This window comes from Uloborus diversus, chromosome 1 (assembly GCF_026930045.1).
Source record: "Uloborus diversus isolate 005 chromosome 1, Udiv.v.3.1, whole genome shotgun sequence".
Taxonomy (NCBI): Eukaryota; Metazoa; Arthropoda; class Arachnida; order Araneae; family Uloboridae; genus Uloborus; species Uloborus diversus.
Window position 1 is genome coordinate 34,500,728 of NC_072731.1, and position 288,358 is coordinate 34,789,085.

At 32.3% G+C, this 288,358-nt stretch overlaps 2 protein-coding genes across 2 annotated transcripts; both read right to left on the minus strand.

The window, feature by feature from the left end:
• Positions 1-1,643: 1,643 nt before the first annotated feature.
• LOC129234346 (SAM and SH3 domain-containing protein 1-like) lies at positions 1,644-44,374 on the minus strand. Its single transcript, XM_054868338.1, has 13 exons — positions 44,245-44,374; positions 37,653-37,900; positions 35,033-35,095; positions 33,598-33,738; positions 29,916-30,000; positions 28,932-29,053; positions 28,050-28,256; positions 17,702-17,843; positions 12,276-13,609; positions 7,879-8,010; positions 5,520-5,775; positions 2,421-2,508; positions 1,644-1,812 (listed from the first exon to the last, which is right to left on the minus strand). The coding sequence occupies exons 1-12, from the start codon at positions 44,372-44,374 to the stop codon at positions 2,495-2,497; spliced, it is 2,874 nt and encodes a 957-aa protein (XP_054724313.1). The 3' UTR covers positions 1,644-1,812; positions 2,421-2,494.
• Positions 44,375-100,824: 56,450 nt separating this feature from the next.
• Positions 100,825-238,419, minus strand: LOC129234539 (sterile alpha motif domain-containing protein 5-like). Its single transcript, XM_054868553.1, has 2 exons — positions 238,159-238,419; positions 100,825-101,421 (listed from the first exon to the last, which is right to left on the minus strand). Exons 1-2 carry the CDS (start codon positions 238,417-238,419, stop codon positions 101,332-101,334), a joined length of 351 nt encoding a protein of 116 aa, XP_054724528.1. The 3' UTR covers positions 100,825-101,331.
• Between the last annotated feature and the right edge of the window lie 49,939 nt (positions 238,420-288,358).

Here is a 288,358-nt window from a genome sequence, read left to right on the forward strand (position 1 = left end):
TCAAATAATGCAATAACCACAGCAAATTGCTTTTAACCAAATAATAAGTCATTAAATGAATAAGTTCAGCATAGCCCTTAATAGTAGACCACTAGTATAAAATCATTTAGAGCTAACAACTTTAATCACAGTTTAAAAAAAAACTTTGTTTTAAACCAAATAAAAACTTACTTTCAAAATATGTCAGTAAAAAGGACAAAAAACTCCTTTCAATCCTTCATGCTTTTTTATTAATAAAGTAGCTATTCAGAACCGCTACTATAGTTTACTAAAGAATGAATTCTTCCTTAAAAAGTGAAAAGAGAAAGTTATTAGAAGACTTTCCTTTTTCTTTTTTTATGATATTATTTTCAGTACCTTTCAACACTTTTCTATTGAATAGCCAGAGGCTACAGTCTAAAAACTGGAGATAACATCAAGATTAGGGTTTCGTTTGAACATAAATTTTGGCGATTCATCACTTTATTTCAGAAATTGTTAGATAAGATAAAACCGAAGGCATGACACATTTTTTTTTTTACTTCAGGCAAAGACAAAGAGTTCTCATCTTCATTAAATTACTCTCTTTTCACCTGAAGACTAACGAGAACGTATAGTGTTTTAAGAAATGATCATACAACAGTCTGAGAAAATTATTTTGGTAGTCTATTTATTTTACTTAAGGATCTCCTTAAAGTGTGACTTTTAAATTACTGAAATTGCATGTGTAAAAAGCAACAATGTCTTTGGGACACAGTTTCAAAAAACAATCAATGTGCTTTTTTTTTTTTGGTCGGTTCATTTTTTGTGGAGGTTCTTTTACTGGATTTTTACGTTTTTTAACTTAAATAAAACAAAGCCTGAAAAAGATCCATAGGAGTTCTCTCAGTTATTTAGATTTTATAAAACTACACACATTAATGAAAATTGTTTCAATGTTATGATTAGAATGCTATAGATTTTAACGATATTATGCATTTCTGGAGGAAAAAAATGTGCTTAATTTTGCTTTTAGTGATTCAAGTAACCTACGTAATCTTTTAACAAAATGCGTGATAAGTTCAGCTTAGAACTCCCTATATATGTGTTATGGGACAGGGGTTCCTAAAGTGGGTTGCCGCGGAAAGAAACGTGGAGTGCCGCGAGTACCTAAGGCATCAATAATGAACACATGTAATACATATAGCCTAGGGAACCAAGATAAAACGGAATTCTTTAAAGGGTGCCTGGAATCAGAATAGTTAGGGAATCCCTGTTACAGGGGGAAATGATACATTTGGATGAGTTCTTTCCAATCTTTGAAATAAACTATAGTAGGGGTAAAAATAACCTGACAGCATATTACGAAGGCTACGCTGATCCTAATCACAGCATCATGACGTTACCAGGTTAGATTTTCACAAGTATAGTCAAGCTGGAAATAAAATTTCACATTTGAAAACGAATGCACCATTCCCATTTCTTCCAACTTTAATCTAACGGTAAAATATGCATTAAAACTCACAAATAAAAAGATCTTCTAATATCCTTCCTCATTCCATACCTTCGTCCTATGTTTACACTTAGGTTAATTTAACCATTATACCTTATAGCTGGATTAGCTTTAATACGTGTTATGACGGAACAGAAATAACAAAGCCTTAACAAATTACATAGTAGTTTATTTATATCTTTAGGAATGCTTTTACAATATTCGCTCTTTACAAGTGTATGTAACAGTCCATGTACTCCGAAACGACAAATATACATTTAAGTAATAATAAATGGATTTGATTCTCATCTGATCAGTCGGTGAGGTGATTCTTTGGTGTAATGTTCAAGGGCGATAAGAAACTGGAAAAGAGAAAAGTCAGTTTAAAAAAGTAAGTACACAGACAGATTTATAAACATTGGTACAGTAAAACTCTCTGTTAATTACCACTCGCGGTACAGTAAACATTTTTTGTAGAGAAGGTAGAACAAATTCATTGAGCAACTTTTAATTTTAAACATGGTGGATAAGAGCAGAAACATTCCAATTCTAGTAGCCTGAATTCTGAGGTAGGGCAGAGTGATGTGCATGTTTTTACAGGCATCATTAAATCATACGATAGTCTAATAATATATTTTCTTTAACAAGCTGCAATTGGAAGAGCGTGGTAATACGTATTTCTGGAAGCATACAGTATTTGCCCTCGTTTCCTCGTTACTGAATCATTGATTTGAATACCCTAATAAAAAAAAAGTCATAATATAATAATAATAAAAATATATCTTTTGTTTCTAAATGCAAAGAGAACGTCTGTCACCAAGTAGAGAGTAGGGTAAGCTAAGAAACGACTCAATAACTAAACCTCTACTGCATTTTGCATATTAAAATAATTAGTTCCTTGCGCAAATTTAATGGTACCTTTCATGTAGGAATGGTGAAGCATATTTGTTAAATATGATGGTATACTCACCTTAGGGTACTGATGAAAAAAATGCCAGAACTTTTTTCTTGACTTCATGTGACATCAAGAATAGAAAATCTATTCTAGCTAAAATAACCTAAAAATAAGAGCGATACTTAAAATTGAATTCAATTAGCATTTTAAAATTTTAACAGGAATAATTACAGCAAAGTTATATATTATTATGTAGATGTGTTGTTCATATTCTTATAAAGTTAGAGAAATTTTTATTGATCAAAATTTTAATTTTCCTACAACATAGACATTCCTTGCATAAAAATGTTTCATTTTCCAAACCTTTATTTTGTTTATTTATTCATGTATTTACTAATTTATTAATTGTTATTATTTTAAATCTGTACTTGTATCGCGAGGCTAACAAACTACTTAAATCAGTTCATGACTTAAATTTAAATTTACAATTTGCGGTTTTCATTTTTTTTCACGTGGACAAATGCTTAAGAGTTTGAATACGTACATAGAGGATTTCTACATTATTGAAAATGCCTTAATTTAAATTATCTTTTTCGTGCGCATGTGTATACTTTAAGCAATAAGATGTTAAACACAATATGCACAGATATCTTTCTCTTAAAATTTTTTCTTTTAAATTCCTGAATGCTACATTAAGAAGTACATGTTAACTACAGATATCGAAAATAAGAGGCTAAGAGAAGCATTAAATGTGTATCAAAAGGCAAAATATTCTCAAACTTTAATTTACGTCGGTAGTTCTCCCCTATTATGTTTTGCTTAATCAGTGTAGGACTGTGAAAGAAGTCCGTTTGTCAAGCCTGTGAATAAAGAGTTCATAAAGTAGTCCTTTCAAATATGTTACGTAATATAAGTATTTAAAATAGACGGATTTTTTTTTCGTTGAATTAGAGGTGAACCATTTTAGCAGGCAATATTTCAATCCTTAACATAAAGGCTGACTTAGAATGTTTTAAGAAAGCATTTCATTGCCTTCAAATAATAAAACGCAAGCAATACAAATTAATATAAAACTATAATAGAAAATTGTGTCATAAACTTCTACTAACCGATGACCAGCATAACCCAATGAACTATACCACAGTTTAATCAACTCTCTTTTCATAAATTTTGGAGAAAACACATTTTTTGACATCTCTCACATACTTATCATGGCAGATAGTCGATGAGAAATAACGTAAATTATAGAGTTACAACACTTTGCTTTTTGACATACATTTTGTTTTCAACAGAGGCCTCTTTTTAATATGAAGAGCCAAGAAACAAAGGCATGTATGTGCCAGAGTTAAAAGTTTAGAGAGAATTTATACAGCTAACAGAAAAAAACTCTTCTATGTTTTGAGGCAAGAAATATTGTACTAAAAGTCCTGGTAGGCATTGCTATACAGCATGGTTTAGAAATAATTTTTAATGAAATTCTATCTAGAGGGTTTGAAACTTTAATGCTTTTGTCTCAAAACTGTTTTTTAAAAGAAAAACTTTTTTTCCCTTTACTTCTTGATGCCTCGCATGCTATTACATTTAGGCCGTCAATGCGTGGTTAGGATAAGAATGGTGCAAGTGTACTTAAGTTACAACCTAACTCGGTAGTTTAGTGCAGTTGAAGGTAATGTTAAAAACATCTATAAGGTAATCAACACTGCATAAATTTTACCTTCAACAGATGTATTTGTACTTAAACATAAGGTTCTTAACTTTTAAGTGCATTAGAATTTATTTAAAAGGGCCAATTTGTTTAAGTACATTTTTGCGTAATTTGTAACGCTTAACCACCTCAAATGAAAGACCAACTTTGAATGATGCTTTTTTTTCTATTAATTGCTTCTAAACACGTTCAGAATACGCGTTTAAAAAACATCCTTCTATTTATTTTTTCGAAAATTAGTGTCTGTATGAGAAGCAAAACTAAAATAATAAAGTTCTTAATCAGAAGAAATATTTGAGTAGAACCTCATCAACTCACATGAAATACGCAATAGTTTCTCTTTCAGCTGCATGTATTATACTTTTCCACAGTAAAAATAATTGAAAAAGGGGGAAACTTCCCAATGCGCATGATTGTAATTTTCTCTCTCTTTTTTTTTTCTTTAGAAAACGCTGTTTTTTCATTTGACTGCAGACAAGCTAAGAGTACACAAGTACAAACAAGCCACTAAAATACCCTTTCGATTCTGTCATCCAAAAACAAGAAAATGAACTAAAACTGTGTCCATTTTATTTATTTATTTATTTTTTTGTGAGTGTTTAGTGTCGCCAATTTGCGACGCCCGGACTGAAGAGGTTAATACAGGAGCTGAAGAGGAACCTTAATCCAAGCTTAACGAAAACTATAAGTTTCGAAACACACCTCTATTTTTCTAATCCTTTCAAATAGAAAATTTGCATGTAGTTTTTGCTACGTAGACTTTTAGTGAATTATGATGTTGTGAGATTCCGGGTTTTGCGCCGTGGTCTGAGTGTTGTTGTCAACAACACTCAGCCCACGGCACAACAGCCCGGAATCTCACAACATCATTGACACCGGCCGTGAAAACCTTCATTCATACATTTTAGTGAATTGGTTGTAGACTGGGGTATTAGAATATACAGGGTGTCCTGAAAAAGACTGACTGTTTTAAAAAAATTATAACAAGAAAACGATAAATGATAAAAATATAATTCTTGCAGAAAACTGATGTGGTGGGCCGTAAATTTTCCCCCCTTAGTTACAAATTTTTATTTGAACTTTTTTACAATAGATGGCGCTGCAGATAGTAAGCCCTGTAAATTAAAATATATATATATATATAAAATTGCAACATAATTTTTCGAAAATAATGAACAAAAGAACAACACAATATTTTCAAACAATCGTCGACTGTAATTCCATGTCGCAATCGGAGGAAAAATGAGTGAATTTCAATTCTGCTTTTTTGACTTACCGGCTTTTTATGTGCAGCGCCATCTATCGAAAAGTTTTTGAACTAAACTTTGGAACACTGAGGGAAGAAATTTAGCACCCACCACATGAATTTACTGCAAGAATTTTTTTTTTTTATCATTAACCATTCTCCTGTTATACATTTTTGAAAACAGTCAGTCTTTTTCATGACACGCCGTAGTTCGGCGACTTACAGTGCTCGATGTGAATTCGGAGCGCCTCGACTGCCGTCCGCAGCAGTCGCAGGTGCCTGGGGTCCTGAATGCCTATGACTCTCAACTCGGTTTCTCCCAACCTGGCCACGTGTCCCAAATCCGTGCATCCAGCTGATCGGAGCAGATTCTCGTGCTGGGGTAGCCCCAGAGAAATCAGCCATTCCCTGAGACCACCCCCATAGTCAGCTTCCACGACGGGCTCGCAACAACTGTCGGCGAGAAAATCGTTTGGTACCTAAAAAGACGAAAGGGGAGACGGTTTCTCTACATTATTTGACAAAAACAAAACATAACAAAAAGGGTCATTTATTTCCATTAGTTCCTAAAGAATGAAAAAGACACGCCAGTTATAGTGTGCAAAAATGTTATTTTTCCCCATTAAGCAATTATACACAATTATAAACCTGGGTAAAGGAGAGCACAAAAATTAAATAAAATTTACAAGGTATTGTTGAAAAACTGCTTGTTATCGTTCAAAAATTGTTCGGAAAAACTGATGATGCCATTGAGCTGAAGGACAGTAAAAAAGCAATAGATCATTTCAAAACGGAAATTATTGGTGTGAATAAAAATGATTTTTTTTTTTTTGTATTCAAGGAGACGGAAAAGTAAGTGCAAATGTACTAAATTCAAATGAACTTGAAACTATATTTGAAGACAATGTTTATGAGAAAAAAACTCAACATTACTAAAATATTTCTGCAACCCCCCTTTTTTTCCCTGTTTTATATATATCAACGCTACTTTTGAGGACAAAAGATTTTTTTTTTTTTTTTTGCAAGCAGCATAAAACATATGCCACATGTGCAAAGTTTTATAAAATAGTGATTTCTTTTTGTCTGCATTTTTCGTTACCTAAATATGAACGACTTGCTTGTTTTTTTTTTTTTTTTTTTTTTTTTTTTCCTGTTATGATAAAAGACATTTGATAGTGACGACTTCCTTAAAACTACACAACATGAGTTTCGTTAAAAGTAATTAATTTACGATAACCCTTTTTATGCTCCATTTATAGCCGAATACTTTATTCGCTTTCAAATATAGACAAAAGAGAAAAAAAAAAACTGTAGAGATTTAATACATAGAGATTCAATCCATAGATTTTTTTTTTAGATCAGAAGACATTTATTACAAAACCTTTCATGGAGAACGTGCACATAAAGTGATTTATTTTAACTAAATATGCCTCATATAACTGGCATACGCTTCAATAAAGTTAAAAAAAACTTTTAAATAAAAGAAAAATAAAACAATAACGATTATAATAATATGGTTGAAAAATCAAATACGATTATCAATACAAAAAAGCATTTTAATGAAGCGAAATAATACTATCATTGAGAAAAAAAAGTTAGTTCACATTATGTTTAGTTTAGGCAAAAATTTTAATAAGTTGGGAGCGCCAAATAAGGCCATGTAGGCCATCGCCCCATTTTTTATGCAACATAACTACAATTCGTTAAATCGTGACTTAACGAATTGATAAAGTGATTTCAATATGCAGTTTTTTTATCATCAGGCAGCACTGCAAGTACAGCACGTCAAAACTTTCTGACATTAATTTACAGTATTTTTTTTTCTTGGTTCATTGTGGTTTACTAGTAAAAAGTTATTGTTTACTATTCTTAAAGTCTAATTTATGTAGTTGACAAAAACAAAAATGCAAATGTCATTGTGTACCGCCACTTTTTGATTTGATTAGATAAGCCCAGTATCTGCCCAATAAGGCCATAGTTCGTCGGACTCCAGTGTCTTTATTAGGACATCGGAGGTGGAAGATATGATCCTGTTTTGCATATGTGGAACGTACGTGCTCAGACTGTGAACAACACTGCCGTAAAAACAGAAAATTACGACTTATAACTTCTCAAAATGTGACGATTAAAATTTTCTCTTTCACTGACATAAATATGGAATTTTTGATAATGTTGTTGAATTTATCAATTGTGGCATAATATTTTTTATGTTGCCAAAAAAAGTTTTTTTTTTCACTTTTATTACATACTTTCTGGCAGTTTTTTTTTTTTTTCAGAGTTGGCATTATTGGTGACTTATGTTCTTAATAAGACCAAATTGCCTTTTTTTGCTAAGACGCTGAAAAGCATAATTGAGACTTAAATTTCCAGTTGGAACTATTATATTCTAATTTTTATGAGTCATTCGATGGATGTGCAAAAGTTGGAGCCCGGGGGAAAAAAAGCGCGAAATATTCTGCCCTGAACTTTAGGGTGGCTTTATTTGGCACACTTACCTAAAAAACTCGGAAACTTTTAACAAACAACGTTTGATATTAACAATCTATTTTAAATTATTTTAATTACTAATAAATGTATCATACTGCACATCGTCCTCTAGCTTGCAATGCTCTAGTTCTTTCTCGGTCAAGTGCCTCAGCAACATCATAAATATCCTGCTGAAGTTCATCGGCATATCTTTGCACTAGCGCTGGAGGAATACCACAAAACCCAGTCTGAAATAAATGTCGTTTATAGTTATTTTGTTTTATCATTTTACTAAACATTATAAAGTTCGTCCACATAGACCAGGGGGTTCCCAAGCTGCGGGTCGCGATCCCCAAGGAGGTCGCAAAGTGTATCGTAGGGGGTCGCGTCATTATGCCTACATTTAAAAATGTATCATTGCACAGTTAAAAAATAATATTACATAGAAGAAGATTAGCATTATATTAAAGTAGCATCAATACTTGAGAGCAATGGCGAATTCAGGAGAAGGACTACGGGGCTACAGTAACCCCCTCCGAACGTCCTCTAAGATTATCTTAAGCTTTGTTTTAAGGACTTCAATCTCGAAAAATTTCCACGAAAGAGTCCCAAATTCACTCCCTCTAACTTCATCCAAAATCGTCTAAAATTTCCTTTTCGGAACTTCAATTTTGAATCATTTTTGTGAGCGATTACCTAAACCCCAACGTTTATCCTGAAAAGCGTCCTGTAGTTGCGTTTTTAAAACTTAATTTTAGAAATATTCTGGGGAAGAGAACCGAATTCCTTCCAGTTCCTTAGTCAAAAACAGTCAAGAATTGGGTTTTTCGGATATTAATTTCGAAAAACATTCCAGGGTAGGGCCTGTTGTCCCCCTTCTCATATAGTTTTAAAGATCACATAAAATCTCATTTTTAGGACTTAAATTCCACAACATTAAAACACTTCTAAAATTTCGTTTTTTGGGATTCCAAAAATATTCCGAGAGAGTGGTTCCGAATTCATACCTTTTTCTTAAAGTTTACAAAGAAAGCCTATAATTGAGTTTTTAAAACCTCAAATTAAAAAAAAATTTCAGGACTTTTCAAGAAATTTCAAAGGCAGAGTCTCCGATCTTGAACCGTTAATAAAAGTCCTGAACCTCTCCTCCTCCGAACAACATCAAAGATCGTGTAAACTGCAATTTTAAAACTATAATTTAGAATAATTTCCGGGAGCAGACCTTCCCAAATGATAAACTTACGACTGTAGATTCATATTACTAATTGCTTTTTTTCCACTTATGTAGCGTAATTCTCTTAACTTCATTGGTCATATATCGTCAATGCAATACAACTTGCTGTCCCAAGTCCCCCCCCCCCCCTCTTAGGAGTCAGTCTTCTTTTAAAAATATTTTTATTAAACAGAACTATGTTAAAATTTTTTGTCTTTTTAAATTTTACAAACTTTTTAACATTTATTGTCATGATTTAGATATTTTTAACTTGTCATTTTACAATTTTAAGTCTTTATGGTTTGATATTTTAAATATATAGTTTGTTTTAATTGCTATTTTTTTATGTTACTGTTGCCACTCTAACTTGGTTCTTTCTGTAGTGTGCAATACTTTTAATAAATAAATAAATAAATATGCTGGTGATGACCCCTTCCAAGCATAAATCTAGATTCTCTCTATCTTGCTACATATATGTTTGAAAATAATTGAGTATTCTAAACGCTCCCCTCCCGATTTTTTGAAGAGATGACAGCCTTATTACAAGAAAATGCATTCATTCACTTCATTAAAATGTGAAGAAAACCCAATCCTGCATTCGCCACTGCTAGGATGCAAGAACTTTGAAAAGCCGAAATGTATGTTCAAAATTCTCGAGACAGTTTTTTTTTTCTGCAATAATTGTAGAAATAAAAAAAAGACCCAGTAAGCTTAACTAAAATATCTTAACTACCTTGCGTTAATATGTAAAATATGCGCAATGTCTGCGCATATGCACACACACACACAGACACATGCGCGGTAACACACACAAACACACATCATATGCAGGATGATCCAAAAGTCAGGGCCAACTTCAGAAATGAATAATTCGAAAACGAAAGAAGGTAAAAAGATGTGGTTTGCACTGAAAGAATTGAAATGAGGTGGGTTTTGTGTGGCAATGAATCAAAAATAGTTTTGTTTTCGACTAACGGATGTCGCTATATCTTATCTTTCGTCATAGAATTTTATATTACAGCTAAAATAAATGGATTTTTCAACTATGGACAGCATTGCGATGCATATTATCTTCAACACTCCATTATCTGCTGCCCCCCCCCAACATCGCTCCTTTTAATATATCGTGTGTTGCTCTGCATGAGCTTAGATGAGAAATCCGACAGCGCCATCTGTTAATCGCTAAAAGAACTACTTTTGGTTCGTTGCAAGACAAACCCCGGCTTCTTTTCCATAAGTATTAGTGAAAACCGCATCTTTTTATCCTTATTCGTTTTCGAATTATTCATTTTTAAAGATGGTCCTGACTTTAGGATCACCCGGTATGTATGGAGTATACTTAGGGGGTCGCGGGTTTTTTAGTTGGTGAAAAAGGGGTCACGACGTGAAAAAAGTTGGGAACCACTGACATAGACCATTAAGCAGTCATAATTTTTTTTAGAAAAGCGAAGTTTTTTAGTCCTTTTCAGCCAAATACTTCATAATTATAACCAATACTGATAGCGATGCTGTGCTTTGGGTCGAATATAAACAATCTTTACTTTGCTAGAGGCCATGTAAAAATTTTGAGACTGTTGATTGGCTACCATGTATTAACGTTATCAATCTCCTTTATAGCTCGTTTTGCATGCTCTAATTATTGTTTCATTTTGAAACACGATCGTCTACACATTATTTGAAGGGATGGAGAGGGAATTAAAAACAATCAAATGTGAATTCAGAACTTTTTGATGAACGAAATTAGTTCACATGCGTCGGATGAAGGAAAAAACATTGCTGACGCATTAGACCAATCAGGAGTTCCAAAAGTATTACAAGGTTCCTGGGTGAGTAAAGGTTGTTTATAAGCCTTTGGGTCTTATTAAGGATATGAAGCCTATTGCTAATCATAGCTTTCTAAACACTAAGCAACTAAGGTTGAAGGACTGTAAGCAATCAATTGCGTCGTTAAATGAGTCGAAAGTTATCTTTTTACCATTTAAGCTGAAAATTTTTTTTTAGCTAAGTATTGTCTGAACACATCATGAACATTAAGGATAAATACATAGCTTCATAAAACTCAAAAACCTACTTTAGAAACATTTCAACTGGAATAAAACTAGGTCTTAAAATAAAGAAAAAATAAGAAGAAAGCTATATTTGGTTTCTTTACATTACAGGAAACAACTAGTTTGTTTTAAAATGTGGAACGACCAGCAGAGATCTTGATTTGCTTTAGTTAGAAAAGGCGGTAACTGAGGCTTACAGGATATTGAGGCTTTAAATTTAAAGAAGTGATTACATTAATTAAAAGAGGAAGAAATATTTTTTACTGCAGCTTAATTCAAGACTAAATCTTAAGTTACTTTCTATGTCATAATGTCTACTGATACCACTTTTAAATTGTTGTCAAAACTAATGAAAAAAATGTAATTTGTTAATAAAAAAACTAATTTTAAATATGAACACTAGCAAGCAGAGATTTGTGAATTTTAGGCCTTTGAAAAAAATTCAATTTATTAAATTTTTTAGAGCTTTTCTTGATAAGAGACAAATTATAAGTCACAAAATCGTTTTGAAAAGCTTTTTCTTCACTATAAACAAACTCTGTCAAAATTGTTTTAAATTCTAATGCTCAAACTTGCAGCATTTAAGGCAATTAGTTGTAATTGTAATTTATTCTCTATGCTGGATGCAACTAGAACCGTTACAACGAAATAACAAAATCCTTTTTTTCAACAGGGATAGGTACAGGTAAATATGTTTCAAAACATGTTGTCAAACAGTTTCACCTGAAATGCATTTCAAACCGCGAAAAAAGATTTGCATATAATAAAATATATATTTTTTTTAACTCTAAACTCTTTTTTTTTTTGCATGAAACCATCATATCTCTTATACCATCTCTTGTTCCAATTAATTGAGAAAATTGGAACAAGCTCAATCTGATGCAGAAAAACAACTGTTTCAAAAAACATCGGATATTAAAGGGTGTGGGAAAATTTTCTTTCCTTTAATAGGCAATTTATTTACAATTTAAGCTTAAATTAAATACAAAAAAAAAAAAAAACGAAATTTGAGACACTGGCGTAAACTTCCGGGGGTCGAAGTAATTTTGTACAAAATTTCAACTCTGTAGGTGCTATGGAGTCTTCTTAACACAGATCCACCACAGACATCCTTTCACAATTTCTTTGACGTTACTTTTTTTATGTACAGAGATATATTTTTCATCGCACAAAAATAAAGGCAAATAAATTAGCATACATTGAATAGAAGTAAATTTAACTTCTAAGATATATGACATTAGAATTCACCCACCTTGTCCGTGTAAGGCTCTTCACATAAGTCAATTTGCTCATCCTGCAGTTTTTTTGCTATCCAATCTGATAAACTATATGTTTGTACTAGAGGACACTTTAGAAGCGGTTGTTCTTTCCTTCTTCGTAATCTTCTACTTTTTCTTTCAGTTTTGTAAACTTTTGGTAACATATCACTGCTGAATTTAATACCTTTCTTTCTATCAGATAGTAACAAATAGTCACAATTACCCTGTGTTTGAAAAGAGGAAGAGTTATGGTATGCGGGATCATTTGAAGATGTGTTTCTCATTGATGGATTGAGGGTTGAGTAGCTTTTAAGTTCTGGATCTCCTGATATCGAATTTCTAAACAATGAATCAATGGATGGATAGTTCTTATATGATGGATCCAGGGAAGTTGAGTTCATCAATGACTGTGAATCAAGAACAGAAGAATGACTAGATGAACTATTCACAGGAAAGGAGTTCGTGTATGTTGGAGGAACGTATGTAGTTTTCCTGAATGTATCAGGTGCTATGTACGAAGACGGTTGCGTTGGTGGATTACGGTAAGAATTTTCAATAGTGGAAATGCTTTGAAGCGCGGGCACGGAAGAATTTCTGAACGAAGAACCAAAAGGTTCTGATAGAGAATTTGAATAACCATTGAATTCTGAACTTACGTTATCGGAGTTGACGCTTGCTTTGTATGAAGAATAATTTTCATTCAATTTCTTTTTTAGTGAACCAACAAAATGTTTTTCTCCTTTCTGAACGTAATCACTCTTACGAGTTGAACCATTCACTTGGTCGAAATTGGATCCACCAATTGATAAGTCCGATAGTTTCTTCAAGTAATTCACTTGGGAGATGAACGGATCACGCTGGATAATCGGACTGTCGATCATAACTCCTGCTCTCGAGAAGCACAGTTGCTCCGCAAACGCACTAAATCCATCATGTCCATAAGAATACCTGATCTTCTGATTCGTCTGGAAGTCGGAGTAGAAGTACATCTTCTCGGATGACAAATCAGATGGAGGGATATTTAAGACATCGTTGTTTTCAATGGTATCCTTGTGCTTCATACCGTTGCACTTTGGCATTGAAGCTATGTTGTGATCGAGGTTGTTAATCTCATTGGGAACAAAATCAGAATCTTTTGCTGTGGGCGTACTTTGAATAAGTTGTCCATAGGCTTCTGGAAGATTACTGGAGCAAGATTCACTTCTTTTCCTAGGAGAAAGCACCTTGTCTAAACAGCCATGGAATGTGGAAGTCTTGTTTATTTTCTGATGATTCTTCACAGTACTGCTTCCGTTGACTGCGTTCGTCGATGGCGCTGGCAAAAAATCTGTCGAAGATAAATTGCATAAGATAAAAGTCATATATCCCTAATACACCTTAAAAAATATGTATTGATTTTGACAAAAAAAAGGTCAAATTTCTAATTACGTTGCTCATTAAGGATTAATATATATATATATATATTAGCATTTCCCCTTCAAACTAGTTCGAAGCTGCTCTCTCTCTCTGTGGCCGGGTAATCATTCTCATTTCAGTCACTTTGCCATTATTTGAAATTTAATTTGCATGAAGTTTTTTGGAAATATATGTGATTTTTAAATGCTTAAATAAATTGTTTATTGCATAAAGTAATAATTGAAGTAGACATTTATTAATTCAGATTCAAAAAACCTAAACATTATGCTAGGTTTTTTTAATGTAATGTTGGGTATATTAGGTATGCCGTACACTTGTATTCAAAACGTACTCATTTAGAACTAATTGCACTTTTCTACAAAGAACGGTACATTTTCTGAACCTCCAGTTTACCAACTTTTACTTTATGAAACATTTACGTGTCCTAAAGAAGCTTCCGTGGAAAATAGGTAATGCTCTATTTTTTTTTGAACTAAAAACTGTCTTTTTTCTTCTTTGTTTTATGAAATTTGAAAAGTCTAAATGACTTTTTCTTAAGAGTGTCTGAAACACGATCTGAAAATCTAAGGTGGAAATAATCAATTTTTCCGATTTCTCTCATTTTTTCCCTTGTATATTCACTGCCGTTGCTTTTATTTTAACGAAATAAAGGCTATATGTTTCAAAACCACTCATTTATCCTCTGATATATGTTTTTTAAGCGAGTAGTCCACAAATCTCTCTTGAATTCAAAATTGTCTTTAAGGAGGAAAGAATAGTTCGACGGTTATTAATATTGATCAAATGAATATTTATCTGTTTATAACTCAAAACTGATTGCGTGCTGACTTAGTACTAGGTGGCTTGATAACTACTAGATTAAAATGACTTATGAAATTTTTTAAGCTTAGTAATCAGTGAAAAAAATGTAACGCTCCGATTTTGCATTTCTCTTTTGTTCGAAAACCATACATTGGTCAATATTTCTCTTTCTTTTACGGCCTAATTTTAAGAACGTTTTATTCTACTTAATGGTTGCACCTTTCTGCGCCCTTTTAAGGAAGAAAGGCCCATTTTAGAAAACAAATTTCACTTTAGGTGCAACTTTCTATTTTTCTATTTTACATTAACACGTTTTTACGTTAGCAATTAATATTTCCATTATTTCTTCTTGTTAGACTTAATGTAACCTTTTATGACTTTTCTTCAAATCTGGTAAGTGATTCACCCATGCGAAAGATTTGCTATAAGGAAAAAAAAATAAATCCTGCGAGTATTACATCCTAATTCGAAACAACTAAACGTGCTTAAGCAAATTTGTTCACCAGAAAAATGTAAGCTCGCATCTTATCTTCAATTGCTTATACTTAGTTCAATCTTAATCTCTTCTTAATCAAATTACACAAAACCATGATTTTGTTATTTTTATTTCTTTATTATCATTTGCGATATTATAATTTGATGCCATGTCTCGTTTTCAGGAGGATAAAAATGGTCTCATTAAGAATACTGAATAAATATTTGTAAAAATGGAGCTAATAATTATTGTATATGTTCTAATAATAAGACATCAATGTGAAAAACTTGATGAATGTTAAAATAATCTAACAAAGAGACGTCGGAGTTGTTTTTCAAAAAAAAAAAAAGAAGCCTTGTTATAACATATATTGACGGCAATAAAATCAGTGGTGTGGAACCAATTTTCCGCAACACTGCCGCTTTTGATGCATACGCTGTTTAAAAGCATACACCAACATGTAAGTCTCGAAGGTCGGACAGAAATTGGAAAAAATTTCTGTAGCTTTAAAATACTAACTAAGGAACCTTAATTAAAGTTATTTAATACTTGGATACCTCATATAAAATAGGAATTCAAATTAAAAACTAAGAGAACGAATTAACAGTGAGACGAATAAGCCCAAGCGTTAGTTTCAATTTCATTTTTAACTCATACTTGAACAACTATTTCTTTACCAAAATTGTCTATGTCCAAGTTTCATATGGTAAATCAGTAACAACATTTGTTTGAAAAGCACAAAATATTTATTTGTAAATTATCTAAAGTTGCTCAGTCTAGTGTGACCAGCGTTTTAAGGTATTATCACTAAATGACGGTACTGCATTATAAAACATTATCTTCAGTGCAAATGGCTGTGTTTGTGGAAATTATTTTGATCTGTCCATATTTTATGCAGTGATTTCACTCTTGATGAGCCTTGATTTTCAGGTATGAATACATTTTAGTTAACATGTGTTAAAATTCTTAGAACTTTGAGTTAATAAACTTTCAGAAAATGTGTCCTTATTTTCTCTTTAATCACGTTTTCCTTAATTCACTCTAATTAATAAATTTAAAAGATTAATAACTTTACGCTACGCTAATGTTGATTGTATGCATGTTTCCAAGAAGATAACTTTAGGAAAAATTATGTAAATTCGGTGATCCATTGTATTATAGAACTTTTTTTTAAATATCACACATTTTTCTATTATCATATGTTTAAAAACACCTAGAACAGGTGAAGCCGTAGCACACAAATTAGGATTACAAATTGTTTAACACTTCCATTGTTGCAGATTTTTTTGTAATTATATTTTTTAATTGAACATCTTTTCCATTCTAGAAGCAAAATAGTTTGCTTTTTTTTTTTTTTTGTTTTGGCATTTAAAGTATTTTACGACTACCAGTAGAACACTTTGCTCGAAAATGGCTTATGAGCAAAACTTTAAACATTGAATTTTAAAAATTGTTGCATTTCAACTTACAGATAAGTTTCGTTTGATATTGAGTTACATAGTGTACAATTCAAAATAGAAAAGTTCAGTCCAATGCACTTAATCTGAAAATTATGAAAAATTATCAAGTCTTAACTATGTCCTCCTTTGTCTTACTCAATTTATATATGAAACGCTCCTTCTTTACACACTTCTTCCGGTTGAATTTGGATGAGAGGTAAATTAAAATTACCAAGTCGTTTTTACCAATACAGTGTTAAATGCTTCTTCGATAATAGTGTAATAGTATGCCTTAACTGACTGAAACTAACTCTTGAAAAGTAGTATGAACGTCAATAATTTTATAGTCTTTGCTCTTACAGTAAATATTTGTAAATTAAGTACCTCTCACAAGTTAAGTCTGGTTTAAGAAATGGCTTAAACAAGATTTTGAACCAAAAGAAATAATCGAAACTTATTTTTGCAACTAAACAATCGCTAAAATTTGTATTTTCAGGTGAAATCTGACCGTACGCTCACAATTATGAGTCTCATTGTCCGTTGGCTAATGATATTGTCTGGTGGTTCTATGACATTTTCTTAAATAGCGTATTAGTTTTAAAATCTTTTCTTAATTATATGTCCATGCCCAAAAATTGTCCCAATTTTTCCAAATAAGAGTGCGTGAAAGTTTTCCATCTCCTGTCCAATACATCGAGACGTTTTCGATTTTAACATACTATTTTATGCTATATTCCCATAGCACATATCACGAAAATGTGGGCGTTTCTAAAAAAAATGGACCATCAGTTACAGCGTTCTTTATACATATTTCAGCAAGGGGTGGGTTGCGGGCTGGGTCCCTAATAGGGTGCCAACCTAGACTCCCCAAAAATGTACTAAAAATCCGAAATCGCAAAGGTTCAAGAGAGAGAGAAAAAAGAAGGTACACAAGGTTTGTTTGCGGGAAAAAAGCGTCGGACAGAGGCGAACTAATCCATGCACTTGCATGATGTGACAGTTCGCAAAATTTAATACTGAAAAAAAAAAAAAAAACACAAGATACAAAAATCTAAATGCGGAATTTTTCCTCCGTTAACTTTTCGACAAGTTTTTTTTTTTTTTTTTTTTTTTTTTTTTTAAGTATGTAAACGATTTTATCAATAGAATTCAAAATATATTTCAAAATATAATGTGTTACACATTTTAGGCATGATTTCAAAACTTCAAAGTAAAAATAAACATTACATGCAGCCATTAAGGAGTTTTATTCTTGCTCCTTCATAATAAATTAATAAATAAATTATACCTTGCAACTTATTTACTGCAGTTAGTAACTGTTTCCGATGCTCGGCATTCACTACACCTAAGTTAATAAGCTCTTCTTCGTCTAATTCCTTCAAGGTATCCAAGGAATGGTAGCCATGGAGTAAGAGAACGTTTAGATAAGACTAGAAAAAAAAAGTTCAATTATTATTTTGTTTCAGATTTCCCATAAGACTGCATAAAAATAAAAGCTATATGCAACAATTATAAACCCCAACTTTAAGCAGTTTAATATTAATTTCAAAAATTATTACTAAGTGAAAAAAAGAGATACAAATAAATTCACAATTAAACTTAAGTTAAAGTAATCTCAACCGATATCAAATACAAGAATCATCATTTACAAAGTATGTTGTGAAAGAAGAAAAATTACTAGATAACAATTCGTTAATTATTTGTTATTAAATAAATATATTTATAAAACTGCATAATTTCCCAGAGAGTCACAATAATTTTCAAGTCATGACATAAGATTTCAGGATAATTTTGTGTTTTAAATTATGTATATCGGGTTACAATATTTATTTGTTTTTACTTTAATGAGATATTGCATAATTTAATTGCTATGAATGCGTTTTCTTGCTAGCTTACTACTTTAGTTGAAAACAAGGAACATAGAAACGCGTCTGTTTATGTACAAAATGATATTCTTTATACAGTTTTACTTTCAAAATATCATAAGGTAATAAGCATGAGTGCATTAGCACTTAGGCAATTCAGCATTTATACCACATTCTCGGTTTATTCCATTTCCAAGGCACCGCGAGAATCAATTACTTTGAAGTGGCATGATGAAATTTTAATGATGATGCATTTCCGAAACATAGATAATTCAATCATTGTTGTTTGCAACTACTCATATATATATACGAAGCTTTTATTGAAATCAATTCTCAAAATATCACATGAATTGGATAATTTTGCACCGGTTAAATAACATTCAGTTACGAATATACAAGTGTGAGAGCGCAAATGCACAGTGTATTGCCATTAAAATAACCTTTCTACAGGTAGGAAATATAGAAATAAACATGAAGCGTAGAAATGAAGAAAACAGGAAACGTTAAATGAAAGTTTTAAAACATAATTTTTGCCGATATTAGGCCAAAAAAAAAAAGTACCTGGTATTGTCCTTGTCAATCTTGACATTCATTGTCTCGAATGTTTTTGAACTGAAAAAGCAGAACAAAAAAGATAAACGCATATTTATGTTTTTCCGAAGAAAAAAATCCCGATTCGGGAGATAACCCACCACTGATGACCATCTGGGCGCCATTTCTTACTAAACTTTGCGATTTTCGAAAGGTTTTTTAAACTTCTTTATCTTTAAAACGGTGCACGTTTCTTAGCCACAGTTCTTTCATTTCAAAGAGAATGATTTTGTCTCGAAAATATATGCACTATTTGGAAATTTATGCATTTTTCATGCAATATCCTTTTGGAAAAAAAATATATGTTTTTGATTTTTTTCTACAAAAACACAAAAAAAAACCTAGAAAAAAGTTTAAAAAAACTAGATTTTTCATATAAATTTCAAGTTTTCAGCTAGTATGAAGGTGAGATTTTTCTTTTGCCTGCTTGAGTTGACTTGAAATATGCCACCTATAAAGAAGTTCTTGCTTGGATAAAGTGCAAAATTTATTTTGTTGATAAATTTAAATACTATTATAAATATTTTGAGTGTTTGAGACAAAAACAGCAGAAAAAAAAAAAGTAGATTCACATCCTCTTCATCATCGATTCCGATCTGTTGAGATGTACTTTATTCGATGGCGGTTCAGCTTCTCTAGTTGTTTTTATCTTCTATGCCCTCATGTCCAAACCTATCGAGCAACTCATCATTGAGGTGTCGTTTATTACACAATTTGTAAAAGCGTTTCCTCAGGAGCACTCGGATGTTTAGAAGTCAAATATAATCATGATCCGCTAGCGCACAGTCGTTCTGATGTATCCAAAGACAGTAAAAACCTCCCTGAGTCATTCCAGTTCTTCAAAATAATTTAAGATGAACACAATTCATTAAATTCACTGAAAAAGCACACAACTGAATTGTTTAATATGTTACAATTATGGATTAGTTCTTTCAGGTTCTCCTTTAGTTTCTTTGGAACCAGTTCATTCATTACACATATATGCTCACAAACTAGGCGAAAATTTATTAATTCAAAAAACCGCGAAGTTTCTTCCAGTGTACATAAAAATTCTTTGATTTTATTTCGTTTTTCACATCTCTTGTAAATCAAGGCGAGCATTCTTTGCGTAGAATTTGAGAATTGCTAAGTGAAAAAGTGGGAGCATTTTGGTTAATGTTTCTAGGTGCATCCCTATTTTCCATACTTTCTGCTTGAATGATTTTTCAATAAGTATAAACATTCGACAATATTGCGCTTGAAATGTATACGGGGTACATTTTCCATTCTATGTTTCCCGCAGAAGTTTTACGTTTGATATGATGAACCTGGACAATTTCATTTGTTTTTGCAAAACGAATGAGTGAACTTTCATTTTCAAATTTTTCGTTGTTTCTCTGCTCGTCCATCTTAGGATATTTAAATCTCATTACAAATTCGCATGATAGTAAATTTATTCTCCATTCAAAATGAAACCAGGTAGGTAATTTTCCTGCTGAAAAATGAAATATGGCCGAAAATTCATCAATGTTAAAGGCATAGATGCGAATGCTTGCGTTATTTGCGTATGGCTGTCAATTATTGACCTATTTAAGTTTTCTATAACCGCCGTGTTTTTTCAGCATACATACGTACATAAACAGGCACTGGAGTCTTATTGTATCATTCTTTGTTCCTTTTTTTTATTTTTAGAATAGGATCTTCCTTATTGTCTTGAAAATTGTTTTGTCTCATTTCTTCAAAAATCGAATTTTCCGATTATTTGTTTGTTTTGCGATTGTAAAAGAAATATTGAATCTACAGACTTTATTTTTAATGATGAAAAAAAAAAATGAAATCCAATTAAATGTACTATTACAGTACATCCAGGTTTTTTCGATTAAAGGAGGGATTCATGTCCATATTTGGCATGGAATTTGATCAAAGCATATTTTTTTCTTTTTTCGTATTTAGCACCAAAAGTTGGATAGTTTAGGAGTTATAAAGGAAAAACTAAAAAAGATCCGAAAATTTCGCAGTTTTTCTCGAATTACGCTGCGAGGACAGGTTTTCGAAAACTGCAAACTTAGATTTACACTACTCTAACTGACCCAAACAACATATTAAAAAATCAGAACTGCATCGTGTTTTGCGATTTTAGCCCTTTTTTGTATAATATGACTGGACTGTTATGAGCTCGTATCAGTATATGCAAAAACAGCCACCACTAAAAAAAAAATAATAATAATAATAAAAAAAAGCAGAACAAAGAGCTGAGTGAGTTGTTTTACTCACTCCCAATTGATTATAAAATCTATGTACACAACTCGAACCCATGAGCTGCTAGTTCATTCACGCTTAACTTATTCACGCTTTCAAATTGTAGAAAAATAAAACTACTAGAAGATACTTAAAATGCGTAAATAAAGAGAGAGAGAAAGATAGAAGGAGGGAGATATTTGTAATTTGGTGGTTAAGAGATAGGATACGACTTTCACTTGAAGAAAGTAATTTCAAAGCTGAAATAAATGAAAGATACAAGCAACTAATAAAAAAATCCCCTAGCATTTCTACTGCGAAAGATGATATTTTAAGTCTTTACTAAGTATTAATACATTCCGAGAAAACTTTTGAAAATTCAGTTGAACCGTGTTTATATGTTTTGCTGATGAAATATTTCTGACAGACACTTCTGCTCTAGCAGACAAATCTCGTTTCTAATTCCGCATATACGTGAAATTCAGTAATAGGCATGACAAGCGCAATTACACTTTAAACAGGGATTGATAGACAGTTCAAGTCAGACATTGTTAATTATCCTAAGTCATCTCTTCAACTGTGAAGAAATTAATTGAAATTATATACGTGAAGGAAGTACTCAGACTGTTGATTACAATGCTGATTAAACACACTTTATTTGAAACTCATTTTTAACAACAGCACTTTAGTAGATTAATGTATTTACCTGTGCATGTCTAGTTTTAAGTTTATTTAAGAAAACCATCTATGACGCAATCAATAAAAACAAATTAAAACATATGTTTTAAATTTCATTTCCAATTTTAAAATTGAGACCAATGCAATTTTAGTAATTTCTTTAAACAGTCTTTCATTTAATTCTGCGTAGTATTGAAATACACTCTGGTAACTAGTTCTGCACCGAATTTCTAAAGCTTTTGATATTGCATCAAATAGCACACGCTGTCAAACTTGATACTTTATTCTGAATGCTAAATTTCCTGAACACTATAGAGTGTAAAACAGCAACTAAGTACGATCCTAGATATTGTTGTACTTCATTTTGATATTATAACTTCATCTGGCTCCACGATATTAAATTGTTGTGTAGGTTTGCTGTAAAGGACCGTCCATATTTATTAAATACGCTGTATTAAAACAAGGATTAGAAACTCTGAATTATCCAGAAACGGATTTCATATACAGAGCAGTTTATCAATCAGTTTCGTATCCGAGCTATATCTTTTTTAAGATAACGTGACTTCTAGATAACTTATTAATTAATCTGTTTGGGGAAAAGTTATTCGTAAAAAAAGGTTTAAAAAATGCAGACTTTAAAATATCATGTTTTATGTGCCGTTCCAAGTGCCAAAGGACGACTCGTTAAACAGAAAAATGTTTTAAAACCGAATTATTACTTTTGATAAGTGTTCATCTAACGTCAAAGCCAAGTTAGAACCATCTTTATCATCTTTATATTTACTAATAATAAAGCTGAAAGTTTTTATGTCTTGATCTCTGTCTGTAATGTGCATAGCGCCTAGACCACGGGGCCGATTTTCATGAAATGTGGCACAATATTAGTTCGTAGCATAGGAGTGAGCAACTCGAAGCGGTTTTTTGAAAATTCCATTTTGTTCTTTTTCCATTCCAACTTTATGCCCATTTTACCGAGCGAATTACCATAACATGGACGAGTAAATTAACATAGCTTTGGCGAGAAATTCATCATCCATTATTTGTAAATATACAGGCGAACCAAATGACCTTTTAATTTTCTACTACGAGCAAAACCGCGCGGTTACCGCTAGTATAGAATAAACAAGCAGCATGCTGTTAAAATTATTTTAAAAAATGTTTTAGATTGATGAGTTACATTATATTTGTAGCAAACAAAAATGTCAAATCTCAAATATATATTAGCAAAAATAAACACTGACGCGCTTTTTATCCTAAAGTGCAACAAAGGCAATGACCACTGAGGAAGCCCTAAACTCTCCAGATCGATAAATATGTACGTAAAAAGACAAAGTGAGCATTTTCTTCGCTTGAGTGCAGACGTTCCAACGTAACTGATGACTTCTGTTGTGCTCCCTGATTCGGATTGATAAACTGCGCTGGACCGCCCATATTTGCTCTTTTTTTATTACTATATTCCTATTTTTTCTCTTACGTAATTGAATTTCGTAACGGAAAACCCAGCATTTGGTGGGTTATTGAGAGAAACATCAGTTTGGAAATATCGACAAATTTTCTTTTCGATTAGGATTCGTTTCAAAAAACTTAACTTCAGATTATAAAAGGTACTTAATTTAAGAAGAACTGGTTTCAGTGGAATCTCTGTCGTAAAACTATAATAGTGTTAAAAAAAATTCTATTCTTCGGTGTTTTTTTTTTTTTTTTCTGTTATTAGTGAAATTTTAAACTGAGTGAAAGGTAAGATGTTTTGTGTGCGTATACTATCTGAGGTTGCCGATTTTAAAGCTAAAAAAGCTAATTTTAAAATTTTGTTGGTAAAGGAAGTTTACTTGGAAAAATATTCAGTGAATGTACCTTAGTGTTCCATTCTTAAGAAATTTATGTTATTCATTCTGATAATCCTTGAGGTTAAAATTTCTATCTATATTAATGCACCTTTTTTTTTTACGATTTGGCAATCGGGCTCAAATTTAGTTCTCCCCTTTCTGAAGAGTAAATTTTCTAATTTATTTAAACAAGTAAAATAGAAATAAACCAGTAATGAGTCCACAAAAGTAAAAAAAAAAACAAAAAAACATCCACCTTAAAATGTATTGACTATTGCAGTGGTATCATGAATCAAAAGTGCTGCTACTAGGAAATTACTTGCCTCGAAGAAATGAGGCAATAAAAATCAAAGGAATCTAAGTAAACCATTTAAAGTTTTGAGTAAACCAATTTGAAGTTCAGATCTTAGTTAAACTTTTATTGAAAACTTTTTCTGAATTTTGCTGTTTTACAGCATTTACCAGACTTACTAGTATTATCTGTTGCTCCAAAACAGAGAAAAGGTGCTCCTGCCATTTGTACTGGTTGTCTCCAATTGGACACTTAAGTGTGGTATAGGAGTGGTTTGGCACTACACTCCTTTACCTCTCACTGACTAATGCCACTTTAGATTCATTAAAAATTGGGATCAAATCACTAAGCATTTCTCTGAACCCTGTTCAAACAGAGTGCAGTGAATAATTTAGCAACATTCAGAAAAAATGAATACCAATTTTTAATATATAGTCACGTTTGAACAAAATTTGTTGATTATGTCCAATTGGACACTTAGGTGTGGTATAGGAGTGGTTTGGCACTTACACTCATTTACCTCTCACTGACTAATGCCACTTTAGATTCATTAGAAATTGGGATCAAATCACTAAGCATTTCTCTGAACCCTGTTCAAACAGAGTGCAGTGAATAATTTAGCAACATTCAGAAAAAATGAATACCAATTTTTAATATATGGTCCCGTTTGAACAAAATTTGTTGATTATGAAAAAACCGTTCTAAGGTTTTTCTAGTCCTAATGTTAGTGTCGTGTAATGTAGTTCGAGTCTAATGTACCGTACAGGTACATTAGAACACGAATGTACCGAAAGATCAGAAACTACTACATCAATATGTTTTTCTACTTTCATCTTACTTTTATCTTGATGAAATGGCAATCGAATTTTTAATTATATAGGTCACTGTAGTTACAGCGTTTATGCATTACCAAAAGAAAAACTACGTAGTTAGTTAAACGCAGCTCATCTGAAGCAAGTTTGCAATTTTCTTTTGATGAAATTACCAAATCAACTATAGAAGATTATCGATATAAAAGCGATCGGTTTAGATCATTCATCTAGTCCCCACTGCAACATACATGAGAAACGAACATATGAATTGATGGTTAAAACAATATTATTATATGACTGAAAACAACTGATGCAAAAATAGACTAATAATACTTTAAGTATCTCTGTTTTTTAACAATTAAATTAAACCGCATTTTCAACTTAAAAGACATATTTCGTACAAAAGTTTGAGCAAATATTACAACATTTAAAATCATGGAACAACTGTGCATTTGAGTTTCTTAAATTGAAAAAAAAAATTTAAAACTTGTCTATCCATTAAGATCCAAAATACCACCAACAGCAAAAGCGTTCGAGAAAAAAGCTCAAATTATACCTAAAAGTTGTACTGAATATAAATTTTAAATATATATTTCAGAAATGGAAAATAATTAATACAGCAACTGTTGTTTTAATAGCTGCAATGCGGTGAAATAAATTTCGTCTTTCAGTTTTTTCTCACTCAAAATAGCAGAAAATGTTAAGAAGATCGGATTCTTTCTTGTATTTCATTATGCTAAACTTGATATCAAACTCAAAATTAAGACCGAACCATTTCGATATTTGGGAGGTTTAAGTAATAATTTATCGGTTAAAATGTTTATTAAACTTCCTTTAACATTCTGCGAGATTGTGAATTCTAGTTTACAAATGCTTCAATTTTTAATAAATAGTCCATTATTTCCACTAAATTCAAACCAACACTTAAGATTACTTTGATCAATTGTTAAACTATAGGCACATAGCTTACTTTGAGTTTAAAAGTACAATTTCTGTCAAAAAGTTTTAAGCATTATTCTTGCATATCATACAAATAATGGAAGAGGAAGGAGGGGCAAGTCATTACATTTGTTTATTGAAGAGAGTTACGAAAATTTAAAATTTTTACGCTTCACTTATTATGTAAATATTGCGTGAGTTTAGACCATAAAGGAGCATGCTACAGTTTTGAAGTGACTGGTTTCGGCAAATGAGTTTATTATTTGAGCCACCTTTGATGTGGAAGTCAACATCATTTACATGCAAAAAGTTATTTTGGATTTAAATTCCAAAACTCTTTTTTTATCTACCGCTTAATAAAATGCAGAGGAATAAATAAAAGTAATAAGAAGTAAAAAAAAAATACAAACTTAATAAAAATGCATAAACACTAAAAGTTTTGAAGATATTCATGCAACTTAAAACATTAACGCAGTACAAAATAAAAACGTGTTTTCATAATACTTTTTATAGAAACACATTTTTAGTGAATAAAATAAAATACAGGTTTTAATTCTCACTCTAAAAGCAATCAATTCAACTTTAATTTAGCAAGACAGGATCTGTTTGTTTGCTAGTCTTGTTTGGTACTGAAATTTCTATCCACGTGAAAGTTTTATACTCTTATTATAAAAAATATATTATAATATTACTTTTATAACGTATTATAAATAATATATTATAAAAAATAAGTAGAACTCTATATTTCTATAATTATGAAAGTAGTTCAAAAGGGCAAAATAAAATCTTTATGTGTTCTCCTTTAGGATTTTTGCATTCTTAACTAATATTATTTTTTTTAAAATAAAATATTGAATATATTCAATATACTGGATACTCCGGTTACCACATCTAGACACTCCACTTTCGTTCCTATTAGAACTTTCCAATCTGGATCTAATAAGAGCGAAAGTGCAGCCTCTGGCTATGATAACCGGACGTTCTGGTATCAGGGCCTGATTACCCAAAAGGCTCAGGAAGCTTGAGCTTCCCCTCACAATTAACAAGGGGCCCGAAAATGACTTTAAAATTTCAAGCCCTGCTTTTGAATTCATTCAAGCATTAGAGCTCGTTAAATAAAATTATTGGAAGAATTTTAAAAAGTGAGGACACATTTCATAAAAAAGGTAGCAAGCTATTTTCATCTGTGGAATTTGCCCCAACGTGCTACAATGTACTTTTATCACACTTGATAAATTTTATGAAGTGATAAATCTGAAAAAACGACAACCACCCTTATCTGCTGTGAATGGCAGTACAAAAATATGTAAAGTAGAAAAGCTCAATATCTCTGGGGGGCGGGGGGGGAGGATAAACTTTAATTGGAAGTCTGATTGGCAGTTTTTGGAGGTAACACGTATTGCATTAGTAGGGACGAATTTAGCTCCAGCTGCCCCTAGGCAGATTTGAAATTTGCCGCACCTCCCCCTCCCATGAAAAAAGCAAAAATTTCCTTGACTCAAAGACACGCAAAACGTGTTCCTGAAATTCAAACTGTCATGCTTACGAAGAAAGGATGACGTTTCATATTCAGGGGTGCCCCGATGGAAAGTTACTTTGATCTACCCAAAAATTCCTTATTTGGCAAATTTTGTTAGCGATTTGGCAAGTTTGAAAATAATATTGCAACAGAGATTCTTTATTTATTTATTTTTTTACACGAGTGGTTGATGCAAAATTTGCCGCACTACGCTGCTCCCTACTCTGAATATTGGGAACTTTAGCCCTGAGCATTAGTGAGTTTTGTTTCAACGTGCGCAAAATATTTAGAAAATATATAGTGAAAACAAAAGGTTGGGGCCCTGAAATGAGACATAGCATCCCCTAACTTCAGAGGTTAATCGGACCCTGTCTCTAAGCCTTATCCCTGGCTTAGGGACGGTAACTCACAGCTAAATTGAATGTATGCATAACAAAAGTGAAACATTGCGTAAAAATATCACTTCTTCAAAAACATTGTTGAGAGCAAAGGTGCATTTCAAAAAGGCATAAAGCAGTAGCACTGAAGTGGGGAGATAAACCGCAGAATCTGAAGAAAAAAATATCTGAAATATTTGAGAAATCGCGTTTTGCTTTCCATACAAATATTAGGGAAATGTTGGAACTTGACGTTTTTGTAATGTGCCTTATTTTGAGCGGATACTAAATAAACAAGTTCTTACGAAAAAGAAATTAAATGACAAAAATGCTAAAAAATGAAAAAAAAAAAAGCAAATACAGCGCTTTATCTTTCCACGGCAAAGCAGATATTTTAAACTCGGATTAATTTTCGGAGCTCTTATTTGATCTGGCTAAATCGAAACTCTTACACAAATATTACATACTTGAAACTGACCCAATAAAATTTAGTGCAAATCAGATACTATATTATTCCTACCTCCATGCCTAATCGCAACATTAACTCTTCCAGGTTCTCAGGAATATTCATGTGGATAGTAGATTCATCAGGTTTCTTCTGCTGAGTTGTAGGGTTCGGAAGAATTTCTTGCACACATATAAACTTGAAGCGTCCAACTTGGTCACCAAGTCTTCCCAACCAGTACCCCGAGCTGGACTTAGAAAGAATCTCGATTTCGTCTCCCTTCTAAAAACACAGAAAAATTGGTAACATTATTAACAGGCATTTGAACTATCACGTAAGATCTTTCAATTTTCTTGCGTGATAAATTAAAGCGATTTTCATCACATTCTTGAAGGTTTCTAAAATTAATCCTACAAAATTTCGGAATAAAGATGGCATTTCAGACATTTTATTTTTTTTTTTTTAATACGTATTTTAATGCACTGTATAAAAATTCCGAAACGTCGCAAATTATTTTCGGGAAACGTTCCAGGATTTCAAAGGCTTCTAACAATTTCCTATAAAAATCTTGTAATTTTAAAAAATCTTGTTATACATGAGACTTCTCAGTGTTGTAAACCATATTTTTAGCCATCAGTGCAATATTAATTGACCGTCTTTGATAAGTTTTTAGCCTCCAGCTCAGTTACGATCCATTTAGATTGACTGAGTCCTAAATGAGTGCGAAATTCAGTCTCTGGATACTGTAGCATTGTAAGAGATGGTTGGTTACTTGCTTGCAATTCAGCCTTAGTTTGACTACATTTTCAATGTTTTAGGGGTTATAATTATAAACATATCTAAGTTTTTTGGAAGCTTACTGATTTATTTTGTTATATTGAGAAAGTTTCTGAATTATTAAGCAAGTTTCTAGATAAATAATACTGTTTTATTTTAAAACCAGTTTAGGAACCTTACCTTAAATGCGAGTCCTTCTTTATCGTACGGGCTGGGTGTGCTATCGACTAATGCTCTTGCTTTCCCCAACACTTTTGGGGGATCCCCTTCTTCACATATAAATCCTTGATTGCTGATAGGACCTTTGCAATGAAACAATTATCTTTGATATATTTTTGACTTATGTATTTTGTGACACAAATTGTGTTTTACGTTCTGAAAAACTATTGTGAAGAAAATTATATTAATGATGTACTATGAGAATTAAGACTTTAACAACATATTTTTTCCTGACTTATGGAAGGTGGTTCATTTAAGATTAATGATAGATGGAGGTGTCCAGCCGATCTGGTTTTTTGCACTCAGTTTTACTATGAAACAATCCCAAGAAATGCTTAAAAGAAATGTTAGTAAGGTAGGACCTGTGCAATGAAACAATTATCTTTGATTTATTTTTGACTTGTATATTATATGACACAAACTGTGTTTTGCCTTCCGAAAAACTATTGTGAAGAAAATTGAATTAATGATGTACTATGAAAATATAGACTTTTGGGTAACCCGCGATGATCGAAAGAAACTTTGAAGCTCTTAACAGTTTGTATCTGTATCCTAAATTTTCGAAATAAAACAAAAGCACTCCTCAATTATAAACAACATTTTTTTAAAATATGATATGAAAAAAGAACTTTCAAAAGAGTGAAGCAGATTCTACGGGGTTTGCTCCTAACAATAAACGAAATTTCGTGAGAGTTAAGACCTTGCGTCGTATATGTGTGAAGGGTAAAAGTCAATTCAGCTTCAAAACCGAAAAATATGTCTTGATTCAGATCATGTTCAAGAAACTGTTCCACATACATAAGTGTCACAGAAATGAAAAGTTGAAAAAAAAAAAACATCTTATATATTCATTTTAAATTATTTTATAATTGCGACTAATATTTGTAATAAGTTCTGTTAAATGAAGAAATTCTTTTTTCTCATCAAAAGTAAAATTTTAAGTACCTATTGGTTTCTCACTTTCTTTTGGACTTTCATCAGAAAACGTCTTTGAAACATCATCTTTTTGTGGACTGTCCAACGTAGATATCTGAAAAATATTTTATAAAGATTTCATATAAATTTGTAAGACTATTACAATACTGAATATAGAACGTAAAAACAAAATACGTTTAAATGTATTTGATCATAGATATAATTTTGACTGGAAATAAAATAAGATTTGTCACCATGAGATTTTTTAATTAAAAATGGAATTAAAAAATATAACATGTTATACGATTTCCCAGTCTTTGTATTTAACTTTCTGCACTGATGAAGAGGCTCCATTGTAGCCTTGAAATAGCTATATGCTATATCTTCTCCAATATTTGTGCTTTATTTACGTTGTTTTTCACTTTAACCACTCAGTTTTTTTCCCCAAAAGCCCGACCCAAGTCTTATGCAATTAATTTTGAAGTTTACTATTAACTTTTTGGAAAATTAAGGGGTCATGTGTAAATTGCAAACATGGTATCCAGCGTGTTTTTACTTAGGTGTAGTTGGCATTCGTACTAAGATAATAGTGAGTAATAAAACTACTGTTGCAAACCACCAACAAAAATTACTACCTATTAGCGAATATTTTTGGATATTAAAATCCCCAAAGTACGAGAGCTAAAACTTAATTTTTTTCCCACATAAACACTTGTTTGAGAGACTTAAATATCGTTAAAATGCATTATATCAGGACTGTCCACACAACAAAAACAGTGTCTCACCTTGCAAAACCAAAAAAATATGTATGCTTAAAGATTACACCCCCATACCTCTAGTGGCACATTTTATTAAATGGTCATAAAAATTACTCGGAACTGTTTTTCCCTAATACTATATTGCTTTTTTGCAGTATTTTAAATCAAATTTTTTAGTTATATACACGAGTGCATTAGGGTGGGTCGAAAAACACTTATTTCTTATAATCAATTTCTAATAGCGGAGAAAACTTGTGAATGGGCATCTTAATAACGGGGGAGATAATTAAAAAAGGTTATAAACCATTTTTGAAACACCACAAGTTGAGAAAAAATAGAAAAAATCCTCAATTTTTTAAAAAAAATTTATTTCTCTTCTAATAGTATAAAAAATGCATTTTGTACTTATCGAAATGTATATAAAAAATTTGGGGGCACATTGTCGATCATTTGAATTCGCGCCGAAAGCCTTAAAATACCATTTTTAAAGTAAAAGTCATATTGTTTCAAAAATTCTTAAGCTGACTTAAGGCTGTAAAACTATACTATTAAAAATCCGTTTTAATGTTTTACATACATTTTTCTTACGCTGAAATGACTCAGGGCTCACTACGTGCAGGCCTGTCATTTAAAATTTTTACAGGCGAAGTGGGGGGGGGGGTTCGAAGGGTGCAAATTCAATGGAAGTTTCAACGGGAAACAGCAGAAATCACGTCCTTCCAAATAAAAATACATTTATTTCTCAAATCCGTGATGGGGGGCGATGGACCACCTCCTGACGCCCAAAATGACGTGGATAGTCAGGTGGCTGTGGCAGCAAGTCGAGTACAACTCACCACCCTACCAAATCAACCAACCAATTCGGGTGTGATTCATTATGCTCTTTAAAGTTCTTAGTTAAGTTCTTTAAATTCTGGCTTCGCATTAAGTGTTCTTGATCTGAATGTTATTTACTATGAAAACCTTTCTAGGTTTTCAAGCTTGCGACATTTTCCTTCAGCCTCTGTCACAAGTTTTGTTCATCTCTCTACCGATTGAATGTGTTATAAAATATTCATGGATGGGCTTTGACTTTCAATGAAGTTCCAAGTCTTCTGCTGCTATATTTAATGGTAGTGGTATCAGCTGGCACCTGAGCCGATCAATAGGTTCAAGATGATATGCCGCTTGAAACATAATTCATGAAAGCTTGGAAATCTAACGCGATGAACTACTGGTTTCAGATTTTCAGTATTTTCCTGTACCTGATTCTCGAATGTGATGTGTGTATTCTAATATCCTCGCCCCTTCATATTCTCTGGAGGACAAAAGATAGAGTTTCTATGAATGACAGGATCAAGGATTTGTGTCTTGTTATTTGAATGACCTTTTGTATACGCTTCGGACCATCTTTCACGGTGTAATGCATTTTAATATTAAACCAAAGAGGAGAGCAGGTCTTTACTATAATCTTTCCAATGTCTGCATTACGCTTGTTGTATTTATTTGGGAAACATAAAGTGATAATATCCAGTTAGCACAGTTAACCTTTGGGATCAACTGAGGGGTCTGGGATCACCTGTTGAAATTAGTCTGTGATCGGGGTATGGAAATTTCAACGAAAACGTGAAATTTCCGTGCCATACTCAGCCAGTACATGTGTAAATTGATTGGTTAGTTGGGTGGGAGGGGGGGGGGGAGAGAACTCGACTTGTTGCTACCTCCACGCATTGAGTCCTGAGTCATTTTAACATAATGGAAAAAAAGTAAAGCATTTAAACGGATGTTTAATATTCATTGGAAGTCAAAGCCCTGCCATAACTTGAATATTTTATAACCCACTCAATCGGTACAGATATGAGCAAAACTTGTGACAGAGGCTGATGGAAAATGTCGCAAGCGTAAAAAATGAGAAAGTTTTCATAGTAAATAACAATCAGATCAAGAAAATTTGATAGAATTCCGAATTTAAAGAACTTCAGCATAATGAATCACATTCAGATTAAGATAAATAAATATCTTTGTGCTGAACAGTAAAGTAACGTTAAGTAACAACGTCTAAAAAGCACAAATTCGCAGATTATTGCAGACATATGTTTCGGCGTTTCAGGCAACGCCTTTTTCAATGCAATACCTAGTGAGCTTATGGATGAAAAGACATCCGACTTTTGTCGGATGTCTTTTCATCCATTGCAGTGTACCGTTATTTGTTCCTGTGATTTGATAGCTCTAGAAACGTAGTCTGTAAACCCAAATGATCCAAACCCAATTAAACGATGAAGGGCATAAGAACTTCAACCTTCTTATGAAGATTAAAAAGGATCAGGTGGAGGATACGTTCCTGTGCTGCACTTCCCTCTAACAAAATGTCACCTTATTTTTTCTGCGCTTTCAAATTGATTTTTTATATTATACACGTCAATTTTAAAATAAAAGTTTTTTTTTTTTTTCAGATTGTGCAATGAAAAAAATTATATTTTTTGAACGTTTAACATAAAATTATAAAACTAAAACAACAAAATAACAAGACCATTTAAAACAATTGAAACTTCCAGGCGAAAATTCCAGTATAAAAATACAGTTGTACTTACCTTTCTTCTCAAAAACTTTATTTTTTTTACTATTACTATTGTGCTTTTTTACTTTTACTATTTCCTAAAAGATTATATTATATAGTTTTACAATGGTGTTTAAAAGCAGTGAAAATCTTAAAATTTACGAGATAATCTTAAATTTGCTTACAAGTATGATAAAATAAATCAAAATCAAATTTTTGGGGAAATAAGAATAGTTGTAATCTAACGGTGTGCATCTTCGTATTCTAATATGATTTTGCACCGAATTTTAGTCAAATCGATAACGCAACTTTCGCATGCACGCTTTCAGACATATACTTAAACATACGTCATGTTTCATGAGAAAGATTGCATTGTAAAATACTTGGGTTGAGAACATGCATCTGGTTTACTACTTACAGAATTTGGCTGGGACGAAGAGTTTTTCGTAGTCGGACGAAGTTTTCCTATTCGTTGTTTTACTTCTCTTTTAAGATCTCGAACTCGAACGCTCCAAGTGGATTGCGAACAGGGGTAAGACGTTGGCGACTCTCTTTGAACCTTAAGAAATAAGTAAGGTTTTATGCAACTAGATGTAAGCAGTAGACTAAATTTGTACAAAATGTTTTTGAACGTCCGAAGAACACACACACACACATATATATATAATATAATATAATATATATATATATATATATATATATATATATATATATATATATATATATATATATATATATATATATATATATATATATATATATATCCTTTATTATATAGATGCAAGCACAGTCGAACTTGCTTATAACGAACCTTGATTTTACGAGAACTCGGTTTTAACAAGGAAATCAGAAAGATTTGGTTGGTACGATGTGATGTCTATGGTGGAAAACTCGCTTTCACTGATTAAACCCTGCTTAAACCGAGCAAGTCTTTTGTGAATGATAAAATTTCTATTGACTTTCGGCAAAATGATGAGTTTTAAATTCTTATAACAAGTAATGACGGCATTTTTTTGAATTTTTAGTATGAAAAACATTGAATAATTACTTATTTGTTGACCAATATTATCACTCCCGAAATAATTATTTCTGATTGATTATTTTTGATAATATTGTAGCTTAAGTTGAAGTTAATTTAAATGAAACAAACCAAAGAAATTTCCTACGATAGCAAAAATTAAAGGATTTGAAGCTGAAACACCATCAACATACTCAAAGTCTTTGGAAATGCAGAAAAACGTCAACCGTTTTCCGTAGCCGGGGTGAAAATGACGATGTTTTGGCCAATGAATATACCCCGAAAGACATCAATAGCACAAGAAAGAGACATTGAGATAGTTCAAAGTATCAAATTCTTTGGCAGTCTAGAGAAATGGAAAACAAGCAAAGCAAGTATGTAAGAATTTTAAGTTTTTTTTCACCGACTCGTTTTTTACGAGCACTCGGTTATAACGAGGAAATGTCGTGATCCCCTTTCACACGCTATGAACGAGTTTGACTGTATAACGTTCAATGTCAGAAATAATAGTGTAGTGAGGATGAATATAATTAAATGAATAAAGACAAAACACATTGTTTGCTTCGGTGTTAAAACCTGTTTCGGAAATTTCAAATCAAAATATACTCAATGTTTCCTTCTTTATTAAAACAAAGCACTTAGAGTCAGAAGTCTTTATGCATCTCCACTTGATAGCATAATAATGTAACTTTTTCAACATTTTATTTTAATTTAACGTAAGTTTCTGGCATGGCGAAAATGTTATAAGTGAAAACATTATAACGCTTGACTGGTGTGAGAAAATTAACCGCATTTGAAAAATGACTAAGATGGTGGAACTGACAAAACAACTTACAGCTTCTTTCTCTTCTGGGGCAGACGGTGAAAGTAATTCTCTAGAAGAGTCTAAACTGGGGCTCTGAAAACAAAAACATAGTTTAACAACCTTTCTTCAAAAAAATTATAAATTTGCATAAAATGTTTGTTTCATGTAACCATTATGTATCCTATTTTTTCAAGTTTAAGTAAAAGGCTTCAAAACTATTTTCAAACTGATAAATTAAAAGAAACATTATAATTTGAGTGACTTTATAGCAGCAAATACCCTTCAACTTCCCATCTTAGATTCAGTTCTTTTTTTCTAATTGATTACAAGAGATCCCGCTAGAGAGAGAGCAGCTGAAGTTGATCATGCTTATTCACATGGTTATGATTTGTTAAACTTAGTTGCGAATTAGTACATTTAGTAAATATAACAGCTTTTATGTTCAATTTATTGCTGTATATACACTGGCGGAAAAAATCCCAACACCAAGAAAGACTTGAGCTATCTAAATGAAATTTGGTAGGCGTGTTTATACATCCGAAAGAAGACTTTACCAATGAACTGTCCAAATTTCATTAATCTACAAGAATTATTTCTTGGTGTTTGGATTTTTTCCGTCAGTATATTCCTAAACAGCTTTTATGTGTTATGATTTGAATTCCTGGATTGTCATTTACGGGTTAATAAAATGAAATTTTGTTTATGAAAACCCGAAGAACTTTATACTTCTGAAAAGCTAAGTAACAAGACGCGTAAATCCCCTATTGAAAAAAAAAACAAACGAAATGCACTTTATCTATAAGGTACCAAGTTCTTCCTTATTTTAATATTATTTTTGTATTTTTTTTTTTTTTTTTGCAGGCTAGTCTACCTTAAACGAGTTTTTCCTTTTTAACGACGAGTTGGCAGCAAAAACGGCTAACAGGTAACACTGACAAAATTTTTCTTTTTTTTATAACATTGAGTTAAATAGCTGATTCATGTCAATTTGGACCTGTTAAACATAAAAATATAAACTAAATTCTTGTAACACGTACCTACCATTTTAAAGGTATCACAAATTTTAATTTAGATAAATTGCTAAAAACTGAATTTTTAAAAATCAAATCTAAACATGTTTCTTTACTTATATTTTGAATATTAATGCAAATATAGTTACAATATACACTTATGCATACCTTGTGAGCATAAATAGCACAAGTTTTAGCTTTAAGTAGAGAAATAAGTCACATTTCACAAAAGGAAAAGACGAAAATTTTACTTTTTCTTATGTAAATAGTAACCAACAGCAATTTCATTACGTTTTTGCATTCCATTTTCATTGGTACCGTTCTTCTATACGTTTAAGTTCTTGATGAAAGTGTTCCCCTTGCTCATCACTCGCCACTGCAAGATTAGGAGGGAAAAAATCGAAGTGGGAATGCAAATGTATCTTCAAGGACATTCTGCACCTCATTGTTTCATAGTTTTTGCAAGTTTTTCACTTAAAATTTGGCATTTTTAGTCTTATGACTAACTAAAAATCCTAAAATTTTCTCCTTTAAAGATAACCAAGCCGCTTGTTCTTTTCAGGTGAGATTTTTTTTAAGGTCATCGTTCTTCATAAGTTTTCTTATTTGTTGGCTGATAAAAATGCCTTAATTTTAATTTAACATGACTCGATTTGGGAAGAACACTTTTCAAATGCAAAAATCGTTTGCTATTTTGTCCATAGCTTTGACAAAAATAGCTAAGAGAAAATTTATATTGAGGGTAGAGAGGAATTATTTTCTTACGAATTAAGAGGTAAATTCAAAAACTAACCTCTGCCTTTTCAGAAAACTACAGTTATTCTAATTGTAATAAAATATTCTATTAAACAATAACTGTTGAAAATGATAGTTTTTGCAGTATATACTAATAAGCTGTTCTATGCCTCTAATTATAGAAATAAATATGAAATTAACTTATTTTTACCATATTATAAACGAGGGTGAGGGAAAATGTTATAAAGGATATAACTAAGAAACAGGACGTGTTAGACATCCATATCATTTGGCAGCTTTGGTTACAATTGTGTAAGTAATTCAATACAAGTGATAGTATTCATATTAGAAAAATCTTGTCACACAGTGTAATCTTCAATGCAAGAAATCCTCGGGAAAATGCCATGCCAACAAAGTTTTACATTTCTCGATGAAGGAAGTTATAATAAACAAAAAAATGAACGTAAGCAAAATTATTCAAGTCCAAAAAAAAAGCATATTGTCTAATTGGGCAGGGCTTCTCAGCTTTTTCAGGTTCTTCACCCTCTTTTAACATTGATATGAGGTCACGCCTCCCTTTCTCCTAACACATAAAGTCAATACAAATAGTACGATAGGCATTTGAAGCAGACGCTAGTTAGGAAAGCTGAAACTTGTTATTAAATAAAATGGTTTAAAAATTCTCATGATCCAATGCTCATTAATAATAGCAAATACAAAATGTTCATGTATAGTGGTCAAAAGTATATTCAAATTCATTGGAAAACTTTAGAATTTCATGAACTATCATATAATTTCCGTGATACGTTTACCTCTCTCTCTCCCTATTGACCTTCAACCTGGAAACATGGCTTCAGCATGTGGTACCTACCTATTTCAGAAGAACCGTAATCGTTTTAACTTACGTTTCTTTTACACCTATCATAGCATCCGTCAGATTGCGTTCTTCTTCTTCTTAGGCTGCCATCTTCCGCATCATCAAAGTCATCATCTAAACGAGCTGGACTTAAGCTGCACATTATATTTCCACAATCTCCACAGCATGGCGCTGATGCATCGAATAAGGCATGGTTAGGTGAAGAAACTGCACCTTTCTGTTCATATTCTTTTGAAGAGTCCAATGTCGTTGTTTCAGTCACTGTTGGAGTTACATCTGTTTAGAAAAATTGGACAAGAAACCTCTGAGATATATCTGTTTTCAAGTTAAAAAAAAATAAAATAAAAAAGTCAGCCAATAAAATAAGTTAAGTTTGAGAGGGTGAGACAAAATTGACTACAGCTTTTAGTGCATTAACACACAACTGCAAAACGCTTTAAAATCTGCCTTTGTGTTAAGCTACTAACGCGTGTGTTTTTTTAAACATTTCACTTCTTAAAATGCAACTCACATGTTTATATATTTTTTTTAAATAGTAAAACATGATTTTTTTCTACTATTTTTTTCAAAATAATGACTAGAAGAAAATGAGGCTTTTTTTTTTTTAATTTTTGTCTATGGACGCATGGACAGTTATTCGATGGTAACAGCCTACAAAGCTGTGTTGCACAAAACAGCCTGCAAATAGTGGAGGGTGGCACAAAACGGTAGGTTTTTAAAGAACGCTCGAAATATGTAGTTTCTGGATTTTTATCGCAACAATTTTGGTTTTATTTCCTAGCAGTGTTCTTGAACTTGAAAAAAAAAAGTGATTTTTGTATTATTTCAAACCTAATATTTATTTACTATCAATTTTTACAAAAATTTGAAAAACTCGCTTTGCCCTACCAGGAGCCCAAAGCGGGTAAGCTTAACTAATTGTGGTTTGATACATTTGCCAATCAAATATGAAGTTATCAATGCGAAAATAGTTGACTAGCTACCTGCCATTATATAAAAAAATATATATATAAAACAGTTCTACTGTTTGTTGTAACATCCGTAAACTTGACCCGTATTCGTGGCAAGTTTACGCAACCAAGTCGGACTCAAAAAACATTTTTTTACGGTTAAAATTACAAGCTGAGCAACAACTGAATATACAAATTTTGACTTCAATAACTGCTTCATAAAACCACAATGTCTAAAATTTCCTAGATTCAAACATAAAAATTAGAAAATTCATTGAAAAAATCCTCGTAAATGTGCCCCGGTCTACCCTAAATATTTTTTTGTTGAAACAAGCTGTTTTTTCTTGCTGCTCATGATACTTTTTGAAAACAAACAAAAGTGCTCATTGCATCGGAACTAAGCAGAATTTTTCACTCCAATTTTGTCAATATATTCTTGAATAGTTTTAATAACATTTTATGACATAAAAAAGTGGATTTTTTGACAGGTATAAACTGGTTTAAAGCTAAATAAATTTCTGAGAAGTGATGCTAATACCCCTTTATATTTAGACTAACATCTTCAAAAGTTTTGACACAACTCCGCCAAATAAATAGCAAAGTAGAAAAATGCACCAGCTCGTGCGTTCTACTACGAAACAAAAGTCAAACAACATAAAGAAAAAAACTATGTATTTGTTTCGAATATATTTCTTCGGAACAAGTTTTCGTCGACACTAGTTCTACAAACTGAAACAGTTCGTTTCGAAAACAAGTAAAAAACAAACAGTATTTAAAAAAAAATGGTATATCGTAATAAATCTTAAACTAAACGAACACAGATTTGTAGCCACAAATTTGGCTTACTGACTACAGTAAGCTAATAATGACTTTCAAAAATAATTTCAACATTACTTTATTTCTAACCTCATGGCATTTTTAGTAATACATTATCAAGAAGATAGATATTTTATTCAAACGAAGAAAGACTGTTTACGCTTTATGTTTTTAATAATGAAAAAATTCCATTGTATAAAACAAAATTAATATATTTCAGAGAAGAGCAAATATTTTTTTACTTTTGCATTTTCTTCCAGGTAAATATTTCCCACAATACATATTAGTTCCATAAATCTGCATACTACCTTTCAGACAGGAACTAATGGTGTGCCACACGGACGCCCCAATCAGATTCTTTCTTTTTACGGGATAGTCGATAGCTATTAAATGTTATAGGAACAAAATCTCAAAGTCTTCCCCTTTACCTTAAAGGCTTTCCTGTCAACGAAGATAAAATCTTTATTTTCTGCGAATATTTTCCTTTGTTGCCCTTCATCGTTTTGAACTTTATTTTATTTTCCTTTTTGAGTTCATTATCATATATCTTCAAATGATATTGTAAATATTACTTCTAACAAAAAATAATAATAGCTGTTTAGAGTTTTGTTTATTGTTATTTCAATATTACTGATAGGGTTGTGCGATTAACAAGAATAATTTTACACCGATTTGAAAGAGTTGTCAAATTATGCTTTTGATGGCAGTTAATTTTCATTATTTGACAAGTAATGACTGATAATAGCTTGAGGGGTGATGCTTTTGCAAAGTTTTACCATTGCTTTTATCTAAATATAATAAAAAAAATGCAGTTACCGTATCTTATTATCTATATTTTCTTACCAAAAAAAGTTATTCATTGTAAAAAGAACATTTTAAGTAATTCCTCAATAAGTATCATGAATTATATGAAGGATATAAGGCCCTTAAGGCTGATTCATTTACGGGAATTAAAGTCATTATAAATTGAAATTGATATTTGTTATAAGAATTAGGTTCATATATTAGTCTTTAGTAGACCAAATCTGACATGAGCTAGACAGTTAAACTTAATTCAAAGTTAAAAAACAAAATAAAATGTTGTCTCAATCTCCTTGAAATTAGGCAAGATTGCAAAATTTATTCATCACAGAAATGAAGAATGCTTTCCAAGTTAGTTTGCATTTGCGTATTTTGTGACAATACGCCAGTGAATGCATAAAAAAAAATCTTTCCGAAAAATATTCTCAAAATAATTAGTACAATATTGCAGCTGTACACTGCTAACTATTACGCTTGTAGATTGTTCCAAATAAAATAACTTCGGAAAATGAAGTGTTTCTACTTAAAAGATAATACAGGCAGAAAAGGTGAAATGTTTAAAATATTAATTAGAAGTTTGTAGAAGGGTAGAACTACTTAGTTTAAAGAGCAATCTGCCATTTAAAAAACTATGGATGTTATTTATAAATTAACTGAAGCGTTACAAATCATTCCTCTAATAAAATATAGGGTGTCCTAAGAATCCTAGACACTTATAATACAACACTCCAATCACGGATTGATTATGACAGAATAATGCAATAAAGCTTTTACAGTCCGAGCTTTATTCGGTCTATGCTTACTAAACATAACAGGTTTAAGGATTACTAAACATAGGTATTTGTTTATTAAAAGGTTTGGAAATAACCATTATGTGATTTGAGCAATTTCTTTCTTTTTTTTTTTTTGGATGATTTTTTTAAATTTATTTTTATTTTTAAAATTTTGAACCTTGGAAATATTTTTTCATGCTATATATTTTTACTATTTGGCAGGATCATATTTAATTTAAAACGCTTAGGAAAGAAACTTTAAGAACTAGAAGAGCAACTCCAATTAATCAATGCTCATGATTTTTGTAAGAATCTTTGATAATTTTTGACCTTATTAATTGCTTCAAGAACTAGTTCGGTAATCTTTCTTTAGCTAAGATTAAAAAAAAAAGTGTACAATTCTTTATTGTTCATCTATAAACGACTATCATATTAATACATTCAAATGAGTTAAAATTTAATTTTTTAGATAATTTTTAGTATAATTTTTTAATAGTTTTACATTTAAACAAACATTTTGCGTTCCATTCGCAAACTTACATTTAGAGCCTACTAAAATCGCCGCCAATGAGTGTGTTGATCTCATAAACTTTAGAACATTTTGCTGCATTTGAAGATCTTTTTATTTTCCCTTGATTAACAAAAGTGCAATTTTTTTGAAACATTCACTATAATTAAAAAACAACGTATAATTAAGATCGTTTTATGCTTTCTAATGCATTTCAGAAAACTTTTGTCAGGTTAAACCGTCAAATTTTAACTAAAAAAATATATATTTCCATCAACCTTTAAAACGAAAGAAGTTCAATTTTTCAAAATTAGGCTTCTAGTAAAGCATTTCCGCAACATTATGATCTCTAAATATAGGTATACAAATCCCACACCGAGTTATAGTCTGTAAAATATGTACTCAAAATAAAGTTATCCCACATTGGAAAATGAGCTGGCGTACGACCGTCCTCATATCTGACCTAATATAGTGGTACATAACAAATTTCACTGCCAGCGCTTCAGTATCGCAAATACGCCGGTGCACAACTAAAATGCATCAGTGATGTTAACTCTTAAAAGATCATAAACCTTGGGGCATAATGTTGAATTTTTTTATATAAGTCTTTGAAATGAGATGATATAAATTTTGTGAACATTGATTCAGTAGATTTTGCATACATTGATGGGGCATTTTATATGTGTCTACGTAGTCTTTAAGAGATACAAAGATACAACTATTTTACGATATTTAATTAGTTCATGAATTAACTAGACTTTAACCTTCAATTTAAAAAAAAGGAACATCAAATATAAAGGAAGAAAGGCACAATAAACTCAGATACATTTTATTTTTTATATTTTCAAAAAACATTAGTGTAATTTTTACGCAATATATTTTTTTAAAACCAATATCAAGATTTTGATTTTTCAAAAAAATGTAATTCAAAAATCATTTGAGACGGGGTTTGACACTCTGGTGGACACAAATGTTCGGAGCTTATACGCACCAGAATCTGATCCACATTCAAATAAATATCTTCCACCGGTGAAAGAATATCAAAGATTTTCTCTTTTGTTTAAATCACGAAATAAATCTCCGCACTCCTTAATATATCACCCCATACACTAGCTTCCTCGTTTCCAACAAAAGGAAGATTAATACCGAATCCGCAGAAATAAACATAACCCCGAGTTGGCTGTTTGCTTTGAAGCAAAACTCCATCCATATCAGAAATCAGTGGAGCAAAAACCCATATCATCCTCCATCCTTAACAGCCTGAATGTCAACAAGATAAAGGTTTCATTTCCCGTGGATACGAGTTTCCCTTTTCATTTACGCGACAGTTAATGATTTTTGAGTTCATTAGCTTTCCCGCCGCTGTACAGCAAAGCACTCAATAATGTTTGTTTTCTTTGTCTATGAGAATTGTTCTTAACAAAAGGGTGTATTTTTACCTGTAAATGCTCCCATTATGAATGCAAATGACTCCTGCAGGCTGTCGAGCTAGTCGGTTTGAAATCGAAGCTACTAGTTAGGGATAAATATTGACGAAATAAAATACATAGTTGGACGCCTTTCTTTCGTATTTGTTTGCATACATTAAAATAAATTGAACACTTGAATCCAAGCAAAGAAAGTTATGTAACGGAATAATTAGTTTAATATCAGGTGTTACTGTAGTTTATTCCATATCGCCTTTGAAATGTAAGTGATACAACTGTAAGTGATACAGTAATACAAATTCGACAGAACCTTAAGTGTATTGGGTACTGATACTGATGATAATGAATTTACTGGGCAAGTTACATGATGCGCTTATAGAAGTATAAAAGCTAGTTAAGTATTTATGGATTATGTTATCAAAAATAGTAGCTAGTTGTTGTGCATTTATATACATAATAGCATGAAAAATATAGCGGAAATTTCAGGAATTCTGTATCATATTATAGAAATATGTAACAGAAGTTTTCTTACTGCTGAATAAGATGGTATTATTAACAATTAAAATTAATGTTTAAAAAATTACAGATATTCTTGCCAAAAACAAGAACTATTGCTAAAATACTTTATGGGTAACATTGGACAAACATAATAAGTGTGGTAAAAAAACTATATAGAAGGTACATCAAAATACAGCTAATGTTGGTCAAATATATTGGGTTTTTGGGATTCTATAAATTTACTAAATATTTTCACGATAAAATATAATGTGTTCACTAAAATATAATTTTTTGACTAAATAATCTAGAATGAAGGTTTCTTTATTGCACAAGCTTCGACTATAGAAAAAGAGAACATTAGGAGGAGGGGGATCTACTCCGTTTTAGCCCTTGTACAATCTATATACGTATCAAAAACATTAATAAAACATTTTTTTTTTTTTTGCAGTAGAAAGCGATTTTTACATTTAGTTTTGAGCAATCACGAATTGCATATTGTTGTCATTTGACCGTTGACTGACGTCTGTGTTTTTTCATTTCATTTTTCTATGTTTATAATGCAGGTGTCGATATGCCTCGGAATCGAATTATTTATAAACGACCTTCTCTTCATCACACGATCCTTTTTACCCTTAAATCTATTATTCACTACTACACTGTCATAAAAAAAAAAAAAAAAACGTTCAACTGGTAAAAAATAGAATAATTTTTATAAGATGTCTTTGTTTTATTTTGTAGCTTCCCTAACTAACCCCCTTTTTTTCCCAGATATCTAGTTAACATGTGAAGCTAAAACACTCATGAATGTGTTGCTCATAGTGTATTTTGAACGCAAGCAGTTTCTTACCGTTATCGGATTTAAGTGGAGAGTAATTCTTTCCATCTTCTTTTTTCCTAGTTTGGGACGACCAGGACATAGCACGTCCAAGCTCACAGATCACCTGAGGGGCATTAACAAACAAATAAATTAATAACATCTGCAGTAAAACACAACATTTTTGCATTTAAATGTTATCGATACATGCAGAGTTTGTCCGGAAAGTAATGAGTCTTATTTTATTGTGACGCGACCGTACACCGCCGAGCGGCGCGACCGCTTGGAAGTGGTGGGGGGAACCCTAAGGTTTTCAGCGAGCCATGCCTCAGTCGCCTCCGAGCTCTGAAACGGTGAGGACGTCATTTTAAGGAGACCCCTGTTTCGCGCCCTTGTCATACTAAAAATGGAAAGAACGATTGAACAACCCTACGCGATAAAATTTTGTGTCAAAGTGAACAAAACTGCCAAGGAAACCTTCGATATGCTTCAGGAGGGTTACGGGGAGGCTTGCATGTCCTATTCGCAGGCAAAAAAGTGGCACAAAGCTTTCAAAGAGGGTCGTGAGGATGTCACCGACGAGGCCCGGTCTGGACGCCCTTCAACCTCGAAAACGGACAACAATGTGAGTTGTGTGCGCGAATTGTTGAACTCAGACCGCCGAATGAGTGTTCGTTTGTTGTCAGACTCGTTGAACTTGCCGAAAACAATTGTCCATGAGATTGTGTCGGAAGAATTGGGCATGCGAAAGATTTGCGCAAAACTTGTGCCCAAAGTTTTGACCGATGCTCAAAAAACGCATCGCTTGGAAGTCTCCAAGGAGATGAAAAAAATGTGTAGGGACAACCCTCATTTTTTGGACAACGTCATCACTGGAGATGAGTCATGGATATTCGAGTACGACCCAGAAACGAAAAGACAGAGTGCGGAATGGCACACCACGGCGTCGCCTCGCCAGAAAAAAGCTCGAATGAGCAAGTCACGCGTGAAATCAATGCTCATTGTCTTCTTCGATGTTAAAGGAGTAGTGCATCACGAGTTCGTCCCACCTGGCAAGACTGTTACGGGTCAGTTCTACAAAGAAGTGCTTCAACGACTGAATAACCACGTCACCCGCGTCCGAAAGGAGATCAAAAATTGTTGGAAACTCCATCATGACAATGCACCGTCTCACACCAGCTTTGTTGTGACCTCCTACTTGACCAAAATTCGCGTCGACGCGCTTCCCCAGCCACACTACAGTCCCGACTTGGCCCCGCCCGACTTTTTTTTGTTTCCCAAACTGAAACGAGAGCTGAAGGGGAAACATTGGGACACCGTGGAAACCATCCAGTCTACTACGACGTCACTTCTAAAGAGCTTATCGGTCGAGGACTTCCAGGGAGCCTTCAATTCATGGAAATCGCGCTGGAAAAAGTGTATCGACGCAGAAGGGTCGTACTTTGAAGATTTTTAAGTATTTGTAAGAATCTGATCATTAAAAGTATTTTTTAAAAAATGAGGCTCATTACTTTCCGGACAAACCCTGTACATCGAATTTTGATTTTCAAACTATAAAAAGATTGCTTACCATTTCTTGATAAAAGCGTAGATTTAAAGAGCGAAAATAATTTAAATGCGTGACGTTTTTACTCTAAACAAATCTGCAAATGTAGTGTGACGGTGGGAAAACACGATATTTTTTTAAACAGTCCAATAGAACCAAGCACGATCGGAGAAAACACATTTAATTCATGGAAATTGAAGCCTTAAAACTTGTCATTTATTAAAATAAATAGAAGCTATTTTCTTTTCAAAATTGGTTTCTTTAGAGGACATCCTCTTTTGCAAATTAACGCAATGTGCTGTTGATTTCTCAGATTTATCATTGACCGCAAATCTTCAAATGTATAGAGTGATGGTGGTAAAAAACGTTTTTTTTTTTCAGCAATCAAATAAAACCAAGCATAATGTTGAAAATTACATTTAATTCATAGAAATAAGGTTGTTTCCTTCAGTCAAAAGTACTTTTTTTAGTCACTGAAATTGGTAAAATAAGTAAAAAAAATATAAAATAAGATAAAATAAATAACATGGACCCAGAAAATACTTTTATTTTCCCAACAGTTATTTTTTAATGATTTTTTTTTAATGTCCGATTTTTCAAACAAGGCGTGGTCTTTATGACGTCACAAATGATGTACGAAACAAACGCCAGATACCCCGAATTCCAAAATATATTGGGTGCTTTTGTTTCGGAATTGCAACATAAAATGATACTGGAAACTTTAGTATGATTATATTTCCTTTCTTCACATAAATATTTCTACATTTGGCTCTTTACACACAAACTTGATTCTACTAGCAAGTGTGAATTCGTATCAATAAGGAAAAAACATTTATCGCCTGATCTCACTTAATGAAACACATTATTTCAATCAACTTGAACACGAGATGTAACGAATTTGTTTGGTAAAATATATGCAGGTTATTGAAAACAGTATTGTGTATTTTTTTCGGAATTTGAACAACTTCAGAAACAAATATGACCTTCAATGCATAAAAATAATAATTTTTTTTTTAATTTCACAAGAAAGTACCTTTACTGGTGCACTACAACAAACATGTTTTTTCTTACTGAAAGTTTGAATGTTTATGAAACAACGTTTTAAAAATAAAATATCAGTTATACCCGCAATAAGCCGATAAAACTGATAGCTTTCATAGAAAAAAATCTGTTACTTTAATCGAATGACTTCTTTTGAAATTCAGACATGAAATTGATTTTAGTTTTTTTTTTGTATAATTTATTAATATTCCGCAAGAAGTAATGTATCACAAAAATAACTTATCCATTAGAACCATGAATCAAGTTCCCATTTTGTTCAAAATGATTTTCAAGAGAAATCTTTTTTTCAGCGGTTAAGGAAAAGATTTTATTGCCACTAGAATAAACTTCCAAAGCTTTTGCTCTTGTCAAGGGGAATTTTTTCCATGATTTCCCATTACTCTTCAGTAACGTGTATTTTTAGAAAACACCTTTGGAAATCATATGAATGATGCTTCGAAATATGATAGAGCTCTTCGTCGTAGAACATTTAAGTAAAACACCAATGTGGAAACCATTGGCTTTTCAAAAAGCACTGGTATTTCAAAAATTTTCAAGTATAATACGCTATTCAGGCATAAATGTAGAATTCTTTTATTTAAACAGTTTATTTGAAAAGACTAATGTTATAGTTTGAAGTAAATCCTTTCATATTGAATTTTCCAGATAAGGTAAAGCTAACCGTTAAAGTGATCTTACTCAAAAATCACATAATGTCATCTTCCGTACTTCTTTTTTTTTTTTGATTTTGAAGATTGGATGACATTTTTCAACTGCAATGAAACCTCAAAAGTCAGAGATAATTGAGGCAGCGACCTATTCAGATATCGGCCACTTCAGCTTTACCGGGTGTTTCAATTTACCAGGCTCATTAAACCTTTATGAAAGTTAAATACGCATATTGGGCCGGGACTAATTTACATGAGAGATCACGCTCTCAGCAGCCGAGCTTAAAAACTTATTTTCCATTTTATAAGAATACTAATATTTTTGACAAAATTCAGGTTACTTACATGTAAAAAATATTTTGAGGCCTGTACTTCAGTGAGCAGGTAAAGGGCAATAACTGTAAAATTTTTATTTTTCATTATTTTATTTTTGCATTTTTGTCATGTATTGTACGTCAGATTTATTGTATAAGTTTGCTTGTATGGTTTTCGTTGGAAAAAAAAGCGCGAAAAAAACGTCTAATTCTAACATTTCCCTATTGTTACAATTGAATCCAAAACGCGTATCTTTAAATATCTTGAAAACTTACTTCTGGAGATATTGTTGTTTACCTGCCCACGGCAGTGTAGCGATCCTGCTCTCCTTTTGTTAGAAATTAAGTCCTGATATAGGGTGCAATTAAACAAATACAGTCGAGCCCGCTTATTAGAATATCGGTTTAAAGAATATCCTGCTTAATACAGAAGAGTTTCAATGCACCAAACCAATGTAATGTGTTATTTTGATTCCGGTTAATCGAATATCCCACTGATTAGAACATTTTTTCATGGTAAAATGGCTATTCCCTTAAGCGGGTTCGAGTTAAAAATGAAATTTTTCGCAAGTATTTTAAAACTTGTTTGTACAATTGAAGAAAACTGACTTTAAAAACAGACCACTTTTAAAATCAGAAAATGTAGTATTACTAGTTGTTTATGAGCTGTCAGTTTCAAGACTATATTTGCACTAAAAATAAGATGAAGAGCGAATTTAGAAATAAATATTTTCAATTGAGGCAGTGAGAAGCAAAGATTGTAAGTGACAAAATTTTAAAAATTGGAGATAACCAGTACAAATGGTAGGTGAACCTCTATTCTGTCTTTTGGCAAGAGATAGTATTAGTAGCTCTGGTAGGTGCTACTGTACAGCATGATTTAGAAAATATTTTCAGTGAAAGCTAGAAGTTCTTCAGACGCGTTTTACTCAAAACTTGAAAATGTCCACTTACATCCCTTTGCTTCTCACTGTCTCAATGGAACAATTGCTTAATTATTGTCAAATCTTTAATTACAAAAAAAAAAAAACACTTTAAAATGTAAATAAACGTACTGTATTAGAAAATTCTTACTGTTCATTAATTTTGATGAGAAAAGGCATTGAAATATATCCTTGTCTTGAAATGTTCTTAAAAGGACCACTAAATTCATACGGAAAACACAATCGCTCTTCACGATCAGATCGTCTACTGTAGTGAGGTCAAGTTACCAGCGCATTGGCTTTCCTCGTCTAAAAGGTAGGAGCAAAACCTGACTGCAACTCCAGCTGAAGTAATGTTCATGCACCGTTGGTGCAATATTACATCATCAAGCCGATTCCATTGCGAACGTTCACGAAAAATTAACGAATTCAGTTTTATATAATTAGGTACACAGTTGTATTGCACACTGTATTTAAACGTAGCTATTTTAAAAACTAACCTAGTTTATAAATCATAGTGATTCATTTTTACTTTTCCCAAATTTAGATTCAGGCCATCATTTCACAAACTGGTCAGATTATATAGAATTTCAGATCTTATAGGATCAGTTTTCTGAGGTTCCACTATATTTATGCATAAATATAAGTTCTGAAGGCTATAAGACTCCTGAACTTTTTCTGTTAGAAATTAATATTTTTCCGGATGTGTATTAAACAACCAGACGGTGCATTGGTTTGAAAAAATAATCTTTAGAGCTTCATACAAAGGTTTTAGCTTTTGGATAAAATATCCAATTGTAACGTAATGTAAAGTTAAAATGCTTATAAATGCTGTGAAACTTTCGAGCATTTTGAGAATTTGAACTTGATTCTTTCCAAAACTTTTTGAGTTTATATATATATATATTATTTTTTTTCCAGTAAACCTGCCCGGTTAGAGCTAATTCTATATTACAAGAAAAACCCTGCCAGTTCATTTAATTCTATCTGAGGACTGCAATTTCGTGCTTATTAGCACTCATCAGCCCGGTATAGGATCGACTGAGCTGGAGGTGGAAAACCTCTTAAGGAAACCTAGAGTGCCAAACAAACTGGTAGCTAATACAGAATTAGCATTAACCAGACGAGTGACTGAAACAATGGTTCAGTTCAACCCGAATTTTGAAGGCAAGGCAGGCATATTCAGTCAGTTACCTCCCTACAGCCAGGGCTAAGGCAGAAACACATGAAAAACACCGTCAACTCATTCAATTCCAGCGGGGAACTGCAGTTTCGTGCTTATTAGTACTCATCAGCCCGGCATAGGACTGACTGAGCTGGAGGTGGAAAACCTCTTAATGAGGCCTCGAGTGCCAAACAAATTGGTAGCTAATACAGAATTAGCATTAACCATACGAGTGACAAAAGCAATGATTCGGTTCAACTCGAATATTGAAGGCAAGGCAGGTATATTCAGTAAGTTACCGCCCTACAGCTAGGGCTAAGGCAGAAAAAAACTGCTGTCCTCGGCTGGAATTGAATGACCTGGCGGTGTTTTCATGTGTTTCTGCCTTAGCCCTGGCTGTAGGGCGGTAACTTAATGAATACATCTGCCTTGCCTTCAATATTCGAATTGAACCGAACCATTGTTTTGGTCACTCGTCTGGTTAACGCTAATTCTGTATTAGCTACCAGTTTGTTTGGCACTCTAGGCTTCCTTAAGAGGTTTTCCTCCTCCAGCTCAATCAATACTATAACGGGCTGATGAGTGCTAATAAGCACGAAACTGTAGTCCTCGGCTGGAATTGAATGAGCTGGCGGTGTTTTTCATGTGTTTCTGCCTTAACCCTGACTGTAGGGCGGTAACTTACTGAATAATTCTATATTAGTTGTTTGGCACTCTCAGCTTTCTTAAGAGGTTTTCCACCTCCAGCACAGACACTTCCTATGCCGGGCTGATAAGTAATAAGCACGAATCTGCAGTCCTCGGCTGGAATGACTAAGCTGGCGGTGTATTTCATGTATATATTAATGTGCAAATCTTTTTGGCTAACTACTTTACCATTGAAGAAAGTCATCATGCAAATATAAACAAACGCTTTCAAGCAAAAATAAACAATTCTCGACATAGATTTTGATTTTAATTTATTTCCTACAGATCCTTTATTTATTTATAGGTTTAATATCTCATTTTACTATGAGACTGGTATAAAGTAACTTAACAATAAAAATAAATTATAAGAATAATCGTAAAAAAGTGTGAAAAATTAAATTGTGAAATGTTATTTACAAATTAGGGGGATGACGTTTCTCATTTCGCGCCAAATTACACCGCGAATTGTGAGCAACGTCCCTTTTCCGGAAGACTACTCTGATTTACTAAACTTACGGATTGAGTTGGCTGCGGACAATTGGAAACATAGCTTTCTTGGACCATATGAACAATTTTCAGCTGTTCTGTGTCATCTTTAGACGCTTCTCCGTCACCTGAAATTAACAAGAAATCTTAGTCTGTATAAAATAGTTTAAACGTGAATGAATAGAATTTATACTGAATTTAAATTACGAAGAACTAATCATGAATTTCTTTTGTTGTTTTGACGTTTGTATATGACTTACTTTCAAAACTGATTCTCATGCTTCTTGTATTAAGTGAAATAAAAAAGTTGAATATTTCGTTTAAAGAAATTTCTACAATGTCAACTATTGGCATTATCTAACATTATTTTCTGTAGTTTTAAATTATCTGTTATTCCCACTGGTGTTCAGAGTATATGTCACTAAAATCAATTTTGAAATTATAGGTCTTTGTAATTCTTCCAAACTTGATGAAATTTTCGAGGAAATGTACAGAAAAAAATCATGGTTTTTACTTTGGATGTACTAATTTAAATACTGTCAACATTGAAATAGTATTAGATGACATTTTTTTTGCAACTGATTTCTAGTTGTAGAAACTAACGCATAAGCATACGCATTCCCAAAGATGTAGAAATACAATCCACTTAGACTTATTCAAATAAAGATAGTAAAAAAATAGTTCTTAAAACAAGTTGCGATTTTGACCCTTTTATTTCAACATTTACACCAAAAAAGCTTCATCCTCTTACATTTTACAACGCTTCTGTTATTGACCCCCCCCCCCCCTCATCTCCGCTGGTTCTTGCCTGGATATGAGTTACGTTATACAAGTACATGGAATTTTTTAAAAGAGTAAGAGAGACATACCGAGTCAGTGATGCGATGGAGAGCGGAGTAAATTTCAGATTTTCTGGATACTACCAATTTTCATAAAATGGCTGTGTATTTATCTGTTAAGAAGCGCAAAATTTTTTAACAAAAATTCAGGACCCATTGGAAAACTTTCCCTCAACTGCATCAATGGCCAGAAAAATCGCTCAGCCTACGCTTTTACGCGTTGTTAAATGTTTAAAACTTTGAAACTTTTCTTTTAAAGCATAAAAGATTGAATGCAGAAAAAATTAAAACATGACATGAGTGTAACTCTGAAAGTTTTCTGGCAATTTGTGGTTATGAAAATGAAATTTTACTTATTTTCTATCACTGTAGAAGAAATTTTCATTTCAAGTGTGAAAATATTTTCTCAATTGGAAATTTTGTACATTTATCACAATCACTTCTTCAGTACACATTAAAGTTTGAACGATTAAACGCAATAAAACAAACCAACTTCCTTCCTCTCACTGTGCCTTTTAGTTTTGAAAAAAGTTCTAATGTCTTTAAACGCATTTAAAAAGCGCGTTTTCGGTACGGTCCTGCAGAATTTTGAACTCGAATATCTCCTTGAATTTTGATCGCAGATGTTTTAAATGTTTACTGTTGGTATTATTTTCCAATGGAGATTATTTCCTATAGCATATTTACAAGGCCCTAGAGGCCATATAAAAAGTTAAATTTCGCCTTTTAATGCTAATTTTCCTTTTACATTTCAAACAATTAAAAACTTAACTTCCCATGGTACTGTTATCATTTTTACAAACGAATGCCTTTACGATTGCTGAAGTAAGGGTCTCGCAGGTTTCCAGGGACACTGCAGTGCTAAACGTACCTGCAGCTAAGTTCAAAATTACAAATTGCCATTCAAAGTTTTGTACCGCCATGAGATTGATTCAGGTGTAACTTTTTCAGATTTTTTTAAAAAGTATTTTCCCATAGACAAACCACCATAAATCATTGTATTTAGGTGAAACATATGACAAATAACACCCCGGTGTCCGTAACTAGATTTAGATAAAAAGGGCAGAGATGAATTTTGTGATTAACTCGGTAGTACACTGCTCCATACTCCAATTTTGATAGCATAAGGAATACCGTATTATTAACTGATTCATTTTTAAACATCAAATTTGCTGAGAATTGAGAAATGTTCTATATTTTAAGCTGTTCATCGCAGCATCAGCACAAACACGTCGATATAATTTTCCTTTAAATGGCATCAAGTTGAAGTTGCGGTAACATCACAGTATGAACTTAACTTAATGTCCTATGCTAATGAAAATTCAGCCATAATAGAGTACTTGTTATGAAATCTCATTTAGAAAGGCTTTATTATACCGTTGCGAAAACGTCTTTGCTATGGCGCTGTAATTAAGAGAGTGCACCGGAGAAAATATTTCATAAAGCTATTTATTAAAACACAAGGAGCAATCAAAGTAATTGAAATCAAACTTAGTTTCTATTGTGACTTTGCTAACCTGAATAAACCAATTCCAATTTTGCTGTACAATTAATGTAATGCTAAGGAGATTTATCATGGTATGATGTTTGTGTGAAATTAGTATCAATTTTTCTTTACTAATTTCATATTGCCTCATCTGTTAGAAACGTGATGTAAACAGACAGAAATTGACCTAAAGGGTTATTAAGTTGCTAAATCTGCATTCAAGTCCTATATCATAAAGGATATGTTGAAAAGAAAGAACAAAAAATATGCGGAAAATTTAGAATCATAATGATGTAAGACTATTTCAACTATTTTCATAATATAAATTGTAGCTTGTGGGTATTCTTTAGAAAATATAGTGTTCTGTCATTTTTTTTCCGTGATTTGAAAATCTAGAGGAAAAGTTTGTATCTCAATTAGGCCATGGTTCGCCTTTATTAGCTCGGACATTACTACTCGCAATGTCTTGAAAACGACAACGGGGTATTGGTGGAGAATATGATCATATGATACATATGCTGCACACATATGCACAAACTCAAGACGGTGGAGGGACCACAAAACCGATAAAACAAATTATCAGTGCAGGGATCAGTTTAGGAGGCCGAACTTTAGTGTATTTCGTGATTTTTTTTTAACAGAAAAGAAGTAATCAGAATTTCTTTAAATTTGGAGGATATATTATTTATCTTTTGAAGTACACCTTGTAATTTTTTGAAGTCATTTCCATCAGAATTCGTGGAGGTAGAAGCAGCTGTTTGTGTGCGGTCGCCATCAGAGCTTGTTGCTGGTGTGCATTACCGAAGCCACAATTTTTGCCTGTAATTATTACAATTTTTCTTTCTCGTAAACAACACATTATCCTGGACTATAAACCTAATTGTGATCAAAAATGTTTCAAATTGCACATTTTTGAGGTGTTTGGGGGGGGGGGGGTGATAACAATATTATGTTTCTCTACAATTTTTTCACACTTATTTTCACACATTAAAAATATATTTTTATTAATAATATCATCAAAGAGTTAGGTTCGTATAGAGTATAATTGAATAAATAATATTGACAAAAATTTTTCAAAACAATTGGTCAAAAACTATTTGAGCTACAATGCACACCAGTTGAAAAAAAGTTGTTTCGAGAAAAATGCGTTTGAAAAGAAATACTGTGAACGTTTTCGAATCTCCACAGTCACTTTAAGTGCTCATAGCATCGGAACTAATCAGAATTTTTCACTTAAAATTTGGTAACATATTCTTGAATAGTTTTACTAACATTTTATGACATAAAAAAATGGATTGTTTAACCAGTCTAAACTGGTTTCCTCCTTAAAGTAAAAATGGAATTTTCGATTTTGTTTTTGAGTTTGTCAAATGTGTGTTTAGTATGTCGTTGTAATGACGTTAAGGACTTTTTTTTTAGTTTAGGTTTAGACCGGTAGTAGGGTAGACCGGGCACGTTTGCGTGGATTTTTTTCAATCATTTTCCTAACTTATATTTTTTAACTTAGGAAATTTTAGACATTGCAGTTTTGCGAAGCATTTAATTGAGTAGAAATTAGTATATTCAGTTGTTGCTCAGTTTGTGTTTTAAACCGTTAAAAAAATATGTTTGAGTCCAAGTCGGTTGCGTAAACTTGCCCCGGACACGGGCCACGTTTACGCATATTTATTTTGACACTTAACGTGGTTCTCTTAGTGTTTTGAACACAATGTCTTACCATCGCTAAAATAAAGCAAATTTATTACTGATTAAATAGTGTAAAAATTTAAAGCTAAAGGGGCATGAAGTCAACACTACGTGATTGTAAGTTATAAGGTACAGATGTGTTCTTAATTAACGATTGAATGATAATTTTCAAAACTAAATAACCGGAAAATACTAAAAAGGTTTGAGACAGTCTGAAGCGAAAAATGGTCAGGGACACGTTTGAGTAAGACAGTAAGAAAGTGCATAAATGTGCTTCGACGTCAAGGAATAAACTTGCCCTGTAGCCAAGTTTGGATTAATTATTAACTTGCAAAAAAATTTAATAACATTTCAGTTCATGAAAATACAATTCTCAAAAAAGGATAAAATTCTGCTATTTTTTATATATTTGTCCTTTCTCACTAAGTGTTATTTATTCACAATAAGCTTCAAAACGTTCAATACAAAATTTACTCAACTTGTTAGAAAACAGAATATTATTTCTGCATGCTAGATCAAAGTGCTCAAAAACTTGTGAGAATATTTGCTGGGGAGAAGCATCAATCTGTTATGACTGTTGGCGCTCCAGGTTTAATTCGTTTTGAAAAAAGGGCACTGCGTTAACGTGCCTCGGTCTACTCAACGTTTAATAGTAATTTTTTCCCCTCTTTTATCCCTGCGTGAGGTAATACTTGCATAGATTATCCCTATTGGGAGCCCATGATTCTCATAAGATCCAGTCACATTCTTGAATAAAACTGCTGAAAAATATAATTGAAACTTATATTTGCAATAGATTTTTTTCTTATTTTTTCAGCAGTCATCAAATGAATGTGCAAACTTAGGAGAAAATTGATCCATACATGATCAGGGTATTCGGCCATAAGCCTTTGGATGACCTTATTTGGCACACTTATATTATTTAAAGCAGTTTTACTTTAACAACATAAAAAAATAGATTGCCATTTTTAGAAACTTTTTTTTTTTTTTTTTTGTTATTTCTGTTCAACTGCTCGTTGTTCCAGTATGGTATGCAAACATAGTAAATTCTCCAAGGGGCAGACTTTCATGTGGCATAACTTTCTAGGATATCATTATATCTTGATGATTATAAATCCCAGTTCCGATGAGAATTGCACTTGGAATTTAGCCGAGAGTTTTCATAATAATAAATGTTCTAAGGATCCTTATAACTATACGGCATAGACGATGACAATTATTTATATCATGTTATTTCACCGTCTTCCGGTCCGTGTTTTAAGCCGTAAACTAGAGCATAAACGCCCACTCTTAACTACGTTACACTGCCGGCTATTTTTAGAATCAAAAAGTTAATTTATTAAGAGGAGTTGGCACCCCCTATACCGTCGATGTTAATTTGCACAAGTGCATGTACCTTTTTCTGAAAATCTATTAAAGATACAATTATGAATTTTTTTTCTGTACTTTAACTAGACTCCTTTCTCTATACTGAAGTAAAATTTTACAGAAAGGAAGCTTAGTTTTAAAAAAATGTAATGTGTAAATCAAAGTATTTTTTCAAAAAAATACTTTTTTGCACTACGAAATCAGCTCTAGAAAAAAATATTTTTGGAATATGAGAAAAATTTTACTTCAGTATATGCAATTAAATGTATGGAATAGGCGGTAAAAATTTCACACCCTAACACGATTTAGTTTCTGAGAAAAAGGAACATTTAGTTTCAAAAATACCATTTCGAGATATTGCAATTTAAAGCGGAAAATCATAACTCATCAAAATATATTTACATTTTTTTAAAGCTTATTTTAATTTACTTCTAATATGAGCACGATCAAGAAGTTTGTATCATTAAAAAGGGATTGAAATGGAGTTTCAAAATATATAAAAATCAGAAAATCGAATTTTTGAAAGTATATGTCCCTATCCAAAACCCAATTATATTCATCTATGTTGTTATATCATAGCAGTATAGTAGAAAGTTACGCAGCAAGCATGGAGCCCTTCCTAAATTGCTATTTTCTGACATTCATTCAAAATAAAAACAATTAAATCATAGTGGAAAAAACGAATCATTTATAAACATTTTGCGTGCAAACTTAACCTTTTTTAAACAAAGATTTAAAAAAAATCCATCCCAGCAATTTGTATCATAACCGCGTTAATAGAAGTTCCTTTTTCTTCTTTTTAAGATGCAAAATTTCAAAAATCATGGCTAAACATTCCCGCTTTTTTTTTTTTTTTTTAGTTTTAATCAAACACCTCCGCTTGGAGGTAAATTGTGAGTACGCTAGAGTCTGTAGATGATAAATTTCTTCAACCGTAGTTTAAAATATTTTTTGACCTATTGCATCTTAACATTTCTAAGCTCCACTGTCTGCATCTTGTTGAATTTAGAGATGAATTTTAAAAAGCCCCAATCATTGTGAATAATAAAACAATTATCTTAGACAAACAAAACTCGTTCTTTTATCCCTTCTTGTAGCCTAATGCCACGTTAGAACATTATCCTATCAGTTACATGACATTGATACAGCTTATATTAAAAATACCCACCGCCCAGTAGCCTTAAATAACCGTTGCCTATCAATTCCCAGCACGTACACAAGCGGTTGCTCTTAATGTCCCTTAATACCTCCTCGGACATTAGAATGCAGGGGAAGTGTTGACTCAGATTAAGAGCCCTACTTCTGTTTTTCTCTCTAACGCGATAGAAAAAATTTTCTCTGGAAAAATTTATTTCCGTTTTGAACGGAGCTTTCATTCTTTAGAGAAATATTTTTAATAATTAAGAACAACAGATGTTGATTATTTAAATGCATTTTTTTAAAGAAAAAAGAATCTACAGAGTTTGATCTGTCCTAAACTGAAGCACCAAGAAGCAAAGGGTTTAAGTGGACATTTTCAAGTTTTGAGTAAAAAGCAGCACAGAGCTTTGCTTCTCACTAAAGCACTGAAAAGCAAAGGTATATAAGGGGACATTTTCAAGTTTTGAATAAAAAGCAGCACTGAGCTTTGCTTCTCACTAAAGCACTGAAAAGAAAAGGGATATAAGTGGACATTTTCAAGTTTTGAGTAAAATGAGTTTGAAGTTGCGATCCTAGGTAGACTTTCACGGAAAAGTTTTCCCAATTCATGCTTTATAGAAGCACCTACCACGGCTACTAGTACAATCTCTTGCCCCAAGGTAGTGGAGAGGTTCACCTACTATCTGTACTGCTTATCTCCATTTTTTTTTTCAATTTTGGTATTCGCATTCCTTTGCTTGTAACTGTCTCAATTGTTATGGACAAAGGTGAGAAAGGACTAGCTTCATGTTTTTTTAGCGGATCCTTTAAGATTTAAAAAACCAATAATTATCCTAATTGAGTTCTGCTTCCACCACTGAATTTACAACATATGGATGAAATTGTTAGGTCTGAAAGCAGAAAAACGTGTATTGCCATCCCTAAGGGAACAATATAATTTTTTTTATCAGTAAGTTACTATCCCTAAGTCAGGGCTGAGGCAGAACTACAGTGAACTCTCACTTATACACCGCCTCTTTTATGCTTCTTTTTCACTTATACGACGATTATCTGTAGTCTCAGCTCAATCTATAGGGAAGTAATGTTGATTTTATTCGTTTAGGATTGGTTCTGAAAATAAATATTCCACTTACGAGCCAGGTATTTCTTTTATTATTATTATATCCAATTGGAATTCAACAGCAAAAACACAAACAAACATTTGAACAATTATCTTTTATGAAATGTTCTGAAAAAAAAAAAAACAAATTAATAAAGAAGTATGTTACAATTATTGTTTTATTTTTCTTTCTGAAATTTTTTACAATATCATACGTTAATTACCTAATCATTATTATCAATCTATTTTCCTTTGCAACATTCTTATTATTGCCCTCACAAGAACTTCTGTGGCATTTTAGACTTTTGAACAGACTTTTTCACTCATGCGTCGCTCTCAGTGATACACCTTTCTCTGCTGGTCCTTATGTCGGTGCCTATGTGAGAGTTCACCACATACATTTTACCAGACAGCCCGGTTCTCTCATGAGACTGCAGTTTCGCTCTAATTAGAGCTCCTCAGCTTCAATGAGATGATATCAGCCTCCAGCTCAATTACTCACCATGCCTGACTGAGGAGTTCTAATAAGGATGAAACTGCAGTTTCATGATGTGATTAACGGGCTTCTGGTATATTGCATGTAATATAATCTTTTGTAAAAACAATGTCTTCTGTGCCGAAAATACCCTATTATAGTATCCTTGTGTACCACAGACACATACATTATTCAGATAGATAGATATACGTGCGTGTATTTCTATAGTTGGGGCTAGTTTAACCTGGAAGCATTGTAATGCTGTGGTTAATATCTGCATAGCTGTCACAATGCTGCCAGTTCAGATTTGGACCATCGATAATTTATGTAGGCTTACAAATGGATCTTGGAATTTAGTTCCGCAAATAGCTTTGTAATCTAGTCCCGCAATTAGATTTGTAATATAGCCCCGAAATTTAGTTTAGTTAGAACTTAGTTTTAGTGTCGAAGAAAAATCATTTAAAAAAAAGTTAACCTTTGGACTACAAACGTGGGGTAAGCAAATATCTCATTATGAAATTGACAATATAAGTTTGGCTCTGATTATTTGGGAACCTTGTGACACTATTCAAGCTCAACATTGGTTAGTCCTTGACCGGTAGTGGATACACGTTTAAAACTACAGAAGAGCCCGCTTAGTGGAATATAGGCTAAAATAATATCCCGCTTAATGTAGTAAATTTTCAATTTACCAAACACTTGTACTTTTTAATTTTGAACCCTGATAATGGGATATCCCGCATGGCAGATAGATTGTTCTGCTAAGTGTGACGGCTGTAGCTTCACCACTGGTTCTATTCGGTCAGTAATATTGCAATTGGATGCAATATGGCAGATGAAACAATTGGGCTAGTCCACCGTAACGTGAGGGACAAACGGTCTCTATAATTTCACCAGCATTTTGCTACAGATCTTAATATTTTAGTTAAACAGGAGTAAGCACATTCTTTATCATATTTGACACGAAGACACTGTTGTTGCAGTTATACCTTCACAGGGTGGCGACAGGAACTGGGAAAAAAAGTTCCCTGACTTTTCCCTGATTTCGTTCACCAAATTTCCCTGATTTACGTTACCAATGATAATGGTTTTCTTTCTTTGCTCTACTTGAAATCCATTGTATGTTTGTATAAAATGCAGTTTTTTAAACGTTTTAAGTTGTGTAAAGTTGTTGAACTAGAGATATATTTTAAAAAGATGCTACTTTTTTAATAAAATGGTTAAAAAAAGACAATTGTTTTTGGGGGGGTGGGAGACCTACAAAACGGTATATTAAATTTTTTATTCATGGAAAGATTATAGAAAATTAAAAATAAAAAAATACTTTACTTCCAGAAACCACTTAGCATAAGAATTTTATGAAACTATGAATATTACTCTTAAAAATATATGTGTATTTATGATAGTTCAAAATAATTTCAATTACTTTTTAGTTCTTAGTTTTCAAACAGGATAATAATTGTTGCAAGAATAACAAGTAATGGTGAAAGAATAAAAGTAATGTAATTATTCTTATATAACTAATCTTATAACTAATCTAATATAATCTTATTATATCTAATCTATTAATTACCTAACATAATCTTATAACTAAACTTATATAACTAATTCTCTAATCAAGAACATAGGTTTTAATGAATGAATACAGCATTTTAACAATAAAAAAATAAAGATATTTACTTAAGTACGCAAGTTGACTCTATTTCAAATTAATTTCAGTATGTAAGGAAAAAAAATCTTAGATTGCTTTTGTAACAAACAACTTTGAAATGCAAGGAAAAAAAAAAAGCAATTGGTCAATTTCATATTATAGGTATAAAAGAAGAATACAACTTGGTTATAAAATTAAAAAATTCCTTAAGTCTGAAGAAAAGAAAACCTTTATAATCTGCGGTGACAACAAATAGTATAACGGCAAAAAACAAAGTTTTTTTTATTGAAAGATCGATTTTAGCAATTAAAAACGCAAAGAAGTAATAACTTTTAAGCTTTTATAGTATTAATTCAAAAACCAAAGATTTCTTCTTGAAATCGTTAATGCAGTACTTAATTACTTCGAGACAATGGAATAAAGGCAAAGGAGGTAAGGCATTAATAAAGGCTTCCTCTTTGCCTGTATGGTTGTTTATTTTAAGTAGCATTGAAAGCACAGAAGGAAATTTCAAGCTAGGTAAAATAAACAACCTAACAGACACAGAAGCAATCTTAGGAAGTTCATCCTGTGGTTAATAAGTAAGATTCAATACTTGGACGTTGATGAAAAAGATGCACAAATATGGGGCAGTGTATAATCTCACCTCATTAATTTTACTTTTTTTTTTTTTTGAACAGATAATTGGCGGAAAATACGTAGGGAATTAGAGTACTTAATTTTGTAAAGCAAAAAAAAATTTTTTTTCTTCATAAAATCAATTTTCCCTGATTTTTTGTTATTTTTTCAAAATTCCCTGATATTTCCCTGATTTGTCCCTGATTAATAAAGTTCCCTGACTTTTCCCTGATCTCCCTGATTTCCCTGATCTGTCGCCACCCTGCTTCACTATTTTTGCTGTTAAAAATTTATTTGCATGCGTCTCGTGTCGGACATATCGTCACCTCAGAGCAATAGTAAGATATCTAATTCCAGAAATAACACTAAGATATCTTACTATTGCTCTGAAGCGACGATATAGTCATTCTCTTGTAAATTTCTGTATGAATTATTTAATGTTTTTGCTCTATTAATATAGCAATGACGATACAAATTGCAGATTTTAAAAGCTAAGGTTCCAGTGTAAAGTAAACATATCTCATTTGTTAAATACTAAGTAAGAAGGTGAAAAAAACAATAATAGGGCCATTCGACGAAAACACTGCCATTTTTCCTGCACGTGACTGCTAAAGTATTGCATCAAAGAGCAAAAATTTTAAAGGGAAATGAGCAAAGTTTTTGTTTAAGAAATCACACATACAATAAATTGCAAACAACAACATTTTGTTTTTTTTCCCTTTTGCCGCACTATTTCTATGCTTGGCATTTCTTTTAAATTGTCCTACTCTGTGTTTTGCGCTTATTTCTAAATAAAATCACATAATAATAACAAAAGTGCCATTTCATTCAAGACTAATTTATTATCGTCTCTTTCGTTTCGTTATATGCTGCCGAATAAAGTGTTTGCGAATCATATGATTAAAAATATATATATATATATATATATATATATATATATATATATATATATATATATATATATATATATATATATATATATATATATATGTATATATATATATATATATATATATATATATATATATATATATATATATATATATATATATATATATATATATATATAACACACTGGGTGTCCGAAAGCTTCTTGACACTTTTTGAAAATTCATAGAAAAACAACGAATTGTTGTTTCAATTGCGCCATACTACTTAATAGGTTCAAGAATTTTTATTCATAAAAATTCTTGAACAGGGGGGAAAAAGAAAAAGGAAAATCTTAACTAATAGTAATTGTTGTATCGTCACAGTAAGAATATGTTTTTCTTCATGTTAAGATACAACCGTCAATGTAAATTACTAATGATTACATTATTTTCTTTTCTTTTTTCCTTCTTTTACGATGTCTTAAAAAAATTCTTAAACCTGTGAAACATTACGGTGCAAACCGCTTATTCATACAGCAATGGGCAGTTTTCCTTCAGTCAAAAGTACTACTCTTAATAACTAAAGTTGGTAGAATAAACAGAAAAAAAATCACATGGACCCGGAATTTTTTTTTATTTTCATACATTTAATTTTTAATTAATTCTTAAAAATGTCTGATTTTTTAACCAAAATGTTTCATTGTGTGATGTCACAAGTGATGCAAGCCATCGTGAATCGGAGCGCGTGGTTTTCTTTTCTGGCAAGATGTCACCTTTTAATGATTTCTTTTTTTCACCGCGAGCAACCTATTAGCGGAATGAGAATTGTTAATTAAGTAAAATATTCATTTAGAGAAATTTGGCAGTGTCCTAACACTTGATTCTGGTCACCTTAGCTATTTGCTAACTTGTGACGTCAGCAGCGAAAATGGAAACAATGGCTAAATATCGTTTACGATTATTTTTTTAAGAGATAAAATAAGTCAAAATTGAGAAATAAAGTAACTTGCCCCATGTTTTTGACCACGCTCTTCCAAAAAAAAAATATTTTTGAAAAATGGGAAGAGCAATCCAATTTGCAGATTTTATATAAGCTTTTAAAATAAGTCAAGGACTTTTCTCCCGCCTTATATAATTGAAATTATAACTTTTAAAAGCACGGAAAATGTTTTGTTTGAAAAAACCTTAATATGTGTCAAGAAAGAATTCAAGTTTTTACTTATACTAGACCTATCAACAGCTGATTAACATTTTCCTTGCCTCAAGGTATCCGACTGCGTTCGAAAACATTTTTTTGAAATATAACTGGAACATTTTTCTAAATGTTATATTTAACTACATATGTTTCAAAACTGAGTCATTCCATTTCAAATCAGGCAGGCAGGTATGAAAAGTGCCATATGACCATCACCGATTTTTTTGAAAAAAATACAGTAGTTACAACTAAGGTACATATGAACTATCCCAAAAGGATTTTGCAAGAAAATTTTTTTTTCTTCAGTTACAGCCCATTAACATTCTGCACAAAATCCGCCATTTTGGAAAAAACCGGCAAAACACTCCATTTGAAATGGACACTATTTCAAAAGTATTTAACCTATTCGAATAAATCTTTTTTCTAAAAATAAATAAGGACCCATATATCCTCTAGACATCGTTTTTGAAAGTTTAGTTAGGTCTTTTGATAAAGAAAAAATTCATTTTTGCCGCTAAAAAACTGCATTTTTACCAATTTTATGATTTTTTTTCTCCATGAAAAAAAGTTTTTTTTACTAAACGGAGATGGCAATCTAAAGCCCTTATATGATAGTTTCATAACATATTTTATTAGAATCCTTGAGTGCATACAGCCTCGTAAATAAAGTTTAAAATTTTGAAAATTTTCAAAAATTAGCGATTTTTGAAGTGATTTTACTCAAAAAACCCATTTTTTAAAAATCTAAAAATTGGCTCATTTGAACCCCAGATAATGCTTAACTAGTGGATAGACACCGCATCCGGTATTTTTTCCCATAAAATGTTTTATGATTTTTTGAAAGTGACCTTATCGCCCATGGCATGCATGTAAAATAAAAATGTCTAATAATTTCAGTCACTGAAAATCTGATTATATTAATGCCTAATAGCTACAAAAACGGTGCACTTTATCAGGAAATACTAAAATCTTACTGACTTTTAATAATATATCAGTAACAAACTGCTTTTGATGATCCAGTCAATTCGTCTTTTTGTAAGACTCTGTGTGTAGTTTATAGATAGAAGAGCCTTTGGTGATTATATTAAAGACTAGCTATGATAATGATGTACTTTATCAGTAACAGTTAAAATCTTTCCTTTTTTTTAAATAAATATTAGTTGATTTCGTCTCCAAAGCTATGCATTCACCGTTACTTTCATATGCAGCAACAAATCATATTTTTTCTCTTTCAATAGTCATTCTCTTCAACTCAATTACACGACAGGGGAAATCATCAAAGGGAAGAACAATACAATGCATTTAAAACGATTAATTTTAATTTCGTGCTTTGGTTGTCATTGGCGAATGTTGTCACATAATTTTTGGATCCTACCTCGTATGATTACTTTTATACGTAAGAATATTTATACTAAATTCAAACCGTAAAACTCACTTGTAGTTTAAGAATTTAAAAAGCCCACCTGTTTTATGAGAGAAGTAGTCAATTGAACATGGTTGTAAGTTGAGGTAACCAAAAAGATCTCACTAAAGGTGACTATTATAGCCAGGGATTCAATTTCTAACAAAAGAAGTGCAGGATCCCTATTGTCTTCAGAACTTGTTTTAATGCTTAAGTGGCCTGAATTCGGTCAAAAATACAAAAATTCGAGTAAAACAAATAAGGAAGTATGGGAGCTCAGCTCCCATAACAATTAGGCGCTGATCAACAGAAAAATATATTTATATAACGAAATACAAAAAGGCGACTTGACTGGGTCATCAGATATTTTGAAAAAAAAACTGCTGGGTTTTATTCAGAATAGCATAGGAATGATGTGAAAAAAAATTGGACTTCATATTCGAATTCAGTTTTGCGTTATTTTGGTTTTACTACAAAATTTCAAGGTGTACGAACGCTTTTGGGAGCCACTGAATTAGTCATTAATATAATTACCAAAGGCTCTTCTATCTAAATGCTACACACAGTCTTACAAAAAGACGAATTGACTGGGTCATCAAAAGCGGTTTGATATTGCTATATTATTAAAAGTCAGTAAAATTTTATTTGTTGCTGATAAAGTGCACCATCATTGTAGCTATTAGGCATTAATCCATTAATATGATCAGATTTTCAGTGACTGAAATTATTAGAAATTTTTATTTTACATGCATGCCATGGGCGATAAGGTCACTTTCAAAAAATCATAAAACATTTTATGGGAAAAAATACTGGATGCGGTGTCTATCCACTTGTTAAGCATTATATAGGGTTCAAATGAGCCAATTTTTAGATTTTTAAAAAATGGGTTTTTTGAGTAAAATCACTTCAAAAATCGCTAATTTTTGAAAATATTTAAATTTTTAAATTTTATTTCCGAGGCTGTATGCATCCAAGGATTATAATAAAATATGTTATGAAACTATCATATAAGGGCTTTAGACTGCCATCTCCGTTTAGTAAAAAAAACTTTTTTTTCATGGAGAAAAAAAATCATAAAATCGGTAAAAATGCAGTTTTTTCGCGACAAAAATGATTTTTTTTCTTTAACAAAACACCTAACTAAACTTTTAAAAACGATGTCTGGAGGATATATGGGTCCTTATTTATTTTTAGAAAAAAGAATTATTCGAATAGGTTAAATACTTTTGAAATAGTGTCCATTTCAAATGGAGTGTTTTGCCGGTTTTTTCCAAAATGGGGGATTTTGTGCAGAATTTTAATAGGCTGTAACTGAAGAAAAAATTTTTTTTCTTGCAAAATCCTTTTGGGATATTTCATATGTCCCTTAGTTGTAACTACTGTAATTTTTTCAAAAAAATCGGTGATGGTCATGTGTCAGACCCTGCCTGATCTGAAATGGAATGGCTCAACTACGAAAAACATGTAAAAACAAGCTTTCAAAATATTATTTTTTAAAAAAATTTTAAAAAAATTTAAGAAAAATAGCGAAAAAACGTGTCTTGCGCTTACAGCTATGGACAAAATTTGGTTCTAACCACACATAAATCCTTGAAGTAATACATTTGTATGACACTTATGTGTGTTTGCTCTAAAAGATTCCTTATTTTTCAAAATAGTTCTGAAATATAGCTGAACAAAGTTCCTATACTGGTGTTTTTTTGTTTTGTTTTTGAAAACAAATGCTTTTGTTTAAGTTTATCCGCATAACAATATTACTTAATTCAGCGTAGTTTTTAGAAGAAAACATCAAGCATATTACAGAGAACTATATCAGAAATATTCACATCAATACTTGAATAACCTTTTGAGATATCATTGTTACAGTTGACAGCTTTCTTCAAAAATATCCTTCTTCAGAAAACGCATTTAAATGCAACTTCCGGTCTGGAGTTTTACGAATCTGTCATAATACAGCTATAACTCCAGTTGTAGTTCACGTATAGTAAAAACTAAGACAGTTTTGGAAAGCTAATCAATCAAACTACAAAACAGAATCATAAAAAAAATAGGAATATTTCATCGAATATGTCGATTTTAACGCAGTCGGATACCTTAATCAACAGAGCAAAGCCTTTTGGTCTTCAAGTAGCTTTCATTCATTTATTCCAATCACGTCATAAGCATTGTCCTAACACTCCATAATACCGCAAAGAACGTTAAAATTTGCTGATGCTGCTGATTTAGATTTAACCTCGACTTTGCTATCGATCGTGCAATAAAAATCCCAGCAATATCACACATGTAATGCTTGTGGTATTTTCTTCCTTGAATAACTCTTCTTTAGGTAATCGTGTGTAATGAAAGGTAATCGACGAGAGAGTATTTAATTACACACATATTGCTTCCACCCTTTTCTTTTTGCTTGACTGTTATTTCGAGAGGGAATAGTGTGTAATGAAAGACAAACAGTGGAAAAATGCAGTTGGTTGGACAGAGGTTGCACTTTTTCTTAGCTAGGCGTTATTTAATAAATGAAACCTTTGATAAAGATAAACTAAAAAAATGCAAGTTTTAAAATAGAAAGCAATTTTTATGTAGACTAAGCTCTGTACTTTGAAATCATTATAGTTTTCATTTATTAAAAAAAATATTTAAGGGTTTTTTTCGTCTATATGCTCTGCTTTTATGCTTTAGAACTAAATTATGAAATACAATAAAAACCTGACCAAGTTTAACTAAACATGTTCGCTTAGGAGGGATGTTTGCGTGTACACAGATAAATTCCTCGCCGATGGAAGCAATTTTCTCAAGAAAGTAAGACTGAACAGTGGTTTTCGGCAAGAAATTGCGCTTCGTCCATACACCATATTTGTGAAGTAATATGAGCTGTAAGATTTCCTTTGGTGCAACTTAATTGTGTTTAAATCTTGGGTTGCAACAGTCTGCATTATTGAGTAGAACAAACAGCGAGTTAAGATAAATAAATACCTTTGTGCTGAACAGTAAAGTAAGACAAAACAACGTTAGAAGAAGCACAAATTTGTAAATTACAGCAGACACGTGTTTCGGCGTTACAGGAAACGCCATTTTCAATGCAAAAAATAATGAGCTTATGGATGAAAAGACATCCGACAAAAGCCAAGAGCAGATAAGCATGCAGCTTAAAAGATAAAAAGAGCGGGTTAGACAAACACCAATGACAAAGTTATAAACCGATCAGGAACCAATAGGAATGCAAGCAAAGGCCAAGAGCTTTCTCTTAGGTACGAACCCAGAAAGACAGAATTCAATTGGACAAAGATTAAGCCGAAGCTTAAACAAAAAGAAAAGAAATAATCAGTAACCGTAAACCGCAAGAAAGGAAAAGCTGAATGGAAAACCATGAAATAAAATAAACAGAAACAAAAAATATTCGAAAAAAGGAAAAATAAAGATAAATAGAAGAAAATTGGGGGGGGGGGCGAAGTCAATCAAGACAAAAAGGTAAAAATAAACAAAGGAAGATTGATAAAAAAAAGGGGGGATGGAGAAAGGACAGTATTAAAGATATGGGAGCCAAATAATAGAAAAATATGGAACTGCACTAAGATCGTTAACTAAGTTAGAACTGCTCCTCAAAATATGAAAGGATTCTCAAAAGTCAAGATCTGATGAATTGGGGCATTTTTGGATAATCTGATAAGAGTTAAAATCAAAAGAGTGATTCGAATCCCAACAGTGTTGAGCAATACTAGACTTATTTAGTTGTTGTTTTTTCACATAATTTTGATGCTCTTTCAAGCGAATTTTTAAAGCACGCCGCGTCTCTCCAATATAGGCAAGTTTACAACTACAATTAATTCTATAAATTTCACAACAATTAAGAGGGTGAATAGGATCTTTAAGAGAAGAGAATGAAAGTTTATTAATAGGAGAGAACACCACCTGGAATTGGAAACGTTTTAGAATCTTAGCAACCTGATAGCTTACAGATAGAAAGAATGGCAAAACAACCAAATTCTTTCTGATGAAGGTTCGGTTAAGAACATTAGTTTGGGATTTATTTGAAAGTTTTTTATAAATGGAATCAATCAAAGTTGGCGGATAGTCTCTATCAATTGCCACAGCTTTAAGATAATTAAGTTCCACTTTGAGAAGTTCCGACGAAGAACAAATATTAATTGCGCGATAAACAAAAGAATTGAAAGCAGAATATTTTTGATTTGGAGGATGAGACGATAGTCTATGAGGAGGTAAAGAAACAGCAAAAGGTTTGCGATAAACAGTAGTTTCAAAACCAATTTCAGTACGAGAAACAAGTACATCAAGAAATAAAATGCAATTATTCCGTTCTTTCTCACAAGAAAACTGAATATGAGGATCAATGGAGTTTAAAATAGATAAAACCTCATCACTCTCAAACTGATTTTGGTTCATTAGAACAAAACAATCATCAACATACCGAACATAAAATTGAAACTGCAGTTTTTAGAACAGCTTAACCTCAAAATAATGCATGTAAATATCACTAAGAATGGGGCTAAGTGGGTTTCCCATAGCCAGACCATCTAACATAATATAAAATTTCCCATTAAAAACAAAAGAACATTGCTTAAGACAAGTACGGGTAAGGAAAATTAAATCCTCAATTTCCGTATTGGTAAAATGAAATTCAGAAAGTGTTCTACGAAGGCATAACAATGAATCCTCGACGGGAACGTTCGTAAATAAAGAGTTAACATCAAAAGAAGCCATAAAAGAATTATTTGGAACGAAACTATGAATTTTTTTTAACTAACTCAACAGAATTTTTAATAGTAAATAAATTGTGACTCCTAAGGGGAGAAAACACAGAGACTAAATATTTTGCAAGTTTGTACGAAGCCGTACCAATATTGGAAACAATCGGCCTGAAAGGAATACCAGCTTTATGCACCTTAGGTAAAGCATAAAATCTAGCACAATTAGCAATAGATGGAACAACAGAGCGTTTAACATTTGAAGGAATAGACTTAACAGACTTGACAGCAGATGAAATAGTTTTTAACTCCTTATCACTAGGATCTTTAGAAATTTCAGCATATGGCCCAGAAGAAATCAAATCATTAGTTTTATCAACATAAGATGATTTTTCAAGAACAACAATTTGGCTACCCTTGTCAGCTTTGGTAACAACCAGATCAGAATTCGAAACTAAGTCTTTAACAGAACGGCTAACAGTATTAGGAACTACAGGTTTAGAAATTTTCGAGTTAAAGTCAATATTAGAAGCTATAAGATGCCGAATTGAATCTTTTTGAGAGGAAGTTAAGGCACTAACTTTAAAAGCCATCTCAACAGGAGCAATAAGCTTTGGAAAAGAAGAATTAACACTCACAGCAAAATTATCATTACATTTTTGAGCCTCAATTTGAGAATTACTTAATGGAACGCTAGAAAGATTAACAACAACATTCTTATTAACAACAGGTAAATTATCAAGAGGAACGACATGAGAAGATTTACGAAGCATAGCTAATTTCATTTTCAAAACAATTTGATGTTTATCAGAGGAACGAAGGGTTCTAGAACGCCGAAACACGTGTCTGCTGTAATTTACAAGTTTGTGCTTCTTCGAACGTTGTTTTGTCTTACTTTACTGTTCAGCACAAAGGTATTTATTTATCTTATTTGTGGCTTAAACGGGCCTTACGTTTACATTTTCCGCCTTTTATGCAATTTGTTTTTGTTTTCGGAATTTTTTTTTATTGTTGTATTTTGATCGTGACTTTTCACTTCTTGTTTCTTATTCTTTCTGTTATTGTTTAATGTTGTTTATTCTCATTCGGTTTTGTTTTCGCTTTTGATTATGTCTCAAATCAATAGGTTTGCCAATCTTCGGATTTGAAATTTCGTTTTTTGAACCATTTAAAATTTCTTCAAGAGTGTAGACGCAAGAAAATTTTCCGAAGTTTATTTCTTTGAAATGTAATTTCAAAGAAATAAACTGCCAAAATTGACAAAGTAATCTTTCGGTCGAAATTGGCTTTACTCAGAGCTTCGATCCAGGAAACATGGAAACATTTATCGTTTATTGAACGTGAACTTTTGATTTACATCTTTCGATTTCTAATTCCATTCCCAACTTTAACATTATTGACCGAAATTCTTGGTCTAGAACCCTTCGTTCCTCTGATAAACATCAAATTGTTTTGAAAAAGAAATTAGCTATGCTTTGTAAATCTTCTCATGTCGTTCCTCTTGATAATTTACCTGTTGTTAATAAGAATGTTGTTGTTAATCTTTCTAGCGTTCCATTAAGTAATTCTCAAATTGAGGCTCTAAAATGTAATGATAATTTTGCTGTGAGTGTTAATCCTTCTTTTTCAAAGCTTATTGCTCCTGTTGAGAAAGCTTTTAAATTTAGTGCCTTAACTTTCTCTCAAAAAGATTCGATTCGGCATCTTATAGCTTCTAATATTGACTTTAACTCGAAAATTTCTAAACCTGTATTTGCTAATACTGTTAGCCGTTCTGTTAAAGACTTAGTTTCGAATTCTGATCTGGTTGTTACCAAAGCTGACAAGAGTAGCCAAATTGTTGTTCTTGACAAATCTTATGTTGATAAAACTAATGATTTGATTTCTTCTGGGCCATATGCTGAAATTTCTAAAGATCCTAGTGATAAAGAGTTAAAAACTATTTCATCTGCTGTCAAGTCTGTTAAGTCTATTCCTTCAAATGTTAAACGCTCTGTTGTTCCATCTATTGCTAATTGTGCTAGATTTTATGCTTTACCTAAGGTGCATAAAGCTGGTATTCCTTTCAGGCCGATTGTTTCCAATATTGGTACGGCTTCGTACAAACTTGCAAAATATTTAGTCTCTGTGTTTTCTCCCCTTAGGAGTCACAATTTATTTACTATTAAAAATTCTGTTGAATTTGTTAAAAAAATTCATAGTTTCGTTCCAAATAATTCTTTTACGGCTTCTTTTGTTGTTAACTCTTTATTTACGAATGTTCCCGTCGAGGGTTCATTATTATGCCTTCGTAGAAGACTTTCTGAATTGAGATTGGAAATTGAGGATTTAATTTTCCTTACCCGTACTTGTCTTAAGCAATGTTCTTTTGTTTTTAATGGGAAATTTTATATTATGTTAGATGGTCTGGCTATGGGAAACCCACTTAGCCCCATTCTTAGTGATATTTACATGCATTATTTTGAGGTTAACCTGTTCCAAAAACTGCAGTTTCAATTTTATGTTCGGTATGTTGATGATTGTTTTGTTCTAATGAACCAAAATCAGTTTGAGAGTGATGAGGTTTTATCTATTTTAAACTCCATTGATCCTCATATTCAGTTTTCTTGTGAGAAAGAACGGAATAATTGCATTTCATTTATTGATGTACTTGTTTCTCGTACTGAAATTGGTTTTGAAACTACTGTTTATCGCAAACCTTTTGCTGTTTCTTTACCTCCTCATAGACTATCGTCTCATCCTCCAAATCAAAAATATTCTGCTTTCAATTCTTTTGTTTATCGCGCAATTAATATTTGTTCTTCGTCGGAACTTCTCAAAGTGGAACTTAATTATCTTAAAGCTGTGGCAATTGACAGAGACTATCCGCCAACTTTGATTGATTCCATTTATAAAAAGCTTTCAAATAAATCCCAAACTAATGTTCTTAACCGAACCTTCATTAGAAAGAATTTGGTTGTTTTGCCATTCTTTCCATCTGTAAGCTATCAGGTTGCTAAGATTCTAAAACGTTTCCAATTCCAGGTGGTGTTCTCTCCTATTAATAAACTTTCATTCTCTTCTCTTAAAGATCCTATTCACCCTCTTAATTGTTGTGGAATTTATAGAATTAATTGTAGTTGTAAACTTGCCTATATTGGACAGACTCGGCGTGCTTTAAAAATTCGTTTGAAAGAGCATCAGAATTATGTGAAAAAACAACAACTAAATACGTCTAGTATTGCTCAACACTGTTGGGATTCGAATCACTCTTTTGATTTTAACTGTTATCAGATTATCCAAAAATGCCCCAATTCATCAGATCTTGACTTTTGGGAATCCTTTCATATTTTGAGGAGCAGTTCTAACTTAGTTAATGATCTTAGTGCAGTTCCATGTTTTTCTAACATTTGGCTCCCATATCTTTAATACTGTCCTTTCTCCATCCCCCCCTTTTTTTTATCGATCTTCCTTTGTTTATTTTTACCTTTTTGTCTTGATTGACACCGCCCCCCCCCCCAATTTTCTTCTATTTATCTTTATTTTTCCTTTTTTCGAATATTTTTTGTTTCTGTTTATTTTATTTCATGGTTTTCCATTCAGCTTTTCCTTTCTTGCGGTTCACGGTTACTGACAATTTCTTTTCTTTTTGTTTAAGCTTCGGCTTAATCTTTGTCAATTGAATTCTTTCTTTCTGGGTTCGTACCTAAGAGAAAGCTCTTGGCATTTGCTTGCATTCCTATTGGTTCCTGATCGGTTTATAACTTTGTCATTGGTGTTTGGCTAATCCGCTGTTTTTATCTTTTAAGCTGCATGCTTATCTGCTCTTGGCTTTTGTCGGATGTCTTTTCATCCATAAGCTCATTATTTTTTGCATTGAAAAAGGCGTTCCCTGTAACGCCGAAACACGTGTCTGCTGTAATTTACAAATTTGTGCTTCTTTTAACGTTGTTTTGTCTTACTAAACAGCGAGTTGTATAAGATATTTTATTTGGCTACTAGTGGTACCCGCACGGCTTTGCCCGTAATAGAAAATTAAAAGGTCTTTTGGTTCGCTTGTATATTTACAAATAATGTATGGTGAATTTTCTCGCTAATTGTCTTGTGCCCATGTTACGGTTCCACGTCATGATAATTTCGTAATTTACTTGTCCATCTTATGATAATTCTGTTCTTAAAATTGGAATAGAAAGAGAACCACATCGAATTTTCGAAAAATCGCTTCGAGTTGCACACCCCCATGCTACAAACTAATTCTATGCCAAATTTCATGAAAATCGGCCGAACGGTCTAGGCGCTATGCGCGTCACAGACATCCTGACAGAGATCCTGACAGACAGACTTTCAGCTTTATCATTAGTTGAGAAAATGGAAAAAATATGATATTTGTTTTTAAAACTGCTGTACATAAAGAAGTCCTAATGTCTTTTGTAATAAAACTTGCATTGAAACATTACTTTTTTGCAGTAAATTTGTACTTCCAAAAACAGATGGAAAACTGTTTTTTTTCCTTTTGCGTGGAACAAAGTCAAAAATAAAACATTTTTCATTTTCAATTCAAACAATGAAATATTTTTTGTTTCATTATTACAAATATTTCAGAACAAATGAATAAGTAAGTGAAAAATGAATAAATAAATGAACAGATAATGAAACAATAACAAATAAATGCATAAACTAATTAATAATTGGAGAAAAAGTAAATGAAAGTATAAAATAGTGAATAATCAAGAAAATAAGTGAATACATAAATGAATAAGTGAATTACTAAAAAATGAATGTGAATAAACTAATTTATTAATGAATGCTTAAGTGGTTTACTTAATTATCAAATACGTAAACGGAATAAACTTTTTTACTTTCATCAGCATTCGATTAAATAAGTGCGCAAAACATTAGAAATAAAAACAAGCTTAGTATTAAAGAAATAAATACTGCATCGAATATTAATAGGTCTCAGTTAAATTTAAATATTAATTACAAGAACTTGATTATTTTGCCTTTTTTTTTTCTCTTACAACGCAATATTAGACTATGACGATCCATTTTTAAAAATTGCTTCTATGATCATATGATTTGATCATTGCAAAAAAATTAATTTTTCCCGTGACTGGAATAGACTACACGGGTTACTACATTGTTAAAATATTACCAGATAGGTGGCGCTAAAAACAAAGTGCACATTTTACCATTTCACTATGCTCCACATTTCATTACTTTTCAAACTGGTTCATAGCTTTCTTTTTTAACTGTGAACGAATTTTGAAAGAAAAAAAAAATAATAATATGACAAGTTTTTTATGCTGCGTTGTGTTTTCATTTATGCAAAAAAAATCTTTTGTACGTAAAAATTAATTTTTATATGAGATTTACATACAAATAGATGTAAGAACTTACATACAAATAGGTATAGGATCTAAGAAGGTAAAACCAAAAAAGCTGGGTTTAATATCAAGCATATTCTGGAGGCTAATTGAAAATAAATACTTCATAAACAGGTACACGTCGAAAGCTATGTTCCGCAATAAATATAATTCATTAGCTCCAAACGAAAATTTTCAACATATGCAAAGAAAAAAATCGTATTTGTATTTATTTATTCCTTAATACGGTTTAGTTTTCAAACAATCAGGTATATAGTTATAATGAAAAAAAAACTATTTTTTTTTGTTTTCTATTTTATTTCTCGTAAACTATTAAACATTGAAAGAACGTGGTGGAAACATTGTTAGAGCCTTAAATTTTCAACTTTATTTTCTGCTTTCTTTGGGCCAAAATTTTCTAACCCGTCATAACAGAAATGTTTTTATTTCCCGTGTCTGTGCTTCACTGGTTAGGTAACGACTTGTAATGAAATCGATTGGTTGAAGAAAAGAGTTTTGGTCAGCAGCCATCTCTGCGAAACGTGACACGAATAAAAAATATTATTTTTAAAAAATGGTTACATCTCTGACTAGAAGTCTTCAATCGATTGACAAATTGCATGAATTTTCTTTTGTAACGATGTTTGGGATAAAATTATGAGACTTATAGTAGTTTTCTGCAAATCATAAATAATTTTGCAACTATATGCCTCGTTATTATTTTATGCTTCAATAGTATTGTATGTTTCATTATTTTATGCTTCACTATTATTGTATGTTTCAGTATTTTATTCTTCACGTTTTTTGTATGTTTTACTATTTTATGCTTCACCATTATCATACATTTCACAATTATATGCATCTCTATTATATGCTTCACTATTATTGTATGTTTGGCGGTATTTGCTTCAAAACTAATAGCTTCATTTTGACTGGATAATACTGATATTTTTTAAGGCTGTTACGGAATTAAAGTGGAAAAAGCTCATTATGAAAATCAAAGATCAAATATGTTCACTACATGGGTATAAATTATAATGTTTATAATATGATTAAAAATTACACTTATTTGTCGTAATAAAATATAAACAGATAAATGAGAATTTTGAATAAATATAAAACTATTTTTAAAAAAAACAGACTGGAACTAATAGAAAAATCAATTTTTACTCATTAGAAACGATAAATAAACTACTTTGCTTTTTTAAAAATATAAAAATAATTACAAAAACTTCTGTATGTAACTTTGTCATTTATTTATTCGAATTCTTCAAATAAGAACATGCAACAATATATTGAAACTTAGTGTTTAATTAACTAAGCTTAATTGAAAAATTAAAAAATGGCGCTTTTTTAACAGCATTTGTTAATTATCTCTTCTTCTGTTTTTGAGTGTTTTCTTGCAACGCGAAAACAAAAGTAATTACAAAGTCATTCACACGAATAAATGTAATGTAACTGAAAGATTATTTTTTCAAGAAACAGAAAACTGAAATGAAATTGCTTGTTTTTAGAAAATAAGAAAATAACAATAGCTTTTTTCTATTATAAGAAGGGAAAATAGTACGATTAAAAATGTTTCAAATGATTTATCTGCTGCATTTGCAGTGGATTTAAAATTTTTAATCTTTTCTTTTTTTTTTCAATTTGCAATTGAATTCGCGTGTTAAGAAAATTGTATTTGTGGCAACAGTTTCTTTTCTTTTTGAGAAAAACCGCTATAAGTTTGTGGGTAATTTTGTTTTGCTAGGCACACAATTAAGAACCTATAGCTGCGTTTTATTAGATATAGTTCTTCCGTTTTAATTAAAAGAAAATTTATTTCGCACGGAACTTCATCAATAAAAAGTTATTAAAACAAGATTATGTTTAGTGAGAACAAACATTTAAAAATTATGAGCATCAACAGTCAGCAGTAAATATTTTTCAAATTAGATAAAATATTTTGCTGAGTGGATAAAAAAACTCCTCCTAAGTACATTTTCTCGCTAAATAGATTAAAAAAAAGCGAAGTAGATAACATCTTTTCAACTCAGTTTTTTTTTTTTTTTTTTTTTTTTTTTTTTTTGCGGTTACAGTGTGGTAATCAGTTTGTATTGCAATTCACTAGGACTATATACTTCGTTTTGTTTCGTCCAGAGCACCTTACGGGAGGATTTCAGAAGGTCGTTCCTCGCTTGCGGGTTCAAAAGCGAAAAGAATAAAACAGAAAACAGTACTACGAACGAGAGTTAGAAAACATTTTTGAAAAAATAACTTCAATGCCACAGTAAAACCTGACACCTGCTAGTTCCATTCACATGCGTTAATACAACTAAAAAGACACTCATTATGCCGTATCTAGCGCTTTAAAATTCAAATTCAATGCATTATTTTTCCTTCTTCTGTGTGTGTACTGCAAATCTTGGCCCACTTCCCCCCCCCCCCCGTTTCCAACAAAATTAGAAACAAAATCAACAAACAAATGAGCTACTGGAAAACGATATTAAAGGTTTAGGCTAAGTCATTAAGTACATAAACTGAATGTGCCAGATGGTCTATGTAAATGTTGGATCCATTTTAGCTTTCATATATATTTTTGAATCTTTCTCTCTGATGAGTTTTCATTTTAAATTCAATTCGTAAGACTTGTTACATCTGTTTCAGCCTTGAAGTTTCAATAAGACATTCACAGGCCCTTTCAGCTGACAGCAAGTACATAAGAATGTGGTGGTAAAATATCTCAAAACACATTTGCACATGTTTCTGATGTCCGTGGAAAATTATTTTCCCAAACAATGTGCATCTTATAAAAGAATAAGACGAAGACAACACCGTGGATTCACGACTATTTTTCACTTAATATTAGGCTTGCCAGACGCCCCGGTTTGACCGGGACAGTACCGGGTTTCAGACGAAATTTTGGCGTCCCGGCGGCTTACTTCAAGTCCCGGAAAATGATAAATTTTATAGATGGCCAAAATGTTGAAAAATAATTAACTGTGAAGGAATATTTAGGAAAAGTACTCTGTCATTTGTAGCATCGGCATATAAAATTGACATGAGATTACCTTGTGAAGATTTTTACAATAAGATTACAAAAAAGTTCTAGCCAATGAAAAATGTAAATATTGTTAAAATTTGTATTCCTTATTCAAATTGTTTCTTAAGAAATAAAATATTTGAATTCATTTGATTTTTTGTCATGTATTGATTATCTTGGTTTTGGTTCATAATTAGTTACCACTTATTCATAGCATTGGGAATAAACTACCCTCTGAAACAAATCTAAAATCCAGCCAAGGGTGCGTACTCTTTTGGATACAAGCGACCCTGGAAGGGCGAGGGGACTTACGGTTTCCCGGTTGAACATTTCAGAAATCTGGAAAGCCTACTCAATATTGTCAGTGATTCAAATAATTATCTTACCTGATTTATCTATTGATGAATCTTCTTTACTGCAAGAACGTCGATGTCTGGGAGACGTCCTGTGCGCCGAACTTCCCAAGTGCCATAAAAACTTAGTAAAACCACGTTTTCTGTTGCAAGAATCCGAATGATCTTTGTCTGAAAATAAATAAATGAATAAAATTAACTCGATATCCTGAGCCTCGATTACGTAATTAATCATGTTCAACTCATTTCAGGCACTCAAATAACAGTTGGACGAAATAGGAATTATTATGGAAGAAACAAGGAACGTCGAAAGTAAATTAATTTAGGTGAGTTCGGGATGTGTGATAATTAAATATATGGCACATTAGGGTAGGTCATTTTTTTTTTTTTTTTTTTTGACTTGCGCACTTCGGATGCACTGTATTTGCCACCTAGAAATTGATTTCTGATATTACTTTTGAAAAATATTAAGGTTTAGCTACCAGGAAAAAAGTTACAAAATTTGGAAAAAAGGTAAAAAATGGTCAATTTCCAAAAATTTTTACCAAAATAAAATGTTTAAAATTCTTGTTCTGATACCATCCCAATCTTTCTTTTAACTCTTTACACATGTATTTATGATTAACTACATTTTTTTAAAGTTTTAGTTCGCGAATAAGCCTACGCTCGCGATACGCTCTAATTTTGGTTAATCATTTTCGTGAAATTAAACAAAATGAGATTTTTTCAGCTTTTCCTTTACGTTGCAGTATTTTGTCAGAAAAAGTCCCTAATTATTTCTTTCTCAATTAATGTCACTATGCATAATCTTTCCTGTTTAAACCGATGACTGGTCAATTGACACCACTGTCTTCGTTACGCATCTCGCCAATCTGCGGGGGTGTTTTGAAGCTATCTGCATCTTGGGCAGCGACACCATTTTACTCCCCTAAGACAATCGTTTGACCAGCGGGCTTGACTTCGTAATAACTCTCTTATCCTTCCCAAACTTTTAATGCCAACTGCATTTTCTAACAAAAGACTGTATGGCGTTTCTTTTGTGTTTTGTCAAAGGGAGGGGTTGATTTCCACTAAAAATTCGGAGAGCAAAAGATACCAGCGATTTAAACTTCGGAGAAGTCAGACTTAACTTTTGACTATTTTGAAATATACTGTCATCATGTTATAACATGATCTCAAAATATCCTGTGAACTTTTTAGAGTTTTTGGCACAAAGTATATAAATATATTTCATTAAGTTTTATCCCTGATACATTTCCTGCTCATTTGAACACTCATCTGCACCACTTCAGTATGCTACACTGTGAATTTCAAACTTCAGGTACTCAAGACGTCTAGAGAACTTCATATATTATTTTTATAATTATTTATAAATTTAAAAAGTATGTCACAATGGCATCTTCTGTTGCCAAAAAATACAAACATGCTTTAAGCACTAAGTTGAGTGCGTATCTAGAGACCCCAAAAAATTTCCCACCAACTGAGTTTCCAACTTTACGTGACTGTTTACAGAGATGCCTCGAGTTACAGCAAGATAAAATACTCATGAGCGATCAAAACCAGCACACTGTTTCAAAGAGAAATATCTTTTCCCGTGTTGCTGTTGAGATTGCAGAACGCGAGGTCAAGTTCTAACTGCGAGTTAAAGGAACCTATTGTTTATAGCACGAAAACTTTGCGGGAGCTGGTCAGTATTCTCTGAGATAGTTCGAAACAAAGCACGGAAAACTATTAAAGAACATTATGAGCTTAAACTTGATAAACTTTTCAATATAGCTTTGTGCACATGTAAAACTGTACTATGCAGTGAGGATGATGCTCCATCAAGCAAACTTGTAATGCCCAGGCCCACTGTCTTTGAAATTGCGATATTAAAGTAAGGCTGCTCTTCTCTGGGTAGGAAATGAGAAGGGATGAACATCAGTACGGTCTTTTAGAGATCCGCAGTCGATAAATCTTGACGCCTGCAATCTTACTAAACTGATCGACTGGAACGCAGAGATCCTTACTGAACCAATTTTCACAGCAAATTTATCCTTGGGAAAGCTTAAAGCATTGAATGTTCTCCCACTGGAACTTCCTCCATACTCAATACACACTCAAAGTTGCGAATAGAATATATTTCATTCGGAAAAAAAATCATTTTTCACTTTGCTCCATGAAAAAAAAAAGTTTTTTTTTTATTTTTGAAGGAACAATTATAAGGGACATGTACTGTAATTTTCAAAACTAATTTTCAATTTGTTCACTTTGAAAAAGCTTGTGATTTTAAAAACTATTTCACTTTGCCCCACATTCCCCTATGTTAATTTTCATTCTGACAAAATGTGAAAATAAATGGGTCTGTATTTTGCGTAAGTGAAACTGAACATATGTCTGAGAAATAATAACAACAATGTAAACACAATTTTAAATATTTCCCTAAAAAAATTGATACATAAATACATTTTAATTCCTGTTCCCTTCAAAAAAAAAAAAAAACGGTAGAAAGAAAGAAAAAAAGATGAAAATAACCACTAAATTTGTGGCGATAGATTTATTCCGTCATTCCCCACATTTATATCATCTCTTTCCTTTAAAAAAACATTAAATACTATAAAGCAGTGAGAATAATTTTGAAAACATTTTAGTGTTAAAACGATTTAGTATCCAGTTTGAATTGCATATATAGAGAAAAATGAGAATCAATGGTTATAAAATTTCTTTAAACAACAGATAAAATTGTATAAATCATCCGCTTGTAACATTTCAATAAAATTTCCTCTATACAGAGTTGATTTAAAACAAAGTTCTTATGCGTATTTGGTAAGTACAACAGCAACCCATTTTGCATAAAACATTTTAAAAATAACATGAATATTTAGTTAATTAAAACATTATATTATTAAGGAGAACTAGTAGTCTTCAATTTGCATATCTACATTTAATGAAAAATGTAATTGATTTAGGCAACATTTTATTAAATAATGGAACGGTTTGATTCAATTATGTAAATTTTACGAAATGCATTAAGTGGTGTTTTAACATGCAGCGAAATATTTTCTTGCATTACATTTTACAGCTGTTACGCCAATGTTTTCTCTCAAACTGCATTCAATAGAAGTTTAGAAATATATATTTTTGCTCATATCCCTTGCCCTCACATCTCCAGACCAGTGCTTATTACGCGTTGCAAGCTTAAAAAATTTTAACTTGTGTTTTGCGAACTGAAAAGCAACGTATTATTACTTTTAAGCATATTAAGTGTATTTTTTCAGAAAATAAGTAATATAAAGAAAGCACTTCGAATTTTAACTTTTCAGAAATCTTTTTAGTTAATTAAATTTTTGTTTTCATTTTCAAGATCTAGATTTTCCAACTTACCCTAATGAAAAAGGCTGATATTTAAAAAAAAAATATTGCATTTTATACCATGGGTGGGCATTCAGTCTATTGCGATCGACCAGTGGACCTCCGGCCAATTTTGAAGTGATTACCTTTACTTGGTGTCAAAGGCACAATTTACATTTCAGTATGTTTTCCTTCAGTACGTAGTTTGCTGCTATAAAAACAAAATTACATTTACTACTGTATAAAACTGTTAAAAGCACATCTAAACATCGACGCAAAAGTTGCATCTCAGCTTTATGCGCCGCAGATTATGAATTCTGATTTGTCTGAACAACTGAACAGTTGTGAATCTACTTGCCTTTTGATGAATATCCGGATTTTGTATTACATTACTACTTCGTGTTTTATAAGAATGATCTTAACAATATCAGCTTAAAGAAATAATTATTAACAATATTGAATCTAAAGAAGAAAACACGACATGATATTTATATTCATTTCAAAAAACATGTAGTAGATGAAAAAATCCAATGCATGGATTACCCTACATTTCGCCGACATTTAAAATGTCTTCCCGCCTTAAATGCATCAAAATGTAAGGTTGAAATTGAAAAACAGGGGTGGGAGGGGGGGGGGGGATTTTGTGTGGCGAAAGGTAGGGAACACCAACTTCTATCAATGGCGATTGATGAAACCAGTCAATGACTGCGGCTCTGTTATTGTTTTTTTAGGTATGTGTAAACGTGACAGTGATTTTCTAAATTTCTCGTCCTTCCATTGTATTACCAGCAGACCTTATGTTGGACAGTTTTAAATATGCTTTATGTCATAGGTATCTGCCTGAAAATTCTGATCTCAATTCGTGGAATAAGTCTTCAAAAAAGATGGCTTCGGCTCGAACTGGGAGAAAATCAATCCAATTACGAGGAATTATTATGCCACGAAGATGTTATTTGGTTTTAAGTCGGAGTATACTTTTAAAGACTTAGAGACCTACAACAAAGCATTAATGTTTTTTTTAACAAAAGATAAAGTGTATATTGACGTAAATGATAACATTTGTCTGTAGATTCAGCTTTTTCTGTCCATATAATAAACGGTATTAAAGAACTGAATTTACAATTACACGTACAAAACGAAACATTGAGCTGCTTAAGTTTTGTCTTGATCGGGTTAAATTGTTGGGTGTCTTTATCATTATTATGTAAATATGAGTACCAGATCGATCTATGATCCCTATATACGTTTCTCCTGCTCGGGAAATTATTTTTTTTTCCATGTTAATGTACATGTGTTTCCAAAAAAAAGGGGGAATTTTTTATACAGCATTATACACGCACCCTGCAAATCTCAGATTGATACATAACTATAAAATGTATGCTTAATGTTTCAAAATAAGTTTCAGTATCACGGTACGAGTTTTCATTATTAGAAGTGTTAGTGATCATTTTAAGAAAAAAGAAATAATATGTGATTTTCTTACAGAGCTCACCTGCCACAAATGATGTGCTAAAAACTATCTGTTTAACCACTCGACTGTTTCACGCAGGGCTTATACTGCGCTCGAAAAGCTATTTTAGCTATTATATTTACCCTAGTATGGTTTTATGGCAATTACATTGATTATCCGCGATTTTATCTTATCCGCGGTTAGCGAGTTCCCCTGTTCCGTGGATAATCGGAAGCTAGAAAAAAAAGCTACCCAATAGGAAAACACCACAAAATAGATAAACGAAATTACTATTATTTGAAAAAAAAAAAAACTTTTTTTTGATATACATAACGTGAAACTAGATATAATCTTTATATTTTAAATTCAATAAACATTGTGCATATTAGAGATAAAATTATTTACAGTTTTACAAACACATGTTAATCATTCAAAATAACATTAACTATCCATCAGAAAGTGTATTAATTTTTTTAAATGCTATTTAAGGTTCCAAAAGTTCCATAGAAATATTTTGATCAGTCTGGCAGTAAATTCTACAATTGATTAGGGAAAGAATTTTAAAGATGATGCATTTTGCAATTAGTCATAATGTAAACCATTTTTTTCTTTAAGTATTTTTAAAGTTGCCGAAATAATTACTTTATTTAAGAGTGGTTTTCTTTCACACAACAAAATAATCTGTTTTTGAAAAGTAAAAATTGTAGAATTAAAGAATGGTATATTACTTACAATGAAATTTCTTCTTATTATTTGCAGCACATAAAGTATTCAATATCATTTTTTCAAAACTTTGTTATTGTAACAGGCAGTTATTCAAACAAAGCAAAGTTCTCAAGAGGTCAAAAAAATTTCACGTAATCTGCAACAAAGTTTTAACTTCAAAGATACTTTTAATGCAAACTGACATGAAATCAGCTTTTTCCATCAAGTCATGTTGACTTCGCATAAACTTTGAGCCTGCACTTCACATGCAAAGACACACAGAGTAAATCTTTTCACTTCAGTTTGTCTGTGATGACAAAAACGTTTTCCCGTCGGTATACTTTCAGGTCTTTCGAATCCTTCTTGAAAGGATTGAGATGATGAAAAACCTCAGACGGAAATTATGGTCACTCTAGACAGAACTTGGGCGGGCCCATTTCTAGGGCGTATTCTTTTATTCTATGCTTTAAGACCTTCGCGTGAGTTTTCTGACATTCATGTGTGCATTCCTTTGATCGATTAAAACAATTATGCAGACACTATCGATTCCGGTACTAATAAATGAAATGTTAATTTGCCAAAGTTCTGGGAACGAAGAAATAACCTGGCGTAAAAACTACCATATTATTGCTATTGAATAACATCAATTGCAGTTTTTTTTTTTTTTTTCATTACCAGTTCACCTACTTTTGTCAAATAAAAGAGCATAAAGTGTCACTATGGCTAATTATAATCTAAGGATTGAAAGTAATAACTAAGACATCATAATTTTTTTTATTTATTTTTTCTTTATGTATTTATTGAAGTAGACTTTTCCTTTTTTACCTCCTTTTACGGAAGTATTTTAATCGCGAAAATATTTTCCTTCAAATTTCGGCCTAAATTTCTATTATACTTACCTCCAAATGAATGCTGAGTAGTTTTTTCGCCCCGAATGCATGTGCATATGCACCTAAGAACATATGGACAGTCGAAATATTCATTTTGACGGTCCCAGGAAAATTATCACTAGTTTTCTCTTGACGCCTGTATGTATGTATGTATGCACGTATCTCACATAACTCAAAAACGATACGCATAGAAGATACAAATTTTGTATGTAGACTCTGAATGGGGTTTAGTTCTGCATTTCCCCCTTTTAGTTTTATTTAGATATTTGAAAAAGGGGTCCTTACACCTTTTTGGGGAAAATCGGTGTTAATTTTAGTGCAAACTGAAGTGACATAATAAATTAACCATTTGGCGATATATTGCCATTATTGCGATATATTTGCTTGGTCAGCAAGTTTTTGACCCCCAACTTGTTGATCTATCGCCAAGTTGGCGACAAATTTGGTGATAAGATGATTTTTGAAACTAGTTTCAATTCGGCGCTATTAGCGAAACTTAACGAGATACATTCCATTACTTCAAATTTTCCATATTTGGAAAATGGATCTGTGTAAAACATTTTTTTTACTTCTTACGACAAAAAAAGTAATTATTTAAAATGTCTTCTTGTTCCTTCTAAGAACATATTATGTTGTTTTTTTGTTCTTTATACACCTTACACAGAGCTTTTGTTAAATTTTAGAACTCAGACGCTGATAAAACGTTACTTTCCTTTAAAGTTGAAAATGCAAGTATTTACTTTTACCGTGCTCTTTATCATTTACGTATTAAAATGACTTAACACTTTTCATTCAAAAGTACTGCATTTATAGCTCGTACATAAGCACACGAACTCATTCTTTTGAGTCGATTCAAAAAGAAAAAAAATATTCAACAGACGTCGAAGGAAGTCGTGGGATCCAAGCCAGATTTTCAATCTTTAAAGATAACGCGGTATGAGTAAACAAATCTGCTTCGTAGCTATAAATACTAGTAACTTTAAAAGAAATACAACGTTTCAAGTTTAAATTTCAAACTTTGTTTTTTAATATTATACTAAAAATAAGTTAAATGATTTTCTCCAAAAACTTCTGCGTAGCATTTGATTGCAAAAGCATAACTAAGACAAGTAGATTAATAACTACGTATGATGAATGGATGGTAGTGATACGTCTCAGAATTATTGATTGATGACTACTGTGTGAAGCGATGAATTTATTGATTGATGACTGGGAAAATTCAAACAGAGATAAATCGACAGTTCCAAGCAAACCGTTGCATTTTGAGGTGAAACAGTTCAATATATACCAATATATTCAATATATATTTAAATATAAATGTCAATTTTGTACTGTGTGAGCATGTACCAAAACATACTTTTATTCCAAACATATTTAGTGAAACCAAGAATACGTATGCCAAATCATTTTATTTTTTATGTATGTTTATGCAGGATCATTAAAAAAACTAGCCGCGAATGAAAACTATTGGTATTGCATCGTAATTAAGAAACACAGTAAATAAGTCTAAATTTAGTATCGAAAGACATTCCTCTATACAGTTGTCTGCGCTACATGAAGATTGAGAAAATTGGCACTTAAACTTGATATGTTTTTAAACTGGTCTTGCTTGTTGAGTACAGCTAAGAACGTTTATACCTTTTAATTGGTAGATCAGGTCATCTTTGTAAGTAATTTGAATGTCGTACTGTCTGGGATAAGTTGAAGGATTTAACACTTAATATGGAATTAAGTGTTAAATTTTCGTCTAGAGGTTCGAATCGAAAAAACAATGACACAAAAACCACAAGACGCAAAAGACACAATGACACAAAAGGCACAATCACAATAACACAAGACACAAAAACCACAAAGAGAAGCATTAATTACGCCTTACTATAAAGTGTCCCATGTTTTATATATCAACCCCCCTCTCTGGGGCGAATCGTGAGGTTTCGGGATCAATAGCATTGGAACATGCCATGCCATGTTAAACCTTTTTACTGGAGATATTTGAAGACAAAGACACAACTCATATGTTAGATTGTATTTTGATTTAATATGCTCAACAGCCTTTGCAAAAGGATTTAACAACACTTGGAAAATTTTTGGAAGTTTCATAGATTGACAAACATTGAATGTTTCTCAACATTTTGTGTAAGTCTACAAATGGTTATTAAGAATGCAAGAATTACTAAAAACATGGTGAACCACAAATTTTCTGTCATGCCGTCTGATGCAAGGTGATATAAAGCAGCTTTTTTAAAAAACAGTTTTTTAATGTATTGATTATAAATGAATCAATAAATTGACTATAAATGAATGAAATATATAAAAAGTTTAGAACCACCATGGTCAATCTCTGGGCCCAAGGTCTGCTTTAGCCTCCAACCAGAGAAACTCCTACGAATTAGCACTAAAGAGATGGAAATGGCCCCCTATGTGTGTCATAGTTTGTTGATCTATAAATCGAAAAATAACTGGCTGAGCGTCATGGAACTTTCTGACTTTTCACAATATCATCCTATTTCTGTGCTTAGTTTATACTTTAGTCGTTAGCCGCATAGAAGTGTAAGTATTGAACCTTTTATACCTAGAAAGACGGAAAGGTTCGCAGTGACGCCTGAGGTATTTTACAACAAAAATAGTAAAAAAAAAAATCCTCTTCTTTTTCTTCTACTTTCTATGGAAAAAGTGCGAATCACTTTAAATTCAGCTTTAATGCGAAATACTGCTAGCCAAACTGTAGGTATTACTTTTTGAAAGAGAAACTATGGAGTGTAGAGAAAACATAACAGAAATTATTATGTTTTCAGTTCCTTTTAAGTCATCAGAGGAGATACGTCGTGCGGCATTTCGACACACACGGGAATAAATTTACTAAGAATTCACTAAAACTTCAGGATAAGGTCTAGCAGGTCCCTTCAATCTTTCTCGGTACATGGCAATTTTTAGTTTTTCTAGTGTTAGGACGCTGTGTATGTTGCATTCATGGAACGAGCAAAAAATGCTACATACCTCTGGATTCACGGTCAATGCAAGTACTACTGGAACTCCGAAATCTATAAAACAAGAAAATAACATATTGGTAGTGAATAATTCAAAAGCATTCAAATAGCCCAGATCTATACTGATAAAAAAGTGGATTTACACACAGATTGGGTAGGGCGACCAGTGAATGAACACTAAGGAAAATTTCCATTCTCAAAATGTAGAGCATCGTTAAAAATTGTTGCGTTTGGCATACCAGTAAAAACATTTTAGATGGTACATTAAAGCTTTAGACTAGGAGCTCTGAATAGTAGCCACTGGCTACTAAATTCAAAAAGCTATTTTTGCACTTTCGGTAGCCTTTTTTTTTTTAAAGTATGCACGCAGCGCAAAAAGTAAGTTATCGTTAAAACTAATGTTTAAAAAAAATTAAAAGCTTTTATAATTTCCAACAGGGGTTCTCAAAGAGTGAATCGTGACAACCAGGGGGATCACGGGATGATTCAGAGGGGTCGCGAGACGTGGAAGAAAAGTTTACATAAATTCATTATCCATTACTTGTTAATATACAGTCGAACCAAATGGCCTTTTAATTTTCTACTACGGGGAAAGCCGTGCGGGTGCCACTAGTTGTGAGAATAAAACAATTATGGTCGAAATCTTGATGATTGCGCCATTAAATACCTCCTTTAAATATGCAGTAAAATACTATAATAATTTCTAAACAGCAAGGTTTTCATCCTAGACATTTTTTTTTATTTAGAGGAAGAGTAACGTTTGAAGCCTTCTCGATATCAACTCTCATTAAATGCCTCAAAAAATGTATGCGTAATCCCTGGGCCCGACTTACTGAACGTGACGTCAAACGCTCACAATGCTTTGAGTCCCCTGTGCTTCAGGGATGCATTTTACCAGAAGTAAACGCCAATGAGAAATAGTTGAATCCTGAGTTGAAACCAGCTTTACCTGAAAAGGGAATTTATTTTCCCTGAAAAACAGACCTGGTACGCCTTTCCGGCATCAATTCACCCTGTACTACACATTGGTTAACTATATCAATGAAATTTTGCGTTAAATATTTAAAAAGCATCACTTTTTGCAACAGAAATAATACGTTAACTAATATAAACAAATGATTTTCCCCGGTTAAACTATCTCTCTTACAGGCAAGTCGGCGCCTTTTATCTTTTGAGTAATGACTGAGCCTATAAGACGCGTATCCAGTGAAGCCTTGCTGACACACATACAGAAGTAGCCATTTCTGCATATAGATGAGAATAAAAATCCTAAGAAAGTAATAAATTTCATGCTTGCTCCAGAGAAGCCTTGATTCAAAATTGTCATTATGATTACTATTAATATGGCTGTTGTAAGGTAACGAATTTTTGTTTTGTAACAATGGGTTTTTTATTCAGTCCTTTAACGGGGAAATTATATGAAACTAACTGTTTTCCATCATAACTTCTTTAAACTGAGTTTTTTAGAAATAAATTATAGCTTATCTTGCTCCCTGATAATGTAGCAATCTATTGTGAAAAAATGTTTAAAATCGGTCCAGTAGTTTTGAAGTTTATAGCGGATACACGTACAGAAGTAGCCATTTCTGTATATAGATTATAAAATCAGTAAGTTCTGTTACTGTCTCTTGTTTTTAAATAATTCAAGAGACAAAAATTCGTGTTTATTTTACTAGTTACATGTGCTTCGAAGGATAAAACTTAATCATTTGGGAAGTTTTTAGTAATTGTTTTGGGGTTCGGACAGAGTTAAAACTTTATGGGGTTGCCAAAATACTTAATCTGAAAAGGGGATCGTAATGTCTATGCGTTTGAGAGCCCTTGCTCTACAAAATAGCAAAGATAATTTCCCTGGGTATATTTTTTCATACAAAGATGTAAGCATATAACAAAAGAAAGTACGTTTACAATTTTTTAAATGTAACACAAATGTAGGTAATCATAGCTAAATGAAGCAAATGTGAGAACTCATACAGACCTTGGTTTACTTATTAGCAGTAAATGTTTCTCACCAGACATGATTAACACGGTTATTTTTCAGGGAGTTTGGAATTGCAAAATATTGTAAACGCAAAAATAAACCCTTTTAAAAAGACAAAAGAAAATTTACGACCGTATTGTTGTAGTTCGATATTTTATTTAAAAAAAAAAGAAAATAAATACAGGTCGCCCCTATTTGCTACTGGGACTTGATTGTTTGGTCGCAATTTTTAATGAAATGGTCACTCGTTAGTGACTGGCGACCACTAATTTAGAGCTTCATGGTACATGTAAATACTTTATCAAGTTTGGTACTGCATCAGGCTCTTTGGAGAGTTGAAATGAAAAAGTGCCCCAACAGGGTAAAGGAATACCTCCCACCAATAGAATAACCACGACAATTCGTCTAAGAAAACTTTTTAAAACCTTAATTTTTTTTCCCCCAAAAACCCCGGAATTGTTTTTTCCCATTTTCAGCTGGTCGGTCAACCCTTTACAACTTGTTTAAAAAAAATTAAGACAGGCAAATTACATCGTTAAAAATGATAATTGCACAGGAACCACCACCGAAATGATTAAAAGAAAGTGGTACCAGAGGTAGGTAGAATATCTTAAGTTACATAAGATAGCGCTTAATTAATTAATTAGTTAATTTTTGAACGATTTCATTGCAGTGGAACAGATGCTTGAAATGTCTGCTACTAGACGCAATTCGTAAGAAATAGTATCGTTCAATTCGAAAAATGAAGACAAAAGCATAGATAATAAGTAGTGCAGATGTTTGGATGGATTTGCATTTAGTCAGCGGCATTGGAATGGGAAATTAAGCAGATGTTGTAGGCTAACGGATCAAGTTTTATCCGAATCCACTAAGTCTAGAGTCATAAGTGAGCTGTTCCTTTAAGACAGAAGAGCGTTCACGCCGCCCCATTAGTATAGAAGAATCCTTACTGCCCCAGACGGTACGATACGGTGTGTTTGTTCCCATAGAGTTCCCATTTAAGCCACGGTTAAAACTAAATGCAATCTACCGACAGCCTAGTTATGACACCTACGTATTGCAGTTTCGTTCTTGTTTTCAATGATAGGACATCTGCCTCCAGCTCGACTATTGACTATTCCACACAAATGACTCTACAATAAAGAAGAAAGTGCAGTCAGTGGAAGTCATAACCGGGCTGTTTGCTTTCTGGGCGCAGTTTTCTTTAAACCCTGTTTTAAGGGTGGTAACTTATTGCTTATAAACTAGCTTTCATTTTTCGATTTGAACCTGACCTTTGCTTATGGACTCATGCTGAAGTGCTAAATTAGTTTTTGCTACAAGTTTAATGGTAATATCAGCTTTTCCGTGCAATTCTGTCTTTCGGGCCGTAACTTATCGCTTCTCATATGAGTATCAAAACCAATTCAATCCATGAACTTAAAAAAAATCATAGTTTGATAATGGTCTATCTGGAATGAATACCTCTCAATCACGTCAAAACCCTCTGTCAAAAACCCATTCTACTTAAAACCAGCTCAATCTATGCTTTTATCATATCACTACTGTCAAAAGCATACGGGTAACATCTATCAATAACATTAGTAAAAATAATTGCTTAATCAGCTTAAATTTTGTATTGTACTGACCAGTAACTGGTTCATGGCATAAAAGTGAGAATGTACTGAATTTGGTATTTGAAGGGAAAATTAAAAAAAGAAAAATGAAACACAACCGATTTACTTCAACACCAGTAAAATCAGAATTACTTTTCGCTGTAAATATGTGCACTGTACGGCTTATTCGAAGAGAATGAAGTCATACACCGGATATTTTTCAAACGTAATAAATAAATAAAGTTAGAAATTAAGTGGGCAGAGAGTGAAATGTTTCTTGTAACGTAAAAGAAAAAACGTAATCGTTAAAAAACGTACTTAATGGAACGTTTGTTTTTTCATATTTCCTTATTTTTCAGGTTAGTTTCAATAAGCAGTAGAAAGAAAAAAGAAAATTGACGCAAAAAGACTTTTGAAATTTAAGTTTTAAAAACTTTTACCGTCGCCCCACGAGGACTGAACCAAAAATGCCCTGTCAATGTTGAGTGCATCATCTAGTAACATAAAAAATAGCCGGCCGTTGCTTTTAGAATAAGTAGTTTTATTCTGCTTTATAAAATATGCTAAATGGATGCAAGGAGATATGTTAACCGCTTGCATAACATTTAGCCCTTATCTACATTTTCTTCTCATTTTTATTACTTGTAACAGCACTTGAACAATATTTAGTTTTTGTATTTTATGCAGATAATTATGAACGGTAAAGAACATCGCTGTGATAATTTTCTAATCAAGCTTCTCCTCGAGCTTTAACTACAGCAACTAATTAATATATGCAAATGTTTGATGTCATAACTTAGGAAGTAATGTCTTGCAATAAAATTTAATAGCTTCAGGAATGTAAATATTCCCGATTGGCAATAAAAATTAAATGTACCTATCTTTGTAACGTGATAAGAACACAAACTCACTTATTTATATCAGTTTTAGCTGAAGCTAAACAAAACCTAATTGCTTTAATAAGAGATTGATGAGCATAAAATTTTATCACCAACGAATGATACTGAAGAAATTTTAGTAACTATTTTGAGGTTTTAAAATGTACAATATAATTTGATACTTTCTTATTTTAATATAACCATGTACTTAATCTATGCAAATGAACTATTTTAATGCAGTTACAGAGGGTGGCCAAATTATTATACTGAATTAAACTTTTCTGTATTTTTATTGATTTGAACACATTTTAATGAATGTTTAAAAGTTTAAAGTTGATTCTGGCAACACCTTAATTTTTTGTATTATTAATATTTGAAATGTGGAAGACGCAGTGTCAGTGTCCGTTCTATTTCAAGTTACGAGCTTCGTCTTGTGAGTATGATTTTCGGAAAAAAAATAATGTGTTGTATATAATATTAGGTAATTTATCAGGTAGAGATTTCATGCATTAAAAACATGTCAACGCCGCATCCAAGCCATGATAGCAGCAAAAGATGGAGTTACTAAACATTAAATAATTATTTGTTTACTCATTTATAGTGCCGATCAGAAGGCACTTTAATTCATATTTTAAACAAACTTTAAAATGTGTTCAAATAATAAAACTATGTAACAACAAAAAAAATACAGAAAAATGTGTTTGAGTACAATAATTTCGCCACCCTTTGTAACTTATACTAATCCCCTTCCCCGCTTTTTTTTCTCTTAGTATCTCTATGATCTTAAACTTTTAGAACTAGAAACTACGCAATCTATAACATAAATCTCTGGATATTTTCACAAATGAAAGCAGATAACGTAAGAATATTTTAAAAACGGTAATTTAAAAATTTATTTTAATTGAAGAACAACCATTCTTGGTACTGCGATTTGCCATGTTCAAATCATTGTCTTGCTTCCTGATTTTAAAAGCAACAGAAATGTAACTCAGACTCGTTCAAAGAGTTTAGATTGCATAGCAATTGAAATTAGGATAAGAGTTCTGCTGAAGAAATTACATCATTAAAAAGTAATTTTTCGACCTCTGCGGACTCGAACTTACGCGTTTCGAATTATTAGCACGTAATTAATAGTGACATATAGTAATTCGCATTATTAGTAATATATTAAATCGGTTAACTGAACCGCTGTGTCTCCACTCTGGGGGGCTATGAATCGAAGCAATTGGTAGTAAAGAACTAAATTTCTTCTCTCTTTTTTTTTTTGACAAAACACAACCAAAATGTTCAACTTTTGTTTAATTTCAGCCAAAAGAAGAGAAAAACAGCTTTAAAGGGATGCCTTACTTATGTGGTTTGGTCAAGAGTTGAAAGAGTTATGGCGTTGTCATAGAAAAACAACTTTGAGAATTAATATACATGATATATTTTCTATTCTATCCATCTTACTTATAATGAAATAAAAATTCTGTGGTTCGCTTTCCAAGAAGACGGTAAGACCTAGAGACGTGAAATTTGGTATTCAGATGCGGTTTTGGTTGATAAAGTGCACCTTGGAGACCAATTTTCGATAAATTAGCAAATAAAAAGTTATCCAATGTTTAATGTGATTTATACGGAACGATACATTAATTATTGGTCTTAAGAGAATTGTACTTGTATTTCACCTGTCTTTGAATTCTTACATACAGAACGCTTTTTTACCAGTTAATACGAAAATTCAATTTAAATTTTTCTATAATTGTCTGCGAAACGAAGTAACATATTAAATCGGTTAATCTTACAAAACTCCCACTCTTAACTATTTATTACTAACTTAGTGTATCAACTAATCATTTGAAATGGAAATCATGATAAAGCAACCAAATGATATCGCTCCTCCGAGGAAAAATAAAACATTTCATTTATTTACTTACACTTACTTATTTTCAAATCCTTTCCTTAAAATTGTTTATTGCCATTGCATTGGAAGTTATTCTAAAAAAAAACGGTCAGAAATAGGCGACCATTTAATATTACAAATGACTTGAAACCAGTGGCTTCAATCTCGCACAAAATTCATGGCTTTGCCTTAACTGGTTTGTACCCATTTTGATATTATAGCAAAGAGAAAAATATAAAGTTTTAGGCGTGGTTGCTTACAATGTAGATCAATATTGTCAAATATTTCTGCTGAACTCAAAGAAATTCAGAGTTATCTCTCTACAGAGAGAACACACCCAAAAATATTGGTTTCGTTTCGACTTAGCGTAACTTACGCTTAAAATCCTTCCTTTCAGTTAGCGTTTTCGAAATCATTACTTTTTTTCAGTCTTTTCAAACACTAAAATATCGTAATCCAAGTATGTATACATTAATATGTTGATTTGCTAGCAGCTAAACGAAATCCATTTATTGTTTTGAAACAAAAATTATTCAGAGTGCAATGTCAAATAGAAGATTTGCGAAATTGGCTGCACTAAGTCATAATTTCGGTGGGTTCAACGTATAATAGGTAATAATGGCGTACTAAGTTCCATTATTTATTAAGAAATACGCCTCCTCAAAAATAAACGTAGTCCTAGATTGCAATATTATTCGAAACCAAATTAGAAAAGTCTGGATCTGAAAAAATAAACTTTGAAGGTATAATTTGTAAAAATCAACCTTTTCATAGAAACTTCTCAATAATTACTATTTTCAACGTGGATTAAGCACTACTGATTATGTGTTATGAAGAACAATAGTTTCAACTGAAATTTTTTGTTAAAAAGAGTAAAATGAACGAGGTGTGAAATTTTCAGCTGACGTTTTAGTAAACAGCAAATAAAAATAACTTCTTGTACAAAAACTGAAATTTGATGACCTTTAAAACTGAATGTAACATGGGTCAGTAATCAAAGACTGTCTCACATCGTTAGAAGTACCTGCTTCGTTGACAGATTTGTTTTTAACCTAGTGTATTAATTTTTCAAATAATTTTGCCTGCAAACAAATTGAGATAAAAATACATTTTGTCAACAAGTTAGTTCGATCGACCTGTTGACAGGTAGGAGAATGTGATGCAAATTGAAGTAGTGAAGCAAAGTGAAATGGTAAAATATTTTTACAGTTTGAAGTTCCACCTGTCTTACAGTATTTTAACTAATTTCTTAATAACATTGTTGATTCCAGTTGACAAATAAATAGCTCTAAATATGAAGGAATATAATAGTTTAAGTCATTTTTGGGATTTAATGCTCATATTATAATAATATGTTGTGATTTATTTAACCATTTTTTGTTATTATAAAATGGTAAAACGTTTCCAGTTAACATTTAAGTATTTATTGAGATCTACTGATGTTCAGTGAAGAGCGTATATAATTAATACTAGGCATGTTTAGATTTTAAATATTAAACACAATTTATCAAGAGTGCGCGGGGCCAAGGTAAATAGTTCATATCATGAACATACTAGTTCATCTTAAATCATTTACGTATTGATTCATTAGTTCATTTCTTTACATACTTTCATTCAGTATTATATTCATTCATATTTTTCTTATATATTAATGTATTTATTTATTCGTTTATTTAGTCATTCATTTGATGAAAATTATTTTAAATAATTAGATGAAAAATATCTCATTCAAAAAAGGTTTTTTTTTTCTTTTTTTCTGACCATGGAAAAAAAGTTAAAATTGTTAAAATTCATATTTAAAAAAATAATAAGGTACAAATTTACTACCAAAAATTCAAAATAATGTTTTAATGCAAGAGTTATTATAAAATACATTGTTCTTTCTAAAAGAACGGTCATTTTTGGGGTCTGCCTTCATTTGAAGTACTTTTTTCTAATAAACTCAAACATTGACTAACTTTATATTTTTTTTAACTGAAGAGTGAATAAAATATAAAAAATAAACATAAAGTTAATGATTTTTTCCATAAAATATTTTTAAAAATGGAAAATTTCAGCGAAAAAAAAAGCTACATTTTCCCTTCATGCCGAACTCTCTATACTCATTTCAGCTCAGTATAGTAAAAAATCCGTTTTATTGCAAGTTACTATATTGCTTACCTGTGTTCTAAACTAAAGGCTTCATACCAGTCTCAAAATTAAGAAATATATGGCAATTGTTTTGAAATTCAGCGAATTTCTTCCAAAAACCCTCCATACTTCATGAGTAAATAACCGTAAATATTTAAATTTTTGACACAGAGCTTAGATTATAGTTCAAAACATAGCTAGTATTGTTAGAAACATTATTTGAAAAAATCAGGTTAATTGGTTTCAAACTTTTTAAATTAAAAGATTTTTCGTAACCGCAAATATCGAAAAAAGTAGTTTTTCATGAAACGCAAATAAATAATTTTCTTATTTTGGTGTTGATGTTTTAGGCAAAGCCAGCTGGTGGCATGATGATTAGACACTGGCGTTCTATGCCTGGGAACCCAGGTTCTGTTCTGGGAGGCCAGTCGGTGGATTTTCGAGATGCAGAAAATCTTCAGCGCCCATGTCCTATGATTATGCTTCGTTTGGCTTAGAATATCCCTCGGCTAAATTAAATTCCTAGCGCAATTTCGCATCAAATGCGAGTACAGATGCCTCCATTTGGTGGAAACTGGGCATCAAAAACGTTACTGTGTCATGCATCAGCGCCTTAATGGTGACACACGAAAGACAGATGCATTGTTGGGGAACGCCTCTTAAGGTGACTCACTTATACAGTCCCATTGGAAAGAAAAAAAAAATGTTTTAGGCATTTCTTGAGGCGGAAATTCTCAATTTTAATAACTTATATATTCTTTTACTATACTTGACAATACGCTTACTTTATTTAAAGCTTTTCTTCTTTCCTGGTTTTTGGGTTGTTAGGGGTCAGTAAGACTAACTTCCGGTTGTCACGAAATCACTTCCTGTGTACTTAATGAGCTGTAACGTCGTTTCTAATTATCGTAGGAACAAAATTTAAACATTTTTTAAGTCCTAAAACTATAGCCTTTTAAGAATGAAAATAAAATAAACAACCTCTTTTTTTGCAAAAATGGTTAAATTTTGGGCAGGTAGACCCCTTAAAAATGTAAGTTATGCTTACTGTTTCACTTTTTCCCACTTTCTCCTACATTATTTGTTCGATAGTTTTCTTTGACGGTAAGTTATATCAATGAAAATATATTTATTTGAATAAAGTGATGCAGCAACATTTTGAAAACGTCTACATTAAGAACCTACGAAAGTAAAAAACAGTATTTTTTTTAATGGAATAACTATTTTTGTTAAAAATATCACTTAGACAAGCACACAAATGTTCGTTTTCCCCTATGTTCGCAGCATCAATATGGACCTTTCACGCATCAAGACGAGGAACGAGAAAAAGGAGTCTCCTGAGGATGTTATTATTCCCAAAAGCGACAAAAGCACTTTGGAGTCGTAGCGAGGAATACTCATTGGAATTGCAAAAGGCTCTCATCGACCTCATGGATCTTTTCAGAAACCCCTTTGTGCAAACAGCTGATGCAAGGAAAGACAGACGATCCTTAAAAGACAGTGTCAATGCCTCGGTGGCTGTCAACGAATAGCAAGGACTGGTGTTTCCGAAGGAAAATACTTTTCTTTCGAAAAGAATAATATTTACTTTACCTTTTCCTAAAACGTCTACAATGTGTATTGTTATAGACATATTAGACGTAATATTGTAACTTCCTTTCTTATATTGTATAAGAAAGGAAGTTACAATATTTGCTGTATACACATTATTGTATTACTTTTTAATACAATGCAGTAGTACACGATAATAAACATACAATTATTATCTATAAAGAAATTTACACACACAAACACGCGTTTTTAATTTTATGGGAAACAAAATATAACGAGATTTTCTTTAGAAAATAAGAGACAGAAAAAAAAGAAAAAGGGAATTTTACTTTAAATTTTAAAAAATATATATATAATTGTTGTTATTGACCATACATTGTTGCAATTCATTTACAATGCTTCAAACATTTTCAAAAAAATGTCTCAAGAATAATTTAAAGTAAGCAAACGTGTTGGGCGGAAAATGTACCTCAGGAAGTAAAATGATTGCTAAGGAAAAATATCCTGCTTTTCTCCACAGAAGGACTTATTTGTACGGTTAAACTAGAAACGGTGAGCATTTGTACTTATCTGAGGCAAGTCATTACGGTAAAAGGAATCATCATGAATGAAATTAACTACAGAGTATATTTGCCTGAGCGCATTTAGAAGAATAATATTTAAGAGTGATCTTTCAATTTGTATGAAAACAAAACTTTTCTATCGGTACATTTTACTTGTATTTCTTTATGAGCAGTAATAAGTAATGTGGACATGAATGATTAAAACTGTACGAAAGCTTTAAACTACTACAGAGAAGCATGTAGAGATTAATATTAGTATTCATCCGAAGGGACGAAACGAAAAATACGTGGATTAAACAGCAAAAGAAGTTATTTTTATCATTTAAAGTGTAGAGAAGTTAGAACGACGTTAAAACGATTAAACAGATGGGAACAAAAGTAAAAAAAAAACATTATCTGGAACCATCCTTTCATATAGATTTCAAGAACAAATTGATGCAAAAGTGCTGCAATATTTTTCGGGTTGCCAACTGTAAATTGGAGTTTATGTTAAAAAGGGAAGGACTGTTTGGAAGGAAATGACACTACTCTTTGGGGATAAGTATAGAAATGGTTACGTGACCTAATTTTTAGTAGAAATTTATCTCTTCACTTTAGTTATACAAATATTTTGAAATAAAAAACACAAAAATGAGAGCATATTGTTCGTTTAATAGGAAACAAGTTTTGCTATTTTTTACTAACAGAGGGAACGATTGAAGAAATGAAATTTGAGTACTTTAGACTTGCATTAAACATATTTTTTTAATATAGAAATTTTACTTTAATTACTCTGTTAAACTTTATTGTGAAAAGTATTTAAACCCTTAAAAACATGTATGAATCATTAAACATTCGTAAATTATAACAAGGACATAAAAATGAAATTTTCTGCGAGAATGACCCATATTATTTATTTATTTTTTCAGAAAACGCGTACACATATATGTACAGGGTGTCTCTGAATTCTTGGGCAAAACTTTAAGGAGGGATAGTTACACACCTGGACAAACAATATAATGGAAAAAATAAGGGTCTTAAACATCTTATGAAGGAGATAGGCGCCATTAAAGTTTAGGGTCCAAAATTTGAAGGGATCATAAAAAACGGAAAATTTGGTCGATTTGTTTGCAATTTCTGCTAAAATTATTCTTTTTATTAGTATTTTCTTGATGATAAATTTTGAAGATGTAGCTTAAAAAATGCCAATAGGAGACGCTTTAGACTTTGAAGTAACGAGCAACTATTTTTTACCCTTATTTTTTAATCTCATTAAATGTTTTCTAATGCTTGGACTTAAACTTAAATTTTGTTCTTAAAATTAGAATTGTTAGGAGTGATTAAGTAGCGAAAACTTAAGTCTTTAAAGGTTGAAATGCACTTTGTCACAGAAAAATGTATGCATCAAAAATAAATTGAGCTGCAACCAACAAACTCGGCAGGAATGTAGTTTGGTAACGGAGGATTTAAATTTTGTCGCCAGTGACGATAGGGTAAGCGCATACAAGATGTGCAGATAGGTACGATTAAAAGTGTGAATGCTTGTGTCAAAGGGCACTTCAAACGAAACTGTCGAGTTGTAAGTTCGCTATTGTGACTAGGATGACTTTTTAGAGGTATACGAACAAATGTTAGGTTTTTTAAATGGATGTACAGCAGCTCTCAGAGAAGCAGGTTGGTTGTACGCGCGTATCTGCCGCCACCTCGGTTGGAGCGATATGTTAGTAGCTTAGTGTAGGTAGAAATAAATAAATCACTCCATTGCGGTCGGTTAAGGCATTCTAGAAACAGAAATGAGCGCGAAGATGCACATCATAAGAGCGGCCACTACCGTATCAACAAGGTCGCTAACATTGGTTCCATGCCGTTTAATACCTTCCAAGAAACTGGTGGTATCAAGAAAAACAATCCTGAGTAGACTTGAAGACGCTAGTATCTCGAAACGGCGTTCCATTGCGATGGATTGCATTTTCGCTGCACTTGATTAGCTGGGTTGTGACAGACAGAAGACGTGTTATCTTTAACGATGAACCCGAAATTAATCCCAGTGGTCATAGGTAACAAGTTTCACTCCATACCACGCCGTGTTTTGGCTTGTATAGCTGCTAGAGGGGGCTATACAACTTACGATTTTGTAACCTTCATTGTGTCATAACTTCTTAATAAATCAATCTTTAGTTCTGAATTTGTAACCATTTCCTTATCTTGTCATAGGCCACATCCATTATACGTTTCATGAAGATTGCTTGTTTCCTTCTGAGTTAATGTAGATTTTTGTGACAGGAGTGCATTTCAACTTCTGAGTACAGTTCAGTTTGCGCAACTTAATCACGCCCAATGATTCTGATTTTGAGCTGAAAATTTAAGTTTAAGCCCATGCATTAGAAAAAATCTGATCAGATTCAAAAATAGCGGTAAAAAATAGTTGTTCATTACTCCAAAGTCTAAAGCCCCCTTTATCGGCACTTTTTAAACTACATCTTTAAAATTTATACTTAAGAAAATACTGATAAAAAGAATAATTTTAGTGAAAACTGCAAACAAATCGACTTATTTTTCCGTTTTTTATGATAATTTCACATTTTGAACAATAAACTTTAATGGCGCCTATCTCCTTACCTATTATTGGAAGATGTATGGGCCCCCTTTTTTTGCCATTATATTGTCCGTCCTGATATGCACTATCACCCCTGAAAGATTTTCCCAAGAGTTCAGAAACACCCTGTATTATGCACACCCTCACGAATAGAAACAAAAACTATATATTTGTCTCCGTAAAACAATTTTATATCCGAACTATTTATTTAAATACAAGCAACCATTTTTTTTTTTTTTTTTTTTTTTTTTTTGAGAATTTATTCTATATACATATCGGGGGCACTGACACATGACCAGTCTTTGAAAAACGTCCATTTTGAATCTACAGCAAACGTTACTCCTTTCTCTTAAACACCCTTCAATCTTACGAGATTCCTAGAAATATTTCTTGTCAGAATTCTCCTCTTCAGTAGAGACTGAATCTTCCGTGAATTCAAAAAGACAGCCTATTCAGTATCTGTCTGGATTCAAGACTATCCTAACAGACGGGGAATGACACCTGACAAGATAAAAAGAATTCCTGATCTTACCTGGTAGTGGGCAAAAGTCGGGGCCCAGCACTGTCGGAGGAAATGGATGAGTTTCTCTTCCTGGCAGCTTCTTCCTTCGCACACCCCTGGAAAAGACAACAGACAGTTCGATTACTCCCTTTTGAAATCAATAGAATTATAAAACAAAAGGGGAAAGAGTACGAGGATTATAAAAACAAGAACTTGATGCTTAACAAGGGGAGAACGAGAATTGAGAGAGATATTTCTTTTTAAAAGACGTAGCTTTTGTTGGTTTGTAGCCTGAGTGATATTAAGTTTCGGTATAGTAAATCCAAGGGTAATATTTTGGTACATTTTTTTCCAATAGGAGAAATAAAACATATACATTAGAAAGAAACAGAAACACATTTTGTTACAGTAAATGTAAGAATTATTTCTTTGGTAAGAGCTTTATTTTCTTTTCCTTTCTTTTCTTTCTCTCCCTCTTTTTTTTTTTTTTTTTTTTTTTTTTTTGTATTTTTAAACATCGTCTCATTTTAAAATGTATAATTGTATACCTTAGAAAGCTTCTCAATAACTACCTATAGTTTTAAGTGCTTAAACAATGTAGGAAAAGAAAGAAATATTTTGGTTTTTAAAAACTTAAGTTGGACGAATAAGAAATATAGAAGAAATAAAACATATACATTAGAAAATAAAACAACACATTTTTATAACGGTTAATGTAAGAATTCTTTCTTTGGTAAAAGATTTCTTTTCTTTTCTTTTTCTCCTTTCACCTCCCCCCCTCCAGACACCTCTCCTTTTTTTTTCGTTTTTAAACATTGTCTCATTTTAAAATGTATAATTGTATACCTTAGAAAGCTGCTCAATAACTACCAATAGTTTTAAGTGTTTAAACAATGTAGGAAAAGAAAGAAATATTTTGGTTTTTAAAAATTTAAGTTTTATGAATAAGAAGCATAGAAGAAATAAAACATATACATTAGAAAATAAAAAAACACATTTTTGTAACAGTAAATGTAAGAATTCTTTCTTTGGTAATGATTTATTTTCTTCTCTTTTCTTTTTCTCCTTTCGCCCCCCCCCTCCAGCCCCCTCCTTTTTTTTTCATTTTTATACATCGTCTCATTTTAAAATGTATAATTGTACCTTAGAACCTTGCTCAATAACTATCTATAGTTTTAAGTGTTGTAAACAATGTAGGAAAAGAAAGAAATATTTTGTCTTTAAAAAACTCAAGTTGACCTATATTTTTACTTACTTTTTGGAACACTTATAAAGTCAATGATTTTTTATTATTTCTTGTATCTTTTTAATGTAAATGAGATCTACCTCCTGTATTTCTATCTCAGACTGCACTCGTAAGAATTGTATCATGTTCCTAGCTCTAGAGATAAAATTAAATCAAAACGTGGTATTTAATTCTTATTGTAAATCAACCGACCCTAGTTCAGACAATATTTGGAGAAATATGAATCATAATTTATTTCACATAGCAATCCAAAAATGTACCTCCATAAAGTATTTAAAATTCAATACATTTGCTTGACTTATTTCATTACTTCAAATGCTCAATACGTGTTCCATAAAGAATTCCATTTGCTTTCGCCTCACGCACAGCTGGATTGAAACATAAAAGGGAAATAATTTTAGCGTTGAGGATTATTATTGAAATTTCTTTGATCTTGGATGAATTTTAAAAGGGAGGAAATGCACGGAGCTCCTCGGAGATTTTCATCAAAGTAAATTTACGGACAAAAGTTAAAGCTATGTTGGTAAAATTTGTATGAAGTATTTCTTGATTTTAGGTCGTGCATAAAAATGGACATACCTTGTTCATTTAGTGCATTATTTCGAAAATAATTCTCTTCATTATTTAATGAAAAATGTTCCGAATATTGAAATGAGCTTCGAGTTCTTAAAGGGAAAAATGTATAACGGCAAAAGTTCAGCAAAAACTTTGGCATTCTAAACTTCTGATTACTATCAGCATATTTAGACTTTTAAAAATCGATAATAATTACAAAAATGACTTTACATACCAAAGCAGCCAGAGTGAAATGCTTGAAATTGTTGAAAATTTTAACTTTAACTAAAAAATTGAATGCATTTTACACGATATTTTCGATTAATAATTTTAAATTTCATCGTTTTTTAAGTACAAAATAATCACAAGGCTTTAACTGAGCTATAACTTAAAATTGACTCCCACGATATTTTTGATTTTTTCTGTAATGAATATCAACCAAAAAATTATTTTTTAGTTGAAATTCAACAAAGTTTTAGAGTACAAGGTCTTTAAGACTTGCTTAGAATTTATATATATCTCACAATTTTGGAGATAAAAATTATTTTAATAAATTTTCGCGATAAAATTTTCTGCCGACAAAACTTAAAAATTAATAAAGAACTTAACAAACCATCGGCTTGACGTTCTTTCATGTCTCTTCGAGCTCCATATATTAGTTGTTTGAGATGCAAATCACTTGTCTTTGTTACATAACTCTGTCAGAACCATTTAAAAATTAAAACACTTCGTCAAAAAAAAAAAAAAAAAAAATGCACAAATTTCTTCTCAAATGCGAATGCTACAGTCGAAACAACAAATGACGCCTGAAATTTTCACATTAATCAGAGATTAAAACTTCTTCCTTGGATATTTCTGAGGAGTGACGACTCCGTTTATCTCCTACTTTGATTGTAAATTTTCGAAAAGTTGAAAAATTATCAGGAAACTTAAGTAAACAATACTTAAAGCTGAGCATTTCCTATCGTCGTTTCTTCAACATCCTTCACTATAAGTGTATTTCAGGGACTTGATCCCAGGACCACATAACTCAGTGTGAGATATTTTACCGTTTTACCACACATATTCCTGTGTATGTATTTCTGTACATAATGTAACCGCTTCTGTATTCAATTAACCCCCGACGAAAAAGGGAAGGTGTTATAAACTTTTGACGTATCTGCGTATGTATGTATCTGTCTAAGGCCCCTATATATACGAGCCGACGCATGAGCTTAAGATTAGCCATTCTGGATCGGAGCGCGTGATTGAGTGGTTGTCTTTTCTGGAGAGTTATCGCGTTTGGTGATTGTTCACTGTGAGTAATTATAAGTGCCACGGGAATTGTTTATAAAATAAAATATTATTTTCGGCAAATTCGGCGAATCCAAAACTTTGCTGTGGTAACCCAAGCAGTGCAAAAATGAAAAATCTGATCCAAAATGGCTAAGCTTAAGCTGATTCGTCGGCCTATCTATATAGCGGCTCTATATCTGTCTGTAGCACAGTAGCTTCTAAACATATGAACCGATTTCGGAAATTCTTTTTTGTTTGAAAGGAGACATGATCGACAGTTCTTAACTAGTTTTCATCTTTGTTGAACTTGAATTACTAGATATATTATTTACCAAACCACAGAAATTAACATCTTTGTTAAGGAAAAACTTACTCGCACATTAAAAATATTAGTATCAATAAATGACAAAAAGAGAATAGAAATAGCGATTTTTCCCATTTGATGGGATTTGTTTGGAATTTCCAAGTTACATAGAACTGGAAATATATACTTTTTTTTAAACAAAACTCTAAGTAAAATTACAAACCTTTTTTCCCACGATCGGTAACGATTTCGTTGAAGAAGGCGAAAAAAACTGATTGATTTTAAATGTTTATCAGTTGTCATTTTGTAATTGACAACAAATAAAATATTTGCAATAAGGTCATTTCCAAAATTTTAAAAGTATTTTTTTTCTGAAAGAGCATGTTTAAAAACATAGGATCTGACCATTATTTAAATAATTTATTTAAGTTTAATATTTTTAAAAAATTACTTAAATCGGTGCGCTTTCAATGTTTGCACTTCTGTCGTGTGACATCACAAATGATGAAATGCCATTCAATGTTGCCCTTCGCAGAACAAAATACTTAATTCGCATCTTTACTCACGTGTACTGGCAACGATATGGTTGATAGCAAGCGTAGAGCGCAATTTTAGTTCGCTGCTTGATTATCATAACGTGGAAACGTAGTAGAAAGATGCGCAAAATTGCATTATTTGTGAGGTCATAAAGACCACGCATTGTTTGAAAAATCGGACATTTTGAAAAATTAATTTAAAAAAAAAACCGTTGGGAAAATGAAAGTATTTTCTGGGTCCATGTATTTTTTTTTTTTTTTTTTTTTTTTGCTCATTCTATCCATTTTAATGATTAAAAGTAGTACTTTTGACTGAAGGAAACCACCCCATTGGTTTTAGTAAATAAAATCAAGGCTTTTAGATTTCTTTTCCATTTTCTATCTTGTTTCTGCTTTTGTGACTAGCAAAACTTTTATCTAAGTTTTATGCCTTATTGCATGCCGGCTCATTAGTCAAAAAGGCAATCTTAACGCTACAATCATATCGTACTAGTTAATGCTTTGGAACTATTAAACGATAAATCAAAAATACCATGACAGAGGTCTCAAAAAGAACCTCGCTTTGAAAAAAAGTTAAAAGTTATGCAAAGATAACATTTCATCAGTTAAAAAATGGCCCAAACATAAAGTGGTGACTGAGTTTAGGCTCGTCACTGACCATGACTGTCTTTCAAAACACCTGCACAGTTTTGATTTTATTTCAAGTCTTTTCAGGGGATTTTGTGATATGGGACGGATTACGGATGCTGATCATCTCGTCCTTTGACCTCCTTTATCCAAACGTTATGTTTCAAACCCATACTGGAAGGCCAGGGTTCTTTTAGATTCATAGACTGTTGCTACAGATGCTTTTCTTATTTTTTGCCTCTTAGTCTATTTGTTCATTTCCTAATTCCAGCTGGTCTTCTGTATCTGTACTGTCCGCCTCTGACAAGTTGAGCTATGGCCTTGATCAAGTCAATTTATTTCAAGGGAGAGTAATCAGTAAGACGAGGAATTGTTAGGTGCAGAGTTGGGGTACCATTCAGCCTTTTGACCCTCAGCCATTTTTCCTCACCCCTATTTCGTCGTTTTTTTTCGCCGTTTGAATCGTTTAATCTGCCGACCAGTGGAGCTCAACTTGCCACAGGCGGTTGCCGTTGCCTTACGATCTTGCCATTAGAAATTTTGAAAATATGTCTTCTGGCATGCGACATCATTTTTAAATGGGAGGTAGACCGTTGCGGTCTGTTTTTATTTTTTAAACTTTAAACTAATATTAGTTCTTATTTAGCACCCAGTTTAAAAAATAATAATTTAGCATTAAAAGTTTTGGAAGAATGGAGGTGTTTCATAGTTTCTCATAACATTTCGATTTTTGTTTCTCACAAGCATCTTTTTAGATTAAATTAAATATACTGTACATTTCATCAATAGGGATATTTTTTCGCTTTTAGGTAGTAATACCTTTTAATGTGAAAAGCCATTACAATACAATAAATATGAAATTTGGATTTTAAATTATCATAATAACTGCAAAGCATTAAATTAAGTCTTCATATTAAATCATGTTGTTTCATTAAATAGGTTGATTTTTAGTATTTTTTTACATTCGTTTATTTTAAAAATATTTTATACAATAAAACAATAGGGAAGTGGATTTGAAGCTTAATAAACTGAACAAAAGTACAAAAGTTAGTAAGTTAAAGGAAGTTCTTGGCAAAATGCACTACGAAGAGAATTTAGTTGAATATGATTCTTTTTCGCAAAAAAAAATAAAAAGATTCTAGTCACTTAAAGATATGTGTTGAAATATGTCTGCTCGCTGCTAGTCTGCACTTGAGCTTAAGTATACTTATGTTTTTCAAGTCATTTGAATGTATCTTTAACTACACAATAGCGGTTAAGATAAAAGATAATTTACTGGTTTATAAAAGTAAGTTCAATTTCAATTCAAAGCTAAAGATAAATTACAACTGCTTTCTATTCATTTCAGAATGTTTGAAATCCCCACAAAAGGCGTATGCGTATCAGCACGGAATTGATTGAGAAGAGATTTTCAAAACCAAAGACTAATCATTAAACGGTGGTTGTTTTGAAGATATCTATTGTTTCCATGGTACTTAGATACTCCAAGCTCAGCTTTTGTCTCGGATGTAAGACTCCTTTTTATCTTTCGTAATATTAACCGCTGCAGTGGAATTAAACCCTAAACGGCAGTTTTCTCTGAAAATGCTTATTGTTAAAGAGTCATTTTCAGTGATAACTTTTTCTCCGTAATCTCTTGAAAATGATAATTGAATTTTGATATAGTATTGCCTGAATTAGAGAGATGTTTGCATAAAGACTTTCTTGAAAAATGACAATAGATGTAAGCATGTCTCTAGTCTTTGAACTAGATAATCAGTTGCGTAGGACTGAAGTAGTTGGGAGAATATATAAAATAAATGTTGATTTAGATTTCGTGACCGTAATAATTGATGAACATTTTACTCTGTTTCGAGCAGATATTAGTTAATGATATTTAAAATAAGTTCGTCAGTAAAAGTTTTTTCTACCAAAGCATAGCAACATTCTTACTTTTTACATCACAATAAAAAAAGCTATCTTGGATTCAAACGCACTAAATAACACAGTTAGAATCTTTGATGTGTAGATTTTCCAACATATCATTTTAACTAATGTTTCTGCAATAGTTTTTTTTTATTCCTTAAGTTAAGCTAATTGCTGAGATGAGATTACTTGTGTGTCCTAAATGTAATGCTTTATTGTAGGGTAAAATTGGGAGAAACGCCATACTCTTTGTAGAAATTAAATACAAAATCAAAAATGCAATATAAATCAACCGTTTCTTTTATTTTATTTTGAAGTTACACAATTATTATGTATTAAAATTACCATTAACGAGCTTTAGACTTGAATAAAAAATAAATAAAAAATAAAAATTGTAAGTTGACAACAGGCCATCTTTCCCACAATGTGTGGGAGAGATGCCATCCATCTTATTATTTCTTATTTTTGATCCTTTTTCGGATTATTTCCCTACAACAACTATTACTGTACATTGTACGTGACTCATACAGCCATTTCTAGCACAAGAAACATTTAATTCATCAGTTCTTTTTTTTATTAATAATTTTTCCAACATTCTGCGCACACAAGCAAAACGTTTTCGCTTCACTGTCGAGCTAGGTAGTTATGGGATTGGATAAGATTTCTCAAAATTCTTTGTAGGGTTTTCTTTACTGGTGGATGTCTGTCTGGCAGTTAATAGTTTTTGTGGAGACAGAGCTGGACTGGCAGCACTTTCAAGAGGAATGTCTGAAGTTACTTTAATTAAATCATCTAAGCAAGAAATGATATGGAGTAGCATTGGGACTGAGTGGAGCATTTCCTATGTCATTCCATAAAGTTTTTAGCTTTATTTTTCGATATTTCTCCTTCTGTTACTTTTTCAATATCCAGAATTAAGTTTTCTTCACTGCACTACCCCGTGAATACTGTGTGCTTCCTCTCGCATTTTCTCAGTATTCAAAAAAACAAAACAAAAAAATATAAATACAAAACACTTCTTCATTCGCACTTTTGAAAAGTTTGGCATCTCTCCTCATGCGGGAGAGATGCGTAGGTATAAAGTACGTAAGTATTACACATAATGCAAAACATAGTTGAAATAAGTTAACAACAAGCTATATATAAATCAAACATTAAAACCAGTCCTTACTTCCCGGTGTCTTTGTTTCACATTTAACACTTATTAAAACCAAAGCGACTCGAAATTTTCGTCGAAAAACACTCGCACTAAAATGAACTTTTCGTCATACACTCGTCATACTCGACTGCAGTCAAGAACTGACACGTTAAGAAGGAACCGTCAATGAGTAAATAAAAACAGTGAGAAATATAGCCATCTCTTTCTTAATCACTGAATTTCCGAAGATATGGCATCTCTCTCAATTTCACTCTATATTTTCTTCCAAATTTGTTGACTTTTTCACCGAGTTGCAAGAAAATTGTTAAATTTGAGACCGGAATTTCATGGAAGCTGTAAAAGCTATTCTGCACAAAGATGTCGACATGATTAGTTCAATTAGTTAAACTCCTCTCACTTTCCGAATGGAGCGAAAGTTTAATGAAACTAAATATATTTTTAGATCTTCTGTTGAGAAGAAAATATACTTATTCGTTAATAATTTGTCAGTTATCTTTCTCTTAAATAGAAGAAAAAAATAATTTAATTCGTTTGCACATATCCCATTGAAAAGTTCAAAATTTTCTTTTACATTGGCAATATCAATGTGACACGATCATGATACTTCGAGATTCATTGTATCTATTGCAGTTTTTTATGCTTTATGACTTTTGCAAATTCGTATTTTTTCAAAATAAATAAATAATGCCTATTGTTTTAGGTATCAGAATAATAAAATATGTGTGCATAACCTTTTCCTACAAAAAAAAAACGTGTAATATTATCTAAAATTGCAAGAAATTTTTTAAGAGGTCGCTAAGAAAAAATAATAATTCAATTTGTTTGAAAAATTTTCATGCGTAAATATTTGAGCACTCCGAGTAGGAGAAATTAAATCAAAAGAAAACATCGATTTTCCTATCCCAATGTTTGGTGAGGAATTATAATCAAATTTGGGCTTCAAATCCATTCTTGGATTCGGATGAAACAAGCAACGACTCGTACAAGGAATTCCTCCCCAACGATTTCTGTATTTCTCCCGTAGGACGGGAATTAAATTATCGTTCTGAGCGGTCAAATTTGATCCAAGTAATCGAAAGTTGGTAGTTTTTCGTCCAAAATTTTATTTAGTTTACTCCTCGGAGGCAGCTGCATTGCTAAAAACTGCGTAGAAAAATATCCTAAGACTTTTATTTTGGAATACCTTAGTTATAAAAAGAGCTTTAGTTGTTTCTAAATTTATTTTATCAAAATATTGGTTCAGTGAAAATTATTAGGTTATTATAATTCTCATAGTTATGTGTTATTATTATAATAGAAAAAAAAAAGAAAACAATGCCAGCTAAAATTATTTTGTTCGTTTTATAACCTATTATACGAGGGGTGTTTTAAAAGGAAGTAGCGTAGGGTGGTTAAAAAAAAACTTTTTTTAGCTCGAGTCCAAGACACCCCCTATTTTCTCAGACATAATAATAGTATTATGCTATAAAAGTTTTAACTTCCTACTCAAATTTAAATAGGGTGCTCAATGACCCCTCAATTTAACATTAGCCGTAGCATAAAAAAAATGTCACAAATTTAGAAACATTTAATTTCCACAGCTATTTTTGTAAGTAATTATTTTATTGCAATGTTACGCGTGTATATTTTAATATGTAGCATTGTTTTTTTTTCAACTCCATGTATTTTTCCCCCGCCCCCTCCCCATATTTATGAAGCTTGGGGAAGGGGGTTGAGCACCCTCCTTCAGTTGAAATAGGAAGCTAAAATTCTTCCAGTATATTACTATCTACAAGTTTAAAAATATTGAGAGGTGTCCTGTTATCTAGGAGATTTCTTTTTTTTTTTTACATGTATTTTTGAATTACCCTAAAGTACCGTTTCAAAACAAGTACAGATAGAGCGAAGAAATTTCTACCACCCTTACGCTATTTTTCGGCATTGCTGTCGTGATTTTCCAAGAATTTGTCATAGTGTGGTACTACAAGTTTTTGTATACCTATTCGTAGACAGCTGCCGCCGGTGTATTCAACCATGAGGACTCTTACATGGCTTTGGCTGGGACGTTTTTGAACATTCTCTGGACAGCCCCGATCACGCTCGCAGTAACTTTAGTTTGTTTTCGCATCTAAACTTTTTCCTTGGCGGTCGATGGCACAACATCAATAATGAGCTCTGAGAACATGTTACCCCAAGGTTGACTACACATGTGGCAACTTTTTACGAATAGATATACAAAAACCTGTACCACGCTATGACAAATTCTTGGAAAATCACGAGAGCAATGTCAAAAAATAGCGTAAGGCTGGTAGATTTTGGGCAATAAATTTCGCTGTTCTTACTGTACTTGTTCTTTTTTTTATTTCAAAACTGTACTCACTTTAAAAACATCTCTCGTACTATCAGATTAACCAGAAAGTTTTGTCCGTTTATGAAAAGGAAGTAAATGCTCGAGACATTTATTAATCTCATGTACGATGTCATTACTATCATTGCTTGTGACTTCTTACCAGTGTGATGACACTCTCTAAATCCCATTTTTATAATGCGTTTTGTCTTCTGGAAGCGCTTGTTCATGTAGTCCTGTCATAGTATTGCTGAAAAATTCTTTCGCATCCACCATGCTTCCAAAAGCTTGTACCATTCATTTTTCCGATTCATCTATGTGCAAAAATGTTTTGCAAGAAAAATAATGACAAACGGAAAAAGATGGCAAAGCAGCTGTCTTATTTACCAAAATAAGGAGTTTTTTTTTTTCCAAAATGGGATTTACAAATTGCCATCGCGCTAACCAGAAATCATAAAAACATTGAAAGTAAAGTGGACATTGTTATAATTACATGTTATAAAAACTGACTGTCTCTCCAACAAAAGCCGACGGTGCTTTCCGGGACACTTAATATCATTTGTCTTCCTAAATTAAAAAAAAAAACACGCTATTCTTATCTCTTAAGGCTGGCAAAGTTAAATTACCAATTTTACGAAGTTCGCTTGGTTTTAGCACTTTTATGAAGATTTTACCAAGATGTGCTTTAACGGTCGACTTGTAAGAAAAATTAAATAATTTAACGCAAAATACAAATATTAAAACTTGAAAAAATATTACACCGATTTCACCGATTCCAGTAAATGATATAAAAACTGTATAATGCATCTAGGCAAATTTACTCAGAACGCAGATACAGATAATTTACTTTTAAATTTTTTACATAATTTACTATATAATACACCTTATTTCTTTTCATGAATTTGTACTTCTAATAAGTACTATTTTTAAAATTTCTTTCACCAGTCTCAAAATACCATTGTGTTTATCATTTCCGAATTCCTTGCTAGAATGAAAAACTGTTTCTATTCTTATCGAAGTTTTTTAACTTCGCTCGCACAATAACTATCACCAACCACAATTTAACAGGGTGGCGACAGGAACTGTGAAAAAAAGTTCCCTGACTTTTCCCTGATTTCCCTGATTAAGTTCACCAAATTTCCCTGATTTACATTACCAATGATAGTGGTTTTCTTTCTTTGCTCTACTTGAAATCCATCGTATGTTTGTATAAAATACAGTATTTTAAACGTTTTAAGTTGTGTAAAGTTGTTGAACTAAAGATACATTTTTAAAAGATACCTACAAAACAGTATATTAAATTTTTCTACAATGAAAAGATTATAGAAAATTATAAAAAAAAAAAAAATACTTTACTTCCAGAAACCACTTAGCATAAGAAATTTAAGAAACTATTAAAATTAATTAAGAAACTTTTTTTATTGAAAGTTCAATTTTAGCAATTAAATTAAAAATGCAAAGAAGTAATAACTTTTAAGGTTTTATAGTATTAAATCAAAAACCAAAGATTTCTTCTTGAAATCGTGATTACAGTACGCTAATTACTTCGAGACAATGGAATAAAGGCAAAGGAGCTAAGGCATAATTGAAGGCTTCCTCTTTGCCTGTAAGGTTGTTTATTTTACGTAGTATTGAAAGCGTAAAAGGAAATTTCAAGCTAGGTAAAATAAACAACCTAACAGACACAAAAGCAATCTTAGGAAGTTCATCCTGTGGTTAATAAGTAAGATTCAATACTTTGACGTTGAGGGAAAAAGATGAACAAATATGCGGCAATGTATAATCGCACCTCATTAATTTTACTTTTCTTTTGAAGAGATAATTGGCGGAAAATGCGTAGGGAATTAGAGTACTTAATTTTGTGCAGCGAAAAATTTTTCTCTTTATAAAATCAATTTTCCCAGATTTTTCATTATTTTTTCAAAATTCCCTGATATTTCCCTGACTTTTCCCTGATAAATAAAGTTCCCTGACTTTTCCCTGATCTCCCTGATTTCCCTGATCTGTTGCCACCCTGTTTAAAACGTTATCTATTTTTAATCATTTTTAATTCATTTTTAGTCTTATTTAAGACTTGCTGTACTTCAAGTGAACACAATGTAAGTAATGCAACGACTTGCCATCCAAGTCATGGTCGGGTGCTAATCATTGCGCGCGAAATCTATAACTCCCTTTAAGTAATCGATAAACTAGATCAGTGAAACATGACATAACGTTTAGACTTCAACTCAGGATTAATAGTATAGTCTGTCTCTATGGCGCAATATTCGGAGGCATTTTGTGCAAGAAATGGGAAAAATTGTAAAACTCAATAACAATTGTGAATCTTTTTATCACTAGCTAAAATGTTGAATCCAGAGGCAGAATTTAAGTCAACAATTTAGTTTCTGAAATTTTTTATTTTTTTAGTTACAAAAAGGTATTTAATTAAAAAATATGTCGTTTAAAATAAAGGTACATTGCACAAAAATCTCAAATGAATAAAAGTGAATTAAAGTGCCTCGTTAAAACTTACGTTTTATGATAGTGCTTGTCAAGTAATGAAAAGCTGTATGAATTTAATTCGACTAGTAGGTTTTTTCACGCCTGCATTGATCCGTAAATTAAATACTGCATAGTGTTAATTAATGAAGCTTAAAAGCTGTACTTTTTGTTGATTTATTAATAGCGTATTTTCGATGACGCAATTTTTAAATGCCCTTATACACACCAGAAAAAGAAAATCAATATTGCTTTTAATGAAACGTTTTAGGTTTAAATTGGACTAAATACTGCACGGTAAACATGAAAACGCTATCAGAAAATAAGCATGTAACTTTAATTGGCGTTAAGATCCAGTATTAATGTTTTGCACGCGGAACATTTTTTTGAAATCTAACAAATTCTATTAAAAGAAACAGAATTAGATGTGCCAATTTATGTCCCAGCATGAACATAAATCAGTGAAACGGACTGTATCCACACATCAAAATAACTAATGTTAATCTACCTCATAAATCAAAATACATCATTTATTAGTAGCGTTTATGTTTCGAGATAAATTGATTTTTATCATGAAATTACGAGTGAAATAAATCACAGATAATGCTGAAATCCATACATCAATAGAAGTTATAGGTATAATTCATTTTCAACATTAAATAGTAATGATAGGATTTAATCGTGTTAGAATGTACGTATATGTCAACGCTGTGCTTCAAAAGGAATGAGAATTGATTGTTTGAATGTAAAAGCCGTACAAAATACTAATGTTTTCGGAACAAAACATTATCCTACATTATGGTATTATTTATTTATTTATTTAATTATTTTTGACACAAATTCAAAAAGCAAAACAAATAAGTATGGCAAGCTTATGAAAAATAGTATTGTATATTTATTACAAAATCACAACAGGTTTGAATCGGTAACAATATTATAATACTTTAATTTTTAATGAACGACGTATCGACATGTATGACGAACTTAGAAGTTCAACTTCAAATACATAAATTTTGTACAAATTCTACTGCAATAAATTATAATGTTTTCTGGTAAAAACCTACTTATCTAACAAAATAAACGATTATTTTCAACGAATCGTCGAAAGAATATGTGGGCCATTTAAAGGTGAATTTCCAATATTTAGTTACTTCACAATGCTGACGTTATGTGAAGTGCCAATAACAGATTTTAAGAAATTAGTAAATTCTAACAAAATAAACGATTATTTTCAACGAATCGTCAAAAAATGTGTGCGTCATTTGAAGGTGAATTTTTTAATATTTAGCTTTTCACAATGTTGACGTTATGTGAAGCGCCAATAAATGATTTTAAGAAATTAGTAAATTCTAACAAAATAAACGATTATTTTCAACGAATCGTCGAAAAATATGTGGGCCATTTAAAGATGAATTCACAATATTTACTTCTTTCACAATGTTTACGCTATGTGAAGAGCCAATAACAGATTTTAAGAAAATAGTAAATTCAGTAAATATTGCTTTTAACTCGACCTATGCACAAGTACAACGCAATAAAAATCGCATTACGTGTCCACGTTATACTGCATTTAAATATATTTTCCACTCCTTGATTACTGATTACATTATTTCATCGAAATCCACTTTAAGATGTAATTTATCTATCTTAATATACTGACTGTTATTTCAGTTACAATAAGTAATCAAATGGCAACGTTTCTTAAAAATGTTTGAAAACAAAAAAAAAGAAAAAAACAATTTTAATCTTGGTTACAGAGAATAAAACATACTTAAAATTCCAGTATGTCTAAAACACCTCAGCTTGATCTTTACCAGTTTCAATTTTATTCTTCGTATATATCGTGAATTTTCTCTCTCAGCCATTTTTATTTGCATTTAAAAGAAACTTGGTTACGGAAGTGTAACAAAACTGCATTTAAACTTTCCATTCGCGAACAAGAAAGCTTATTTTATTACCATATTTCCCTGGAGTTATACGGCACAAACACGGTTCTTTATTCAGAAACCAGTTCTTGCTTTTCCTACTTAGTAAAGTTTTCAGCGATTCTACTCACAAAATTGCTGTAGTTAATGCTTAAATAACAAAATTTAAAGTTTTATCTGTTCAGCTGCAAGGCAAAATTAATCCATTATTTGCGTACTTTGCATTGTAAAAAGTGAAGCATTACAGTAATTTAGAACTTAGTAGAAACAAAATTTGCTTTAGAAATATATTCAAAAGTGGACTTTTTCAATAAATAGGATTTTTATTTCAGTACAATAACCTGAGTTTTTCATTTGCTTTTATTTTGTTATTTACCACTTTTTTTTACAAGCAATATAAACTAAAATATCCTTTGAATGAATTAGGGGCCAAACTAAAAACTAATCATTAACACTTATATCTGTGTTACATTTTATTTATTCAACTTTTATTTTAATTTACATTTTGTAATAAGCATGATTGCAAGCACTGATTAAAAAAAAATCTTGAATGAACAGCAGAAAATTAAACCATTGCCAATTTTTCTGCCCATTCAGACTATTTGTAGTTTCCCTCAAACGTTAAAGACTCCGCAAATATAAATTGTAATACGGCAATATAGATTCCAAGCGTCAGCCGGTAACCAGTAAAAAATTGAAAAACAACATAGAATCGAAAATCGCTATATATGGTTTTACTTTTCCACAAAATACGTCTACTTTTGAATTAAAAATTATTAAATTTTTCAGATTTAAAAATATTTTAAGAATATAGAATTACAATCAAATATGGTTAAATAAGTACCCTGTTTGTGATAATATATCGTTGGCAATGTAATTTCATTTCTCATTTTACTAATACTGAAAAATATATTAGATTCACTTATTAACTGCATTGTTGTTAAAACTTTAAGTATTTGGCTTAACTTCATGCTGAAGTAAGCAGATGAATTTGGTATAATATTAGTATTTGGTATATCTGAAATTGTATTTGGGGTGATAAATCCGGCATGAACTAATACAACAAAAGTCAAATACATAATACGATTTTACACATGAAATTTAAGACACTACACTAAAAGAACTGGCACAAACTAAAAGAAAGCGATTGATTCAGTAATTAAAGATAAATCATTAAAAAGTATTTATATATACAGTGCTGGCCAAATTATTAGACTAAGATCCGTTTTAAAAGCAAATTCTTTATTGACTACATAAATATAGACACCTTAACGAACAGTGAAATAATTATCTAATATTTAGTATGCATTATTTTGTTTTTGATGAGCATTTTAAGTCTTTTTGGCACACTTTTCACGAGGTTTACACCATTCTTTAACTTTTTAAAAAAGGAGGTCAAAAATTGTTTATACTCACTATTATATATAGTCATATACACATACTCACTAATTACCTAAAACTAACTTTAAATATAAAAGAACACACTAATAAAAAGAACTAGCGAACTGTTTAAGATGATTGAGGTTATGTTCCTGGTAGGTAGATAAACAAAGAACATAAACAAAGCAGACAGTGCTGCCTTCTGCAAACATTAACCTATGCTAAAATAACGTAATAATCAGTGTACAATATGTACTGTACTTTAACAGTAAAATAAATAGTATTTTCGTACGAATAGTGTACACACTTTAGTCTAATAATTTGGCCATCACTGATATATATATATATATATATTCCTGTTATTCTGTTGTAGAAAGTACATGCCAGAAACTATGGATAGAAAATTTGGTTCGAGTCTCGAAAAAAATAAACCAACTTGTTCAGCGTAATTCAACCATGGGCTTCGAATGTTGAACACATATCAAAAGCTCAGGCACGTTTCTTAACTTTTCAAGCATTCGAAACAGAGGATAAATATGGAAATGGACTGTATTCTCTTTTACCATGACTACCCAAAACTATAAGACAAAGGGAAGTTAAGAAAAAAAAAACCTGCATCGAAATTCGTCTTGTACGTGTGGTCGTTTCAGAATGAAAAAGAGAGTTTTTTTTTTTAAAAGCTGCAGACATGATACGTAGATAGTTATTGATACCCTTTGAGTTTGAAGAAAACTTGCTGAAAGTAAGAAATAAAAAGATAGACTTCGTGACATAGAACTACTAGTTAGAAATGATTAAATTGAATTCATTTCAGGTTAAACAAAATGAAAAAATACATATATTTTTTCATTTTGTCTAATACAAGCATGACTCAATGGTAAAATAAGTTTTAGTTTCATCTTTTTTGGATATAATTTTCAAGAATACTTACATATGAAAAATGACGGTGGGCGCTCACCAGAAAAGGAATGTGGCTCATGCAAGACTAAATTCGTCATAATACGTTTAACTTACTTGATAAAAGTTAAACAAATTTCTTACACCTAAGGATTTGTACTGCAATAATAGTTCTCAGTTAAAACACCTAACTTTAACAGTACATGAGTAACATTTTCACTTTTTATGAAATTTGTCTTACTGCTGCTGTGTAAATTAATGCTAGTTTCATGTATAAAGAATACATGTAACGAAAAGCAAAATTTGGAACGGGTATTGCAAATCAAGGTAACGTAGAAAACAATAGAATTTGTTTTTCATATACAGTTAAAATCATTGATTCTGAAAAATAACTTTTTTACTATTTCCACAAAATGAAAATACGTAAAAATAAAGAAACAAAGAGTATCCCAGTAAAAAAACTCTAGAGAAAGAAATGAAAGACGTTCATAAAATTGAATCAACGTAACAAAGAAACAATGGAGAAGTCCAAAATCGAATTTCAAAAAAATCAGTAAAAACTGATCGCGAAAAAAAAGCCTTTTTTCCAAAAAAGAAGTAAGTTCATTTTTTTTTACCTTTTATTCTGTTGGGAAGTCAAACTGAGAAGTCTTTTCGTATAAAAATCAAGAAATTAAAGATTTGCAGAACAAGTAATGCAATATGCTTCCTTTTGTATTTTTGGAAGATCTTTATAAGGAAGAACTCGCAAAGAGGATAGGTAAACTAATGTTATAACTTAAAATGTGTGAAAAAAAACTTAAAGGGCAAACTCTCTAGAGAGACTACGTTTTGTTTTGCTTTTTTTTAAACAAGGTTTCATAAAGTAAAAATTAGGCTAAAAATGTATACTGAATTAACTGTTCTGTTCTTTCTAATATTCGATAAAATCATTACGGTGACTTGTTTTATCTTGAAAAACAAACATATTTCTTCCAAAACTATGCCAGGAAGACATCTATGCACAACGTTCGAGGAGTTTTGAAATATCTAAAATTTATGAGCAGTATATTAAGAAATAGCAGTACCCGCACGGCGATGCCCGTGCTAAGAATTTAAAGGAAATCCGTTAAATTAAAAAAAAATCCAGCTCCCCCCTTCCCCTTCTGATGAAAAATGACCATTTTTCTTTAACTAAAATACATAAACACCGTTTCAAAAAATTTGTTAAAGTATCTTTGGAATTTAAACTATTCGCCAAAACATATAGAAAGATTGACAATAGCTTTAAAACTGAAAATAATCCTTCATCTGTATAATTCATCGCTTAACTCGCCAAGCAACCACGCTACCGTAACCCTGCCCTTCAGCGAGTGAAGCAGTTTTTTTCTGCGATTGAATAATACGGCAAATCAAATTATTTTACTTGGATAAGTAATTATCTTCAACTATCAGAACAAAAACAAACGTTGAAGAAATAAGGCAAAGAAAAATCCTACACAAATTGTAAAATCCTTCCTCAATAAATGAACTATTCAACACAAATCGAATTGGAAAGTTTTTCTGTTTGTACTTTTTGTTGCCAAAACGAATGTCAGTGGTGTTTTCAGAAAAAAATACTTCGGTTGAGAATGTGATTAAATTTGAGGAGATAGGGGGGATATGTGGTTAGTTTTAATCTTTAATAGTTTTGATCGAAATAGAAAACCTTCAGTATTTCGGGAGGGGATATATATTTTGCCCTCTCCCTTGGATAAGCTACTGATGAATTTGAACTAATCTTCTATTTATTTCAATTCAACTTTGTGGCGTCAATATCTTAATTAATTATGTTTTAGTTGGACATATGTTTTTGAAAATTACACTGATGAATAACATGCGTAATATATGGAATTTAACTAAGTGTGTAGCCCTAATTACCCTATACTGATTTTAATTATTTACTATTGCCATTTTTTCTCAGATTAATCCCAAAAAACTGAAACTTGTTTTTCCTTTTTAGTCAAGGCTCCAAGCTACATATATTTAAGGAACAGAACTGAAACCAAGTTCAGAAAAATGATACTTTTTTGCAAAAGCATTAGGTTGAATCAATACACTGTGCTTAGATTTTAAACATAAATTATTATTTTTAATTGTGTGCATGCAAATATAGCATTTGATAGTGTATAAAGAAGATGACTTTTAACTCAAAAAAACAAACTCAAAAACCTTGATTTACTTTAAAAATCAAAGTCCTTTCTACAATGAACGAAGCTCTCCAAGCAATTACATAATGCAAAGATAGGTCCTAAACGTAAAATTAGTTATATCGTAGAGAAAGAATTATTTCTTTCAATTAACTTTTCAATTAACATCTTCATTAGAGCTCAATCCCGCATTTAGGTTTTAAGTCACTTCCATTATTTGACTTTCACTTCAGTTACCTTACTTTTTAACTAAAACCTCATTGTATCGAGTCTTGCCACGAGCTGAGTTAAACTACACCAATAAAAAAAATCTAAGGAAAGTGAATTGAACATTTATCTTGGTTCCGTTTCGGGACATCTGAAGTTGTATTTACCACTACATATATCTTCACAAAGGAAGCACTGTCATCTCAGGAGTATAAAATATCGCTTGCTACCCTCTTCACTGCGGTTCCTCTGGGGATGATTCGATCAGAAAAGAACTCTAACGTTTCTTTTTCGTTAAGAGTATTCCTTTCCTTTTTCGACAAGAGAGGGATTTGAGATGGAGTGCCGAAAACCATTGTACATTTCTTCTTTCCTCTACCTAAAGTTGACTGATACTCCTATTAGTATCTGAGGCTTCGGAAGACGAAACGTTGTCGAAGAGGTAAATTGCCAAAATTTTCTGTTCTTGCAAGCTGTAGTTTGATTGTGAAAGCAGAAAGATCGATGAACAAAAATTCTGATCAGAACGAAGTTCTGATTTTAACCTCTTCAAGCCTTAGGAAATACCACTATTCAAAATTATTTCTTTGCTTTGTACTGTCGTCTTCCGACCCCAATAACAGATGATTGGAAAGATTTTTTTTTTTTTTTTTTGAAATTTTTACTAAAAAAATGATGCACAATTTTTTCGACCTTGAAAACACCACGCAAAAATAAACTTATAAAGGAATTTTCTTAAACTTAATTTCAAGTTTGGGACATGCTCGACAAACTAAACTCTTTATGTTAAAAATACAAAGTATTAAAGAAGAAAACGCCAACGTTTTATACCAAAAAAGAAGGATAAGCTTTCAGCAAGTTTACTTCTGATATTTGTGTTTGAAAATAATTCTTCAAGAAATTTACCTATGCTACCATCAACAAGACAATAATGAAATTACAATGTTTTCAGGAGAGTAATGATTTTTTAACCAAAGGGCATTTGTTAAAAAAATATCAACATACTCTGTTGGATACATGTGAATGAAGAAGCTATTTCTGATTTTATTACTTTCTATTAACTAATGAAAAATTAGTACAGTTACTGGTTACCATTTATTTATTAGAGAAGGATTTGCTTATCGTGACATAGTTACGTACTCTCAATTTTACAATTTCTCGAGTTCACGAAAAAATGCTCTTAAAATCGAGTATCATTCTTTCAATGAAAGATTTTCGAGGTTATTAAAACGTTTGTAAAATCTTGAGTGTTCTTTAATTAGAGATTCGTAAAATGCGTCTACTGTATAAATACTTCTTGATCGGAATTTAAACTTTGCAAAAAAAATGGAGCAAATCTAACATTTCAGATTTATTAGATTTGAGCAATGTCAAGAAATGCATGTGCAATACAGTCTCGTTTATCTAGATGAAGAGCAATGACAATTTGTGTAATCGAAAATCCGGATATTACAGGAAATGTGGATAGTTAGCAAACGAATTCCTTACGTAGGAAAACTTACCATTTATTACAATAAAACTTATGTTCTGTTACAAACTGAAGCAGAATTGATTACAGGACATTAAACAAATATATAAATAATAAAAATATAAAAAACGTTTTTCACATCATTTCTCAACTAAGAGTTGATCTAATGTTTTCCGTTTCAAACATGACTGGCGCTTGATTAGAGAATGAGCACGAAAACGCTTCATCATCAATAGATAACACGAGAGTATGCTTGACGTACTTATTGTTACGTTGTTGTTATCATACTTTATAAAGTAATATTTATGTGAACATGAAATTCAAATAATAATAATAATAAATCTTCAAATTTGATTCAAATTATCCGTAGATTCGGATAAACAAGAGCCAGATAAACGTTGTTCAACTGTATATTGGTTGATGTACAATATTTTCAATACTAAGAATATGTAATAAAATATTCATATGGATGTCATAAAAAGACTCTATGTATATTTGCTTCAAATGATACCCTACTGCGATCGTCAAATAGCTGTTTTCTCGTTGAAATTAAGTTTTAATGATGGAATAGAAATGCTATTGATTCACCGATTGAAAATGGAAGGGTGTGTTGTTACAATTATTCAATAACTTAAACAAAAAAATCTGCAATAAATGTTTTCCCGCTCTGGCTTCGGTTATGAATCAACCATCCTAAGAGAATGTTTTACTGCATACATCAGAAAGAAAACCATTAGGACAGTCAGCCGTAAGCTTAAAAATTAACTGTGCTTTTGATTTACTTAATCAAAGAGAGAGAAAAAGAAGAAGAAGCTTATGAATTAATATTACCTAACTTGATTCTATTTGCAAAAAAAAAAAAAAAAAACTCCTATTGCCCGTGGCAACAATCCAGCCTGGAATCCACTTGGTGAAATTTTTCTGGTGGGATAGTAACCATAATAACATTCGTTATAAATGGTGATTCGTATTTTGCCGAAATACAATGTTTCAGAAAATCGAGGTGTTATAAAACTTTTATGGACGATTAAATCAAAGTATGGTTCTTGCTAGTAGGAAGAGCGTAACCATTATGTATCGAAACCACTTATTATGAAAATTTAGTGCTCTAACGAGAAGGAGGGTGGAAAAAGTTATATTTACTCTCACGTAAGCAAAATCATCATCTGTTTTTGCATACGCGATCTCCATATTTACATTAAAACAGGTCGCTTGTTTAGTTCAGAAGAAAAAAAAGTGGCATCTTTTCACACTAAAATAGCTCCAGGCTCAGAAAATAAAACCAGATTCCAATCCAGTGTTGTAAATCATTGACACATACTATCACAGAGACAAGCAAAAGAATATCTTATTGCAACTTGTTGTTGCTTATGCCACTCAGGAACCAGAGTCCGAGTAGCGAGGCTATTCGTTTTTAAGGCAGAGAAGTACGGCTTCTGTTTAATCGAGCCCCTAATTAGGTGGAAATTCAATTTAGCTCAGATAACACGATAGATTGCAGCACCATCTATGGACAGTTCGATAATTTAGAACCAAACCAAAAGTCGACTAACTCCTTGCTTAGCACCCCCAGAGGTATCGTTTTACTTCGATGACTTTGTGACTACGGGCATATTTAACGCCCCCCATTTACTCTTAACAAAACGGTGGATCTTCGACCGGCTAGGATCAAACCAGAGACCCATCGGTCACAAGTCGTCCGAAGCCTTACCGATCAGGCCACCACGACTTGTTCTCAAATTATATTAACTTTACTTTTATAAAATACTTGCACCAACTTCTTCAATATTCATTTCATCGCCTTGCATACTATTTTTTGTGTCAAACAATATCACTTAGGAAGCAACTAACTGCAACTTTATTAGACTTTTCACTGCTTGTTTCATATTTATTGTATCTTCATATTTACGTGGCATCCAATCGCTTATGCCATTAGCAGAGCTAATGAGAACCAGGTAAGCCGACCAAGAATTCCATTTTTTTTATATCAATAAAAAGCCTAAACGTACATCTTCAACAATGTATCACTTAAAAAAATAACTATTACTATTACCCGCTTCACATACATCAGAGTACTGCGAACATAGCATATCGTCTCCTAACAAGTACCCAGAAACGCTATGCAGCGTAAATAGATGAAAATAACACCCAATACCGGTGAAAATCGAATTCACGACACGACTCCCTACGTTCAGGCAGCTGTCAGAACAAATGCATTCCACCGCTCAACCTCGGGTGTCGGCCCCACCCCCTTTGCACTAAAAAACACAGAAGCATCAGAGCCTTTTTTTCCTCTTGCACATTAGCAGCTCATTGAGTCATTCCACGTCAAGTGACCTAATTTTTCAAATCGTCCCCACTCGACCATCTCCGATTTGGATAAAAGTTTATAGAGGCGTAGAGATGCCTTTGAAACTATCCTATGCAAATTACCAGCTTCCTAGATCCAAATCCTGAGGATCTAGGATCTTCGAAAAATGTGATCCAAGATGGCGGATTAGCTTTTTGTGCCGAATTGCCATGTTTACACCAAGTTTACAGGAAATTTTATTACACTGGAAGCCTGAAATTTTAGGTTCTTGAAGTATGTTTGACAGTTAGTACATTCAAGTATTTTTGTGAATTTGAGCTCCTTAGATTTTGTGTAGCATGCGCGTGAACTTGTGAAAAAGCGAAATGGAAATTTTTTTTCCTGGATTTTAAGTTGTCATAAAATCTGTACAAAAATAATTCAAAAGCTCGTACTGCGTGATTCCATTGTAAAAATGCTTGTTTTTAATGGGTTGCAGTTACAGAGCTTCAATATCTATTTTCTAAAAGATATTGTGATTCAAAGTTACTATCAAAACCGTTCAAGTGAAAAATAGCCTATTTTCAAAGTGCTATAGTTCAAGTTTGGCACCTCGCATCTTCTTTTCGTTTATACCATTAGAAAAAACACATTTTTTCCTTTTAAAATAAGTTTTTTCTTCGATGGTGTTCTTTCGAATAAGGATAAAAAAAACGAGCTTGAAATTATATCTGTCGTAACGAATTGCCATGTACAATCTCAGATTACGGGACGTTTTATAATGCTGGAAGCCTGAAATTTTAGGAGTTTAAAGTACTTTTGGTTGTCAATACGTTCTAGTATTTTTGTGAATTTGAGTTCATTAACTTTAGTGTAGCCCGTATGCAAAGTCTTGACAAAATGCAGCAAAGAAACTTTTTTCTGGATTTTATAATGTCATAAATTCTGAACAAAAATTATTCAAATGCTCGATCTTTGTAATTCCATTGTCAATATGCATGTTTTTAATGTGTTATACTTCAGAGCGTAAATATTGATTTTCTAAAAGATATTGGCATCCCAATTGGCTATCAAAATAGTTCACATGAAAAATAGCCTGTTTTTAATGCCCTGTAGCTCAAATTTGTCAGCATGCATCTTCTTTTCGTTGGCACCATGAGAAAGAACATATTTTTTCCTATAAAAATAAATTTTCTTTCCGATGGTGTTCTTTCAGACAAGCGGGAAAAATGAGCCTGAAGTACTATTTGTCGTTAGCGAGTAAATCTCGTTCTATAATAAATAAAGAATGGTGAATGCCGTGACAACCGACTTATAGGGATTTTGCAACTGTTATTAGTCAGAAATAGTTATTTTTATTAATCATTTAAAAAGTTCTTTTGCAGATTAAATATGTTAGAATAAGAAAAGTATTTTGTTCAGGAAGCAGAGTGATACATTAGACAGAACAAGATAATTTTCTTTTTTTTTAAACACATTTCATTTGCAAAGTATCTTTTTAAATGAATAATAAAAAACTATTTCTGACTTATAACAGTTGCATAATCCCTATAAGCCATTGTCACGGCAATCACCATTCTTTATTTATTGTAGAACGAGATTTTCTCGCTAACGACAAATAGTATTTTAGACTCATTTTTTCCCGCTTGTCTGAAAGAACACCGTCGAAAAGAAGATTTCATTTCGTAGGAGAAAAATATGTTCTTTCTCATGGTACCAACGAAAAGAAGATGCAAGGTGATAAACTTGAGCTACAGGGCATTAAAACTATGCCATTCTTCATGTAAACTATTTTTATAGCCACTTTGGATGCAAATATCTTTTAGAAAATCAATATTTACGCTCGGCAAGTATAAGCCATTAAAAACATGCATATCGACAATAGAATTACAAAGTTTCAGCATTTGAATTATTTTTGTTCAAAATTTATGACATTATAAAATCCAGAAGAAAAGTTGCTCTGCTGCGTTTTGTCAAGAGTTTGCAAACTTGCTACATAAAAGTTAATAAATTCAAATTCACAAAAATACTAGAACGTATTGACAACCAAAAGTACTTTAAGCTCATAAAATTTCAGGCTTTCAGTGTTATAAAATGTCCCGTAATCTGAGATTGAACATGGCAATTCGTTACGACAGATATAATTTCAAGCTCGTTTTTTTTTATCCTTATTCGAAAGAACACCATCAAAGAAAAAACTTATTTTGAAAGAAAAAAGTGTGTTCTTTCTAATGGTATAAACGAAAAGATGCGAGGTGACAAACTTGAGCTATAGTGCTTTGAAAATAGGCTATTTTTCACTTGAACGGTTTTGATAGCCACTTTGAATCACAATATCATTTTGAAAATAGATATTTAAGCTCTTTAACTGTAACCCATTAAAAACAAACATTTTTACAATAGAATCTCGCAGTACGAGCTTTTGAATTATTTTTGTTCAGATTTTATGACAACTTAAAATCCAGGAAAAAATTTTCCCATCGCGCTTTTTCACAAGTTCACGCGCATGCTACACAAAATCTAAGGAGCTCAAATTCATAAAAATACTTGAATATACTAACGGTCAAACATACTTTAAGCGCATAAAATTTCAAGCTTCCAGTGTAATAAAAATTCCAGTAAACTTGGTGTAAACTTGGCAATTTGGCACAAAAAGCTAATCCGCCATCTTGGATCACATTTTTCGGAGATCCTAGTTCCTCAGGATTTGGATCTAGGAGGCTGAACATTTGCATAGATTAGTTTCAAAGGCATCTCTACGCCTCTATAAAATTTCATCCAAATCGGAGATGGTCGAGTGGGGACGCATAGGTCACTTGACATGGAATGACTCCATTGGCTTATTTACAAAGCTAATGATAGTAAAAGAACTTCTTTTTCTCAAATAGTGCGTTGACTCCTGTTCTACATTATTTTTCTGAGTTTGTAAAATTTTTAATAGAATTGGCAATATCTTAACTGCAACTGATTTCTTTAAGTTTTGCACTTTGGCCGTGGTAGCCTGATCGGTAAGGCATTGGACTCGGGGCCGGAGGGTCTCGGGTTAGATCCTCGCTGGTCGAAGACCCACCGTCGTCACTAATGGTGACTGGGCGACGTTAAATATGCTCTTGGTCACAATGTCCTCCAAGTGAAACGATACCTCTGGGGTGCTAGCACCAGGTAGCTATTAGCTCCTGGACAAGTTCTAAATTCTCATTAACTGTTCGATCCGGTGATGGTGCTGCCATCTATCGGTATATAAAATAATGGAGGCAAGGCACTTAGTATGCAGTCCTCGACATAAATACAGTTGTAGTCAATTGTGACTCTGAATAGGAATAGGAATAGGAAGTTTTGCACTGTTTACGTAGTCGGCGGCCATACCATGTCGAAAGTTCCGTTTCTCGTTTGACCACTGTTTACGTCGTTTTTGGCAGTTTTTATTATTTTTCTAATGGGGGGAGGGTAGGCGTTCTGCGATTAATAGTTCCTGCGTTGGTTGTTTTATACATAAAAGTTACATTGTATTTACTACAATGAGCAATATTTTACTAATGGTTTACTGAGGTTAACTAGCTTATTTAGAATGTCACGCAGTAAGCGTAAAGTAAAAATGACGGAAAATCATTAGTCGCTAATAATGAGACCGAAGTTGGTTCAAATGAATTTTTGGCAACTGTCGATTCCAGTGATGGACAATTTATGATTCACGTTTGATAAATGTGATGAACGTATAAATTCCGGTGATGAACTTTTGATTGTGATTGAAGTACCTATTGTATATATATCTACAAAACCAAGAATTTTTAAAGGTAAGCTTCTTTATTATTATTAGAAACGTGAAAAAAAATTCCAAATGAAATGCTTATCTTGAACTTGTAATGTTCCTTTTATTGCAGTTCCTTGCAGTTAGACTCAATTTTTAATGGCGTTTTTATTAACTAACATTTTGAGCTCTAAAACAAATGCATTTGATGATATATTGAGAATAATTTAATTTAAGGAGTGAATTTTAATGTAAATGCTATTTTGAGTAAATGTATTCATTCATTTATTCGTTTTTTACTTTAAAAGAAAATACTGTTAATAAGCGATAAACATGTTACTCTAAAATCCATAATGGATTAATAGCTTTTATCTTTTATCATTTCGGAAGAAGTGGAGGTGAATTTAGTTCGTTGGGTGTCAAACAAGTGGTGAATTTAACGTACGAACCGGTCTTGTTCCTTTAAACCACGTTAACCATGATGCGTCCCGTTTTAAACTGGACAATCGAATTTCCCCATCTTCTAAAAAAAAACATTGGGAGCATTGTTTACCACCCTGTAAAGCAGATTCTAAGTCAGTCCTAAGTGCAAAGGGGCCTTAGGGAATAATTGATAAGCAAATTATATTTGATAAAACTTGATTAAAACAAATTTCGCTTTAATTATGTCACTCACTGTGCATATATCAGGCACTTATAAACACTCACGGCTGTAAACTATTGTTAAAGTCGCAAACATTAAATTTCGAACAACGGCCAGGTAGTATGTGTGCACGCAGGCTCGGAACTGTTTTACTCGTACAGCCATATAGTTATAGATTTCACAAAAGGAAAAGATTTAGAGGGACCCGACAACAATTTTATTAGTGCCAACATTCGTATTGTTATTGTCAGTATTATTTCAAATATGCCCATCATTTATGCTAAAGAGCCTGTTATTGCAAACAGAAAGGGTCTCTTTTCTTACAAATAAGATGTGAGCTGGTAAAATAAACATATTGGCAAATTGCAACTCTTAGTCATACAAGTCCTTTATGACTGATGGTGGGAAGGGTCAAATGCCTAATAAATGTGTGTCTGTGCGTAAATATTTGAAAACACACATCTAAGTTTAGTTCTTGCTTGTAGTTAACAATGAAAGGCAAGCAGACAGCTCAATTGCATAAAAAATGATAAATGATTTGAAAAAGCAACATTGAAAAAAGTTATATACATATTGAAAGAAATCAACAGAAAAATAAAATAAGATCGTAAATAAAACAATGTTGGATAAATTTTGTCGTATTGTCTTTTCATCCATAAGCTGACTTATTTTACGTTGAAAAAGGTGTTCCATGTAACTCCGAAACATACAGAGTTACTAGGAAAAGAAAATTTCAGTATTCGAAAATCCTTTAGCTTCGATGGAAATACTGTTACGGCAAGCAACAATATGAGTTCCTGATTTCAAAAGTTTTCGAAAATTTTGAAACAGTATTAAATGCAACTTATTGTATTATAGTAGCATTAAATGATTAAGGTTATGTGATAGTAACTTGTCTAAGAACTTACAAACACAAATAAACTTTATGAGGAACTTAATTAATATCAGCAAAGAATTCTACGTCACAAATAAAATTCGATGTCTCACTTTTAACATCTTATTAACAAAAATTTGTTTTTAAAAGACGTGAGCAAGTGTGAATTCATTTTGTGTACATGTTTTACTATTTCATGAACTCTGTATGAACTTAATATACGTAGACCGAAAAAGATTTTCCATGATGCAGCAAAATTGGAGGTAAAAATATTTAGGTTCAAAAATTTTTTATTATTCTTTTTACTAATGGAATATATGTCATAGCTTTAGACTGTTCGTAGTTAACTTTGGATTTTAATTTATTGGCCTCCTCCAAGAAAGTAACTGAGGACATTTCTCAAAAAATACTATTGCGTGTTTTCTCACTCTTTGAATTTGCAGAAATTTGGACATTAGTCGAAACCAACGAATATCAAATGGAAATAACTAATAACAACAGTAAGTTTAAAAAAAATATCTTTATCTTATCTATTTGGGATTTTAATTTCACCGCTCTAAAAAATACCGGAGAAAAAATTTATATCAACCATCCTTTTGGTTTATCAATAATTCACTCTAGAACGTTGCTTCAAATTTGAACTTATTAAACTTAAAGAAGTACAGAAAAACCTCACGCATTTGCTATCACAGTCTTTCGATTTTTCTTTAGTCTAAGCAAAAATCGATAACTTTTATTTCTTATTTGAACAAAATTGCTTATTTAACGATTCCGTCTTCCTTTTCAGCTATAACTATGCAAACAAAACGAGCGTTTTGTCGCTTTTATGTGCTATTTAGTGATTTCGTATTCTAGTCGTTCACATTTTCCATGAATTTTGTTAAAAGAGAAATAAAATGTGCCTGATGTGATCCTTCACCTTTTTATTGGGGTGAAATTTAAGATTTTGTTCGGTTAATGCTGAAGCGGACTGCGAAATGGGATCTAACCGACCCAGTGGAAATTTTACTTTACTTCTATTATACTTTATGCATCAAGAATATTTTCATGGGATCTCTTTTTTTTTACAAATATTTGGTGTAGATTTACTCATGCAATACATATATAACATATTGTAATAATGGTAATCAACGAAATATTTCTCTCATTTATAAGCATATAAAATTTTGAATACTTTGTTTAAACAAAAAGGTTTTTGGCAAAAAAAATAAATAAAACTTATCGTAAAATAAACTTTTTTCCCGGGTTTTATACATTGTAAGAATAAACCGGTTTGAAATGAATACGTAACATGCACCACAATTGTTTTAAACCTTCAATAAATCTATATAACTTGCCTACTGGATAAATGTCTTCTGAAACTTCCGTTCCATGTGTCAAATAAGCACCTTTTTACACACAATATACTAGACAGCCCGGTTATCACATCTTGAGACAGCAGTTGCGTTCTTACTAGAATTTCTCAGTCAGGAATAGTGAATAGCCGAGCAGCAGGAGGCAGAGGTCATCTCATTGAAGCTGAGAGGGCCAACAAAGTGAATTTGTTTCACCAGCGTGTGTCCGCAGCATAGCGCGGTTCGACTCGAGAATTGAAGGCAAAGCTTAGGCATTGTGCTGTAAGTTACCGGCTTCTGGACGGTAGCTACTGTAATTTATATTTTTAAAAATGTTTTCCCGGTTTAAGAATGGAAATGCGCAAGTTTTCCGCGCTATTAGAAATTGATTAGAAAAAAAAGTGTTTTTCGATCCACCCTATTATACAACTACATAACATGTTTCCTGAAGCATAGGGTTTTTTAGAGTTTTTAGTTCCAACTTAATAATTATTTCGGAGGTTTAGTAACCTTAGAATATTTTTTTAACTTATTTGATACAACGGTGATTAAATTTTTGTTTCAGTTTCATTTTAATGGGCTAAATATGTTGGTAATTAAAACTGACGTGTTGAAAAACCTCCTTTTATAAGCTTTCAAAGTGACAGATTTTTTTTTTATGTTATCGTATTTCCGTTCGTTTCGATACCCTTTAAATAACGATATTTTGAGTGCCGGCAAGGGCCCTTCCAGTTGCAGAAACTGTTGAGATCACTGGAAAATATGCGCCATGTAAGTTTAAAACTTGATTTAAATATATTAACTTGCACGCTGAAGTACATCATCATTGTCTAACTTTTAAGTAATTAAAACTAATTCAAATATATGTTTGTTTTGTGCAGAAGATAAAATGAGTAAAGTAACGTTAATAAAGCACAAAATCTATAACATATTGCATCAATCTCCATTCAATAACTTTCAAGATATTTATGTAATTATTACAACTGTTATGGTAAGAGTAAAAGAATACTGAAAAAGCCACAGAGCGAAAGCTTTTGTTTTATGTTCTAACAAAAATACATGCATGAATAGTTATTCTTTACTGTTGTAATTTTTATCTTTTATTTGCTAAATTCTTAGCTCAGTGCGTGACATTTGTACCTATGTATCTGCACTTTAGTAAAGAAATTTTAAACATAGTCTTTAATTTCATATATTCGGAAATTACCATTATGTTACTTTCTTCCTATTTCTCCAAAAAAATGACTTTTAAAATAATGCATATGTGTGAGGCGAGTGTGCCATAGAAAGCCGCATCTACAACATGTACATTTCATTATTTTAAAGTTAAAAAAATAAATAGTTGAAACCTTATATTAAAATTAGAAAATATTACGAATGTTAAGATGCATAAAAATTATAAGCCTTAAAAAATCCTAGATTAAAATGCAGATATATATATATATATATATATATATATATATATATATATATATATATATATATATATATATATATATATATATATATATATATATATATATATATATATATATATATATATATATATATATATATATATATATCCAAATGTCACACTTGCAAAAAGGTATTGAATAAGCTGCTGTGAGTAATTTATAACACTTGTTGCTATTTCCTTTTGGAAGAAGTGAACGGTAATATTTCACAATAGGTAACTTTTTTTCAGTTGTCAGTTGAATTTTCGTTTCAAAACTTCACTTTAAACACATTTTTTAACTCTCCCATAACTCCAAATAAAATGAAAAATGAAACTCAAGTGTTCATTTCCTTTATTCAACGCTCTAAACTGTTAAACTTGAAATATAAACTAACGTAATCATCATCAGAGTAGAACATTATTTATCCGGCATCCTTTTTATCCAGATCTCTGGTTTATTAGGAACAATTTTTTAAAATTAGAATAATATGTTCTTTAAAACATATTTAAAATGTGACTGCAAGAACGGAACTACTAATGCGCAAATCATTCGGTTTTATGTTTTGACTAGCAGTACCCGCACGGCGATGCCCGTGCTAAAAAGTTAAAGGAAGTCCGTTGAACAAAAGAAATACACGCCCCCCCCCCCCCCCCCTTCTGATGTGAGATGATAATTTTTCTTCAATTAAAATGTGTATACACCTGTTCAAAAAACCCATTAAGGCTCTTTGGAATTTAAAACTATTCGCCAAAATACATAAAATTATTAACAGCAGCTTTAAAACTCAAAGTAATTCTTCATCTACATTAGTTCATCGCTTAACGTGCCAAACAACCACGCTACCATAACCCTGCCCTTTAGCGAGTGAAGTGGTTTTTTCCCCTACAATTTAAAGTGTTTCGCTTTAATAAACAATACTATAATAAAAATCGCATAATGAACAATCACAGTTGAATAATATGACAAATCAAATTATTTGCTTAGATAAGTAAATATCTTCAACTATAAGAACAAAAACAAACGTTGAAGATATAAGGAAAACAAAATCGCCAATAAATGGGCTATTTAACACAAAAAGAATTTTTCAATTCGAACTAGTTGATCCAGAGATTAGAACGCTCAAACAAACACTTCAGCTTTAAATTATTAGTTAATTATATTATTAGTTAATTAATAAGAAAAATAAGTCAATGATATATATATATATATATTTACAAATCATTTTTAGCATCGTTTAGGATTTTCTCTGAAAAGTATCCTCGAGATCTGCCTCATGGCTGACTCGAACCTACATTCAATGGATCACAAAGCAGGTAGTTTCAGGTCGAGCCACCGTGGCTACGCATATCCTGAGTTCCAAGCATTTTATATTATAATATCAATTTTCCCGTTTTAATACATTTTTTATTGCTGCTCCACTGCTATTAGTCATAACGTGATGTCATTTAGCCTATAGCCTTCCTCAATGAATGGACTATTCAACACAAAAAGAATTTTTCAATTCGAACCAGTAGTTCATGAGATTAGCGCGTTTAAACAAAAACTCTACTTCTTTATATTATTAGTATAGATTAAACGTACAACTCCTGCATAGAATGTACAATAAAGTATAATACTGACAAACAATATAGCTTGCAGCGTTAGTGTGACACCAGTGCAGCTGAACAATAAATGATTAAATATTTGCAAAAAACCAAAGCATTCTTTTTAGTTCTAATAAAAGAAAATTCTGCGTACTTAAGAATGTGTTTTGCTTACTACCCGGTTTATCCGAGTTTTCGTTTTTCCGGAATGCGTTTGGCCCGGTTAGTCCGGATAGATGAGAAAATACTGTACTTTATTATTTCTACCTTTTAAACGGTTTGGAAAATTGAAAATTCACCCACTTCTATTTTTTAAACCTGCTACTAAGCCTCGAGGTACATCGAAACATATTTCTGGAGAGAAAATCGAAACTTACGGACCATGTAATTAGAAACATCACGAAAGAAATAAATGATTCAAGTTTAGAATGTCAATTTACGAGAAAGCGTCGCCTTGAATCTCTAACCCTTTATCATTCTTAAAATTCTGGAAAATTTCATGTCGTGCTTCGCTGGTGATACTAGGAAAATAAAAGAGGAGGATTTGTTTTTTTTTTCTTTTTACCTTCCTATTTTCTTTACGTACAACAACTACTAAACCTTATGCTCTACGTCTCTGGGAGTAGAAACCTTGGGGCTCTTATTTGATACATGAATTACTTATAGAGCATGTAATCTAAAAGGAAATATAGTTTCGAATTTTTTTATTTTTTTATGAAGTCTGAGTCGAAATGATATAAAATAAAAGGTGTTTTGGGATTAGTAAAACTGTGTACATAAAAATGTTTCTTCCGTCTTACTTAGCACTTTTCAGATTATATAAGAACTTTTTACGAAATAACATTTAAACTAATTATACTTAAAAAAAAAAAGAATCTTCATGCTTCGTACTTCAAAGTTAAAGTAAGTAAATGAAAGCGTAAATTTTAATATTGTTTTAGGTAAGGTTACATATTACGTACATACTACAAAGAAATATTTATAGCTAGAGTCCCATACTCAAACGTAACGGTAGCTCATACATAAAATTTATAACTAAATTTAAAGTTCCCTATAACCAAAGGCGAAAGCCAGACAATGAGAAAATAGAGAAAGATGATGTTATTAATCACAGAAGTTACTGAACAGGGAAATGTGGGGCACAGTGAAAAGGTTAAAATGACTTGAATTTTTTTCAAAATGAGCAAATCGGAAATTTGTTCTGAAAATTACAATACATAAAGAAAGAACATTTGATTTATAATACAACTTGTGTTGAGACAGTATTTTTTATTTTTGGCAGTAAATTGGAGTCTTCAAAAAAAAAAAAAAATCACTTTGTTTTTTCTTGGGGCAAAATGAAAAAAAAAAAATTTCCCAGTGAAATATTTTCTATTCGATTATAAAACATATTTTTGATCAAAATAATCAGGAAATAAAATGTTTAATGAATAAATCAAAAGTTAATGAAACAATAAACGAAAAATTAAACGAATAAATCAATTAATATATGAAAAAAGACAAATAAGCGAGTAAAAGAATAAGAAAATAAGTGATAAAATGAATAAATAAGTGAATTACTAAATGAAGGAGTGTAAATTAATTTTATTCATAAATGAAAACGCAAGTAATTTATTTTAAATGATTGAGTGAGTAGATAAAACAAACCCCAAAACTTTGCCCCATTCACTTTGCCCCGTATGTACTTGACTAACTGTAAAACTTATTTAAAATACAAATAAGCTTACTATTAACTAATTTAATACTGCATTAAATGTCCGGAGGTCTCAATTAATATTTAAAATGTTTATAACATAAACTTTATATCATTTTATAGTAACAAAAATAATTTTTACTTGCAACAAAATATTACAATATGAGCATCAATTTCTTAAAGTTGCTTGTATTACTTAATGCTTTAATTTTCGGCGGTATATTTTTCCAGACTGGAATAGACAACATATGGTACTATATAGTTTAAATAATACCAGATAGGTGGCGCTAAAAGCAGAGCCAATATTTCACTATTTCACTTTGCCCCGCCATTTCACTTTGCCCCATGTTTTAGAATGTATCACTTAGTTAGGAATGTATTGCCTAAAATCGTAACAGCAGAATCACATACTATAAAGATCGCACGGGGCACGAAGTCAACCCATTCTCTTCCAAACACTTGTCTCAGGGTAAATATTTATCTGTAGTCAATCACCCTTTCAGCTTATTCCTACCTAACAGTCCCTTGGAAGGTGAAGTAATATTTTTATTTTCTTTCTACATGTGAAGCAATCATTTCTTAGAATTCACTTGTTAATGGGGTAACTCACCCTCCACACGCGACTGTTACTGCTTCGAAATTTATCATTCTAAGCAGCGTAGCTTTGCATACTCTAGCTCCTGTTTTGCACCACTTATATTGCTTTGCGCTCCGAATACTGGCGTGCAACGTAAACTTGCAGGTTATTAAAATATAGAAAATAATGACTTAAAGAAAATTTTAAATAAAACTGATTGGGGTAACTCAGTCACCTTGTGCGATCTTTTGTCACTGTTAAAGGTGAGCGATCTCTCTCGAGTTAAAAGAGCACTTTAGAGCTGAATTTTATTTATTCAGCAATCAGAATTGTTGTAAATTGACGAAAGCGACGGTTTCGTTCACGGCAACAACCAGGGGCGGCGACAGACTACTATTTTTTTTGGGGGGGGGGAGGTCATGTTAAAGAATGCCCCCCCCCCCCCAAAAAAAAACCCCTACGATTCTGGACCCGAAAAATTTCTTAAAAGGCTTGGATGTTAATAAATAGCAGGATATTACACAGAAATAGGGCTTGTAATAGGTATAAACTTTACAAAATACGTTCATAAGCTATGAAAGAAGAAATTTAAAAAGTGTACTTTCAAAAATATTTAGAGAATTGAAAAGAAAACTGAAATCTTTTGCATTTCATTCATACAGAGCTTGGACACAATGTGGAAAAACACTAATATCGATGATTTAGAGGGGGGGGGGGGCATGACCCCATCACCATCCCCTTGCATTCGTCCTTGGCAGCAACTAGGCACTCGTGTTGCGATTTCTGCTGCCGCTTATTTAAATATGTATTGACATAAGTTTTCCTTCAGTTTAACCCCATATCATACGTCAAAGCTGGCCTTTATAGCTGAATTTGAATTCATCTGTAAACAAACAAACAAAGAAAGAAATTGAGAAATAGGCAGCAAATGGGTCGACTATTATTGTCGACGATTTAGAGGGCGGGTGTCATGACGCTCATGACCCTTCCCTTGTATCTGCCCCTGGCAGCAACTGGGCACTCGTGATGCGATTTCTGCTGTCGCTTATTTAGGTATTTACTGACATATAAATTTGTTATGCCAGGTAACCCCATATCATACGCCAAAGGGGGACGTCAGCTGTAAAGAGTAGCCTTTATAACTGAATTTGAATTAACAAAGTCATAAATTGAGAGAATAGACTGAAGCGCTGGTAGTTTTTACAGAAGTAAAAAGTTAATCGTCCACTAGTTCCAACCTGAGGGTAAAGGTGCTCTGGAGGGAATCGGGGAAAGGATACAGGGAATGCATAAATGTATGATAAAATAAAGTATTCAAAGTGAGGCGCAGCGCTTGAAAGGTTAACCCTGTTGTTAACATTTGTTTGGGATAAGTACGGGAAACTACATTGACACTAGATTTTAATACCATGCATAAAAGCTACACTTTATAGCTGAATTTAAATTCATCGGCCATGAAACTTTGAAATTGAAAAATTGATGTAAACAATAGTATCAACAGGGATTTCACTAAATTCTCAATCTAAAATTTCTGTAGTCACTTGTTTAAAATTGTGAAGACCAACAATTCTTGGAATCCTATTCTTCGCATGTAAACTGAACGCCATTGCTGTATTAAAAAATTGCTGTATGCAAAAGAGATATCAGTTTCGTTTATTTTTTACTAGCCGCCTGCGGCGACCAGCTGTTCCGCCTTTTTACGCCATTCGCCTTTTTGCGCCCGGGTTGCCGCCTTCGCTGGCTGCTTAGACAATTTAGCGACGGTATTAATCAATGTTTTTCTCTATATTATCAATATTATCATTCGCGGTATCAATCAATTTATATCTATCTCTATCATTAGTAGTTTGAATAAAATATTTTCTAGATCTATCTCTAGTTCCGTCGTTTGGAATATTTTTAAAGGAGGGAGAGGGAGACACAAACGGCGTACTCTTCATGCAAATTTTGTCGAAAAATAACAAAAAGCACTTGCACTTTTATGTGAAGGCATTGTTTTTTCGAAGTCATGGTGTTTGTGAGGGGGGGGGGGGCATTGAAACCTCGTTGAAGTTCCTTAAATGACGGGTATGTCTCTTTCTTTGCTGTCCATTTACTATATCGACCTCTATATTTGTTTATCTGTCTATACGATCTATGCATATCTATCTCTGACAGTAATTAACAATCTTTTTTTATTTATGTAAGTATTAATTCGAAAAAAAAAAACATTTTTTGTTTACTAAATCTCTATCTCTGTATCTACCTAATGCCGCCTTCGGCGACTATCTACCTTTACGATCTATCTCTAAGTTTTCTTATCCATCTCTATTTATTTTAACTTCCCCGCTCATTTCATAACAAAAATCACTCAAAAACCGCTTTTTTTATTTTAATAGAGCAAAAAAAAGTTATCTCCAAAATTCTCCGTAGTATGCAAAAAGTAACGAAGTAAAATAAGTGACAAAGAAAAAAAAAATCTCGCTGTTTTTATTGAATTAAATGCGCGCAACTATGAAATGTAACGTAATCTAGATACAACAAAAGGTACAGCTTGTGGGGGGGGGGGAGAATGAAAAAAAAAATGCAATCCCTAAACTAAACAAAAAAAAGGAAAAAAAAAAAAGCAAGCACTGCCGGAAAAACACGGGGTCACACGTCATAAAATGTAGAAGTAAGCTATATAGTAAAAAAAAATTAACATTGTTTGCGATTAAGATTTCGTCGTAAATATCGAATCGAAATCCAACTAGTGACGTCAGAAGCCTAAAAGATTGAAGAACGCTTTTTTCGACCGATGCGTAGAAAGACATGATGTGTTCAGCATTAAAAAAATTGTTTAAAAAAAAAACTATTACGTATTTTTAAGAACTTTTTTCTTTTGAAGAGGGGGAAATGTTTTTACTATTACCAACTTAAATTTTAGAAATGAGGCTTTGATACTTCTCGCAGGATGATATTAGAAAAATATAAAACCCAGAAAAAAATGCAAATTGAAGATTTTTTCAAAAATTCATAAAAAATACAAAAATTGCTCTATCTTCAAGTTTTTTCATTCATCGTATTTAAAATTAAATTTCCAACGCTATAGTACAAAAAATATTTGTGTGGTGCGATTGGTTCGGGGTCTGTGAGGTAAAATGTACTAAAAAGTGCAAAAAAACACATAAAACATTAAAAAACTTTTTTCTAATTAAAATATCAAAAATCGAAGCCCGAGGTGCACATCTTGGCAGAAACTGTACCTGTATACCAAATTTCATCTTTCTAGGCCTTACCGTTTTCCCGGGAAGCGCGCCACACACACACACACACACACACACACACAAACATCTTATTTTATTATATGAATAGATTTCTTTTATTTTTGTGGTTCGTTTTTTCAAAAATGTAGTATGTCTTGCGATTCATCTTTTATTTTATGTATTGAGAAAATAATAACTTCAATTCAATCAAAACTGTGCAAAATAACTCAGAAAAAGAAAAGTATTTTAAAGCATTATTAGACTTAAATCATTATTCGAAGTATTTTATTCTTCTGTATTGAAAGCATATTGCTTTAATTATCTTTTTTAAAAGAATGTAATTGTACTTCATAAATACGTTAGAATTGAAACTCTCCATATTTGTCAAATCCGATTATATTAGCGTTTTAAAAAAATCAAGTATCCGAATGAAAAAGATTTCTTGAGCTGCAAAGACTTCTTTTGTCACTGAAAGAAAGCTTTTTTTTCAAGCATTTATAGCTTATGAAAAGGAGGCTTATGTCTTTGTATTCGTTTCATACTTAACTAACGTCCTTATTTTTTAGAACTGTTATTCTCTATTAATCATTATATTGCTCTCTTTTCTGCAAAATTCTCTTAAACAAATAAAAAAGAATTCATAACGGTAAAAATCCATGTAAAAATAAATTCTTCAATTAACAGCACACCTCAGGATATAATGATAGTTTTTTGTTAGAGAAAATCTGCTTTGGTTTTTCAAATTTTTGCGGCAAAAGTGTTTTTTACTGCAGGATATTCTTGATAATTGATTTATTTTTTTAGGTAGTTACATTCATAGTTTTTTGTTTTCAATCTGTGTGTCTCAACGTGCAAAAAGGATAATGTGAATATGCCACTTTTCTTTCGTTAAATATACCGCTAAACTGTAAGTCTGTCTCATACTTCATTTCAATTAATTTCTTATCATTTACTTCAGTAGGGGTTTCTAACCTACGGCATGCGAATAGATTTCGTACTAAACGTGGAAAGATTACAGATTGAACAAAAAAGCATTTTTATTGGAAATTACTGCAAAATCTCATTACAACGAATTTCAATAAAGCGTATTCGTTTCAACGAAATAAAAGTTGTCTCATTTCTTGCCATTTTGCTTGAATCCTATTATGATGTTCCCCGTTACAAGGTACAAATACTGCGCTACCTTTGACTTCATTGCAAGTGATTAAACATTATATGGGTGATTTTCAATACAATTAACAGTTTGATGTCCTGACTTTTTCCGTTTAAGTAAATGTTGATAAAATTAGTTTTTTGGCATTGCATAAACATGTAGTAATGCATTGTTTTACATTTATTTCATTGCATTCAGTGCCTTTTTTCATGGTTGTAAATTAATAAGCCTTTTCTATTACTTTAGTTAGCTTGTAATTGCAATTTCCTTGTCCTGACTAGAAAGTTCGCATTATATTTATCTTTGTACGCTTTTAATCAGCTTTTTTTTTTAAATTTTTTGTGCATTAAAGAAAGAAGTTTTATTTCTTACTTTAACACAGCTGAAATTGGTTCTACTGAACACCATCTAACATTTTAAGATTTCAATGCAGTTTTTGTACTTAAGTGCAACTCATGAGTGTTACCTCAGGGAATTAAGTATTTTTTATTTGCAAAATATTTTTTTTTATCTTCGTTAGCAACAGTGTTAGGGAAGCGAGATATATTTCTTCTTAGAATGGTTAAGTCAAAAAATGAATATAATTCTTTTTTATAAGTTGTATATTGCAATGTACAGTTTTATGTAAAGAGTATTCTAATCATCTCTTATGAATGTTGCCAATTTATTTTGTAATATTTTTTTAAGTATAGAAATGTACAATTAGGCAGTAAAGTATTTTTTGTTAAGGAAGCAAGAGACCTATTTAAATTTTCAAAAACACCGATAGAAGTTATTCCAGCGAAGGAATTCTTCTATAAATCTCATGAGTGTTGCCACTTGTGTGTTACTTTTAACCCGTAACATTTATGACACCCATAAAAGAGACTCAAATATTGAGTAGATCCATAGTTATAGATAGTATATTACCATTAAACTCATACTTTTATCAAAAAGAAATAGTGTTTCACACACACACACACACACACACACACACACACACACACACACACACACACACACACATATATATATATATATATATATATATATATATATATATATATATATATATATATATATATATATATATATATATATATATATATATATATATATATATATATATATATATATATAAAAATAATGAATTCACATTTATTAAAAATTGAGTGAACACCGACATAGAACTAAAGTTTCCAAAAATTACATTTATGTGCGTTTTTTCGAAAAAACCCCTTCAGTTTTTAAGATATGGTATTCAAATAACAACATATTTTATAATCCCTACAATGAATTGTTTCATGAGTCCATCTCTCGTGAGTGTTACCTTCTCTCATGATTGTTACCATTGCTAGAATTCTGATCTAAAAAACAACCACTGAGCTTTTAATTAAAATACAAATTCGTGGATGTATGGGAGGGGGGTGCTAACGTTAACTAAATCTCTAAACTGAAATATTGCAGGATTCCTGGTCCACATCGCAGAAGCTCACACCTTTGAATTGAAAAAGGGGTTCCTTGAAACTTCGAAACACGTGTTTTCTGAAACCTGTTTATATGTGCTAAACAACGTTGGATATTTCTTGTTAAACCAGAGGTTAGTTTAAAGTGTAATAAATGAAGTAGATATTTAGTACACAAACAAATATCCTATAACACAAAGAAAAATGCATAAGAGCAAACGCATCCTTGTTCTGTTTAATTGGTTGCTGATGTGTAAAACTATACAAAACAGCTTTTAACTATTTTCCCTTTTTCGCATAAATTATTTCGCATACGTTAATCTAAACATATAATAAAATAAGATGTTTGTGTGTGTGTGTGGCGCGCATCCCGGGAAAACGGTAAGGTCTAGAAAGATGAAATTTGGTATACAGGTGTAGTTTTTGCTGAAGTTGTGCACCTCGGGTTTCGATTTTTGATATTTTAATTAGAAAAAAAGTTATTTAATGTTTTATGTGATTTTTAGCACTTTTTAGTACTTTCAACCTCACAGACACCGAACCAATCGCACCACACAAATATTTTTTGTACTATAGTGTCGGAAATTTAATTTTAAATATGATGAACAAAAAAATTTTGAAGATGGAGCAATTATTGTATTTTTTATGAATTTTTGAAAAAACCTTTAATTTGCATGTTTTCCTGGGTTTTATTTTTTTTTTAATATCATCCTGAGAGAAGTATCAAAGCCTCATTTCTGAAATTTAAGTTGGTAATAGTAAAAACATTTCGCCCCCTTTAGAAAAAAGTTTTTAAAAATACGCAAAAGTTTTTTTTTTTTTTTTTTTTTACAATTTTTTAAATGCAGAACACGACGCGACCTGTAAGCATTGCCGGCTGAGTTCCGCACTTCCTTATCACGTGACTTAACTGAAATCGTTTGCTTTCTCTTTATTATTATTTTTTTTAACGTTGAGAGATTTCATATCTCTATTTTTCCGACTCTTTTTTTCTGAACTGTTTGATATATTTATTTTTGTTCAAATATTTTTGCACATTTTAATTCAGTAAAAGCGGTGATTTTTAAAATCTTTTGCAAGCGCTGCTTTTTGCACACTACAGGGAACATAGAGCCTTTTTTTTGCGTGTAATTTTAAGTAAATAAATAAAGTCCGCGGTTTTTTGCATGATTCTTGTAGGGATTGGTGGTTATGTTTGGTAGATAGAGAAATGATATTAAGTGGGCAAAAAATGTTTTCTTTTTTTTACATAGAAAGGATTGTTAATTACTATAAGAGGTAGATATGCATGGATCGTATAGATAGATAGATAGAAAGGTGGATAAATCTAGAGGTGGATACAGTAGATGGACAGTAAGAAATAGAGGAACTTCAACGGGGAATCAATTGTACCCCCCCCCTCACCCCCACACAAACACACACCATGACTTTGAAAAACAATGCTTTCACATAAAAGTGGAAATGCTTTTTGTTATTTTCCGACAAAATTTGCATGAAGGGTATGCCCTTTGTGCCTCCCCTCGCCCCCCCCCCTTAAAAATATTCTAAAGGACATAACGGGAGATAGATCTAGAAAATACTTTGTTCAACACAAAATTTATTTAAGCAGCCGCCGATATCTGCAACCTTGGCGTAAACAGGCGAATGATAATATTGATGTATAGAGAAAAATATTGATATATACCATCGACAATTTTTTTAAGCAGCCGCCGAAAAAGTCAACATTGGCGTAAAAAGGCGAATGATAATATTGATATAGAGAGAAAAACATTGATTAATACCGTCGCTAAATTGTGTAAGCAGCCGCCGAAGACGGCAACCCTGGGTGAATTGCGTAAAAAGGCGGACCAGCTGGTCGCCGAAGGCGGCTAGCACATATCTATCTATACATATAATAAAATAAGATGTTTGTGTGTGTGTGTGTGTGTGTGTGTGTGTGTGGCGCGCATCCCGGGAAAACGGTAAGGCCTAGGAAGATGAAATTTGGTATACAGGTGTAGTTTTTGCTGAAGTTGTGCACCTCGGGCTTCGATTTTTGATATTTTAATTAGAAAGAAAGTTATTTAATGTTCTATGTGATTTTTAGCACTTTTAGTACTTTCAACCTCACAGACCCCGAACCAATCGCGCCAGACAAATATTTTTGGTACCATAGTGTCGGAAATTTAATTTTAAATATGATGAACAAAAAAATTTTGAAGATGGAGCAATTTTTGTATTTTTTATGAATTTTTGAAAAAACCTTTAATTTGCATGTTTTCCTGGGTTTTATTTTTTTCTAATATCATCCTGCGAGAAGTATCAAAGCCTCATTTCTGAAATTTAAGTTGGTAATAGTAAAAACATTTCGCCCTCTTCAAAAGAAAAAAGTTCTTAAAAATACGTAATAGTTTTTTTTAACATTTTTTTTAATGCTGAACACATCATGTCTTTCTACGCATCGGTCGAAAAAAGCGTTCTTCAATCTTTTAGGCTTCTGACGTCACTAGTTGGATTTCGATTCGATATTTACGACGAAATCTTAATCGCAAACAATGTTAATTTTTTTTTTTACCATAGAGATGGATTGATTAATACTGCTGCCAAATTTATTTAAACAACCGCCGAAGGCGGCAAACTTGAAGTAAAAAGGTAAATGACAAGTTAGCCAAACAGCCGCCGTAGGTGGCTGCTTGCACATTGGGTGTCAATGCCCCCCTCCCTCCCCCACATATACAATGACTTTGAAAAAACAATGCTTTCACATAAAAGTGGAAGAGCTTTTTGTTATTTTTCGACAAAATTTGCATGAAGAGTACGTCGTTTGTGTCTCCCCTGCACCTCCTTTAAAAATATTCCAAACGACGAAACTGGAGACAGATCTAGAAAATATTTTATTCAAATTATTAATGATATAGATAGATATAGATTGATCGACACCGCCACGAAATTTAATTAAGCGTAAAAAAACGAATGATAATACTGATTTATAGCGAAAAACATTGATTAATGTCGTCCCTAAATTGTTTAAGCAGCCGCCGAAGGTGGCACCCCTGGCGTAAAAAGGCGAATGGCGTGAAAAGGCGGACCAGCTGGTCGCCGCAGGCGGTTAGTAATTGAAAATTTTAGTTAAAGCTAATCTAAAGAAATCGAAAAATAAAGATTTAAGACAAAAATTCTCAAAAACATTTAGTTCAATTTAACAAGATTTCATTGCACATAAATTCAGAAACCTCAAATTTTTCCATCACTATAACAATCAAGTATTTAATAATACGTAGTCATACCGGGTGGCCCAGCGGGTAATGTTTGAAACAAATGAAAAAATAAAAACAAACAAGAGACATGAGAAGAATTTAATGACGTATATTGAAAGGACATACTGGGCTATTAATGATATAGAGGTTCAAAGTGATCACCATCTTTAACAAAGACAGCAGTTAGGCGGTTCTGGAATCCAACCATTACTCGTGAGTATAGCCCGGTCAATTTAGACATAAAAATAGTGATCAAATAACAAAAATTCCGGGAAAGCTAAATTTTTGTAGGGACCTTGGGCTTACTATTACAAATAAAGTGCCAAAAGTCCCCATCGATCCCATGTGCGCTAAAAAAGTTATTCGGGGTCAAAGGTCAAAATTTTAGGTTTTTTGGATTTTCCTCAAAAACGGTAAGTTTTATCGAAAAGTACCGCAGACCAAAGTTATAGATCTCAAAATTCTTTATAAAAATGGTCCTTATGATTTTTTTCTCCAAGACCAAACCTTCCCAGATATTGCGTACTCTCAAAAGACAGCTAGTCACTTACAGAATCCCCTCTACTCGCATGGCCTTGAATAACATCTGGCTATTTTAGTCCGTGTGGCATCGTTCACGTACCCAAAGGGGCCGGACCTACTAAGGGCATGGGCGCACACCTCAATATCGCGGAGCCCCCCCCCCCATAGGAAGCAAGAGTCCCCCTCCAAAAACTGAGAAAAATACCCCTGAAAACAACCCCCTTTCAAATGTTTTGTAGCTCTCAAACTGTAACCACATTTCATACAATAAAACATAGTTTGGCTGGCGAGTCGCATTATTATCTTGACTTCTGACAATGCCTTAGTGACACATTGTGAGTAAGATTTCTGGATTCTAATCTGACTCTAAGAAATCCATCTCTCTTGGTTAGACAACAAACTGTGTTTGACGCTTCTTTGTCTAATTTTACGCATTGTCTCACTGCTTTAGTATAACGTGAGGTATTGGAAATCATATAATTCAGTAGTTACGCCCTCAAGCACCATTTCTTTTAAAGTTTTATCCGATATTCCTTTTTTAAGAAGATGATCCGAGTTTTCCCACTTCTGCTTATCAAAGAATTCAAGCTGAAATCTGAAATTGTAAATTTTCGCTATACAATCGAATTTTTTTAACTTGCCATCGTACTATGTTTGGATCATCAGCTCTTGTTCTGCAAACTGGTTACTTTGAGAATCTAAAAAATATAACACTAGACATTGCGGATGACCATCATCAGAGAACTTGTTTCAAGACGGATTACGACGATCAGTTCGAAGATGGACAATGAACATGTATGATTCCAGATTTCAATTTTGAGGCAGAGAGACTGCTATGAGCTTATCGATAAGCAGAACAGGCAAAACTCGGCAGTTCCCTCTTTCAAAAAGGGGACTTCCGATAAAACTTTGAAAGAAATTGCTTGGTGGCGTACCTACTGAGTAGTATGGTTTTCAAAACTTCACGTCATACTAAAGCAGCGAGACGATAGGAAAAATAACAAAAAGAAGTGTCAGGTACTCAAAATCTCGCATGTCATACTAATGCAGTGAGACGATAGGTAAAATAAGAAAAATAAATGTCAGGTACAGTTTGCTGCCTAACCAAAAGGGATGGATTTATTCGAATCAGATTAGAATCTAGAAATATTAAACCACAGCATCATCAAGCCACAGTTTCAATCAAGACTGAAAATTATGAGAAGTAAAATAGTTCAACTCGCATGCCAAACTTATGTTTTATTGTAATCAATGTGGTTACAGTTTGAGGGCTCAAAACCCATTAAAATTTCTTTAGCAATGTCTTTTGTTTAAAAGGGTGACTGATGTGGGCTGTTGCAAGCCACATTATTTTAAAATTTTTAAACTTAACCTTTGTTCTCTATCATAGGTAAATTTGACATTTTGAGCCAAAGTTATCTGCTAAGTGGAGAATTAAACATTTTTTTACTCGTTAATAAATGCTTTTATTACTTTTTTTTCGTATTTATGTAAGAATTAATTAATATGAAAGCAAGCTTTTACAAATCATAACTTCTAATATTTTTTTCTCTAAGTACGGAGCAACACAATGTTATTCAATTCTGACTATATTGGTCAAATTCAAGACTCAAAGCATGTGTGGAACTTTAAAATACAAATTATTATTAAAATGATCTTATGCAATGTGTAATCTACACAAAAAGCCTACTCTTAAGAACGATAACATCAAATTTCTCAAATTTTGATATTTGATGAAATTATTATAACTTTTTCCAGTTTTTATGCATTTATGGTCAACTTCAAGACGCGAGCGACACCTCAAGATATTTTTTGCGGTCTAAATCCTTTTGTTGAGCCAAATATCTCTAGAAAAGGCAACTTTTCCGGGCTATTACTTAGCGTTTATCAGATTTTGATTTTTTTCAATCCACCCTAATGAGCATGGCCATAGTACTTCAAAAGTAAGTCCACCTCGAACAAGAGCGGGATTAAGTGAATCTGAATCCAGCTTTTGTTGTAAAAAACACTGCTTATTTTGTGGCGATGAAGCGGATGAAAAGGCTGAGAAGAACAAGATGCAGAATTATCGTAGAAAAATTTATAAAGTTTCCACACTTACATTCAAAGAATCCCTTTTAAAATTAGCTAAAGATCGTTCTGAGGTGTGTCAAAAGCTGCTCTTGCACGTTTTAATTTTGAGTATGATTTAGTCGCTGGTTAATGAATTTTTCTTTCATTATTCTGCGTTTTCTTCTTCTCAGCCTCCTCATCCGCTTTACAGCCACAAAATAAGCAGTGTTTTTAAAAACAAAAGCTGGATTCAAATTCACTTAATCGCGCTACAGTACGAGGAGGACTTACTTTTGAAGTACTAGCTTCTTTATCCTCACGTTGCTGCAGAGATTGAATTTTTCTGGGTGTATGATTTTCTGCAATCCACGCGAATTGTAACGGACTTTTGACTTCTTAAATAATTAGCATTCTTATAACTTCTCCCGAGACTTGCATCGATTAAAGTTGGCATTCCACAACTGCCCAGCACAACAGTTTCACCTTCAGTCAAAAGTTTATTGCAAATAAAGCGAAATTGTGACATTTTTCTTAAATATTGATCAGCACAAACAACAGTAGACGCTTGTGATAAATACGTTTATTCACTCGAACTGCACGTTTAACTCTAAAAGAAGCAGGTATGTCAGGGGTGCTCCCCCCCTAGGAGGGGTCATGACCCAGACTGCGCCATCGAAATTTTTAGGGGAATTGTTTTGAGGGGTATTTTTTATTTGGGGGGAGGCATGCTTTTGGGGGTGATTTCCGCGAAAATGAGGGGGGTGCGCCTTTGCTCTTAGTGGGTTGGACACCTCTGGGTACGTGAACGATGCCACACGGACTAGAATAGCCAGATGTTATTCAAGGCCACGCGAGTAGAGGGTATTCTGTAAATGACTGGCTGTCTTTTGAGAGTACGCAATATCTGGGAAAGTTTGGTCTTGGAGAAAAAAAATCATAAGGACCATTTTTATAGAGAATTTTGAGATCTACAACTTTGGTCTGCGGTACTTTTCGATAAAACTTACCGTTTTTGAAAAAAATCCAAAAAACCTAAAATTTTGACCTTTGACCCCGAATAACTTTTTTAGCGCACATGGGATCGATGGGGACTTTTGGCACTTTATTTGTAATGCTAAACCCAAGGTATCTACAAAAATTTAGCTTTCCCGGAATTTTTGTTATTTCCATTGTCTAAATTGACCGGACTAAGTAGGCCTCTCTGTCAATCGTCCGGACAGCAGTTGTAATGGCAGTTTTCAGTTCTGGAAGGTTCGTAGGACTTGTTTGCCACACTTTGCTCTTCAAATAACCTCATAGGTAGTAATCGCAGGGGTTCAGATCTGGTGAATATGGGGGTCATTCGATACCACCTTGGAAGTGCGATGGGTAATCTAACCCAATAATTCGATCGCTAAAATGCTCATTTAGCATCTTGAAAACATCCGCGGTACGATGTGGTCTTGCTCCATCCTGCATAAACCAATGACTTTGGACCAAGTCATTACCATGAAGAAAAGGGATGAACTCCTCGTCCAGTAACTTTCTGTACTTCGCCGCGCTTAGAGTTCCATCGATGAAAACAGGGCCATGCACACAATGCGAGGATATTGCACACCACACAAGAAATTTTTTCGGTTGGAGGCTTCGGACAACAGTGATCTCTGGCCGTTCTTTGTCTCAGTAGCGATAATTTTGTTTGTTCAGATGGCCATCCAAACTGATGTAGGCCTGATGAAGGAACATCACATTTACGATTGCCCACTCAACGGAGCATGCGCATCAAGTTAGGCTTCACTCACGTGCACCAACGCCATTTATTGGACTTTGTTTCAAACATAACCCGCTGGGCCACCCGGTAAATGGTGGTTGCACTTCTGAAATAACAATTCGCAACTTCACATTTAGCCATTTTTCCCAGGGTATTTTAAATCAATACTTGGAAAGACGCTTTGCGTACACAGTTCGTAATAACTATTGTTGATTGTAAGTTCGTAGATAATTCTTTAAATAATTGAGTATTTTCTCATAAAACATTCATGAAAAGCATTGGAATACACTTTTATTCGTCTTGAACCAGTTTTCAACTACTGAAGCTTATGCAAGAAAAATATTTCAACTTCTGTTTCAATTTCATGATTCCAACATTGTTTTCAAGGACTTAAATTTCAATTTTCTAGTTAAAAAGAAATTAAATTGTGTTTTTTATGTTGTCTATTGAAAATATCAGACTAATGTGTTTTATAAATTTTACATCATTTGGAAAAAAATTAAACTTTTTTTTTTTTAAATTTCTCACTATTTGTGATTAAAGTTCGAAAAAAAAAAAAAAAAGTATTTGCTATACTTCATAGACTATTTACACTTTTTTCATCTATTTATTTAAGTACTGCTGAAATGGCTTCTCTAGGTGTTTAGGATGTATTGTGTTTTTCCACTTTAGAGTAAAAACAGCTGAACGATACCCCAAAGGAAATATTTCGAATTGTCTTTAATTCAGAAACGTTGTTTCACTTCAGTAGAAGAGCCGAGTTATAGACTACTGAGATACATTTATTTCGCGGGACACAAATCCCAATACGAGCATAAAGTTGATGTGGGGTTCAAAAGGAAGACAGAACTAAACAAGTTGGTTTTAAAGATGCATTATCTCGCTTGTAAAGTGTTTTATTGCAGCAATAAATTATTCAACATCAATATAAAATGGGTTTTAGGAAGATCTTTGGTTGAAAGCAAATCTCGCAATGAGAGCATTTTTTTTTTTTTTTTGAGTTGAATTTGAAGCGATTTATTTTTGTGGTACTTGTTTTCACGAGTAACAATCCCAAACAAAAAGAAGAAAATGCGGAAGAGATGAACTATGATACGTTGGCCACATAAGGCCAATCTAAGGTTCCAGGACCTAATATCACGCTCATTTATAATTTAACTAACATAAATTTGTATACATCCCTCTAATGACTCCAAAAAAAAGAGTCATTCCATGAGAAAATTTCAGTTTAAATTATAGTTGTCCGCAGTTTTAAAAAAAAAATGGCGAAATGGCACAAACGCCAACTCCGAAAAAAATGCCAAAAAAATCTATTAAACAAAAAAAGAAATACATTTTTTTTTGCCAATATAAAAACATATTAAACCACATACGAAAGATTCAGAAACATTTTCAAAAATTTCATACTTATTTCAACAAAATGAAGAATGCTCAAGCGTCACATGTAGTGTACGGAAAAGTCGTTATTTTCTGGTTTTTTTTTTTTTTTGGATCACCCCTGTGTCCATATCGGGTATACATACGTGCAACATTTGCAGGACAGAATATTAACTCCTACTGAGTTTTCGGTGTCTGAATAGGAACATCGGAAGTCCTAAGAATACCAATCATGGTCTTATAGAACTACAACCTATTTTTCTACAGTTATCAAACCACTGGAAATAATGACTGTACACGCCTTTAGTTTTCTTTTTGAATTCGTTAGTTATATAAATTGGGCTTTCTAACTCAATTAACAATCTTTACAACCCTAACTAATGAAATAATGTAATTCACTAAAAGATCAGAAAATACCTTACTTCATTCCGATGTCTTTTTCTCAAGAGGTTTGTAAGCACCCTTTCGTAGTCTTTTAACAGCGTCACTGAGTTCACCGCCGCTGTAATACAGTTTCGTTAGTCATTGAAATATGTGGGAGGAGGTGATACGTCAGCAGCATCTTTCATGAACCCCCACAAGAAAAATCGCAGATAGGGAAATCAATGGACCTCGGTTGCCAGGACGCATATAAATAGCCTTTACTTAGCTAGGCACCTTGTAACAGTGTTGGGACTCCTGATTGGCCAGCCGACACAAATGCGCCTGCCATGTTTATTCTCTATCCAACATATGTGAACGAATTTGGTTCTTCAGAAGCTCTGAATTCAAGTTTGAAGGTTTTAATCCCGCATCCCTCGAATAATGTCTAGAAGATCATTTTTCGAAATGAAACAATAATTAGAGTATGCAAAAGAAGCTATAATGGAAATAGATGACGTTTTTACGTATTAGCCAATCAGCAGTCTCCAAATTTTTACACGGTCCCTAGCAAAGTAAACGTTGTTTACATGCTGCGAGGACTGAAGCGCCAAGTGCAAGAAATGTCGCTTACAACTGAGGTATTTATTAATTCAACAACAACTGACACTCCAGCACAGGACGGTTCCAGGGCACTCTAGGGTATTATTCAATATTTGAATGCAGTCTCTATCAAATATACCAGACATAATTCAGGTACATTGTATAGTGCAGGATATATAGCAATTTGAGATTATGTCACCTTGTGTCTTAGGTATATATGCTATGGTTAACATGATTAATTCAGCTAGCATTGATAATATCGGATCAATATTAATTTATATTAAGTAAGCTAAACTAGGGGGGAAAAAGCCGCACACCCTAGAATGGTTTGTCTTTCGTATTGTTTCCTGTGTTATTTATTTCTTTATTTCTTTTATTTACTTATTTTAGTGTTCCCGTATTTGTTAGAGACTTGTTTTTACTTTGATACTTTATAATTTTGAATTATTATCTATGAAATATGTTTTTAATGACATGTCTAAAAGTTTTGGTCAGAAATTAAAAAAGAAAAACCGACCAAAAGTCATATTCTTAACCCAGCCTATATATGAGCGAATATGGGCTTGGATAAAAGATAAAACCTTCGCATTATGAAGACGTAAAATTAAAGATTCAGATAATTTTGATTAAAAACCTATATATATGAGTCAGAGCATATAGCTAAGCATGATAAGGTTACCGTTTGCATAACACGGTGTTGTAATAGATAATAAGTGATTCTTATACAGCGTGTCTTTGTTTTTACGTAAAAAAACAAGTACCGTAAACCGGGGTTACTTTAGACTAACGGGGTAACTTTATAAAAACCTGTTTTTTTTATTTTTGAACCGTTCTGGCGGGTTAAATATTACAATTGACGACCCCCTGGTGGTCGCAGGGTTTCAAGAATTACTTTTCAGAGTGCGCTGACATCGCCAATTGATTGAAACAGTAAAATGGTTTTGGCAACACTGATTTATGTGGGGATGGGGTAACTTTATTACAAACCACCGAAACAGTCGTTTTAGATGGATAAAACATGTTGTTACAAAGTAACTCCGGATGATGGGGTAACATTAATAAAAAACAAAAATGACCCCCATCCATCCCTATTCAATGTATCGAAGAATTTCCAACGGCAATTTAAAGCTGAGATGTTAAGCTATCGTTTGGTTCAAGAATTGTTGAAATGTCTTGAAAAATGAGGGTGTTACAATACAAAATATTCGAAACCTGTATCAAAGTAACCCCGAATTACGGTAAGCAAAAACTAATGCAGATTAAAAAATGTAGAAAATCTTACTCTTAAAGTTTGTAGCATGATATTATATGGAGCTGGAAGCAGTCTGGAAGTAATTTAACCAGCTTACACTACACTTTTCTTTTAAAAAAAACGAAAAAAGATGTAAGAAAAAAGTATTGTTTGCTATTTTGTTTAAAACGTAATATGAAATGAAATACTCCTATTCGCGTTTAGATATTTATTACACCCAGACTTGACGGAGGAAACAATAAATGACAGCTGTTTCCACTGTTTTCAAACATAAGAAGCAATTTCTTTCACAAAGCAAAAATGCTATTTGTGCTTTGTGGAAGAAATGTCTTGCTGCAGCACTAAAGCTACTATTTTCAACAGTAGAACATCTTAGAGCCTCAAACATCTGAATATGTCACCTCATAGCCTACGCATACGAAACAGAAAATTTTACGAAACTCGTCAGGATATTTTTTTGAAGTTCTGATGCCGTTGATATGTGTCACACTACTTTGCTACTTAACTATTCTGCTAGAGGACAAATTATAAATTGATCACACCATATAATACTCGTTTTATTCAGAAAATGTCAGCATTTTTTATGCTGGATGTAAAGAAAAAAACTACTTTGTCAATAAATCACTTTTCCTTTACAGAAAATATCAAACAAGCTGTTTTTGAAAAACATGTGTATTTTTAAAATCGCCGCACCTGCCTCACTAAGAACGCAAAATATGTACAAAAATGAATGCCTGGTCATAACTCAGATCACTTTCCATAACATTGCGGAAAAAAGGAAACACATTTACGAAATAAACCTTTTTCCCAAAACCAACAGAAACGCTTTCATTCTGATGCATAAAAATAACCCACAATCGTCTGTTATTGAGTTATTCTCCTGGCAAAACAACTATTGAAATGGCCGCACCTATAATGCTTCCCAAACGATCGATTGAAAGAGGCGATTCTCCTGAACCGGCCATAAAAACACAGCTTGGCGATTACATTTTTTTCTTCACTTCACCTCGGCTACCTTATTGTTTGGGGCCGCATATTGCTTCCGTGCAATCATTAACTCTGTCACGTTACAAATGATTTTCCGTCCAATGGAGCAGATCAACGAGTGCAGGGTGCTGCGGAAACAAATGGTGATAGAATGCTGGCTCATTAATTGTAACCCGCAGTACCGGAGAAGTAGAAAAAAAAAATGTTTGCACTTCAATCTTTAGTTTTCCTTAATCTTAAAGTTTCGATGGGAAGATTTCCAAAAATGAGTATCATCAAACTTTGATTAAGTCACAAAATTACAGTAGAAAGTTTTAAAACAGAATGTACTCTCACGAAGTTTCAATAAACTCAAATGAATTTGAGTTTATTGACAAATTCAAATAACTCAAAGAGCTCAGCCGAAAATCAGTAATGTTTGTAAGTTTATGTAGATTATTCCTCACAAAAATTAGTTGTACCTTCTGTGTGAAGACGGGATATTCAGCATTTTCGTATAACAATTCGTCACAGATTACCTACAGTAAATTTTTCATTTTTTTCATTAAATTTAGCAAACAAGAGGTAATTTGTGCTTAATTTTCTTTAACAAAAATAATCTCGCATGGAGTGATTTTTTTCTTGTCCGTTATGAGTCATTTCATAAATGTATAAAAATTGAAACTAATTGAATTATAAATGCGTGAAATATTAAGTACTGAAGTTTAGGTTGACCGTATTTGTCTCACTTATCTTGCTTGAAACAAAACTGATCTCAAGCACTTAATATACCAAAATGTCAGATAGGTGGGCAAGTCTTCAAACCTGGTGTTAGAAGACTTGCCCTAGTATTTTAGGTACACACTTCGGATATAATCCTCGAAGTGTTGTGAGCTTCAATTGTAAACTTACACTATTTATTACACAATTATCGATTACAACAACTTTTGATTTTCCGAAACAAATTTTCAGTACTGAATGTACTGGATGTGTACTCGTAGTTGCTTTGCAACGCTTAGTCATCTCGCTATCGACATGATTCGTCAAACGCATGTACAATCAACTCTCGATATTTCAAAGTCCCTAAGGACCGGCGAAAACGTTCGAGTTATGGGAAGTTTCCATAACAGTCTCAAAAGTTTGGGACCCAAAAAAAATTCCGAGATACAGGATTGTTCAAGTTATAAGCTTCGAGTTAATGTGATTCGATTGTATATACGCCATAAATATAAGGATATATACTTCCGAGGCACTGAAATTACATATTTTGCAACTCTTTTAAAACTGACGAAAACAGTACTTCAATGTGATACAATACTTCAATATTAAAGTATTTAAGGACTAGGGTGCGTAACATTTTTGAATGACTGATGTGCTTAAATGGTCCCTCCCCCCTCCCTCCTTTTACTATTCGAAAAAATATATCACGTTTTGAAGAAATATATCACTTACCTCGGTATTAATAAATGACAGGCTTTCATAATTTTCTATGTCAAATGCATGATACAATCTAAACTGTCAGAATACTTAAATGAATAATCCTTTTCTCTGATTAGATGGATTTTTGAAATTAAATCCTGGATGGGGAATGGGATCTTGTTTAGGAATTAAAAGTGGAAATTCAAGCACCGTGTAATTAGATGTGTTGGGGAAAACCATTATGCAAATTCTCCATTTTCGGGAAAACGGAGAGTCAATTAAATATTTTAACTCAATTCTTCTATCAAACATTTGGGTTCGAAGATACAAGTGCAGTATTTATCAAAGACTATTTTCAAAGAGAGGTTTATCTTTGGGATTTGGCTATGAATACTTTTTTTTTTCATGTAAAAATTGAAAAAAAACTGAACAATTTTGGAAATTAACTCACAATATTTCCAGGCAAAAACTATTCAATGAAAAAAATAGCAGTGATATGCTTAGTTTGTAAATGATTTGCAATTGTTGCTAGAAGTTACCCTAATGTGGTTATGCTTTGAAGTAGGATGACCGTTATGTTTAAAATTAAAACTAGAGTAATAGGGCGCAAAGAAAAAAGTTAAAAATTTGTGATAAGTAATTTTTACTTAGTATGTACATATCTATATATATGCTAAGGAAAAACAAAAATATTCAAATTGTATTTAACTCTATTAAAATTTTAAAACTATGCTCTTAATTGTATTGATTGGTTTAAGTATCGTATTTTTAAGTGTTTTGTTTGTTTGTCTGAAAAGACGGTAAATTTTAAAATATTTAAATAGGACTAGGAAAATCAATTGCGTCAAAGAATCAGCAACAGCTGGTTATTATTTTTTCCTGGTTCATTGGTGGCTTTAAATTGTTGAGTAAGTTTTCTTCAGATTCAAGAAAGAGATCAGAATACGAGGCATATACATAAAAAAAAGATGGTGATTAAGATGCGGTAGTAAAGATAAAGATTTTATGGCCGATATCGTAACATAATGATAATTTACAGTGTATAACATAATGGTATTTTTATTTATTATGAATCTTAAATAATAGAGATTAGTAATCCAGAAACTTTGTATTTAGATGAAAGTTTGCTTTTTAAGTTCATCGTTGTTGATGTTTCTCCTGGAAAAACTTAATTTCACACCCTCCCCCCCTTTTTTAAAGTAAAATCTGCTTAAGTTAAGCCTTGAATGAAGGCAAACGATTTGTAACCAATGAGACGAACATTTGCAATCCTTAATAAATATTCAAACAACGAGTCAGTTATTCTCTCATCATGGCAAACTGAAAAATCAGAGCAACATCAACTTTAGTCAAGTGAGAATAATAAGCAATTTTGATTGCTCAATAATACACCTCATAACTGAATTTTCAAATTCTATTCCGTGCACATACACGTAGTTGCATTTCCAGGAGTAGAAATTTTTAGATAGCTATGTTTTGATTGAAATGCTTGAAACCAAATGCGTATCTCAGAAAAAAAATATCCCAAATGCGAAAGTTTATTTAAACTACTTCCTTTCGTTTTCCGTCTTCAGGATAAAAGACGTCAAGTATTTCCCAAGTTAAAACCTAACTCCAGTTTTGTCATGAGAGTAGTTACAACTGATTAAAATTTTTCACTACGACTAAATAAATTCATTCCCACGCTCTGCTGATTTCCATTTCACTAATGAGATAAGCTTTGTGTGATCATCGCAGATTCAATTAAAGGGATCCTACAAATTAGTGAACATAATCCTAATTAAAATATTTTTTTTTTTCAGAAGTATGTTTTGGATTAGACTTTAGTTTTGGATAAGCGGAATGTATTCGCAAAATCAATCGTTCCTGATTAAAAATGACCTAATTATATTTTCCCTGCTATTGCTGTGTTAGGCAGTTAGATTATTCAGGGGAAGAAATGAAGAAAGAAATTGCATTAAACTGATTAACTATCTTTGTTTGGAGGATTTATACAAAACTTTATTAGCTTAGTCAAGTAGAATAAACAAGAATAACGGGGAAAGAATAATACATATGTATAAAGAACAATTTATTAAACAGCGTGTTGTTTGATAAACTGCTGTTAAATAAACATTTGATTTTAGTATTTCAACTCGCTTTAAACCGTTATATACCATAAATAAATCCAGAAACACGATGAAACTGTAAGCTGAAAACCGTTACTTTATTTAATTTAAACACAATATTTGTCAAAACGTCATGTTCTAATCGCACTAAGGGTGCACTTTAGGGCGGTTCTTATATGAGGTTAAAAAAAACAAAATTGTGAATTTTCAACGGGCTACCCCCTAGTTTTGATTTTGTAAAAAAAAAATACAGTAATTTTTTGAGATTTTTAAGACAAATTTTACGCGTCGCTACCGCAGTTGAAACTTTTAAATTATATGAAAAATTTTCGGATTCTCACATTTTTATTTGAAAAAAAAACAGTATTTATTAAACATTACTTACAATGTATAACTAAGCACATCTATTAAGATTTAAAAAAACTCTTTCAAGTAACATAAATAAAAAAAATAATCGCAGTATATTACCTTTTAAGACAGTAAGGTGCGATAAATAAATACATTTGTGCTGAGCAGTAAAGAAAGAAGTAACAACGTCGAAAAAGCACAAATTGCAGATTACTGCAGACACGTGTTTCGGCGTTACAGGGAACGCCTTTTTCATTGCAAAAAGTAATGAGCTTATGGATGAGCCGAGATGTCTTTTCATCCATGAGCTCATTACTTTTTGAAAAAGGCGTTCACTGCAACAGCGAAACTCGTGTCTGCAGTAATCTGCTATGTGTGCTTTTTTTTGACGTTGTTATTCTTACTTTACAATAAGGTGCATTTAGAGTCCGGACATTTGCTTCTGAACCGTTTCACTAACAGCAACAAGTACTGCTTTTGATCTTCGTCTTTTGTAAGAAGTTTTTCCTCTTCTTCCATTAGTGCAACTCCACTTTCCGATACAATATTTACAACTTTTAATGAACTAACAATTTCTTTACTTTGCTGGTAGGATTCGTCTTAAAATTCTGTCGCATCTTTTTGCAAAAATTCTGAAGATTACTCTAAGTTTAAAAAAACCGCATTGTGTAGCTTGATGCAAAATCATTCAAACTCTTTTTAAGGACTGCATCTGGATCTATTTGGGCTCTCTTTAAGGGATATTTCCTTTTGTTTTTGAAGCGTCCACCATCTTCCCTTTCATTTCTTGAGGAACACAATCGTCGAAAAACGCAACGACGATGAGCTCCTTTGATAGATATCACAAATGGCGAACAAACTTGTTCATTACACACTTTGACACCTCATAATTAATTCTTTCACACTTTATTAGGCTTTTTAAGAGTTGCAAATCATTTTTTGGGGCACAACAAGCTGTTGCTGCATGAAACCAGATCTTTACATAGCATTTTACATCAAACGAGCATATATAGCGAATGTCAGCTTTTTCTTGTTCAGAAATTTCAAACTAATCTCTAAATAATTAAATTTTAACAGCGTAAATTGCCTTTGCCATCCATCAAGCACGATGTAAACCCTCTGGAGCTCTGAAGTGTATTCCCTTTTTGGAAGTTCCTCCAAGAAATAAGATGGTCAAATCTAAAAGTTCTTTGCAGTTGTTTCGAGGTTGAAATTGATCAATTTGATTCTTGGCAAACTCGACGATATCTGGTGCATTTTGGATTACTTTCTCCTGGATGAAAACATAAGATATGGCAGTTTGAAAACTAGTGGGATTGATGGAACTCCAAAAATGTTTAATCTTTTGAATATCAATATTTCAGGCCCTGTTGATGATCCAGTAGATTTAACCACAACAGCCTAAAGCATTATTTCAAGAGCATGACAGCAACAAGCCATTCAGAGTAATTCTCTGTTAAGTTTTTTCTCAATAAGGACACATGCTCCTTTTCGTGGTTCTGTGTTTGTCGAAGTTATATCAAAACACAGGCATTTGACTTGGTCACTGATTTCCCAGGATTCTAGGGTCTCTCAAACAACCGAAAATATTGCTTCTCCTGTTTTCGGTTAGAGTTTTGGTACTGAAAGTAATTGCTCAATAGCTTTTTCTGAAACAATAATTGGTATTCAGTCAACAGTTTCACTGCCTGCAATGTCTTCTAAAAATTTTCCTTCAATGTGAACGGTTAAAGGAACATTAAGTGAGAATTTACCTTTCAAATATTGGGTAGTGCTCTTTCTGCTTTTCATTCTAAAACGCCGAATAGAGGATTTGTTTAAGTTTTATTCCAATGGATCACAAGCTACGCTTTTAAGCGTTGTTACCAAGACAGCAGCTGCTTTTGTATCACTTAACTTTGCTGCATCAAGACTCACAGCATCCTCATTATTTAGAACACCCTTCCTAACTCTTTTTCTTTTGAAAAGGAATGAGTTGCACGATAAATTTTGGTTTGCATTTCAAGAACAACAGTAATTTTCAAACAAGTCACATTTACTTTCAGTTTCCTCTAAAGGAGTTGGTACTCGTTCAAACAGCAGTCTTGTATTTTCTTCTTCACGTTTCTTAATTTCTTTGAAACTAATCCCTTTTTTAATGAGCATTGCTTCTTTCTCTAACTATTTTACATCTACTTTACATATTTTACCAAAAAAAGTGGCGCCATTATTAGTAATATTCCCCAATGAAAGAAAATTCTCCAGTCTTGCTCTGTCAACATATGGTATTGTAAAATCTCACATGAAAACATTAAACTTGAATTAGACTTCCTTCTATCTTGTACAAGAGGGAAGATGGACTTCTTGTGTGAACAGCGGGTGGTATTGATTTTTATTTATGCATTTTTCTGTTTACAGTAAAGTTTATTTGAATTTTGGGGAAATACTGATTTTTCACAATTTTGAAGCTTGGTAGTGATCTCTAAATTACATTTGTTTTTTGTCTGAAATTTTTGTGGAAGTCTTATTTTAAGCCGTAAACAAAAATGGGAGGGTGGCTCGTTCAAATTTCAAAAGTTCATTTTTATGGACCCCCCTAGGTGCACCTAGTTGCACCAGGTCATATTGGATTTCAGAGAAACTGATGGCTAAAAGCACGATCGTGATAATATGCAATTCTAAAGAGCCCGTCGTTATAAGAAATTTTGTAATGAATATATTTACAAACTAGACCCTCGTCCCACACTTGTTCGGGTTGAAAAATTACCAGTCTTAAATAAATATTATTCATTTTTTTTTTAAATATTGTGGTACACAACTTTTTTTTTTTTTTTTGAGATTTTAAAAGAAATTGATTCATTTCATTTTCTAATCGACTGAAAAGAAGTACATTCGAGATATAGAGGCACCTTTTTTTTGAAAGCACTAAATTGTTTCTGGACCAAAGGAGAACTTCGAGGTAAAGGATTGTTCGAGTTATAAGGCTTCGAGATAACGAGAGTCGACCGTATTTTAATCTCACTATAAATGATCTGGTAAAAAAATGATCTAGTTAAATTGAAATTCATTCTTAAAAATGTCAACTCCTAGTAAACAAAATACCACAGCTAACATAAAATTTCCTCTGAAGTTCTGTATTGCACTAATGAATTTTCCCGCATAATCCACTTTGACTTTTGTTCTCTATTTAACGCAAAGCTTCACGCCGCATATAATCATTATAAGTCAAGACAGTCGAAATGTTTCTTAAGAATAAATAATAAAATATTTACTTTCACTAACGACAACAAGCTTGAGATATCATCTATATAACCTGAAAAGTAATTATTTACTTGTTAGTGGAAAACAAACACATTTTAATTAGAAAACCGGCCATTGATCCCGAACGAGGCTTTATACTAAGATTTTAGTTCACCTGGGAGACTTCGAAACTAAGACTGGGGTATTAAAGGAATAGAAATTCAATTATCAACCTTCGAATGTCAATAGAAGAGGGACAAATAGAATTCAAGAGAAATAGCGAAATTGAAATGTGAATTCCATGTCGAAGAATTTCAGAATATCAAATCAGGTCGATTTTCATTGTAGAGCGTTGTATCAGTTTACGCGAAGTTGGGTAGGGTAGTTTTAGAGTTCTAATTCTCAAGACTCGTTGAAGACAAAAGCATAAATTCAAGTGGGAATTTTCGGTCTAGTTGTCGATTTTTGTTTAGAAACTCTAACTTTTTTGCATATTTTAAAGTAACTTTGATGTAGAAAATATAATCAATTCAAAATATAATTTTTAATTTTAGGAATGGATAGTTTAAATATTTGTTTCTGTGGCCATTTTAGCTTTAAGCACAAATTTAGTTTGAAAGATTCTTAGCAATTTCATTGTTCTTCACACTACGGTTATTATCAAAGAACTTAGATGAATAGAATTCATTAAAGAATCTAGTTTTCTCATTTTAACAAATACAAAAATGTCGTACTGTTTTTCAGCTACTTTTTATATGAAATAATATTTTCATTAACATAATGAGTCTATTTAAAAGCAAGTAATAAATATTTTCGTAGGATGAAATTTATATGTTGGAAATATTTTCAAACAGCTGCTTAAGGGGGTCAGATACACATTTTAAAAAAATTTCACTAAAAGTTTGATAAGATAACTCATAACGTAAATATTTAAAACAAAAAATATTTAAATTTTACTTTTTTTTAATTTGTTTTTAATGAATTGCTTCAAATCGCTAAAACTCAAACTATTTTTGGTTAATTTTCATTTTTTTTCAAAAATATATGCCTGAATATCTAAGCTTTAATTTTTATACGACGATTTAAAAAATATTAATTTAATAAAAAATAAAAAATGTTTGAAGAAAAATTTCGAAAAATTCGAAAATATTTTTCTTTAAAGAATCATATTGTTTGAAGTAAACGTTTATTTAATTTTTATTTATTATTATTATTTTATTTTATTTTTTAATATTTTTCGAAGAAAAATTAAAGAAATCTGTTTGAAAAAGATATGCTCCAAGTATCATTCCTTTATCTTTATCGGTTCTTGACTTATAAGAGTTTTAATGCAAGAAATCGGGAAAAATTGCATCATGGAGAAAAACGCGTTTTGAGTTTTAAAATTCAATATAATATTACTTAAATGCATGCAACAAAAATAATTATATCTTTTGTTCTAATTAAGATAGAAACAAGATTCAAACGTCCTTTTAAGCAAAACAAAACAGAATAATTTTTATATAATAAAAAAATGACGATTTTTGTGTTTCGGATCCCCTTAAAAAATATTGCTCTTCAATCTAAAAAAACAAAAAGAACGTTTGTAAGATTATGTTTTTGTTAATTTTTCGAAAGAAGATTATTCAGAAACTTAAAATCACAAAAAATTCATTTAACTCTGAGTTTTTCTTTTTTTTTCAGGTAACTTAACATAGTTTGCGTAAAACATACTTCTTTATTGCAGCAGTTGAAAACCATAACAAAGAAAAATATAAAGTGCAAAGAAAAAGATGTTGTTCCAAAGCTCGAATCAATCGTATGAGTAATAGACGTTAAAGCTCATACTTTATTTCACTAAATTTTGCTTTTGTGTGCATGGTTAACCAGGAGAGGGTAGTTGTTTTTTACGTATACAACCAACACCTTGAAGGAAATGAAACATAGAAGAGAAATGTGAAAAATGTTTTAAACTTATGCTTTTTTGACTTGTGCTTTAAACTGGAATATTTTTACTTCTTGGATGGCAATTTATTTATGTTTTTCACTTTTTGCATTTTCAAAAAAAAAAAAAGACCCTATTAAAAACGAAAGAATTTTATTTTTACAATTTCGCTCAATGTTTTAATTTTTCATGTTTTTCTCACCGATGAGAGTCGTGTCCCAAATCTTCTAATATGTATGATATCACAAACACATGTTATGCTTTTACAATGGATCATGCCAATCTCATAATTGAAGAAGCCTAAACTGCGACGTACGAAAATAAATAAATACCTGTGGGCAATTAATGAAAATACAGGTATCTTATTACGTATTTGACTTAAAAATCTCGTAAAAGGAGCTTATTTTATATATGGGTTATTCTCCAAAAAGTGTATCTTTTAAGTCGCGCACACTTTACAGTAAAAACTTTAAGGAACGAGTCATTCAACAATGTTTTTTTAATTTCATCAAAAACATATCTATTTAAACTAGTCAACAATTTTTTTAATAATAATTTTTATTTTAGTATATTTTTGGTTCACAACATGTGAATTCTCACCTCCGTGGCATGTCACACACCTGGTGTGACTGTTTGCGTTGCTTAATTAGTTTAATTAAAAGTATGTACTTATTTTTTTTATTGTTCCTTTCACAAGTGTCTCAAATAATAAATGCTCCAGTGTATGTAAATGTCTTCTATTGTGATTTAATTCGTTTTAGTAGGATAATTAGGTCTGTCACCAAAAAATTCTCACTTCCAGTACCCAAACATTAAATGCAAATTTTCAGTAACAGATGGCAGTAATGGCATCAAATTTTATTTTCCATGATACAAGGGATCCCTCTTGTTTATTTTCAGCCATAGTTGAAGTTGTGAAATTTTTGTCGAAAACAAGAAGATAGATTTTGCTTTGAAAACTTATTGTGGTTATTCTGAATTATCACCTCCGTGAACTTGAATTTCAGGGATATAAATTAATGTAAAAAATGAGGTGAACATGTTTTCTTATGCTTAACATGTGAAATTTATAGCAAAGAAGAAAAAATAATTTTCCATGAAAAATGTATCTATAAGGCCTATATTAATAGAAAGATCCTCACCTCCGTGACAGACCTTATCAATGTCATTATCTCTGAGGTGAAAAAAACTGATGGAGTGGATTATATTCCCACTAATCATTAAAACAGCTGATTATTTGCACAACTAACAAAATTACTACTTTGATATTATATATATATATATATATATATATATATATATATATATATATATTAGTTCTTGATTTGTAATATAGGAGAATGTGGGGTAAAGTGAAATAGCGGGGCAAAGTGAAGTGTTGAAATATTTACTCCGCTTTTAGCGCCACCTATCTTGTAATATGTTAACTATGTAGTAACATATGTAGTCTATTCCAGTCAAGATAAAGTTAGCTCTGAAAATCAAAAAATATGATAATAAAAAGCAATTTTCAAAAATTGATACTCATATTGTTATATTTTGTTACAGGTTTAAAATTATTTTTGCTATTATTAAATGATAAAGTTCTTGTTCTTAACGTTTTAAATATTACACTCTATAACAAAAAAAAATCTACTTACCAAGAAGCAATCATCCGATTGCTTTGAAATGTTATATGCATGAGTGTTTTGACCAGATATGCAAATGATTGAAGTTTGGTGTCCAATGAATGAATAGTTTGATCTCCAGTGCATCCAAACTGCGCATCCAGCAGATGTATATAAAGAGCAGTGCTTCAACAGTTGTTAAAACTTTATGTTTGATTGCGATTCAGATTGCTTTTCAACAACTTAAAAATGCCTCGCCGCATGATTTGTGCTCATTACGAGCAACTTTCAGAGTTTAAAAGAGGTCGTATCATTGGATTGAAAGAGGCCAGTTGGTCAAAGCGGAGAATCGCTCGCCATTTGAGTCGAAGCGATGCGGCGATTCGAAGACGCTGGCAAGGATGGGTCGAAAAGGGCAGAGTCTAGCGTCAGGATGGTAGCGGTCGACCTAGAGTTACAACAGATCGTGATGACAGAGTGATTGTCCGATCAGCTGTCACAGCGCTTTCTTCATCTCTATGAACCATCAGACATTCAACCCAAACACCAGTGTCCATCATGACCATTTAACAGACGGTCGGCACAACGAAATCAACGCTCACGCGGAACGTTACGCCACCTGCCACTGACGCCTACACACTGCCGAGCCAGATTACAGTGATGCATGGCTCGATCAGGTTGGAATGGTGCCGACTGGGGGCGTATAGTCTTTAGCGTCGAATCTCGCTTCCAACTGTGTCATGACGATCATCGAAGACGTGTTTGGAGACACCCAGGGCAGAGGGGGATTGCTGGTTTCACTTTTGCACGCCACAATGGCCCTCACCAAAGGCATTATGGTCTGGAGTACCATTCTCTTTGATAACTGGACCGATAAAAGGCCACTCCAACAATAATGGAAACGACTTTGCCGACCAACTCGCTAAAGATGCCACTAACTCAGCCACTGACCTCATTACTCCCTTCCCAATGAGTCAACTCAAAAAAGACATCAATCAATTTCTCCTCACAGACTGGCAATCATACTGGGACCATTGATCTAATGGTCGCTGGACGTATGATTTTTTCAACACTGTCTCTTTGTCTCGACTCCAAAGTTCTCCCTTAAACCAATTCACCACTAACCATGGGCTTACCCATTCTTACCTCCACGCAAGAAACCTCCTTGAATCTCCCTACTGCATTTGTGGGGAACTTGGAGACTTTGAGCACTTCTTCTTCCACTGCAGATTTACCTGGAATTTCCATGTTGTGATTTCAAGTAATTTAAGAGCGCAATGGAAGCGTTTCATCTTCATCGATAAAGAGGCCTACAGGAAAGCTCTTTCGCTTATTAACTTTCTTTTCCAAAATAAGCAACTTCTTTTTCCCGCCTTATCATAGAACTGATACTGTTTGGCCATTGTATTCAGTATATATGTAGTCACGAATTTTTTTGTAACCAGGATCATGTGTCTCTATATGTTTTTATCATGTAATTATGTTTTTGTTTTCTAATTAAATAAACACGTACGTCGTTCAGGGCAAACCAAACCGAGAAGATCTTGCAATCATTCGGGCCCTGAAGGATGGCGCTTACCCCTTTGTTCGTAATTAGAGGTACACTTACTGCATAGTGGTACGTCGACGACATCCTAAGATCAAGACCTGTTTTGCTGCCGTTCGTTTTGCAGTACTCTCGGCTTGTTTTCAGCAGGACAATGCCAGATAAAAAAAACAGTACGTGTTGCTTTGAACTGTGCAAGCTTGTCAAACTCTTCCGTGGCCTGCCAGATCTCTCTCCCATCGAGGATGTCTGCGATATGATGGGATGGCGATTGCATCTGGCAAGGAATGTTGATAGCCTCGTCCAATAATTGGAGCGAATTTCGCCGGAAATACCGCAGGACACCCTCCGGGAGCTTTATCGGTGTTTGCTCCGCCGTGCTTGAGCTTGTATCCAGGCTAGAGGCGGGTCAATACCTTATTGAACTTGTTACTGTAACTTTGACATAAACTATTCAATTGCTCTGAGAATTTAATCATTTACTATTTTGTGCATGGCCTTCCTATCCACTAATTTTTGCCTCAATCGGATCACCCCTTTTTGGTGCGTCGATTTTTTTTGTTATAGAGTGTACTTGAGATCAATCCATAGTCGGTGAAGTATTAATTTTTTTAATACTAAGCTTATTTGTGTTCAAAATAGTTTGTTAAGTTATTCAAGTGCATACGGGGCAAAGTGAAATATCTCATTTCGTTTCTTATTCAATACCTTATCAAATCACTCGCGTATTTATACATTAATTATTTCAATTACATTCTATCATTTAATAATTTCCTTATTTATTCATTTTTTCACTTATTTTCTCATTCACTCACTATTCATTCATTTATTTTTTCTTTTTCTTTTTATTTTTTTTTATTCATTAATTTTAGCAAAAATATCTTTAAAAATAAAGTAAAAAGTATTTCATTCGAAAAACATTTCGTTTTTTTCTCTTTGCCCCATGGGAAAAAAGTGAAAAATGTCTACTTTTTTTTGGAGGTACAAAGTTACTGCCAAAATTGAAATATAATGTCTTTGTGCAAGTTTCATTATAAAATGTATTGTTCCTTCTTTATGAACCGTACATTTTAGAATAAAATTCAAATTTGTTCATATTTAAAAGAGTAAGTGATCTTAACCATTTCCCTTTTCCCCACATTCCCTTACTTCAGAAACAGAAGGTGGTTATTGTAAAATTGTTCGAAAAATTGCTTTATCCTTAAACTTGCTTAATATTTCCTTAAAAGTTAGATGCAGTAAGTTCTAAGCAAAGCAGTTAAGCACAGCAATACGTATCTAGTTTTTATCTATTTTTTTTTTTTTCATCACCTAAACAATTACGATTCGATAAACTTGCAAAATAAATACACTTGTTAAGTAAATGCTGTTTCCTAACGTGAAATTAAAATAATTATATCAATTCCGACAGAATAAAATCTTCAATTAAAAATACTGAAAGGAAAACTGATAATGGATCCACCAAATAACCAGGATTTAAAATTATAAAATTTTAAATCCTGGTACATTTGATAATGTTCGTGAAACGAACTAAATGAAAATATTTAGTTTTACAATATTTTGTATCTACTTTGTAAAGAGTAGCTATATGTAGAAGAACGTAAGTCCGAGCTTCTTAGATAAATATTTTTTGCACAAACAAAGTATTCGTTTATCATACGCTGGTTACTAGATTTTAAAATGCACGTGAGACTAATTTAAGACTTTAAGGTTCAATATTTTTTGGCAAAAAAAATACATTTTAATTCAACATATTTTAAAATTACATGTAGAACATTACAAATTCTAACTACAATCTATATTTTCCATGTTTTTATCATATACGTTTTTAATATTAATTTTTAAAAAGACCTTCGCCAATTCACAAAAATCATATGGTAAAAAACGAATTTTCAATTATGCATGCAACCATTTTATTCGATGAAGTGTAAGTCGCGTTGCATTTTAATTAATATTCAAAAAAAGACGGAAAATGAAACAAAAAAGGAAATCTTTCATTAAAAAAACTAATTTTTTCTATACTTTTTAAGAAGTTTTCATTCATCTTGGAAAGCTTGCTTTTATTTGCATTAAAGAAGCAGGTTAAAGTTTTAATTATGAAGAAAATCAAAGGAGTCAGACAAAAAATGAATTTGATTTTTATATAGAGCAAAAAGGGCTACATTCATAGATTTCTCTTTTTCATTTTGAATACTAAAAAAATAGAACTTCTATTCAGTTTAATTTAATATTACATACAATTCAAGCTAAGAGCATTCGATTTTTTTTTTTTTTTTGCTAAAAAATATACGTAATTTGAATTTAATACATGTACTTCATATAAAAGTTTACGTATACTTTTTTTCCCTCTCTTTAAGCGCACTCATGTTTTTCAGATTGCTCTAATCTAATATGTATGCACACATTGTATGCAGTTTTCATGTCTCCAATATACTTAAATTTTCAATCGCTTTCAAATTTATTTTAATAAAATGCAGAGAGAAAAGTAATGATGTATTTTTTAAGTCTATTAATATTCAGAAAAAAATGAATGAAATTCAAATTAGATATAGCTTTCATAAAATCGGTAATATATAATGAGCTTTCATTTGCATTTTTGCAAAATTCTGGCATTACCAACATTTTTCTTTAAGATACTCTTGCGCTCTTAAGAATTTTACGTTCTTAAATGAAATGCGCTCTTAAACTAAGCTCTTACATATTTTTTTCAAAACATAAGGGATAAATACGTTACCTTTCGAAGAAGCAATATAATGAAATCCTTCGAAGGATGAATTGAATCAAAAATGACAACTAAAGAACCAGATGTATTAAAAGAAAATATCCTTCAAATAAAACATATCGTTCATAAAAAAAATTCCTTTCTTGTGAGGACTTGGTCTTGCAGTGCTCAGTGAATGCGTTTTGTGGCAGTGAATAAACGATTTAAAAATGGATTCATCGGAAATATTTACAGATCCTTGCGCAAATAAAAATAATGCAGTTTCTAGAAATTAGTTAAAGAAGGAATGTAGGCAACATTTTATACCCTTTAAGCCTACTACACACAAAGTGATTAGTTAAATCGTCTTTTCAAAAAAAAGCCTTTCAACTTGTTGACATTTTTTGTTTTGTTCACACGAGAAAATTTAGTTGAATCAACTGTTCTTCTCATAAACCGAATTTGTTCGAGCAACTGCTCCACTCCGCTGTGAAAAACTGAACCGAGTTAACTCAACTTGTTTACTCACGTGTAGAGCAAACGCTTGGTAATATCCCAATGAGTTAAATCAACTGTAGTATCGGGATGAGAATGGTAGCTGAACATGTGCCTGGTGTGCTTGATGAATTGATTGTTGTGAGAAGCATGACGGGCGATACCTTTAACTTTCTACCTATTTACAAATCTCATCGCTCGTTCGGAAGTTTATTCAACTAAGTGGCTTCGTGTGAAGGAAGCTTCTGAGAGACTTAATACATACAGTGAACTTCCAATCATCCAAGAGCGGCTCATCACGGCCTTTCACGTTAAAAAAAAAAAAAAAAAAAAAAATCGGAGATGATAAACTGAACGTAGATAAATGGAAATTTCAACTTGGAACAAGTGAAAAATCTATTTTTAGACATTCTTATTTCTTTCTTCCCCTTATCTTCCAATGACATCTAACCTTTCAAATCCACCGAAACCTTACCAGTTAAAACCAGATTTTTTAGTCTACCCTTACTCACTGCTTTGGATTTACACTATTTACTGACTTTTAGATCTGTTTTACTTACCTTTTTTTAGATCTACACTAAAATGCGTAAACGGGTGAACAGATCGGTCTTGAAAAATGCCCCTGCCCTATAAGTTTTTTTTTTTTTTTTTTTTGTAACTTAGCTAAATCTGAGCAGTTAATTTGTTTGCTCGATTTGCTCGCGCATGCGTAAACTGCGTTTGCAAAATTCAGCGACACCTTTTTTAGCTACAGCATGCATTTTTATATACCTTGTTATCGTTTTAGCTGTAATTTACATGCATAAGAGTGATAATAATTTTTTTTAAGCTACTGGGTAGCCTAGCATCGCTTTTACCTAATTTGCAGATTATCCCCGAATTCGCTTATAAGCAGAGGTAGCGTGCCACCCTATTCCGCGCCTAATCGGGAGTCTACTTTATTCATTTGTGTTGCTACATAAGGACTGACACCATTAGAATCTTTGTTTTTAAAAATTCCTCAATCTACGGATTACGATTCTTGTATACAGAAAAACTTAAGTTTTTAATGTAACAAGAATAAGTAATTTATTTTCAACGTTAATAAAACTTTTACAATCCATACTGTTCTAATGTAGCGTTACAGAAAGCTGACATACATTTACAAAAAGGTACCATCGCTTGGTTTATTCAAGGAAACGCAATAATTATGCCGTCTATTGGTTGCTGAAATGAACTTTTTGAATGGTCTATTATCATTTGTACAAAACCCTGTAAGATAGGTGAAACGTTATTTAGACAATATGTGATACTTTGGAAAAAAGTTCCATCGGTCAAACCTTTAAATGTTTTTTTTCCTAAAACTAGTTCCTATTAAATCACGGAGCTTTTCCCCATGCGCCCTTCAAACGTGCAGTTTACAGTAAGTGTGTGTGTCAAGTGTGGGTTGTAGGCTTAACTGTGCATTTGCTGCGAAATTACTCAAAGCTGCGATTCGTATTTGCGTAGTGCTTCTTTAAAGCCAATGTTTTGGGTGATGCTACATCTGATATTTTGCTTCCTTGATCCATTTGGAACGACTAGTCTGCGTAACGAAAATAAAAGCGTCAGAAAAAAAACCTCTGCCTTATTATGCTGCTGGACTGATGTAAAACAAATTTGATAAGACAACCTGCTATTCTCCTGAAAGGACGATAAGTTCTATAATCTCAACTTCAGCAGTCTATTCAAATTTCGAATTCTATTATCTCCTTGAAATTGGGTGTGTTTGTTTTAAATTTTTTTGTCCCCTAATCCTTTTTTATTGTATATTATTTCCCTAAATAAGGGAGCACTATACCTTATTTTGACCGTTTTTGTAGTAATTTTGGAAGTATGGATTTAGGAATAACGGCTACAAAAATAGAGGAATTGCGGTTTAAACGGGGACATGCTTGTATTTGACTTGTGGTGCATTCTCCTGGTAAGGTTATGCAATATCAAAAAAAAAAAAAAATCAACAATCGTAAATTTAATGTTCAGAAACATTTGTGAAGTTTTTGAAAGTGATCCCCTTAAATTGTTGTGGTAGTAGTATAAACAATCGAGATCGTGTGGTGCTGTAATGTACGTAGAGAAAGTTTTTAAATATTGACGACTGATTTTTTTTCTGCTTCAAAGTTGCACTTATTTTATTTAACAAAATTTATCCCATTTCCGACGTAGCTTAAAGTTTACCACAGTGGAAAAAAAAAGCTTTAAGATAGTTTCATTATCAATTTTAAATTAATTTAGTGATTGTATTTTGTTAGTTTTAGGTACTTGCACAGTACTTTAGAAATGTTTTTTTTTTCGTGCCAGCTATTACAATACAACTTTTTGAATATGACTTCTAGGCTACTTTAGCACAGAGATATTGGGACTTTAAGTTACCGTGAATTGGTGAAAAAAGTTGAACCGTTGTTTAAGTTGCAAATCATCTGCATGATTGAAACTAATTTTTAGTTGAGCTGTTTTTAATCCTTAGTTTTCCACGAATAACTAAGTCGATGCATTTCTAAATTTCGAAATGATTACGAGAAACAACAACCGTGCATCGATTTCTTATTAAACTAACCACAAAAACAAAATGATAAGAACGGATTTTTAATAAAAAATAAAAAAAATTCACTATGGCACCTTCTAAGAATAAAAGAACGATAATCGAACACCAAGACAGACATTTCATTAATCAACCCTTGTTTTTTGCTCGTAATCCCTTTTTCCAGCACGCTTTTTTTAAAAACATTTTAGTGCTATTTCACGATTTGGAAGTATCTTGGCAATGACACGCATTTCCTTCATTAAGCTGTAATTACCGGAACTGGATTTAGGAGTCATTCTGGGAGCCATTACACATGCACAGCTTTCTTTATTATGTACGCTGTAAGAAAGATTTTCTCTAAAAAACTTTCCTCGTCAAAAGTTTTATGTTCTGGAATGATATGTTTAAAGCCTCATAATGGCCTCAAGTGTTAGCCAGAATTTGTTTACCTTTAGGTTTGCATCGTTACAGTCTTAGCTACAGTAAGAATATAAAAAAAAAATGAAAAAACCAAATTAGGAATACAAAGAAATATTTCCTTGAAGATTCTGGTGGATAGTTAAGTCTTAAGCGTTATCGCGTTTTCTTTTCCTCGGAAGGTGGTTGGTCGTCTGTGATAGGATAGTTCCGCAATTTTTTTCTTCTCATTTAAATTTTTGTTCTTCAAGTCATTTTATTTATTTATTTTTTAAATAGCACTTTTCAAATAAAAAAAAGCTCAGTATTAAGTTAAATAATAACTAAGCATAGAAAAAGGTTACAAATAAAGTGAGCTAAAATGGCCAGTGTTCCAAAGTTACCCCACGTCGAGAAGTAGAATTAATTTTCTTTATTACAAGACCGTGGCACTGTATTGTAAAATATCAATCTACATTGCACGAGGGGAAATTTAAAGCTATTACCTTCACCCACACCGCAATGTTTTCAGTAACATGAGGAGTAGAGTTTCAGTGCTTAAACTATGAAAAAATTTTAAATTTCACGTGTTGTTGAATTACGTAAAATGATGAAGATATTTGTGCAGACAGTTGCCACATATCGCTACTGTATATGTGCAGCGTAAGCTTTATGTTCGTATATTACCCCGTAACATATTCTCAACTGCCCGGCCATCATAAAAAGATTACAGGCCATTAACGAAATTTCTGTTCATGAAAATCTCTCAATACCTTAAAAAAAATGGACATTACCAGAACAGTGATTTTGGCTCAGGGATCAGTTTGACTTCAAATAGGCACGACAACAACTAAAAAATTACGTTTTATGTTCTGGTGACGCTTGAAAATAAAAGTTATTTGGACATAAAAAGCATAATTTAAGCACATTTTTATTGTAAATTTAAAGTCTTGTTTGTAAGTAAAATAATTAACTCGACAAAATTGAGAAAACTTTGCATGTTAATATTAACCGGATGTTACCAAAAAAATGTTAATATTAACCGAATCGAAATCAATTCATCTTTTCAATTTCAAAACCAATTTCAAATTGAAGACTTCATTTAGTTAGCAAGTAAAGTTTGCGAAGAAACGCAAAATATTTTCATTTAAAACAAAAGTTTCCAACTATCTCTAACTTTTTGTTATTAAATTTAACAGAAAAGGAATATTGAAATTAAAAACTTCAACTTCAGCAAATGACAGAAGATACAACAATGAAATCTTCAATTTCAAACCCATGATACTGCCAACATCTCTTATTAAGTTTGAGAAAACCAACCTTTAAACAGGAAAGTTTACTTCCAAAGACGACTAAAAGTTATCGGAATACGATTAGAGTTACGCAGCGGCAAAAGACGAGCACTTCCTAAAGCAATCATTTGATTGGAAGAAATAAGCGAACACGCTTAATTAGAACGTCGAATCATTGATCACAAAACCATATTGATTCTTTCTTGCACTACCATTCCCGGGTTTTGCGAGTCTGACTGAAGCTTTAAATCAGATTCCCGGGTTCATGGAAGGTAACATTGGAATAGAGGATTATTACAGTATTTGCACTTGATGCACAGAAATTTACAATTTAGAGCTTCTAAACCATTTAATGTTTCGTTGTGAATTTAGAGTGGAACTGAGTTATCCCTGTGATAATTAGAATTATTAATCATTCTACTACAAGTTCAATGATGTAATTACTAAATATCCCATTATTTGAAATTTATAGCTGCTTATTAAGCGAAATACAAAGATAATTTATATGTGTAAGGGGACATTTAGGTTTACCATGCTTGAAGGCAGGCATGTGGCGTGCAGTTTAAGGAACTTTTATTTTTAAGGAGATGGCTAAATGTATCACTTGTTAATATTTTTATGCAGTGCATATTAGTGTCATTTCATTCGAGCCTTATATTTGAAAATATTAATTGTGAAAAATGCTATAACAGCGAATGTCCCATCTCAAAAAATGTACTTTCAGTGTATAAGCTCACTTCCAAACGTGAAGGAAAAATCACAAAATTGATAACTCGCTCAAAGAGAATTTTTCAAAAAAGAGCCAATGTGTACTACAGGGTGTTCCGTTTTAACATGCAAGACCTTTATTTTCGCAACAGTTAGTCCTAGATGTATACTTCATGCTGCAAAAATGTTCAAAATCAGATGCAGAGTTAAGATATTGAAAGTTTGAAGTAAAAATAAAAATAAGTCAAAAATACAAAATTAAACTTTTTATACGGGCCTCTTGTCCCCAAACTTATGTTTCGGGAATTAATCTCCAGTGAAAAACAATTAAAACACAAAAAGTTTGAAATTAGTACGACCAATATTCACCGAGATATGGAACATAGCGTTTTGTGACTTACACAACTTTTCACTCGCCGCCGTCAAAAACGCCTTTTGGGGGAAAATATAGCAGTTAACAAGGGTTTAAAATTATACTTCTGCACAGAGTGTAGTTTTTCAAACTGTTCGAGGTTTTGTCGTGCCTTTTTTGCGTATCACGGCATAACATTTGCATTTATTTTTGAATAGCAATGAAAAATATAAATGCCTTGCTTGTCTGTCTTTGATGATCTGTCATTCTTCTGAATGGGCGGTAAGTTCCAATCTTATCTTTTGTATGGCCCCTTAAAACTTTAAAATTTCATATCTCCCTGTGTTTTGGTCGCACAAATGTCAAGTTTTTTGTGTTAGTAATATCTTTTAATGGAGATTTTTCCCCCAAATATAAGTTAGGGGACCTGGGCCCCGTATAAAAAGTTAAATTTTGTATTTTTGACTCAATTTTAATTTTGCTTCAAACTTTCAAGATTTTAACTCTGCATCTGCCTAAATAAAGGTCAAATTGCCAAAATAAGGGTCTTGCAGGTTAAAACAGAACACCCTGTATATGCTGTTAAGTACAGTATGCTGATTGAAACAACTTAGTGTCCATCAAATGCGAGTGGATGCAAAATAGGACCCCCCCCCCCGCCCCCTTTCCAACAACCCACCTTAGTTGCATCTCCTAGTGTTGATCGCTGGTAGTGGACTGTATAACTTATTTTGAGAAATAGCTGAGGCTGACACAATTGTAGTTTTGCTTGGTTTTATTAAAGAACAATTATATTGTGTACATCATGCCGCCGCAGTCTTACTGTTTCTCTCGCTCGTCCGAGAGACCGCAGTATAAAACTGCAATCCCAGAGGCGAAGTATCCCCACAGGAAAAGTATAAATATATAAATTTGCATATTCACAGTAAAATACACCTAGTTAATAGGATGTACCCAAACTACTTGATTGCGCAATGCTGCGATTTTGTATGGAATTTCAGAATTACATTTCGAGATTGCTATCTGTTATCCATCTCTTGACTTTAGACCAGCGCGTATACTGAGGGAGACAGAGGAATCAACATCCCCTCCCTCGAAAGAAAAGTGCTATTAAAATGTATATTGGTAACGAACGGTTTCTCCAATTGGAACAGTTTTTTTAGGATATAACCTAAACCCCAAACATTATACGGAAGTCAACCATATTTAAGCAGATCTATAGACTTATGTGATTCCAAAACACAATCATATCGAACTAAACTAATAGTTGCATTATAGCCGTGGAACGACCAGTTTATCTCGCAAATATGTTAATCCCATTTGATTTGACGTAGAAAATGAAATATCAGTAATGATGTTTAACAGTGTGGAGCTTAGTTCATCTATTATTTAGGCTTCCTCTAATTACTGCGCGGTAGTTTGAAATAGATGTACAAAGTACAAAATACTGAAAGATTAGTGAAAATCCTGAATAATAGCACTTTGCCTTACATAGGGGTGTCCACCTAGGGGAGGAAGGTTCATATCGCAGACTGCGCCATTGAAATTTTTATGGGGGTGCTTTGAGGGGTATATTTACTTTTGGCGGGGGGAGCTTTGCTTTGAGGGGATCTTCATTATATTCAGAGGAGGTGCGCCCTTGCCTTTAGAGAGGGGCACCCCTGCCTTACATCGATTATGCTTCAGAAACTATTTGTAGTTAAAATGTACACTTCACATTGTAATTTTTTTTTTCAATTTTGTTCACGTCTAAATCAAATTGTAAAACATTTCGACGACAAAAGAAACGTCAATTATGATATTTACACCTGTTACGTACCCATAAGCAACCATATCATTTTTCAAGAATAAAATGAGAGTGAAGAATAACAATAAAGTGAAGGTGTGATTATACAGATGCAACATGTATTTTACGATTTTCTATTCAAGTGCTCATTCAACAAAAATTTTATTAGCCATAAATACAGTTTAATTAAAAAACAAATATGAACATTCTTTAATTTTAGTTTCGACAAAAATTGATGGTTGACGCAATGTTAACTTTTTTTATCTAATTTTTCCATTTTATATTGACATACACATAGTACAATGTCGAACAGGTCTCATATGCCAGTACTTTAATACACAGCCTACCTTTAGCATGGTGCTTAACTTTTCCTTGTAATTTGTAGAGTAAATGTCGTGTATCGACTAATTTAAGTCTACTAACTTCAGTTGCCACTGTACTACAGTTACAACCCTTTCATTTAGCCATTATACTACTGTCTACAAATTAAATATATAATATTCATTTTATATAATGTAATTTTGCTTATAAATAATAGAAAATAAGCTTACGAAATTTTGATAAAATTTTGAACTGTTATTATTTTTTTATGAATATGGGAAGAAAACGTTCTTTAGAAAATAAACAAAGTCTTAACTAAGTCTAGGAAGTTGAAATTGTAAACAAACAAACAAAAAAGCAAATTACATAAAATACTAAACACTTTTAGAGAAATAGTAAGTTCAATAATTATTTTCACATAATAATTAATTGGCCGCTTATCTTTTAACGATTGGTCGGTAATTTGCAAATTTGCTTAGCGCTCTATCTCTAATTTGAGGTAAAATTACACAGAATATTTTGTGATTATTTTTGAGGCGTAAATTTCAAATTTTAATGTAAATGGTCCTAGTTAACCTGTGCTAAAACCATTTTCGTAAAATCGTTTTCCCTGATGAAGAGAATTTTATTACGCCCTTAATGCTAATTTTAAAATAATTCTAATAATGATTGGTTAACCTTCACCTCCCTGCATAAAGAAAGTCTTTGTTATAGGTACTATACTTAAAGTTTATTAGTGTACTTCTTATTTAATATATCCATGATGCTCTTTTAGTTATATACAACGGCCTCGCCTACAATCCGGCACTCGTAAATCATGAAACAATACGTTTTGTTTCAATACTTCTTTTTTAACAAAAAAAAAAAAAAAAACTTTAAATGTTCGCGGTAAACTCGGTAACTTTCGAACCGATTTCGTTGATATTTTCAGTTTGTCTAGGCTAGTGGTTGGAAGATGTGTAGACGGATTCGAAAAAAGTAGATAAATAGTTCTTTTCTTATTCGAAATTTAAATTTGAACCCAATCATGAATATTTCTCCTCGAAGTAATCAAAGTATGTTCCGATTTTGGTTACATTCGAAATAGTGGAACAAAATTTAGAAAACTTTCTACCAACGGTAAAAAAGAAATGAGACGATTAACTAACGAGGAAAAATGTTATAAGTATTTTAAGTATGGGACAATCAGTTGTTTTTTTTTTTTTTCCATATTCGCATTGTTGCCATTTGCTCAAATGTGCACAAATTAAATAATTTTTACAAAAAATATGTATAAAATTTTCTTATAAATCGAAAATTGAGGCAATCAAAATGAACACACATCTCAGCGCAGACGAGGGAAAACATTTTGTGTCATATAAATCTGTTTTCATATACATTTTAAAGCACATCACGGCATTGAATTGATATAGATGGAAGTCTGATTTAAAATAATTTGCACAGAATTCATAGTTAAGTAAGTATTAAAATCAAAATATTTTGTGGTAACCAAAAGCAGATTATATAACAAGAATAGATCCTGAGTCTAAATTAGTGGCTAAATCTATCAGCTTGTCAGATTTTGTAATTAATCAAGTTTTCAAAAGAGAAAATTATTTTTGACATGAAAATACATTTATTCATCATAAAATGTCGAAAGATTTGACACTGATTAGGTGGAGAATGTCAGGTGCAAACATTCCTACTTGAAACTATTTCTAAACGCGAGCTATTTGATGGGAAGCAGATACTAGGAGTATAATAGTAATGAGTTAATTGCATTCTAGTTCAGAAAATGGTGGTGTTACGTACTAAATTAATTAATAAATACTTTTATCGTCATTTATTAAATAGTAAAGTGTTCTACTTTTAAAAATATAAAGGGCAATATTAAAGACTTCAGAATTTCCTAGAAACACCACTCGTGCTTTGATGTTATAAGAAGCACCCCTTTTTAATGCAAAAAGATATGAATATTTGCATGAAAAATATACTTGTGTCCCTTTTATAATGGAATGTTACAGGCATTTGGTAAAAAGATGAATAATAAGTAGTAGCATTTGAACAGTTTTTTGTGGTTCCACTATTTCAAAGTGCAATGAATAGAATCGGACGAAATTTGCTACACATAAATAAAATGATTCATTTTTGTCAAATACTCCAGAGATAGGCAAAATGGAATAGTTATCTCAAAAAGTGGGACTGATATATCAGAGGAAGTAATGTCATAATTCTACAAAAGAGTTCATGCAGGTGGACCACAATGGGAACAGCTGCTGATTAACATTTGCACCAATAGCTAAGAAGAAAAATGACAAAACCTAACGACACGTGCTATATCTGAAAAGTAATGAGAAGATAAAAATTATGACTTGTTGAATCTCAATGGTAGAAGGGGATGAATCGCTTTGGGCGCTAAATCGCTCCAAAGGGAATGACACAATTGAATTTATATTTTTGTTGTAAAGCGTGAAATAAAATGCATAAATAGTTATCTGGTGGGATATGGTGCTGATTACCAAACTTGTCATCTTAGCGTCAATTGTTGAAAAGCGTGGCGAAAATTGAGAGAATTTTTTAAAAAATTGTTTGATAATACTAGCAAAGTAAAGCAAAATTCAATAGCAAACTGGTATACAGAAGAATTAGCGAAAAAACTGCAACTATAGTTGTTTAGTTACAATGCAGATGGCGCTACTGAAATCATTATGGCCAATCTGGCATTATAGCTCCAAAATAACTAACTAGATAGTATAATCACTTGAAATGCCTTTACCACTAATAACATGCTTTTCATTGAAAAAGTTATGTTACCTGCTATAAGACAATGTTCTGTTAGTCAAAAATTTTACAAAATTGAGAAAAAAAAGCCCACATTTATTTTGCTTACAATTATGTTAGAAATTAATTGAAAATGACTAAGATATAACTCAAAAATGTTTTGCTTTTAACGACATTTAATATTCTACACTTTGGAACTAATTTCGAAAACTCATTATCGAAATTTTCTCATCATTACAATATTTACTATTTAACGACACACTACAAAACAAGAACGTAATAGCAATGTACATAAATTAAACTTTTACGGAGAAATATATTTTTCCCAAAACAGTTTTCAGCTTCTTTTCAATTTGTGAATGGGAATTTTTTTTTTTTTTTTTGCAACTTCTACTTCAACTTCCATTTGGTGTTTTCCTTCTTCTGATAGTGACACGCATTTCGATCATTAGGAAACCTTCGTAATTACTGAAACCAGGATCGAGTGCAATTTTCTTGCAACCATTACACGGGGCGCATGGATTTGCTATTCAAGTTTCACTCCAGAAAAGAAATTAAATATTCTTCTCAAGTTTTTTCTCAACATAGCGGTTTCTTCGACTGCAAATAGGGTTGGAAGCGTGTTTATTGCGATTTAAATCGACAAACTTTTCCGTCAAAAATAGCATACGGATAAATTAAAATAATTTGATAATAACTAATTACATTATTGCTTAAGTTTTTAAAAATTGCAAATCGAAACACCAAAAAATATATGCATTTACATTTTATAAATATGCTTAAAGAGCTACGGTTAAATGTGAAAAATATTAAAGTCAAAATATACCTTAGGGGCTGTTCACAAATGGTGTAACGCTTTGAGGGAGACGGGTGGTTCATGAAATTGATAAGTTTGTGATAAGAGGGAGGATAGGGTTAATAGGGGTAAATGTAAACATTTGGAAAATGGAAACAAATTTCATTACGCTGATTTTCGACTATAAATTATTGGTGAGTGATGTCTAGGAACCATAAAGAAGACATCCTCAGAGTTTCGCTTGTTTCTAGACAATTGGGTTGTTTCCGAAACCTTAAAAGCATTTTATTTTCCTGAAAGTGCATGCTTAAAACAAAGGATTTAACAATTTTTTTAATTATTTGACAAAGTTTAGTACTTTTTTAACAAGTATTTTCATCGGTGCGCAGATTCAATTTCATTTTTACGCTTCTTCGCATGACATCGCAAATGGATAAATGATTATTCATTGATGCCATAGCGAAAGCGCAATAGTTAATTCTCGTCTTATTCGCATGTACTGGCAACGCAGTTGACAGCAAGCATAGAGCGCAATATTTAATTCGCTTCTTTAATCATATACTGGCAACATGGTTGACAGCAAAGCGTAAATATTCAGCGTGACAATGGAGTAGAGTGCCAAAATAAATCATTTGTGACGTCATAAGACCACAGCTTATTTCCAAAATTGAACATTAAAAAAATTGAATAAAAATTTTTGGAAAAATAAAGAAATTCTGACTTCGTGTTTTTTTTTTTATTTTTTAAATAATGTATGGGCTACTTATAATAAAAGTGGTGGAAGTCAAAATTTTTCAAATTTTGGTTATGTGCAGAAATGCGTTCCCTTTTTGTTCCACTCTTTATTGTGACAACGGTGTAAGTCAGTAGTCATTTAGTCACCATGAGCATCACCAGTTATGTTAAATAATCAAAAAAAAAAAAAAACAGCTGTAAGATTGAAAATGATAGTGGTGTAAGTAACACCACTATTGAAAATGATAGTGGCTTATTGACAGCTTTGTTTACTTATACCAAGGCTTCTCTCGAAAACGTTTTTTTCAGGCTGTATCATTACTCAAAAGATCAAAGGCGCCGACTTGAACACTAGGGAGCGCTGAGCAATCGAAAACTGAACACGTTGCACCTCAGAAAAGTTGAATTTACCAGAGAAAGAATTAAAAAGATAGCAAATCAACCAAGATGGACCAAGACAGTAATGTTTGTACTATGAACTTGCAGAAAGCTCTCCCTTTTCAAATACTGACGGTAAGTGATGCATGTCAGGTAGCACGACTTAGAAAGAGGAACCGGGAACTATTACGTTTGGGACGAGACTGCAGCTTCCCGAGGCTCACCAGATTTAGTTTTTTTTTTTTTTTTTTCAAGCATTTAGAATTGAATACCCACAATAAGAAAAAAGTATGCATCGACACATGCACTGGGCGAAACCGCAACATAAATACTACAACCCCGGCTCTAGTGAAATTTATTCAAAGTGGAGAACCAGACATTGAAATCATTGATCAAAAATATCTAGTGTCAGGGCTTTCATTTCTTTCAAACGATTCAAACTTTGGATATGTGGAATTAGCTACAAAAAAGAAAAATGAGCATGTGCCTGATGATTGGTATTGTGTAATGAAGTCTTGCCGTCGCAAAAATAAATTTATTGTTCGCCGGATTAATAGTGAAGAATTTATTTCTACAAAAAATTTAGCGAGGAACCTAAACAAGAAAAAAAAAACAAGTAATATGGATGTTTAAAGGCTTAAAATACATTGGATAGGGCTTGAAAGAGACGACGTTTACACGATAAAGTACGAAGAAACTCTCCAAGAATTTTTTGACTGCAAAAAAAAAAAAAAAAAAAGATATCACTCCTACATGAAGAAAAGGAAGACTAGTCCAATCAAAGAATTTACCATATGCGATGTTGTACCTTAATATTAAACCAAAATGCACATACAAAAAAAAATGACATGATGACTTTGCTACCATTGATCACTCCAGTTCACCACGGAATTTTCTGTAATTTGACTTTGATCTAGCATTCTGGTTTTTTGGCATTTCCATAGCCACGGAGAAGAGCTATAAGTTTGAATGAACTTCAGTTAAAATTGTTGGTATTTTATTGCTTAAAACATTAAGAAACTACTTAAAACTAAATTTCATTTACAAAAATAGTTGTAAAATAAATTCAAAAACAGAATATAACTTGACACTTTCTTTCACAAATCCCATATAAAGTGGTCAGAATGACAGTGGTGTCTTACAGAGAGACAGGGTCTAAGAACTAATTTTTTTTCCGTACGCATGGGTTGAAAAGCTTGTTTTGCATTGATAAGTTTAACGAGCGTAATAAGTTTTGAGATACAGCTTTGTTATCCAACAACGTGTTTATTTTCAGCATCAAATCAAAGTTTATTGAGTAAAACTAAATCAGAAAACTGATTTCCAGCAACTCTGAATTGCAATTATGATTCATACTCGAGCGTGGAGAGTGCCATAGGTTTTTCAAATGGCTTTTAATATCACGAAATAAGTTAGCACTGGGTTTTGCTTTATTCATTCAATTCAATTCATTCAATTCATTTTATTTCAATCAGGGAATATATATATATATATATATATATATATATATATATATATATATATATATATATATATATATATATATATATATATATATATATATATATTTTTACAAATATGCATTTTACATATAAAATAAAAAGAAATTACAAACAGAAATATATTTCTCTCTGTCGAATTGAGAATCCCTGATTGAGTAGATGGGAGTAAAGGCTATACAATAGCCTGACTAGCTCCCACCACTCAGAGAAGAGCTTAATTTAGAGCCAGTTTATAACATAATATAAAATTAACAAAAAATAAATTCATAATCAGACAAAGAACACATAAACACAACACAAGTAATGCATTAAAGTACGTCTAATTTTATAACAGAACCGAGGCATACTATTACGAATATGCTACTTTATCCTAAATTGACTGCAGTAGAATTGAGTAGAAATTTTTTTAGCTTATTCTTAAACAAATTTCGATTATAAATGGTTTTTAAATTATATCGATTGTTTATATTATAGAGATTGTTTCTAGCAGAAATTCCCTCTATTAGCGTAAAACATTCTACGTTGTTCTTCATAGGCAGGGAACACAAAAATTCGGCTTTTTTCTTAAATCTGTTATTTTGTCCCACACCAACAAATGTGGCTACTATTTTCCTTTGAGTGAAAATAGTTCATTTCACCACAAAACTGGATAAAATATTTATCTGCCGTCGTTCCTCATGTAAAACATTGAAAACAGCTGAAAATATTCATCCCTATTTGCTCCAGTCGAAAAACCCTTGTTTCATGCGGAAGTTCATCCTTTTCAAATTTTTGTTTTGGATATCCAGAATATTTCATATGGAAACGTAGTGGTTTTTAAGGCCGGCCCATGGTCTTTATAAATTTTCCTAAACAATCTTGACTTGAGAAAACAAAATTTGACAAAATTTACCTTTTCTAAAACTTCATCAAGAACGTATCTCAAGTCAGATGGTATTTACTTGATTATGACATGGCGATGCAAAACACTGTGGCAACTACTGCTTCAATCTGGAGTGATTTGGAGTGTCTTGGACCTGGAGTGATATCTGGAAAGTCTTGATTATTTCAATTTTCTTAATTAGGGGAAAATAAATTTATGCAACGGCTAACTCGCTACGGAACCCTTCTTATGCTTCGGCGAAACCCAAGGGTTCCGCGGAACACACTTTGGGAAACGCTGGTCTAAACTGATACTTCAGAGGTATTAACCGAAACGGGTACTAACCGTCTAAACTGATTATGTACACTTCAATAATCCACCTACATTAATCCCAGAGAGAATTTTCCATTTAGCCCGCTTGCCTCTATACCAAAAAAAAAACCACGCAGGAAGTTTGACATGATTTCATCATGTCATTTCTTTCACACCCAGTTGCTCTCAGAATGACTCTAGGACATAATGCACAATTTTGTCTCTTAATTCATCAAAAAGAAGAGTGAAAATATGAAATTAAACCGTTGAAGTTGTGTTTTCATTTACCTCCCCCTGACCCTACTTCATTACAAATTATTCCGGTTACAAATAAGTTTAAAAAATAAATAACTCAATAAATGAATACGAGGTTTAAAAAACTTTAAACTCCGTTTTCAAAAAATTAAAAAGGATTTTTTTTCCTTTCTTAACTCACTCACTTTAAGAAGCAATATTTTCATTATAAAACAAGAAAGAAATGATGAAAATTGAAATAATAAAAATGGGAACTTTCAAAAATTTGGAGCATCAAAAATCTGTTTAGAAAGAATTAATTTACGCTTTTTATTGCTTGTTTTTCCAACACTTAAAGAAAACTAAGCAAAAAAAAAAGGTTATTTTTTTCTCTCTCTCTCTCTCTCTCTCTTACGATGAAGTAAGTTTTAAGACTTAAAAACATCGTTTTAGATAACATACTTTTTGCTGTTTTAAACAGAGTTCAATAAAAGACCTCACTCGGAAAAATGTCTTAAAACAAACTCGAAAACTCCTTATCTTTTCTTCTTATATTCCAAGCTTTTTTACATTTTTCTGCTTTTCACCAATCAATTGCCAACCTAGTTGGAGCAGAAAACCGCTTTTTATTCATGGGCTAAAATAAAACATCCGGAAAACTTGATCTGCTGCCGCCGGATGTTGGAAAATTCTAAAGTTAAGATAAGAAAACCTATATCTTTGTTTCCACCTATTGAAGAAATGCATGCATGCATGATTTATTTTTTACCTGAAGCTGAAGCCGAATGTGCTGCATATATCAAATAATGTTATATGCAATGAAAAACATAAAACCAAATTCCCAGTATTAACCACTATATTTTCTTAGTTTTGAAAATATACGTGTCATGTAGATTTTTTAAGTAAAAAATGCATATATGCACTCATAGTCACAACTTAAATTTTTAAAAACTTATCAATTCAAATTTTATGTGAAAGCTAAAAGTAATTACAGGTATTCTAAATAAGTTTATGACATGTTCGATATACTTGTCATCAATAGCTATGGTGTGGTGCAGACGAATAGCAAAATGTTGCAGCGTATTCGGTGAAAAGCCGAGCCATGTATCCTTTCGATAACCTTCCGAATGGCAGGGGTGGTTTCAGTGACCTTTTCGTGAACTTTTTCTTTATTTTGCCTCACAAAAAAAGTCACAAGTGTTGAGATCAGAATAAAAAGGTGGAGGTCCTGCATATTTAAGTTTCAATAGTAACTAGGTGAACAGTATAGACAGCGTAAACTCTCCAAAGTGTTCTTCCCAATCCTCAAACATTCAATCCGATAGGGTTCTGATCCATCTTGCATAAACCGGATTTGGGAAACATGAGTCATCCTCATATAAATAATAGCGATTTCACTTATCCAGAAACGCTTCTAACGTCACCAACAGTGAAATTTAGGACGATGATTTGATAATATGTTTGGTAATGTTTGACATGCAGAGAAGTGCTTTATGCATGTCAAGAGTGTGCAACAAACAAGGCTGAACTGGATTCAGTAGCTTAACTGTTTTACTGGTAGAATAGTCATTTTAGGACAATAAAGAGACGAAAAAGTGATCAAAAATGAACGCTATCTACTGGAGTTTAGAATTAATCCACTGGAGTTAAGGTTAAAACTTCAAAATATCACCAAACAGGCAATCGCTTTTTTCAAATGTAGATGCAATTTTCACCTGTCATACCTTGACGGACGATTTTCTAGTTTTAAATAATAGGGATGAGATTATTTTTAAAAAATTTCACATATGGGGCAGTGAGAAGCAAAGGGATGTAAGTGCCAATATTAAAAATTTAGAAATAATCAATACAACGGTAGGAGAACCTGTTCTTTAATTTAAGGCAAACGATAGTACTTGTAGCTCTGGTATACTGTTGTACAGTATGATTTAGAAAAAAAAATCAGTAAAAACCTACTTAGGATCTGATTTTTAAACGTGTTTTACTCGAAACGTTAAAAATTCCACTTACATCCCTTTGCTTCTCACTGCCTCATTCACAAATTTTTGATTGGTCCAGTTGTTTTCTGTTCTTCCATTGTCAAATTTGTTTTGAGTCGCATTTGGACTGCTAATACCCGAATAATTGGCCTTGACTGTCGATATACAGTTCGATACGCAGTACTTCGGAATTTCCACCAAAAAGCGAACAAATAATGAGAATCAACTTTAGGGATTAAAGCCCTCCAATAGAAAAAAAAGAAAATATTAAATTTAATTTCAGTTTTTTCAATTAGAATAAAAAATTTTCCCTTTTCCTTAAAAACTTCTCCTTTTGCTCCGGAGAAGCCTTGATTCAAAACTTTTAATGTGATTATTAATAATATTGATGTTGTAAGTCATTGAATTTTTGTAACAGCGGGTTTTATATTTAATCATTTAATGGGGTAATTACATAAAAGTTACTGTTTTCCATCATAACTTTTTTAAACTAAGTTTTTAGTAATAAATTATAGCCTAAGTTGCTAATGTAGCTATTTATGGTGAAAAAATGGTTAAAATCCGTCCAATAGTTTGAAGCTTACCCCGGACATACACGCATACAGAAGTAGCCATTTATGTATACAGACGAGGAAAAAATCCTAAGAAAGCAATAAATTTCATGATTGCTCCAGAGAAGCCTTGATTCAAAGTTTTCATTTCAATTTATTTTAATATTGCTGTTGTTAGGGAACGAATGTTTGTAACAATGGGTTTTATATATTTAATCATTTAATGGGAAAATTGCATGAAATTTACTGTTTTCCATCATAACGTTTTTAAACTAAGTTTTTTAGGAATAAATTATAGCCTAAGTTGCTTCCTGATAATGTAGGTATCTATGGTGAAAAAATGGTTTAAATTCGTCCAGTAGCTTTGAAGTTTACCCTGGACATACACGCATACAGAAGTAGCCATTTATGTATATAGATTAGGAAATATTAGAATCACCGTTGCAGCTAATCTAATGTATTTGGTAAAAAGAAAAATGCACACGAATTTGATTAAAAAAAAAAAAAAAGAAATATACAGTTCAGGCAGTGAGGTGCAAAGTGATGTCAGTGGACTTTTCAAAGTTTCGACTGGAACGCATTTAAACTTCAGATTCTAGGTAGGGTTTCATTCAATTTTTTTTTCTAAATCATGTTGTATAGAAGCACTCTCCAGAGATAATAGTACCATCTGTTTCCCCAAACAGAGGAGAGGCTGCTCAATAATTTATACTGATTATCTCCAAAATTTTAATTTTGGCACTTACATCCCTTCGCTTCTCACTGCCTCATTTATGAAATACTTCCTCCAATTTGTACAACACATATTTTTGCGATGACTTATAAACAACCTTTTTGTATTCTTCTGTATCTAATACTAGGAGTACCACCACGGCGATGCTCGTGTTAAGAATTAATAGAAAGTCTGTTAAATAAAAAAAAAATCCAGCCCCCCCCGCCCTCCTTTCTGATGTTAAATAATCTTTTTTCTCTAACTAAAATGTGCACACACCGTCAAAAACCTATTCAAGTCTCTTTGAAATTAAAAACTATCCCCAAAACACATAAAAATTTTAACATTAGCTTTAAAACGCAAAATAATCCTTCAACTGTATAATTAATCGCTTGACGCACCAAGCACTACCGTAACAGTGCCCTTTAGCGATTAGAACCATTTTTTTATCTGTTTTTTTTTTTTTTTTTTTTTTTCTGGCTATTTAAAATGTTTCGCCAACTAAACAATACTCCAATAAAAACGTTATAAAGAACAATCAGAGTTGAATAATATGACAAATCGAATTATTTACTTAGATAAGTAACTATATTCAACTATAAGAATAAAATACAAACGTTCAAGAAATTAGGGAAAAAAAAGTCAATAGAAAATCCTACAAAATCATTTATGTGAACATCGAAGAAAAAAATGCACTAAAAAATCAGTTCGCTGATCACAACACTCCTACAATAGCCGACCACGCGTCTGATTCGCGCGGCATAATATCTCGCAGCTATTGACACTGTCGGCCAGCGCCCTCTCTATAAGTTAACTTACCCCGCCATCTATTAGTGATTCATCCATGTATTAAGATGTCATAGAACTAAACAATTAGTTAAACATTTAATTTGCAATTACGTATGTTTCGGTCAATCTGATTCTAAAAAAAATTACCTATAGCCTTCCTCAATAAATGGAACACAAAAATAATTTTCCGATTCGAGCCAGTTGTTCCTGAGATTATTGCGTTCAAACAAACAAACAAACAAACTCATCAGGCTTTATATTATTACTAGCAGTACCCACACAGCGATGCGCGTGCTAAAAATTTAATGGAAGTCCGTTGAATAAAAAGAAAAATAATGGAAGTCCGTTGAGTAAAAAAATTTGACGCCCCCCCCCCCTCTGATGTGAAATTATCATTTTTCTTTGTATGAAATGCGTACACGGCTTTTCAAAAAAAAAAACCTATTAAAGTTTCTTTGGAATTTAAAACCTTTCGTCAAATCAATAAATTAGATTTACAGTTGCTTTAAAACTCTATTTAGGGTCAACCCATGTGAAATCATACAGGCCATGTTGTTCGCTATTTGTTAATTAACTATTATATTGAGAGTCTGAAACGGTAATTTAAAGTTTTTTAAACCTTCAGATTTTTTTTTTTTTTTTTTTTTTTGTAACCACTTTTTAGTTGCTGCGAAGTCGACTTTTCATGAAAATAGTACTTTACAAAAGCTCTTAGAACTTTTTTATTTATGAATGTATAAAAATTATTTTAAAACTTTTAGATAGAGCAGAAAATAGCCTAAATTTCTATATCAGTTATTTCACTGATAAGTTTTTAAAAATCTGTGTAACATTGGCTTAAAAATAAGATTTTCAGTGTGAAATTTTACATTTTTAGCATAAAAATATTATTAGAAGGATGTAAGACTCACTCTCTTACTTTTCCCCCTTGAATAGATATCTTATAGAACTATTCTCAGAAGCAGTATGAAACGCCTGAAGCAAGTTCATTTTTTTATATAGTTAGTCAAACTTTATGTGCCCCCGTCTCTGTGGTGACCTACTAGTTAAATACATTTTGTAAAATTATTAAACACTGTATGGATGTTACTTGGCCGCTATGAAAAGTGACTACATTAGCAGTGGTAATGGTCGCATCTTGGATTTCAATACGACTAAGCTTGATTTTGTTTAACATTAAGATATAATTATTCAGTTCAGATGTATATTTCATCTAAAAATCCAACATGTTTTCTCTGCAATAACACCATAAAAGAAAAACTTAAAAATTTGTTCGTACGGCAGCATTGAACTGAATATGGGCAAGTGGCCCTTTCATTGGTCAACTTTGGCCAAAAATATCCAAATGAATTCATATTTAAAATAATAAGAATTATGCAGCTGATAGAAGATCTTACATTTAGAGCAAAGAATATCCGAGTGACTTTGCTGCTCTCCATTATTTCCCATTTCTTACTTGAGCTTGCAAAGCAAAGAAACAGCATCCAATACCAGAAGAATATTTCGAATCCATAATAAGAAACCTTTCTGCTCCGAAGACTACACTTTCAATCTTCCCATGAAATTCCACTCCACGCGATGGGGTGTTTATTTTTTCAGACGTTCTTTCCTTCCAATTTGTTTTCAACTAGCGTTAGAAGCTGCGCAATTCCTCCGGCCAAGAAATCTACTTTTTCTCTTTAAAAGCCTCTGGGATACTTGGATTGCAAAATGCGGAAAGAATTCTGACATCTTTTAAACTTGTGTGAATGAAGTAAGTATGTGCATCTGTAACTCGAAAACTTGGGAGTTTGTTGCCAAAGCATTAGTAAAAATAATTTTATTTTTTTTTTCTCTTTTGAACTGTGTGTCGTTGAAATAAAATTGCTAGTTTAAGGTTTAGATTAACGGCAATGTTACATTTTTATAATTTTGGAAAAATGCATTCTTTTTGCTCAATCCATTGGCACATATGAAACACTTTTGCGCATCTATTTGCAAAATGCATTTGCACAAATGAGACTTTTTACTCAAGTATTTGCTGAATGCATTAGTACAAATGAGACACTTATTACGTATATGTCTCCGCTTTATTCCCAGAATTTTAAACTTCGACTTTTAATTGTAATATATTCAAATACTAGCTGCATTGTCCGGCTTTGCACGGTCTAACTCGAAAACCAAAGTTGTGTCAAGTGACGCATGTTCAGCAATCAGGCTTCAATTAGAGGAAAAAATTACTGTAGCATTTCCCGTCAAAATATTAATTCTTAAAGAAAGAAAACGGCAAATCAAAAATTTCCAAATAAATTAAACGCAACCGTCCATAAATAAAACTAAAATCCTTGATTATTTTTTGCCGGAAGTACCAAAAAAAAACGAGCTGATATGTGCAATATATAACTTCCTTTTACACCAATTTAATGTTATTTCCCTATTATTGGCAATTTCAATATGATTCAATAGTTAACTCTCTAAATATCACCAACAATGGTCAAATTGAAACCAGATTTTTTAAAAAAAGGACAAAAATCGCCAAATTTGTCGCCAAGTTGGCGAAAATTTTGGCGACGAAAAGACTGGCGATATATTGCCAAGTGTCCGCCAAATTATTACACCATTTGAATTTGCATGGAAATTAACAATGGTTTCTCCCCAAAAAGACTCCTTTTGAAACACCCGAATGCAACCAAAAGGGGAGGAGCTAGACCCCACTAGGAGTCTACGTACCAAATTTCAACTTTCTAGGGCATACCGTTCTTGATTTATGCGACATACATACGCACATACGTACATACATACATACGTACATACAGACGTAACGAGAAAACTCGTTGTAATTAACTCGTTAATCGTCAAAATGGATATTTCGGGCGTCTATACGTTCTTAGGCACTTATCCACGTGTGTTCGAGTCGAAAAAAACTCAATATTCATTCGAGGATGAGTAAAATGGAGATTAAGGTCAATTTCTGAGTGAAACTTTTTTTGCGAATATAATACTTCCTTCTTTTTACTTCCTTTTACAAAAAAGGAAGATAAATCGCCAAATAAATACTTAAAAGAGGAAATTTTTACCTCTAAACAAAAACAAAATTTTACTTACTTACAGTCTAGAAAAAAAAGTAGCAACCTTCTGAATGGTTTGATTCGCGCTAATTGAAAATGAGATCCCGCAAACGATAATTTTCCGATTTGAAAAAGGCAGTTCCATTTGGCTTAAAAATGCTTTTAAATTTTTTTCCATATTCGGGGGAAGTAAAACAATTTCAGTGGTATTTTTCGCGGGCTTTCGAATGGGACCTGAATTAAGAAAATCGGATAACTATTTCGGGTTGAAAGAGTCATTGAATGACATTTTCGGGGCCTTGAATTAAAATTCGAACGGTTCGGTTCTATTTTGACGTTTGAAAAACTCCCCAACGTTCCTTCTCGAATGCCGGAGTACCTCCCTGCCAAATTTGGTCGAGTTCCGACTTAAACTGGGGGGGGGGTAACTTTGTGTAGGGACCATACGCACATACATACATATTTATATATATACACATATATGCTTTGTTTTATTTATATGGATAAGGAACCATTTTTTCATAATGTGAAATATCAACATTACAAAAAAAACTTTCTTGCTGTTAAAAAATAATTATTTGTATGTACAAGAATAAATTATCTTTCAAAGTCATTTTTTTAGAAACTAAATACTTCATATCGTACATACAACATTACACCTTACATTCGAATAAATCACACATAAAAGCCAAACTTAAAATTTTCCGGTATAAAATGCAATTATGTGCCTAAAATACCACATCTGTTCAAATAGATTGAGCGCTGTAAAATCGATATTGAATAATTTATGAGCCAAGTTTAATATTTATATTTTCTTTTGATTCCCATTGAACCAGATTAGCTCTATCACTTTTCTCACTCTTGCTGCCTCAGCATGACGGCCGGGGATTGTAATGCTTACGTAAAAGATTCAGAAATAAAATGGGATTAATATTACGAGAGTAATTTACAGACATCACAGTGTTGTGATTCTGATTAAACTGTAAATAGGTTTTATTCCCATAGCTTTGTGCTGTCAAAGCTCAAAAGTAATTTAAACATGTGTGATCAGTAACTTTCGTTATTACGATGGTAAAATATTTTTAAAAAATTAAATTATCTGCTATAAGTTGTAACAAAAGACCAGTATTCCAGTTTTCAAGTTATGAGACCACCCTATTTCAATGAATAAATCTGAAAAAAAAGAGGAAAGGATTTCTGGAGGTGCAAGAAGGGTATATTTATTTTTCGCACACTGTCGGCACCGCTTAATCGAATATCGTCGGTTCCAAGAAATTTAATTCGATTAAGCGGAGTATTTGATTAATCAGGGACATTTTCTTTACCTTTCTAAGATGACGATATTTGTCTTAAAATGTAATAGTAATAAATTAATAGCTATATGAATGAAATATTTTTTTGTTATTGACAAACAGTTTTTGAAATAAGTTAAAAAAACAACAAATTAGTTTAATAATTAGCATGTACATTACAAATAGTTATAAAAAATAACCCAAAACTTGAGTTATGAAATCTGTTTTGGTACCTTTTTTCAGTATATTCTTTTCTGCAAAATTCCATGCTAGTGTATTGATTGCTCAAAGTCTTTTGGGGTCCGTGTTGAGCATTTAATATTTATCAATTTATTATCGTGCAAAATGTGTATATTTCTTTGCGTTATTTAATTTAACTATCGACTGCGTTTCCTATTGGTTTTTTAACCGACTTCAAAAAGGAGGCGGTTATCAGTTCATACCGTATGTATGTTTTTTTTTTTTTGGTGCACTTACAGCGTCCTATCTAGTGAACCGATTTTGATGATTCTTTTTTTAATAGATAGGGGATGGCTCAACTTAGGTCCCATTACTTTGTTTGACCATATTTGTTCTTTAGAAAAAAAGTTATGGGCAAAAAACAGTAAATTTTATGCAATTGCCCTATTAAATGATTAAAATGCTATGAAACCCGTTGTTATAAAAGTTTGGTGCCATATAACAGTAACATTAATAGTAATTGTATTGATAATTTTGAATAAAGGCTTCTCTGAAGCAATACAGTGATATACAGCAGAACTTCTTACTAGGTAACTTCTTACTTTTACTGAAATATCTACATTTACACTAAAAAGAATGAAATAAAAAAATTAAAAAAAAAAAATAGAACCGACTTGAAAATTGCTCTAAAAAGTGAATTTTTGAAGTTGGCGCAAAAACGATTGATAAGATCATTCACAGCCATAACTCAACTACAACTATAAATTTAACCAGGCCTATTTTCTTCACTACCACATACATTATGCATTGATTAACAGCATATTTGAGTAACGATATAAATGTTTCGTTCCTAACATTGGATGATTTTCTGAAAAAAATATGAACAAGGTATCGTTGCACTGGATTTTACTTTTTGTTTTTGCGGAAACTTCAAAAATTATGTTTAAAAATATTATCGATGGTGTTTAAAGAATAAAATTATTTTTCCCTTTTTAGAGCAATTTTGAAGTCTGTTCTATTTTTTTCCATTTTTTTTATTTTATATCAAAGACAAAAGAAATTTGGTAGAATATTGGAAATGTTTTCATGGAAAATGAATAGTTTTTCTAGCTCGTTGTCGGCAAAAAAATATTCCTTTAATTTTTACTTCAATAATTGTTCCATTCAGTTTATTCAAAATTTCTCTCAGCAAAAATATTTGCGAAAGCTGATCAATATTATTCGATTAAGCGGGGATCTTCAACATTGCGTCAATGGGGAAATATTCGGTTCTGGGAGGTTTTATTCGTATAAGCGGGGTATTCGTTTATCCGTTACCCGATTAAGCGGGGCTAACAGTAGTAAGATCACCTTCTTATGTCTACGGGTATATTGAAAGAAAGTAGAAAACAAAGTCGTTAACTTGAAAATGTGCTATAACGAAACATAACCCAAAATGTTTTCAGGTATCAGGATTTGATTACCTTTTTTGGCTTTTGTGTTCAGCCCATAAGAGTCAGAGAGCTAAAAAAAACCTTGCTTCTTGCATTTTTACGGTAAAAAGAAATTTAGAAGAAAACCGTCATTCTGCAGTGATTCTAAGGTTACATTTGGGGGTCCGATATTATTTTTTGAATGGATGAAAACCACTAAAGATTCCCTTAGGCAATTCAACAATGTGTCAAAGAAACCACTTCAACCTTCAGTTTGCAGAATAAAATTCGGCGCCTTTTTAGGCTGTCCGAAATTCACCCTTATTTTCTTTAAAACAGAGAATCAAACCCGCTTTAAGTTTTAAAATCCAACTGAATCCCTCAATCCCGTTTGAAACCTTCGCTTCACTTCGTCTACGATGCCACTTCAATTAATTTACTACACTATAAACTGGAAAATATTTATCTTCATGTAATTAACTTATGTAAATATGAGTATTTGAGAGAGAGATGAAAATGATGTCGTTATAGAAAATTTAAAAAAGCAATATTTTATTATAATGAATAATAAAGTTTATGAAGAGAGTACAACTTACCACTTTTTGCTTAGTTTTATTGAAAATTCATCATGGCTCGTTTGTCATTTGTCAAAACGACATGCACAACGCTGATTAGAAAGCGGATTTTCTGGTTATGAGTCAAATGCCACTGAGCTCTAATTAAGTTTAAAAGACTAGATTTGCTCATTACGCTCTTTCTTTAATAAAATTATTTGTGAACAAAATGTATAGAATGTTAAAAGATTTAATGTAAGAAAGCAATAATATGCCACATAGTTTCGTTAATAATTGAATTGGTAACTGTACTGTGTGCACTTTAAAACAGGGAGAAGTGAGATAACACTTGTAGTGCTATTCCCAAAAGTACAGCGTTTTAAAAGTTTTAAGTTCAACGTCGAAAATTTTATGAATATCGCCTGGACTAAGTTCTTTTAAGAAAATTGTTCATTGTAACAAAATTACAAAACGTACAGCATATTGTGATGTAAGTCTGTTCTCTCTTGTGTTTTAAATAGTTCTTGCACTGCACGGTGTGTAAGCAAAACATTGTACTATTCCAACTTGACGGGTAACTGACTGACATTTTAAAGCAAAACAGTGTGTATTTGGCAATAGTCAACACAAAAAATATACATTGTAACAAAGATCTTTTTTAAAGCTAAATTTAATGGTATAATTGAATTTTCTAAATTCATTTTTGATGATTTAAAACATTTATCAAAAGCATGGTAACTGACTAACATGCTACTTTAAAATTTCAGTCAGTTACCGTGTTTTTAACAAACTTTTAAAAATTACCTAAAATGTACTTTAGGAATTCAATAAAATCATTCAATTCAGCTTAAAAAAAAACAATATAAAGGAGATCGTTTGTGTATATTTTGCGTTACACGTTACAAAATACTTGGCTGTTTTGCTCTAAAAATACCAGCCAGTTACCCGTGATCGTCGTATTTAAAGTTCCATATTCTTGTTATGCAACGACACCCTTCTTTCTCGCAGCTGTGGGACACGAAAACAAACAAATTGTTTTGTGATAGATCACATAAGTTTTGTAACACAAAAAGTAACTTTATGCCTCTGGATAACGGAAGAGCTGTTTAAATTTAAACATCTTAAAAAAAGAAAGCTTCGGGCTATTAATCCTAGAAATTAATTTTCTAAGTGTGTCTAGCTCAGCACTTCATTGGCAGGAAGTAAAAAAAAGAATATTCAAAGAGAACAAGATCTGCAGAAAATGTGATTGGCTAAAGTGTTTGGCTTCCAATTTGGAAAGAGGCGCTGATTCGCTAATGAATTAGTTTTGAGAGAACACATTTGCGAATGAAAGCTCAAATGCACAACGCAATCATTCGAGAAGAATCGCTATCTTTTGGGATTTAGCGGCAATTCATACCAAGCTCATCTCATTTATAGGTGGGATCATTCATAAAATAATTTATACTTTCAATTCATCTAATCAAGTTGTGGGCAATGTAATCCATTACAAATTTTCACTGTTGAAAAATGTTCTTCCCTACATTATTCAGTTGTGATTTTTTTTTTCTTACCACAAATATTTCTCTAGGGCTATTACCATTTTAGGTTTTGTCAGTGGTGTTTTTAAAAGTATCCTCATGTATATGATAGCGAATGATCGAGTAACGCTCCTAATTTCATCAACAATGAAACTCGCTCAACGTCATGATAATTTGATAATATTTTTGGTAATGTTTGACATGTAACGAAATGCTTAATTTTGACGAGGCAGAACTGGATCCGGTAACATAACTGTTTTACTAGGAAAACTGTGTAATTTCAGGGGAATGAAGAAACGAAAAAGTGGTCAACAATGGATTTCATCTACTGAAATTTAGGGTTCATCCACTGGAGTTAGGGTCACAATTTCAACTATTATATTATCAACAAACAGGCAATTGCTTCGTTCAAATGTTGAAGCAATTTTCACCCGTCATACATTGACGGCCAGTTTCCTGGTTGTTTAATATTTGCCATTTGGTGCAGCATTCGAAACCAGTGACTTTTCCTGTTTTATGAACAAAGTAAGCTAGTCAAGATAAAAACACAGTTGAAAATCCTTCAGTTTAAAACAATTAAAAGAAATAGATGATCTTGAAATAAATACAAAACAGTGGCTTTGAATACTTAATCTAGCATATTGCAGTGTTAAAACATTGTTTTGCAAACAGAGCGGAAAAGATTTCAGTTCAGGATTATTTTTTTTTTATTTTGCTTTTGAATTATAACGGAATGGGGTGGTTTCCTTCAGTCAAAAGTACTACTTTTAGTCATTGAAATGGATAGAATGGGCAAAAAAAAAAAAAAAAAAACATGGACCCAGAAAATACTTTCATTTTCCCAACAGTTTTTTAAATTTTGTTAAATGTCCGATTTTTCAAACGAGGCGTGGTCTTTAAGACGTCACAAATTATGCACTTTGCCGCATCTTTCTACTTCGTTTCCACGTTACGATAATCAAGCAGAGAATTAAAATTGCACTCTACGCTTGCTACAAACCATGGCGTTGCCAATACACGTGAGTAAAGATGCGAATTAAATATTTTGAACCGTGAATGGCAACACTGAATGGCATTTCATCATTTTTGATGTCATCGACAGAAGGGTTAAACGATGAAAGAGCACCGATTTAAGTAATTTTTTAAAAATATTAAACTTAAACAAATTATTTAAAAAAAAAGGTCAGATTCTATGTTTTTAAGCATGCTCTTTCTGAAAAAAATATTTTTAAAATTTTGGAAACGACCCCATTGATATGAGGAATCAACTTAACAATTCGTTTAGTAACAGATAGTAAAACTGTTTCGTCAAATCTTTACACCGTGAGAGGCAAGTGTCCGCAAGTGTCATTTTTTTTTTTTTTTTAGAGTTGAGCTGGTAATGTATTATTTTTTAATGTTGTGATTTTGGAAGGCTATTACAAGGGCTCAAACTGAACAGAATATAGCAAAATTAGTGAGAATCTTTCTAAATTTATCCACTCTTACATAACGAAAAATGTATCTGTAATAAAATTACAATTAAATCTTTTATGATATAATAGTGCGTATGTTTTCTTAATGTGTCACTTAATTCATTTGATACATTATTTTTTATTACAGCAATTACTTCCAAACGAAATTTATCTAAAATACAAACTTAGTTCAAATTTACAACGCTAGAATAAAGTTCTTGAATTTCAAGAATTTCCGTCTATCCTTTTTTTAGCGAAGGTAACTTAATATCGTACTAAAGAACAACGTAACGATATTTTTCAATTTACATCTGAAGAGTTTTACTTTAACAAAAGAAAACTCTTACTCTATTTTTGTTACGTAAGATACAAATAGTTTCTAAAACACCAAAATAGGGTTTGGTTCTATCCCATCCGGAAAAAATGGCCACTTTTGCCTGAAAAAGTGTTTTACAAAAGAAACAAATGTCCTAAAGACAAAAGCAATGTTCCATAAAGAATTCTATTTATCATGAAAAACGTCCAAACAGTTTGACATTTTTTACGATGTAAAATGCAAAAATATTTCTTTTTTTTTTATTGCTCCAAGCTTAAATGTTTCCGAACATTTCTTTTTGTTCTTGCATCAGAAGAAACTAGCTCGGAGAAATGCAGATTTTTATTAAAATAAATTCGCTAAAGATAACAGTTTATTGAATATCAAATTTCTTTTTTTTTTCTTTGCTGAACTAAAATAGAAGAATGCAAAAATACTAAACATATTTCTTAGTCATCTTAAGCGCAGTTAGTTCTTGTGTATATATATAAAACAGAAGATAATGCATAATTTCTTTTTAGTGTCTGGATTGAATTAAGGAACAAGTGGGTTATCTTTCTCTGTTTTCTCTTTTCACATGCTATCTGTATTCTACAAATGTAGTTTTCTGGTTTATCGATAATATTTTGAATGAAATTGAGCAAGACAAAATTTTGTTTATAGATTAATTGGTAAATTAGCCCCCTCCCCTATTTTTACCCCTGTGATAGAATTTATTTTTCAACATATGTTTTATTTGTTATTTTAACGTTTCTTTCTACTTTATTCTTATTGTTAATTTTTTTTTTGTTTTTACTTAATTCTTTGGTCTAGATTTTTGCATTTATTTTCCTGTTTCTCCCACATTATACCTGATTTTGAGTTTTTGCTTTGGTCGTTTCTCGAAACTCTGAAACTCGTTTAGTTTTAGTCGAATTTCTGTTTTCAAAAATATGTAATTAACTGTTTGAAATATTGCCGACAAAAGCATATTTTTACAAAATGGGTGACCAATTTCTTCACAGGAAACGATTTTTTTGATGTGCTTAAGATACATTGTTAACTTACACTAATCCCGGTTTCTGATATATATTGATTAAAAAAAAAAAAAAACCGATTACCTCACAAAAGATCACCGCCTGAAAAATTGAATTTTCTATTGAATCTTTTAATTTACATTTATTTCATGTGCTTGATATCAGTGGATTTTGAGACTTTTCTTTCAGAAATGTTAAAATATTTGGCAACTTTTGCCTCTGTTATATTTACCTTTTTTCAACCTTGACTCAAACTGTACGTTTTCTGTGGTTACTGTTCGTCGAAAATTAGCACTCAAAATGTAATCATAGAAACCATTCATTGCAATCAACGTTTTCATAAATGTAATAAATGCAGATATGATTAAGGTTAAAAAACAACGTAAATAAAGCACAAATATTCGAGAAAATTTTCTCGAATATTTGTGCTTTATTTACGTTGTTTTTTCACCTTAATCATATTGTAGCACAAAGCTTATATGATAATTTTTCATTTAAATGCAGATAGTTCTTAATGTATATTTGGTACTGTCAATTGTCCTGAAAATACAATTCTATGTAGAATCATCTTTTTTACTATAACTAGAAATATATTCAAATATTTTTACAAAAGTCGTATCAATCCCAAAGATTGAATACTATCAACTTAAGGTCAGACTATGGCCCATCGTCAAATATTCACTGAAACTAGAAAATTGCCGGTCAAGATATGACGGGAGGAAATTGCTTCTGCATTTAAACGAAGCAATTGCCTGTTTGGTGATAGTTTGATACATGACATTTTAACCCTAACTCCAGTGAATTTACCCTAAACTCTAGTAGATAGCGTCCATTGTTGACCACTTTTTCGTTTCCGGAAATGACACAGTTTTACCACTAAAACTGTTAAGTGGCCGGATCCAGTTCTGCCTTGTCACAATAAAGTCTTTCCCTACAAGTCAAACATTACCAAAACATTTTATCAAATTATCCTGCCCTGGCGCAAGTTTCATTGTTGATGACTTCATGAGCTCTACTCGATCATTGGCAATTATACATTTGAGGATTTCAAACTAGCTTCAAATATTAATTAAATATTTTGAACAGGAAAAACTAACGATTTTCAAAGACATATGCTTGAGTTATTTATTCCTTTTTAATGTCTCCTTTTTAAAAGGTAGGACTACAAGAATATGCCATGATTTTAACTGCTGTAGGTAAGATGCGAGTAATTGTTCAATGTAATATTTGTATCCATGAAAGGTTCTATTATTTTAAAAATGGATTTGAAAGAAAGATCCCTAAAGTCTTTATTTTAAGCGCTGCTTTACACCTTAATGCTACTTTGTGATCTTTACTTCCTCTCGCAAACTTTCTTTCACTCGGCTTGTTTTAAAATAACGGAGTAGAAATGCAACTTGACAGAGAGCAGAAAGCTTCTTTTCTCTCTCAAAATGTCCAGAGCGGAAAAGGATAATTCCTTTTTTTCATTGGTATTCTGAAGGTTTCTAACGCTTGAATAGGATGCAAGTTGCATAAAAAATGCATAAGTATCTGTTCGCAGTCAAAATCCACTGAAGTTAAGCATATAAATAAATGAAAAGTTAAGGGATTTTTAGAAAATTAAGCTTTTGAGGCAATGAGATTTATATGTGCAGAAACAGTCTTGTGTTTTTTAAATGAGTTATGTTGAACTACCAACAAGGGCTTTGTATGCGAGAGTTTTCCAGAAAAAGACTTTCCCATCATCTAGCATTTATATATCCAGTAATTAACTCATACGCAATGGCTTATACTTATAACGGAAATATATTTATACTCTATATCATTTTACTTAGTATACAGAAGGATTCTCAACCACTGGCCTAACAACTGCCACCGATTGCCGGACCTGTCCAGCCGTTTTTACCTGTTTACTACTGAAAAATCTGTCTCGAAAAATACGAATTTAATTACACCAAAAATAAAAATAACAAAATTGAAGATAAACAAATAATTTAAGTACAATAAAATGCATGATATTATTTTTTAACAGCTTCTAAATGTAGGACGAAACAGCTTAAATTCCGTAAACGCAGGCTACTTTGGCCCAGATTTTGGATTTTGTTCTCGATAATTTTGTAACTCTTCATATTTCCAAACTGTGGAAACTTTTTTTACGCATCTAGAGTTCTCTTAATTTAGTTTTTGAATACCGATCACTTTGTTTCAAAGTATTATTACCATTTTTTTTTTTTTTTTTTTTTTTGGGCCAATGTTACATTTGCGGTTGGGTTACTTTGGCCAAAAGTAGTTTTTTCTAATTAAAACCATTGTAACTAGAACTAAAGAAAGACGTGTGCTTTTAAGGAAAACTATTTATTTGAAACAAAAATACATTTTGCAAGAAGTTTGAGTCACACATGTTTGTTTTAAGGAAAGTTGAAGTTTTTAAAAAGTATGTGTGCATACCTAGTTATTGTTTCAGAAATTACCGACAAGAGCAGTCCTCTTTTCAAGAGTTTTCGAGGTTTAATAATTTCATTAAGATAATAAATACCATTCGTACAAAAAAGGATCTTAAGTTTTCGATCACTTCCAAAAGTTTTTGGTTCGTTTCATTGGCTCTCAACCTTTGATCCTTCTTCTCTCGCATAAACAGCTCTGGAAACCTGAGTTCATTCCATTCTACATAACATAATTCCAAAAACTTCCCAACAAATTTACCAAAATTTGTAAGAAGTAGACGCAACTAAGTCAACGTTTTCTAAACTTCGTGAAACTTTTAGTTCATCTTCATCTTCCATGAAAAAAAACATGTAACTGAGCCTTGAGGAGTTGAGTCTGTAGTCGCTCTTTTAATCCATTGATAAATTCCGGGTTTTTTCTTGTGTTTTTCCTGTTAAGAGTTCTACTTTTAGCTTTTCTTTTCTTTTTCTAAATATCTCTGACTTTTTTTTTAGTTTTTATTCTAAGCCAAAGTATCTCGTAATTTTTAGGTTAGGAGTTCGGTGCGGAGTTTAGGTGAGGAGAATGTTGTAATCGAGAATTTTTTAAGTAAAAATCTTAAGTACAACATGCTACTGCATAAAGTATTGAATAGTATTCATAAATAGGTACTTAACAAACTTTTAGGTGATATAGAACTGCTTATACATGTAAAAGTCTGAGAGGTTATTAAAAACACATATTAGCACAAGGAATACAAAACCAGTATAGTTGCTTCTTGTGGCGAGCTATCAAACTGCGTGATATACATTATTGGATCCTTGAGGCTGCTTTCTAACGGATTTTGTCAAAATATGTTTAAAAATTGCTTTCTGAAGGTTTACAAAGAACCTTGTATCTTTTTCTCAATTTGGGCCAAAGAAGGATCCTAGGGCCAAAGTAGCCCGCGTTTACGGTACATAATTGCTGATGCTTCCCCCCCCCCCATTTTCTTTGCAAAAGGACAAAGTATTTTTTCCCTTTTGTCTCTCTGTTTTATCTGCCAGGTGTCGTAGATGCGAACACGCCAAACTTTAATGTGTGGGTATTCCGTGCGTTCCGTGACTGCCGAAATGATACGGAAGAGACAGGGTTGCACTGAATGCTTTACAATTTCTTGAAGGGCATTGATAGGCATGTTAAGTGTCCAGAAAAAAATTCTCGGAAGTAATGATAAAATGAATTTTCCTGTTTGGAACCTTTTCTTACTGAAGTCAGTTTCAACTTAAATTGTAACTTTGAGCACTGTAAACAAGCAACACACAAATTTGTATTTCGCGTCATCATCCCCGGCTGAGAAAGTGACACAACTCAAAATTTCGGAAAAACGTATTAACTATTAATTTAAATTCTAAATTTTATGCTTTGTCTTGCTACAAAACTCGCACAAAGTTAGTTTTCATAACTGGTGCGTGGTGGCGTAAAAATGATATAATCAATAGTGACACAGCATTTGCAATTTCGTATTTCAGAAGAAACATTTTTGAACTTTAGGTATACATCATAAATTTAGAAAATAAAAACTAACCAGTAAATATCACATTATATTTTTTTGCGTATATTGTAACATTTGAGACTAAATCACTTAAACTACTAAGGTAAAATATCATTAGTAGCCAGTGCCTCTAAGTGCTTCAATAGTGGCCATTTCAAGGTTTATGTTTGAAAAATCAGTATTCCAGGTTTCCCAATGGATTCAAACGTGCAGGAGGAGTCATCAGGTGTTGCATTGTTTTCCTTTCCAAACACAGATGTCTTATCCAAGTCGTTAGACTGAATACGTTACGCGATGGCACCTGTTTTACATGTCAACGTTATACAATTCCTTTCTGTGATGACTATTGATGGCAACGCTCTAACCTACTGAGCTAATAAGTGCCCCATCGCTGTGCGCTATACATTGAATCAATACTTAATAAAAATCAAAATAAATCGATTTTCTTTTTTTTTTTTCTTTTTGAAAAACTGCTGCAGTGTGAATTGTTTATTTTTCACCGATGGTGAAGGAAAAAAATAAATGATGCCTTAATAATGGAGTTTGATAAATTATTGATAAAGCTAAGGGATTCCCGCAAAAATCGTCCTTAATAAATAATGTATAATGTTGTAAAGATAAATTAAATAGGTTACGTGAAAAAGATAAGTTAAGTATAATTACATTGTATTTTGAATTTTACTTTTACTAGAATCATTAGCAATTTTCACCCCTGTTATTCTATTGTTAACATAAAAGAAAAAGCATTATTTATCTGCCTACATTGTTGACAGCTAAGATTTTGAATGAATGGGAACGTTCAACTGCTCTGTAGCAGATCTGTTGTAAGAACCATAAACCCAGCATTATGCATCGCGTCTTTGCAACGTAAGCTCTTTATTTTTCTAAGTCTGAGAGTGGAAAGGATACTTGAGAGGAGGAAGAAATCTGCATTATTTATGTTTGTTTATGAAAACTGAGAGTAACTTATTAAGTTCATTGCCGAAGTTTATAAAGATACGGAAGCAGTGCCGCTCCGAACTTAAAACTTGGGGGGGGGGGGGGGGGTGGAGGGCGAAATTTTGAATTTGCCGGATGGAACTTAAAATTTGACCGAATGATGATAATTTTATTGTTTTTGTATTTATTTTTACTAATAATAAAGCTCAAATTTTGTCTGGATATCTGGATGTCTGTCGGGATATCTGTCCGGATCTCTGTAACGTGCATAGCGCCTAAACCGTTCTTTTGATTTTAATAAAATTTGGTACAAAATTAATTTGTAGCAAGAGGATATGCACCTCGAAGCGATTTTTCGAGAATTCGATTTTGTTCCTTTCCTATTCCAATTTAAAGTCACTATTGGTTGAATTAATTCCTCTGCAGCAATTGCGAGAGAAGTACCATAACATGAACGAGTAAATTACCACAACATAGACGAGCAAATTACCATAACATGGTCGAGCAAATTAACATTGCACATTGGCGAGAAATTCATCATCCATTACTTGTAAATATACAGGCGAAACAAATGACCTTTCAATTTTCTACTACGGGCAAAATAGAGCGGGTACCGCTAGTACTGTATAAAAACTCCACATTTTTCCGAAAGATTATGATTTTGCCGAATCGTCAAACAAAAATTATCGAATAAGGAAATTTTTGGGAGGTGAGAGACCTTCCATGACTTCTCATCGGAGCGCCCCTGTACGGAAATAGAAATGATCTCGGGTTTTATTTGCAAACTCTATGTATTATTTAAAGATAAAAATGCTTCTAGGAACAGATAAAATAATAAGAAAATAAATAGGTTACTTAATATACTTCCGTACCATATGATTACTTCTAACTGACCGGTAAGGAACTTGTTTTAATTCCATGGAGCAAATATCTTCACGTAGGACTTAATTCCAGTCGACATGGCTACTGACGAAAAATTAATTCTTTAATGGTATATTTCTGAATATTGTATGTTCTCAACTTTTCCGACAAATTCTTCCCATCATTATTCAAACGTATCGTACCCTGCTAATTCAAAAATCATACATCGACAAATTTATATCCCACATTTTTAAAAGAATAAGGGTAGCATTTCGACGTCGAATGTAGAAAATGCTATTTAAACTTATATGATTAAGTTCGAGCCCAAATGATTTGGCAGAAGAATTCATCAATGAATTTGCTCAAGAAGTAAGAAGATTATCAGAGAAATCGAGTAAATTAAGGTCTAAATTACGTCATTTTCTTTCGTAATACGTACTCGGAAGATTTAGTTAGAGTAGAATTACTACACAGGAAGTGGTCTAAGAAGATACTTGAAGGAACCCATTCATTTAGCTTGCTGAAACTCATTAGCTTAGGTTAAATAAAAGATTCTTAGGTTAAAGAAACTCATCGCGAGTGGATGGCTTCTCGTTGAATTAACGTCGGGTAGTATCATAAATCCCCTGCAGGAATTGTCCTGTAATCGATAGCATTAGTTTCTGAAGTTTGAACGACTAGCAAGTTAGAATCACAGAAGATTTTATCCTGATGATAAAACAGTGTGATATATGATATCAGTGGCGTACCTAACATGGGGTGACATCCGGGGCGGCAATTTGTGGTCTCCTCCCCTCCCCAACACACACAAACGCAAATATATATATATATATATATATATATATATATATATATATATATATATATATATATATATATATATATATATATATATATATATATATATATATATATATATATATATATATACAGTCGAATCCCGACTTACGCGAGGGGTGCGTTCCAGACTCCTCGCGTAAGTCGAAATTTCGCGCTGTGAAAAAATGTACGTATACAACTTTTTTAGAAACATACCAAATCCTTTTAGACACTTATAAACATCCCCTCAACTGTACATTACAGTTTCTTACATAAAGAACTAAACTTTTGCTGTAGATATTTGAAAAATTTAAAAAAAAGCTGTTGTATTCAATATGAAATACTCCAAGGTGCACAAAATGAATGATCAATTGGAGGAAAATACCTAAATAAAACAACATAGTACGCAGAGTATGTAGTAATAATAAAATGCTGCGCTATAACAGTACTGTACAGTAGATACAGTAACAATATTTATGACTTAAACGAGCTGATGTGTGCCTCACATGACTTCCTTTTACTCCAATTTAATGTCTTTTCCCCATTATTGGCATTTTTAATATGATTCAATAGTTTACTCTCTACATATCACCAACAGTGGCCAAATTTAAACCAGATTTATTTTTTTTATTTTTTAAATCCCCACCCCCGTAGTAGGGGGACCTCACCCCCGTAGTAACCACTGATGTATGGAATTATAATTTAAGCAGTTATTTTTTTCCTTTTCAGACACAGAAAACGGTTTCATATTTTCACAGAGTTATATATAGGGTTTTTGCAATAGTAACAGTTAAAACTTATCAGCACTTGTCAACACTTATCAGCGTCCTCGACCGAATTGCAAACAAAATTTAAGTACCCAAAAGGCATGGAAGTTGAACGGTACATGAATATAATTATTATTTTACAATTAATTTCAAACTAAATCGCGTTAACTAAACACAGCTATTTCTGTTAAAAATTGCCACTTTGGTAATCAATCTAAACTTTCTGAAGAGAGGAGGAACTAAGGTAAAAGGGACAGTTAGCGGCCGATCACAGGAAGTTTAAATCCAAGGATGTAAGAAGTTGGTTCTCCGCATGTAGTACGTACTCTGTTGTTATTTGGTGATGTCGGGCTACAAACACGCGAATCACCGACCCCCCAAAAATATAGCAGATTTCTTAAGTAATTAGCACTTATAAATTTCATACATTCGAAAGAAATAAAATACAGTTTGGGTTCAATGACTGTTATACTCGAGTAACAAATTTTTCTGGAAGTTCAAAGGAATTTAAAGCTTGTGAACACTTTATCCCTCTCTTTTCCTTCACAAACAAGGTTGAATCAACATAATATGTGCCCACATCACAAATATAACTTGGTTAGACCCCAATGGGCAAGTCTGACAAAACTGAATGTCTGAACAAATTTGCTTTCCAATAAAAAAAAAAATGTATTTATTGACTAGAAAAATTGCCCGTTTATTTATTGTGGGTGAAAAATGTTTCTTCATTTGAACGAAGCAATTCCCTGTTTGGTGATATTTTGATACCAGTAAAACAGTTAAGTAACCGAATCCAATTCAGCCTTATCAAAATTGGCTATTTCGCTGCATATCAAACATTACCAAAAAATATTATCAAATTATCATACTATGGCACGAGTTTCATTGTTGGTGACGTCAGAAGCGTTACTCGATCAGTGAATTGGCTAGAATATATATGAGGATAGTTCTCGTTAACTAAACGTTTCGTTATAGCAACCAAAATTCGTTGTTATAGAACTCCACGGTTTAACTACACTTATTCTTTCTTTCTTAGCACTTCAAACTTATGCAAGGATTAAATTGGGAGCAGATTGTGGAAATAACGAAAGCGGAAAAACTAAAAATTGAACGAATTTTTATTTGGGCGGAAATCTGGACTTGAAAAAATCTTTGATTTCTTCATTTTCAAATCTCCAGAGACTTAGATGTCGATATTCAAAAAGGATTTCTATTTTTTCTCTCTCTTTTGGCTTCTATCAATAGGCAGCATTCGGGGCTTTCGAGAAATTTAATGCCGGTTTAGAGTCTCTGGGGAATTCAGAATTTACAAAAGCGTATCTCCTGCCACCGTTTGATAGCACACATCAATAGTTCCTCAAACATTACTTTTAACAGACATATTTCTTACCAAACACAAACTTTGGTGTATTATCCTAGAGATTTCTCGTGTTACAGATTTATCATAAAAAGACAGACTTGTATGGAATTTTGCATCAATAAAAACATAGTGCGTTAAAAAAGGTAAAAATGTTTAGACTTAAAATCACTTATAATCCTTATACAAATCATCAGAGCCTGATTACCGCAGGGGCATGTGGGGCAAAGGCCCCTCCTCTAATACTTCTGGGGGGCCCAAAATCCCCTTAAATTATCATGCCAATTAAAAATAATAATTTCCCTCAGAATCTAGAACATAATAATGTCATTGATATATTTGAAAATGCCAAGATAAGGAAAAAATCGCTTATTTGTTGATAAAAATTCCTCTTAAAAATTTGATCTCTTTGCAAATCTCAAAACCGCTCCAAGTTTAGTCAACATTTAATGTTGAAAGTCGTATCATAGATAACTTTGATATTTACTGTAAACTGGCAAAGTTTAACCACGTCTTATATAATTATCGTATACTACATATATCTCTTCTACTTTTTAAATATTGTGATATGAGGTACCACCAAATTTAGCATAGTTGTTTTAATACGCAAGTATTGAAATATTTTATAGCTTTAGAATAAGAGGAAATAGAGGGGGGGGGGCGCAAAATGAATTTCATGCCCAGTGTCTTCAAAAAGCATAGTCCCCCCCTAGGGGGGCTCCGAAATAGAAATGTGCCCCATGTCCCTTATCTTAATGATCAGGCTCTGCAAATCGTACAACACTTATATAGGGAACGGAGAGTTGAATAATGTAAAATGAATGGTTATAGGATATCACTTTTTATCGAATAAGCTCTAAACTTTTTTTTTAATTTATTTTTGGCTTTTAAAATCTGAAAACCATAAGATTCGTTCGCTACATTTTTACGCTTTATATTTTCATTTAATCGCACCGACACAAGAAAGCACCTTGGAAGGAATATAAAGGAAAAATATCTTTCCTTTCATTTAAGAGTGGAACACTTTAAACCAATAAGCTATTAAAGGAAAACAGCTGTAACGGGCTACTTTCCATGAAAAAAAGGAATTTACATACTTAAAATATTTTTGACTATTTTAAAATCAAAGAGTTATTTATCACTAAACTCATAATGTTTTCTCACTAGAACTAAATAATATTTGGATTTTTATTGAAAATTGAAACTTCTTTTGCATTATTATACGTATTTAAAGTAAGAACGGTACAGCTCCACTTCATAACGAAAAATTACTTACTTGTAACATGTTTTATTGAAATATCGTTGAATTTGGCTTCGTTGCAGTAAATTCATACAAAGTATTAAATTCAAAGAAAAATCTTAAAAATTGGTTCCTGAAATATTTTTAAAGTAAGCTGTTATCTTCTTACATCGAAATCTTTAATTAAAGGCATACAATTTCTGTCATGATTGGATGCCAAACGTTTCGCAAAGGGTTTCGATCTTTAAACCCGGCCTCTGGGCAAATGTGAATTATCTGAGTTCTGGAGGCGTTTGTAGGAATCTCATGAAAAGATGAGAGGGAAACAGATATCGAAGTTTTAGTATACAGTGGGTGGCCAAGTTATTAGGGACACTACTCAAATTCTTGTACTTCCTAGTTTGGGCTCACTTTTTGAAAAAAACTACCAATCACAGTTGCTTTTTATTTTTAGATGCTTTCTGGTATCATTATTATTGATTTTTAGGAGTGGAAACACTACCAGTCTGCGTTATTTTACAAATATGTGAGGTTATTCCTGTTTTAGTCTTTAATGTGAAAAAACAGCTATTGTCGTGAGGTTATATTAAGTATTCTAGAAAATTTTCTCTAAAAGTTTTGGTGCCTGCTATAGGTAATACGTAAGTAACACTTATTAATAAAGCAATGTTGCTGCAGTTTGCGATTAAATTTCAATATTTGATTTATATTATTGTTTTATACTGTCAAAACTTTTTTTACGAATAGGCGAGTCTTCAGATACGTCCTCCAGAAAATGTAGAGAAATAAAAGCATTACTACTCTCCTCCTCACATTTCTAAAGAGTTATTTCATATTTAACAGTTGTTTCTGATTCAGTAATAGCTGCACATATCAAAAAGTCAAAATTGAACAAGGTACTGAAAGCAAATCCCGTCGGCAAATGTGGCAGAAAACGCATCACTACTCCTTGTACCGACCGTAGAATCCAGAATATGTGCTTTTACAGATAGTAAACCCTCACTACAAAACAGTCTTGATTAAATAGCTCCTCCAGCGGAGTGCGATGCCACCTGGTGAGCCCGGGTAAAAGAAACGTTTGTCGACGAAAAAAAATGACGAAAGAGGAGTAATCGAAGAATCATGCGGATAAAATCCTTAAATAATCAAAATAATAACATTATTTGTTAATAGACCTACAGGTAGTTATCAAAATAATGAAAACACTCTGTGAAAAGTATGTTGAGAATGACTACTCTGCTGTGAATGTTCGGTAAATAAAGGTGCCTTCTGACTGCAATCACTCACACTGGTGAATCCAGATGGTGATTGAGTTCTGTGGTCATCTTTCCTGCTCTTGTTCGCTTTTTAGACATTACAATCCGCTTCAATACCCGTCGGTTTTTTTACTGAGCTTCTCATTCCGTCCATTATTTTACCTAGCCGAGCTTGTCGTACCGCGTTTTGTGTATGCTGTCATGACCCTTCAGATACTGTACCTCTAGAAACACCAAAAAGTTGAGATATTTCATTTGCACTTGCTCCAGTTAGACGCGCTCCAACACTTTTGCCTCGTTTAAAGTTTGAGAGGTCCGACATTTCACGTGCTTGCAAAAACCCAAGTCTTGCAGAACTTAGTCACCCTGTACAACCAAAATATGCACATTGCTATTTATAAAAAAAAATTAAATAAAATAAAATTAAAAAAAACAAATACCTAATTTTGTTCTTCATTACTTATGAAGCACATTCAAAAATGTCACTTTTATTCATAGGTGTTTCCATTATTTTGATAACAACCTGTACTTACAAATATTACTTACACGATTTCAGTCCTCAATAAGTTTTTTTTTTTTTTTTTTAACCGATTGTAGACGCTTTTTCTTAGCCTCGATGCGGAGTAGTTTCTAGACTTGCCGGCGACCCATTGGTTCCTCTTTGACCAAAAGCCTCTGGGGGGGAAACTTCCATGTCCTGTTCCTTCATCATCATCGTTGTAAGGCGGGCTATACTTCATTAGCAATTTTCGAGGGAAATATCACTGATTCTGTGGCCCGTATGAGCATTGGTCATGTGTTTTCTGCCCCATTTTCAAAAGCAATCCGCTTCCACAACCATGTTTTGGTCAATTTTAGTTTGAATGTGTCCAACTATGGACCTAAAAACAACTGTTAAACTTGCAATAACTCTCTAGGTATATGTGAAGGAGAGTAGCAATGCTTTAATTTCCCGCTTTTTTTTTTTTTATCGGACATGTTTGAAGCCTTGCCCATTCTTAAAATATCTGTTCTGACAATATCACGTTACAATATGAATATAATATTAAACTTCAAGCACAAACTGCAGTAAAAAATCTTTATTAATTAGTGTTACTTGCGTTTTAACAATAGCAGACACTAAAACTTTTATTAAAATATTTCTATAATACTGCATATGATCTCACAGAAACATCTCTTTTTTTTCAATGGTAACTAAAACAAGAACAACCTCACTTTTTGGAAAACTGACGCAGACTGGTAGTGTTGTCACTTTTAAAAAACAATAATAATAATAATACCAGTAGCAATGTAGAATAAAAAAAAATAATGTGGTTCGTAGTTTGTTTCTTTAAAAAGTGAGCCAAAACTTGAAAATACGAAAATTTGAGCAGTGTTCCTAATAATTTCGCCACCCATTGTACAGTAGATAAAATCGGAAAGACCCGGGGATGCAACTCGCATTCAAAGCCAGAATACAAACGTGCAGAATGTTCACGTAGATAATGTCTCATTAACAACTTTATTAATAAACACTTGGGTGTACTATCTGATTTGATGATTTTACAATCACTCGGTCAGACACTCTGCAACCAGGAGTGCACACACGGGGGAATTATGGCGCATGTTTCACCATAAAAATGGGGGGGGGCTTTTAAAATTTCTTACATTTTATTTATTTAAACGTATTTAGTGATTTCTTTTCAATGAAAATTATTTATTTTATTTCATTTGTTTTTTTAATCTATTTATACCTCATTTTATTTATTTGTTTAGTTTGTGTGTGTCTATTTTATCAAAATCAGAACTTTTCTAATAAAATAATAACAGCAATAATGACTAAAAATGAACACATTAATAAATAAAAAAATATTTAAAAAATAAATAAATAAAATAAAAAAGGAGCACTAAAAATAAAAAAAGGAAGAGGAATAGAGGATTGAGAAAAAGGGGAGGGGATTGGTGCTTGGGGGGATGGCCCCCCTGTTTGCAACTGAACAACCTAACCACTTGCAAGTCTGCATTGCAGTTTCGCTTCTTAAAGCAAAGCAAAACAAACAAAAATAGATAATTTATTGGAACCAAATATACTAGGCTAGTGAGGTAGATGATGAATGATTGGCTTTGTTTTGTTGATAACAATAGTTTCAAGCTATCTAAAGTTGCGTATGCGTTATTTTTTGTAGCTTCAATGAAAAACTCACAGCCGTAACTTTTAACGAATAAAATTACTATGCATCAAAAGTGCTGCTAAGTTACCAGAAAAGACCTTCTGGGAAAAGAAATATTTTTAGCCGTAACTCGTTTGTTTTAATTTTTAGCCTACTTTCCCAGTAAAGGTCAGAAAAAGAAGAAAAAAGCATGAAAGAAGGCTTAATGCATCTTAAAAATATTGCGAAAAACAAAAAAAAATGAGTAAAATAATTAAATAAATATTGAAAAATTAAAAATTGGAAAGTAGGGTATTGAGATGGGTGAAAATGTCTGTCGAACTGTCTGTCTGTCTGCCCCCCCCCCTAACAACTTTTGAATGAATAGTCCGATTCGAACAAACTTTTTTTGTTCGACAGATCTCGGCGAGTACACCTCATTCCCATATTTCACTTTTTGATTTAAACAATTTTTTTTTTTCAATTTTGAACAGTTCAAAAAAACTTAACATTACCGTCTACGGGGAAATTCAAGGCAATTCCGAACTGTGACGCGAATTTGCTTTAAACAAACTTAGTAGGAAAACGCTTTTGATGAAAAACTTGTATATAAATTATCTTTTTGATTTGAACATTTTCCAGTTCAATTTTTAACAGTTCAAATCCCTTAACCTTAGAGCCTACGGGGAAACTGAAAGTCAATGTAGATTCCGTACTTGAAGGCGGATTTAATTCGAACAAATTTTGTTGCAAATAGCTCTTGACACCAGACTCCGACTCCGAGAATTTATGGGCACCTGACTCTGACTCTTGTGCCCGACAATTAATTGGACTCCGACTCCTCGACTTCGACTCTGACTTCGTAGCTTTGGCAAACATTTATACACGGAGGACAAATGACTGACTCCGATTCTTGTATATTCGACTCCGACTCTTTTATCCCAAAATGAGATTGACTCCGCTGCTGTGGTTTTAACTGTGAAATAATCATTGTTGATATAACTTGTTTTTATTATCACGCTAAAGTTTTAATTTCGGTATTCAGTTTTCGGCGAATAAACTCGAAGTCATTTATGTTAAGGATATGCGCAGACGATTTTTTTCTTTTTTACTTTCTTCTATATCTAATATATAGAAGAAAGTATTGGATTCGTGCAAATTTTCGAATTTCGAATTTTGACGGATTCGAACGTTTTGAGGTGTGCTGAGTCCATTTCGACCATTTTTGGAAAATGTCTGTCTGTCTGTGTGTGTGTATGTGTGTGTGTGTGTGTGTATTTGTGTGTGTGTATGTGTGTCACGTCTGTGTGTGACCAGTTTTTTGTGGCCGCTCTACAACAAAAACTACCGCATGAAATCGAACGAAATTTAGTACACATATGTACCCCTATGTGAACTTGTGCCCATTAGTTTTTGGCGCGAATTCCTCCAAGGGGGGTGGGGCAATGGGACGTTTTTCGAGTTACGCGTGCTTGCTATTCCTCAGGAAGTAACTGGCGGAATCAAACAAAATTAGGTCCATATGTTGGTATTAACAGGAACAGGTGTTGATTCAACTTTGGTGTCAAACGGGGGTTGAGCTATAGAACGTTTTTTGTCGTCAATTGTGACTGCTGTATCTCAAGAAATAATAAACGAAATGAAAGAAAAATTTATCGGCAAGTAGCCCTTAGTGGGTATAAGAACTGATTTTATTTTTGTGTCAACAGCTAAAAAGGGGGTAGCGCAATCACCCGTTCTTTTTTTTCATTTTGAGTGCCCTATCTCAAGAAGTAATGCTACGTTCTGGTTGAAATTTGGAATATATGTGAATCCATATGTAAACAGGCTTTGGTTTAATTTTGACGCCGATCGCTCCAAGAGGTGTTGATTTTTTTTTTTTTTTTTTTTTTTTTTTTTTTTTTGCGAATAAAAATATTTTTATTAATGCAACAATAAGAAAGATAAATCGTAATAGATTGTCGTCTGCGTACTTCTCGTAATTTTAATTGTATGGAAATGATAGGAAATATTATCTCAATGATTTAAAAATTTTAACTGTTGCCATCTTATGTTTGTTAACAAATAAAATATTTGTAATTAATTCAAGCAAGGCTTTTAAAATAACTTTCAATTTTCGCTCTTTGCTTTGCTTTTGCAATAATTCAGACATTGGGATAGTCGTCAAGTTTTTGCATGCGTAATTTTGTTTTTGTTGGTAATATTGCTTAATCGTCAAGCATGGGGATGGATCAGAAAAAAAAAAGAAAAATATGGAAGAAAGTTTCGTGATGGCCACAACATACTAGTTTTTTTTGGACAATGAAAATTATTACTTTCTTCCATATCTAATATATAGAAGAAAGTATTGGATTCGTGCAAATTTTCGAATTTTGACGGAATCAAAAGTTTTGAGGTGTGCTGAGTCCATTTCGACTATTTTTGGAAAATGTCTGTCTGTCTGTGTGTATGTGTGTCCGTTTGTATGTGTCCGTGTGTGTGTGTGTCACGTCTGTGTGTGACCAGTTTTTTGTGGCCGCTCTATAGCAAAAACTGAAATCGAACGAAATTTGGTACACGTATGTGCCCCTATGTGAACTTGTGCCCATTGTTTTTTGGCGCGAATTCCTCCAAGGGGGGGGGGAGCAATGGGACGTTTTTTGAATTACGCGTGCTTGCTATTGCTCAAGAAGTAACTGGCGGAATCAAACAAAATTTGGTTCATATGTTGCCATTAACAGGAACAGGTGCTGATTTAATTTTTGTGTCAATAACTCAAACGGGGGTTGAGCTATCGAACGTTTTTTGTCGTCAATTGTGACTGCTGTATCTCAAGAAATAATGAACGGAATGAAAGAAAAATTTATCGGCAAGTAGCCCTTAGTGGGTATAAGAGCTGATTTTATTTTGGTGTCAACAGCTAAGAAGGGGGTAGCGCAATCGCCCGTTCTTTTTTTCCATTGCCCTATCTCAAGAAGTAATGCTACGTTCTGGTTGAAATTTGGAATATATGTGAATCTATATGTAAACAGGCATTGGTTCAATTTTGACGCCAATCGCTCCAAGAGGTGTTGATTTTTTTTTTTTTTTTTTTTGACCAATGACGATTGCTTATTGCTTTTATTTGCCTGTTTTTGGCGTTCCTTTGATTTTTCCCACCGCCACCCTCGTCACCGTCGACGGGCTCCTCACGATGCTGTTCCTATAGCGAAAGTTGCATGCATGTCCTACACACATGCGCATACATACACAACTACAAACACATACACACACACATACATACACACATACAAACACATACACACACGCATACATACAGACACCCACACACACAAAAACATACACACACACATACAACTACCCACACATTCATGCCAGCACACAGATAAAAACACATATGCCTACACACATACACATAACCCCTACACACAAACACATGCCCCCACACACAAACACACACGCCTACATACACACACTCGTGATTGCGAAAAACATAATTTGAATTCAAGATGTCAAAATTCAAATTTTTTTGAGCAATCACGATTGCTTATTGCTTTTATTTGACTGCTTTTGGCGTGCTATCATTTTTCCCACCGGCGCGGCGCCAGCACCACCCGTCGCGTCGGCCGGCCTCACGATGCTGCTCCTCTAGCGAAAACCGTCTCCAGGTTGCGTCCATATCCTACACACAGACACGCATACTGCTATTTTATTTGTTCGTTTTTTTTTTTAAATTAGAAAAGTAGGAATATTTTAATCCTAGAAATCAGCTTAAAATAATAAAAAAATATGTTTGAAAAAAATTGCGATTTTAGCTAGTTTTGAGAATATTGATCAGGTACTAGAAAGTAGTATAGGTATACGGGAAAGTAGGCTCGTTTAGTTCTAGAAGGAACTTCTTGTTAAATTAATGAACGGCATCATTTGAATGAAGTTAGACGGTATTAATCTTACCCAAATGAAACGTGCTCTGAACTTACCCCCTCTAAGTGTTGATGCTTGCTTTTTTTAATCATTATTATCAAATTGCAAAAATTAAACAGGAAATACGTCATTAGTGTGCACTTAATTTATCAAGAAAGAAGAAAATCCAAATAAGATAAACTTCTGCCAAAAGCTTCAATTCTCAAAACAGTCAATGTTTACCGACTCTAAATTCAATATTTTCTGATGAAAATAGAGAATGATGAAAACATTTGGTGAAACTATATAAATGGCTTTAATGTGAAAACGAAAATGCTCTAATAAACCCAGTAAGTAAGACAAATTGTTTGAAAGACAATTAGGTAAAAAAAAAGGGGGAGTAAAAACATGTTGAAATCTAAGAAACAAACATCTCTCTATGATTATGAAAAGAATGGAAGTTCACGTTATGTTTTACTTGCTTAAAGAATTATTGTATCTTCAAATGGTTGTTAGAATGGTTCAATACTTTCCCCACCTAAGGTGGATTATAGTCAACGACGTTGACGCTCCAATTTGCGCGTGGATAAAGTACCAATTACATTCATGTTTGTCTTTGGATTATGCCTGATTAATTTACTGAAAGTTCCCATGAATGAGGCTTTCTATTTTATTTCACTAGTTTTGCATTTCAGATATTATTATGTGCTTTAACTATGCTTAAGTTATCTTTTCTTATTCTCTTATATCCATTTGCCCAATTTTAGTATTAGACTTTGTTGTAATAGAAACAGTAGAACGGTCAGACTTCAAAAATATCTTTGTGCTAAAATGTAAAAAAAGATATAAATGCGCAAAATCATTTGTCAGATTCATTTTCTTCTATAAGCTAACATCTTTCGCATTGAAAAGGGAGCTTCTTGTAACTTCAAAACATGTCTATGCATTTTGTCTGTAAATTTGTACATTTATAACGTTGTTAATTTTATTTTTTAACGTAAAGATCGTATTCTTGGTTAAAAAGGAATTGATTAAAGTTACTGGAATTTCTTAGTAGGTCCCGTATTTGCTCCGTACTTTAAGTGTACTAGGACCCCTTACAGTTCCGTAGTTTAGATGTAGTAGGACTTCATGTAGCTCCACAGTTTAAACGGGGCTGTGATTTTTCGTAAAACCCAAGATTGGGCAAATAAAATTCTCAAAACCTAGGCAAAAAAACCATCACGTTGACTAATAATTCTTAAAAAATATTCACTACTTGAAATTGCTACTTTTGTGTTTAGTGGGTTAGCCTTGCTTTGACTTTTATTCCAGAAGGATCCTTCCAGGTTCCTTACTTGAATTTAGTACACACCGCATAATGTTACAACTGTAAAAAGTTTCAAACTTGCACTTTAGCTCAAGCGAATTAGTTTCTACCCAATAGCATTAGAAAGTGTGCTTCTGAGGTAAGATGAAAATATTTTCTAGCATCAAGTTTTGCAACTTTCACATCTATTTCTCTTGGAAAAGAGATCGCACTGGAATTGTAATTCTGAAGAGCAAATGTCAAAATATGGCTATTAATATTGAGAAAATGAAATCACAAGTAGAAAAATTAAATTATGAGTTAAATGTGTCTTTTGATAATAAAAATATGTAGGAGATTAACAATGATCGGCACCGTGAAAATTTTTCTTAACGGCTAAAGGAGCATATTTATATTAGAATTGTTCTGGTTTTCGATACTTGTTAATAAACAAGTTAACTTCTAGTACACTTTGCAAAGTACAGTTATTTAAAGTTTCTATCGCGTTCCTTTTTTCCAGAATCTTAAGTACAGTAGCAACGAAAAAATTCCAGCCATTTCCTTTCCGAAAGCCAAGGTTCTTTCCATTTCCGCTTTCGTCTGCTCTCAATTCTTCCTCACGAGAAAAGATCATTTTTCTTTACTGACGAAGTGTGCATTGTCCCTATAACTGTCACAGTTGCATCAAAAACGAAGGGACGAAGATCGAAAATAATATTGATAAAAATAGTTTCTTGACTTTTTTCAAACTCAATATTTAAACTAGATTTCACTTCGTAAGTTAAAATGTACGTTAAATTTTAATGCTTAAGAGAAATAATTGAAAAATGTGCAGTTATGAATATTTTACATTTAAAAATACTATTTTGAAAAAAGGTTATGTGTTGAAACTATCCAATTCTTAAGAAAAGGAAGGAACAAAGACATGTTATGCTTTGCAAAAAGGGACCGATGTTATTATATCCAGTAATTTCATATTTATGTTTTAAAACTATTTTTAATACACAATTTCTGAACTCTTCTCTCTAAACATGATTTTAAATTTTTAATTATTTTTTATATATATATTTTAATTTTTTATTTATTTATTTATTTATTTATTTTGCATAAATCATTTACTAGCAAAATTCCACACTACAGTTCTAAACCATTTCATAAAAAACAATATTTCTATGGTTATTATTAACAAAATGCTACACCTATTTAGTAATATATTTTTTAATTTTATGGTACATTTAAAATTTGTTACAAACCTGGGCCAGGCTGAATGTGGCCTGCGAAACGGATCCACATGGACCTTTTTGTTCAATATTAGGAATCGAAAATCATATTCTAGAACTTCCCAAAACAACTGTGACACTGACTTCGACTAACCGGTAGCAATCTTCGCCGAGTAATAGCCAATAAGCACCTTTCCACTTAAAGCCACCCAACATTTTCCATTTTTTACTGCATTTCCTAAATACAGGCGATTTGTCAAAACATTAAAAAATTTCACCCCTATATTCAAAAATTGATTTCTGGAAAACGGATACGAACTTCTCATTAAATAAAATAACCATTAAGTAATAAGGACAGCAGTTCATCATTTGCAACGTTCCGCCATTTCCCGTAATTTCTCATGTTATCCATATGCACTTTTTAAAAATGTTTTAGCGTTCTGGCTCGACAGTTAACATGGAACGTCGTTTATCCAGCACTCGTTCATCTAGATCTCCGGTTTGACCGTATGAAATTCGTAGAACTAAAAAAATAATAAGTTTACATAAATAACAATTTGAAATTATGATTGTTGAAAAAAAAACAATAAATACGCAAAATATTCAGTTTTTGTTTTGATTAAACGTACAACTCCTGCATGGAACGTACAGTAAAATACAGTAGGGTAGATCGGGGCACGTTTACGTAATGCCCATTTTTTCAAAACGAATTATAAATGGAGAGACCAACAGTCACAGCATATTGATGTTGCTTCGTAGCAAATATCCTCACAAGTTTTTGAGCATTAGTCGAGCTCCGGTCTAGCATGCAGAAAGAATAATCTGTTTTCTACCAAATCGAGTAAGTTTTGAGTTGAACGTTTTGATGCTTATTGTGAATAAATAATACTTAGTTAAGAAATAACAAATGTATAATCATTTGAATTTTATCCTTTTCTGAGAACTGTATTTGTATGAACTAAAATGTTATTAACATTTTTTGCACGTTAAGAATAAATCCAAACTTGGCGACGGGGCAAGTATACGCGTTGACGTCTGAGCACCTTTACGCACGTTCTTTTACTGTGTCTTACTTCTAAACGTACCCTGACACTTTTTTTGCTCCGAACTGTCTCAAGACTTTTTAGGATTTTCAGGCTGATTAGTTTTGAAAAGCACCATTTAATTTTTAATTGAGTTACAAATTCGTATCTTATAGCTTACAATCATATAGTGCAGTCTTCATGCGCATTCAGCTTTTATTTTATACACTATTCAGTCTGTAAAAAATTTGCTTTTTTTTAACGATGGTAAGACATTATGTTTATAACACTCACAAAACCACGTTAGGTGTCAAAATAATTATGCGAAACGTGCCCCGTGTCCGGGGCAAGTTTACGCATCCGACTTGCACTCAAAAGAAAAAAAAAATAACTCTGAAAAACACAAACTCAGCAACGACTAAACATACCAATTTTGACCCCATTAACAGCTTCCTACAACCGCAATGTCTAAATTTTCCTAAATTAAAGCATAAAATTTAGAAAATTCATTGAAAAAATCTGTGTAAACGTGCCCCGGTCTACCCTACAAATTTAACAAACAATATGTCCTTCTTGGAGCAAGCAAAATGTTTTCTGCTGAAATAAAAAATAAGTCTACTTTTTTAAGAAACGTGTTTTGCTCATTACCCGGATTTTCGTTGGTCGCAGTTAGTCCGAAGAACGAGGTTGTACTATCTTAATATGATTTTCGGCCAGCGGATGAAAGAAGGTCGAGCACCGCTGTCATAGATAATATGACGATGTGCAATATTTGTGAGTCACAACTCAATTCACAGGAAATAGGATTCAAAGATTTAAGCGTAGTAAAATAGTTTTTCTCTTTTTTGTTTGCAGACTAACCGCGCTATTGTTGGGGGTGGGGGGGGAGAGAGATGAATTATGCGGGGAAACTTCTTCCTCCGAATCATTTGGTTTATTTGGTTTATTATTATAAAAATAATGTTAATTCAATGAAATCTTGGTTGAAGCTCCAGTTTAAAATAAATGTCTGCATTTTAAATCAACGCTGGCATATGCAAAATTTCTTTGGTGCAATACCAAACAACCAAAACTCAACCATGACATTTACGATCCGCCCTTAAAGACGATTGCGTTCCCCAAATATATTTTTTCTAACCACAATACCGAGAACATAATTAGACAATGAGCAAATTCACACAGATTTCGAAATCTATTTATTCAGTTTTCTTAAGACTACTTTAGTCTAAGGTGCTATGCATACTATTTAATATTTATAGCAATGAAAAGTTGACTCGTGCATTTTACAAGTTTTTACATTGTAACAAAAAATTAACATTGTCTCAAAATTTTAGACACAAACGAAATAAAAATTAAATAAAACAGTTTTAAAATATGCTTATGCATCTATTCTTCGTTATTAGTTCATAAATACGAGTTTCCATCAAAGAAACTAAATCTTGCATGGTTTAGGGCTCAATTTCGTGCCATACTTCCTCACTAGATCTCTTAAGTTCCGATACAGAAGTGTATTGTCTACCATTGCTCTAAACTTTGCGACACATGATGCCCCAAAGATTCTCGATAGAGTTGAGGTCTGGGCTACACGCTGGCCAATTGATAACTTTTATATTATTTGAATTTAACCAAGATTTTGTGTTTCCTGCAGTGTGAATCGAAGCATTGTCTTGCTGAAATTCCCACTGAGGGCCCCCTATAAGCTCAGCAAATGGTAGGAGATTATCCTCTAGTGTCTTAGTGTAATGCTGTGATGTTTGGCGACCACTAGTAAAGGTCTAAGACACTTGTCCATTGTGGAAAAACGCTGCCCAAACCATCACAGAGCCACCACCTTGTCTGGCGACTAAAAAATCATCTGGGTTTCTGCCGTAAGTCATGCCAGTACGATGTCCAGCCGTCTGGACCATCCAGATTTCACATTTTTTCGTCGTTAAATATTACTGATATCCATTTCGATCCATATGACATATGATTTCGAGCCCACAACATTCGTTGTGATTTATGATGTGGCTTTAGAGCTGGTTTCTTTTTCATTTTGCAGTGAACCATTGTCCCTGTTTCCAAAATTCGTCTACGAATCGTATCCTTTGATACCGAAAGCCCCAAGGAGCTTTGAACTTCACGAACAGTCATTAGTTGGGATCTGACAATCATCCCGTTTATTCGTCACACGCGGCCTCCCAGATCTGCGGTTTTTTATAATTGCAGTGACTTGATAAAACTCGATAAATATATTTCTTTTATCTATTAATAGTAGCCGAAATTTCAGGAACAAGCTTACCTTCAGCTTTCAACTGCCAAATCTTAGTTACCTCATCCGCTTTAATCTGCTCAGCTCGCGGCATCTCGACTACAAATGTTATCGTTGGCAGACCTTAAGTACAAGAGGTCTGTGATGTCATCACTTTTAAATTTGTATATACGAAAATAAATTCACAGAAACTCGTAATAGTGTCTAAACTTTAGCAACAAGCAAATTTCTTTTTTTATCCAAAACAGTATTATTAAAGCATATCAAACAATTATATTTTGGTTATAGTATTTCAAAAGAATTTTTGAATATGTTTGCAGACTTTTGTATTTCTGCTATCGCAATTCTAAATTCTACAGCTGAAGAACGTCATTGTCTAAACTTTTGCATCGCAGTGTATATACATGCACTCATGGACTACTTTTAAAAAAGCAATATTTCGTCCTACTTCATCCGTTGTAGTTTTTATACATTCATATGTTTTATTTATTAAGTTGTATTTATTTTGTAGAACTATTATTGTCTGGTGCCAGTGTGTATACATATGATTTGAAAACCTGTACATTTAAATTGCATGCTGTTTCCTTAGTGATGCACTAGAACAATAAAAAATGGGTTTTAGGAATATCAAATAACATAATGTATCTCAGAAAACCTTAGCAGATGTCAAGCTATTATATATACAGCACAAGACTTAAGAAGATAAATAGAGTTACTCTTCATGACAACGCCTTAATAATGAAGCACGGGTTCAAAATTTCATGAAAACCTTCCGTTTCGTTAATAAAAAAAAAAACTCATTTCCTTCATTTTCGGTATTGAATGAGGTTCAGATGAGCTTAAAACATTTATACCCATTTTTTTTATTTGTTTAAACATTTAATGGAGTGTAAGAAAATCCTTGTTTAACACAACTCGTACTTATTCTCGAAATTATTTGCAGCAAGAAAGTTCCATTAGAACCACAGAAGAAACAGTGAACCGGAAACTTGTAGCACGACGAGAGAAAAAAAAAATCAACTTTTTAACTTCGTTTATTTTCTAACTCATTTTCCCCTGGCGCAAGTCGTCAAAAAGTATTCTTCGTAAATGCCGAATACGAAGAAAAAAAAATACTAATGGTCAGTCGCAGTTACATTTATTGCTCTGAATTTTTTTTTTTTTTCGTTTTTTCCGTAAAATCTTCAGCCACACATCCAGGCAGGAAATGGATCTTGAATTTGAGTGGGCGAAATGTCCATGACAGCTTTTTTCTTAATTGGTAGGAGGACGGTTGAGGACACAGATATTTGAAGAGTAAAAAAAAGCGAAGGAGAAGCAATCATTTTCTCGATTGGAGAGCAGGCGATAATTTGAGAGTCAGTTTCGCCGGGAAAAAAGAAAGGAATACTGTGAATTATTTGTTTTAAAGACAGAACAGCTTATGTATCCTTTTTTCTTTGTAGTTCAAGTTTGTCTGCAATGTCATAATGTCTTTTTTAACATATTATTCAGTTGTAAAGTTGTGACCAAGGATTTGAAGCAAAGGAATTTTGTACAAGTTGTACATAAATTATTGTTTATATTTGTTGTTATTGCATAAACTTTATTTTTTTTATCTTACTTAAATACTGCATTACAGTTTTTGTATTTCAAAGTACAGAAAAAAATAAACAAATCAGTCACATCGATGTCATTAAGAAACAAAAGAAAAATAACGCTTTTTTTGCATGCAACTAGTTTATAGTATATTTTTAAGATACTTATAGTAACTTAGTTGACTTCTTTTCATTTTCAAGAATCACGGGACAACAGAAGATTTTACCAGGATTGTGGTGTTAGCAGTGAAAAGGCTATTGTACTGGGAGGTTAGACTTGAAATCAATCTAACGAAGAAGAAAAATGTTTTATTATGGAGTATCAATTTCTGCCTTATTCATTTAAGGCAAATAAGTTTTAAGATCCAATACCGTTACACTGATATTTTCATCCGGCGACTATATCGTCGTCTCAGAGCAACACTTAGACATCTAATCCCATACATAACACTAAGATGTCCTACTATTGCTCTGAGGCGACGATATAGGCTATGCAAATAAAGAGAGATAGAAAAAAAACTGTTTTGTAATTTTGGTCGAATATGTGCAGTTTCAGCCTACATTTGGTCACAGGATCGTCTCAGTTTTCCAAAATCTAAAGCAACCTGTATTTGTAGTATGTTTAAATGTCTATATGATTACTAGGCTCCAGCTGGGTGGGGTCTAGTTCCAGTACTTTTATACTACGTAACTAGAAGTGAAAACAATGCATAACAACAGTTGTTTTGAGTTTGTCACGTAAAAGGTTTGTTTCAGCTGACAAGTTTCAATTAAAATTATATTATCCATTCATTTAAATCACCAGCAGCAAATTAAAGAAACAAAATTAATGCATACAAAAGTTTTGTACATTTTCGTGAACGTATCACGTATAATCACAAAGACATCGACATTTCTTGCAAAAATATCAATATCGTTTGCATGCTTTTGGCTCCAAAACACGCACAGTTTTTGATCAAACATTAGCAAACTGCCAGAAAACTGGACAGTGTAGTGAAGACCGAGAATCATTACACTAAAATTGAAATTTGAAAATTTGAAGAAATGGGTGCATTTGAAGCATTTAATTTCTCGCTGCGCATGCAGAAAAGACTGCAGTTTATAACTTTCAAAATATGATTTTTCGTTTGCCATCTTATAAAAAAAATACAGTTTATTATTATCATTAAAAATAAAAAAAATATCCTCGACGTAATGAGTCGCATTTCAATTAATCTCGGATCGGAGTCGAATCAAAAGGAATCGTTCATAAATGATCTGTTTTTATCACGAATTACACTAAGCCAAGCGATTGTTGTGAGTGTTTCAAGTTTGCGATCCTTCCCATGCGAACCGTAGCCTATCCGAGAATAACTGTTAATGTAATGCGAGTCATTTAGTTGCCGCTAGGTTTTTGAGTTTTTATGACATTAAACTGGATTTTGTTTTAAGGTGCCAATACTGTTTGGCTATGAAATCTTGAAAATTATAAATTTCAGTCTTTCTCGTATGCATAGTGAGTAATTGCTTTAACTGCTCTTGTTTCCCAATTTTCATTTAAAATTTAAGAATACTGATTTTATCGGGTACTGTCAAGTTTTATAAAAGTTTGGTGGAATAGGACGGAACACTCTGCTTATTAAGAGCCAAAAACATGACAGTAAAATTAATATTTTTTAAAGAAAAGCTTATATCTTCGGGAATATAAGTGATATTTACACGAAAATGCATATAACTTTTATGCCTATTAAGCAAACTAATTGCTAAAATTTACCGAATTTTCTAAGCTATTTACGATGCAGAATGATTAAAAAACTTTTTTTAATTCTTTACTTTATTGCAGATCTCCTAAATGCATGGGTGATAGAATTTTTATTGAATCTTGTCCGCTGAATATATTATTATTATTATGTAACAAAAGTTACAGAACAATTAGTCTCTTATTTCTCGAGAAAATTGTAAAAATGAAATTTGTCAAGTGGTGCAGATATTTTGCTCGCTACTGTATATATATATATATATATATATATATATATATATATATATATATATATATATATATATATATATATATATATATATATATATATATATATATATATATATATATATATATATATATATATATATATATATATATATATATATATATAATGTGTGTGTGTGTGTGATTTATGTGTGAATATGTGGACCTTGGAGAAAGGTAACAAGGGAATGCAACAAATCTGTTGATCGATTGCCAGCGAAGCTTCTCTTGTTTCCAAACGTATGGAAACGAGACCTTTTTCATACAAGAGTTACATTTCTCCAACGGTCGGTGGCAGCAGTGATGAGGCGGGTTTCGTCTCGAACGAGAATACTGATGAGCTAGTAGTTTCTGTAAGGGAAAGATAAGATAGGTTTAAGAAAAAAAAATCCGTGTTTTTCCTTCACCCGTATTCCTATTTTTTTTTCTTTTTTTTTTTTTTTTAATGCCAATGATGCAATGATACATCTACTGTAAATAGTACTCTTCTAAAATGATGGGGGAAATGCGAAATATAAGTTATTGCCATTCTTCATATTTATAAGGCAATGATATTTTTTATATTCGGAAATTTGTTGCTATTTTTTATGTGTAAGGTCTTTTTATTATTTTAAATTGCAGGCTACTTATTATAAATAATGAAATGTTCATTTCTAGTTTTTAAGTAAAATTTAACTGTCAATACTTAAAAGAAAATGAATGGAGACTAGCCACCAACGAAAAACTACAGGATTAACATATTTAGTAAGCTATTGCACTTAGAACTATAAATGATACATAAAAATAAACTGTGAAAGTTTTTTTTTTTTTTTTTTTCAAGCACAAATGTGCGAGTTGTGCGCATTTCGTAACCCGACACACATCTAACATACATTTTGGAGTGTTTCACTGTCAATTTTTCTTAAAGCTACACATATGCGATCTTTCAGTTCTTCCAAAGTTAGTTGGTTTGATTTGGTTTCTAGGCTCAAGGTTAGGCTTTCGGCTTGCATGTATGCAATGGTGGAATAAAAAGTCTTTGATGAAATTTCGTAAAAAAAAAAAAAAAAAAAAAAAAAAAATATGAAGTTTGGTTCGGGGATCTGGCTGGCCAACGCCTAAAGGGTAAATCATCATCACCTGCACGGCCAATCCAGCATTGTGGAAAGTCAGTGGCGCAGCGAAGTGGGAGGAAGGGCACACCCCAGACCAGTATGGGTTTTGACATTGTTGCCAATCCTAATACAGTAGTAAAAGCACATGTAAGGACTGTTGTGCCAGAAAAAAACCCTCCATAAGGATTTTCTTGCTACACTAGTACGAAACTTGCACAGTTATCTTTATTTTTATGTATCATTTATAGTGCTAAGTGCAATAGTTTATGAAATATACATTTTTAAAACCGGGATATTCTTTTATGCTAACTCTGTATTTAAAATGTTTGAACGGTTTTACTGATCCTGTTAGGAGTTAAATTTCAATAATTTCTAGCTGATAAGGGCAATCAGAAAACTTTAAAATCAAGTCCCGATTTTTCCTAAACATAGACGTGCATCATAATACCAAATTGAGAATTAAAATTTAATAGTAACCTCTCAAAATGTATTCTTATGAAAGGAAGTTGATTTGAAATTTATCTTTTGCGCGAAAATAAAATCCATCTAACGACCCCACATTTATTTTCCCCTTTGCCAGTGTTTATTCTGAAGTATTTTGCTGCTCATATTTTTCTTTCTATTTAATAAAACCGCGAAACAATTAAATTATAAAAAAATCGTTACAGCTTTTAAAAGCATACCTAAAGATTTTTTTTTAATGAAAATAAAACGCGCGATTGTACTATATTGATATTAAAATTCATTCATACATTGAAAGCTAAGCAAAGGTTAGCAAAGCATTTTAATGGCAATACTCTCAATAAATTTTTTACAGCTGCACCTGATTTTGTTTGTATAATTTCATTACTTAAACATAGAATCAATAAACTAAAAAATTAATTTTTTTTCAATTTTTTTATTTATTTATTTTATTTATTTATTTTTTTTTTTTTTTTTTTGAAATTAAGCATCTATTATTCTATTTTAAAATTTAGAGGATTAGTTTTGCTTTTCTCTATTAAAGAAGAATTTCAACTATGAAACTAATTATTGAGAGTCGAAGGGATAGTAACTTATACTTAAATAATGAAGCATAATATGTTTGAACAAGTTCGCACAAAAGAAGATTTGTCCTATTTTTTCTAAAGGGGCTGCTTATGAGACTTTTCCTTTTGTAAACCAAGTGCAGTCCTCTGATCTAGCACTCATTTTTTTATGTGGCACCGACAGAAGCAATTATGAGAGTTTTTACGTCTAATCAGTAGCGACGATTCGGGGGGGAAAGGGGGCGACTGCCCCCACACTTTTTTCATCATCAAAGATTGCTCAACATTAAGATTTCAATTTCAAAACATTCTGGGTGAGAATACCCGAACATTAACGTCACCAAATATTGCTTAAATTATCAGTTTTAAAACTTAAATTTAAAAAAATTTCCTAGAGAAAGTCCCCGAACGCACTCCCTCCTTCCTTTAAATTCAAAGATGACCTGAATTTGCGTTTATAAAGACTTCTAGTTAGAGGAGGGAAAATCAGGAAGAGAATCTCCCTAAATAGCGTAAAACTGCGTTTTTAAGATTCCAGTTTAAAAAAAATAAATATAATCCGAAAATCTGTTTCTAAAATCCCCAAAGGAAGTTCAAGACTAAGTTCTTAAGATTTTATCAGTTCAAAAAAAAAACTGGGAAAACCTTTAACCCTTCATTCCTCCTAAGTCTGAAATAACATTTAAAAAGTCGTTTAAAAAATATTTTAAACTTTGCAAAATTTCTGGAAGAGAGCCCCAAACCCCTCGCTTTTAGTTTGCTAAAGATGGCTTTAATTTGCGTCTTTAAGAAATCAGATTGAGATTTTTTTCCGGGAAGAGAATTAATTACCCTTACATTACCAAAAACAGTCTAAACTTCTTAGCATTTATTATACTTATTATTAATCAGACTTTAAAAAAAAATTACGCGGACAACCATTGAAAATCCTCTCCATTCCCCGAACGTTGACAAAACTCTACTGAAACGGCGCTTTTAAAACTACAATTACAAAACATTTTCGCAACAGAACATCAGAATTCCCCCCCCCCCAGTCACTTAAGATAGCCTAAAATAGTCTTAAACTTCCTTTAAAAAAATTTGCCCCCGTACTTTTGGAGCCCTACTCGTCGCCTCTGCGTCTAGTATTCCCAGCAGGTGGAAGCACTTAGGCTAGGGTGGTTCAAAAAAACTTTTTTTCATCTAGAGTCCACGACACCACTTATTTTTTACTCTTACTAATAGTATTATGCTGTAAAAGTTTTAACTTCTTACTCAAATTTTAAGACGATGCTCAATGACCCCTTAATTTAACATTAGCCGTATCATAAAAAATGCCACAAATTGAGAAATATTTTATTTCCCCAGCAGGTGTTTTTTTTTTTTTTGTAAATAATAGTTTTGTTGCAATGCATATGCATATTTTTAGTGTATATTATAATATGTAGCATTGTTTTTTCAGATCGAAGTTATTTTTTTAACCTCCTCCCCATACTATTGAAGTTTGGGGGAGGGGGTTGAGCACCCTCTTTCAGTTGAAATAGGAAGCTAATATTCTTCCAGTATATTGCTATCCACAAGTCTTAAAATATTGAGGAGTGTCCCGGTACCTAGGATAAACTTTTTTTACATGTATCTTTTAACCACTCTAACCTAGGCTCTGTTCGATGCAAAACTGCACCAGGAGCTTTATTTCACCAAGAGTACTCAGATTTTTATTTTAAACAGTAAATATGTAAGGATCTTGCTACGCCGTGTATAAAAAGCAATTTAAACTTCGTGGAAAAACATATTGTGAGACACCGATTCGGAAAGCACTAATTGAGGTAGTGAGAAACAAAGGGATGAAAGTAGACTTTTAAAGGTTTCGAGTAAAACGCATTTAAAGTTCGGATACTCGGAGGCTTTCATTGAAATTAATTTCTAAATCGTTCTGTATAGCTGTACCCACCAGAGCTACTAGTACTATATCTTTCCCTAAAACCAGAGGAAAGGTTCTCCTACCATTTGTACTGTTTATCTCCAAGTTTTTACTTTTGGGACTTTTATCCCTTTGCTCCTTACTATCTCAATTGTAAAATACATCGTATATACTCCTTCACTGTTACTACCGTTTAGCCTCTAAAAAGTATGTAATCGTAGGTAAAAAGTGACTCCTTGAAATTCCGAAAAGAGTAAGATGCAGTATATTTTTCATAATAGCCATTGATGCGTTTATTATTTTACAATGCATAATGAAACGTTAGCTTTGTATTTAATGGGGCAAAAACATAATCATCAGCAATGAACATCATTAAACTCAGTCTACCACAGGCGCACGCAATCGATGGTCTGGAGGGCCGGTACCAGTCCTCAGAAAAATGGGATCGGTTCTCGGATTTTTTTTTTTTTTTTTATAAGTTCATTACTTACATTAACCTCGTGAGACCAAATAAAAATCAATACCGATAATTTATTGAAAAAGGTTAAATACAGCCACCAGTATCCACTCTCATAGTTTCAACTACAACTGCTAAGTGCCTCGATGTATACTGGTATTCCCTTCACATAAAAACATCGCATAAACAATCTTATTTAGAGACCTTCGTAAGCTATCCTTATTTTAGAGCATACATTCACAAATAATCTTAAGAATCTTGAACTTTTGCTTATAAATAACTTTTAAAGATAATGACATATTTTCCCTGGTACAATATGCAACCTTTTATTTTCTGAATATTCAAATCTCGAAAAATACTCTTCAATGATTAGTTTATTTTTTTCTCCCAACATACGATATGGTCTTTTACCGTTCTTAGATATTGGATATCATTTGTAAGTTTCTGTAATAAGGCGCACTGATATATTTCTTTATTTTCAGTAGCTACGTTTCGCTTTTTCTTAGACATTCTAAATCGAATACGAAAAACAATTTTGCACAAGTCTGATTCTCATGCTCCTATTTTTTTTTTCATAAAAAATGCAAGAATGTTCTTTTTTTAATAATCACTGGAGTTAAAGAAAGCACGGAAGAGATATTATCACTTCTAATAACCACTCATCTAAAGCAAGCGAAGAGGGAGAGAGAGAGAGAGTGTAGTAGGTACAAGGTGAACAAGATAATTTTGCTTGAGACCTGCTTCTATTCAGAGTTTAAAGCAGTTATGAGTACTTAACACAAGAATTGATATACTCATAAGGGCGGGCCGAAAAATTGAGTTTCGATAAGCGACTTGCAATAGAAAAAAAAAGTTGTTCCTTTGCATCCTAAATGTGGGGAAAATAGTTTACGAAGCAAATTAATATTTATGTCTTTAAATAGTGCAGGCTTTCAAAGTTTGAAAAAAAATGGTAGAATTCAAAATATTTATGAAGACCCAATTTAAAATTATTGTTTTAATAAAAGAAAAATTCTTCTTCTTTCTACTCTTTACACATATCCTTGAGAATATTTAAAGTTTTTAGCTCACGCAAAAGTCGTAAAATTTCTCGAAATTCAACAAAATTTGACCTTTTAAAAATTTCCTACATTTAATTAACTTTATATGAAAATATGCATCTGCTTCAAATGCTTTTTCTTCTTAATATATTTCATGTCACATCTATTCTACTTTTTATTTCGAACAAATGCCTTTGCACTTAGATACATTTCAGCGTGCGTAAGACTTGCACGTCACCATTATCTACTTAAAAGAATATTATTACAGTGGTAACGGGGTTATAATAAATGGAGATAATATTTCAAAATAATTTTTCAATAAAGTTTTTTTTTCTCCATTTATAGCTTTCAAAAACTGAAAGAACACAATTTAACGGACTATCATTTTAAATTATTAGTAAATTTAATTTTCGTATTGAATTTTTAAAGCTTGCATGCATCTCAGATTTATAATAAAATAAGACTCGAAAATGTAATAAAAGGAAATAATTTTTTAAACTCTGTTTAGGGATTTTTCCCCCTTACCATGAGAGGAAAGTTTAGGGGAGCCATAGATGGAGTCGGAGTTAAAGGTTTAAAAATCAGAGTGGGCCATTTCCCTTCCAACTCCGCAGCCCTGGAATAAACACTCAAGTGACATTCCACCATCACGTGCGGGACAATCCAACTAGATAATTTCGCCAATATTTTATCATTGATCTTAATATTTCAATTAAACAAGAGTAAGCACATATTTTAATCTTTACATTTGGTACAAAGATACTCCTGACACAGTATTATTTTTATTAAGTAACTTTGTTACATAAATTAAATTTATTTGCATGCGTCACGTGCGGAACATCCATAGTACTTCTTGTAGTTTGCTATATGCATTACTTAATATTTTGCTCTATTAGTATAGCAATGACGAAGCAAATTGAAAGCTAAGGTTCCAACATAAAGGGTACATATCTCATTTGATGAACAATAATTAAGTCGTTGAAAAAAAAATTGTAGCACATTGAAGACGGTCATTTTTCGTTCCGAAGCTTGCATCATACTTCAGATGGTCTGTTTGGTTGAATGATTCAACTGAATAAGAAAAAAATCTCTGGGAATGACTGAAGAAATTTTTGTACCATTTGATGGGAATGATCAAATGATGAGAAAAAAAATAATAAAATTAATTTGAATTTTGTCATCTTGAATTCAAATTATGTTTTTCGCAATCACGAGTGTGTGTGTGTAGGCGTGTGTGTTTGTGAGTGAGGGGTGTGTGTGTAGGCATGTGTGTTTGTGTCTGTGTGCAGGCATGAATGCGTGGGTAGTTGTGTGTGTGTGTGTAGGTGTCTGTATGTATGCGTGTGTGTATGTGTTTGTGTGTGTGCTTGTGTATGTGTGTAGGGGTATGTGTGTGTATGGTGGTGTTTGTGTGTGTGTGTAGGTGCGTGTATGTATGCGTGTGTGTAGGATATGGACCTGGAGACGGTTTTCGCAAGAGGAGCAGCATCGTGAGGCCGGCCGACGGGTGGTGCTGGCAGAGGGTGGCGTCGGTGGGAAATAAAATGATAGCACGCCAAAAACAGTCAATTGAAAGCAATAAGCAATTGTGATTGCTCAAAAAAAAAAAAAAAACAAGGTGGGAACAAATGAACTTACTTTGAAAAAGTTACTACACATATTGTGATAAGTAATATTGCAATAAGTCAATTAAAATATTTTTTACTTTGTTTTGTTTTCCATTAAATCTAAATTACACAAATGTGGAATGCGCGAACCTATGCAAAATATTCAATTACAAAAGGTCAATGATGAAGCCTTTTGTCACCCAACCGCATCCAACCTGGCCACACTTTTAGAGTATCACACTTTTAATTGCTCCTAATGCTACAGAAATGCGCTTTCGAAGTTTTTGCAGTGTTTTCGGCATCGGGGATTGATGAACAGTGTCTTTGACGCATACCCATAAAATGACATCACATGACGTGTAGAACGAACTTAATTATAAACTAGTCGTTTATTGTGTAACAAAAGCTTCTGTATCGAATATTTAAGTGAAAAAAAAAACTTTTAATCTGTGCAGTAGTTTTGAAAGTATGGTTTTTTGAAAACTAGCCAATCATTTGACCTCACCGAGTAGTTCCCTTCAATTTTAAGTTTAAAATGGTGTTTTTAAAGGAGGTAATGCTTCCTCAAAATTCTGTTCGTCAATATTGCAAAGCTAACAACTCTGTATAGAAAGGAAAACAATATGATTATAGAAAACCAAACTAATGCTGCTCCCGGCAGCATCAAAATGATTTACATGCCTCTTCTCTCGTTACACTGAGATTCAGATCGATGTCAACATTTTCTGCCAAAACTGCAGAAAACTGAAAAAGGAAAGTTTTCCGCCGCGATCGATTCCCCCCGTTCCATTAAGGATTATCGACACATTCACCATTTTCAATCACGTTTACTCGATTCCCTAAGTTTTTGGAACATGGCACCAAACTATATTTACTTACTGACTGAATAACCAATAGAAAAGCGGCTGTAATTCTAAACCCTTAACGTCATGAGAAACAAATATTTCTTGAGTGAAATTTCAAGCAAGTAAAGTGCGTTTTCATTATAACGACTTAAATTTGTTATATACTGGTATTTTCTGAGATTTACACTTTTTGAGCATAACACAATTATTAAACTCAATATTGTAAAGCACATAATACTTAAGTCTAAACTTAAATTCGAAACAAATCATAGTGAAGAAGTTAAATACCGCCTGAGTTTTTAAGCCACTAAAAGAACGCGCAAATGTTTTTTTGAATCAACTTATCAAAACGGATTGACTGCGTTTTTTTCTCAAAAAAATCTTGCTATTACGTTTCATCAATCAATAAACCTTTTAGACTACTAATAATGCTGCAAGGTTATATCTCGAAATCAGTTTTAATAGTAGTGCCCTTTGATTATTGCGGGAAAAAAGACTAAAAGTACGCATAGTTTTTTAGGTAAAATAATATGTTTTCATGTTCGGGTAACGGCACCAGTAGCAGACATGCTTAAGACATCGCTCTGAGGTTAACTCAACTTTCTGAGCCTTTTAATGTATTTAGATTTTTAAAACTATTTTTCCTTCTGCAGCTACATCTCATATAACGTTTGAACGCTTCTAGATCCTTTAAATTAGTTAATTCTATTTTTATTAGCTCAATTTAGAAAAATGGTCCGACCATCAGTAACAGGCACCGGCAGTTCTGACGATGCCCAGTAACGGATATGATGAGGAAAGATAGGTAATGACAGAATTCTTTTTTTTCTCTGCAAAATGTGCAAAAGTTCTTTATTTTTAGAACTAAAACCTAGTTTAATTCAAATGAGCATGGAACACTGGCAGATCTCGTGGTGTCTGTTCATAACCTTCCACCACTGCCTTGAAAATACCAACTGACTCATAAAATTCACTCCAGTAAAACTAGATGGTTGCCCTGTATTCATGGGTCGCAGTAACATCAGTTTTACCCGCCTGAAATTCTTATTATTTAAATCCAAACTTACGACTGTCTGTTGTTGGACCCTTGTCAGTTATTGCTGCCGTTACCCTAGTTTACAAACTTAATTTGTAAACACTTTCTAAGTAAAGAATTTAAAAAAAAAACAATATGTTGTCCTTTTTAAACAGACAACATACAGAAACTGAATTCTTTAAAACTTTACCTTACATAAATTCTTTTGAGCTCATATATGACAGCACAAATTCGTAAGTATAAGCAAGGGACTCTGCGTGTTTATTGAAAATTTGGAAGCATTTCCAAATGCAAATGCTCTACACTATTCGATAATAAGGGTATAAAGTATAAATTTCTCTTAGGACTGAAATTCCTCAATTAGCTCTCTGAAGTTTAGATTTATCCATACTTTATTCTTTCTCAAGGGAAAACTCAATGGCAAAATCCACTAAATTTTACACGTAACGTATCGGTGTTTAGTATTTAATATGCATCGTGATTACCACGGGATTGTTGTAATTTCCGAGTATTATAAATATCAAAGAAGATTATAATTCTATGAAGTCATTTTAAACTACTTTTCATAAATTATTTGGCGATAACTTTCATTTTAAGCTACTTTCTACAAGTTTTTTCAATTGAAATATGGTTTTGAAAAAAAAAAAGGATAATTGGGAGAGAGAGAGAGCTTGTTTTTTAGGAAATGACATTTTATTTTTAAGCTGCTTATAAGGAAAATTCAATTATATTTTTAAATCTTTTTATGGTCTTAAAGAAAAATTATTTAAAAACAATTTTTAGGTTTACGATGATCAATATGTGTATGCTGATTCCATTTCATGTCTTTAGTTTTATGCTTTTAAAATTAGAAAGTAACTTAAATCGCTTTGTTTCGAACAAAAGTCTACCAGTGCGTTTCTGCTGATAAAAAGAGGATTTTCTGCAATTAGTCAACTCCAAAAGGATCAGTTTAGATGAATTGAAGGAAGTGACTTTGATAAATTGTCTTAAATCATTTCTTAGAATAAAAAAGAAGAGTATTTTTTATGAATGAAATGTATCGTGGTTGCAAAGATAAAATCTATAAAGTAAAAAAAAAATCGAGACAATACATTTAAGAAAAAAAAATCCTGATAAAGTTTAAAAAAAGAAAAGAAAACTTTCGAAAATTAATTTTAAGAGACGCCAATCGTAGAATGAATGCTGCCATTCAAAATGAGCGATGACACTTAAGATCTAGACTTCAATTTCTAGTCCTGAGAAAGATAACTTTTTATTAAAGGAGAGCATTAAATCATTCGCAACTTTATTCAAAAATATTATAAATCAATGAATAATTTAACTAGGAAATCCACAAATGAGTATTTTTTGCCAACTTACGTGACGAAGTAAGTTACTCCAAAAAATGCCCTAACAAAAGTGAATTATATTCAGTGAAAAAAATATTAGCTCGGATTGTATCAAAAAAAAACTTTTTTGCAGTACTTCAAATAAATTTGAGTTGACACTTTAATACATGTTTTTATTTCTTTTTTTTTTAAAATACAATAATTAGAAATGATTCCTATTACTGTTGTAGGCATTTGCTAAGTAAAGCGAGTAGTAAAGTACTACCCTATTATGAAGATGAATGATTTTTCCGTGGATTCCGTGGTTCATTGAGTGGATAATGTAAAATATTTACGGAACATTTAACAGCCGGTATCAGTTGTTCAATTAAAACAGTTTTGCGTTCTATAGTACTTTTTAACTCACATTTAAAAAAAAAATGAAAAGCGCAAAATAACAAAGATTGCGATGAACGCGAGAAATGTTAGATTCATTCACTTCCCAATAGCAAAAATATTGTCATGTTGATTTTTTCAACACTTTTAGTCATATTCGGCTAAGGTAGAGAAAAGACCACGGAAGGAATCATTTCAATATGATGCATAAACTTCTACTATGCATATCACGCATAAATAATAAAACATATGTACAAATGCTTAAGTGGTAACCTATGTTGAAGGGTACCTACAACTTGATCTTCTATAGTTTGTTGCATTCAATTTTTGAATTGGACATAGCGTATTACATTTTATTTTTTATTCACTTCTTATTTTACAATTATTCAAAAATCCGATGAAATTTGTGTTCAATTTTATCTTTACGCATAAATTATATTTCTGAAGTAACTTATGTATTTTTCCCCCCTTAGATTTAATCTTTAAGCAAATTATGTATGTTTTAAACTTTTTAATACTTTTTTGTTAATGTTTAAAACATCCTATGATATTTTACAACTTTAAACCGGAATTTTAGGAATTTTAGATTTCTTAATTTTTTTTTCTACAATTTATATGTTTAGTTTCTGTTTTTCTAATGATTTAAACTATTCATATTTGAGTAATGATATTGAGGTGTCGTAGCTAACCTCTTAACTTAAAATGTTTCATTCCTAAAGACTACAAGAAAATTTTCCTAAAAATCTGCTATTGATTATCTTATAAGAAAATTTCACAGCTAATAACCGATCAAGGGGGGGGGGGGGGCGCTATCGGTTTCGATTCATATTTATGAACTTCAAAGCAGACACAAATGTATACAAAGATGAGAAATTCAGTCTCTTTTTTTTTTTTTTGGAAGTTGGAAGTTTTACTAGAAGTGATAACTTTTCAATTATAGATTTTTTCCCCTAGTTCTTGAAGTTTTAATTATATTTTACCCATAAGTACTAATAAAGTGTTTTATGAAATTGTTATTGATAGAAAATATCAAAATTAATATATTATTTATTTTAAACATTACTTAAATGAACTGCGAATCGGCTGCTGCGTTCTTCTAGAGTTTTCCACACCTAAGATCATGCTTTGAGCGGCGGAGGGAAGTAAGTGAAAAGGGATAACAAGAAGTGTGACGTTACACATTTAGATATAACAACATGCTAGTCATATACAGAGTGACATGTGACAAGGAGAAGGAAGTTGCTACACTTCATCGTAGCAAATTGTGACAAAAGGGGAAGGGGGTAAAATTTGTTTGAAAAAAGTGTCATAACAATTACGGAATTTCATCTTAATTGAATACGACCGATGTTAAAATCTCAAACAATTTTCAAGGGCTTCGCTTGACTACAGCATTAAAGTTTTTCTCTTTTTTCGAAAAGTCTGGTTTGGAACCAATCAGGAAATTAATTCGGGAAGGAAACTTAACTTTAAAAAATTTCTTGAAATAATTAGGAGAAAACGATACGTTCTTCCATAAATTTACATTTGGTTCGTTTTGCTTAATAAATTGAATGTTTTCTACAATTCTATATCCTGAACTTAGATTTGAACAAAAAAAAAAGGCATGAATTTGTTTTGCTTATTTACCATGCTCTAGTTATCATACAGGTGCCTTGAGAAAGCTTACTAGAATAGCCTCTTATGCAGTAAGTTTCAAAGAACCAGTAAAATTTGAATTACGCAGAATTGTGCGATTTAAACTGTACTGATTGCAGATAAATGCAGTCATTACAGTGTGTGAATAGTCAGGAAACGCAAGAACGTTATAGTTCTTGTCAAACAAATGAAAGTTCTTACCTTTTCTGGTGTAGCTTGCAGTTTCCTACATTCTTCCAAGCTAAGATATACCGATGTTCCACCTTTCTCCCGAAGTGTACGGATGGCTTTTCGAATAACATCCCGGTGTTTGGACTTGGTCACACCAATCGCATCCAAGTCTGGCTCACCAATCTGCTTGCACATTTCGAGATCGTCGTAACCGTTGTCCACAAAACTTTCGAAGTACTCATCCAATTCCACGGACTTCAACCACTCGAGAACTATATTGTGGTCGCTCATTGATCACAGAATCGAGCATAATCGGATGCCATCGAACAGGTTGATATTACCAAGAACATCCCCGCAAATGATTATAATCATTAGAGATGGTACCTGTAAATTAGTTTGCGATTACATTGCGAATAATTTAACCCATGGATGATAGTAGTTTACAGCATTTCGTGGTAGATAAGAGCATACTAGTACCGTTTATGCTGTGCTTTTTAACATTTTATTCTTCTCCATACTTCCTCAGTTGCATATATTTTAATGCCAACAATGCCATGTCGTTAATTAATGTACAAAAGCTCAAATATAAAATTACTCTCAAATAAGAGCTGCTTTCCAGAGTTAAAAGAAAAAAAAAAAGAACTCTTCTGAGGCGTCTTCAAATGGATACTATTAGCAAATAGCGGGAAAATAGCGGAAATTTAAAACTTATTTTGTTGCATAAGATCTATAGTTAGAACATATTTCAATGTAAGAAAGTGTTATAAATTTACTCTATGAGCACTGCATTGCTATTATCATAAGCTTGCTTCGTCAGAACATATGATTTTATGACTTCGAGTAACCTTGTTTTGATCATGTTGAAAAAGCAAGGAAACGCAATGAATTTTTAATTAATGTTTCATTTGAAAGACTTAATAAAAATTACTTAGCGTATATTTTCGTTGTATATCACTCCACGTGGTGTGCAGATGTAAATAAATATTCTCACCAACTTAACCATACTACTAAACTTTCAGAACATTTTCCAGCTTAACATTTTTAGTTGAAACAAAAGAAACTACAAAGTTCACTTATTCTTCTTCACATCCAGTCAAAACAAAAATAAAAATTGAATGTTTGAAATATAGCTAAATCATCGCATAAGTCTCTAAAAATATGACTAAAACTTGAAACATATCGTACAACCCTGGACAGAGTCGCATTTATAAATTAATAACTCGTGAATATTCAATTCAGAACACGACGGAAAGACTGTCAAGTTCAATATATCAAGTAAGCTCGCATCGTGGTGCGATTTCCGCGCGCGAACACAACCTACGTCCTCTTCGAAGGTCTGTGAGCTTCCATTTGATGGGGAAACTGTTCAGTCGATTGGTGCGCCTGCGCTGTAACAAACTTCGATTTTTTTTCCCGGCGTGTTACTTTTTTTTCTTTTTTCTTATTTAGAATGTTGCAATCAGTTGCAACCGAGAAGGAGTGAAGGTGGGTCAAATGATAGAGATGGAAAGCGTAAGTTAAAATCCACATACATTGTCGAGGTAGTTGAATATACAACAGAAAAGAAAGTGGATTAAGATGTATCTTTTTCTTTAATCTTAATTTCTTACCATCTTTTAAAATAATTGTTTAGTTATTCTCATTCCACTGAAAATAATTATTTGTTTCACAATAAAGTTTTTTAGTTAAACTCAGCTATGTATGTAAATTGAAAAGTTCATTATCGAAAAGTTTTAAACTATTTTTTAAGATTATTTCTAAAAAATTCGTTTTCTGTCCTCATATCTGCCATTACAGCCTTTTAATTGTAAAAATAATTAAAAACATAATTAATTATGAAGCATTTTTTTTAATGTAGTTAACAAACTAATTTCAAAGCTGAACTGAAACAAGCATAGATTTATTGATTTCGGGCACATGAAACTTTTCAAATAATATTGCCTTTCGACGTTTACTTTGATTTACAGGGCCGGATTTGGAAATGTGGAGACCCCGGGGCAACGAAGGAGTGGAGGCCCTTAATCAGGGTTCGAAAAGATCATCATATTTTCGAAAATATCCGAATATTTTGATATATACGTATATATCCGATATTTTCGACTTGTGAAAGTTAGGATATTTTGTAAAAAAATTATTGTGGGGGCCCCTTTGTTGTAGAGGCCCCGGGCAGTAGCCCCGCCTGCCCTCGCCAAAATCCTGCCCTGTTGATTTAAGTCAAGTCATCGATTTAAGGACGTTTTTAAAAGGTATATTGTACTATATACTTCTTATAAAAATTGTTTTTAAATTCTAATATACAAACCTGCAATATTTAGAGCAGACTACAGGTAAATATAAGCTATTATCTCTTTATGGGCCATGTATTTATATTACAGGGAGAAAAAATGCTTTCTTTGCTTGTTTTTTGTTGTTGTTGTGGTTGTTGACGTGTCCGTAATACACTACTACGGAAAGATTGGTTCCATTGTCTCGAAAGGTTGGATTTCTTTATTGTTTCGTTTTAATAAGAATAATTAACAGGAAAATGTATATATTTTTTAAGTTTCATGTGAAATAAATTTTAAAACGAGAAATCTTTAAAATAAAATTTCAAAATAGTTTTTTCAATTCTAAAGACTTTTTATGCTTAGTTTGCACTAAAAAGTACGAAATAAAAAAAGAATAATTTTTGAACTCAAAACTCAAAAATTGCAGTTTATCTTAGTATCTTAATTGTTAGGTTATTTAAAATTAGATTGCTCAGATATCACTAAAGAGATAAAATGAAATTTGGTTCTCGAACTAATACGATACAATGATCAAGTTTATTTTTAAACGGACGTGATTATAAAGTTCACTTAAAAACTGAGACAATAATGAAACTGATCTTCTATTGTGGCAATGAGAATTTTTTTATCTTAAGTGGTATCATGAGAGTTATTTTCATAGAAGATAATAAAATTGTGCTCCTTAATTTGGTTGATAAAGGGTTTTAGCTCCTATTATGATGGTGTTTTTAAAAAAGGGAGTTATTTATAATGGCGATTACAAAAACTGAATTTCTTAAATCCTTCGACTTAAAATCTTGTACCAGAAATTTAATTATCTTTAATTTCTAAATTTAAAAAGCCCTTTTATCTTGTAGTATGAAAAAAATATGAAATCAATGTATAAATATTATGAAATTTCAAAATGACATGCTTTAGTCTACAAAGCTTTTTTTTTTCTAAGAAAAATCGAAAGCTTATGCTTCAGGAAGTGTATTATATTCACTTCCTGTTTGCTTTTCCATCGGGATCAAAGGAAAGGCGAAGATCGACCCAAAGTAACCCCTATAACTTTAATTGTGTCTCTATTTAACAATCCATATCAGTTCTGTACTCTGCCATGCAGTTCATGATTAACTTTCCATTTGAACCCTACTCTTGTGGTTTCCACATAAACAATCTTCATGGGCAAATACAACGCCATTTTGTTGCCAATGACGTAATCTAATGCAAATGACATTAACGAAATTCTAGAAACCAAATGCAACGAACTCTTAGAAATAACACATTTTTTTCGTTGTAAAAGGAACTACATTGAAATTTAATTTAAGCAATGTGAACTTTTATTTCGTTAACATGGATGATTCGTTATGTTAGTAAATACTGTAATGAGATTTTACTGTAATTCCAGATGGATAATAGCACTTGCCAACTTGGCATCTATTTCCGTTGCGGATCCCCTTGGATGTAAATACTAAATAGAAAACAAACTCTGTAAATGTTGCTTCTCTTTCTCCAGTGTTTATGCAGAGAAAGCAACTTACCCTCAAGCCAATGAGCACGTAATTATTTATTTATTTATTTAAAGCCCACTAATCACCCTCATACCTTCCCCAGTGGGGAGTTAAACATATGTGGAGATTAAGAGTGAAGAACTTCCCTCAAGCGACTAGGTGCCAGCTGGAAAACGTTAATCATGTCTAGCAGGCATGATCATTATTTGACTTGTTGAATATTTTACAATTTATGGACATCACATCTGTATTATATACAGAAACCTTAACAAAAAAACAGTTATGTATATATATATATATATATATATATATATATATATATATATATATATATATATATATATATATATATATATATATATATATATATATATATATATATATATATATTACTGTTTTTTTGTTAAAGTTCTCTGTATATAATACAAATGTGATGTCCATAAGGTAATGGTTTGGTAAGAATAAATATCTGACTGAGAAACAGTGTTAGAAAGTCAGTTTAAATTGGAAATTATTAGATGGGAAAAAAATAATTTATCATCATGCTTGCTTCAGTGCTAGCAGAACTTATGTCAATTCAAAATCATTGATTCAAACAAAAAATTGCCATTTTTAATAAATTCCCATACACTTAATTACATCACATAATAAAATAATATGCACATTGGTTTAAAATCGGCATATATAGTTTCTATTACATTGAGAAAAACCAAAAAGTGTTTCTTTCAACTGAAACAGTGACTCCACAATATAATGCCAAATAGATAAGCTAAGTTTCGAAAGTAATCAATGATTGCAGATTAAAAGTTAAAGAAGTATTCTAAATTAATCCTAATGCTGATCAGCAAATAATAGGTAAAGTTGTGTAAGCTATTAAATATTAATTCTAACATCCCCTGCCAGGATTTCTCCGGATCATGAGTTTTCAAATCTTATTGGGTTCACGTGTTTGAAAACTGCCTACCGAGGCACACGAGTAAAATTAGTTGTGGTTTAAAGCATAAAAGAAATCAGGTATTTAAAGTATAACGCTTTAAAGCAATTAAAATTGATTTTTGAATAATCCTCAGGAGAGCAATAATGCTATTAAAAAATAATACATATCTGTACAATATACCTGCCACCCCGGTTATCACATCCAGTAACTGCAGTTTCGTTTTTATTAGAACTCCTCTAGTAATAACCGAGAGAGAGGAGTGGTAAATGACCGAGCTAGAGGCCGATGTCATCTCACTGAAACTGAGAGTGCCGACAAATTTGTAGCTGTGGTTCTGCCTCAGCCCTGGCTTAGGGTCGGTAATTTAATGCTAAATACATACAGGCAAATTACTTCTTATGGCTTTTTTTAAAAAGCGTGAAAAAGAATCATATTTCAGTAATTTGGTTGATTTTCAAATATAATTGAATTTTTAAAAACTGAAGTTAAAATACTCAACCTGGGATCCTAGCGAAAATCCTTTTAAAAAAGATTCATTAGATTCATGATATTCCTATTATTATTTAACAGTATTAGAAGGTGACAGGCCGACCAACAGTAACAACTTCTATTTTGCAAAACCCAATTCTCAATTTTAATTTGTAAGTTTTTCGAATATTTTTTGTTTCTACTGATACTTTTAAATTATTAATCCTAATTTTGCTTTCTTTATTTGAATTATTAGCTTTTCTCAAACTATTAAGGGGGAAAGAGAGAAAAATATCGATGTAGATTCAAACAAATCATGATTTTGCTTTGAAAAAATACATACATTTAATGGTTTTCTATCGTAAATAGTTGTTCCAAAAGTTTTCTGACAGGTAGCAATTTCTTGTCAAATAAATTCAGCATTTCTAAACAGAAATGTGACATTGATTGCATTTTTTTTAAGTTTTGAATAAATATATTACCTTTTCTCTACAAGGGGAGGACGTCAAATGCTTTTGGCATTTCCATGATTGAGTGACCATTACATTTCAGAAAGTTTTTCTGAATTTATACTTTTTTTCTCTAAACTCTCACCAAAACCTCACATTCAAGATGAACATGACATTAAGTGATTTATGCACCTCTACTTATTCTTTGTTTCTTCTGTTTTCTCTCAGGGCAGGTAAACAACATAAATCTAAGCAGAGGTCGGCCCTGGGTTTAAGGAGAACCTGAGCAATAATTTCAGAAAGAGCAATTCTCGACAAATGATAATCTTAATTATTACTAATATGTTAACTTATTAACTGCTCCTTAATAGGTAGCTAAACAGTATTTATTGCTTTTGAAAAATTACACCAACTTAGTTTTTGCCCTAGATCAGAGGGTGCCAAACTTTTTGTCCTGTAAACCACTTGTCATTTTTTCCCCTTTTTTTTACAGAAACCCTTCCCCATGGGTCGTTTTAAAACAAAACAGGTAATTTATAATGTTGCTTGAATGTTCTGTAATGGAGAGAAATCCAGGGTAAATCGCAAAACTAGGAATATTCCTTAATCACGATTGGCTGGTCGTAACAGTTTCATTAGCATCCATCTTTTCGGAATACTGACCACTTTCTTTTGCTCAAAGTTCTGAACGAAGTTTTTTTTTTTTTTTTTTTTTCAATTTGTTGAAGTTAATAATCTTATTTACAATAATTATAATGTAGTTAATATATTTTAAATGATTTGTTCTTAAAGGTTGCATCTTAGTTTTGGTAGAAAAGATTTCACCAACTTCTTAATGCCTTTTGCACATTTCAAAGTCATTCAATAATTTTTTGAAGTCACCATCGGGTGGTGATTGATAGGTGATTTTTGATTGTGATTTTGTTTTCATGTAGTCCTTCTTCAGTCGGTGTTGACTGCTAATTTTACCCTTTAACCCGTGGTAAAATTTCACTCGAGCCATACTAAAACATTCGGGTAAAATGTGTTTAAATGTACTGAAGTTAATAAGCTTATTTACATTAATTAAATGTAAATAATATGTTTTAATTGATTACTTCCTAAAAGTTGAATATTGATTTTGGTAGAAAATATTTCACAGTTACTTAATACCTTTTGCACATTTCAAAGTCATTCAATTATTTTTTGAAGTAGCCATCGAATGGCGATTGACAGGTAATTTTTAACTGTTATTTTGTTTTCATCTAGTCCTCCTCCTGTAGTCGGTGGTTATTGCTAACCTTGCCGTTAACCTGGGGTAAAGTTTCTCCCTGAGTCATTCCAGAACAGTCGGGTAAAAACAAAATTTTATGAAAGTCAAAAATTGCAAACTTAACCATGATACAAAATTTTGATAGTTGCTTTGTGTGGATTCTTTCTCTATCTTGTAATATTTCACTTTACTTACTTATCAATAATTTGTGAGCATAAGGGGAAGCTAACAAAATCAACTCATGCATCCTTACTCAAAATCATTGAAATTAATTTTGCAAGTTTTTGCAAGTTATACGTACAAAGCATAACACAAGTTTATAAATTACCTTTTATTAGTACGTGATAAGTTAATTTATATTCTTTTTACATAAATAATATAAATTATGTATTTACGTTGGCAAACTTTATTAGGTTCACTATGTCCGAAATTTTGGTGAAAACTTGTTTAAATGGGATCCAGTCTCTTAGACCCCTAATTACATCTCATACAACCCTATTTTTTATATTGACAGGAAACCCTTGTGGTTCGAAAGAGTTGTCTGGGGTTCATATGGACCCCTTTGGGAACCACTGTTCTGGATGCTTCTCCCTATTAAGTTAGCTTTTATGCAACAGTTTTAATATTTTAGGTTAGATGCCGTTTCAATTTCCTCTACAAGATCTTGATTTCTATTTCAATATCAATAGATCGTCATTTATAGTCTTGTAGTGAACGAGTTTTGTTTTTAGGTTTATTTGTTGAATGAAGTCGGGAAAAAGAATTTGTCGAAGCAACGCATTAATATAGGAAACTTAGAGTTAAAAACTTATTAGATCTAATCAAACTTAATCATCATGTTCAATTAATCTATTTCAAATATCATCTACAAATTAGCAATCACCATTGGAAACGAAAACATTTTAGTGACACTTTGATGAATGGGCCCAAATGCAGGCCACTGTTTCATAAAACGTATTATGCAGCTTAAAGAGGAGGGAAAGAAACATGAGTATTATTAAAAGAAAAAAGCTCAAAATGAAACCATATAAACGAAACAATACATCTCTAAGATTCGAATTGACGGTAAAAAAATAAAATGAAAGATGACAGAGATTACACGGTTGGCATGGTGTTGAGTAACGTTCTGTTTTTGTGTTAGAAATGTTTGACTACAAAAGAGAAGATTGATAAATTAAATACTCGGATATTATCCCGTAATAATTTAATTTTAAATAATCAGAACAATATATTTCTTTAATCTCTTCTAGTACTAAAGCTGAAAGTCTTTCGGTCTGGATCTCTGTGACGCGCATAGCGCATAGACCGTTCGACCTATTTTCATGAAATTTGGCACAAAGTTAATTTATAGCATGGGGATGTGCACCTCGAAGCGATTTTTCGAAAATTCAATGTGGTTCTTTTTCTATTCCAATTTTAAGAACAAAGTTATTATAAGATGGACGAGTAAATTACGAAAGTATCATAACGTGAAACCGTGTAACATGGGCACAAGCCAATTGGCGAGATACGAAATTATCAAAACATGGAACCGTAACATGGGTACAACCCAATTGGCGAGAATATTTACCATACATAATTTGTTAATATACAGGCGAACCAAAAGACCTTTTGATTTTTCTATTACTGGCCAAGACGTGCGGGTACCACTAGTAGCGGAATATATTGAAATAACAGTTTAGAGAAGGAGCCCCTCAAAAAGCATTATTCATCATGCAAGGTGTCAGAGTGCCCCATTGTACAAAACTTATTTTTTAAGAAGTTTTCATAGGATTATATTCACTTTAAATATACCCTGGTCCTTTCTACGGTTATTAATAATGCGCTCACGAAAATTGCCGATTGAATAAGTAATAGAAGTTCAAGTTCTCACAGCTCCGAAAAAATAATCCACATATAGCCCTAATTTAAATTCAGCAAGTTATCCTTTTTTTTTAATGTGTTTAGTCTGACTTAAATAATAAAACTGTTTCAGCTGACTGTTTAAATTTTCTCTTTAAATTTATGTCAAAAAATCGGGTTCCATTTTTTTTTTTTTTTTTAATATTTTCTTACATGTAAGATTTTTGCTTTTTTTTTTTTTTTCGAGTTCCAAATTTTTTTTACTTTTAATATTATCTTACATGTAAGATTTTTGCTTTTTTTTATGTCCCATAATGTTTTCGCTTTTTAGTTTTAATCAGCTTTTGATTCCGTTACACTCGTGAAATAACGCTGAATTTTTGGTTCTCCTCAATTTACTTACTCCAGACACTTAAAAATTTTACATTTCCTAACCTTTTTCCCCAATTTCATAAGAAATGCAACAACTGGCTTATGAAACTGTTTGCAATCAGTCCCCAATAGCCTGCAATTATCATTTAATAAATATTATTGCTTTTACTATTGTTTTAAATTTCATCTAACGGGTTATTTTATTTTTTATTTTATATATGACTAGCTAAAATACCCGGCGTTGCCTGGGTCAGCAATAATTATGAGAAACAATCGTTACTTGCATTTTTTTTCTGTTTTAAGTGAAAGAACTTAAAACACACCTTTTTGATGTGATTTAAAATCTAGCTTCTTCCTTACTCATAAAACTAAAGTAGCAGTAAGTAAAAAGAGCAAAATAGCATTCATTTAGAAACGAAAACACAAAATTTAAGCGTATACAAATTTGAAGAATTTCCGAAATATGAAATTAAACTTTACATGTTTAAAAAGATTTATCTGTTAGTACTTTTTTTTAATCTAAAACCTTCTCTATATGGTTATTGATGTACGAACTGTTTTAAAAAATGTAGCCGCCCGTGTTCCCCTTACACTTGCTTTAGTTATTTTGGGAAATTTCAATTTTTGTGGGCACTTGGTGCGGTTTAAAATCTTACCAAATTTGCGAGAATCATTTTGGGACACTTTCGATAATACTCCCCCTCCTTACTAATTTTTATTATAGAAATATTGTTGCCAGATGCTGAGATACTTTTGGCCAAAATAAAATGGCGCTAAACGGTTTCATCCGAAATGTTTCCAAAATAAGTAGTAAAATTTGGCGATTGTTTGAAATCGTGCAAAAAGAAAAAATAATGGAAGTTTTTGTGCGGTTTATGGATTTGCCTAATTTAGTTGTTGATTTATTTTACCCAGTATTTCTTTTTTTTTTTTTTTTAAGTATCTTTGATTGGCGATATTTTGTTTATATGGTGAAAGCTGAGAAACATTATTACGTAGTCTTTGGGCTCAAAAACAGCGACAGTGGAAAAAAACTGCCAAATGCATCAGCTACTGAAATCTTTTTGAAAAAATTCTGGCGATATTTCTGCTGGTTGGTTGGATATAGTGAGCAAGTGTCCAATCAGCATAAATAATAATAATAAACCATTAATTACATAAGTTCCGTTTAAAAGTAAAATGATCAGTCAAATCCATTTATTTTTAGCCAATCTTGTGGAAAAACGTTACTTTAAGATTTGACTTGAGAAAAGCCTCAAAAAGTCAGACGAAACGCTAAAATATTCAACAATGCAACAATTCTTGGGAGTTGAGATGACACACTAAATAATGACTTGGGTTGATGAAAGCCTTCGAACAGGGAACAGAAAAGCTCATAACTCGTTTTTTATACAACTTAGAAACTTCGAACAGATGCTATCTTCAGCAGAAAAATTGGCGCTTTCGATGGACATATAATGTTAATATGTGCACGTTTTTTTCCACCCCCCAATTGGGGCATTTATGCGAAAATTGGGACTAAAATTGGAATAAAAAGGGAACTATCAATCGGATTTTTTTCGAACTGGTCTATAAACCTTCCCAGTACCAAACTGAACAAACGGTGAAAGTTTCAGCCAAATCTGCCGGGTAGTTTCTGAGATCTTAGGGAACAAATTTACCAAACTCCATTTTTATATATATAGATACTTAAAATAAGCAACAACCATGAATAACGAAAGCTGACTGCATACTGCATGGGTGTGTCACTCTAATACCACACAGTCAACCTCTTTTTCAGATCTTGAACACTTTGATTGTATATTCCCACTTGAGTCCGTATTGAGGCAGCAATTTAGGTTCACGACGTCATCCAGATATCAAATGAGCATCTCAGTCCATTACCTTCTGTTCGTTACAAGAAAAGGTAAAACATTGTTCCCCCTCTCTCCGGCACCGAGGAGATCAGAACGAGCCCTTGCAGACTATAATTACGGTCCGTTCCCTGTTCTCCCCCGCACCAGTCGTGACGGCTGGACTTGCCCCACCCCCCTCTCTCGGGCCCTAATGGGCAGCCCTGGTCACGTGCGTGACTCACGGGGGTATTAAGATTCCGGTTTTGGTTCCATACATTCTGTCACCATTAGCATATCATTACGGCTACCCCATACATCATGAGGGATTTGCTGGTACACACCATTTCGAAGAGTTGTTAAAGGACTATCTTTTGAGTGCTTACATTTTTGGGAAAATAAGCAATTCATTAAGCTCAAACTTGTTTACAATGCAGAAATATATGCGAAACAATAACAGCGGCAAAGTAAGATGTCTTTTTACTTCCTTTTACAAAAAAAAAGGAGGTATTGTATTCGCGAAAACATTTTCCCTCAAAAATCGGCCAATTTCCATTTTTCTCATCCCCGAATGAATGTTGAGGGTTTTTTCGACCCGTACACACGTGGATATATGCCTAGGAACCTACAGACACCCGAAATATCCATTTTGACGACCCCAGAGTTAATTACAACGAATTTTCTCGTGACTTCCGTATGTACGTATGTATGTGTGTATATGTGTATGTATCTCGCATAACTCAAAACGGTATGTCCTAGAAAGTTGAAATTTGGTACGTAGACTCCTAGTGGGGCCTAGTTGTGCACCTTCCCCTTTGGTTGCATTCGGATGCTCCTAAAGAGGTCTTTTGCCCCTTTTTGGGGGGAAATCATCGTTAATTTTGATGTAAACTCAAGTGCTGTTATAATTTGTCGGACACTTGGCGATATGTCGCCAGTCTTTAGATTTGTCGCCAAGTTTTGTCGCCAACTTGGCGACAAACGTGCCGGTTTTTTTTTTTGGTTTTAATTTGGCCACGGTTGGTGATATTTAGAGAGTAAACAATTGAATCACATTAAAATTGCCTATAAAAGAGGAATGACATTAAATTGGAGTAAAAGGAAGTCATGTGATGCACACATCAGCTCGTTTTTTTTAATTTGGTCTCAATTTGGCCACGGTTGGTGATATTTAGAGAGTAAATAATTGAATCACATTAAAATTGCCAATAAAAGAGGAATGACATTAAATTGGAGTAAAAGGAAGTCATGTGATGCACATATCAGCTCGTTTTTTTTTTAATTTGGTTTGAATTTGTCCACTGATGGTGATATTTAGAGAGTAAACAACTGAATCACATTAAAATTGCCAATAATGGGGAAATGACATTAAATTGGAGCAAAAGGAAGTCATGTGATGCACACATCAGCTCGTTTGAAAACGGTATCCGGAGAAGAAAAATTGAAGCCTGGAATGTTCAAAACATTTTAATAACGTAATTCCGTGATTTTCGCAAGGGCAACCCGATGGGAGGTAACGGGAGATTACTGTGACCTTCCAAAAATTTTCTTATTCGGCAAATTCTGTCTGACGATTCGGAAAAAATTGGAGTTTCATTTGGCAAAATTCGGAGAAATTTCGTTTTCTATTCGGCAAATTGAGAATTTCTGCCCTCATTAAAATTAAGTTCATGTCGTCTCTGAGTTTACAATTCTTAGCAATAGGTCGAGTATAATTATGCACTTATATGTTGAACTGTAATCTTCTCTTCTTAAAAGAGTTTTAAAAAAATATCGCATTAGTCTGCACTTAGATTGTTACCAATTTCCAAAATTCGACCATTTATGAGACAGCGAGAAACACAGAGATATAAGTGGATTTTTTAAAGCTTTGCGTAAAGCGCGTGCAAAGAGGATGTACCCTGGATAGATTTTCCTTGTTAAAGATTTTCTAAGTCATGCTGTACTGAGAACTACTAGTAAGGTGAGTGAACCATGGAAGGCCACTGTAACGAATAAACAGAATTTTTAGAAGTTTAATTGCTGCATAAATGAAAGAAATGAATTGTTAATTAACACTTTGTTTCATTGTGTATCATATAAATTACTTTTTTTAATTTTAGATACAATCACTACTTATTACACTTAACTTTTGTTAAGCTTTTCTAAATGGTCTTGCAAGGAACAAGGCTCCTTACAAGTCTAATATTATAAATAAGTCTTTCAACTTAAAAACAGTTGTAATAATCAAACTGTCCGCGTTTACTAAAACTACATAAAAAGCTCTTTAATTTAAACGAAACATTAAATGGTTAACACATTATATTCTTCTTCGAAAACTCAAAAAATATTTCTTGAACACCATCGCACAATTAAGAATATATTAATGGAAATTATTTTTAAATGACAGTAATGAGTATTATATCGATAATAAATATGTTGCCAATGCGTTTTAGAATGAAAATATTTTTTTAAAAAAAAATTACCCATAATGGCCTTTTTATGGGTCCCTTCTTTGTAAGACCAAAATATTCCTAAGAAGCGCAAACTTAGAGTTACCATATATGAAAACCTTTTTTTTTTATATTTTAAAAAAGATAATCACTACTTAATAAATGGTTTCTAACAGTGCGTCTTGGAATATTGAATTTTAACGCTGCAGCATTTGTATTTAGTTTATTATTTTTTACTGTTTCCATGACACGTTTTAAACTATCTTCATCTCATGTACTTCCTCTTTTTCTAGGTTTTGATCCTGAAATTCATGAAATCTGAATTTATGCGTAAAAAATTTAATCATTTATAATATTATCGACTTATTCTTATAACCATATTTACGGAAATAACCTTTCCATAAAAGAAGCCTAAAGATATATCGGTATTAAAATAATTTAAAAAGAAATATATATTCTGTCATTAGTTAAAAAGTTAAATAACCCTTATAAAAAATATTATAAACATAAAACATTTTTTTAACTATTGCGGTGCGTATAATTATAACTAAAAACTAAGTGTTCATATTTCCACGATTTGAAAATGTTCCTAGCAAGGCCTATGTATCCTAGAAAGGCCAACTGTCAAATTTTTGATTGGCCTTATAAGAAACCACCGGTTTTCATAGGAACACTACCGATATTTTAACTAACATCGAAACAAAATTTATTAATTTTTCTTTCGTCCGATAGTAAATCCTTATATGACAATTTACAGTTTAAAATAAAAAGATAATAGGCATTTACACAAAAAATTACCTTTTGCTGGGTGTGCGAATTACAATTTTGACGTCATTGACCGAAGTCTACGAAGCGAGGACCCGCACTCACAAAATAACTACAAGAGAGCCTCTCCTCCGCGTCTGTGTCTTTGAATTTGATGAAGCTACGTGTGAGAGAGTGGAAGGAATTCGTCATCACATGACAATAACTATAATATTTTTTATAGTTGGCTTTCTAAGGAGCATGGCCTTCTATGATCCACCCACCTTACTATCTCTTGCCCCAAGATAGAGGAGATGTCTGCCATTTGTGCTCACTATCTCCCAAATTTCAATTTTTTCACATCCCTTTGCTTCTTACTCCCTTATTTGTTTCGCCTGTATATCTACAGATAATGTCTTTAAGTTTTAGTTTTTTTTTTCCTAGATATTTTCATATTTTTGTTAGGTTCGAAAACTTAGCATGTAACTTAAGCAGCAGAAGCATTAAGACATATTTTGAATAAGGAAAGAAATTTCCCTCTTTCGTCGAAAACGCCGGACCACACATTTTTCCGAAATTAAGCACTGCAGAACGAAAGTTGTAATAGCAATATTTTAATAACTTACTGAAAATAATTCCATAAAAACAAAGAAAATGATGAAAGTACCATCTTCTGTTTCAAAACAGTAGGGAGTTTCTTCCATCTTTGGTACCACTTGCCTCTAAATTATCCAATTTAGGACTTACAACCCTTTGCTTCTAGATGTTTCATATGGTATATAAAAGGTATGAACCAAGTTTATATTTTTTTTAGATGATAGCAGAAGATGCATCAAAGTCTTCTTGTATACAGCCGTGGTGGGCCAAATTTGTAATTCTGTAATTTGTATTGTTTAGTACGTTAACTGCGAACTTGGCTTACTATTGCAACGAACAAAAAGACATTTCTGCAAACCTACAAAATTAGCTATCCCCTCGAAATGGAAATGGAGATGGTCTAACATAGTTGTGTACCCAGCGTATCATATTGCCTTGTTAATTTAACTGCCTGAGCTTCTTGATTCATAATAATGTCACTATAGCTCTTACTTCGATTAATAGACATACACGGTGTTGTGCTATTATAGTCATATATGGATGCTTCGCTTGCCAAATCGACTAACTCCATAAAACAAAAAGTCGAGAAAAGTGATGAAGAAGATAGTGTTATCCATAGGAGTAAATGGGCCCTCGTGTTACATTTTTTGCCATCGCAGGATCAGAAATGTACTAAACCAAAAGTTTAATATAAATTCAAATTCTAAGTATTTTTTTAAAAAGTAGAGTTAATTGATTTGGCAACTGAGGCATCGATATATGATTCAAAGAATGCATCACAATTACATATTTCCTGTTTTAAGGAGGATGACCCAAAGCGAATAAGTTAATGAAGAACGATCGAAAACTGTAATTTTTAGCTTTTAGTTTTATTTCCTAGAAGGGATATTTCACTTCAAAACAAAAAGTGATTCTTGCATTATTTCAAATCCAGTATTTATTTATCATCAAATATTGCAAACACTTAAAAAACCCGCTTTGCCCAACCAGGGAACCTAAAGCGGGTAAGCCGTTCGGATAAAGCGGATAAACTTAACAAATATTGATTTGGTAGATTTTTCTGTCAAATATGAAGTAATAAATGATTAAGTCAACTGAACAACTAATTGCTATCATAAAAATTAAAAACTAAGTTAGCTTTTCAATTTAAATTGGATAAAATGAGTCAACACATTTGTTTACAAAAGAGAAAGAAATAATTTATTAAATCAATAGACTAGCTAATTGCCGTCGTTAAAAATAACTTTTTAAGTTATACTTAAACTATTAAAAAGGAAAATGGAATTCAGTACATTTGTCTATAAAATATGAAGAGAGCGGGTATACCCGCTTTGCCCAAAAGCACATTTGTTATTTCAATAATTATAACTTTAAATTAAAAAAAAAAAAGAAGAAACAGAATGACCATCATAGTTTGTTGGTGGATGGGGTCGGAATAACGTAATATTATTGACGATTAAAAAAAAGATCTCGTCTTCGACTAATCACATGTCGATATCTTCTGTTTTTTTTTTGTTTTTTTTCCTAGAAATGTATCATGCTTTTTTTTTTTTATTATTTTTATTTTAAACCTGGTCACGCCATACAGCTTCGCTGGGACTGATTGGAAATAGGGGGTATTCGGGTAAACACATGTATGCATGGCCGCTTGCACACCATGCGGCGACATACGAATGCCTACCCGCTTTCGGCCACCCTTCCCTAAGTTCAATATAAATGGATTTATCTGTTTATTTATTTTGAAAAAATACCCCTATGTAACGTTAGATCGAGAAGAGATTCATACAGGTCAGAAAAATAATTTTCTGTGGCTTTGATTGTTAAAAAAGAAAAACATGTGACTGCGAATCATTTTGGTTTCACACTAGCTTTAACTTAATGTATGAAACTAAAACGGGACTTATATGAAATCACGTATTTTTTGTTCGACTACAACCCTCTCCTCTTCCTGCAGTTCCTAACGAGATTTTAATGAAAATTCTTGTGTGCCTTTGAAATCTCTTACTTTTAATTCAAATTTTTAACACAGACTAATTCTTTCGCTTGAAATTTTCTAAAATTAAACGCAGCTTGCTTTGTTATTTAAAATTTGAAAACAAAAGTGTTCGCACTAATTAAATCACATCAAATTTAGACGATTGAATCAATTTAATTATAATCTGATTGAAATAGGAATGTTTTTAAGTCTTGAAAATAATTCTTTAAGTTCTAATTACTTATGAAAAATACGATTTATTAAGAAATGCATTTAAAATTTATATATTTGATTAACCTTTAAGAATGTTTACGCTTCTATAGAAATAAGTTTTGTTAGAAATTCGAAAGAGGCGTTGAATTCGGAGCAATTTTAATCATGAATGCTTCATGAAGTAGTAACTAAAAAGATTATCTTTCTTTGTATGCACATCTTAAAGTGGCTGAAACTTATTTTTTCACATTGCAATTAATATTAAGTGCTTTAAATTGAACCTTTCGCTCTTTTAAAATTTTTAGACTACATTAGTAGATTTTCTAACTGTTTTTTTTTTTTTTTACTGACCTTTAAATAACAGCTGCAGTAGCTTAACAGTAATTCAGCTTCCTTTTACATGTAATGAAAAGATTTGTAATTCATGTCAGTTTTTTTTCCCTAGAATCATGATAACTCGAAGTACTTTCATAAACTTGAGTACAGAATTAGTTAAGAAGAATGATATTATTTACCTCAAAGCATTTGTTTCCCAAAATAGATTGTCTAAATTAAATTTATTTTTTCCTCCAGATTTCCAGCAACAATTGACATGCTGTTAGTAGTGCTGTTGTGAGAACACTATAAAAAAAATCCGAAACGTTACTGGTAATTTCCGTGGAGCGTTTCAGGATTTCAGGTTTTTACCTATCTCCCCGTAAAATCAAGTATCCTCGCAAAAAGGTTTCCTGAATTGCTAAAAGATGCACGAATGTAGAAATTTCACTGGTGTGAAAAATATTTTTTGCTACAAGTTTAAAGATTGACTGAGCGTGTTTATTAAGTGTGTCGACTCTAGTTTAATTACGGCCCGTCCGGATTGATTAAGCTCCCAATGGGAGCAAATAAATCACTGGACAGCTGCAGCCTTGCGAAGCAAGAATTGCATACAAGGAGTATGCTTGTAATGCTCGCGCAGTCTTGGCCATGGTGTGCGCTAATGCTTCGGGAAATCTCTTGGTAAATCAGAAGGGTTTAATCATTAACATTAAACCTACAAAAATTTTCTAGAAGATTCCCGAGACGCCACTGGCTTTATCAAAGGAGATTTCCAAATATTTCAGAAAGTTTCAAGGATAATTTCAGAAAGATGACTTTAAGCGGAAAACGTTCCCGGTTTTTGCAAGTTATGTTACTGGCTGAAATTGGGTACATCAGCTGCCTATTATTTTCCAGGAACGTTTCTGCATCGTTTTTACAGTGAATAGAACATTTCAGTTTTAAAATGTTTATACCATTTTCCAGTATGGGCATACCGTACAAGATGAAATTTGTTCAAAATTCGGTCGGCGTATATGATCACACAATATTGGTTCCAGCAATCAAGAACGTATACTTGTCTTAGAAAAGGCGAATAAAAATTTATTAAAAAAACAATAAAAAAAAGTAAATATTTTTTGTATCAGCTCTTAATAATGCTCTCTGATTGTGTAATTCAAAACTAGCGAAAATCTAATTTCCTTTAATTCTTTAAAAAATACCCATAAAGGAATATTGGCTTAACTACAAGGTAAAATCACCCTACATTACGGTATTTTCTCACATGTGGTACCTAAAGATCCTGAAGAGATTGGACAACGACGCACTGATCTCCGCCATGTTTAGTCCAAGTGTTGTCAGCGCTGTGTGAATTTCTAGCTTTCCTACAGAATGTAGGACAAGAAATATTACAAGAAAATACTGATTTTTTTCTGCTCATGTTTTCTCTAAACTGAGTGAGCGCAAAGTCTGGCAATCCAGCGCCAATCGTTTCGTATCGTCATTGCGCTTACAAAGAAGCATTTTTTCCTCAAAAATTTGTTCATAAAGATAGAAAACAAACAGATATTTGTGATCTGCATACTTCATAATATCATAATTAGCTTCAAATTTTTTCGATACAATGTACAGTAATATTTGGGGCAGAAGATGCATTACGGTCTACGGGAAGTGAGCATCTTTGAACATAAGATGGCCGCCGTTCCGAAGTTGTCCAATCTCTCCGTATTTAAGATCTCTAGTGGTACCTATGTATCTTTATACAAGCATTCAACATTTGCGTGGAGTGGCTGAGTTAGTTGTGCAAGTATTGCTACTTCGTGTTGCAATTAGAATTATCAGCCCGAGCTGCGGTTGTGGAGGTTTAGGTGTTTGCTTTGTTTTATAGGTCTGAAATTGTTTCAGTGCGACAGTTTTCAGATTACACCGTTCCTATACGTTAAAAAATATAGCTTTAAAAGCTATAATTTCTCCTTCATGAAAGTTAAGTGCGTATTTTTTCCGGATTTATTCGATTTAAAATTTAAGTAGTATATGTGATTAAGACTAAAAATTAGATTGTAGGAGAGTGCAATATGGAGTAGGGCGCAATATCGAGAAAAATACCCAATGTGGGGGAAAAGCAAGTTTCTTTTTCTGTAGAAAAGGAAGAATGGAGAAAGTGAAGGGAGGGGGGAGCTAAGGTTTGTTCATTGCGCAAGATCATATTCAAATGATCAGGTGATGAACAGTAGGTTTGCTGGTGTTAAAAATGCCTCAAATGTGCTCATGTAAACTCGCTGGTAGCCGAAAAAGAAATTGTACTATTTATTTGAAGTAGTTAATGAGCAATTGTTATAGCATTTAATTAATGTAATGCCAACATTTGTTTTCTTATGCTGCTTTTGTGGTACTCCATAATTGAAGGTGTACGATGCTCATATGTAGCTTATGTAGAATATAATTTCTGTCACTAATTCATTCAATTGCAAAAACAATGCTTTCATTTAACCAGTCTAAAATCAAACAAAATCAATACAACTAAAGAAATAAATAAAATGGATCATTGCCCAACCAACCAACTCACTCACTAACCAGGTAACTAACAACTTACTGGTTGAAATGATTTAGGAACAGTTTTTATAACATTGAGGCACGGTGTGCGCTCCTTCTTTACGCATGTGTGTGCTCTGCCAATGCGTCCATTGCCTTAAGTTATGCAAGGAATTTAATAAGGGATTTATGAAATGCAAACATTTCTTTTCTCATGCTGCTTTTGTGGTACTTCATAATTGAAGGTACGTATTCCGTGTAAACAAGCCTTTTTTTTTAATTTAAAATTTAAAGTTCATAGCTGCGAGAAGATTTGTCTTAAGCTATTAAACTGATCTAATCTTAACACCAGAATCCTGACTTTGCCGATTTGTTTAATTATCTTTTTTTTTCTTAATTATATGAGTAGTAGGGGAAAAAAAACAAAAGGATCCTCTTATATATGGTACTTAATTTGTACAATATTTTAGCTACTTGCTATTTGCTCTGAAAGTAAAAAAGCCTTATAATGAAATTATTCTCTCATTTTAAAAAGTATTCAAAAAAAGAAAGCAATAAAAATTTGCCATTTAAAAAAAATAAAATGGTATTATTTTGTTATACATTGCTCAATAAATTTAGTATTTCAATAAGATTCTAATGTAGCATGCAGTGATTAAATTTATTGTTTCTCAACGTAAAACTAGTCACTAGTAACGTCCATTTTCAAAACACTAATTTGATAATGTCTCTTGAAACATAAATTTCGTTCTGCACCAATTGTCTAACAATTATTTCTGAGAATATTTATTATAATTCCAAAACAATATATAAAAATGAAAAACCTATGTAGAAAATAATTAAAATTCAGCTCGCTTGATCATTACAAGTTTTTAGTATGCTTATAACTAAGCGAGTGTGACCAAAACTAGTCAAACCAGTGTATTCCAATTAACGTCGAAAATATAGATAAATCATATCTGAAAATCAATGAAAATTTCACAGCTATAAAAGTGAAATTTCTGAGTTCTAATACCGTTATAATTAGTATTTTCCAATAACTGGAACTGCTACATCGCAGGTCAACAACAATCCAAAATGAAAAAAAAAACTTTGAACCATGCCTGCATGACTAGTCATTTACCCTAATTGAATACGATCAGGGTAAATTATTAAATCAGAGTATATTTTCGACAGAGATTGTGTTCCGATTTGTTTCGAAAATATATATAAATGACAGTTGAAAATGAATGAAGATTTCACAGCTATAAAAGTGAAATTTCTAAGTTCTAATACCGTTATAATTAGTATTTTCCATTAACAGGAACTGCAACATCGCAGTTCAACAACAATCCAAAATGAAAAAAAAACTTGAACCATGCCTATATAATTAGTCATGTACCCTAATTGAATAAGATCAGGGTAAATTATTAAATCGGGGTATATTTTCGACAGAGATTGTATTCCGATTTGTGTCGAAAATATATATAAATGACAGTTGAAAATGAATGAAGATTTCACAGCTATAAAACTGAAATTTATTTTTTTTTCTAACACCGTGATAATCAGTTTTTTCATTAACAGGAATTGTAACACCACAGTTCAACAAAAATCCAAAATAAGAAAATAAAAAAAAACCTTATTCATGCCTGTAACTAACCACTTACCTTAATTGAATACGAATTAGAAATGGTAGCGTAAATAACATTTAAGAGAAGTTTTCACATTCTCCAAAAATGTGAAAAAACATTAATTTGTTGAGTTTTCCTTGAAGAAGTATGCAAAAATCTGAGTTGTAGTTTCCTAATTGACCTCACGAATTGGTTTGGACTTTGAAAAGAAACATTTACCCTTTCTGAATACTAAAAAATATGTAGTAATATATGTTAATTGTGAACGATGTTAAGTTTTTAATTTTGAAAATATAAAGTAAAGTTTCTCCTACTGAAGAACGTAGCATAAATCATTTAGCGATTCTCATTATTTTTTGGACTTCATGGTTTTGCACACACAAAACGTATTTTCTTTTTCTGAGCATTTTTTGAACTAATAAGATGTTGAAGATATTACTTATCAAAAGTGATAGAATTTGCCTTTTTTTTCTTACTTAAAATTTGCAGCAAAGGTGAAAAAGCGAAAGAAAAAACAAAGAGAATACATTAGACTCTCTCTATCTGAACACTAGAGGGGTATAAGATATAGCCGGAAACTGCATTTTGTGATACAATCATGAAACTTGGCATGCATGTAGACAATGTCCTTACAAACATTTTTAGAAGGAGAGACATTTCAAATTCATTCCCTCCCCCCCCCCTGGCGACCCTTTCTGGTCAAAAATCCAAAACTACTTTTATTTTTTATTTAAAAAAAAACACCCACTGTATCTTCTTCTCTGAGTTCTATAATGTTTACTAAAGCGTAAAAAGCCATTAAAATATCTATAACCTTCTAATTTTAATAATAATTTCAAATACTTTGATTTTTTTAAAACAAAACTTAAATTAACTAAAGTCTTTAACATTTCTGGAGGGGTTGTTTGAAAAAAGGTTTTTTATGTATTTTAAACCACTATGTTAAAGAAAATCAATTCATTTATAGTAAATGATGAAAACCATGAAAAACAATTCTTATCTGCATTCCGGAGGAAACTGATCTAGTTCTCAGGAAGCAAATCATTTTCTCCAAAATGATATATTTCTCCTACTCCTCTTATATGTCTTGCATCTGTATCCTGAATAGACTTCAGATACTCCACCAAAAAGTTCCAAAAACGTCCTAGGTCGTTTTATGTGAACGATGAAAGAAGCATCCTAGACAATGGCTAGTATCGCTGCACTTATTCTAAAGTTAGCATTGATCATTTTCATCTTTAGCAAGTCTTCTCAACTCCTTTTCGTCTTCTCTCTATTAGTCTTCATCAGTAGGAATACTATTACTGAATTCATTGAGCAAGAATGCTAATGACTAGACTTATTTCCAGTTCAAAGAGCTCCATTTATTGAAATCGTTCAGGTTGAGTTTCATATAGGAGAAATTCATCCAGGTTTAAATTTACGATATTGCAAATAATGAAAAGCTTTGAAAATGAATCTGCATCGAATTTTAATCTTTTCATCAAGCATACTTGTTGATTTTTTCTGCAAAAATGAAAGATTAAAAGTTTTTTTTTCTTCAATTGAATATGAAGTGACTTTTGAGTCACAATTCTTTTCTCTCTGAATTCAATTTAACTTTTTTTACCAACTTGCCCAATCTTCATGAGTTGCTCCTCATATTCTTTGTCTGCTGCTATATTCGTCTCTAACGAGAACAATTCCTTCGATGTTTCTAAAAAGGGATTTCCGTGCTCAGCTCTTCAATGACTGACTCTTCAAGACCTTTCTTGAAAACAGGCTTTAAAAAATTAACATTTCTTCCTTGCGCATATACAGCGTTTCTTTAAATGAATCGAGGTAACTTTTCAAATCGTGTAACTAAATCGATAACTTCAAGACCAACCAACATCCATCTTATAACGCAGTTGGATCTGTGTGTGATAGACCAATTATATCCCCACCTCCTTTCACCACCTAATTGATCTGTTTTTAAGCACGGTCCAGTCCAATTACAGAAAACACGTTTACACATTGTGTTTTTTTACAACAAATATTCTTTCTTCCAAGGCTTTGTGTATGTCTGAAAGGTTTGTGGGTCAAAAAAGATCTTTCATGAAAATTGTTAACCATCGAGCATAGTTACTAAAAAGTATATGTACATCGTTTAATATAGCGATGAAATGTGAAAAAAAAAACACATAATCAACTCCTTTAAAGTTTCAGTAAAAATATTAAAGTTAGTTGAAGCTGTAATTTTAATAACATTAACATTAGAAGCCACAGTTTTATACGGTGCTCCAAAATTTGAACATTGTGATGGTGCTTTCTTTCTGGGATTTTTAAGTTACAAAAACTTCTCTGTCAAAAGTAGTCTTCATTGCATCGATGTGTATATTTTTGTAAGAAGTTGTTGGAGACATTTAATACAACAATAGTAATTAGAAGAAGAAAATTAAAATTAAAACTTTAAATTTCTTTCCATTAGAATTATGTTGTCTTGATATCAATTTCACCCATTTTCCTTCAAGTCCTTATTCTCTTATGCCCTTTGGAAACAGCTTCGATTATGCGTACTCAGTCATAAAAAACAAGGTGCATGATGGCCGGATAATTGGACAGTTTAGGCAATTAGAGTTCGGATAACTGGAACCCTACTTTAATTCAACTCTAATTAAATGTATCTTTAAATTCAGAAACTAGTAATTATGTTATGAGGGGTGAAAATTCGCGTCAGAGGATTTACAATTTAAAAATATCAATTTTTGTAAAGAAACACATTTTATGAAGTCATTTCTGAAATTAGACTTTTAATGGAGCTTTAAAAGGTAAAAAATATAATTAACACTTATAAAGGGACATAACCAATGATTAAGATAATTATAATAAAATTATTTTTTAAAAAATCGCCATTTTTGGTTTCGAACCAAAAATGGCCGCTAGTGAGGTTTGGGGGGGGGGGGGGATTTTGGAATGTCTCACTTTCTTAAAATATTTGTATATACAATGTCTACAAACTTGCCTCGTTTCATAATTTTGTCACAAAATGCAGTTTCTTCCCCGTAGCCCCTTGACTACTTATGTGAGCACCTCGATAATTAGAACATATTTTGATGTTCCCCACAAATACATACGTATTATCCAGTCTCAGTCGGAACACCCCCATAATCCCCTGTAGGGGTAAGGTGGGGGTAAGGGTTCATCCCCCAATCCCCCCATAATGAACCCTTTTGTATCGCCTAATGGGTGTCCAAAACTTTCGAATCGATTTTTCAAAAATAATTGTTTCAAAAGTTGAAGGACACATGTAATGCGCAGCATACATAATGCATAGCAACTGTTCAATCCAGCCTTGAGCAGTTTTTTTTTTTTTTTTCAAAAAATGGATGTTAGCAAATTACGATCAACACTTATCCTGGGTGAATTGAGCTACTTCACATTTTTTTATTTTTATGTTTATGTTTCTAGTAAAGTTGCTGCACAAAATAAGGGATTAAAGAAGGACATAAAGATATAACTACGAAATGTAATGGATTTCAAAGGAAAAAGACATGTCAAGTTTTTATATATTATTTATTTTATATTCAGATCAAATGATGCTTTTTTATTTCAAGAAAAAATTATTAAGAATTTTTGATTTCGAAGAAGTCACATATGAATCGAAAAAAAAAACAAGCTCTTTAGTTGTTTCAAATTATAAACTGATGTTGCGTTTAATCTTGTAAGAGTGCCAAACTAAATAAGGTTTTAAAAAATAGATACGAATGTATCACGTTTCTTCACACTAGATAAATGAAGCCAATAAAAATATTCCCCAAGTCGTCTTTCAGATTTATTTTCCCAATCTTTTTTTTTTCCTTCCCTTTTTTTTCTGTATTTCTTTTTATTCCTTTGCCGAGGTACGAAAGGATCTTCATGGTATCCTGATTGCAGATGGCACATGCCGATTCCGGTTCGATGCGTAAAAGACGAAGAAGTCCCTCCCCTGCTTTGCCATGCTAGGGGCAAGTTGAAAAAAAAATCCACTAGTGTCGCTGTAGTCGCTGAATCGAGGAATAGCTTCTTTTGCTGCTGCCACTCGAAGTGGGAGAAAAAAAAATATATTGATAGAAAATAAACAGCCGATGAAGAAAGAATGAAGTGGAGATATATCCAAACTGAAAATTTAGACCTTTAAAAGCGTGGAATTTTTTTGAAACGCTAGTTTTTTTGATGGGCAAAGAACTGTAATTTATTTTACGACGCTGCTTGATAGACTAAATTTTGAACAGTTTCTTTTTTTTATGACTACGATATTTTTTTCCTCTTTAGGATAACGACGTACATTGAAAACTTTAACTTTTGAATATTTTGCTTCTTAAACTTAAATCACGTTTTAATTCTCGTCCGAATAAACACACTACAAAAGCTAACGCTTATTCCGAAAATCCTAAAAAGTTCAAAATAAGACATAAGTTAGTTGAGCAGAAACGTTCTCCGGAGATTTTCATTTTTTAATTTTCTTCAAGATGAAATATGGATTTTGTGGCTCAACCTTTTTTACAATTTTAACTTTGAGTATTGCTTAAAGTACATATTTAATGTATGGTAATAATGTATGAAAATAATAGAAAAAAAAATAACTTTTCATTCAACTGAAATTCGATTCAATTTTACGTTGAAGTATGTTTGCAACATATAATTAAAAAGGGAGGAAAAACAGTAAGTTACTGTCAGATATTTAGAAACCAATTGGTTTAAATGTTTTTGGATGATTATCATACAACGTCTTAACTACTTTAGCCGTTAACGTGACTAACCAACCGCATTGCTATCTTATATGGGTCACTGGGGTCCTAAGGCTTAAATTTGGGTCTGAAGCACTAGGGCATGATAGAAAGAACTACTATACTACTCAAAAACGTCCATGAACTAGAATAAGTCCCCCCCCCCCCCCAGTGGCGAAGAGAAGCCTTGTGCTGTATCGTCTATGCCACCGGTTGGGTTTTCTTTTTAGAGCTTTCCATAATGAAACAGTTTAATACCCTGTTAATTCAGTTTTATAGGAGGTTTGCGTAATTTAAAACAAAACTGCGAAAGATGTTGACTACAACGCTTTTGAAATTAATCAGAATGTTATTCACACTATCATCAATATTTATAAGTTTTGTGAGCACGCAAATGATAGCATTTTTTTGCTACTTTTATCAATATAATTTCCGCATGTTCTCCATAAGCTTGATGTTGTATCTTATATTTATTCATTTATAATTCCCAGTAGGTACTTATCGCAAAGAAATTGAAGGATTTTAATTAATTAATTTAGTAATTAATTTTTAATGCTCTCTTTAAGGATAATATATTCATCAGCCTGGGTGGGAAAATATTTCCGTTCATTCTAATTATCATATTCAAACGATGACACGAAAACTAAACATAAATTAAACTGAGAGATTATTCATTGTTGGTGTGGAACTGAAAAATTAATTACGCTTCGGATTGCATCGCTTATATTTGTTTAAAATAATGTTGTCTTTTTTAATAAGTAATTTTGTGGGGTTTTAATCCGTCCCATTTACGATCTGTAGTTTTAAAAAAATTGCGTTTGGAGGAGCCATCATGTCATTCATATACAGTCAATCTGTGAAACTACAGCAGAAAAATGCCATGTGTGAATGAAGCAGTTGTCTCGGAACAACTCGCAGATTTTCATAAATATTGTCAAAAAATAATTGCAAATTACCTTTGTTTCTAATTCCAAAGATTGTAGAATTAGCTGCATCAGGGTCAGAATATAAGTCCATTGTCCCTAGTTTAGTGCTAGATTTTATGTCCCACTCTCAGTGCCAAGGAACTGAGGTCAAAGAATGAATTTTCTGCTCTTCCCTCCTCCTTGCACCATTAGGACTACTGCTCGAAACTTCACAGTATATAATGAAAAACACTTTTTGACATTGACTAAACCAGGCATACTCCAAGGCTGTGAACAGCTGCTATTAAGAGCTTAAAACCCGGTACGAAATTATCTGTGTTAGCAACAAAGCTGGGTGTAATTTTCTCTTTACTAACCTCTTTAGAGCTTAACGATCCCTTTAACTAATTATTTTCTGCCCACCATTTCGTTTTGCTGAATCTTCTTCGCCTTGAGCTTTCGATTCAATGAATAGTATGCTGCAATGGATTGCGTCAAACGTAGGATGTCTGAAAAACAAGAAAGTGATATTTCAAAAGCAGAAGCAGAAAATCATAACATGATCGGAGAGACATAAATAGCATGATTTAGTAAACAATTTTGGAAATTCATTCCTATGGTTTTTTTTACTGCTTTTAAGCTATGAAAAAAAGTCCTAGCATCAAATTCATGACCTGCCTAAAACGTTTATTGCGAAAAGAAGGGTCCGGGTGGGTTTGGCTCTATTATTGTATTCAACGCCTATTTCGACAGCTTCTCTCATGCAGGTTTTTTTTTTTGTGAAGACAATTATTTACAAAAAAAAAATGTTTTGAGATAATTAGCTGTCTCTTCAATGTAAAACGTTTTCTTCATAATATTCTCATCTATCAATTCATGATTTCCTGATTCGTCAAAGTTGAAAAGGATTAAAGCCTTCTGCAAGTCTTGAGATCCTCATTAACTAACTTGGTCGCGCGAATAATGATATCTTTATTGAGCTAACTCGGCATTATCGCAATATGATTATACCGCCAATGGTAATCTAGCTGCTCATTAATCTCATTAAAATATGCTTGAATGTTAAATTGCAAATACCAATGGAGATTTGTTTTAATATATAGTGGTATAGTAAATCTGAACACATGAGTTTTAACTTTGTATATTATATGTTTATAATTTGCAAGAGTTATTTATGCTTTTATTCCTTATTTCTGACGGTACTTTTTATCTTCCTTGTCATTGTTATTTTTCTATTATTTGTTAAGTTACATATTGCAATATATCTAATGCTTACATTTGGAAAATAGTATGTCCCTCAAAATTGCTACTAATGCTAAATTTGAACACTTTCCATGAAAGCTTATGGGAACGAAAAAGATTCTTTTAAAAAGCTGTAATTTCCTAATTGTTTTTCGTTTCTGTCATTAAAAAAATAAAAATAAAAAACAAATTATAAATAAACAAAATAAATTTTAACTATAGGTTAATTGAAAGTAATAATAATTTTATGCTAAATTCGTGAACTAATTCAATATTCTGTTTTAAAAGATTATTATGCACATACATTGACTGGCTAGATCCAGCGTGAGTGCAAGCCAAAAAATTTGCAATTCGAGTTCCCCTTTAGTTTCTCCATTAAATGTACCAGTTATGCAAAAAATTACTATAGGAGAGTGCAAAAATTGTCCATCAACTTGAACTGATGATGAAGTAAGAATTATAGTGGCGTAAGTCAGTTTCCATGTCCCGATGTGGACCACCAGCTGAAATTTTCTGATGGGGGGGGGGGAGCAGTTCATAGCTGTCATTCATTCCTACAGGCAATCGCAAATTTAAAATGACGGCGACTGTGATGAAAGTCATTTATACGTTCTTTTAAATAACGTTTAAAGTCGCTCTTGATGAAATTTGGTGCGTAATTTAAAAAAAAATATTTAAATACAAATGTTTCACTTACCCAGTCTTATTTACAAATACAAAAGCGACGATCAGCAACAGGTTTTCTGCCCTGCTAGTCTGTTTCAAGTCACTTTACCAACCGTCAATGAAGATCAAGAGTCCTCTCAAAACAATTCACCCTTTTGCAAGTAACAACTGCTCCTGGTTTACTATTCCAAGTGCCTACAACCTTGTTGAAGTTGTTTTCCTGATTTCAGGATTAACTTGGGATTTAAAAAGCTTGACACAATTGAAACCCTGGTTTTGCTCTATGCGCGGAAATTTAGCTCATAAACTTCCTCGTTTATAAACCGTATTTACTGGATCATATTCCCTCTTACCGTCCTTTGCGCAAGGATATACAAATTAAACATTCTAAGCTTGGAATCACAGTTGAATGAAGTCTGTTTACCAAACTAGTAGCACTCCTTGAAAAATTTTCCAATAAACGGATGCCTTTCTTATTATAAGGAGACTTAAATACACTCCACATGAGATCTTATCAAACTCCTGGGTTTTTTTTTTTTTTTTTTTTTGTTTTTTTTTTTTTTTTTTTTTTTTGTTTGTTTTTTTTCAGGAGTTCTTGTAAAACCTTCAACTACTCGGGTTAATCTATATACATAAATGACTACTTCTGTATGTAAGGATGTCCCGGGTAAACTTCAAAATTACTGGACCGATTTTAACCATTTTTTCACCACAGGTAGATACATTATCAGAAAGCAACATAGGCTATAATTTATTTCTAAAAAACTTAGTTTAAAATATCATAATGAAAATTTTGAATCAAGGCTTCTCTGGAGCAAGCATGACATTTATTGTTTTCGTACTATTTTTATCCTCATCTATATACATAAATGTCTACTTCTGTATGTAAGGAGTCCGGGGTACACTTCAAAACTACTGGACCGATTTTAACCATTTTTTTACCATAGATACATTTTAAATTTATGTAATAGATACATCTAATAATTACGTCTTATTGCATCTAGACAAAATTTGACAATACCTCATATTATAATGTATTTTTATAATATCACTGCTGTCAGAATATTTTAATTACGTTGATAAACATAAGTTAAAGGGGCAGCAAATAAAGTTCGTGCCATAGTGTCCTTAAAAGTCATAGTCAGTCTTGCGACTGATGATTACACTTTTGAATGATGGAGAACAAGTTGAATGGCGTTTAGCTGTTGTATTGAAACGCTTTTATTGATCAAAATGAGTAAAGCTATAATATAATTACATTAGTTCAACTCCAGTGTCTCCCCTTTATGGTCAAAAATATCACTTTTCTCTTTAATTATAAAAGAAAAATATCCCATGTTTCCGGTCATTTATGTGCAAACCGCATCTTTTTTTGTAAACAGGTCAATAATTATGTTGTTTTAAAAGTCTACTTACTTTTGGATCACCCTGTGTGTCAAGAATTTTTTGGTTACATTTCTTTCGAATTAAAGTTTTTAACAAGTTTGTATAAATTTTTCCCGTTTAAAACAGTCAACTATAGAAAGCATTCCACGTTACACAATAGATCTGTTTTTCATGTGTTACATAAATTTGATTTTATTTCTGTTACTTTTTCGTTCCGTTTTATGTTGTAAATGTTAGAATCTTTAAGTGATGAATGAAAAATGTAATAATAAATTCAAAATGTTGTATGTTGAGAAACGTAGCTGTATTAAAGTATATTCCTATATTTGAGTCGATATAGCACGTTATTTTTGCATAACGTATGGTTCACGTAATATAAATACCTACAGCTGTTAAGTTTGATACGACTCTTCAATGGGAACCAATTTTGAAACGTGATTACCATTCCAAAACCTTATGGAGTAACTACACTTTCCATCAGCGAACTGAGAATGAGTTACAAATCAAATATGAAAACCATATTTGGAAAGCATAAATTATTGACAATTCCGCCTTGTAATTGCCAAAATCTCTCTCGAAATTCCAGCTCTCTGCAGTAGTTCATTCATTATTAACGCAAGTTTTGAACTAGAGCGTTTGTATCAGTTCGGTTACGTTTTCACATCTAAAATAAAAGCATGCGTTGTATTTAAGTGAATTTCCATTAATGTCAAGAAGCTGAATATTTGACTTGCTCCTGTAAAAGTTTCCAACTGTATTATCTTTCCTGCGCAATTTACTTACTCCTGACTTTGATAATAACAAGATTAATTTTGATTTAAAGGTCGCAAAAATAGTTGTTTAGTATTCGGCCTGTGGTTACAAAACTCTTTGGGCCTATCGCCCAACTTTAGTGACTGACAGACGTCAATTGCCCTCCCTCCCTTCTTCCTTGAAAAAGTCACAAGTTTAGACCAGTAAACATAGATATTATTGGAAATATAAATGATTTATTTTTATTTGAAGTTAAATGAACATAAAAAAAGCAATTTTATAATTAAAAAATAAATAAATAAATAAAAAGTATCTTTCTTGCGTTTTGTCCCCAAAATGAACTACTAGTTAGTATTTGTAGTGCAGGGTGGTTATAAAATAACGTGAGGTGTTCAGAGCCCTCTAGCGAGCGAAGTAGTGGACGAAACATTTCCAAATTTCAACTGCATACACAGTAGACCATTTGATTTCGATTTCTGAAATAAAGAATAGTACCAAAAATCGCCACCAGGGGAAATTTTGGCGTTGAAAAGGTGTATTACTGTAACTATTGAAGGATTAAATGCTAATTGATGAAATATATGCATCAATTTTATTCACAAAATATGATTTTTACCAACAAGTGAGATTTCTCGATGTTGGCATCAACATCGACATTTTCTATGTACTGCATACAATGCATTACAGTTTCCCCATATCCGGGAGGGGGGGATTAATTTCTCATACCTGCAATATTATTCGAGTTTTCAAAGTTGAGATAGTGGGAACATGTCGTAGATACACAACACCGTTACGAAATCCCCATGGTTAAAAATCACAAGGTGAAAGATTGGGTGACCACGGTCTCCCAATCTTTCACCGTAGGAAATGCATGACTAATAAAACAGCTATCAAAGAAATGTTGCCGCCATACACTCAGTAAGTACCTAGAGCCCAACATGGGGTGGTGCACCATCTTACATGAATATTATTCAGAAAGAAATCCTAGCTGCCGCGCCGAAATTTCTTACTGGCGACTTTTGGTAAAATTCTTCTCTTATTACAAATTGACAATTTTTGTTAGTTTTGTTGAACTTCATTTGTAAGCAACAATTTTTTGTAGCAAAAACTTAATGTGTACTTTTAATTGGCATTTAATTCTTCAGTATTCGCAAGTAATACACTTTTGCAGTGCCAAAATTCCTCCTGGTAATGACTTTTGGTACTATTTTTTATTGTTTTATTCGAAATCCCATGGTCTGCTATGTACTCCCATGAAATTTGGCAATGTTTCGTCCAATAGGGGGGGGGGGGAACCCCCAATAGAGGGTTCTGAACACCTCACGTTATTTTATAACCACCCTGTACATTATTTGTGAATCTTTTTTAATTGAAATCTAAGGGAATTAAAAGCACTTACCCTTTAATTTAAAAAAAAAATGGAAATTTGAAAGTTCATAAACTTGGGATGTATGATGAAATAATTCCTTAAGGTTCAATCGAAGTGTGAGGAGGAAGGTCCTGAACTTAAATTCGCTTATTTTTGAACTTGTGATTCCTTGCCTATGTCTTGACGGTCAGTTTTGAAGACGTTTTCAATTTAAATATTCGTTGGCTTTTTTTTGCTATTAATTTCTCTTAAATACATATTGACCCTGGCGAACTAATTGCGAATTTGAGGAGTCATATCGCCCGATCGCTCTCGGGTTAAGCTCGTATTGTATTAAACAGTTTTAGTTCACGTTTCCAGATTCTGATGCGAACGTATTTTAGGAACGTGTCTTGATTCACTTGGTTCCCCCCCCCCCCCGTGTTGTAAATAAACATACAATATCGTTTCCAAAATAAGATCTGTGACTTTGAATAATTTAGTGACACCTAAGTAGAAGATTGTGTGGTGAAGTGCAATCGTGCGGCAAAGTGAAAAGTTCAAGTATTTTCAGTTTGCAACGCCACCTATCTAGCAACATTTTCACTATGCTATAGAACATTTAGTTGATTCCTGTTGAAGAATTAACGAATATAATGATCACGGTATGTAATAATGCCAAGTCATTTTCAAAATTTGATACAAATATTGTAATATTTTGCGCTTTATGAAAAACAGATCTTGCATTTTTTAAATGATAAAGTTTTTGTCATTAACTTTTTAAATATTAACTGAGATCTACTGATGCCCATTTCTGTACTTATTAATTTAATATTAGGTATGCTTCGATTTCAAATGTGCATTACGATTTGTCAAATGCACGCTAGGAAAAATGAATGGGGCAAATGGAAAATATAGTTCATTTCTTTTACCTTTCAGTGTTTTTTAAAATCATTTCGGCATTGATTCATTCATTTATTCACTTACTGCTGCATTCATTCACTATTTTATTCATTCATTCTTTTTCGTAATATATTTATGTATTAAGTTATTTTATTATTTTATTGCTTCGGTATTTATTTATTTAATCATTCCATCGCATATTTATCAATTCATTTCATTAAACGTACTCACAATAATTACGTAGAAAATATTTATTTAGAAACATTTCATTTTTTAAAAAACAAATGTACTACCAAAAGTGAACAAAAAAATCCTTCGGTGCAATTTTTATTACGAAACGTATTACTATTCTTTGTTCTGTAATTTTAAAAACAAAGCTCCCATTTGGTCAATTTGAAAGTGGTAAACTGCCTTAAATATTTTCAAACTGCCCTACATTCCCCTACATTTTATTGCTTTTCCAAATTGTCATTGCTTTGATATCTTTAAGCTCTATCGACGTACTTTATCCACAAGTAATTTCAGTGAACTTCAGATATAATGATACTGTGAAGTTCCGTTGGTATATAAAGGGTTAAATTCTCTATTCTTGTGCTTGATAGCAATTAAGTAGTCATTTCTGTTATGGTCAGTGCGAAAGATTGAGGATTTGAAATGCAATCAGTGGTGTGTGAAATTTCGCTTCAAACTGGAATTCAAATTGTCAAAGTTATACGGAATACATGATTCATTGATTAAACTTCACCCTTTGATTTTAAATTGAAAGATAGTGCGACGATGCGTAAATAATTCGTAGTTTCAAATAAAATAATTTATCTGTTTTAAAATTAAAAAGTATTTTTTTGAAAGGGAAGCTCGTTTATTTATTTCTTTAAATTCTTGATAAATTAGCATTTCTTAATATTTTTATTGTAAAGAAGAAGTACTGAAGAGATCCCAGTCAAAAACTTTTAGCATAATTTTATGTGTGCTAATACAACATCGGTTGCAGGGTTCTAACAAATATGATCTCTGTTATTCGGGGTCCCTTTAAACCGCAATTCTTCTATTTTCAACTGCTCTCCCTCACTTTTTAAGTGATTTATGTATTTTTTGGTGCAAAACGAAGAAACACTTCTAAAATAATGAAAAGTTGTCCAAAATCGAGGATAAATAATTATTAAACACATTTATAAAATAAATTGTTTGTCCCATTTTTATCTTACATGCGATTTAGGTAATTTTTAAGTCACGTCAGAAATGGAATGAAAAGTAAATAAATGAATAAAAAAAAGTAGTGCAGTATTTTTAGTAAATAAAAGCTAAATGTTTAAAACGTCTCCAATCGAACTTTACAAGTTCACAAGATTTCTATTTGTTGTGGAAAATGTCGTAATTTACACTGGTGTAAGAAATTGAGAGAATTTTCAGATTTGGTCAATTATTTCCAGAACTACTGGACCGATTTCAACGAAATTTGGTATGTACATACATTGAAACAATACAAACCAAATAGTCATCTGAAATTTAGAATACACAAGCATGGTCATAAAAAACACTCGTTGTAGTCGGATGGTATAAAACAGCGGTTGAAAATTGAACAAAAAAAATGGGTTAGTAGGAGATATGATCCCCTGTAACAGACATATAGGCCTCGCAGTGTGACTGCTTACTTGAAATGAAGCAGTTTATGAGATCCTGGAGCAATTTTTCCCACTCTTTAAACAACGCTATACTCAGACTGTAGAGGGTCACCGGAAGGTATTGCGAGTTGCCATTGCCCTCCCGAGAGCGTCCTAGACATGCTCTATACAACTGGAGTCTAGAGATCTGCTTGGCCAATCTATCCTGTGAATATCCTCCCGTTCAGGAAATTCGCCGATCAGAGCTCTATGTGGTCTTGTGTAAACATCCTAGGGCTAACAGCGCTCCTCAAGAGGTGAGCGTAGGGCTACAAGACCACATCCCTATACCTCACACCTGTAACAGAGACTCTCTCAAAGACATGGAGGGGCGTGCAGTCATCCAACATGATGCCTGCTCAGACCGTCAAACCTCCTCATCCATAATTGTCGATTTCGTGGTTATTGGAGGGCAGGTAGTGGCTCCCGGTTCTCCTTAACCACTATTATTGTCTTACGTTCATCGATAGAAGCAGGAACCCACTACCTAACCTCCAATATGCGCGAAATCGACCATTGTGACAGTGGTGGTTTGACGATCTGAACAGGCATCATGTTGGGTAGCCCCACACCCCTCCATGTCTTTGAGAGAGGTTCTTTGACAGTTGCGAGGAATAGAGATGTGGTCTTGGAACCCTAAGCTCATTTCTTGAAAGGTACTGTTAGTCCTGGAGTAATTTTAATGGGGAGAGCAATAGCAACTCTCAACACATCTCCGGAAACCATCCATAGCCTGAGAACAGCGTTGTTGAACGAGTGGAAACAATACCCCCAGGATTCCGAAAACTACTTCATTTCAAGTACGGAGTCACACTGCAAGGTCTATAGATTTGTTAAAGGGGGCCATACCCCTATTAACCCATTTTGTTGTTCAATTTTGCAACCGCTGTTTCATACCATCTAACTCTAACGAGTGTTACTTATGATTATGCTTGTGTATTTTAAATTTTGGACAGTTATTTGTTTTGCATTGTTTCAATGTACGTACATACTAAATTTCATTAAAATCGGCCCAGTAGTTCTGGAGATGAGTAGAAACATTATTCCATAACTTTGCCTTTTCAGTAGATCGCTAGGGCTTCTAGGACTGTTTCTATTTTTTTTAATTTATTTTTTAAAAATCAAATATGCAAAAAATTTAGGTGGCGCAAAGGAAACCAAGTTTCCAAGTAACTCTGAATCACTGTAAGTGAGGATCTTAAAAAATAATTTAAAAAAATAATAAATAAATAATTCTCTGACTATACTGCTTGTAGTTGAAGGGCTTCTTTTTACTATATTTATTGAGCATAAAAATATGAGTTTTTTAGAAGATTACGATACCGTTCATTTTATGATTTTCGTAACTGCCTTATATTTTTCGTAAATGCATCTTGATAGAATTGCATTGAAAATAATAATGTTTATACTCTAAGTAAAACTCGAAATTGATAATAGGGGAGACCAGATAGAGTTGAAGCAAGGTTAAGCTGATATAAGGGCTTGATTTTCGAGTGCATACGTGCTCGAGAACTGAGAATTTTATGAAGAAGCAACCGACTTATATTTATTCGAGTGAGAACTTGTCTTTCGTTTGAGAGTTGTTCATAAAATGTTGTTTTTTGTGCACAAAAATCGATTTTTATTGTTTGCTTTTAACTGTCTTGCAAGGTTACCAATTAATTCCGTTGTCACCCAAATATATTCTGAACGGCAAGAGCTATACTGCCGAAGCACAAAAGTAGTATCTGCATTTTTTATCAAAATTGAGTTACGGTCACCAGGTTATTCTTTGCCACATACTTTACTTAAACTCAATATTCTATGGTCATTTTTGAATAGGAAATGTTTTTTAAAAATCTGAAAAAGTTGCATCTGAATCAAATACATGGATGTGCAAAACTTTGAACGGCAATTCCTCATTTTAAGACCCCCTATAGTGGAGGAGCCGACGCATCCGCCATTTTGGAGCAAACTTGATCCAGTGCTTCATAGCAATAGCACTGCTGCTGATGTTTACATTTCTTTAGCATGTGTTAAATTGAGTCAAACAGGTGGTTGTTCGGCTGTTAATTGTGTAAACAGCTCCAAAAAAGGATTTCAGCTCTTCAGATTTCCAGCAGATGCAGAATGAAAAAAAGAAATGGATAATTAATAGCCCGCGAAGTGACTGGCAGCCTGGAAACGACGTCAACTGTTTCCAAAATTTCGCCCAATGTTCACCTTTGCTCTCCGACTCTCTCGTTCCCTATTTGGCGAATGATTGCCAATAAAGGTAGCTTTCCCTGTTGTACGCTTGCTCCAAAATGGCGGATGTCTCGGCCTTTCCAGTTATAGGGGGTCTACCTTATTTGAACTCAGATGCAGATACGACTTTTTCACTTAGCGCACGAGTACAGTCATATAAGTGGAGACAGTGAAGTTCTCACGCGCCACACAATGAAGCCAGCACCAAACTGCATCACCCCTAGCTGCAAAAAACGGAGGTAATCTTTATTATCTCAGAAACCGAAGGAGATAGGGGAGGAAAAGTCAACTCAACAGTTATTCAGCATTATGAAATTTTAAAAAATGAATATTTTCCGCATAGTAATGGTTAAAAATTATAGGCGTAACCTTAGTTTCATAGCGTAACACTTTATTCACTGGTGTATTACCTTGACCCATGCTGGTCCTAGTCGTTGATATACTTCGAAAAAACGTTTTGACGATTGTTTTTATATGAAAAAAATACGTTAACGATGGCATTGAAATCATTATTTGATGGGAAAATAGTAATAGTCGTAAACGAAGTGGTTTAAAGTACGTAACATTAATGAAAATAATTTTAAAATCAAAATGTAAAATGTGTATCAAATATACCCAGTCTCCCTACTAGACATTTTTCTCTTTAAAAAAATAAGAACTTCAAAAATTCAATAAAATCTTTTTCCTTTTGAAAGAGTTCTGGGGATCAATTAGCCCTTTTTCCCTCAAGAATAATTGAACAAACATAAAGAAGACAGATGTGACGATTTTATTCTTCTTAATGGAAAAGATTTATAATTTCTTTTGAGACCCATTTGTTGTGAGCTTTCATGCGGTAAACTGGATCCATTAATGGAATTTTTTCTCCATTAAAAATCCGCATTTAGAGAAGTCATTGCGTGAAAATAAATATTTGGTTCTAATACATTTATTCTTCATTTTATCCCGCAGAATCAAAACTTTTAAGAATAAAGCTGATATCTTTGATTTTAAGTTCAAGTAAAAAGATACGAAAAGATAACAGAATAACTTGGGCATCATAAATTAAAAAAGAAAATTGACCAGAATAAGAAAACTTATTTTAATACATTTGATGTTTAGTTTGAGTTGTAAATTTACAAAAACTGTCTAAGATTAGGATAAATTACGTATGGTAAGAAAAAATTTAAAAAATTAAAGATTCAAAAATTTATAGTTTTTGAATTTTGTATTTTAGCATCAGTGATTCTAAGGATAGAAATTAAGAGGGCGAATAATGAAATTGAATTCAAGAAAATAAATGGGTGCTGAGAATATTTAAAAAAACATTAACTAAATATATGTTGCTATAAATTGGGAAGAGATGAAACACTTATCTGCTTTAGTTGAAGTAACACAAGTATATTTTTGAATCAAAATAATCTTTCAAAACGTAACATTTACAATTTACAAATAAAGAACTAGTTTTTAACTAAAGCATTCCGTTCAAATTGAAATCGGCATAGAAAATAAGAAATATCACTGAAAAATAATAAGCTTATTGTGCAATAAAAACAGTAATTTCAAAAGCAGCTTGGGAGCAAAATCTAATTTAAGGATGAGAAACAGTACTGCCAAAAAATAGAATTCTTAATTAAAACTAAAATATCAAGTTGGAAATGTCACTCAGATATTTTTGAATAAAAAATAACCAAACAAATGGTATAATAATAAATTTTCAGAAAGAAAACATGGGTGAAAAATATTTAACAGCTTGAAATTTGGGGAAAAAAATTAAATATTTAGGTGCAAGCAAAATTATTCAGAGAAATGTAATTCCTGAATATGTCTGCTGCTCTACTAAAACCAAGAGGCAGAATTTCAAACAGAATCACAAGTAAGAAAGCAGTTACTAGTAAGGATAAATGTGTAAATAAATAGTAAGAACTCATAAAATTTAGAGCTTGATGTGTAAAATATGATATGCCATTAGAATGCTTCTTACTCATTCATCCTTACGAGCAAAAGTCTAGTTCAGGGGCCTAGAATAACATGGGAAGATTTTTGTACGGACGTAAAATACTCAAACATTCCACCATCAGATAAGTTACGTCTTAGCCTAGAAGGGGATGTAAGGTGCTTCGAGCCATTGCTTATGGAATACTGCAAATGTTTGCCGTTGCATTAAGCACTATATTGAGTGAGACAGACAGGACGACAGTGCAGTTTTTTCTTGTAGTCCACGTTCAAGGCAAAAACAAGGCTGCAAACTTGGTGAGTTTCTGTAACTGGACGGTTCTCTTTTTGGAAGAGATTGATGTACCACAGATGTCACTTCATTACGCATCGCAGAACCTTTTGCATTTTCAGGTTATGGGCTAGACAAAAAACGCGAAACATTTCGGCACTAGTCGATTGACCGCTCCATGAGCAATAGTTAGGGCCTATTCAACATGATGAATTTTGTGATGCGATTGCGTGGCTTTAGATCACTCCATGGTTGGAATGAATACACTTTACCGATGAAGCGATCGGCAATAGCCGTCAGATGTTGATGTGCGTTGGTTTGAGCGCAGCATTTTAGAACGTCGCTTGCTATCGTGCGTCTGCATAAGAAATCTCGGAGGTCACTTCATGTTTAACTAACACGTGCTTGCTCCAACCAATAGTTGGTTCTAACGCAGCGCAATCGTCACACATTGTGTCAACAATTCCTAAAAGCTTTTAGATAGATTAAACAAAAACGTTCTCTTCTATTTTCTGGATAGTAGTCCGACACTGACACAAGTTCATCGAATTTAAGTACTACTCTTTTAAAACTTTCCCAACGTATTTTTAAACAACTTTTTACGCTTGCGGAGAAAAAGTATTTAAGCATGCCATTTTTTTAAAACTTTAAGTTGAAACTAAAAAACTTATTCAAGATTTTATAACAGCCGAATCAGTTTTAAAGCTAGCTGTCCTTGCATAAATTTATCTCCTTTTTTGAAATTTCAGTCCAAAAGCCCTTATCGGCTGCTATTTTATTACAGCACCACCTGATTGAATGGACTGTTATCAACTGAGCCGTAAGAATGATTCAGCTGAAGTGAAAGGATTGGACGTTCTGCCTCGTGAGAGTATCGGAGATTTCTTCTTGAAATCTAAAGAAAGGCAGCTCAATGGGAAAAAGAAGTAAGTCATATTTTCCCTTCAAAAACTTTTATGTTTGGTAAATAACATAATGTGAATCGTCAAAAGTATTCGCATGCGGCGGACTTATCCGTAAATTATAAAAACCAATTATACAATGTATGTATGTTAAGCTTATAAACTGGACGATTAAAGAGCCAAAACTTATATCAAGGAACTCTCTTGATATTATTCTAAAATTAAGTGACTTCTAAAAATCTATGATTGATAAAAATTATTTTGGCGTGCTAAGCACATAAGTCGTATCTGCGCCCTTGATAAAAATTGAACTGTAGTCACTTGGTGATTCTTTACAAATTGATTTACCAAAATACAATGGCCTACAATTGTTAGTTAATGGGATTTCTTTAAGCTTAAAAAGTGCATTATAAATCAAACGAATAGAGACATAAAATATTTGAAAACAAAATATTATTCGGAGTTCAGCTGCAAATACCATTTTCCTGCTTAGATAGAAAAAAAAAACTTATTTTGAAATGTGGGTAAAACTGTTATTTTCCAACTGATGCTAATGAACTCCAAATAGTCCAATTAATACTTATTTGTTTTTGTCTCTGTTTTTTTTAATTAATAATCATTATCACTTAATATTTTCACAAAGCTTAAAATCGAGAGTCGAAAAAAGTATCTTAGGTTTGTGAAGAGAAGTTGTTAGTCGTATATAGATGCAGCTTTGTACAGAAGTTACATTTTTGTGGCAGATAATGATGCATATTTGCTTTGCAAAGTATGTATATTTCTTTATTTTCAAGGACTGTTATAATACTCATGTGCAATGAGAAATTTCAAATATCTCAACATCCATGTTTTTAGGACATTCATAAAGCTACGAGGCACATTGTATTTCCCGTACGGTGATTAGTAAGAAATGGAAATAGTTGAAGCTGATTTCCAATGGATGGACACCTGTATATATTTTTTCTCTCGTAGTAAAGTTCTTATGGTATCATTTCAGCTTTTGAATTCGGCTTGTGCGTATGTGATACGTTCCCTTATTTTATTTTGATATAGTGTGACGAAACGTTGAATTGTGGTGGTTTAGTTTTTCAAGATGTGGTTCCTTTTTTCTGAGTTGCTAATGAAACATAAATTGAGAAACACCATTTTTCGACCTGCGACGGATTTGCCAGAAGTTAAAACAGATATCCATCAAGTCTTATTCGTAGCTTGCCCTCAATACGTAGATCATGTGATTTCAATTTTTAAGAGGGGATATATTCCCATTTATTTTTAACTACGGGAGAGAAAAACATGTATGGTTTCAGTTTTGAAATGCATTCCCCTATTTTATGTTTTTTTCTTATAGCAAAATTTAAATCAAGAATTCCTATTTTAGTGCATCATTTCATTTCTGTACATTATTTAATAAACATAATTCTTCCGTTTCTAATTTATCTAAAATGTATAGATAAACATTAAGCAGGAGTGAAAAAGGGAAAAAAACGATGTTTTTAGATAGAATGCTCAAAGGAAGGACTGAAACGAAGTTCTACTGTGGACTATATTATGTTATGAACTGCAATTCCATTTGTCAACTTCCGTGTCATATAAGGGTTATGAATAAAATAGTGGTAGAAAAGATCAGAGCACCGAACACGTGCAACCAGAATATATGAACAGTGAGGTGGTACAGTTTCAGTACACTGCTGAATTATAGTGTGACAATGAAGTAAGGGTGAACACTTTAAGTCCGTTTAAAGCATGTTTAAAAATCTTGATCTGTGGGCGGGAATTAAAATCGACGGGAAGAATGTCAGCATAGTTACGTGAATCATGCAGAAAAATAGGATACCTTACAATGCGTTTGTACGTTGGGTAAGAGCAAATCACACGAGTCGAACCAGACTAAAGTTTTACAAGACACAAGTCTCGTTATTCCTCAACATCATACCGAAGAAGTGAGTGGTTGCCTTTCCATAAGCCGTAGATGGAATGCCCGAGAGTTATCAGTCAATGTTGGTCACGGCAATCATGTGCTCCAAACAACAGAATCTTCGACATAGTCATGAGCAATTAATTAACCCCTTTCCAAAGGCAACCAACAGCTGTCCGACATTTGGCAAAAGTTACTAAACATTTTTCGTGATTAAAAAAGAAAGTAAAAAAATATATATACTTTTTTTATTTTGACGTCATGAATTTAATTTATGTGTTTCGCAATCACGAGTTGCGATAGGACACTAGGGTAACGGCACCAGTCACAGACACGCTTAAGACATCGTTCTCAGGTTAACTAAAGTTTCTGACTCTTTAAATATATCTAGATTTTTAAAACATTTTTCCCATGCAACACATCTAACGTTTGACTGCTACTGGATTCTCTAAATTAGTTAATTCTATTTTTATTTGCTGAATTTCTAAAAAAGCTCCGAATCCCAGTAACAGACAGGCTAAAAGGATGAGTAACAGATAGGATAAGTAATAGAGAAAACTCCTTTTTTCTCTTAAAAATTTGTAAACGTTCTTTATTTTTAGTACAAAAGCCTTTAAATATAAATGAACAATAATTGAATACCTACCCAACTAGAAAATTTTCATAAAAAAAGAAATAGATAAAATAAATTCGAATTTAAGACGACAGCGAAGTTTTGACAAACAAAAATTAGATCTAAACTCGTGCAATATCTGAATTTTTAAAAAAATGGAAACATTTTACTTGTAATATAAGTAGGAAGGCACCTTGTCTAACAGTCTCTTTACTAAGCTATGCAAATGTGTGTGTGTGTGTGTGTGTGTGTGTGTGTAGGGTATGTATGCCATCGCTTAGAGCTTAGGAGAAGGTCCCGCTCGTCAAGATGGGTGAGCAATGGTTGAGCAGAGGCACAGGTCCAAAAATCAAAGTAGTATCACTTGCGGTCATGTAAAAGTAATAAACAGTTCGTGATTGCTTAAAAATGTAAAATAATTTAAAGAACATGTAATTTCATATATAAGTTCGATGAAATTACTTTCTACATTTCCTTTTATTTTATTCGTAAATCTTGTTTTTTTAACGGAACAATAATGCTAATTTCCCTTACTTTCATACATGATACAGTGAAACCTGGTAAATGTTACCATTCGCCGGAGAATATAAACATTCACATTGGCATCGATGAAAGACCAAATATTACCGGAGAATCACCGATGATTGTTGATATCATCCAATTTCGGTCTTTCGCATAAGTAAGGTATAAACTACGATCATTGTTAACATTGAATATTTTCTTTATAGTTTATTTAAACATTCATTTCGACTAGATACTAGAGAGTAAATGTTTTGCTCAAATTCAGCTAATTCGATTTGAAATAAATAAGATTAAGTTCCCTTTATTAAACTCTCTTTTCTCAAAAAGTCCTTCTTAAAAAAAGAAGGTTTAAGAAAACAACTTTAAATTTTTAAAGCACGAAAAAGAAAATCATATTTGTGTGTCAACACAACGCATATACACGCTTTTCTTACCCATTAAATGCTTAATTAGCATTAATGGACTAATTATGTATCATTTTTAAATAACAGGATTTTTAAAAACGAAGCCAATAGTAAAAAAAAATATGCGTAGATGAGAAAGTTTGAATTTGTTTTTCCTTAATTAAGAGCTCTTATTTTGAGTTTTATGTGTTAATTTTGGGCAAAATAATTTGTCTTTTGTTCAGTACGCTTCGTGTAATTAGTTTTAAGGAAAAGCTTTTTAAAACCTATGGTAATCTTCACTTCTTATTTTATACTTGTAGTTGACCTAAAATTACTTTTATTAATGACGTTTTGGTAAAGTAACTTTATTTTTGCTTTTTAATTGCCACTTATTTTTTCCCTGTTTTGCTGTTCGTCAATTTTGAAAAGCGCTAGAGAAGAAGTTAATGTCTTATATAGATGTTTTGTTGAAAGTAAAAGAGTGAAAGATGTTTTTAAAACTACGTTTATCACAACCTTGTGAGATTATATATATATATATATATATATATATATATATATATATATATATATATATATATATATATATATATATATATATATATATATATATATATATATATATATATATATATATTAATAACATAAAAAGTCAATATACCTAAAATTACAACTAAAACTAAATTCATATTAAAAGCAGATATCAGGAATAACAAATTGGTAGATCATGTTGACAACATAGTGGGATTAAACTGATTTTATCACAGGAGACCTCCTAGACCTACCAGAACCATGAAAAAAACCAGGCATGCAGCAAAAGTTGAACCTTTTTTTTTTTTTTGTCAAAATTAGAGCTAACTAAGCGCATGTGACATGAAACTCTGACACAACTCGTCCCTAACATTTTCCTGTAGAATGGTTTTTGGTATTTCATGTTTTTCTTCCATGAATGACTTTCTGATATATTTGACGTCTTAAATCGACACCGCATCTTCCGCTGAAAGGTTATACAACCAAAAAACAGTAGCATAAGACATAAAAGATCCATTAAAAGTGAATTCTAACGTTTGAAACGGTTCTGTGGCAATTTCACCAACTTTTAAGCATTCTATACCGCTGCACGGTGTTCGTTGTTGGTGAAATTATGACCACGACCACCACGCAAACTGCTTCTTTATGTGATTCTATAGACTTGATACTTCAGAAGAGAAAGCGTTTAGTAATAATTTCCCTAAAACTTAAAAGATAGCACTAGTTGTACTGATTTTATAGCTATAGTCTGAAAATATATCAGACGCCCTTTATTATCTTTTCTTATTACCACATGCCTAACTTACATGAAAATTTTGAATGATAGTTGAGGAAGTACTTATCAAAACCACACATGGGCCATTTTAAACGATTGATAGAAATTCACAAAAAAAAGTGTTTCTAAGTAGCATTTTAAGTGGTTCGGTTTCAGGTCACGTGACGAAAATGGGGACATCCGATTGGCCGAATGGATCATATGGGGATTTGATTGTCACTTCTTCAGTTCTGAGTCTTCCTATTCATATTTTAGACCTTCTTGCGTACTTTCTCCGAAATGTAGCGAAATTAGGCATTATTTTTTGTATCCAGAAAATAGCACAATTTTTGGTGCAACATCGAGCTTAAGTTTTTGTACAGAGTCTGCAACTACAGTATACAGTCAAAGATTTCTTTGCTTCCCGCACCACAGTTCAAAGCTTTGTATTTAATAGTCATGAAATCTAAAACTGCTGTTCTTCTTCTTTGGTTAATTGTTTTCAAGCTGTTTCCATTTTTGTCTGGACTGATTGAACTTAAATTCCTTTTGTGAAAGTCATTTTTTCTTTAATATGAGACTACTTAACAATCTACTTTATACTTGGATCTCCTCTTATATGTTATTTCTTTCTCATTTTTGTCTCGAAATGTATTTATTATGAGCCAAAACCTTTGGGAAAACATTTGTATTGCGAGTTAAATTTATTGCAATAGAAATCTTCGTAGAACGCATTCAGTTTCGAGTTAATGTTCAACATTTTTCGTAATAATAAAAAAAAAAGAGTATCGCACAGAACTGGAAATTGACGCTTCATATTTCATCAAAATTTAATAAATGTTTGTAAAATCTCACCGTTTTGGCGTTTGAGCTGAAAGTATTGGGCGAAAAAATATTTTGAATATCATATCATACCAGTCACTTCCATCAAAACAAAAATGTACTAATTTATTTACTAGAGATATTATACAGACCCAATATGTGCACTTAAATAACTAAAGTAACTGTTTTCATACCAATATTATCCATTAACAAAAACTGAAAGTATAAAAGGACGTCAAAAATTTTAATAGATTTTGATACAGAAACCTTTTTAAGCACCAAACGTTTAAGATTGTCTTTTTACGGTGTTGTTCTATTTTGATGTTTCTTTTTACTTTCAATCATTTGTTTGGTATAAAATCTATAAAAGAAACATATCACTTTTATAAACTACATACTCTTCTATGCAAAAATATTTTTAAAAATTTAGTTAAAAGTATTATTGAGAAGGTGTTTCTTACCGTTAAGCACTTCAAGTAAAAATATGAAAAACATGAAGTTTCTTCTTATTTTGTTTATTTTATTTTAAATGCAATTTTCTAATAAGTTTTTTTTTTGGTTTAAGTAATGCTTTTATTTGTTTCAGGTAAATACACCAGTAGTGGCTAGTGCTTCAGTAGTAGCCACTTCAAGATTTATATTTGAAAAAAATAAAATTCCTGGTTTCTTAATAGATTTAAACGTGCAGGAGATAATACCTCTGCACGTTTGATGTACTTTTGAATCAACTAGGAGACTTGGAATCCTATTTTTTTAAACATAAACCTTGAAGTGACCAGTACTGAAGCACTAGCCACTTCCAGTGTGTTTACGTTACATGTTTCTTTTTCTTTTTTTTTCTTTTTTTTTTTCTTTTTTTCTTTTTTGCAATGTCTTATTTTATTTATTTCTTCTTTTTAAGAAAAAATATTTAAATTGAGACTATCGTTAAAATTTTCTGCTCAAAATATAAAAGATCATAAACTTAAAATAACACCCTTTACTTTTTAATGTTCGTTAAGTGCATTGCAAACTTCAAAACTAATAGACTTAAGCAAAACCTTTTTGCAATACTCCCATATTTTTCTCACATATCTTCCAGCTAAGTAGCATGTATGCATTACAGTATTCCTTATATTGAATAAAATAATCAACCTAAAACGATATTAGTAAACTTTTAAGCTTTGTTAGCAAAAATATTTTCAATACCTAAAATATAGCTTTTGTTCGTTATTTTAAGAGCATAACATAAGAGTCGTTTTATGAAATGATTTTTTTTCTGTCAAATTTAATAAGACTAAAAATTTTATGTATACAAGAAAGAATCAATTTATAACTTTCAAAAAACATTTTTCAAAGTCTCTTTATCAAAAGGATTATGCGTCGTCACTTTACTGCTCCCACGTGAACACAGAAACAGATTCTCTAAAATTGCTAGCAATATAAATTTCTTTGACAGCGTGATTTCAATAACCCCTATCGGATTATAAAACAGAACTTAAATTTTACTACTTTCGCTTGAAAAGGAGCAGTCTCTTGTTATCTTCAATTGGGAAAATTTTTCGAAGAACCGTAAAATTTGAAATCTGGTCAATTTCATAAACAACGCATACATGAGGCGATGAAAGAAGAAAGCATATTATGGTTTGTTGTAAATCTGTTTTATATACTGTGTTCAATTTCAGTGACTTGCATCGAACGTTGAGAATCCTCAAAATATGTTTTGAATAGTAAATAAATGTGGATCTAATGAATAACTTTTTCAAGGACTTTAAACTTTGTGAAGACATGTTGCAAAATAGTAATCATTTGATTCTTTCTTGTTTTTTAAATGCACAAAACCAGATTTTAAATAAAACAATACATTTTTAAAAATTAAAATGTGTCTCTTTTGTAAGAATATGTTTGGAAACTTTTAAATTTAGGAAACAAACGCGACTAAGCTTTGAAAGATAATTTTAAAATGTTTTTATTTGCCATTAATGTATTATTGTAATTTTCAGAAAAAAAATCAAGAAAACATGGAATTTATTTATTTTTGGCTGTAGAACTGGATATCGAACTAAATTATATCAATACAGTTTTCAGACTGTGTCTTGTGCTGTTTGTCAGACTTTGTCACATTTGTGCAATTATATAATAACTAACAGCACTGGCACGCCAATGACCGTGCTAAGAATTCAATGGAAGTTTGTTGAAGTTTGAAGTTTGTCCCTCCTCCCCTCCCTCAGATGTAAAATCATCAATATTCTTTAACTAAAGTGCGTACCCACCCTTTAAAAATACATAAAGTTTTTTTGCAGTTGAGATAATTCTCAAAAACATTAAATTACATTAGCAGCTGCTCCAAAATGTAAAAGAATACACCATTTCTATGTACATCGACTAATTCGTCAATCGACGAAGTTACCGTAACCCAGCTGATTAGCGAGCGAAACGAACTCCGATCGATTAGTGGTTAAATCTTTTTAACAACGTTTTAACCAAAGGGTCCTGGATTTGATCCCAAACGGTTGAAGATCCTCCGTGTTCATTAATGATGACTGGGAAACGTTAAATATGTCGTGGTCACGAAGTCCTCCGAGTGAATCAATACCTCTGGGGATGCTGGACCAGGGATTTCTCAGCTTCTTGTCTGGATCAAAAAAGAGTTGTCTTCAGGAGCTCTATCCCACCAGTGAAACCAAATAGTGATAGGTACAGGGGATCTTGAACTGTGATGTGATGTGAAACACCTCCGCTTCAGGCTCTTGCTTTCTCTAGACAATGCATTGAAACTGTTGATTTCGTTCATTTCAACAGCGATTTTCAAGGTCATAATGGGATTTAAGTTTCACTGTGTTCAGCGTGAAATGCGACCTTTTGTGAAATAGCACCCAATGGGCACTTCAACTTGGAAGGCAACACTATATTAAACGATACTTTTTCAGTATTTCCTCGTGGAATGCGACGCTATGTTATATAGTACCTTTTTATTTTCTCGATAGATATTTATCATCCTATTTGCTTTGTAAAAGCAATTTATATTCATGCTGCTTGGGTAGTTCAATGTCAATACGTGACATTTTCTTTCAGTCTGTCGAAATAAAGTGAAACTGAGTTATTAATTTCTTTTCTGACATTTACTTCGACATGTCTTCGTTGTTAGAATGAACAATTAATTCAAATTACAGTTTAATATAACTACATAAATACTTAATACTATAAAATACATTTTTTTAGAAAGCCATATTTTTTCAGTTACTCTATTTTAACATCTTTAGAAAAAATAGGGGAATTAAGATATGTTCCAACCTAATTTCTTAATCAGAAAAAATAAATAAACCTTAAAGAGCTGATTTTTTCTTTTTTGGTATTAAAAAAGAAATCGTCCTTTAAGACGCTTTCTATAATGCGCATTTTTTCCTTCCTTAACGAAACAAAACTGAAGATAAATGAATTTACAGCTCTTAAAAAAACAAGCTTGATTAATGACAGCCGTTTTAGTATGCTGCTTACGCAAACCTCTTTTCAAGAAAATCCAATTCAATAGATTTAAGGCCTAACATTCATTATTTCTACAGTGCACTGTTGCGAAGAGCGAGTTAATTATTTTTGCTGATTTTTTTTCCAAAACAGAAAAATAAATGCTGCAAAAAATGTCAGTTCATAGCTTTCTGCAGTGCAGGTAAAATGTAATCTCCTTTTGTTTTTTTATGAATAAGAAATATTTCATCTTTTAAGCATGAATATTATTTTAGTGTTGAGAAAACAGTTATTCTTTTTTTCTTTTAATTCATCAATTTATTAATTTTCTCTTTTGGTTTTTCTTTTTCTTTTTACTCTGGTGGTAAGGGGTATAGGGGTGATATAACATTACGCAAAGCAGAAAATTAAGAAAATGAAAATTTGTAGAAATAGATGGCATTTCCTAGATGCGTTGAAGATTCCAAAATGTCTGCATTTATTTCGGGGGAAATCTTATTTTTAAATTAACGCCGTGTTTAGTGAGCATGGCGGCAATGATATTTTTAATAATATCTGACTATAATAGTGATTAACTTGGAGTCTGTATGTGTACAAACCTATATGAAGAATCAGAAAAGAAGGTTAAGGAAAAAAGCCATATTAAGGAACGAATTTGTTAGTAGCGTAGGCCAAAAGTAGGCTTGCCAGACTTCCCGGTTTGACCGGACAGTCCCGGTTTTCAGGGAAAGTCCCGGCCGGTTTACTTCAAATCCCGAAAAAAGATAAATTTGATTAGATGATCAAAACAGTCTAAAAAATATTAACTGTGCAAGATTATTTTGGATAATTACTTTGTCATTTGAAACATAGACTTATAAAATTAATATCGAAGTAGCTTGTGAGGATTTTTACAACATTAAAACCAAAAAAAAGACTTTTTTTGAAAAGTCCTAGCGAATGAAAAATGCATGTAAATAGTGTTCAAGTTTTTATTCCTCATTCGAAGTATTTCTAGTAACTAATA

Coding starts and splice junctions, on each gene's coding strand:
- LOC129234346 (XM_054868338.1), bottom strand. CDS start 44,374: ATGTTATTAATTTATTTGTTTGTTAATGCCCCTCAGGTGATCTGTGAG. Junction 35,096..37,652: donor ATGATAGGTGTAAAAGAAAC/GTAAGTTAAAAC, acceptor TTTTGTTTTCAG/AGCCCCAGTTTAGACTCTTC. Junction 13,610..17,701: donor TGCAGTAAATAAGTTGCAAG/GTATAATTTATT, acceptor TATCTTCGACAG/ATTTTTTGCCAGCGCCATCG.
- LOC129234539 (XM_054868553.1), bottom strand. CDS start 238,419: ATGAGCGACCACAATATAGTTCTCGAGTGGTTGAAGTCCGTGGAATTG. Junction 101,422..238,158: donor TGCAAGCTACACCAGAAAAG/GTAAGAACTTTC, acceptor TGTCTTTTCCAG/GGGTGTGCGAAGGAAGAAGC.